At 53.1% G+C, this 279,046-nt stretch overlaps 11 protein-coding genes, 1 long non-coding RNA gene and 2 other non-coding genes across 37 annotated transcripts; 5 read left to right on the forward strand and 9 right to left on the reverse strand.

Annotated features, from left to right (window-relative positions):
• The first annotated feature begins 4,526 nt into the window (after positions 1-4,526).
• ABCA3 (ATP binding cassette subfamily A member 3) lies at positions 4,527-37,975 on the forward strand. The gene is made up of 31 exons (XM_074885599.1): positions 4,527-4,587; positions 9,689-9,784; positions 14,798-15,062; positions 15,620-15,747; positions 15,839-16,004; positions 17,398-17,657; positions 18,407-18,523; positions 19,115-19,235; positions 19,809-19,982; positions 20,638-20,819; positions 22,011-22,157; positions 22,523-22,652; positions 23,462-23,616; positions 24,481-24,636; positions 24,965-25,175; positions 25,473-25,623; positions 26,158-26,256; positions 26,455-26,647; positions 27,524-27,827; positions 28,167-28,440; positions 29,037-29,241; positions 29,727-29,946; positions 30,174-30,332; positions 30,884-31,056; positions 31,348-31,482; positions 31,613-31,807; positions 32,730-32,917; positions 33,017-33,187; positions 33,448-33,635; positions 33,743-33,816; positions 35,244-37,975. The coding sequence occupies exons 2-31, from the start codon at positions 9,731-9,733 to the stop codon at positions 35,373-35,375; spliced, it is 5,127 nt and encodes a 1,708-aa protein (XP_074741700.1). The 5' UTR covers positions 4,527-4,587; positions 9,689-9,730; the 3' UTR covers positions 35,376-37,975.
• Positions 37,976-38,724: 749 nt separating this feature from the next.
• MCRIP2 (MAPK regulated corepressor interacting protein 2) lies at positions 38,725-42,532 on the reverse strand. 3 transcript variants are annotated; one of them, XM_074885601.1, is made up of 5 exons: positions 42,382-42,532; positions 42,157-42,238; positions 40,220-40,347; positions 39,878-40,040; positions 38,725-39,210 (listed from the first exon to the last, which is right to left on the reverse strand). In XM_074885601.1, the coding sequence occupies exons 1-5, from the start codon at positions 42,431-42,433 to the stop codon at positions 39,195-39,197; spliced, it is 441 nt and encodes a 146-aa protein (XP_074741702.1). In that variant the 5' UTR covers positions 42,434-42,532; the 3' UTR covers positions 38,725-39,194. The 3 variants fall into 3 exon arrangements, with proteins under 3 accessions (XP_074741702.1, XP_074741703.1, XP_074741704.1); XM_074885602.1 differs by having other exon boundaries at positions 39,878-39,979; positions 42,382-42,530; XM_074885603.1 differs by lacking the exon at positions 39,878-40,040.
• Positions 42,533-43,939: 1,407 nt separating this feature from the next.
• On the forward strand, positions 43,940-44,010 carry TRNAG-CCC (transfer RNA glycine (anticodon CCC)). The gene has a single exon. It is a non-coding gene; the product is annotated as a tRNA-Gly (tRNA).
• An 86-nt stretch (positions 44,011-44,096) lies between these two features.
• METTL26 (methyltransferase like 26) lies at positions 44,097-47,573 on the forward strand. Its single transcript, XM_074885779.1, has 6 exons — positions 44,097-44,344; positions 46,132-46,294; positions 46,410-46,469; positions 46,923-46,990; positions 47,230-47,308; positions 47,388-47,573. Exons 1-6 carry the CDS (start codon positions 44,136-44,138, stop codon positions 47,433-47,435), a joined length of 627 nt encoding a protein of 208 aa, XP_074741880.1. The 5' UTR covers positions 44,097-44,135; the 3' UTR covers positions 47,436-47,573.
• Positions 47,574-48,301: 728 nt separating this feature from the next.
• Positions 48,302-51,077, reverse strand: WFIKKN1 (WAP, follistatin/kazal, immunoglobulin, kunitz and netrin domain containing 1). The gene is made up of 3 exons (XM_074886252.1): positions 51,016-51,077; positions 50,659-50,926; positions 48,302-49,792 (listed from the first exon to the last, which is right to left on the reverse strand). Exons 1-3 carry the CDS (start codon positions 51,075-51,077, stop codon positions 48,302-48,304), a joined length of 1,821 nt encoding a protein of 606 aa, XP_074742353.1.
• A 3,988-nt stretch (positions 51,078-55,065) lies between these two features.
• Positions 55,066-92,830, reverse strand: RAB40C (RAB40C, member RAS oncogene family). Its single transcript, XM_074885705.1, has 7 exons — positions 92,724-92,830; positions 92,207-92,517; positions 72,388-72,448; positions 70,099-70,159; positions 60,594-60,671; positions 59,947-60,169; positions 55,066-58,200 (listed from the first exon to the last, which is right to left on the reverse strand). Exons 2-7 carry the CDS (start codon positions 92,358-92,360, stop codon positions 57,920-57,922), a joined length of 858 nt encoding a protein of 285 aa, XP_074741806.1. The 5' UTR covers positions 92,361-92,517; positions 92,724-92,830; the 3' UTR covers positions 55,066-57,919.
• A 4,725-nt stretch (positions 92,831-97,555) lies between these two features.
• PIGQ (phosphatidylinositol glycan anchor biosynthesis class Q) lies at positions 97,556-136,012 on the reverse strand. 6 transcript variants are annotated; one of them, XR_012631157.1, is made up of 12 exons: positions 135,942-136,012; positions 129,434-130,134; positions 123,953-124,084; positions 122,671-122,791; positions 116,727-116,853; positions 115,563-115,716; positions 112,834-112,945; positions 110,879-110,959; positions 109,755-109,869; positions 108,711-108,850; positions 105,865-105,926; positions 101,516-101,593 (listed from the first exon to the last, which is right to left on the reverse strand). XR_012631157.1 is itself a non-coding variant. In XM_074886055.1 (11 exons), the coding sequence occupies exons 1-11, from the start codon at positions 135,945-135,947 to the stop codon at positions 101,441-101,443; spliced, it is 1,764 nt and encodes a 587-aa protein (XP_074742156.1). In that variant the 5' UTR covers positions 135,948-136,010; the 3' UTR covers positions 97,556-101,440. The 6 variants fall into 6 exon arrangements, 5 of the variants coding, with proteins under 5 accessions (XP_074742156.1, XP_074742157.1, XP_074742158.1 ...); XM_074886055.1 differs by lacking the exon at positions 108,711-108,850 and having other exon boundaries at positions 97,556-101,593; positions 135,942-136,010; XM_074886056.1 differs by lacking the exons at positions 108,711-108,850; positions 135,942-136,012 and adding an exon at positions 134,446-134,517 and having other exon boundaries at positions 97,556-101,593.
• Positions 136,013-136,095: 83 nt separating this feature from the next.
• NHLRC4 (NHL repeat containing 4) lies at positions 136,096-171,763 on the reverse strand. Of its 2 annotated transcripts, none has more exons than XM_074886324.1 (2): positions 171,754-171,763; positions 136,096-137,451 (listed from the first exon to the last, which is right to left on the reverse strand). In XM_074886324.1, exon 2 carries the CDS (start codon positions 137,433-137,435, stop codon positions 136,356-136,358), a length of 1,080 nt encoding a protein of 359 aa, XP_074742425.1. In that variant the 5' UTR covers positions 137,436-137,451; positions 171,754-171,763; the 3' UTR covers positions 136,096-136,355. The 2 variants fall into 2 exon arrangements, with proteins under 2 accessions (XP_074742425.1, XP_074742424.1); XM_074886323.1 differs by lacking the exon at positions 171,754-171,763 and adding an exon at positions 139,096-139,202.
• On the reverse strand, positions 146,610-165,147 carry PRR35 (proline rich 35). Its single transcript, XM_074886321.1, has 3 exons — positions 165,023-165,147; positions 151,476-153,187; positions 146,610-150,413 (listed from the first exon to the last, which is right to left on the reverse strand). The coding sequence occupies exons 2-3, from the start codon at positions 153,095-153,097 to the stop codon at positions 149,480-149,482; spliced, it is 2,556 nt and encodes an 851-aa protein (XP_074742422.1). The 5' UTR covers positions 153,098-153,187; positions 165,023-165,147; the 3' UTR covers positions 146,610-149,479.
• Positions 171,764-200,150: 28,387 nt separating the features above from the next.
• On the reverse strand, positions 200,151-261,730 carry CAPN15 (calpain 15). 16 transcript variants are annotated; one of them, XM_074886709.1, is made up of 17 exons: positions 261,653-261,730; positions 255,647-256,047; positions 255,368-255,553; positions 252,692-252,732; positions 250,890-251,035; positions 244,863-245,182; positions 214,398-215,895; positions 209,826-210,034; positions 209,395-209,578; positions 206,443-206,666; positions 205,287-205,412; positions 204,049-204,201; positions 203,694-203,855; positions 203,148-203,377; positions 202,784-202,944; positions 202,332-202,510; positions 200,151-202,150 (listed from the first exon to the last, which is right to left on the reverse strand). In XM_074886709.1, exons 6-17 carry the CDS (start codon positions 245,036-245,038, stop codon positions 201,973-201,975), a joined length of 3,480 nt encoding a protein of 1,159 aa, XP_074742810.1. In that variant the 5' UTR covers positions 245,039-245,182; positions 250,890-251,035; positions 252,692-252,732; positions 255,368-255,553; positions 255,647-256,047; positions 261,653-261,730; the 3' UTR covers positions 200,151-201,972. The 16 variants fall into 16 exon arrangements, with proteins under 16 accessions (XP_074742810.1, XP_074742815.1, XP_074742812.1 ...); XM_074886714.1 differs by lacking the exon at positions 250,890-251,035 and having other exon boundaries at positions 255,753-256,047; XM_074886711.1 differs by lacking the exon at positions 250,890-251,035 and having other exon boundaries at positions 255,652-256,047.
• A 4,237-nt stretch (positions 261,731-265,967) lies between these two features.
• Positions 265,968-267,121, reverse strand: LOC141950779 (uncharacterized). Its single transcript, XR_012631158.1, has 2 exons — positions 266,815-267,121; positions 265,968-266,681 (listed from the first exon to the last, which is right to left on the reverse strand). It is a non-coding gene; the product is annotated as an uncharacterized LOC141950779 (long non-coding RNA).
• A 792-nt stretch (positions 267,122-267,913) lies between these two features.
• On the reverse strand, positions 267,914-270,360 carry NDUFB6 (NADH:ubiquinone oxidoreductase subunit B6). The gene is made up of 4 exons (XM_074886063.1): positions 270,128-270,360; positions 269,950-270,042; positions 269,282-269,326; positions 267,914-268,068 (listed from the first exon to the last, which is right to left on the reverse strand). The coding sequence occupies exons 1-4, from the start codon at positions 270,305-270,307 to the stop codon at positions 268,000-268,002; spliced, it is 387 nt and encodes a 128-aa protein (XP_074742164.1). The 5' UTR covers positions 270,308-270,360; the 3' UTR covers positions 267,914-267,999.
• Positions 270,361-270,417: 57 nt separating this feature from the next.
• Positions 270,418-276,668, forward strand: EEF2KMT (eukaryotic elongation factor 2 lysine methyltransferase). Its single transcript, XM_074886062.1, has 8 exons — positions 270,418-270,678; positions 270,755-270,817; positions 272,180-272,260; positions 272,422-272,523; positions 272,711-272,844; positions 273,656-273,963; positions 275,346-275,495; positions 276,189-276,668. The coding sequence occupies exons 1-8, from the start codon at positions 270,601-270,603 to the stop codon at positions 276,287-276,289; spliced, it is 1,017 nt and encodes a 338-aa protein (XP_074742163.1). The 5' UTR covers positions 270,418-270,600; the 3' UTR covers positions 276,290-276,668.
• TRNAK-UUU (transfer RNA lysine (anticodon UUU)) lies at positions 270,437-270,509 on the forward strand. The gene has a single exon. It is a non-coding gene; the product is annotated as a tRNA-Lys (tRNA).
• Positions 276,669-279,046: the final 2,378 nt, after the last annotated feature.

A 279,046-nucleotide genomic window follows, 5' to 3' on the forward strand; every position in this document is an offset into this window, starting at 1 on the left:
TGTGCCGGGTCCAGGCCCTGTGTCTGAGCTGGCACGGTGGCCCTGGGGACTCACTGGCATGTCCCCCCTGCAGCACCTCTGCCAACCTGTCACAGAATCACAGAATCGTCTAGGTTGGAAAAGGCCTTGAAGATCATCCAGTCCAACCATTAACTTAACATTGACAGTTCCCAACACCACCAGATCCCTCAGCGCTGGGTCAACCCCCCTCCAGGGATGGGGACTCCCCCCCTGCCCTGGGCAGCCCATTCCAACGCCCAACAACCCCTTCTGCAAAGAAATCCTTCCTAAGAGCCAGTCTGACCCTGCCCTGGCGCAGCTTGAGGCCATTCCCTCTTGTCCTGGCACTGGTTCCTTGGTTCAAGAGACTCATCCCCCCTCTCTGCACCCTCCTTTCAGGGAGTTGTAGAGGGAGATGAGGTCTCCCCTCAGCCTCCTCTTCTCCAGACTAAACCCCCCCAGTTCCCTCAGCCGTTCCTCCTGCATTTTGGATGTTTGGATGGTGAAGGGGAGGCATTGCCTCAATGGGCAGATAAGGTGGTTTCCTGATGCCAGCCAGCATCTTTAAAACAGGTTTAACCCTGAAAACAGGTGTGGGGCAGGCAGGGCTGGGGTTTCTGAACCAGGCAGATGGTCTGAAACAGCGTGATGGGCAATCCTGCTGCTGGTGATGGGTGGCCCCAGCACCCTGGGAATAACTCCCAGGGAGATGGGGGTAACAACAGCCAGCAAGGGAAGGTGGTGGAGTACAGCTACAGTCATCTCGGGGACACCCAAGCCACCAGCACGTAGCAGGAGTGGAGGTGGCAGGCTTGGCCCACCAGCACAGGGGCTGATTCCTCCTTTCAGATGCTGATGAGAGAGTGATGGGAGATCTCAGAGAGGGCCATCCCCCAGGCAAGCACTCCTGAGCTGCCTGATACCCCACTGCCCTTTCCTGGCAGCGTCCTGTGGGTTTCTCCTGTCCCTGCTCAGTCCTCCACCACCTCTCCTGCATGCTCTCTGTCCCAGGTGTGAGCTAAGTCACCGAGATGCCACTGTGACTCGTTGCAACATCCCCCATCTTCTGTTCTAGGAGCCACGAGGAGCCTGTAAATACTTTCTTTGGCAAGACTTTTGTTTTGATCTAATCGCTCAGCTTCCTTCAAAGGCAGGCACAGAGAGGAACTGCATGAGGCAATAGGGAAGGTCACGGGGAGAACAGAGGCGGCTGTAATTGGGGAGGATCAAACCTGGGCTCAAGCAAGGGTGTGGACGGGTGGCTCAGCCTGGGGCTGACATGAGGCTCTGGCGTGTCACCGCAGGCACCGACTGTCCCAGATCCTCCCCAGGACCATAGTCACCTATGACTGTGCTGCTGGCTGCAGGCGTCGTCTGAGACGGGCCCAGGGCCCCCACGCTGCGGCGAGCGCTGGGGCGCAGAGCCAGGGTGAGGCCTCCATCACGCCATTCCCACTGCGGAGGCAGCAGGACGCTGTGCAACGTGGTGACAAGCAGTGGGACAAGGCCAGCGTAGCGATGACGAGCCCTCCGCCAGACCACGCTCGGTGGGAAGGCACGTGCCACCCCACGCCCAGCCAACCTGCATTATTCACATTTCAAAGCGCACGTGCGGCTCTGCTGCGGGGTGGCAAGTCACTGAGCTGGGCTGGCTCCTTCCTGCCTCTGAGCCCTGGAGTGCGAGTGGGAAAGCTTTGCTGTGGTCTGGCGGCTGCCTGGCTGTCCCTGGCAGACGGGCTTCAGCTCCGCTGGCGTCCGTCGAACGCGCCGAGGCCGGGCGGGGACACAGCTCCGGGCTGTGGCTCTGCAGGTGACGGCCGGGTCTGTGCCTCTCCCAGTGCAGCCCAGTGGGAGGTGGGACCCGAGCCCAGGCCAAACAGTGGGGACACTTCTTCTGTGGCCACCCCGTCCCGCGCAGCACCAGCACGCTCCAGGCAGAGCGCGGCCAGCAGGGAGAAACCCAGTGGGCGACTGTTACGGGGCCAGACCCATGGTTGTGACTCGCTCCGGGTGCCCCGGGGAAGCCAAACCTCAGCTTTTGCTGGTGACAGGAGCAAAGTCACCAAGGCAGTGATGGGTCCTGGCAGTGCAGTCATGGGGTGTCACTCTCTGTTTGTACGTGGCTATTTTTAAAGCTGATACAGCTGCTTCCCGCTCTCCTTTGCTGAGACAGCTTCACCCTTGCTCTGGTTCTGTTTCTTAGTTTATTTTCTCCTTTCCCAGGGGCCAGCCAGGGCACGGTGGGTGACTATGAAACCCCACGCTGACAAAGATGAAGAGATCATAGGAGAGAACCGTCTCCAAAGCGACCACACTCAAACCCATCACCTCAGCATTCATCTAAATGGAGACCCCCCAAAAATTGCTTCTCTTTCTCGTGTGGAGAAAAGCAACGGCTCGAGGCTGCCCCGTTCCCCTGCCTGCCAAGGCCAGGAGGGGGTGAGGGTCACCATGGCACCCCAAATACCCCCAGGCACTTCATAGCACCAGGCAGCCGCCCAAGGGGGACCCCACGCCCCTCGTTCACGCAGCAGAGCTGCGTCCTTGTCCCCGTCCCCTCTCCCCACCCTCCTCTTCCTCCTCCCTCTCCCGTAACATGCCCACAGCAAACTTCCCCCCCTTTGGTGTTCCCGGCATCAGCAGCCGGGCTTGCTCCTCCAGCCCATTCACCTGCCAACTTGGCAGCCGGCCGCGGGTGCGGGCAGGGCTGATGGGGGCCAGGCAGGGCTGCCAGCCTCCGGCCTCCATGAGCCCCCTCGTTGCCGGCACTTTCATCCTTATCTGGAAGGTGCCACTCGGCAGCCGAGTGGCCCCGGAGCACCGCGTTCCCACGCACGCTGCCCAGCCGGCCGGGGCCCGAGCTGGCGTGTGTTCCCAAACACGGGGGCAGGGCACGGTGGGGAGTGCTGCCGTCCGGGCCCGGGAGGGCTGGACAGACGGACACGGCGGCACAGACCGTGCATCGGGAACTAGGGAGGGTTCAGGCCGAGCGGCCCCTGCAGCACAGCCATGCACAGCCGCTCACCCCCACAGCCCCCGGCAGAGCGCGTGAGCCTGTGTCACGGACACGCGCAGCCCCTTGCACATGCACAGTCCCCTGCACACGCATGCATGGGCCCCTGGCACACCCGCAGCCCCTTACATGCACACTCTACAGGCAGCGGGGTTCCCGCAGGCCCTCCTGGGCACACACGTGCAGCTCTGCACTGGGACACGTGCTCACGTGCATGTGTGTGCACACATGAACGTGTGTGTGTGCACACACGCTCCCCCACCTGTGCACACACACACAGTGCCTAGTGCATGCACACACACTCTGCCGTGCCCTGCACTCGCGCACCGCCCCGCATGCACGTGCACGGTCACACCCGTGTGTACGTGCGATGCCCTGTGCACACAAACACACCCCCCAGTGCGCACACACACCCCCCCACACACACAGTGCTGTGCATCAGGGTGTATGTGTATGCGCAGAGTAACACACAGGCAGAGAGTGATGCACACACAGAGTGGTACATGCACACGTGTGCTCACACAGTGACACACATACAGAGTCACATGCGCACACACACAGTGGCACACACAGTGATACACATGCACACAGGGTGATGCGCACACACACAGAGTGATACACACAGTCACACACACACAGGGTGATACACACACATGGTGAACACACACATGTGTGAGTACAGACACAGACACACACACAGAGTGACACACAGTCACACACACATGCAGGGTGATGCACACACACAGTGAAACACACACACGTGTGAGTACAGACAGACACACCCGACACACAGAGTGACACACACACAGGGTGATGCACACACATGTGCGCACACAGACACACTGAGACACACACACAGACACACGGGGTGATGCGCACACACACTGAACACACACATGTGCGAGTACAGACACACTGACACACACAGAGCCACACACACACATACGCAGGGTGATGCACACACACACACAGACGGTCACACACACACGGTGAAACACACACACGCGAGTACAGACACAGACACACCGACACACACAGAGTGACACACACACAGGGTGATGCACACACACACACAGACGGTCACACACACACGGTGAAACACACACATGCGAGTACAGACACAGACACACTGACACACACAGAGTGACACACACACAGGGTGATGCACACACACAGAGGGTTACACACACATGGTGAAACACACACATGTACACACACAGACACACCGAGACACACACAGTGACACACACACACAGGGTGATGCACACACACACACAGAGGGTCACACGCACATGGTGAAACACACACATGTGCACACACACACACACACACACACAGGGTCACACTCACACACACATGTGTGCACACAGACGCACCAACACCGACACACACACACACACACAGAGGGGCACACTCACACTCACACTCACACTCACACTCGATGACGCACACCCCCCTCGCGCCCTGGCCCCGCCCGCCGGTGCGGCGCGTGCGCGGGGCGGGGCGGGTCCGGTCCCGGCGGTCGGGGCGGGCGGGGCCGCGGGCCGGAGCCGCAGCCGGAGCCGCCCGGGCCGGTGAGTGAGTGCGGGAGCGCGGGAGCGCCGGCGGGGGGACGCCGCGGCCGGGGGGGGGTCGGCCGGGGGGGTGCCGGCCCGGCGGGGCGGGGGCAGCGGCCTTTCCGCGGCCGGTCGGCGGGGCGGCCCCGCCCGGGGCTGCGGCAGCCTCCGAGGGCCCTTCGCCCGGCTCCGCCCGCCGGGGCAGCGCCGTGGAGCGGCTCCGCGATGCAGCCCGGTCCCGGTGGGCGCCACCCCGCCCGCCTGGTCTCCGGGGCGGAGTCGGCCCGGCGCGGGCAGCCCCCGGTGCTCAGACCTCGCCGTGCCCGGGTGCGGCCGGCGCGGATCCCCCCCCGCAAACATCCCGGGAGCGGCGGGGATGCTGGGCCGGAGGCGGGATGGGGGCGGCGGCGGCCATGTGCCCGGCTCCCTCGCCGGCAGCGCCGCGCCCCTGCCGGACTCGCCGGGGAGGCACGTACGGGCCCGCGTCGCTGCCGCCGCCCGGGAGAAGGGCTGCGCCTTCCGGGAGCCTGGCCGGCATCTTCAGCCGTGGCTGGCGCAGGGGGGTGCCCTGGGTCACCCCTCCCCGCTGCGCCCCGGGGCTGGGCCACCGGCTCCAGGGGGGTGTCGGTGGCCGAGCGAGCACCCGCTGGCACCCGGCTGCGCCCCAGCGCTTGTGGCCATGCAGGTGCCGCCGATAGCCACGGCTTCCTGAAAGGGCAAACACGCCGCAGCTCGGGTCTCCAGGGTTCAGGTGTGTGGCAGCACTGCTTCGCCGGCTATTTCTGTGTCTGCTCTTAGCCCACGGCAAGCGCAGCCCAAGCACAGTAGCCCCCGAGGGGAGGGAGCTCACCTGGGCGTTGTTTGCCGTGGGCTTGCAGCGTGCCCGGGTGGCAACTGAGCGGCAGGGGATGGTTTGTACGAGGGCTCACAAGAACACCCCCATCGAGCTCCAGACCTTGTTCCTTTACCGAATCCATGAGGCCACTGAATCTGCAGAGAATTTGGCTGTTTATGTGCAACTGCAAAGATATTTTTAAAGCAAAGGGTATGACCAGCTCTGATGCAGCTGCTTCTTCCCTCCTCCTGCTGCTGCCTGAGCGCAGGGGCTTGTTGTGGACGTGATTCAGTTGCCCAGGAGCCTGCCAGGCTCCCCGGGCCCACCAGCCCCCTCCTTGCCTCGCGCTGGGGCACCGGCCAGGCCCAAAACCGAGGTCTCAGTTCTGCCAACGGGTCCCAGCCCTGGTGCTCTTTGTGTTTACTTCTATATTTTGAGGCCTGAAGTTCCCATCTGGGGAAAAAACAGATCCGTAGGGGACTCGGTGGAGCGCTGGTTTTGCAGAGGGCTGCAAGGCTGCTGGGTCCTGTGCGCTTGGTGCCGGCACTGGGTCAGCAGCCCCTCGCACCCCGCCGGGCTTGCAGCCTCCTAGAAAGTTTTATTGCTCTGTTTGCAGAACCTCTCACGCTGCAGTAGGTGGGGTTTTTATGGTCTGGCTGTGTGGTGACTCTTGCATCTCTGTGAACAGTGAGAGGGAGAAGAAAAAACCAGCAGTGAGAGCTGCGTGCTGCTGAGCACCTGTGGCTGGGCTGGTGGCCACCAGCCCTGGTTGCTTTTTGGCAGACCCCGCTGTAGGAGACGGGACTTTCTGGACATGCAGGAGTCAGAAATCACATGCTCTTCCTAAAAACGTTGGCTAAAAAAACTCTTTCTCCCCGCCATGGGTACTCGTGCTTTTAATTTCCAGTATGGGTGCTGCGGGGAGCAGAGAGGCATTTCCTGCTCCAGCAGCAGCGTGAGAAGCACCTGGGTACCAACAGCCTTTGCTAGGTGTCTAATGCCACCACCCCGGGCACTGTGCAGTCCTCGGCACGGCCACGGGCATGGAGGTGCCCAACAGGATCTGCAGCTTATCTTCTAGGGATGACATGGTGCTTCTGCAAGTCAGTGGGGAGAAACGTTGATTTTATAAAAAAAAAAAAGGCAACGTCTGCCATTTCCAGGCCTCGTTTCTATGGGAACAGGACATCAGAAGAGCAGAAATGCGGCGAGTGCTCTAAAATAACTGCCAGCTCCCAGGAGCACGTGGCCTTTGCTCGGCTCGCCCAGCCCTTTCCGCTGAGACGGCGGCTGGGGATGTCCGGCTCCCGGCGACGAGGCAGTGTGGAAGTGGGTCAGGAGGTGGGATGCTGTGGCCTTGATCCCTGCCGATCCTCAGCCTGTCCTCATCTAAATCCACCAGCAGGAGAGCTCTGGTCCGGGCTGGCAGCTGGCACTGCTGCCACATTACCTGGCACGGCTCCGTCCTGCGCTCGGCGGGGTGGTGGGGGCTGGTGGTGCTGGCCCAGCAGCGAGGACCTGCCTGGCTTCCATCCATCTGGGCTGCGGGCAGGCAGGCAGGAGGGTCTCCTTCCTCGCTGACCTCCCTGGGGATGGCCAGGGTGAATCCGTGCTCACGTATTTAGGAGGCTCTTCCTCCCACCACAGCCAGCTGTGGAGAGCAGGGTATTTCCAGCAGGGCGAAGAGGAACTGCGTTGTTCTCCCAGTAGCTGGTGGTGGTCTGTCTCCCTCTTCCCACAGATCTTTGTACCTCTTGCTGGGGAAGTCATTCCTCCCATGCAGTGTGTAGTGCAGACAGGAGAGCATCTCCGGAGGGGAGACCCTGGCCTGTTGCCACACAAGTAGGCAAGTGCATCGCGGGGTGTCCTGAAAGGTACGAGCAGTGTCTCTGAGCTCATCTTGGACCGGCTGTGCACAGCCCTCCTTTCCTGCCAAAGGCTGTCCCAAGACAGACGGAGGGGGTGCTGGGGACCCTGCCTGAACTGCCTGTGGTCATGGGCATCTTGGGGCTGATCCAGGCAGCACCTTCCAAAAAAAGGTTTTCCCTTTTGGGTTGTAAAAAATCGTTTCTGTGGATGCCCAAAGCCTGGAAAACCATTTTTGCTCTCAAATCGGAGTAGCCCTGTTGTAGCTGAGCTGCTTCCTTCTCTCATCTTCCGGCGAGTGAAAGGTCCAGTACAGGTTTTCTTGGAACACTCGAAAGCTTGGAAAAAATTTATTGACAATAATGAAGTTTTTTAACTTTGTGTAGTGTTTGTGTTACCCAAGAGCTGCTTGACATTTTCTTAGGGACGTACCAGCCCCGATGGCAACTGTAAGACCCGGGGCGGGGGGTCAGGTTGTGTTTGAGGGTGCAGCAGGGCGAGCAGCCAGGAGGGACGCAGGAGCAGGAGGTGGGATCTCTGCAAGGGCAGCAGCCTTCTCCAGTCTGACCTGTCGCATTTGTCGTCTTTAAAACAAGCAAAAAGTTTTGATTCCTTTGATTTGCTCTGGATTCCCTTCAAGTGAGCGTGTGAGGAAGGTTTCTGCTCCTAGGGGGGCTCATTTGGAGATGTGTCAGATCCTGCCGTCTGCGGTATGTGGGTGCGTGGGGCTGGGGGACCTGCTGTGGGGTCCTGTGGCAGACTGGTGGCACTTCTGCCACGGCATGTGTGGACCAGAGGCCAGCTGGAGACATGCCACTTTGTGATGAGCTTGAAGGTGTTTAAGCTGAAATCTAGCAGCAGCCACCGTTGGAAAGTCACCTTTGGTGTTCCTTCTCCGCTTGCTGCCGAGGGAGGTGTCTGACGGGCTTTTCTGGGCTGCAGGGGTGGACCACCCCTGCTTTTTTTTCTGCCCAGAGAAGAGTCCTTGAGCACAGATGTCCCTTGCTGTTGCAGGAATCTGACTTGTGCACATGAAGTGGCAAAGAGAAGGGGTTTTTTCTGCTCTGAGAACAGACCCGGGATTTGGTTTGGGGATGGGAAGGTGCGTGCCAAGCCAGGAGGATGCTTCTGGAGGGCTCAAGGGAGGTAGTTGCGTAGGGCAGACTGTGTGGATGGATGCTTGTTGCTTTCTCTGCAGACAGATGTGGATTTTAGCTTGCTCTTGCTGAGCTCAGTTGCTCCCAGGTGTCAGTGCTCTGCTCACGATGTGCATTTACCAGTCACCCATCTGGGAGCAAAGGTTGGGCAGGCTGGGTTGCAAACCTCCCCTCCTCTCGCTGCGGCACCCTAAACTCCGGGCTGAGGTTGGTGGGTGCTGGCTGGATCCAAGGAGCCGATACCGTCCTGACTGGGGCTGGAAAATGTGCTGCTGAGCATCTCCCGGGGCATTGCTGGTCGGCAATGGGTCCGTCCTTGTCTCTGCGGCGGCTTTCGGTGCTGCCAGGCTTTGGAGTACAGGCTCTCGGAGATGAACCCGGCAGCTGCCCGCTCGTGGAGGTGCAGCGGGTCTGGTGGGCACTGCTGTGATGCAGGTCGGCCCCGCCGCTGTGGGAAGAGGGGGTTTGCTGTGCTCAGAGGCTGAGGGGCTGCTCGGCTGGGGGCTGCCCCGTGTCCGGCAGCGTGGGCAGGCGGCTCTGCTTGTGCCAGGGCTGCCCCTTCTCTGTGCCACGCTGCTGGGTGACTCGCTGCAAGCGTGCAATCACAGCCCGTCCTGGTGGGACAGCAGTGCTTCGTCAGGAAACACCACTGCAAATGGAGACAAAAACAACTCGGAGGGATGGCAGATGCTTCCCAGGATGGAGAGGACGTGGGTGTATGATCCTCAAGCACCAACTTTCCCTTCTGCTTCCCTGCCCTTATCCTCCCCTCTCCCAGGAGAGTTTCTGATGGGAGGGTGCTGTTAGTGTTGCAAAATGTTGCAGCTTGAAATCTTCACCAGTCCCAGAATAATGGGCTGCGAGGAGTTTGGTGGCCTTAGGCTGGTGTTTGCAGTTCTGTGACCCTGTGCTCCCACTGCTTAAGGAAAGCTGCTCCCTGCCTGCGCCTGCTGAAGGACCCCTGATGCTGGCAGGCTGGGTTTCTGAACAGCAACCTCCCTCTCTTGCAGCTTGGTTCATGCCAACAACCGGGAACAGATTGTGCCAGAAACAAGCTCTGCCTCTTACGGGTCAGTAATGACCCTTGGAGAGGGAGCACGACAGTTATTCTCCCCTGTTGGGGCCAAGCCAGCTGTTGCGACATCAGGCTGGAAACAGAGAGCTGCCCTTGTGTTGCTGGCCGGGTGGGATGTGGGGTGCTGCCCTCCTGCTGCCTGGGTCCACAAGCGCCTGGCGTTCACAGCTCTCTCCTCTCTTCCAGGGTCCTGCGGAGCGGCAGCAGCGGTCCCCTTCTGATGGGAGGATGGTTGTTCTCAGGCAGTTTGGGCTGCTGCTCTGGAAGAATTACATCCTGCAGGTAGGCTGGTGCCGTGCTCTCGGGGGGCTGCCTCTGTCACCACTAAGTGTGGGTACATCAGAGCCTGCCCAGGGGTCTTGATTCTCCAGCAAACCTTCAGCATGGGCCCAGAGCATCTCCTGGAGGAAAACTGGGCTTTTTTTGTGAATGTGGTGTCATCCTGCTTTTGTGCCGGGGAGTTGCAGGCAGGGCTGCGTGCTCAGTTGTCCCTGTCCCCTCGAGTGCACGCTGTGCCATTCCCCTCCTCCTGCAGTCCGGCCGTGAGTTCAGCTCCCCCTTCTCGCGGGGCCAGCTAACCCCCACACACGGTGGGTTTCTTGAGCTATCTTGTTACACAGCCACCTCTGGAGGTGCTGATTGCTTCACAGTGCCTCTAAACCCACTGGGGCCCAGGTTGCTTTTCCTCCATTACTTTCTACAGCCATCAGAAGCAGCTTCTGAGGGTCTTAAAAATATTAAACAACCATCGTCCTGGCATCTGCTCCCAGCCCAAGTCTCTGTGTGGCAGCTGGCTAATGTTGAGAGATTTCGGGGCCCCTCTGCCCTGCTGACTGGCAGCGTCTCGCCCGCTGCTGGACAAGGCTGCAGCGCCTTTAAGCAGCGTGCGGATGCTGCGGCTCCGCTGGGACCCGGAGCCAGCCCTGGCAGAGGGCGGCGGAAGAGGAGGGAGCAGAGATCGCTGCAGCCTGGCTTTACGCTTTCAATTACCCTTCTGTGGATCAGCACGACGTTGCTTTAAAAATAAACAAAAGGGAGAGGGAAGGGCTGGCCCGGCAGCCTGCGCCTGGTCTTCCGGCAGGGCAGGGAGCAGGCAGCAGGGCTAGGATGTAACCAAAGGGACCGGCAGCAGGTCTGATTTGCAGGCAGGAGCATGCTCTGTGGGTGTGCGAGCTGAGCTGGCCAGTGCTGTGAATCCCCCTTGTACACCCCAGGACAATCCCCCATCCCCTCTGCAGGGAAATGGCATCATTTTCTGGGTGTGCTCTGGGGCAGGGGCACCTCTTGTTGTGTTTTTCAAGGCCACGGGCTGACTCAGATCTGCTGTGCCAGAGTACAACCTGGAGTGTTTGCTCCTCTCAAGTCTCCACCAAAAAGCCTGCTCCTGATGACGATGCAGAGCGCCCAAGCCATCATCACCCCAGTGTGAATATGGATGCTGGGACACGTGGCTCGCTCAAAGCCAGGGCAGCCCTGGCCAGGAGGAGGTGGTGATTATGGATGAGTGTCCCCGTCACCTCAAATACGGCAGCTTAAATGACCTGTGCGGCAGCGAAAGCCTGCCCTGGTAAATGAGTGTCAGCCTGCGAGTGCGGGCAGCCAGGCAGCTGTTCCAGAGACAGCCCAGGAGACTGCGAGAGGGTTAATACGATAGTAAATCAGTGGGAGGCAGCTGGTCTGCTAGAGCTGCATTATAAGACCATCAGACATCTGCAGCATTCGCTTTTATGAGCGTGGCCTTTGCAAAGGCTCCTCTTTCCCCCCGGGCTGGCTGCAGCAGCGGCTTGTCCCTGGCTGTGGTCTGGCGGCTCCTCCCAGGGGAAGCCCAACGAGGGGTTTTGGCTTTGGCAGTGGGTGCTGAGCGCCGGGGCGATGCGGGGAGCAGCTACATGGCCCCTCCTGACAAACCAGCCAAGAGCCAGTTCACCCCAGCTGCTGCAGGGCCGGCTGTCCCCCTTCACAGGAGGGCTGGGCTGGGCTGTGCTCAGGGCTCCGTTCCTTCCCCACCAGAGACGGTGCCCACCTTAACCTGCCCTACTTGCTGCTGCTTTCCACCCTCATTTGAAAAATAAAACCTTTTTTCATTCTGCAGAGGGACGGGAGGTATAACTCTGCTGAGTACAGCTCAATGCTTGGTGTTTGCAGAGCTGAAGGAGTTTTTGTGGCAGCGGGGGCGCTGCCTCCAGCCCGCGGTCAGTGCAGGCAGGAGAGGAGCCCTGACAGCCGTGCCCTGCCCGCAGCGTGCTCGCCCCGTATGGCCGGTCACGAGTGGTGTCCCCCAGGGCTCGGTTGTGGGGCCACTCCTGTTTAACATCCTTATTGATGATCTAGACGAGGGGATCGAGTGCACCCTCAGTAAGTTTGCAGAGGACACCCAGTTGGGTGGGAGTGTTGATCGGCTCAAGGGTAGGGAGGCTCTGCAGAGAGACTGGGACAGGCTGGAGCGATGGGCTGAGGCCAACTGGGGGAGTTTCAATAAGGCCAAATGCCGGGTGCTGCACTTGGGCCACAACAACCCCCAGCAGCGCTACAGGCCTGGGGAGGAGTGGCTGGAGAGCTGCCAGGCAGAGAGGGACCTGGGGGGGTGATTGATAATGAGCCAGCAGTGTGCCCAGGTGGCCAAGAAGGCCAATGGCATCCTGGCTTGTATCAGCAGTAGTGTGGCCAGCAGGGACAGGGAAGGGATCTTACCCCTGGACTCGGCACTGGTGAGGCCGCCCCTCGATGAGTGGGTTCAGTTTTGGGCCCCTCACTCCAAAAAGGCCATTGAATGACTCGAGCGTGTCCAGAGAAGGGCAACGGAGCTGGTGCAGGGTCTGGAGCACAGGTCTGATGGGGAGCGGCTGAGGGACCTGGGGGGGTTTAGTGTGGAGAAGAGGAGGCTGAGGGGAGACCTCATGGCCCTCTACAACTCCCTGAAAGGAGGGTGCAGAGAGGGGGGATGAGTCTCTTGAGCCAAGGGACAAGCGCCAGGCCAAGAGGGAATGGCCTCAAGCTGTGCCAGGGCAGGGTCAGACTGGCTCTTAGGAAGGATTTCTTTGCAGAAGGGGTTGTTGGGCGTTGGAATGGGCTGCCCAGGGCAGGGGGGGAGTCCCCATCCCTGGAGGGGTTGAAGAGTCGGGTTGACCCAGCGCTGAGGGATGTGGTGGAGTTGGGAACGGTCAGTGTGAGGTTCATGGTTGGACTGGAGGAGCTTCAAGGGCTTTTCCAACCGAGATGATTCTGTGATTCTGGGCACCTGGCGTGTTCGTGCCGGCACCGCAGCCCCCCAGGCCGGGGCATGGCTGCGCAGGCAGCCGTGGGGCCAGGCAGGAGGTGGGTTAACAACGCTGAGTGTGCAGAGATGGCAGGGAGGGGCTGCGCTGCCGAGAAAAAGCAATTGCTGAGGCAGCAAAGTTGTGAGAATAAACCTCTTGGTGCTCCTCTTGCCTGGTGTTGCTCCTCTTTCCAGCCCGGCGGAGTGGGAGGGTGGAAAACCCCCCATGTCTTGTAAAGCCCGTCTTAGCCAGAGCCTGCAGAGGAGGTTAATGCTGCTGCTTCTGCTGTGGGTGCGTGCTCCAAGCGAGCAGCCCTGAATCCCTGCGCCCAGAGCCGCTCCCTGCTGCCGGGGACATCTCGTGAGCTGTCGCTGCCGTGAGGTTTGGCATGCTGTGCTGTGCTGCTCTTGTGCCTGGGCTGGGCTTGGGCGAAGGCAGCTCAGTTTGCAGGAGGAAATAAGGCAGCTGGGTCCAGATTTCGTCTCTCCTACCCAGACCTGCCTGGCTGCTGCCCCTGCAGCAGGCACAGGGCTGAGCTGTGCCCTCCTACCCGCGAGCTCCGGGCCCTGCTTCCCTCTCCCATCCCCACCCCAGCTGGGTGATGCAGCAGTGGGAGCAGCCTGGTGCTCACCACTCCCTTCCTTGGAGGCAAGTGCGACCTTTGCAGGGATTTTACAAAGCATAAATCCATCGGTCAGCAGCATGTCCCGGCACCTGCAGGAAAACAGCCCAGGGGGGTTGCACTGCAGGGACATGGGTGTGCATGGGGCTGGTCAGGACTGCCGCTCCCCCTGCCCCTGCGGTCAGAGGTGACCCCACTTCCCCTGGGACGAGCAGAGTTTTAACTGCTAATTAACCTGGCTTGGATGTTAATTAGCCTGGGTTGGTGGCGGGTGTTAGTAGCTAGTGGGAAGTTTGCAGCAGAGGTAGCCCTGGGGGAAACCACTGGAGGGTCGTGCTCTGACTTGGCTGCCTGAGTGCGTTCACTGGACTCGAGTTCATTGTCCGGTTGCTTGAACCTCAGTTAAAAAAATAAATAAGCCACAGCGTTTAGTGCAGGCAGGCCTTGGGGTGGAGGCTGAGCTCGTGGGTATGTTCTTGGTGCTGTGCAGGGACACCGATGCCTGTAGCCAGAGGCTCTGCGAGGTCCCACCCTGGGCTGGGATGCAGAGCCCATGTCCTGTCCTAAGCTTCAGCAGCAAAGACATTACTGGCTGCAATAGCTTTGCTGCACTCTGCTTTACTTCCCCACTGCTTACTTGTCACAGCCTTTCATTTAATTACAGTAGTTTCAGCTCCCAGCCCTTTAATGTTGGGCGAGGTGGTTCTGCTCTGACAGAAGTTGTTCTCTTTGTGCACCCGGCAGCGACTGGTCCCCATGGCACGGACCCTGCTTGCGGGAGGTACATCGCTGCGCTTGCCTGCAGGAGTGGTTTAGGCAAGCACGGAGGGAAAGTGCAAACGACCAGCTCAGCTCATTCAAACCCGGCAGCATGGTGGGGAAGGCTCTAAAGGAGGGTAGTTTGAGACAGAGCGGTGCTTAGGGTAGGGAACACCTTGGCTGGAAAGTCCTGAAGGATGTGGGAACCAGCACAGTGTTGTTCCTGGGCTCTGGAGAAACCCAGGTTGTAAAACCTTGTGAAACCAAGTAACAAGTGATAGGACAAGAGGGAATGACGTCAAATTGCGCCAGGGAAGGTTTAGACTGGATATTAGGAAGCATTTCTTTACAGAACAGGTGGTTAGGCGTTGGAATGGGCTGCCCAGGGAGGTGGTGGAGTCCCCATCCCTGGAGGGGTTGAAGAGTAAAGTTGACTTAGCGCTGAGGGATCTGGTGGAGTTGGGAACTGTCAGTGTTAGGTCAGTGGTTGGACTGGAGGATCTTCAAGGTCTTTTCCAACCTAGACAATTTTGTGATTCTGTGAAATGCAGGAATGCTTCTGCCATGTGGCATTACCATGCCCTGAACCTCGTTACTGTGTTTGATCTACCTTCAGTGTTTACATCTTATTTTTTTATACCTTTTTCTTTCCTGCAGAAACGGCAGATCTTGGTGACAGTCATTGAAATCTGCCTGCCACTGCTCTTCGCCGCCATCCTGATAGCCCTGCGGCACCGGGTGCACTCCATCAGCCACCCCAATGCCACCGTCTACCCCCCTGAGTCTGTGGATAACCTGCCGGGCTTCTTCTACCGCCGGCACCCCAGCAACCCCTGGGAGCTGGCTTACGTCCCCTCCAACAGCAGCGCCGTCAGGAGCATTGCCGAGGCGGTGGAAAGGGCTTTACCCATCAGCATCAGAGGTGAGCAGGGGCCAGGGGCTGCAGCTTCCGCTCCAGAAATTGGTACCAGTTTCTAGTCTGATACATCCTGATGCTCTGTTCCTGGGATGCATCTTTTTTTCAGAACTTCAAGGCAATGGTTTTATTTTTGTTTCACTAAAACTACAGGGTTTTGATTTTTGGTTGCATTTTGTTGCAGTTTCCATCTAGAAAAATATTGCCCTAAAATAGTTAAAGAAAGTGACTGTCACTTCCCCGAGAAAAAGTATTTTTGGAAATGTTATTGCACAGAAAATTTTAGCGCTTCATGTTCCAAACTGAAGATAACGCTAGGATTTTCTCTGAAAGGAGAGCTGTCTCCTGCTCTCGAGGAGGAGGAATCGTCTGCATGTGTGATGGGTACAGCACCGTCCCATATAAACCCCCCGTGTCTGACAGCTGCGGGTGTTTCCCAGCTCTGGCTGGAGCACATCCCTCCTGTCCTGGACCAAAATCATGTTTTTGGTGGTGGTTGAGCTGATGCCCACGAGGAGTTGCTGTGCTCTGTGGCTGCATCTCCGTTTTTCCTCCCTCTGCAGCTCAGGGCTTTGCCTCGGAGCGGGACTTTGAGGAGTATGTCAAGTCAGACAACCGCTCGGGCAGCGTGCTGGCCGCCGTCGTGTTCAAGCACCGCTTCCAGCAGAGCTCGGCCCCGCTGCCCCTCCAGGTGAGTGGAGCTGGGGGGCCTCCTGCCCTCTGTGTTCCCAGCTTGGCTTCTTCGTGTCCTGCCTGCGACACCCTCTGTGTGCTCCTTCCAGGTCAGCTATGAGCTGCGCTTCAAGTACAGCCCGAGGAACGCGCCGCGGAGCGAGCAGACGGGGCTGAACCCCAACCTGGACCGGGACTGGCACACCAGCTACCTCTTCCCGCTCTTCCAGCTGCCCGGGCCCCGGGAGGCCAAGTTTGCTGATGGGGGGACACCGGGTGAGAGCCACTTCTCCTCTGCCGTGGGCTATTTCACAACCAAAGAGATGGGTGTTGTTTTCTGTACAGCAGCTCAGCTTTGTTAGAGATTCACTGAGGCTCTGAGATTTTAAATAAATGGGTTAATTTTTAAAAAATTAATTAATTTAATTTCAATATTCTAATTATGTATTATATTTATTATTTATAATATTTACATTTTATCCTGTAACTTCTAGGGCACTGCTGGCCTCTGTGTGCCTCTGCTGAGCAGAGTTAGATAAGAATAAATTTTATTTATGTGAATTATTTTTTTTTTCTTTTTATATTTTTAATGGAAAATTTTTTTCAGAGCCCAAACTGCTCAATGTTTATCACGCTGCTTAAATACTTTAAAAGTAAATAGAGCAATTCTGTGGTTTGAGCATAGGTTTTTAAGGAAAGCCAAACCACTGCCCGCGCAGGAGGCAGCGGGGACGTTGCCAGAGCTGGCGCTGGCTTAGCACTTGCTTTTTTGGGAACTTCCTCTGCGGCTGCAAAGGGAATCTTTTCCTCAGTTGGCTTCCTCCTTCCATCGTTCAACAGCGATGTCAAGGAAAAGATTGAGAGGCTGAGAAAGCGGGCGAACAGGTTTTGCTCACACCGTGTAAATAAACCTGAGCCCGAGAGGACGGTGTCTGCTGTTCAAATGTTCTGCAGGACGGGGTGACCAGGAGCTCAGATCAATTCCCTCGCTATGCTCTTTCTTTAGTAAATTAGTTAATATAAAACATTGTTCACAATCTCTTATTCTTTTTTCCTTCTCTGTTTAGGTCATTTTAAGCAGCTAACTTTCAAAATGCTCATTTGGGGCTTTGTAAGCAGAATTTGAGTTTCCATTCAAGTAACACGTGGCAGAGATCCCACCTAAAAATAAACTAGTTGAAAATTAAAAATCTTTCACTGTTTTCTAATGCACAAAAATTTAAGCCAAGTGTGTGAGTAACAGGATATATTCTTCCTCACCAAAACCTGCATAGTATCCTGTATTGGTTTACAAAAAAAGGGACCACATACAAACCCGGTGACGCTGGTGGTGGTTAATGATGATGGAGAATCTCCTCCCTTACAAAAATAAAGCCGTGCCTGCAGAAAGGCGACTGCAGTTGAAATTGAGTTTCCCTACCAGCTGCTCTTAAATGATGATTATGAAAGATTTAAATTGCTGTGATTTAAGTCCTTCTTGAGCCCCTCTTTGTCTGCAGGAGTGTGTCAATAGTGGTGTTTATTTTGCTTTTCCTACAAGCTCTTTTTTTTGTTTCCTGTTCTTCTTCCCAAGCAATCCCTCCCACAAAGGCAGTTTCTCTCCTCCTGTCAATGCCTCTGTCAAAACCTGCACCCATCTCTATTCCCCCGTGTTGTTTTTGCTGTGCAGGCTATATCCGAGAAGGTTTCCTGGCAGTGCAGCATGCCGTGGACAGAGCCATCATGCAGTACCACACCAACACCAGCTCCACCAGCCTGCTGGAGAACATCACGGTGGTGGTGCAGCGCTTCCCCTACCCGGCGTACGTCAACGACCTCTTCCTCCTCGCCATCCAGAACCAGCTACCCTTGCTGCTCATGCTCAGCTTCACCTACACCTCGCTCAACATAGTCCGCGCTGTCGTGCACGAGAAGGAGAAGAAGCTAAAGGTAAGTGAGCGGTGGGACATCTGGGTGCTCCCCTCCCTCTGCAGCATTTCCCAGCTGGTGCTGCCTTTAAATGAGGAACAAAATCCCTGTTGGGTGTGGAGCCAGCGAGCAGGAGGTGGGGATGGCAGCAGATTAGCAAGCCCCAGGGAGGAATGTCGCTAATCCTGCCGCCGGGATGAGGCTGGGCTCTCCTTGCCATGCAGCCGAGGCTGCTGGACTGAAGAGCTGGTGTTTCTCTTGGGCTAGAAGGTGGCTTGCAGAGAGGGCAACACTTGTGGATTCAAGAGTTCAGTGTGTGGGAAGCAAGATTTTTGTCTTTTGAATGTAGAAACCCACATGTCTGAGTTGTGTTGTGGGGGCGGTTGGAGCTTGGCTGATGTGGTGGTTGCGACAGCGGGACTAAGTGTGCAGGGCTTGGCTTCCCTGGGGCATGAGGCTGTCCTGCCCGCTGGCCAGCTGCCAGGTGACCATGGTGGCCCTGCTGGACTCAGCTGCTGTGGTTTGGGGCTCAGCTCAGCTCTCTGGGGAGATGTTCTCCTGTGGCAGTGGCAGCCCCTGTCCAGGGAGGTGGGGGACACCATGCGATGCTGAAGACTGCTCAGGACTACTTTGGTGGGACCTGGGGCTGCCACCTCCCTCGCCAGTGCTGCAGGGCAAAGCCACCACCCTGACCAGGGCCTCCCCCTTGCCCCTGGCCGTGCCCGGGAAGTGTGGGTGCAGCCCTGGGTGATGGCCTGACCTCCCCGCAGGAGTACATGCACATGATGGGCCTCAGCAACTGGTTGCACTGGAGCGCCTGGTTCCTCATGTTCTTCCTCTTCCTCCTGGTGTCCGTGTTTTTCGTCACTGTGCTCTTCTGTGTCAAGGTGAGTGTCTTTCCCCAGGCCACCATTCTGCAGGCCAGGAGCTCTGTGTTGGTCAGGCACAGGGATAACAGGGCTCCTCTGCCGTGGGCTGGACTGTCCTGGTGTCTCAGGACTCCACGTGTGTAACGGGAGGCTGGAGTTGGCCTTTTCCAGAGCTGGGTGGACAGTGCTGCCCCCCACAGCCGTTTTTCACGGCAGGGGTGACCTCCCCAGGAGGGAGCTGGGGGTTGGGAACCCCATGGGCACCAGAGAGGCCCAGGCACTTCATGCAGAGCAGGACCACCCTGCTCCGACAGCCCTGTGTGCCCTTGGAGGGGCTCAAACTCTGCTCTCTGCCTGTACCCTCACCATGAGAAGCAGGAGGTGGCTGCCTGGATGCTGAGCAAGGTTTCCCCTGCCTCTTAGACCCCACATCACACGAGGGCAGCTTGTATTTCCTCCCTCTGGAGTGGTCTAGGAGGGCCTGGGCGTTCTCACCCATCTCTCAGTTTGTCTTTAACCCATGGAGAACATCAGGTCTCAGCTGCCCACGCATGCCCGCAGCCATGGCCGGCTTCAGCAGCCCTGGGTGTGACCAGATTTTCTCGGCAGGTGAGCGAACAGGGAGCGGTGCTCACCAACAGCGATCCCACGCTGGTGTTCACCTTCCTCGCCATCTTCTCCATCTCCTCTATCTCCTTCAACTTCATGGTGAGCACCTTCTTCTCAAGAGGTGAGTCCTTCCCCAGCTGCCTCCTTGCATGGCTGATCTGCGGGGCTGGAGAGGCATTATGGGCCTTGTGCTGTAAAATCTGTAGTTAATTTTGGTTGGGAGGCAGTTCTGGAGGTTATCAGTCCATCCTGCTCAAAGCAGGCCCAGCTCCAGAGTTACATGAGGTTGCACAGGGCGCTGTATTGGATAACTTGCTTTGTCATGTGGAGGGGGGGCCTTTTTTCCCTTTTTTGGCTGCATTTTCCCCCCGGTGTGTGGGAAGGGATGTGTGTACTGTCACTGCCCAAACCAGACAAGCTCATGCATCAGGGCCTCATCTGGCTGGCTCGGCCCCAGGACGGGATGGCCCCAGGAGGGGTTGTCAGGGTGCTTCTGCAGCGGCCCACCACAGGGTCGGGGTCCGGTGCTGCTCCTGCCTTGCCATGGGACATGGGCACATCCTCTTCCTGCCCCCCTGTAACCACGCTTTGTACAAAAGGCTTGACTCTCCTTGGATGGAAAGCTGGTGAGAAATATTCAATGGCATCACCGTATTATTGACATTTTGTCTTTTGCTTTTCTCTGTGCTGGCAGCAAATGTTGCAGCTGCCGCTGGCGGCTTCCTCTACTTTTTCTCCTACATCCCTTACTTCTTCATCTCGCCCCGCTACGACCTGATGTCCCACAGCCAGAAGCTGGCATCCTGCCTCATCTCCAACGTGGCCATGGCCATGGGGGCACAGCTTATAGGCATGTTCGAAGGAAAAGGTGAGCAAGTGCCTCCTGTTCCTCAGGAGAGGGGCCGGCCTTTTTTTGTGGTGGGTTGGGACTGGCTTGCCTGTGGTATGGAGGGAGGAAAAATGTCAGGGAGAAGCACTTCCCTTCTCCTAACGAGAGCAGAAGGGCTAATTGCTGGTTGCTCCCGGAGGTTGTATCAGCACTAGGGCTCTGCCCCTCCAAACCTGTGCTTCTGGCAGTCTGGGCTGTGCAAAATGCCATCATCACTTTACCAAACGAATTCTTGTTTAACAGATGGGAATCCACTGCCTTTCCTCCTGCCCAATCTGTATCTTTAATTTCTAAGTTAATAAGAATTTGCTGTTGATTCCAGCAGAGGCCATGCTTTTGTGAAGTGATGGCGGTAAAAAGGTGGCTGCAGTGACAGAGGGGCAATGGCTGGAGCAGAGATTGCTTCTTCCCCGAGCGGTTGTGGAGAATATGATGGAAGAAACATGACGGGGTGGGCAGCCTGGAGGTGTCAGTGTGCTTTCTGCTACCTGTCTGTGGAAGGGATTGTAGAGCCGTGCATGTGCTCCTCGTTCCCGAGCGGTGAATGAGGACGGGGGATGCTAACTGACAGTCTTGGAGAACGCTTTGTCCTTCTGGGGATGCAGAGGTAGGTAGTGCCCCGTGTGTGTTGCAGGGACTGGCATTCAGTGGAGGGACCTGATGAAGCCCGTCAGCGTAGACGACAACTTCACCTTAGCCCAAGTGCTGGGGATGCTGCTCCTGGACTCGGCGCTTTACGGCGTGGTGGCCTGGTACGTGGAGGCCGTCTTTCCAGGGGAGTACGGCGTGCCTCAGCCGTGGTACTTCTTCTTGACGGTGAGCACTGCTTACACACCCCTTCCAGCAGGCTTGACGGGCATCGCTCGGGGATGGTCCCCGCTTCAGTGGGCTAGACTAATGTACCATCTGGCCTCCAAAATCAAGGGGTCTGCAACATGTCCTCAGTAAAGGCTGATGCAGCTGTATTTTTTTACTGAATATGAAGGTCTTGGCTTTAGATCTTTGTCCCGACACTTCTTGGCATGCAGGCTGTTGTTAAACATCTCCACGCCTGAGCGAAGGCATCGGAGAGAAGCCCCAGGTGCGAGCAACCAGATCCAGTCATCTGAAACTCCCCCAGCGCTGCCATCTGGGTGGACCTGGGTGATCTGTGTCCTGCTGCCAGCCCCCACGTGCTGGTGTCAGGGGACGAGTGATGACTGTCACCCTGTCAGCTGAGCTGCCCTCGCTCTGCCAAGTCAAATGCTTGGCATCATTTTCAGCGGCTGTAGCTGCGGTGGTTACTGCAGCTCAGCTGGCTCATTAAGCCACAGCGACACAATCAATTTTGATCCTGTGGATGTATCCCTTGTTATTTGATCAGGAGGTTTTTCCTCCTCCCCTCTAAATTCCTTATCACAGCGTGGTTTCACTCCAGCATCCCACTCCCTCTTGCAGCTAGACCAGTGTAGTGGAGATACTGTCTGCCAAAAGCCACAGCAGGGTGCTGATTTTGCATCCAGGAGTTGTTGAATTGTTATTTCCACAGGCATTTACGGTCCTGAACACTTCTTTTCATTCCTAGAGAGCCAGGTCAGAAAAAGGCTGTAATTGCAGCAGCTGGACCCCAATCTTTTTGTCTTTAGTGTACGTCAGGGTTTTTGGAGGGGTTGAGCATCCATTGCGTGGGCTCTTCTGTGCACGGTGCTTCTGCCTGAGCAGTTTTGCTTCTCATCAAAGTACTGACCTTTTTCATGGAAATGAAGATGGGGAAAAGCTGCCTGTGTAATCACAGGTGATCCTGCTCGAAGGGAGAACCAGGGGAAAGGCAGCAGAGCAGGAGGAGCAGCTGTATCCTCTCACCTGCCTGCCAAAGACGTGCTAGTTGGCAATTCCCAGGCCAAAGGAGCATGGTCTTGGAGATCCCTGGAAGGCATCCCCATGGGAGGAGGAGGGTGGCCAAAGCTGGGGAGAAGAGATGGTATCTGCCTGTGCCTGAGTTTTTCTCTCTCTGCCTTCTTCCATCAGCCCTCGTACTGGTGCGGACGCCCCAGGACTGTCGTGGGAAAAGAGAAGGAGGAGGAGGAGGACCCTGAGAAAGCTCTGAAGAGCCAGTACATTGAGGAGGAACCAGCCGACCTCGTGTCAGGAATCAAAATAAAGCACCTTTCCAAGGTACCAACTGCACAGCACAAACACATCATAATGTTGTTTTTGTAAAACCTGCTGCCTGCAGGCAGCTTCCTTATAATTTTGCTGCCCTCTTGGCCTAGGGCTGTGTTGCTTGGCTGCTGTAAGGCAGGTGAGGCTCTTCCCCAGAGCCAGCTGCATTTTGTTGTGGGCTGAAGTGTTAGGTACTTACAGGTGTGGTGACATCTGTGTTTAACCTGTTGACATCTGAATTTAATGTGAATTAAACCTGTTGTCTAATGCCAGCACCATGTGAGCATTGTGGGCTTTGACTGCCGGGTGGAGCGGAGGGGGCGGATCTGAGCACTTGCCTCGAGTGCAGCATCAACTTGTTAATGTGATCTCCGCAGGTCTTCAAAGTGGGGAACAAGATGAAAGAGGCAGTCAAGGACTTAACGGTGAACATGTACGAAGGGCAGATCACAGTCCTTTTGGGACACAACGGTGCTGGGAAGACCACCACTCTGTCCATGCTCACAGGTAGGAGCTGCGTCCTGCTGTGGGGCTGGCCTGTGGCAGGGAAGGGCTGCGGGCTTGACTTGCAGAGGAGCTGAACCCCATCTCTGAGGTTGGGAAGGGGTTTTGTTCTTCCATGGAGCACCTTTGGTTCACTGAGCTGTTGGCCAGGAATGCCAGGATAGCGAGAGGCACGTCACTGCCTGGGGAGATGGAGGGAGGGTGAGGAGGGTCTGTGCTCAGCCCTCCACAAGAGGGATCAGCCAGTGGGGGAAACGACAGCCCGTCTTTGTGTTGGAGAGCCCTGAGAACAGAAAGGACCTGCTGTAGGATGAGTCTCTGTAGGCTTTGTCATGATAAGGCAGAGAGGGTATGGGCCAAGAACTGGTCTTCATCATTCTTAAGCTGCTGAGCTCTGGGCAGCCTGTTTTGACGTGGTGGACATGGTGACCTTTGATGGTCCTTTCCCGTTCTCTGCCACTCTGTGCTGTTCCTACCAGCCCAGGGTGCTCACGGGACCTTCCTTGGGCTTGCCTGGACCTCTGCCAGGATGAGATCCAGGCTTGCCTGGTCACTTCACTCCTTGCCTGCCTGCTCTGGCAGCACTGCCAGGTCTACCTCCTGCCTACGGGTGCCATGCAGCCCACCCTGTGGGCAGGAGGAGAAAGCCGCCATGCCCCAGCTTGAGCCAGAGACTGGCTTGCTCCAACTTTTGACAGAAAGCTGCGTGTGGGGGGGATGCTTGGCAGGACTCCCTGCCTTTCTGTCAGCTCTCTGCTGCCTGGGGTTATCCTCAGCCCTGAGCCGAGGCCACTGCATCTCGCTCCTCCCAGGTCTGCACTCTCCGACGAGCGGGCAGGCGTACATCAATGGCTACGAGATCTCCCAGGACATGGTCCTGATCCGCCGCAGCCTGGGCCTGTGTCCCCAGCATGACGTCCTCTTCGACAACATGACGGTGGAAGAGCACCTCCACTTCTATGCAGGGGTGAGCACGGCGCATGGGGGGAGCGCTGCTGGGATCCCCGGGAGCCAGCCCTGGGGGAGGCACCCTGCAGCCACCCTGTGGCTTCCTGAGACTGGGAAAGCTTGGTGAGATCCATCAAGCAGGTCCAGAGGAGGGTCACAAAAGTGATCAGAGGGTGGAACATGTCTCCTGCGAGAATGGGCTGAGAGAGTTGGGGTTGTTTAGCCTGGAGAAGAGAAGGCTGCAGGGAGACCTTGCTGCAGTGTTTCAGTACTTAAAGGGGGCTTATAAGAAAGGTGGGGACAGACTGTTTAGCAGGGTCTGTAGTGACAGAACAAGGTGTAATGGTTTTAAACTAAAAGAGGGCAAATTCAGACAAGATATACGGAAGATATTTTTTACAGTGAGGGTGGTGAGGTGCTGGACCAGGTTGCCCAGAGAGGTCGTAGATGCCCTATCCCTGGAAACATTCAAGGCCGGGTTGGACAGGGCTCTGAGCGACCTGATCTCGTTGAAGACGTCCCTGCTTATTGCAGGGGAGGGGTTGGACTAGATGACCTTTCAAGGTCCCTTCCAACCCAAGCCATCTATGATTCTGTGATAAGCAGAACAGCCCTTGCCTCCTCTTTCCACCTCATTTGCAGGCAGGAGCTCCCTGCTTGGCCGATGGGGGAGTGGAGGGTCGCGGGCAGCCTGGCTCTGCAGGAATCCCCACACCAGCTGTGGCAGCTCCTTCAGGGTTGGGCAGGGCTCCCTCTCATGCTTCCCCGCTTTCCTGCATGGGTGTGGGAGAGGGAGTGTGGTGGGGTTCAGCAGCCAGTGGCCGATGTGGTGGGAAGGGTCTTTGCCAGATTCACTTAGCCCTCCCTTCCCCCTGTCTGGCAGCTGAAGGGGTACCCACCCTCCAAGTGCCCCGAGGAGATCAACCACATCCTGAGGATCCTCAACCTGGAGGACAAGCGCCGCTCTCTGACCAAGGCGCTCTCCGGCGGCATGAAGCGCAAGCTCTCCATTGGCATCGCCCTCATTGGGGACTCCAAGGCAAGTGTCTTCAGCGGGGCTCACCTCGAGCCTTTCTCCCTGGGGCCAGCGTAGGTCATTCTGGTGGCTCTGAAGTTGTTCCTCACCTGTGGTGAGCCAGTGGGAGACACAGGGACAGTGAGGAGGGGGAGGAGCACCCCCACAAAATGGGACAACTCTGAGGACAACGCCCTGAGGCTGCAGTGCAGCTCTGCTGCCTGGTAGCTGCTCCCCCAAGCAAGATCATCGCATGCATGTTGCGAGGTCAAGGCTCTTTCTGGGTCCTGGGGTTGCCCCCTCCTATGCCTCTACCAACCCTTTTTGACCAACACCCACCTCCCGTGTGCAGGTGGTGATGCTGGATGAGCCAACATCAGGGATGGACCCAGCCTCTCGTAGGGCCACATGGGACCTCCTGCAGCAGCAGAGAAGCAACCGCACCATCCTGCTGACCACCCACTTCATGGATGAAGCTGATCTGCTGGGGGACCGCATAGCTATCATGGCCAAGGGCGAGCTGCAGTGCTGTGGCTCCTCGCTCTTTCTCAAGCGTAAATACGGTAAGACAGGAGCAGGCAGGCCATGCTTGATCTCTTCTACTTGCCAGGGAGGAGCAGAAGGGGGATATAGGGCAAGGAAAGGGACCCACTGCTCCTTGTCTGATGGCTGCTTGCTCCCCATCGTGCTGTTCTGCCTCTTCTGAGGCCCATCCCCACACTTGCTCCTGCGCTGTGTCCATAGCCCAGGCAAAGCCATCAATGCTCTGCAGTGCCTTAGCGTCCCTCTCTGCTCCAGCACCCTAGGGCCAGGCTGGGCTGCAATTTACCCTCCTCTCCCTCTCTTGTGGCTCTGCCCAGGGGCAGGATATCACATGGTGATGGTGAAGGAGCCCTACTGTAACCTGGGGGAGATCTCCCGCCTCATCTGTCAGTACGTGCCCAACGCCACCATGGAGAGCAATGCTGGGGCAGAGCTTTCCTTCATCCTGCCCAAGGAGAGCACGCACAGGTAACAGCATCATCCCCTGCTTGCCCTCCCCAGGTGGATTCCCTCACCTGCACACACCGGGGCACACACTGTTGTCACGGGCTTGCTGGAAAGGGAACCTGCTCTGCATCAGCGTTGATCTTAGAAAATGGGGTTTGGTTCCTCCTTTCGCTGCCGTCCTCCCCTGCATCTGCTGGTGCATCGCTCTCGTGCCCCTGTGCCCACGTGTCACTGCCTGTGCAGCAGCTGCATGGGACAGCACTGGTTGCTGGTAGCTGGTGATGGCTGCAGTGTGGAGGGCGGCACAAACGAGGCAGGCTAGTCTGGCTCCAAAACCAAATATTTGATTTCAGCTGAGGCTGCCTCTGGCAAGAAAGAGCAGAAGATGGAGCCCAAAAGCTGCTCCTGGGGAAAGCGGGGTGCCTCGTGCTGCAGGCAGCCCTAGAGCTGGCTGCAGGACTCAAAACAGCTGCAGGACTGATGCCCAGAGGGTCTTAACCTCTGAGTCCCCCCTCTGATGATGGTCAGCGTCTAACACCTCGCTTCCCCGTTCAGGTTTGAAGCCCTGTTCACAGAGCTGGAGCAGAAGCGGGAGGAGCTGGGCATCGCCAGCTACGGCGCCTCGGTCACCACCATGGAGGAAGTCTTCCTGAGGTAGGCAGGGGGGTGGCTGGCCCCGCTGGGGTGTCATCTGCTGATGACCAGTCCCTGTGTGCTTTGGTGACGGTGGTGTCCTGCACAGCGCTCTGGCCACGTGTTGGGTTTTGTTTCTTGGGTTTGGCTTCCCCAGCTCAGAACAGCTTGATCCTGTCTGGGTCTGTATTTCATCACCCACTCCCCATCCTGGCGCAGGGTTGGGAAGCTGGTGGACTCCAGCATGGATATCCAGGCCATCCAGCTGCCTGCTCTCCAGTACCAGCACGAGAGACGCTCCAACGACTGGGCCATGGATGACTCCAGCAGCCTGAGCGGGATGACAGATATGACGGACGACAGCGGGGCGCTCATTACGGAGGACTGCTCCAGCATCAAGCTCAACACCGGGGTGAGTGCTGGGGCTGTTGGTGCAGCAGGAGAAGGGAGAGAGCATATGAAGGGGGTTTTTGGAGCAGGGTTACCAGGTGGACCCTCCCCCATAGTTGCTCTCGTTGTGTGTGGTTTGGAAGATCAAATTGGAATCTGCATCTTTAGGGCAAATTATTTTTAGGGTTGCTGGGGTTGGTCACTGCCATCCTCTTCGTGTTAATCTTGGGGTCTACAGAGATGCTCTTGAAGGTGTCCCAGGTGATCTAAAGTGGTTTCCACCTGCCCTTGCTACATCACTTGGAATTTCCAGCAGGGAGATGAGAAAAACCATCTTCCTTCCCTTGCTAGGCTTGTGTTTCAGATCCCTGGCAGCCCTTCATGGCCTGTTGCCTATGAGCCTGTGATAAATTTCCCTGTGCTTCTCAAGGGCATGTCGCAAAGGCAGAAGAGGGGGAAGATGTTTATGGGTTGAAAAAGCAAAGAAGGTGCTTGCAGAGACAGGGCTGGGAGCTCCCAGGCCTCTCAGCCCCGTCGCTTTGGCAGGCAGTTGTGTTGCAGTAATCCTGTTTGGGAACCTCAAATATGGAGAGGTGGGGGAAGGTGAAGGTCATGGCTATAGCTGCTTTTAACACCTGAGATCCCAAAGTGACCGCGTCCTGTTGGGAAAGTCATGGAGTTTGATGGGCTGACCTGCTGTGCTGGAGTCAAGCAGCTGCCCTTCTAATCCCTTTACAGGCTTGGCTGGAGAGCGGGCTCTGCTGCGGGCTCACAGGCTACGTGCAGGCTGGGGAGGTGGTTTTGGGGTTGTTCCCCACGTAAGCTGCGTGGGGTGATGTGGCAGCAGGGCTGTCTGCAGCTGGCAGGGCTTGCACTGACCTGACTTCTCCCCTCCCAGTTCTACCTGTGCTGCCAGCAGTTCTACGCCATGTTCATGAAGCGAGCCATGTACAGCTGGCGCAACTGGAAGATGGTGGCAGCGCAGTTCCTCGTGCCTCTGATCTTCACTGCCTTTGCCCTCATCGTGGCCAAGACCTTCCCAGGACCCAGGGACTCCTCCCTGCTGAGGCTGACGCTGGAGCCCTATGGCCAGACCATCGTGCCTTTCTGCGTCTCGGCTGCCTCAGGCCTATCGCAGAGGCTGGCGGAGCAGTACGTGGAGCTGCTGGATGCCCAGCGTCAGTCACCGCTGGAGGTGCTGGGTGAGGGTTCACAGAGCACCCGTGGAGAGGGCGATGGCTGGCAGCGTGTGCAGGAGCCACGGGCTTCTCTTGCCAGGGCCCTGGGTGTGGGTGGCTCAGGTCCCAGCTACGGCGTGTCCGACGTGTCCCCTTGTATCCTCCCCTGCATGGGAGAGTCCCGCAGTTGGCAGGACCCCTCTTCACCTAAGCAGAGCTGTGTTCTCCATGATTCTGCATTTGTGGCCAACATCGGGGCTAGGGTGGGCCACCAAGGCTGGGACTGCTTGGGGTCTCCTCCAGTTGGCCCCAGTTAGCTTTTCTGTGATGGAGCCTGCTTATAACAGCCGTGGTGTTTGGCAGGTGGTCTGGAGGAGTACCTCATCTCAAGAGCCTCCAAGGAAGGAGGAGCCTTCAACGAGCACTACATTGCAGCTGCCTCCTTCGAAGGAGCCGGGAACCACACGGTGGTGACCGCGCTCTTCAACAACCAGGCCTATCACTCCCCCGCCACGGCCCTTATGCTGGCCGACAACGCCGTCTTCAGGGTACTGGCGGGCCCCAATGCCTCCATCACAGTCACCAACTACCCTCAGCCCCGCAACATCACCGAGAAGGCCAAAGACCAGCTCATGGAGTACGTCTGATGGCACAGGCCCTTGCTTTCCTGCTAGGGCTCATGACTTCCATGGGTGCAGATTGGCTTGGTTGTACTGGCATCAGTGGAGGAGCCAGGCTGGAGCTTCTCAGAACCAAATGTGGCTGTGATTGTACTCGGGAGGTCAGGAGAGCAAAGCTGTGTAAATGACTTACCTTCCTGAGCCTGGCAGCCACATCACCCCATGCACATTTCTCAGTGGTTGGGTATTCCCCTCTAGATGCTGTTTGGGGTCGGTTTTCCTCAGGTGCTCAGAGCAGAGGGGGCTGTATGGCCATACACTTCACAAAATCCTGCATCCAGGGTCTCTGAACCTCACCTGTACCAGAGGGGACATGCGTGGGACCTTGCAAAGGCAGGGTGGAGGTCTGTGGTGCGCTAGGTGGGCTGTGCATGGGAGATGCTCATCTTACTGAGGTACGCTTTTATTGGGAGGTGTTTCTTCTGCATGCTGGCTTGCTGGGTGAGCGTAGCCTCCACAAGAAGCACAGTGTGGGTTTGATGTCCCCACGTAGCTTTGGCATTGGTTTGTCGAGCTGTCCCTGTCCTAACCTGCCCCACTGCTCTCCCCGCAGAGGCCAGACCGGGTTCGCCATTGCCATCAACTTGCTGTACGGCATGGCCTCGCTCGCCAGCACCTTCGCTCTGCTGCTGGTCAGTGAGCGGGCCATCAAAGCCAAGCACGTCCAGTTTGTCAGCGGCGTCTACGTGGTCAACTTCTGGCTGTCCGCCCTCCTCTGGGACATCATCAACTTCCTCATCCCTTGTGCTCTGATGCTGGTGAGTCACCCCTGACACCGTGATACCTTTCTGTCCTCCCCTTGGGTAGGAGCTCTTGGTGCTGCTCCTGGGGGAGAGCTGGGATGTGTGTGGGTGCAGGATGAGGCTACTGGCATTGTCCCAATTAATAGAAGGGACCAGCAAGAAAGCTGTCCTGTGGTCCTGCTGGGAGGTGGGCCATAACCAACCAGCTGGGTCAGTTGACTGCAGCCTCTGGCACCTGAACACTTGGGTATGGGCACTAGAAAATCTAAAAGACATGGGAGCGTGGAGAGGGATTCTCCAGATCTGCCCTTCTGCATCCCAGTCTGCAGAAGGAGGGCTTCCCTCACGGGCAGGTGTGGGCTGCTGATAGGAACCATCTGTGAGGGGCCAACTGGGTCAGTGTGATGCTGCTATTACTTTGCTGCCTGGGCTGTTGAGACGAGGAGACAACACTTGTGGTCAAGACAAACGTGCATTCTCCTCACATTGCTGTGCCCCAGGTGATATTCCAAGCCTTTGACGTGCAAGCCTTCACCCAAGATAGCCACCTCGTTGATGTGATGCTGATCTTCCTCCTTTATGGCTGGGCCATCATCCCCCTCATGTACCTCCTCAGCTTCTTCTTCTCGGTGGCAGCCACGGCCTACACCCGTCTCACCATCTTCAATATCCTCTCAGGCACTGCCACCTTCCTCGCGGTCACCATCATGAGCATCCCAGGTGAGTCGCTGCCTGCCCAGCCCTGCACCCTGCTGGCACCAAGAAGATCCAGCCCCTGTGGGGACTCTTTCACCACAGGGCTGTCCCACACTAGCAAAAAAACCCTATGATGGTCCATTAAACGTGACAAAATTTGTTGGTTTTCTTTCTGAACATGAAAAGTATCAGGCACGTTCTCTAAAACCAGCTAAGTCCAATCTGTTGATCCTCTTGTGCTCCTCTTTCAGAGCTGGGCTTGGTGGACCTCTCCAAAACCCTGGATAAAGTCTTTCTGGTCTTACCCAATTACTGCTTGGGCCAATGCATCAGTGACTTCTACCAGAACTATGAGTTCATTCAGTTTTGTACCTCCTCCGTTGAAGCCATCTTCATCTGCAAGGCATTCAGTGAGTCTCTGTGGTGGTCCTCACCTGCTCACCCTGACCATCCCACTGTAGCCACACCCCAGATCTCTGTGGGGTGGGTGGTGGAGCTGGGCAGTATCATGGGGCCTTTAACTCAACCTAGGCAGTAGCTCCAGGTACCATTTTAAAGCAAAAACTGGGCAGTGTTTGACACATAGGTGATCCAATTGAGGAATCTTTTCCTTACCAATGATTTGGAGGAAAATCTGGGCCAGGGAAGGTTTCCTAGACAATCCCAGTCCCAAAGAGCGACTTGATTTCCTCTGCGTGCCTCCCCTGGGCGTTTTCTGCCAGATCCCCTCCAGACCTGAATCCTCTTGTGGGAAGTGTTGGAAAGAGCTGTGGGCAGGGAGCCCAGTGTGGGCTGGGATGGCGATGAGCGTTGGAAAGAGCTGTTGGGCACAGAGCCAGCGTGGGCTGGGATGAGACGAGCCCGGCAAAGCTTTGGGCTCACAGCTTTCTCTGGAGCTTATCTGCCCCTCCCCAGTGTGTGGATTAATCCAAGTCTTGATTTTTGTTCTATCCCTGCTCAGATATCAGTTATCAGATGAACTACTTTTCCTGGGAGACGCCAGGGATTGGACGATACCTGACTTCCTTGACCATCCAGGGTTTCTCCTTCCTCTTCCTCCTTTTCCTCATTGAGACAAACCTTCTCTGGAGACTGAGAACCTTGGTTTGTGGCATCTGCAGGCGGCGAAAATGGGTGAGCTGAAGCATGTGGGAGGGAAAAGTAAGGTGCCCTCCAAGCCAAGCCCAGGAGTCCCTCGAGCTAGAGACCCTCTTCACCTAAATCATCTTCCTAGGGAGCATCCCTGGAGCAGGTTGCTTGGAGGGGCCGATCCTGTTGAGTGTATGAGTTGGCAAAGGGAGTGAGGTGTCCCCAGAGGTGGCTGATCAAGGGGATGGATCCTGCCTGGGTTGGGGACACTGGAGGCACCAATTTGTCCCACAGCAGCCAGGTGGCGAAGAGTATTTTTTTCTCCCCCGTGTTTAGGTGGCACTGCTGAACAGGGTGTCGGTGCTGCCAGAGGACCGGGATGTGGCAGACGAGAGGAAGAAGGTTTTGGAGTCACCACCAGAACTGCTGTCATCGCTCAGCAGCCCTCTGGTCATCAAGGAGCTCACCAAGGTGAGAAGAGCATGGCCCTTCCTGAGCATCCTGCTGCCGGCTGAGCCGTGGTCCTCACGGGGCTGGTAAAGCCACGCTTGCCTTGCTGTGCCATCGGGCAGTGACACATGGCTTGTGTTGGGTCCACCAGGTCTACGACAGCCGGGAGTCCCTGCTGGCGGTGGACAGGATCTCCTTGGCAGTCAGCAAAGGGGAATGTTTTGGTCTTCTTGGCTTCAATGGAGCGGGAAAAACCACCACCTTCAAGATGCTGACTGGTGATGAAAGCATCACATCGGGGGATGCCTTTGTGGATGGCCACAGCATTCTGGCCAACATCAAAAAGGTACCGAGGGCTGTGGGGGCAGAGGGCAGCGTTACAAACAGTCCTGCATCTGGCTGGGCTGGGCCACCTTGCAAGTGCCTCTGAGGAGGACACAGTTGCAGTTGCCAGGGGTTGAGGTAATATCCTTGTCTGGCCCAGCTTTCTGTTATCTGGCCACATGGAAGCAGTCCCCTCTCCACTGGGATGATAGATGTGAAACAAATGGAAGCTAAAGCTTGCAAGGGTGGCAAACCCTTCATCAAGGGGTTTAGCTCCATAGTTGGAAATGTGAAAATGTTAGTGATCACAGTCAAATGATGATCTCTCTAAAACAAGTGGGTCAAACCTTTCCAGAGCCCTGCTAGAGGTCTGCTTGCTGGGAATTGCCCACTCCCTTTGGAAAAGCAAGAGATGAACAGGGGTCAGGCTTTCAGTTCAATCCCTGGATACCTCTACCACTGTCAACCCCAGACAATGTCAGGCAAGGAGCACATGGGGAGGGTCTTCCCTGAAAGCATGGCCCTGCTGGCTTCCTCCCCTGGCACTCTGCCTTCTGGTGGGCTCTTGTCCCCAGAGGAGACCGGGATATGGGAAAGGCACAGACCCTCCAGCACTTTCCTTCTTCTGAGAGCCTGGGCCACCTAAAATGGCCCCTCACAATGAGGAACCAGCTTGGGAGACGCAGCGTGAGACCACGCAGTTGCCATCCCGAGGCACACTGCCTGTGTCCGTCCCTGCCTGACCGACTGCTCCAGCGATCGGGGAATTTCCCTCTCGTTTCACCTGCAGTTTCGGAGCAGCACCTCAGTCCCCATCACTTTGAGCAAAAACCTCACAGAGGTGCAGCAAAGCCCTGTGGGTGCCAAGGCACCTTCTGGCTTGGACACCTCCTTGCAGAGACCTGCCTGTGAGCTAATCCCCGTTGGGTTCCTCTTGCCCCAAGGTCCAGCAGCGGATCGGCTACTGCCCGCAGTTTGATGCCCTCCTGGACCACATGACGGGCCGTGAGACCCTGAGCATGTATGCCCGGCTGCGGGGCATCCCCGAGCGCTACATCGGCAGCTGCGTGGAGAACATGCTGAGAGGGCTGCTCCTGGAGCCCCACGCTGACAAGCTTGTGAGGACCTACAGGTGAGAGGAAACGTGGAGACACCCCATGCACTCTGCCCCTTGTCTCATGGGGCTCTCGCTTTGCTGATGTCGGGTCTCTGTCCCCATCTCCTCCTGCAGCGGTGGTAACAAGCGGAAGCTGAGCGCTGGCATTGCCCTCATCGGTGGTCCCCCCGTGATCTTCCTGGATGAGCCCTCCACTGGCATGGACCCCGTGGCCCGGCGTTTGCTCTGGGATGCGGTGACACGGACACGGGAGTGTGGCAAATCCATCATCTTCACCTCCCACAGGTGACACTTGTCCGGGCAGGACTTGGCATGAGAGATCGAGGAATAGCCAGGAGGGTGGTGGGGTTCAAGGGGGTGGGACCCACCTCCAAAGCCTGGTGGTTGGGCACTGCCTGTGGCCACCAGTGACTGGCTTTACCCAAACCTCCCTCCTCTGAGAGCCTGGAGAGGAGGGAATCCACCTCCAGCCCCTTCCCAGAAGCTTCTGCCTGTTCTGCCTCGGTGCTCCTGCCCTGCTGAACAAGCCCTCTTCTGTTCTGCAGCATGGAGGAGTGCGAGGCCCTGTGCACGCGGCTGGCCATCATGGTGAACGGGCAGTTCAAGTGCCTGGGCAGCCCCCAGCACCTGAAAAGCAAGTTTGGCAGTGGCTACACCTTGCTGGCCAAAACACGGAGTGAGGAGGAGGGTGAGCTGCAGGCCTTCAAGGCCTTCGTGGAGAAGACTTTCCCAGGTACTGTGAGCTGCTGGGGCGGTTGCCCTCCAGGGGATGGCAGGATGCTGCTCCTCAGCTTCAGCGAGTTACCTAACTCTGAGCCTCTCCTTGCTTGTCTCTCCCAGGCAGTGTCCTGAAACACGAGCACCAGGGCATGGTACACTATCACTTGACCAGCAAGAACCTCAGCTGGGCACAGGTAAGGGGGTGCTGGAGCCTGTCCCACCCCTCTGCAGGAGGAGGCTGGAGGGACAGCCCTATTCCTGCCCCTACACAGGGGCTTTGCTTTCACACTCAGCTCATCCTTTTCTTCCAGAGCCACTCTCTGTCCAAAATCCAGGTGATTTATAAAAAAATAATCTAATTAAAAAGTGTTTTTTCTCCCTGGCCCTTTCCCACCTCCTGGCACAAAGAGATCAGCTACATGTATGGTCAGCGTGCAAGCACTGTGTGTGTGACACACCGTGTCTGCTGAGCTGGGACTGCTCCCTCCCACCCCCCAAACTGGCTGCCCGTGACTGCAACCCTCCAGAGAGGAAGTGGGGTCTCCCTGGCGAGCAAGAGCTCGTTTTACGTCTCAGAATATTTCATGAAGGCTCTGGAGAGTGCTGGAAGTTTGGTGTTTGGTAGTCGCATCCTTCCTACCCCACATCTCCCTGCTGGGGACATGGCACTGGGGGACATGGCATCGACCCAGCAGCACCTCTGCTCCCCGCTGCTGCGCCTCGGCCCGAGGAACCGCCTCACACCCCGGCTCCTGGTCCTGCCCCACCCCAGGCTACGGGCATTGGCTTCACCGAGGCACGGACCCTGTTGGATTCCAGCCCAGGGATACATATACAAAAACACAGAGCGAGAGAGTATATAGCTATCTCTGTATATAACTATGTATACTCTGTACAGATATATACTCTAGATAGACACTGGGTTTTTTATATATATGCACTATGTATATACTATATATATAACTGTATACTGTATACAGATAGTTATACACTATCTATATATAAATACATGTATAGTATACAGAAATACCTATGTATATACAGATAGTTTTTATATACAGTATATAAGTATATGTAGGGGTTTATTTCTGTATACTATATACTCTATATAGTGTATATAAACTATATCTGTATACTATCTATTCTATATGCTGTGTATAGTATACAGTATAGAGTGTATATAGTGTACAGATTATATAAAAACTAGTATATAACTATATAAAAACAATCTGTGTACTATATACAGATATGTATAGTATATATAGTATACTATATATACTATATTTATAATTTTTTTATATATATATATATAATGTATTGAGCAGATACCTTGGGCAGGGATCCCAGCCCGGGGATATATAAAAAAAAACCCCATACACCTATGTATATGTATGTATCATATATATTATATACATATACACAAAACCATGTATTTTTAAATAGGGTCAGGTACTCTGCTAAATGATCCATCTGCTGGCTTCCCACCGCCCTCCTGCCAGGGAAGATTTTGCTTCCCCCAGGTGTCCCTGGAGCAAAAAGCTTCCCCTGCTTTCTTGAGTCACAGCCTGGGGTTCTCCCACAGCCGAGGTGCTCTGCAGTAACAGCCGTGCGTCCCTTGCAGGTCTTCGGGGCCTTGGAGAAAGCCAAAGAGAAGTATCGCTTGGAAGACTATTCGGTGAGCCAGATCTCCCTGGAGCAAGTCTTCATGAGCTTCACTCGCTTCCAGCACTACACAGAGGACAGAGGGAAATGAGCAGAAGCCCCCACTGGTGCCCTTCATCATGGACTGGCCCTGCTGCCTATACATAGTATATATAGAGACAGTAATTTATATATTGGCGTGTCTTAAATAATGTATAAATGTAAGAAACTTTTCACCGGGGAGGGGGGAGAAGATGCCGCTGTACCTTCTGCCATCGGGAACGCCAGTGGTGCGTGTGCATTGCGTGCTGCCGCAGTGCCGGTCTGTGTGTGAGTGTGTGTGTGTGCATGTGACACTGCCACTCTCCAGCCTTCATTCCCATCTCTACAGCAAAAAAAAAAAAAAAGCCCCAAAAGAAGGGGGAAGCCTGGATGGGTGGAGAGGGGTGGTGGGGATTAGGCTGGCAGAGGAGGAGCGGGATGCTGTCTCCAGATGGCACAGCGCTCCCCCCCCTGCCCCTTTTCCCTGCCCAACGCTCGCACCCATCAGGACGCTGCTTCGTGGTCTTCGCCCGCATGTTGACGCGCATCGTTAGGTGGTTTGCTCGTGGTTTAACAGGAGGCTGTCACAGAGCTTAGATCCGAGCTGTTTGCTGGGTTAAGCGGGATGTGCTGCCCTTAGAAGCACTTAGCGAAGAGCCGAGAGGACAAGGCAAGCCTCCCGGCCGTCCCCTGCATGGCATGGAGGAGGCTCCATCTTCTTTAACCTCTTAGAAAACGCTGTCCCCTCCTGCCTGCTCGCCCGGGGCTGGAGGTGAGCCTGTCCCGAGGGGCTGGCACGGGGCCGAGCGGCGCTGGGTGCTGGCAGGATGTGTTAATGGAGAAGTGCCCAGAGCTCGGCCCCTCGGCACAGCACGTGCTGCGTACGGCTGCAGCGCCCGAGCGTGGGCTGAAGGCAGCGATGGCTGAGAGGTGTCACAGGGTGCCTGGGGACGCTGCTGGGCTCACTTAGTGCGTCCACGAAAAGGTTGAAGCAGCAGCGCTGCCCTCAGCGTGCTGGGCAGCCGCAGGACCAGTTTTGAAGGCTGGCGATGCTCTCGCTGCGCCCCTGTCCTGCTGTGCTCTTCCCCTTACACCCCACACAGCTCTGACCAGAGCACGCCTGTCCCATGTGTGTCCCCCCCCACCGTCACCGTCCCCTCTGCACCATGCCGGGCTGCTCCGGAGGGAGCCAAGGCACTGTCCTGCCCTTGCCCGGCCGTGGGGGATGCTGCTGGGCACTGTGCGTTAGGCACCGGCTCTGCCCAGCCTGGCCTGTGCCCAGTCAGAGGCAACAACTGGGATTTTTTTTTGCTGGCGTTTCCCAGTAGTTGGGTTGCTTTTTTTGTTTGTTTGTTTTAAATCCATGTTGATTCTTGTCTGTCCTTAACTAGTCCCTGTGTCACCTGGGGGCGGTCCCCTTTGGGCCGGCTGCTCCACGATCAATGCAGAGCTATTTGCACTATAGTAATACACACAATTGCACATAACTAAATGAATTAATATTTATGGCGAGGGGTGCTGATTCCCTTCTAGTGATTGCATTGTCAGGGGTTGGGTTATATTTTTGGGTTGGGTTTTTGTTTTGTTCCTGTGACTGACTCATTCTTTCCTGTTCCATTTTTTCCCTTTGCCTAATGTTGTTGTTCAAAACGATGGTGCATCATGTTACTAAGAATTTCCCTGGATCTTAATGACGTGTGTTTTTATTAGTAAGCAGCCAGCAGGTGAATGGCATCCCTGGAACACCTCAGAGCCCTTCAGAGCTGCTGACAAGGAGGCTTTGCTCCTTGGGAGCATCTCTGCTGGCAGCAGAGCCAGCTACTGCCAGGGGCACCGTGCAGTGGGACCCCAGCACCAGCGACTTTCCTGGGGGCAGCACCTGTGCAAGAAAAGGGGGGGGGGGTGTGTTACTTTCTGGTGGGAGGGGACCTGGAGCTACCAGGAAAGTGCTGGGGCTCTCAATAACTGGTTTTTTTTGGAAGGGGAGATAAAGCAGGATGCAGCAGAGCCTCTGGGGCTTTGCCTGGGATGGGGGAAGCAGTGGGAAAGTGAGGGCTTGCAGGAGGGGGAGATGTTAATTGCCACAGGCTGGCAGCACCCTGAGCACAGCAGCAACAGGCAGGACAGCCAAGCCCCCACCCAGCACATGTCCACTGGGGTACTGGTGACTCCCCTGCAAGGCTTGGTCCTGGGGCACGGAGGCAGCATAACGCCCACAGTGCCTGCAGATGCCATGGCAGAGCCAGTGGTAGGAGGAGTCGGTGGCAAGGATGGCATCTCCCAGCACCAGCCCACCCCCACCGGGGTCATCCTGGCCTAAAACAAAGTCTTAACAAAGCAGCATTTCTTGGTGTCACAGTGCTGTCCCCTCTTGCCGAGGCCGGAGCTGCTGGCTCTGCCTGGTGCTGCTCCGTGTTTCAGTGACAACCCCAGTGCCCAGCTGCCCCAGCACAGGGGCAGGAGGTGGGACAGGGATCACTCAACCAGCCAGGTCAGCCAGGTTTTGTGCTGGCAGGGTCACGGCTGCTGTTGGCAACACTCTGGCCTCCCAGGCAGCAGCAGCCATGTGTGGTGGGAGAAGCATCACAGGTCCCAGGTGTTGCTGCTCCCTTCTGGCTGCAGTGTGGTTGTTACTCATCATAGGAATAATAAAGATTATTTTTTTTTTTTTCCAGTGGATGTTTCCTGGCCTCCTTTGGAGTCAGAGAGCAGCTCCATCCCCCATGGGCTTGGGCTGCTCAGGCTGTGCTGGCCTCCTGCTCTCAGCCTTGCAGGGGAGGACATGGGGGGAGTGGGGTGTCCTCCAGAACCTGACCTGGAAGGGCCCAGTCTAGCCTGGAAAAGCCCATGGGCCAAGGGATTTTTGTGGGCCAACCGCCTGTGGGAGCAGAAGTTGGGGTCCCCATCCCTTCCACCACAGGCAGCCACAACCACCCTCTCTTAGTCCCCACTGCACCCCAACAGCCATGGGCAAGGGGGAGACCTTGAGGCTCAAAATAGCCATTAGAACAATGTCAGGGGCCTCCATGGCAGTGGGGGGACTGGCCCTGGCACCCTCCTTCCTGCAGCTTTACCCACCTACATACTGCAGCCTGTCTCTGCACCACAGCCAGGGAGCTCAGGCCCCTGCCCCTGTCACCTGCTGATGCCCAAATGTCCCCCTGCCCCCTCCCAACACACACCCAAGGCAGCACCAGGCCCTGGCTGAGCACAGGGAGATGATACAGCTCCAAGGAAGACAGGGAAACACTCCAAGCCCTTCACCTCCAGAGCAGCATGGCACCCAACAACTCAGCCACGAGCATCCCCCCTCCAGGGGGATGCCCTGCTCTGCACCAGCCCAGGGCACAACACTGCACCCCAGCTGCTTCACCACCTCCTGCAAACACATCCTCCCCCTCCTGCAAGCGTCTCTCCACTGGCAGTTTCAGCGCTTTATTGTCTGGCAGTCCTGCTACAGCACCCCGCTGTCCTCCCCGTGGCTACCGCTGCGGCAGGGGATCCGCTCCCTCATCCCCAGCACGGCACCGCAGTGTCCCTGGGAGCTGGAAGCTGCAGCGGTCCAAAAACTGGCACTTAAGGAATCCTGGCTGGGGCCGCAGGCTGCTCCTCCACGCTGGGCGCAGGGAAGGGGCATGTGGCCAGGCCTGGCTGTGGTCCGGTTCCGCTGGCCTCGCTGGGCTGGCAGCATGGGTCACTTGATTTCGGTCATCTTTTTAAAAATGTGGTTCTCTAAAATGCCACTGATTCTGGGTTCTGACCAGATCCTCTCAGCTTTGTTTCTCTTAAAAAAAAAAAAAAAAAAAAACCAAAAAACCAAACCCTTCTTCCCTTTTATGAGCAGTTCTCGATTTTGGCCAGAAATTGCTGTGCCCACCACTCCTCCAGGTCAATGGGAACAAAGTCTGAAAGAGAGGGGAGGGAGAGAGGAGAGCATAGCAGAGCAGCTGGAGAGCAAGCAGAGCTCCGGGTGTCCCCCCCACAAACCATACCATGTGCCACCAGGAAAATGAGACCTCAAACCTCCTCTCAACCCCCATGCCCTGATCTCAAAAGGCCAGGCCGGGTTTACAGGGACCTTCTCTTCTTGGGGAGGTCTCAGCTGCTGCAGGAGCCCCCAGGCTGCGTTCACAGCCCTTGCTGCAGCTGCTATCAGAGAAGCACATTGATCCTGTCCCCGCTGCACTCCGGCTGGGTCCTGCTTGGCCGCAGGAGAGGCAGGTGCCCATGGCAGGACCCAGAGGCTCCTCTCCAGCGCAGTGTTGAGCCCACCTTGGTGGCTGGATTTCCAGAAAAGTCATCAACAGGGCGTCCTGCTTGCTTGGGCTCTTCCGATGGGGCACAGCAGGACAGCCCTGCCACAGTGCCAGGGGCCAGCTGGCCCCCAGCACCCCCGAGCAGCCTCAGCACCAGCAGGACAGACCTAACCCAGCCCCCCTGGCACATCCAGCACCAGGATCCTCCTCCTCCTCCCATCGCAGCCCTGCTCAGGCACCCGGCTGAGCCCACACCAGCTCACTGCACCCCTGAGCCCAATGATACACCCGAGCGCTGCGACTGCTTCCCACTTACTTTTCAGTCCGGGGTTGGGGGTTTTCTCTACGTACTGCACAGGGCCGCAGGCGCTCTCCCCACTCCGGCTGCCGTCCAGCTGCTGCTCTACCTGCTGCCAGGCTGGGGCGGGGGGAACAGGCAGTGGATGGTTTTGGGATGGGGATTTCCCAGCCCGGGGGGGCTGCGGGAGAGGAGCAGGAGGTGGTGCAAAGGAGGGCAGGTACCCAGGCCGGGGACCCCATCCCTGCCACCGGGGTCCCCAGCACAACGTGGCTGCCTCAGGAGGGACCCCACGTGCTCCAGCCTCCCTGGGATGTGACAGCGAGCAGGTGCCTGCCCCCAGGGACCCTCTGCCCTCACCTTCATAGACGAAGCGGACGTTCTCCTCGTGGGCCAGCGTGTAGCATTCCTCAGGGGCCGAGACCTGCTGCGGCAGCACCTGCGGCCTCTTGCCGTTCACTCTGTTGAAGACGAGTTTCTGGGCTGGGCTGGCGAGGGAAGCAAGGCAGGGGTGAGGGGGCAGGCAGCTCTTCCCACCACGGTTTGGAGCAAGAACAGGGTCTGTCCAGCCACTCCCAGTTGCTCCACAGCCTGAACGCTCGCCCACAGCCCCAGCGATGCCAGGGGCACAGTTGCAGCCAGCCAGCCCTGCTCAGCCCTGTCCCAAGGGAAGGGACAAAAAGGGGACCCTGCCCCCAGGGAGAGGGGGTTCCTACGCAGGGAGGAAGGGGAGTTGCCTGGGGAAAAGCACGAGCTGCCTGTCTCCCACCCATCCTCCAGCCCTGGCACAAAGTGCAGTCCCTAAAATAAAAAATCTGTCACCAAAACTGAAATATCAGGAAAATTGAAGTGAAATTCAGTTAGGTACCAAGCAGGGGGATGCACCATGGTGCCATCCTCCTCAGACCAAGCACTCACAGTTGCTGGAGCAGCCCCAGCCCCCAGCACATCCCCAAGGTGCCCCAGGACTGGGATGAAACCCTCTGCCAACTGGAAGCAGCAGGTCAGAGTTGGGATCCCCGGCCTGGGAACAGCCAAACCAGGCAGATCAGAAGGAGAAGGTCTGGGATGAGACTTATGGGCATGTTCAATGCAAAACATCAGTATTTTGGCTTTTCTGCCTAGTTTCAGGGCAGGACACGTCTGCAACGGCCACGTTTCTCACAGGACAAAGTCTAAGGGGCCCTGGGAGCACAGATGGGTTATGGTTTGTGGGGCAGGTGAGACCGAGAACAGGCAGTCCCTGCCTGCGCCTCCCCTGCCGGCTCTACAGGCAGAGCCTGGGGCAGCGTAACGCACCCCAAACCCAAACCACGCATGGCTGGGGGCCCCGGGCAGGCTCCCCTGCCTGCTGCAGGCAGGGCAGCAGCCAGGAGCGTGCCCCACCAACCTGCCTGAAGGAGGGCAAGCATGGTAGCAGCAACACCAGTTAATTAGCAAAAGATCCCAGGAAGGAGGGGAGCTGGAGGGGAGGCTTTTCTCATCCGTTTCTTGAAGCTGGAGGGAAGGGACAGAGTTGTACGTGCCCCACAGCCCCGTCTGGGCGAGCGGAGCTGCCCGCTCTGCCAGGCTGGGCTTTGCCCCCAGCTCTCCAGCCCAGAAAGCGGCTCCTTAAGAGAAGGAGCCATCGCCCCTCCAGCTGCTCAACCCCCACAACAGCTCCAGTTATTTCTGCTAGAAGCTGAGGGTTTCACCCAAAAGCCACCCCCACCGCCCTTTAGGGACAATCTCCAAATTCCACCGGGGGCCACCGTGGGGCCGGGGCTGCAGCAGGACCTGCCAGCCCCCGGGACCAGGGGGTTCCACACCGGTCCCCAGCGCCGGTTCAGCCGCCGGGTTTGGGCAATCGGTGCCTCCCCCGGGACTTGGCGGGGGGTTGCACAACCCCGGTCCCCGGCGCTGCCCCGACAGACGGGCAGCAGCACCCCGGGCAGCGGGACGCGCCCCCCCCCCCCCACCCGTTCCTGCCTCCTCGGGGCAGGCAGCCCACTGCTGCCTGCACTTTGCCCGCTCCTCCAGGCACAAATCCCGACCCGCCCCGGAGGGGGGTGGGGGCGGGCACCAATTCCGCTTCCCTCGCCCCCCCCTCCCCGTGCCCGAGGGGCGGCCCGCAGCACGGCTCTCCGCGGGCAGCGGGCTGCAACCCCCGGCACGTCTCGGCATGCGGGCACCGAGCAACACCCCCCCCCCTTCTCCGCCACCGCCTCCCCGCCCGCGGCCCCTCCCCCGGCGGCGCGGCGCGGCCCGGCCGCCCCGGTAACCTTTCCCCAAGGTCACGGCCGCCCCGCGGGGCTCACCTGGCGGCGGGCCAGGCGCCGGGCTGCAGCCGGCCCCGCAGCTCGCCCAGTTTGCTGCTCTCCACCGCCTGCTGCGTCGGACCTGCGGGCGGCGGCGGGGCGTCAGAGCGGACCGGGAAGGAAGGGGGGGGGGGTGGAAGGGGGGAGCGGAGCGGGACGGTGCCCACACCCCCCCCCCCCTCCCCGCCAAACTCCCCGCGCGTCCCGTCCCCGGGGCCCCGGTACCTGTGCGGCGCTGCGTGGCCAGCTTGCTGGGGCCGCGCGTCAGCGTGTACATCCTGCGGCCCCCCCGGCCCCCCCCGGCCCGCACCGGCCCCGCCGCCCCCGCCCGAGTGCGGCGCGCGCCCCTCGCCGGGCCTTTAACGGGCCGGGCCGGGCCGGGCAGCGACACGCCCCCGCCCTTAAAGGGACCGCGCGGGACGGGGCGGGGGGGGGGCGGCGGGGCGCGGAGGCACCGGCAGGGCCGGGCGGGAGGTGTCTGAGCCAGAGGCGGGGCGGGTGGGAGACGTTGGGGGGTGTGGGGGACGCGTAGGGGACACACGTGGGATGGGAGGGGGGGGGTGGGACACAGGCGGGGCAGGCAGGGGACACACGCGGGATGTGTGCGGGGACATATGGGACGCACACGTGGGACATGTAGGGGGTGCGTGTGGGAGACACGGGACACGCACGGGACACATAAGGTGCATAGAAAGGACGTGGGGACACACAGGGGTCAAGTAGGAGAAAGGGCATGGGAGACACGTGGGACAAGATGGCACAGGCATGCAGGGGACACGGGGTCATGGGGAGCACACGTGCGCGGGGACACCCAGGAGACAGGGGACACATAGGAGTCACTCCTGGGACACATAGGGCCCAGGCAGGGGACCTGCTGAGGTGCCACCACCACGGGGACAGCAGTGTGACAGCCCTCGTCACACACCCCATGACTGCCCGCAAGCCACGGGCCACCCCGCAGCGCAGGAATCGGGGGGGCAGCCACATCCCAGCCACCTTGGTGACCTTTAGAGCAGGGAAGGGGTTCCGAGGCCTCCCCACATGACAGGAGGGGCAGCCCCGGGGGGTGACCCCCGAGCCAGTCTCTGGCCACCCCACAGCATCGCCCGTGGCTGGGTGGCACCCAGGGTTGTGGGGACAGGCCGTGTGACAAACCCACTGGGGACTTGGGGGATGCTCCAGCCTTGCTCCAGGGGCGGCAAAGCCACCCCCCAAGGGTGACCTTGGCCTTTCCACCCCGTCGGCTGCGTGGCCACGGTGGCACAGCCCTGCCAGGGTGGGAAGCCATGCAGGGCCCGATCCTTCAGGGTGCCAGACACCCGTGGGTGGCTCGCAGGGGGCACCCCACCGCCGCCAGCCCCCACGTCACCCCCCCCAAGCCTACAGGACGCCGCCCTCGTTACTGCGCTTAAATGCGACTGCGACCCAGGGGAGGGACCCCACTACCACCTCCCTGTCACCCAGGGGGGGTCGTGCCTCAGTTTCCCCACCAGAGACCCTCCCGGGGTTTATAGGGTGACGGTGGGCACACCGGTGTGGCCACCATCGGGGGGGGTCTCACTGGGAGCCCCGTGGGCTGGATTCACACCGCAAGGTAACCCACGCACCCCCGTTTCCTTGGGGTCTCCACGCGGAGCCTTAACCTGGTCGTGGGTGGCAGGAACAGGATGGGGAAGGCCCGTGGGTGGCGGGAGGGCGGCAGCACCCCCGTCCCCCCGCGCCCGGAGCCCCGCGGTCACGCGTGGGGACCTCGAGTGCCGGCGGGGCGGGAGCGCAGCCAGCGGCGCCGCTGGTGTAGTGGTATCATGCAAGATTCCCATTCTTGCGACCCGGGTTCGATTCCCGGGCGGCGCAGAATTTTTTTCTTTTTTTTTTCTTTTCTTTTCCAACACCCCCGTGGGAGGCTCCACCCGCCACGTGTCACCGTGGGGGCGCTGGGAGTTGTAGTCCCCGCACTGCGGCCGCCGCCCGCTCCAGCCATGCAAGCGCCGGCGGCGGCGGAGCGCAACAAGGGCCCGATCCTGGCGGTGCTGCGGGAGTACGCGGGGGCCGGCACCCACGCGAGACCCGGCGTCCTGAGGGTGCTGGAGGTGGGGGCGGGCGCGGGGCTGCACGCCGCACACTTCGCCCGGGCGCTGCCGCAGACCCGCTGGCAGCCCTCCGACATCGACCCCCGGGCGCTGCGCAGGTGAGCGGAGGCACGGGGTGGGGGGGTCCCTGGGGGGCCCAGCCTGCAGCCCCCTCCCCTCCCGGAGACCCACGGCCGGTTGTGCCCGAGCTCCCCAGCTCGGTGCTGTGTTTTATTCCAGGAAAGACCCAATATCGAACTCTCCAGCAGCCCAGCCTCCCTCTCTCGGTGCTTTATTTTTTCCAGGAAAAACCCAATATCCAGCTCTCAGATGACCCAGGCTCCCCAGCTTGATGCTTATTTTTTTCCAGAAAAGACCCAATATTGAACTCTCAGGCAGCCCAGGCTCCCCTGTTTGATGCTTTATTTTTTCCAGGAAAAACACAATATTCAACTCTTGCACAGCCCAGGCTCGCTAAGTCAATGCTTGCTATATTTTTTTCCAGAAAAGCCCCAATATCCGGCTCCCAAACAGCCCAGGCTCCCCAGCTCAGTGCTTTATTTTTCCCAGAAAAGCCCCAATATTCAACTCTGCGCCAGCCCACCCCACTACGGAGCGATTCCTGCCTGCAAAGCGCCCGACCACGCGTTGCTGAGCGGCGGCCGCTCTCCCGTTACCCACCCGTGGCCGTGACGCTCCGTGGTGATGCCGGGCCCCATGCCCAGCTCACCAGGACTCCGGCAGCGGCTCCCGCTCGCGCGGTGGGTGGCTCACACCCCGCTCCCGGCATCGCGCAGCCCCAGCGAGCCGCGTCGGCCTGTGTTTATTTGCTCTGCGTCCGTGTGCGTGGGTCTGGCCGTGGCCAAATGCCTGTTCCAGGCATTGCAGCGCCGGGCTCAGAGGGTTTGCTTTCCCTTCAGGAAACAAAAATAAACCCCAGTGCTGCAGCACAGTGAGGAATTCCCCCCTCACACAAAAAAAAAAAAAAAGCTGGTGGGGAGGTGCCGAAATTGGCACCTGTCCAGGGCGGGTTGCTGCCAGCGTCCTTCCCACCCATCACCTCGACGGCAGCGGCACCCAGCGCACGCCGCCCTGGTTAAAAATAATCCCCAGGCTGAGGCCAGGAGGCTGCGGTTCCCTGCAGGAACCGAGGCCTGGCTGGTGAATGTGTCAAAAAGGGTGTAAATCACACCAAAAATCACATGGTGCTGGTGCAGTGGCACCGGCGGTGTGCAGGCAGCCCGGGCGCAGGGGTGCAGGCAGCGCTGCGGGCAGCCCGGGCACGTGGGTGCGGGGCGGCATGCAGGCAGCTTGGGCACGTGGGTGCAGGCAGCGTTGCAGGCAGGGGGGGGTGTGGGTGCAGGCAGCGTGCGGGCAGCTTGGGCATGTGGGTGCAGGCAGCGCTGCAGACAGGGGGGGGGTGTAGGTTCAGGCAGCCTGGGTGTGTGGGTGCTGGCAGTGCTGCAGGCAGCATTCAGGCAGCGTGTGGGCAGCCTGAGCACGTGGGTGCAGGCAGCGCTCATGCAGGCAGCTGGGAGGGCAGCGTGCTCCGGCTGCCCTGCTGAGAAGTGACAGTGAATTAGGAATTTTTCAGGCACGGGGGTCTCTCCCAGTCCATGTGCTGCCCGTTGTCCGGCTGCTGCCAGCTCTCCCGCTGGCTGTTGCAAAGCAAAGAGCTTGGTGATACCAGACCCCTTGCACCATGTGGAGCCCCCCCCCCCACGTCTGTGTTATAAGCACAACCTTATTATTAGACATCAGAGACTCCACCTGGGAGATGCTGCTGGCAGGCAGCGCGGGCAGGTTTCAGGTCTGCCTGCAGCGGGTGCTGGTGGCGGGGGCTGCACGGGGCGGGGGGGGCGGGTGGTGCCCCGGCTGGGGTTGATGTGGGGTTTGGTGCCCGCAGCATCGCTGCCTACGCGGAGGCCATGCAGGTGCCCAACATGCTGCCCCCCATCCTGCTGGACGTCTCGCGGGGCTGGGAGACGTGGGGGGGCACCCAACCCGCCACCCTTGACCTCCTCGTCAGCATCAACATGATGCACATCGCGGAGCTGCGGTGCACCGAGGTGAGCGGGGCAGGGCTCCCTGTCCCCTGGGCTGGGGGTCCCAGCGCCAAATGGGGGGGATCCTTGGGGGTGTCCCCAGCCCCCTGACATGGTCCCCACTTCTCTCTTTCCCCAGGGACTGTTCAAGGGTGCTGGGGTGCTGCTGAAGCCTGGAGGCGTGCTCTTCACCTACGGGGTGGGTGCTGCTCGGCTGAGCACCCGTCTTGGTGCGGGAGCATCCTGCTGGGCGCGGGGTGTCCCTGGGGATGCTGGGGGGGGGGGAGCAGATGGGCGAGCAGCTCCAGGCATGGGGGTGGGGATGGGTTGGGAAAGGGGGTGGGGCTCGGGTTTGGGGGTCTCAGCGTTTTGGGGCACATACAGAGCCTGGGATGGGCAGCCTTGGCGGTTCGCTCGCGGGACAGAGGGATCCCGTCCTCCCTCGCCCCATCCAGAGCAGGGTCTGGGGGGGGGGGGCCCAGTGTGTGATGGACCCACGGTGGGTGGTGGGACCCCTGGTCCCTCTCGGGGGCCGTGTCCCTTCTCGCTTGGCTTCTGTGCGTGGCAGGGACAGCAGCCCGCGGGCTGGGGGGAGCTTGGGGGGGGACACACGATGGCTCGTGCCTGCAGCTCCAGCTCCGTGTCCTGGCAGCCCTACGCCGTGGATGGCCGGATCAGCCCCCAGAGCAACGTGGACTTCGACCGCAGCCTGAGGCAGAGGTAAGGAGGGGGCTGGGGGGCCCAGGGCTGCCGGTGGCCCGTCCTGCCCATGCTGCCTGTCCTGCCTGCAGCCTCAGGGAGCTCCCTCCCAGCGTGGTCCTTCAAGATAAGGCCTAAAGCAGCAGCAGAGGGGAGTCCCCCCCACCCCGACCTGGGGGCACTCCTGGGAGATGGGGATGCTTCAGGGAGCGCAGGGGTGTGATGTCCGTCTGTCTGACCCACGCCTCCCTCCCCGGCAGCAATCCCGCGTGGGGCCTTCGCGACACGGCGCTGCTGCGGCAGCTGGCCGAGGCCAACGGGCTGCGCCTGGAGAGGATGGTAGGTGCTGGAGTCTGCGGGGGGTGGATGGGTGCTGCTCCGCTGGGGACCCCCCTGACCCCCAGCTCTGTGCTTCCAGGTGGACATGCCGGCCAACAACAAGAGTCTCATCTTCCGCAAGCAGTGACCTGCCCCAACGGCACCTCCCAGCACCTCCCAGCACCCTCCCAGCATCTCCCAGCACGGTCACCCCCCCTCATTGCTGCCTTCTCAAGGGGCCACACTGTCCCCGTGCTGGGGACGGCAGCGCTGGGGTGGGGCCCCCGTGCCCCCGGCTGGGGCTGGGCTTGGCTGGTGGGCTGGGGAGGGTCTGTCTCTCCCGGCCTCTTTGGGGCTCCCTTTGCAACGGAGTGCCCCAGCCTGACCCACAGAAGCCACCACAGCTGTCATGGGGGGCATAGGCATGGGGTGGGGGGGCACAGCACCCCCGGGCATGGGGGACACCTCTTGCTTGGTGGCAGTGTCCCCAGAGGATGCTGTGCCGATGGCATGGGGGACCCATCCCCCTTTCCCCTCCAGGACTGTGCTGCTGCTCCCCCCAATAAATTCTGGGGCTTTTCCCCCCCTCCCTGCATGATGCTTTCAGCACTGGTGCTGGGTTGGGGGGGCATCCCCAACCCCCCCCCAGCACCAACAGCAGGGGGCAGATCCTGCACTGGGAGCACCTGGGGGTGCTACACTGGGCCCAGAGGCTTCGGTGTGGTGGGAAGGTTTTTATGGGTGGGGGGCTCCTGGCAGACCTCCCATCCCTCTGCAACCCACCCCAGTCCTTTATTGCTGCTGGCCAGGCTGGGGGGCTACATGGGTGGGGGGCATGCGGCAGATAAATTACAGGGGAGGTGGGAGCTGGGCTGGGGCTCAGCATGGGGTTGGGGGGGAACTACACAACGGTGGTATTCCCTAGATACAAGCACTGGTGCAGGGGCTCCCCCAGGCTGCCCCCACCTCCACGGTGGGTCTGCGGCCCCCGCATCGGCACGTCCCGGCTCTCCCCTAGTCCTGGAAGCGGTTCAGGAGGTCGCAGGTTTTCTTTTCCATCAGCTCGTAGATCTTCTTCACCCGCTTGTCGTTGGCCGCCCGGACGTAGCTGCTGGGGTCCAGCGTGGCCATGCCGTCGTGCACCTCGCCCATGATGATGAGCGGCCCGTCCTCCGCCGTCATGTTGGGGCAGGGGCAGCTCCAGTCCATGTCGGTCAAGGTCACCTCCAGGTACTTGATGTTGAAGAACTTGAGGCCCATCTTCTCATCCTTGAGGACATCCTCGAGGGCAAAGCGGGCGATGCCGGAGTCCTGGTCCTCCACGATCTCCATCAGCCGGCCCACGATGGCGAAGTCACTGCGGCAGAGGCTCAGCACCATCTTACTCTTCAGGCGGCAAGCCTTGCACTGCAGGCTCTTGGGGAAGGGGCAGACATCCTCGCAGGTCTCCTTGCTCTCAAAGTTGTTGGTGTTGCCCTCACAGCCGCCGTAGACGAAGGAGTGGCACTGCTTCAGGAGGTGGTTGTATGCCCAGCGGGGCTCCCAGTTCTGGCAGGGACCCTGCACCATGGGCAGCAGGCAGGTGGGGCGGGCGCTGCCCAAGCAGGCAGCCCGGCACTCCTCGTAGGTCTCAAAATGGTTCCTGTTGGCCCCGCAGCCCCCGTAGCGGAAGGTGAGGCAGGAGCCCTGCTTGGCGTCGAAGTGCCAGCGCACCTCCAGGGCCTCGCACCGTCGCCGGTCCGGCTCCTTCAGGCACTCAGCGCTGGGGAAGGGCTGGGGGCTGCCAGCCCGCGGGGTCCCCCCCGGCTCCCGCCTGACCACTGACAGCGGGAAGTCGGCGCGGAGCAGCCCAGCGGCATTCCTGGCCGTGCAGGTGTAGATGCCGGCATCCTCGTGGCGGGCGTTGTAGATGACCAGCTGGCCAATGTTGGTGACCACCACGTTGCCGTACATCTGGTCCGGCCGCATGATGAAGTTCTCCTCCTGCTCCGTCTGCTTCTCCCAGGTGATGTCCGGCCGCGGGCGCCCGCTGACGTCGCAGCGGAAGCTGACGGTGCCCCCGGCGCGTACCGACTGGTGGAAGGGGTTGCTGTAGAGGGCGGGGGGCACCGGTACCTCGGGGCCGGCTCCCGGCGTGGGGCGTGCCGTCGTCTCCTGCGGCACGGGGCTGGTGTCGGGCCAGGTGAAGATGTGCTTGCAGGGGACGGTGGTGAGGCGGGTGCCGCGCAGGCACGCCTCGGCGTCCATGTAGCACTTGTTGTAGTAGGTGAGGCCGTCAGAGGCGCAGGTGAAGTTGGGCTCCTTCTCGCAGCGGTCCTTGCACTTGCAGACGGGCTGCCCATCCCAGATGTCGCAGTCGGAGCCCTGCTGCGCGCACACGAAGCTCTCGCAGGAGGCCGCCGGCGCCAGTGCCAGTGCCGGCAGGCTGCCGTCGGCGAAGCGGGCGGCCACGCAGCTCCGCAGCCCGCACACGTTGGTGCAGCATTTCTCGAAGCCTTCGCAGTCCTGGCCGGGGGGGGGGGGGGGTGGGGGGGGCAGGGAGAGGAGATTGAGGTGGGGACAACATGGGGGTCACCACTGTGCTGTGGGTGTGGGTGCTGCTCCCACACCCTGTGGGGTTTTCAGGTGGGCGGGTGTCCCCTGAGCAGCCCCGTGCGCCCTCAGCATCACTGGGCTCCGGGTAGGAGCCAGTTCTCCCTGGCACAGCTGCATTGGCCCCAGCCAGCCCCCAGCCCCCCCAGGATGCTTAGGGGTGCACTGCAGTGATGATGGCCCCTTCCCCCCGCCCCAGCAGACAGCATCTGACCCCTCTCAGCTTTTTCTGGCTGAGGGGAGGCAGAACTCATTACACAGATGAATTGCAAAGGAGTCTCCCCTGCATCCAGGCAGCCCTAGCTGGGGTGGAGGTGCTGGTGCCCCTGCTCACTGCTGTGGAGCTCGGAGGCGGGGGTCTCTGGGACAGGCAGCCCGGTCCATGGGTGAGCTCCTGCCCTCGAGGAAAAGTTGCCCGGGGGGCTGGAGGAGGCTGACCGCTGCCTGATGGGGGTCCCTGCCCCAGCATACCCATTCCCCTCATCCCAGCCCCTTGGCTGGGTGGAAGCATCCTGGGGGTGCATGGAGGGGGTGTCCTGGCCATGGGACATGGCCCAAGGGGGGGACATGGGGGGCAACAAGCAGTTTCTCTGCCTGTTAGGGGGGCTGGGGAATGGCCCCGGGACAGGGGGGGGCTCAGCCGGGGAAGCTGCAGCTGGGCTGAGCTCCTTGGTGGGCAACCAAATGGCTGCACCACCAGGCACAGGACCCGCACCCCAAAGCATCTCCCTCGGGGACCTGGGGATGCCCCCCCACCCCTCCCCGGCTCCCCCACTCACCTGGTCGGCCTGGCACTCCCGCTCGCAGGTGCTCTGCGCGTCCACCCACAGGTTGGGGTTCAGCTGGTTGGGGCAGACCCCCAGGTGCCGCATCCTGCCCGGCTGCAGGCTCAGCCCGGCCGCCGCCACCAGCAAAGGCAGGAGGAGCACGACGCCCATGGGGACACGCTGCTGCCCACCCGCTTGCCGGCCCCGGCCTGGGCGGCCAAAATTCCCGCGAGGAGGCATCTGGCCACCCCGCGCCACCGGCCTGGCTTGCTGGCGAGGGGTCGGGATAAATCACATTCAGGATGGAGGGGACGAAGGAGAAAGCGGGCGGGCGGGGGGACAAAGAGGAGGAGGAGGAGAGCACCAAACCTCTGCCCTTCAGCACGCCCAGCACCCGCCGGACCACCGGCGATGCTGCCCGCTGCCTCCATCCATCGCCGCTGCTCGGCTCTCGGGGCGCTGGGGACACGGTGGCAGCAGCGTCCCTCGGCGAGAGGGGCTCAGTTCATCCCTGGCTCCCTGCCGGCACGACGAGCGGGCGAGTGGGGTGGAAGGGGAGGACGGGAAGGTTGTAATCTGAATCCCCTCCCTTCCCACTGATGTTTCTGGGTGTTTGGAATGGGAAAGGCGCTGACCTCAGCCTCTAACCCCGGCGAGCCCAGCGATCGGCTGGGCAAACACGGGGGGAGATCAAAGGCAGGCAGAATGCAGAAAGTCTCCAAAGAGGGAGAGTGAAAGGAGGAGGGAGGGGGGACACAAAAAAAACCGCCCGGCCCACGGAGCTGAATTCCTGCAGGATGAGAAAACAGCCAGAGCCTGTGGTCCACTCGGACAGGGCCACAGGCAGGGAGACACGCGGAGCCCACGCTGCGGGGCTGCTGGGGAGCAGGGCTGGCCTGGGAGACCCTCACCCCGCACCTCGCCTCTTGGCGCCCGCTGGCACCGCGGGCAGAGGCAGCCCCGCGCCCAGGAGCGGGGTGCTGGCACTGGCACGCGTCCCCCCTGCTCAGCCCCGCTCGCCAGCCACCGTCCTGTGTGTGCCGCCCGGCAAGGGGACCCCAGCTCTCCTGGCGGGGGGGTGCCCACCCAGCCCCCCTGGAGGGGCTCCCCCAGCCTGGCAGCCGCTCCCGGCCCTCCCTCCCGCTGATTTACGGCCGGGCTGTCTTTTTTCTGATCTGGAAGGCAGCGCCTGGCCGTGCCAGACCCCGGCGGGACTGCTCCGGCACGCTGTGCCTGGGCTTCAATCCCGCCGCTGCCTCCCCGAGCACGTCCCGCAGCCGGCCCTGAGCTGGCAGGAGCCGGCCCTGGCTCCTCGGCCAGATTTCCCTAATCCCTGGTGGAGACTGACCTGCAGCAGGAACATTTCATGGCATTGCGGGAGCATTAACTCTTCCGGCACTGGCGAGAGCCGTGACCCACCCGAGGGGGGGGGTCTGCAGCTCCTGGGAAGCAGCAAACCCACCCGAGGGGGTTGTGCCCTGGGGGGGCAGCTCAGCACCTCCAGCCTCCAGGGCTGCAAACCGGGGGGCGGGTGATGGAGGGGACAAAAAAGAGGGGAGAGCCTTTTCTTGACATTTCTGGGGGGAAAACCAACCCACCCGCACCCCAGAGGTATTTTTGCATGTAACAGTTTGGTGCTCCTGCAGTCTGTGGCTCCCGGGGGAAGCCCCGTTGCACCGGACCAGGCGTTTTTTTGGGACCAACACACGCCACGCTGGTGCGAGGGGGACGCAGCCGCCGTGCCCCGGCACGCTGACCTCCAGCCGGTGCCACTGACACAGCGCCGCGACCCGTAACTGCTGCCACTTCCCTGCCCGAGCGGCTGCCAGGGCCAGCAAACGGCTGTGCCGGCAAATGGCGGTGCTGCCGGCGGCTCGGCGCTGCCCGTGGCGCTGCCGGGGCTCCCCGTGGCCTGAAACCCCAAAGCACTGTCAGGCCTGACGTCAGCTTGCCACGGCCACGCGTGGAGGGCTGCAGCACGTCCCACGGCTGTGCCAGGGTCCCTGCCTTCATGGCCAAGCAGCCGCCCAAGGGTCCGGCCAGCCCCAGACACGGAGGGGAGGTTACGCTGCCCCGGGACGCTCACAGGGAGGCTGATGAGATGTTTTGCAAACAGGGAATTGCATCAGGATGGCCTGGCCCGGGAGCTGCAGGGGGCTGTATCCTGCCTGCCCCGGCAGCCGGGAGTCCCCGGGACCCACCCAGCCGACCCCAGACACCAGCTGCCTGCAGCAGCGTTACGATCCTCGACCCCCAAACCCACCTCGCTCTGGCTGGGAGCAGCGTGGCAGGCTGCCACGGCACCTCACTCCCCAGGGATGCAGCTGGGGGGCACGGAGCCACTGTGGGGTGTCCCAGGGTGCTTCCAAGGGAGCTGGTGCAGGAGGGAAGGGCTCCACGGGGTCCCAGCAACACGGTCTAAGAAGATGCTGGCGCTGGGGTTTGGGCCGGGTGCTGCCCTGGCAGCCCCTCTCCAGAGCCAGGGGAGCAGCCCATGTTTCACACTAGAGCCAAAGATGCCTCATCCTTGTGTCACCAAGGTCAAAAGCAGTGAGGTTGGGACAAGCACCTGCTGGGAACTTCTGCCTCGGTGGCACGAGGGTGGCCAGAGGGATGCTGGATGCCACGTGGTTGGAAATGCAGCTCCTGACTCGAGACCCTCACCTATGCCTGGGGACCCCCACCCAGCCTCTTCTAGTGCTTCTTCAGCAGAAGGTGAAAGAAAAAACAACTCTCCCCACCCTGGAGCAAGCCCACAATAGACTTTCACCATGCTAACTTCAGTCTCTCCCAAACTGTTCACCTCCATGTGTCCAAGCACCTGCCACACCCCAAAACAGGGATTTCTTGGGGTCACCCTCAAAGATCCCAGACACGGATGCGAGTTTTATGGCTCATCTTCTCCCTTCAAGACAAGGGAGCGCAGGAAGGGGCTCAGCACCCCGTCCTGGAGAGAAGGGCGCAGCACCATGTGCCCCCTCCACTAACACCCTGCACCCAGGGAGGGTTCCAACCCCACCAACGCACCCATGGGGTGACGCATCCTCATTTTCAAGCATCTGGGGTGCAGTCAGATGAAGGTCACCTTTTCTTCACAGCCTGCATGGTACAACCCCGCAGGGGACAGCGGGACCAACCCAAGACACCCTCGAACTGGGAAGGTGGGTTCGGAGAAACACGTTCACCTAGGAAAGACCTGAACCAGCCCAGAGCAACCTGCTCCCTCCTCTTTCTCCAAGGAACAGGGACCCCTAAAGCTCTTCTGGCCTTTCCCCCAACATTCAGGCTGCGCAGTGTTTTCTTGCCCTGCTCTCCCTGAGCAGAGACAGCTGCAGGGAAGGCAGCCCCTGCTGCTCCAGCGTAATGGGCTCCGGCTGTCCGCACCCCACCTGAAACCACACACAGCCTTTGTTTCGGCTCTGCTGCCGAGAGGGAACAGACACTTCCAGAACCCCCCTGAAAAGGAGGAAAAAAAAAAAAAAAAAAAGTCTCCATGACTCTTCCCTGACCAGGCTTTCACCTTAGCTCCAGGGTTTTCCAGGCTGCAGACACTATCTCATTTCCCCCCCTGCCCCCTCCTAGCCCCGGCAATTACGACTTAAGCTGTTAAAACAAGCGTGGCCAGTCTGGTACGAAGTGGAAAATCTGATCCTAGGGAAGCGAGGAGGCAGGGGAAAAGGGAGGTCAAGGGGAGGTGGGCTTGGAGCGAGAGAGAGAAAAGGATCAGGAAAGAAGTTCCCCTCCAACCCAGGAGCAAACCCCCCTTCTTTGGGGCTCCCAGCCCCAGCCAGTGCCTCTGAACACCAACCCCAGCGACAGCCCAATGTGACACGGGTGCTCTGAGCTCCCTGCGGCATCTTCTCCATTTCAAAGTCACATTTATCCCAGGCTGACTTTCAGCTTGTTGCAGTCTGGGTAGGATGGGTGAATGCTGCCGCAGCACTCGGTCCTCGCTCCCCAGGGCCGCCCAGACCCAAAGAGGCGATTTAAGGCTTTGACTGTACTTGCAAAACCCATCCCCGTGTACCAGGGACTGCACGCAAGCCCACGCAAGGCGCTGGGGAGCCTGGCTTCCTACAGCCACCTACGACGCTAGATGTGTTGCAGACCAGTCTGTGTTTTCTTAGAGCTTCCCTACCCAAAAATCAGCAATTCTGTGAGAATCAAGCCTTTAGTAAGAACAGATTTAGCTTCTGCATGTATAGAGAAGGGCAAAAATCCACCAGGGCTAGGAATCATGACTTTCAAGACTCTCCAGAAAACGCTGTATGAGTTATTTTGTGGATGATCTGGAAGTGGCAACACACACCTGCACCACAAGCAGCCCCAAAGGTCCCAGTTTTAGGCAAAAGTACCACCTTTTCCCTTCAACCTCTTTCCAGTCCACAGGAAAACTGATACAACTTCTCCACCTTTCAATTAGAAGTTCAAAACAAAAAAAGACTTTAATTTATACAAAACAAAACCATGTATAATCAGTTGAACAACATTGACTGTACAAAGGAATAAAAAAATAAAAGGATAGTCCAAAAAAACAACTCAGGAATGGTACAAGTGTTGGAGAGCAGCTACACACTAGTGTTGACATCAGATGCAAGAATCTTTTCCTTTTAAATTAAAAAAAAACCCGAAGTTTTTTGCTGAGCAATCACTCCAGATAAATCTTTCATCCTCACTACAGACAGGATCTGTTGAGACCTTATGGGGGGGGGGGGGGGGGGGGGGGGGGGAATCAATCAACCTCAGGGAAAAAGGCGCAAGGAGGTGTCACACGTGGCAAAGCCAAACCAAGCAGAGGTACATCAAGTTTTTCTAGACATGCAGCAGCTTTGTGATTTGAGGAAGGAAACCTTCGTCCCTCTCCAGCCCACACACCGGTGCCCGGGAGCAGGCTGGCGAGGGGCCCTGCGGTGCCCGGATGGTGTTTTCTGGGAGAAGAAGCCTTTTGCGGTGCCGATCACCTGTTGGCCGTATATCCCCGGGCTGCTGAGCCAGCGATTGTCTTCTGCTGCGTGTTAAGTGATGGGAAACAGGTGCCAGCCATCCCAGACAGGTTCTCGAAATCCCCCGGCCTTCGCGCCACCGCGCCGAGCTCGGCTGCAGCTTTGCTCTTGAGCCAAACCACCACTACAAAGGATTCTTCTCCCTGCTCCATCTGCCTGGGGTTTAATTCTCTCCTCGCTCATTTGAGCTGGGCAATAAAGCACGCTAGAGACGAGCCAAGAGACCTACCCCTGTATTGTAGTTTGTTCTACAGAGAGGGGAGGGGGAAGGCTCCTTCACCTCCCAGGTTGGCTCAGAAGCAAGGGGAAGGCGATGTCCCCCGTGGAGTGACGCGCCCCTGAGTGCTGCCTGAACAAAGCGGGTCCGTCGGCCGCGCAGGAGCTGCTGCGGCTTCATTCTGCCCATGCAATGCCACAAGCTGCTTGGGGGGGAGGAGAGCAGGGCCAGGCCTCGAGGAGTTGCTAACGCCAGGAGGAAGATGGCAGCACTATACCGTCTGGTCTCCTTGCTGAGGAGGTGACCCGACCAGCACAAGGAAGAGCGGTTCACCTTCTACCACGTTACTCACAATCTACACGTCCTGGCCACCTATGAGAATCTGTTGATATAGCTTAGTCCCACTGCCAAGCCCCGCTCACCTTTTGCAGTAAGGGCTAGGCGTTATTTCTAAGTTTCCAGGTGAATTTCCAGCACAGATCAGCCACAGGACGAAGCCAGAGCAGCACACGCCCTTGCTTGACACAGGACCTTCTCCCACAGCACGCCACGCATCTCAAGCTCTTGCCACTGAGCACACATTCCCTCTAAAATCCACGTGTGGTCCTACAGAGCAAAGCAGTTTGCTTTCCCAATGTCCTGGCACTGCCACAAAAGCCAAGCGCATTCGCCGTGATTGGACCTGGGGTCTGCTGTTTCCCCCCACAAATCTCTTTTCACCTTCCCAGTCCACAGCTCCTTCACACTCCAGTGGGAAAAGCTGCTTCTGTCCTTTCCCCACTTTCATCCAGGAGGAGCCGCAGCAACGCTAGCTCGGGCAGAACGTCTTTGGAAAAGCAAAGCAAGAAGCAGCCAGGATTCAGGAGCTGTCGCGCGGGGTGGTGTCGTGGATGGAGGGCTCTGGAAACAACGGCTGAGGTTTTGCAGCAATAAGGGACAAAATTCAGCATTTTTCCTCTGCTTTAGGCGCGATGCTTCTACCCTCTGCTCCTCAGTTCCCAACCAGCTGCGCATCAGAAGGTGCAAAGCAAGCAAGGCATCATCTGATCTCAGAGCTGCTTCTTCCTCCTGCCTGCCAAAAACAAACCCCGAGACCCTGGTCTCTCCACTCTGCCCCTTGATCCATTTACAGCCCACCCTGCCTTCGGCACAAGTTTTAGGGAATGATCGGAATAAAGCAGCTTGGGGTACGTTACACACTAATTGTTCTTTCCTTCTGCATACGTAGTATTTAAAAAAACCCAGCACGAGCCCAGGTGGTGATTGAAAGTCTCTTAAAGCATTTGTGTATTTTCATCAGAAAATCCTCCACTTCTCCCCATTTGCTGACACTGGGAAAGTTAATCCAGTGCTTGTATTTACATGGCTGCATAAAATTTTCCCTGACTGCTTCTTAAAAAAAACCTTAAAAAACAAGTGATATATATATATGTATAATATTTACATAAATAAATGAAGAAGGCAAGCAGACTGCTTCCTTCCCCTTTCTAATTGGCCAACTCTTGCCTTGGTTCTCTTTTTTTTTTTGGCAACAGCAGGTTAACAGCCCGGTGAAAACTGTCATTAGTCCCCTGTCCCCATTTCTTTTTTTTTTTTTTTCCTACATCCAACAATCACTATTGCACCAGCAATCTGTTCAGGAGTCCAAGAGTTAAAGTTGCAGCACAGACTCTCCTTGCCTACTCCCTTAAGCCTCTCAATCTTCCATTAAATCCATTTCTCCATTGAGACTGGATGAGCTTTTTTCCCCTTCCCCCCTCCCCAACCCAGCAGCTGCTGAATTTTCCACCCCAGGCCAAGAGGCAAAGCCCAAAGCATTCTTGGAGGGTCACTTGGCAGAGTCCTCTCCCCGCCAGTGCTGCGAGATCCAGCCGGCACCACGCTTCCCATGTGAAGCCAAAACGTGAGCACATTCCTAACGCTTGTGTGTGCCATCGGAAAAGCAACCGCGGCCCATCCGAAAGGATCCAGTCGAAAAGGGTTAAGTGTGCAAACAGCTGTACATCGGTGGGTGGGTGTGGATACGTTAGAAGCTCACGGCGCGTCCATCCTGCTAAGAGATCTTGCAGTTGTTGCGTGAGCAGTTCTGTGGGGGGCTCTGGGGCGGACGAATTGATTTGGATCTCTTCAAGCTGTTACCTTTGCTGCTGCTCCCACCCCCACTGCTGGCCAAGGAATACGACCGGCCGTGCATCATCACTGCATTCATCCCGTTGGCCATCGAGAAGGATTTCAGGTGACTCTTGATGGTGACAGGCAACGGCAGCTTGTCGATGAGGTGGACTGGGGTGCAGGAAACAATGGCTCGGCAGCACAGGTCCTGTAAGCTGAACACTGGTGGGAGAAAGGACCAGATGGTCAAGGGCCAAGGGACTTCAAGGGCTGCCATCTCCCCACAACTATTCCTTACGCTGTGCAGTTCCTGCTCCTTTGGGGAGATGATAATAATGACTGCACAGGAGCCTTGAATAAGGAGCAGATTAGTTAGGACAAAAGCCTGGGAAACCCAAGGTAAGCTCTGCCGTTGGAGGCTAGTGCTTCGCGAGACACCAGCTTTGGTGTCAACACAGGGATTAGACACCACCAGCCCTCCTCTCTGAACGGTGCCCAGGGCAGGCAGTGCCCTGCCCACATTTCTGCCAGACACTTGGCTTCTCGTGCCATCGTTTGGCAACCAGAAGGACGTGCCCAGGGGAGGAAGCAACAGGGTCAGCAAGGCCCAAAGCAGGACAGTCTCACTTGGGACCTGCTCAGGGAGCAGCAGCCATGGGGCCGGCTCTCTGCAGCGTGCCTGCTGCAAGAGATCCCACCAAGCCAGAAGACTCCTCTGCCCGTTCAGGCTTCCCAGCATCCTCTCAGCTCAGCGCATATCATGTGAGCCTGCTCTGAAAGTCTGTTTGGAGGGGATTTCCCAGCAAGCGGCCACACGAGGGCACGCTTTCACCTCCAGTCTGTCCTGAAAGCCACGCTGCTACTCCCAGGCAGGCAGGCAGCCCCTAACCCCCCTCCCCGGGCAGGCAGGCAGCCCCTAACCTCCCCACCTCGGGCAGGCAGGCAGTCCCTAACCTCCCCACCTCGGGCAGGCAGGCAGCCCCTAACCTCCCCACCTCGGGCAGGCAGGCAGCCCCTAACCTCCCCACCTCGGGCAGGCAGGCAGCCCCTAACCTCCCCACCTCGGGCAGGCAGGCAGTCCCTAACCTCCCCACCTCGGGCAGGCAGCAGTTACAAGTTCTGCCTCTGGAAGAGGTTCAGATGCCTTCAAGTGCAGCCAGCTCCTGCTTGCCATCCCTCTGTGAGCTGGAGACAGTGGCACGGCAGTCAGGTCTGGGGCAGGAGCCCAGGCAGACAATTTGGTGACGGGCTGGCAAACAGGGTTTTCCCTTCCTCGTGAGCAGGAGCTGAGGATCCATATGAAGGCAGGTCACCCAGGAGTGCAGCTCCCCTGCTGCTCAGACTGCCAGCGGGGCACACTGCTACCTCCAGCCAGGAACGTGGCACCTAAGACTATTTTGCTTCAAACACAACAGGCTGATACGTAACATGGAGTCTGCTCATGGTTTGCCACACTGCAGCACACGTGCCTGGATACATGGAATACAGCAGGGATGTGATTCAGTTCCTTTCAGCTCCTTGGGCTCACTCTGCTTCCATGCCCCTCCAAAACAGGAGGCACAGGTTCAGGCAAGGGTAAGGACAGAAGTGCTTAAGCGTGGATTCATCCCACACAGCCTTTTGATTGAAGTACTTTCAAGTTGTGAGCTTAATTGCCCTCAGCCTCATCCAGAATAAGCGGAGAGGTGTAGGATGCCCCGGAGCAATTCAGATCCTAGACACGCTGAACTGCCCTCTGGAGCTGCCATCCCTCACCGCTGCCTGCCGGGTGCCTGCACTAGCACAGGCAGCTTGTTGTGGCTCAGCTTCAGCTTGTCTGGCCTGAAGCATTTCTGCATGTCAGGTGCTTTCAGATCCCACAGTTACTAATAAACACACCTCCCACCTAGGCAGTCGGTCCTACCCCTCCATTTCAGCCCCAACAGCTCTCATGCCTTCCCCACACGGAGCATCTTCCTCACCACTCACCTCTGTTGGGTCTCCAGATCTTCTCCATGCCGTGCCGCATGAGGACGATACGGGACAACTCCGTGAAGGACTCTATGACGTTGAAGTTGCACAGGGGGCTGACCTCAAAAAACGTCATGCAGTTCTTCTCTGCGTAAGCCCGGGCCTGCTCTGTTGGCACCTGCCTCTTGAAGGCAAGGTGAAGCCTGTTTCCCACCAGGATCCGAGGGACACCTGGGGCATGCTTGAAAAAGGAAAGAAGTGGAGAAATCATGGCTTGTCCTTAGCAAGGGCAGCCTACACCCAACATTCTGCTTAGCTACAATAGCAGTGAAGGGCAAAGAAGTAGAAACTGCTCTGTGACCAAGAGGGACTGCCAAGCAGTACTACAACATGACAAAAACGACTAATTTATCCCCTCCCACAGTCCATTTTAGAGGGGACCTTCCTATCTTGCTAGACCATTCCCAAGCCCTTTCCTACCACTCCGGATTTATACAGAGGTGGAGGGCAGACACTTATCGCCCTGCTTTGCTGATTAGCAGACTGCCATCATTTCCTCTCCAAAGCGGAGCCGTTGTTGTCCCTGTATCAGAAGTGGCACCTCAGGTGATACCTCCCCAAATTTTTGCTAAAGATCACAGCATGTGTTCTTCCATTCAACTTACCTCATCTATTTCCTTTATCCATCGGTCTATCCCATCGAAGGACCAGCGATTAGTGATGTCGTACACCAAGAGAATTCCCTGGTGGAAGAAAATCAGGATCAATCAGGAAGTTTCACAGCAGGCAAAATGAAAGGGAGACACACCTGAGAGACTACCTCCATATGCAGAAACCAAAAGGGTAAGGGACAGAACATTACTCCAGCTGCACTCTTTGTGTGCTTGCTAGAGCAAGAATTGAGACAACAGGTCTGTACTAACTTAGTCCCAGACTATTAGGGCAGGTTTTACTCCTGTTTTGGCTTGAGCATCCCCCAGATAATTTCCAAAGCAGCGGTCTCTACAAAGGAGGAGGAACTGCCTTGATGACTGTATCTGAAGGAACAAAACACGCCTTCCTCCTGTCACAAATCTGATACAAACTCACCGAGGCAGAAACAGTCTTTTTCTTTTCCCCTTATGCAGAACAGCTGCATTCAGTGGTAGGATGGTAGCGGAACATGAAGTTAATAAAGCACACCCATCTTCAACACGTTTTCCCTCTCCAGAACCTGCCTCATTCTGTCATCCCTTTGCTGGCAAGGAAAAAGGTGAGTGATGCCAATAAGCAACACAGCATCTCTGCAGGACTGAGATCTCATGACCAGGATCCACGCCGGGCTTTGCCGAAGGCAGCTGGTGTTGCTGTCACTGCCCCACCGGCAGAGAATGAACTTAGTACAGTGATGCTGGCAACCCCCAGAGGGTCAGATCAAAGGTCTCGCTGTAGGACCTTCCCCCCGGCTTTCTTCTGGAAAGAGAGGTACCTACAGCATCCTCAGGCCCACAGCCATCTTCCCTGAACACCACCCACATCCACGACTCACTTCCCAGTCACCTCTCGAGGTGCAGCACAATGATGCTAGCAACCAGGACAGGCACAACTCAAGGCAGAGCTGTTTTGTTGTGCCTGCAGCCATGATGACACGAAGCAGTGCCTTGGAGAGCCTCCACCCTTGCAACAAGCCCGGCTAGCAGGACTTGGGGCCACGACCAGACTGCTGGCCACCACTCAGGTCCACAGCAACTCCTTCCAAGGGAGCTTTTCTTGAATCAAAGTATTTCTGAGGACAGACACAAGGAAAGTAGGCTATGTACAGCCCTGCAGGCACACAAGTCAACACATCAGGAGCTGCCTCTCAGTACCAGTTGGGTACATAAAGCATTTAGAGAATTGTCTTAAGCAGCAGCCTTTCTGCAACCCTCCCATTATTTTTCTGACTTCTTGTCACTCTCTTCTTTGCAATCAAGGACATTTCAAGTGACAACAGGCACTTCAAGGTTACTTCGCAGAATCGCAGTTGAAGATGCCCTGAAATGGGAACTAAGGAAGAACAGATGATCTCACACTGCGAGAGGAGGCACCCCAGCTGGGAACGCAGCAACGGATGAAAGGTAACCCAGCAGCAGTAGGACTGAGCTAAGGGCAAAACAAACCAGCCTGCGCTAGCCTCCAGGATAACAGATCATTTAGCAACAAGCTCAGCAGAACCAGTCTTCTCTGAATCAGGGGTATCCTCCAGGAACAGCCGTCCCTACGGCAAGTCCCCAGCGCAAGCAAAAGAGATCTTAAGTTGGCAAAGGGAAATCTCAGCTGGCAGCCTACTCCTCCCTAGGAGATACCTAGATACAGCACAGTGAAGGAGCGAGCTGACAAACTGCACAGCATCTGTCCTGGTACAAGTCAGAGACCATCAAGTCCTCTCACATACCAGTGGAGTCGCTCCTTTGTTCATTGAAATGGAAGATCCACTACACAGATGGCAAACACAAACTACGCAGCCCTCCTGGAACACAGTTTTACAATATTTGCTTCTGCCAAAGCCTGTGATGAACTGGGGGAAGCCTGTATAGAAGCCACGTACGTGATACACCTCAAGTTTATGAAAAAATAATCATCTGCATGAGATCTGGAGCACGCGGGAATGATAAACGCCAGGGCATCTGAGCCACAAAGGCACTTGAATCCTCATAATAAAGACACTGAGCTGGCACTTGAAGTGTTCCCCCAACTCGGAAAAGCAGCTTTTCTCTGAGTATGCTGGGTGTGCCTCAACATTGTTTGCCTTTCTCTCACAGCTCTGTCAGAACAAGTAGCTCTCACAAAGCCCGCCCAGTTTTATCATTTTTAAAAGTCTTGGTCAGAACAATTCTGATTCTTGAGCTTTATCCCCAACCTCATTGCACAGCTCTTCCACCCCAGGCAGACATTCTCCACGCAAAGATTTTCTGTCCTTGCTGGCCCACCAACATCTACGCATCTGCATTTGTACCATTTTCAGAAAGGCTCAAATGTACAAAAACAGAAGGGGAGAGGCTACAAAAGGCAAGTCATGCTCGGTGGGTTGGTTTTCATGTTTGACAGCCCAACATGAAGAGTAATCCCTTCAAAGTCTGGGTTTGAGGTTGTTCTGAGGGACCTGATGATGATTTTTCATAACTGCAGAAGTATTTGTGGGGTGGGGAAAGCAGATGCATCTTCATCTTTCTCCAAGGAAAGTCTGGAGCTCATGCCTAGTCCATCATTTTTTGCAGTGTCATTTCTAGAACAGTCAAAAAACTTCATATTCAAAAAGAATTGGAGGTTGGTTTTGTTTCGGATGAGAAGAGAATTGGTTTCTCCTAGGTTTAGACAGGAAAAAATAAGAAGTAATGATTTTCCATAGTTAAAAAATACCACAAAACCAAAGATACTGTTTTCAAGAACCTAATCAAGAAACATCTACTACCAGGATACATCACATTTTAAGTGCATTTTGAAAAAAAAAAAAGGAAAAAGACTCTGAGCTTATTTCATTTTTGTTATATTTGTTTTGACTTCTAACTTCCAAGGCCGCACATGTGAATGAATGAGAGTCAGGAAATAACAAAGCAAAAAGTTTGATGACCCCCTTCCAAGACAAACTGCCAGTAAGTTAAATAAAGTCTACTTACTTTATTTCTGGATTGACAAGTTCCTTTAGCCAAGAGAAACAGACCCAAGACCTAGTTTGTGAAGACTGCTTCTGCCAGAAATATGCTCTAGGAGGAGAGAGTTTTTAAGCTTGCTGGCAGCTGCAGCCTGGATCTTCTTTAAATAGGAATAAGGATAAAACATCAGCAAAAATGCAGCCCCAAGTTCTCAGGAGCAGGGTGGAAGGTCAAGACCACGATTTCTAAATGCAAGAAACAACACACTGTCTGCCAGCATACCCTCCGAGTCACAGCACAGCTCCATGACATTTAGAGTTAAGGAAAGGAAAGCTTCCCAAAGGTCAGAAGACACCAAGGCCAAGTTGTCTAATGCCTTGCTTCTGTCCTCATCCTCCCCAGCGTGGGTATTAAGATCAGCTTTACTGTAACTCAGTGGAAGATGGAGGAAGCAGTCTTAAAAACCTCTGGCCAGCTCACGGTGCTGCCAGATAACCTCATATTTCTTCCAAGTAGCGCTGGCATGCTCCAGACACCACATTTCTAGAGCACACATCCCAAATACACTTTGTCATTACCATTTTCTCCCCTAGAGAGAACAGTACGCAGGCATGCATGCAGACAGGGAGCTGGCTCCAGCTCTGCAGACAGTTCCAAATAAGAGCTGTCGTTTTTTTCAGTCTTTTTTTAAAAAGTCTCCTTTGGACTAATGTGCACAGAATTTTAATTTACTCAACTAGACAAATGAACAGTTTCCCATTCGCAGCCTAAATTGTTCTCTAAGTGCCTAGATGGCTGTCAACACCATAGTATCTCCAAACCTCTCAATTTTTAGGTTCACAAAGCACCTTTGTAAGCACTATGCACACCATGTTCCCACAGCATGGAGTGAAAAGCTGCATACCCAGGTTCTCAGATCAAGAGTATTCTGGACCCCCACCAACCCTCCAACAGCCTTTCTTCTTTTTCTCCTTAACCTGCCTACAGGCTTCTGCGTGAGGTGGAAGATGACTGGACTCATCCCCAGACCTGTCTTGGGTCTTTTCACAACTGATTTTCAAAGTTCATTTCCACTCTGTTTTTTGTTTCACACTACTGGGATTGGCATGATCCTAAGCATATCAGTGTCAGAAATTTCCACATGAGTACATCGTGTAGTAAACAAGGAACACAGACAGATAATCCATTATTGTATCTAGCAGCACATGTGGACACTTACTCTCCAAAACCCAAACTTGTTTTCAACAGGAGTTTACACAAAGATCTGTTCACATAACCAAGGGGGTGTGTGGGGGGGAAGTACCACCTCTGTCTGCTTGCTGCAGGTTTAGACCAGACTTATAAGCAATAAGCTTTTAAAGGTGAGAGAGAAGCAGCATGCTCACCCATCAGTGCAAAGCAGACTTCTCCGAGAAGGCTTCTCAGATGCTTTACGGAGCTGGATGTCCAGCTGCTCGCGCAAGCACGCAAGAACACTGCTGGGAGGAAGCAAGTGCTCACACAACTGCAAAAGACTCAGCTCACTGCAGGCAGGTGACAGTGTGGCCAGGAAAGCGTCACTCGCTGGTATTCTCCATCCATTCTGTTGTTCAAGAAGCCTGGAAGACCCCCCCAGACTAGATTTCTCTGGCTCACAGGACAAAGTAAACCATAAACAAAAGATCCAGTTGCTGATGACACTTTCCAGAACACTTTGTCTTTCCTGGCTGCTCTTTCAGAGCTACGTTTGGTCATGCCTTTCCAGCTGGCACCCTGGACCTTGGCTCATGGGCAACTCCATCCTGCTGCCAAACCATTTCCCAACAGCATAACACATCGTGGGGGTTTATTTATCACTGAGCTTTCGATAAACATTTTGGCAGGCAGGGGGAACTTCTCCAGCAGCTGGACAACCCCACCAAAATGATCTGGAGCAGGTAAGGTATTTACTGCAAAAAAGAAAGCCATAAGGTAAAGCAGAGTCTACATCTCAGTCTGCTGAGCTGCCAAAAAAGCCACCACCTCCCTGCATATTAAGAAGCCCTGAACAGGATAAACAGCAGCTACCCAAATCACCTGCCTAAGCAGAACTCAACAATATTCACTATTCTGTTAGGGCTGCAGCTTTACAGAAAGATGGGAGCATTTTTCAACGATTCCTGTAGATAGTCTGATACCTTCTGTATCACACTGTCTGGGAAGAGTTGGCAAGCCACATTTTCAGAAACAGTTTAAATCACTGGCACATGAGGACATCAGGAATGACACTAGCGCTGCTTCTTCCTTGCTAGATCAGAAAGCACCACCACAACTCTCTTTCTCCCCTCCGTGATGACTCTTGGAATAGCTTACATTTGCTCACAGCAGCCAGAAGAGCCATGCCTGCACACAACAGTTGAGATCAGCATGTCAGCTCTGCTGTCAGTTTGATTGAGACCTTAAAGCCAAGCAGAAAAAGCCAAAGAGCAGAAGTCCAAAAGCAAAATGGAAGCTTTCTGAAGCACCTTTAAGCATCACTAAATACCTTTCACCATGCCCTACACTGTGCCAATATAAAAATCCTTCTGCAACACAGCACGCTCCAGACTCCCCAAGTTTCTTCTGCAGGTTGCAACACTCCTGGGTTTCCATCCCTCCCTCCCCTGGCCCTGCAGTCACCATGACAGGGCCTGCACACTCTCCCTGCCCTATCTGCCTAGAGGCCAGTGCTCTGCTATCCCTGACACAACTGCTCCTCTTTTGCCCCAAAGCAAGACCCTGAAGCAGCATGGTCAGGACATGCTGGCCCAGCAGACCCTAAGAGGGAAGGGATGATGAAAGCAGCTGTGATAAGAAAGCAGAAACTCAAACCCCAGGGAAGCAAGAAGAGAAAAGGAAGGGGGTCCCAGGCACACCAGTACGCCACAAGCCTCCACCTTGAGCCAAACTGCTCATTATAACCCTAATGAGATCAGATCAGCTAGGCAGGGCAAAATGGCAAAACAGATTTGTGATCCTCACAGCAAATCCTGAGGCAAACACAGCTGGTCTGCCTTGGCTGAAAGAAGGGACTGGTCCTCATTTGAAGCCAGCTCATCAAGGACAGTGAAGCTATTTGACTTTAGATGTTTTCCAGGGGAAGAAGTTCCTGCTGAACATGAAAGCCACATGGCTATGTACCCAGGCAAGTGGTGTAGAGCCTAAACTGGGGAAGGCATCAAGGTACTCAAGGAGAGTCCTTTCACTGGGGAGGGACTAGCCTTAAGCCCAGACTGAGCAATGCATGAGGCTGTGCTGTGGGGGAAAGGAAAATTCCTGAGAAGGTCTGCTCCCTCTTTGGAGACTGTTTTTCTACTTTGCAACCTCTCCAGGGTTTACCTCAGAAGATTCAATTCTTATCACTACACTTGAGAAACAATAAGGTGTGTGTGGGGGGAAGTCAGGTGTGCTTCCCTCACTTGAAGGCACTTTTCATATCAAGTATTCTCTTAAGCGCTGGCTATTCAGATAGACCCACCCTGTTCTCAGTCACCCCTGTAAGGGCTGCCAGGTTGCTGAGGTCAGCCTCCTGCTCCCACAGCTAACCTGCCAAAGTCCTCTTTGGAAACTCACTCTTCAGGCTCCACTTGTGCTCCTTACAGGAAGCTCAGCTCAGTCTCAGTCCTCTATTCAGTGAAAGCCTTCTGCTAATCTTCAGTGTGAAGGTGCTCGTGGCCAGTTTAGACCAAGCCATTCTTGTACAAATACCACACTGCACTTTAAATAGAACTTTTCCCACCACCTCTCTTCTCTGTTGTATTTATTCTTCCTGAGCTTTTGGCTTGTTAGGTTAAAAAAGCTGCTTCTCTTTCCTCCAACTGGATTTGCATCAGGCTTCCTACAGCAGAAGTCTTGAAGTCTGATGATACCAAGAGAGGAAAGCAGACAGCTGAAGCAAAGAAGTCAGTACAGCACGCAGCATTAAATACATCTTGAAGAAATAAGAGAACTCATGAACATCTTTTCTCTTTATGCTAATGCTATGCAAGAAGAAGTTAGCTTCTGCATACTGAAAATAACTGGGGGTGTTGAAGTCCATTCTTGCAGTCATACAGGCATTTGTTATTCAACACATTCCTCTTGCTTTGGTTAACCCTTAGGAGTTTAAGTTAAGATACTTCCTCTTCCATTGAGAGTTGTGGTGAGTTATTTGAGAGAGATAATATCTGTATTCCTGCTAGTACAGGAATATTGCTGTATCACCACATGGGAGCCAATCACTTGATGCTGAAGCCAATCTAAGTTTTACTCCAAGCCACCTGGAGGTCTCCAGGTACAAGGACTCCAGGCATCAGTCTTCAAGAGGCACCCTCTTTTCACTGTGCTCATCTCATGAACACTTTCAGAAAGCAGTGGAGATATTTCACTTGGGAATTACCCCTCCTCCTACTGGGCAGGCTTGCTGTTTAGGGCTGTTTCGTTGTTTTTAAGGGTAAGGGTTGACTATTTTGGCAGATCAGGATTCAGGCATCACAACGGTACTTTGGAAAAGGCATTTGCTGCACAAGCAGAACGCAGGCCTTGAGGAAAAGGCGTAAGCTACACCTTGCTGCGCAAGCGCCATACCCCAGCATTCAGCAATAAAGCATTCACGTTAAAGGTCCCTCTCCCTGGCTGATGAGGTTTATTGTGAACGTCTCTCAGACAGAGTCCTTGGGAGGGCTAAGCAGATAAGACGGAAGAGGCAAGCCTTGCGGATGTTTAGGTGAGAGTTCCTAAAGCAATACTGATAAATACAGCAGAAGGGCAAGGTGTTGCCTCCAAAGCAAAGAGGGTCAAGAACTTTATTTTGAGGAACGAAGATAAAAGCAATCCGTTTCAAGCTTAAGGTCAGCCTTAATGACACCTTATGGCATCCAGTGTCAAATGTAGTGCCAGGGAGAACAGGGGGCAGGAACCCTTCTAGACAGATGTGTACCTGTCGCTCCACCCCGTTCAAGTATTCTCATCACTACTTATTTTACCTTTCCTGTCTGCCCCAGTTCGCTGTATGGTGGCAGCAGCTACAAGTTTGGCACGTGAGTGCAGGCTCTGCTGCGTGCAGGCCTGTGGAGACATAGCACTTGCTCTGAGGAGCTCACAGTCTACATGAAGGGGAGAAAGTCTTCTGTACAACAGTTTGGAAAAGCAGGTCATGCTGCAGACAGGGTTAAAAGCTCTGGAAAGCCTGTTGCTTTCTAATCCCAGTTTGGTCTGGGCACCTGACACAGCAAGGTCTCAGAAAAAGACTGACCAAAACTAAGTTATGTGGTCATCAGAAAACCACACTGACTGACTCTGTTCATTTATAACTGGTAAGGGAAGTGACATGGTCTCAAGCCCACAGGTTATATTAGGATTGGAGCTCTAGATTTTTCTGAAATGTAGGTAAGGGCAGAGGGAAACTTAAACTCACACATGGGACTGAGCATGCGAATGGGAGATCCTGTACTCTCCCACTGCAGAAGGCATGGTCAAACACTCCTTGCCTTGCACTTCTGCAAGCACCAGGAAATTGGCCTCTGCTTCAAAGGAGCTGCCTCAAAGCATCCACAACCCCAGAGATGTGCACAAACAAGAATAAATGAGACACCAGAGGAGATATCAACAGCACATCCCAGGCAAAGTGCTCTCATGTCTACAGCACAACCGAATTTGCAGGAAGTTTTAGAGAAAGAGAGCATCGTAGATTTTGCCAGTTAGCAAAGCAAAGGTCTACAGCTACAAGGAGCAAAAAGCCAAGAGCTTGAATAAAAGTGGCAAAGTTTCCCAAAGGCTGGGAAGCTGCCAGGATACTGGCACGGTCAGGAGGTTGATATATAGTTTCCGACTCTTAGTGTCTAAGTGAGGAGGAATTTTCTCCAAGGTTTTCCAATTTGGAAACAAAAGGGAAAAAAACAGTAGTTCATTTAACTTAGGGAGACTTTATCCTGGAGGGACCTTGTCATGACACTAAAAGGATGACTGTAAAGCTGTAAGAAAGCACTAACAGCAATTTTTCAGAGGACCACAAGATTTTCCTGCTGTTCAGAATCTAGATGCTATTCTGGAGCAGGGCCCAAACAAGAAACTCAAGATGTAACGCTCCATCTTATGTTTTAAGGAACATACTTTATGATCCAATTGAGCTGCTCTAGTTTCAAGTCTGCATCAAACATGCAGAAGTAGGAGCCACCCTATTTTTGGAACTGACTTGAAGGCAACACAGACTCGAAGAACTCCATTGGGAAAGCCAGTGTCATATTTAAACAAATTTGACAAACCTCAGAAAGTACGAGCTCCCACATTAACGCTTAGGCAGATCTAGAGCTAGAACTGCCTTGTCCTCTATAACCCCAGCTTCTCAGCCCTTCTCTAGAAGCTAATTCTGAATATAGTCTGCAGCAGGACTCTAGGAAAGTCTGTCCTTCACTCCATACCAACCAGCAAGACGACATGCAGCACCTCTTGGCATTTACACAAATCCCACCCTTTTGGTGCTTGATGTGTTCCTCTTCAGGGCTCTTTACTATGGCACGAAAGATTTTTACAGCCTAAAGGAAAAGCAAGTGTGTCCCATCAAAGCACTGAGAGCAGCACTTACCTGGGCTCCTCTAGAGTAGGATCTGAAAATGGTGCAAAATCTTCCTTGCCCTGATGTGTCCCTGCAACAAAGAAAAGTTAAAGCTATGAAATTTGAAGAATCGAATCCCATACTGCACATCGCTTACTGGAGCTAAAAAAAAAAAAAAAAAAAAAAAATAAAATTAAAAAAATGAGTGTTAATCTCGTCAGATCTTTAGAACATGCCTGGTACCCAAACTGCTCTGCACAGTGGTTTTTGGGAAGAATCGGTGGGTGCATCACCACCTTTGGTTACAGACACACTCCAGAGGTGCTTGCTGTCATCGTGCTCCCCATGGAGAAGGTACAAACAAAAACCACTCAGCTTCAGCACTACTTGTGATGTATGAGGATGTAAGTCATTTTACTCCCTTGGGCAAAGGATTTTCTCCCTAGTTCCCTACAGTCTATGGGAGTTCAAAGTCAGAGTGAGACTGTAGACCTCTCCTAGTCATGGAGAGTAGCTGACCTATTGTAAAATGAACATAGCCACTCAATATAGGAGAAATTGTCTTGCACTGTCTAGTTTCACTTATTTTTCCAAACATGTTTTAACCAAAAATGAAAGGAAGTATCTTTATACCCAGATCTCTGACACACCTAGTTGATCATACCCTACAGAGAGCTCAGGAAGAGGACTAGGGAAGAGCATCTCTAGCCCACTGCAACAATAAGGGGCTATTCAGTCATTATTTGTCCTGACTGCAACTCTTGATGTGGTATAAATAAGTTCGACTACATTGTGAGCACCTCTCAGTGCCTGCAGGAACATCTGGGACAGTAAGCCAGAGCCCAGCACACTGATTTTACCAGGATACACTGAAATGTGTCAGGGTAATTAGACATGTTATGATGTTTGTCATATCCATTCACTGGGCCAGGATAAAAGACACATTAACGACCACTGAGAAGCCTGATGAATCCCTCAGCCCCAGATTTGCACCAGCTATACAAAAAAGGCACTGACCTCACGTTCAGGACAGTCATTCTTTCAGATCTAAAGCTTTCAAGGATCATATTATTGGTTCTGGATAGCAATCCAACAGTCTGTGCTTACATCTCTTCCTCCCCCAACAATCAAATACGGGGTTGCATAAGAAAAGTAATGGTAAAAGATTACTCTAAGGTATCATAAACCAATGCTACCAGCTTTTCAGGTCCTGTGCTGGTTCTCCAGCTCAAGAATTACAGTATAAAAAGAAGAGAGTTTCAAGAGGTAAGCAGTAAGTAACTACACCCTTGGGACTGAAATGTTAAAACAGACATCTTACAAGAGAGACGAAAGAATATAAGTGGCACATATAAACGTACAAGCTAGAAGAGATAAATTAGCTGCTTCTGTTCTTTTGTAAGAAAAATGGGGACATTCAGCTTCAGAGAGCAGGGTTATAATTAAACCATGAAACTATACACTGCTAGAGTCAGTCACTGAGGCTGAGAACATGGCGTTCATTCCTATTTAACAATTCACAGAGATTACCAATATTCCCGTTACTTGAGACACAAGCACTGGTAAAGGGACTATTTAACTTCATGTTTTAGGGCCTGTGTCATTCCCTACTAGATCTGGGTGAAACCCAGAACAGGGGCAGGCTACCTATCCTTCCTCTTTCATCTACAGGATTGCTGTGTCAGCTTCTCAGCAGGTTAAACCTCAGACAAAGCTTGGCCAGAAGGACGCCAGATCTCCCTCTGGTGCTGACAGATAAGGCAGGAGTCACCCCTCCCATGCAGCGTCTCCCATCTCCATCCCAGTGTCAGGTCACTCCAGTAAGTCCTGCTCTCCAGGGGTTTACCATTCTCTGACACTGTGAGATCCATTCACTACTCTTGTTTTAATTTTCTACTCAAGTCATTGAGAAATATCTAGCTTCTGTAGGGCCTCACCCATTTTTTTTTCTCCTCCTTTCCTATTCTCTTGTCTGTATTTCTCATCCTAGGATTTCAGGAAAATCTAGTATTGCTTCCAAAATAGTTCTGTCTCCTCAGTGATTGAGAGCTGTATGGGAACATGGTCAGGTATGACAGAGAAAGACTGAAATGGGACTATTCCAGCAAAGAACAGCATGCTGTTTGTGCTACTCGATCAACAAACGGAAAGAGGTCTGGTTTGTTAGGGTAATTCGCTGGTAAGAACAGCTAGTGAGCCTCACTGCAGCTTGGGGATGCTCTGTGCTCTCTGCAGCTTGGTACAGCATCCCACTAGCAGCACCACAGCTCCTGCTCACCGGTCCTGCGCTCGCAGCCAAAGTGGCCCAGAAACACTCACCAGAGTTCCAGCTTGACCCTTCTGCCATCCAACAAGATAGTAGTGGTCTTGTAGTCAATTCCTGAAAGGAAACCAATAAAAGCTGAGCAAACACTGAGCAGATCTTCAGAGACAGACAAGAAATCTGCTCTGCCCACCCAGATCTATCATTCAATGTTTACAGAGGGTGATGGTTTCTCCCTCTTGCTCTATTACATGTTTGTGGAGGACTAGAGACTTGATAGAAATAGACCCCTGCTTCGAGGCAAAGACTACGCTTGTGGAGCTGTATCCCTCCTCCCTAAAAAAATATAGTTAACCCCTAATCTGCTTCTTACTTCTCTTACTTGGATAAAACCTGTTATGACTCAAGCTGTAGGAGATTCAGTGGTCTGTAGCGTTATCCCAAGTGACAGTGTTAAATTACAGACTTCGGGGGGGGGTGAGCCAGAGAGACGAACAATTTAGAAGCATCTCTGCTAAGTCAGCCTGTAGATCCACCATCTCTCAACAAACATCACTGCCTCAAAAAGTCAAAGGACATTTTGGGAGGCGGGTGATACTGAAAGCCTGTCCAGAGAATGCAGTTTCTTCTTCTGAGCAGCTCTCGTGTATCATACAGGGCCAGATAAGGCAAAAAGCACTACCCCCTTTATCAAGGGTTGAGAAGGCAGCACAGACAGTTGCTTTTCATAGAGCCATAGTACCAGAGCAGCAGAAGACCCTCTAAACCACACCTCCAAGCTGTGCTGAGAAGCGACTCATTCGCACAGGGGGTGCCCAACATCTTCAGATACACAAAGAGTTTGTTAAAAACTGAGAGCCTGTCTCACATCCAGAGCAGTTTAAAAAAGGGGCAACTCCACTTGCAAGCAACATGTCCAAACTGAGCCAAACACACCGCTCCCCACGGCCCCAGGCACAGGAGGGAAGAGGCAGGACCGCACCTCCCACCTCCTTCCCCAAAGCCTGGGCTTGGGAATGGCCAAGGGGCATCAGGTGCCCAGGAAAAGCAGCTTCTCTACAAGCTCCAGTTAATAAGCTTCAAGTGTACTGAAGTTGCTTAAACAAAGCACCGTGCACCATTACTGCCCACCCACTAAAGCATAAACTCATTTACAATCATCTTTAAAAAAGCAGAGTCACTTTGCTCCAATAAGATCAACTTTATTTTTAGCTCTTACCAATAGATATCGAACTTTGAATCCATATTAAAAACCCACCATTGTGCTAGGACCTGTATTTCCCTTCTCCTGCAAGGAGAATACTGCCCTGATAACCAAACAGACAAGTTTGTCAATAAGGCAAATGGATTTTTCTGAGTCATCAGCTGGAGCTCCCTGTTAGTGAAAAACAAATTAGATTTCAGCCTTCACAGGGTGCTATAAAAAGCGATAAAGATAATTATCTTAAATTCCAACTATTTCCAGTGCTTTATCACAGAAAATAGACAGTTTACATTTTATCTTCCTCCAGAGACAAGTGAATGATCTGTATTTATTTTCAGGCGGATATAAATCTCCTTCATCCCCAGGGATGGCGAGCAGTAGCGGGAGCAAGTCTGCTCTGCAACCAGGAGGGAGCATCCACACATTTCCCCCCCTAGTTCCTGAACGAGGATCATCCCCCAGCACAGGCTGACAGGCCATTAGGGAAGGGGCTAATTAAGCCCACTGCCCTGTTTCTGATGGAAAATCCCCAGAGACTCTGCTGCATTTGGAACTGCCCCATTTCTGGTTAGGCACAAGAGCTCTGTGCAAGCAGTAAGTCCTCAGCATCCTCCCTATCAGCAGCTCCATGGATGGAGCAGTTGCATGAAAGCACCAAGGAGGGGGAAATAGAGACAGTTTTCAGGGCACATGCTTCCAAAATTGCTACCGTTGAGGCGCAAGGAATTGCTTGACTATCAGCTTTTAAAAGTGAGAGAGGTTCAGCTTGACTGGAAAGAGAAGAAAACTCATTAATGGAAACACCAAACACACAAACCCAGAAATGCCTTTGTTAGGCTCCACGCTCACAGACTGCCCAGCCTACATCCCCAACATGGGGACCACGGGTTCCCTGTCCCAAATTTACATAACTCAGGTATCAGTTACCAGAGCAATGTTTTCAATACTCACTCCCTCTGTGCCCATCTGAAACTACACCACATACTTCAAACCAGAGCAATGCCGGTCTTTGGGTAGAACAATGTGGCCATGACCAAAGTGGGCAACCAGCAGAAGACAGCACTGGAAAACTTCCTGAGCTCCTGCTGCAACTGCTCCTTGCTCCAAAGCTGCTCAGGGAAAATAAAAAGGCAAAGTAGAAGTCCTTCATGTTCTTCACAGTGATGCCTGTGCTCAGAAGAGAAGGTACGAGAGATGAAGGGAGGAAGCAGGAGGGGCACGGTTGTACCTGCCCCTGCAGATATCCCTTCCCAGGGGACAGGCAGGGACAGCAGCCCATCCTTTGTGTGGGAAATTAATAGAGCTCACCATGATGGAGCAGTTCTGGCAGACTCTCAGGGCACGTGCTGCCCACCACACTTGACGTCAGATGCCAAATGCCAAAAGCACGGAGAAAGGAAAGTACCAAATCTCTCACTTTATGTTTCCAGACAGCTGCCAGTCAATCGGTTTTGCTGACTGGCCTCGGGGCAGTCTGTGTCTTTGTGAAGAACTTCTCTCCTTGGCATCAGAGCGCTGGAGGTGAAGGGTAAAGGATCCTGAGGATTGCACCCCTGCAGTACTGCTATGGAACTGGCCTGAGGAATTCACATACTCTTGAGTTAAAAGCAAAGCTGTTTTGACCTGTCATTCTAGGCCACAGTCAGCATTTAAGCAGTATCTGGTAACACAGGCTGGAGGGAAGTGATACACTTTTTAACTTGCATACACTCAAACTGGGACTAGGGGCAGTTTTTAAGCAAACTCTACCTACAAGCTCACTGATAAGGACAAAACCCATACAACTACAATATTTTTGAGAAAATTTCATCTTCCCTCTTCCATAAACATTCAGTGGATCAGGACAGCTCAAACCTTTAAAGCTTGCACGCAACGTAATTTTTTTTTTGGTCTGTTTTTTTTTAGCTGGTTAGCACTCTGAGCAGGACACAGCTCACAAGTGCAGCTCTCCCGTAGCTGTGCAGGACAGCCACGGATCACTGGTGCTAAAAATCTTGCATCGGTCACAGATGCCCTTAAAATCACAGGACTCACCACAGCAGCTAACACCGGTACTGGCCACCTCACAGCTGGTACCTTACTATTTTAGTCCCAGCTACAGCAGTTTCCTGAGCTGTAGCCCAATACTCCCCCTATTTACAGCTGACAAGGAAGCCAAGCGGCCCAGCTCGCTTTCCTAGGCCTAGCCTGAAGCTCAAGCTCAGCCTTGGCTTCCCCCTCATCCCAAGGACCCAGGGACAGAGGGCCACAGCCCCGCCAGCCGCAGAGGCTGCTGGCCCCAGCCCTGCCACGCCAGGGCTGCTCACCTGCCTTGTCAGTTCAGACACCAGTAAGTTAAGGGAAGTTTTTAAGATTTAATTTCTGTAGTTGACAGGGTTTCCCCCACCTGAGCATCACCTATGCTCGCAGCCAAGTACAGCTCATTTTGAGACTGACATTTATTCTCCGCCAGAACATGCTTTCATCCCCCGGAAGGGATGCGCTGCTACAAACCCCACGCGATGCTCCTGCGGCACAGGCAGCACCACCAAACCAGCCGACTCGCTGCCAGCAGCTGCCTCCACAACCCTGCCCGGCCCTCGGGGCACGCAGCACTGGGGGAAACGAAAACAGTCTTGTTTAAAGCTTATTTTATATCAACTGATCTCTTTCTTGACCAATATCTAGCATGATGCAACAAAATGAATGAGGCTCGGAAAACAAGTCTGGGCTGTTCTCTCTAATTTAGCATTCAGGCCGACTCCTCTGCTATTTTTCCAGTCCTGCTTTAGACTCCTACTTACACTGACGCCATCTCAACCCCACTTCTTGAGCAGCGAGCCGACCTGGCACAGGGCACTCTGCAAAGCGATCTGCTGTCACCAAGCCTGATGCCAGACACCCGATTCCTCTCCGCAGAGCCAGGTTTCACACTCCTGGGCAAGACTCCAGGGAATTCCAAACCTTTATTTCTTTTGCCAACTGGTATAAGGAAAACCTAAGAAAGCAAGCCATTTTCCCATGGGAATACACAGGATGTGTTATAGGAAACTCTGACCTCTTCCACATTACTCACACAGAGCACAGCACACTTTGCATCAATATGACCTGAAAAAACCCCCACCCAACCTTAGCTTAGTTAAAACTTTCACCCAAAAGATTACACCTGACACGAACAGGAAAAATAAAACCCCACCAAGAGAAATGACAATTTTCTTCCAACACTCGATACTACTTTGTATCAGGCTTTCAGTCCCCCTTGCTCTTGGGAATTCATGGCTGGAGAAAGGCATCCCTCAGCTCCGCCAAGCCCCTGAACTGCACCTGCACGAGCTGCAGCACACCGAAAACACAAAGGAGGACGCAGCAGATACATGGAACTGGAAGTTGCACTGGAAAAGTTAGAAAGACAAGGGAGGTGAGTATTTCATGCTACTCTTGGGCTCTCCCTTTAAATAGATTGATATCTCAGGAAAATTGCTTTAAATAGCTCAAGTGAGCAAGGCTCTATAAATATTTACTACAGTAAGCACAGCAGCTTCTTGGCTTTGTGTAGGTCTTTGTTTTAGAGAAAAGGAGAAAATTTTGCAGTTGCAGACTCCCCAGACGACTCTGCCCTAACCCCTGGGCAAGGGACCCGAAGGGTCGCCTCCCCTTAAGAAGGCAGATTTGAGCAAAACCTCACAGCAGTAAGAGCAGCACGTGTTTTTTTCCTCCTTTAGCTTTCCAAGGTGATCCCCACTTAGTGCTGGGGTGAGAGCGATGCCAGCTCTCAGTGTGATGTTAGAGCCAATACTGCATTTTAGGTTATTGGTCCAAATCAAATGTCCTCCTCCAGAGATGCTCTAATGATCCAACCCCCAACTAACAGCTTCACTGCACCTAGACAAGTATCAAAAAGGTACAGCTGGGACTCGCCCCGCAACAGAGGGATGAAGAGACTTGCCCCACATTAAAGCAAGCCATCAGCAGGTTTTCCTGTGACCTTCTTTGAAGGCTGGGCTGCAGGAGGCTGGCAGCAACACCTCCAGTTTGCATCTGCAGTGTCTTTAAGAACAATGTAATTTATTCACAAATCTGGGGCAGAAGACAATCCAGGTGATGCTCAAAAATCTCTTCCCAGTGGAAAATAAAATTAAAAAAAAAATCAATGCACTCAAGTGAAACATTGATATAGTTTTAAGACAAGCTCTCTTTCCTTCCAAGAGATACTCTACTTATCACTTAAAGTCATTTACAGTTTGCATGAAACAGATTGGCCAAAGATGCTTTTGCCACCTCATTTCTTAAATGAATTGTCTTCTGCTTGTGGGAGCTCGGAATCCACCACCTCACTTTCTGTTAGTCCACCCACAACAAAAACCAACGCATGTTATTTGAACTTTATTAAGAAAACAATCAGCTCCCCTAGCTTACAGACATGTGCTGTATAATGCTACCTCAGCTTTTTTCTTTCCTTTTTAAAAAAAATTAAACTGGGTTTCATTTATTTATAATTCAAAGGAAGTCAACCATTTGCAAAGTGATATATAAGGTCAACAGGCAAACCTTGAGGTGTACAATGATGATGTGCCAAGGCACGCTCAATGCATTATATAAATAAGAAAATAAGATAAATTGAGTAGACTTTGGTTATCTATCTGACTAATGCTGCTTTTTGGCAGATTGTTATTTCATCTATAGACATAATTAAGCCAGAGTGGCTTCTGCAACTCTTCTAGTAACCACGGCATTTGAGTCCTCAGAGGAGGACTGAGGAGCGAGCTGTGCCTGATCTGTCAGCACCCCTAGAGAAACTCTGCTCTACAGGGAAATTTTAACACTGGCTCACAAGCCACCAGAAACACTCCTCGTGCCACCGCAGCACCTCACCCAGCAAGCCTGGTGACAGACCTTCATTTCTGACTGTCATTACTACAGCCTAAGCCACCATGCCAAAAACTGAAAATGCTGGATTTTCCCTCAAAGCACCCCCAGACTCTTCTGTTTACCTATAGGTCATCAGCTCTAATGAGTTCAGAAAAAGTTCTAGAACTTCTTAAAAGGTCGTTTTAAAGGTTTTTACGTTTAATGCCACACTGACCAGTGACTGCTGGGAAGAGGGGAAAGCACAGGGCTAGAATAAAAAAAAAAAAAATGGAGAATACACATCAAATATTTAACTTGCTGAGATTTCACAGTAAAATTGAGTAACCAGCTACGAAGGGCTGGTTGTGATGCTTGGCATTCAAGAAGATCTCGGGAGAAAGTGATGTAGGTTCCTGTGAGAAGCTGGCAAATAAATAACTGAAACATTTAAAGGCATGCTGTGATTATAAAACAGGCAAACACTGTCAAGAGCATCAAGCAAACTCTGTTTCTCCTGGGGCAGCACTGCGAATACCTCCCAATCAGCGTGGTGGACTTTACAGACAAATTGCGGTGAATTTGTAACCCAAGTGTTGTGGGAATCCTTACTTAATACACAAGGAAGGATCAGAAGCCGTAATCACTCAGTGTGCAACTGGTCTTAAATGACTGTTTTCACTGCCACAGAAGTAGATAAACACCTAGAAACACTTTAGAGTGGGTCAATGGATTGTAAAGAATCTTTTCCTTCCCTTTTTCGAAAGGAAAACATTAAGAACAAATCTGCAGTGAAGCTTCTAGCAGCAAGAACTCAAAGAGCTGTGGCTAAGCAGAGATGGGTAAATTTAGTTTAAACCCTTTATGACCAGTTCAGACAATGCTGTGGATGCCAGCAAGAACACCACAGCCAACTGTGAATTTTCAGGAGAACATTAACTACGCACAAGAGCCCTATCCCCTCCCTGGCAGTCCCTTACTGGCCAGGCTCACGGCCAGCTGGGGTCCCCGGGACAGCCCCGGGAGGGGTCTGGGCAGGGTGCCCCCTCCTCCGAGACCTGCTTGCAGGGCTGGCAGAGCTTGGCTGGGTATCACTGGGGCTCCCCAGGCTGCCACAGTCCCTCGGTGCACTTTTGGGGATGTGCAGGCAAGCTTTTTATCATGTAAGCTAGCAGTCGTCTGTCTTGTGTGTGCGTAAAACGCGAGCTGCTGAAAGGTCCCTCCCTCTCCCTCCAAAGGGCTCATGCCAACCTTCCAGCTGGAATAAAAGAAGAAAAACTAACCAATTAATCTGTGCAAAACCCAGTACAGGACCGTGTCTCTGCCTGTACAACAGACTCCATAACTGGAGCCCTTCTGTGCTCCGATAAGTTCAGCCTAAAGCCATTAGTGCAGAAATTAATTTATGCCAAATGCCAGCAATAACCAAGCAGTGCCCAGAAGACGGCTGTTTATTCTACCAAGTGGCTGTGTGTCACAGATGTTACCTAGACCTTTCTAAGCCATGACTGACATGGCTGGGTTTTAAAATGGAAAGCCTTGCCCCTGTGTGTGCAGGCACCGCGCGAGGCTGCCCAGCTCCTTCGGAAAGCTGGAGCGACTGCGGCGTGCCACACGGGGAGAGCGGCCAGCAACGGCACCGGCTGGCAAACTGACCCTGGACAACATTTTCATAGGGGCAAGTTAATGATGAAAAGCAGTAATTGTTTCCTACGGGGCAGCAGCACTGTTGCACACCTGATAACAGAGAGCCCAAGGGGCTGGCGTGCCACATTTCCCCAAAAACAAAGGAGTGGGGATGCCCCCAGCCCTGCTGAGTGCAAAGAGGCAGAAGCAGCAACAACCAGCCAAGTCCTGTCCTCACCAACAAGCTGACGAGAACAAAGGAGGGAAGAGAAGTGCTGGGAGGTCACAAAATTGAGGCCAAAAGGTGGGTGCAGTAGCTCCAGGTCTGTGTTGGGACACAACAGCAGACCAGCTCCAGAGTAAGAGCATCATTCCCACTTCCCAGGCTTCAGCATGTAAAAACCCCACAGACCACCACGACCACGCCATAAGCAAACCGCATTCCCTTGGGAGGCTGACGGCAGCAATTTGGACAGCAAGGACACTGGCACAGCAGCTTGCAACACTGCCTGAACCAAGACCCTCCCCATCAGGTTATTTCAGGGTGAAATAACCCCCCACTCACAGGGTATTATTCACAAGTAGCAGTCCCAGCAGCCGCCCCCTCCAGCGGCTGGTTTTGGGGCTGTACTGGGAGCTCTACACAAGGCCAGGCTAAGAGGGACAGTGCTCCTCCCAAACAGCTTCATAGCCCGTTCCTGCAACACAGCCAGCACCCTACAAACTTACCAGCTTCTCCACAGACTCTTTGCTTGAATCAAAGTGGACACTGGTCTCCCAGGACTCATTTTCTGGCAGAATCATATTCCGCAAGAAGACAACAGTTATTAACCCCCCATCGCCACGTTCACACGCTCCCTCTCACTGCATCCCACATCCTGCACCTTTTCATTTAAGAACGGTTTATGGCGAGATGTCATTAAATGTCAACCTACAGCTACTGAGTCAGGCAGCCAAGTTGCTCCAAGAAGCAAAATACGAAGCCAGGATGTATTATGAGTGTAGTTCAAAATGCCTTGTTTTGGGTTTTTTTTTTTTTTGGTGCCTTCACCGGCTTATGAGTAAAGCAGCAGTCAGGGCTGAAGACTCATATCAGAATTGTTCACTTGTGGGCAAAAGCTGATACAAAAAGACTTGTTATTTCATTTCTAGTCAAATGAGGCAGATGGGTACAGAAATTACAGCCGGCCAGGAGTTGCCAGCTGTTGAATGCACATTCAAAGCAAACAGGTTTTGCACTGCAGCGTGCAAAAACTAAACATATTAGTCCAACACCCAAGTTCACTCCTAGGCAGAAGGCAGCTGCCTGGGCCAGCACCCAAGTAATGAGTGAACCAAAAGACACAGGTATTGAGATCCTCAGATTTGAGTAATTTAAAAAACAGGCAGTAGCATCTGTATGTAGAAGACATCACCAGTGCTTTATCTTCCACTGCAGCTCCTACTATTAACTTACAGGAGTAGTTATTTTCTCTGTCATTTGTAAGTCATGCTAAATTGTTCAGAAAAAATGTGGTATGAGCACATAAACACTAGCTGATGAAAAAACTGAATTCAAGCTATTCAAATAACAACTGATGAAGTCATCCGATCTTAAAAAGTGTGTACAACAGCACATTAACAGCAGCAATTTAGCTAGTCAGCTCAGAGTTGTAAGCCACAGAAAAAAATCCCTTCCAAACAACACATGAGCTCATCAGTTTGAGTCATGCATTCAATTACCTACTCTTTAGATAGACAAACAACAAATTATCTCCATCAATAACAGGGGTCAACAAAACATATGCTTTAAAACAAAGGTGGATTCATCCCAGGTCTGTGTCTTTTGGTGCTAGCCTTTACCTCAGCAGTATTACTTCTTTGTTTTAAGCAAGGTGATAAAAGTTCCTGAACAGCATCACTGCAAAACACCCCCAGCTCCTGCCTGCAGAGCTGGAGCTGAGGGTCACAAAGCACAGGCTTTTACTGCTGCACTCCTGTCCTGTGTTGTAGCTGCGCAGCCGTCTTGGGAACAGGATCAAGAGGCCTCAGTTCTAACCAGGCACACAGGAGACCGGTGCTGCTCCCGCGGGGTGCTGGCTGGGGAACAGGGGTAGATAGAAGCCATCTGCTCAAACCTTCGTCATCTCCTGCTCACACGGCAAATACAAAATCCGCTCTTGCTGCACAACTCAACGGGAGGTAACAAGGAGCTTCCGATTATTTAACTGTGCAGCAGATGAGTTTGAGCTGTTCTGAGCCGAGGAGTTCAGCCCCACACGCACGGCCAGGAGCCCAGGTCCCCGAACAAAGCTCAGCACGCCACGCCAGCTCCTGCCAACTCAAGGGAGCTGCTGCGCCGCTTGGCCGCTCTGCGCGATACAGCCGACAAGCTGCCAAGCACCTCGTACAGAGACACACGTACAAACAGAGAGAGAACAAACACCTTTCCATTATTTGAAGTTATCCAAATTTGTAGAGCATCTCCAGAAAAACATACTCCATCTTTCACTCACATCCACCTCATTTCAGACTGGAAACCTTTCACAAAAAGGCTGCTTGTGTCAGTTTGTTCCCAGGCACCTTCAGCTATAGCTAAGGACTGGTAGCTGGGGATCTTGATCAAATAACTGCTTGTTTGGTTTTGTAACCAGTCAAAAGCAAAAACGCTCATTTGGAGACCTCTAGGAAGCCCAGATTTGCAGAAGACTTCACTTCTCCACTGCCTGCTCCACAGCCCAGCAGCGTTTCAGCAGCTACGTGGTCCTCACACAGAGGAACTCTGTTCCGGGCTCATTTAAGGATGACAACTGCATCTGAAAACAGCATTTGGAGCCAGAAGCAAATCTGTTCCTAAAGCTCGAACAATTTCAGTGGACACCCAGGAAGCCACAGAAACAGTCAAAAGTCAGTCCAGAATTGGGGCTGTTAAGTGGATTTGTGCTTTAGGAGAAAATCAAGAATGATTTTATGCACAGAAGTGACAACAAACAAAAGAGTTTCTTCATGCTTTGCAGTTCAGATCTCCATAAAAACTATACAGCTGCACACAGAAACAAAGACAGCCTATGAGGAAAATCAGAGGGCACCATAACAATCTTCATTGTTGATGGATTACCATACAAACACCAAGATACACTTGGAGACAAAAAAACCCACAACCCACAGCACTCAAAAAACCCCAATTATTTGTCCAAAATACCTTCAATATCCTGGCCTTGCAGAGGTTAACCCGCCATATTTATGCTTCTGAACACTGTGCAGGGTAATACATGGGAGATGTTGTTGTACAGCATCAGACCTCCACGGCATCACCACCAGGCTGACGCGCTCGCCACGCGCATCAGATGCCGGGCTCACTCCTACGGCTGCACACCTGCTCGGGGATCCTGTGCGTGGATCCGGACGTACACGGCCGCAGTTTCCGATCGGCGGGACATCCATCCACAGCCCCTCCTGCCATCCACCCCCTGCTGCTCAACGCCGGTTGGCATCTCCAGGTTTTGTCATTTAAAGGGTCACGTTGCAACACGCAATGGAGGCAGACAGCAACGTCACAGCCATCTCCGGACTGATGCTGTACACCCAAACGCTCAGAAAGAAGGCTACAGCATTTCAGCGGGGCACAGACGGGTTAAGCACCACATGCCTGCTGAGTGTGTGTACTTACAGAGCTCCCACAGCAGCTACAGAGAGACCACTCACCGTGAATTTCACTGGCTCTTGAGTTTAGTCTTGCTGCACTGGTCACAAGCCCCATGCTGGAAAGGGACCACTGCACACTGGAAGCATCAGGACGGCTGCTAACACTGGTTTCACATTTTGGTGTGCTGCTTCCAGCAATAACAACTCTCCTGGGACCTGACCTACAATATGCGTGCACTTGAGAGTCCCTCCTTGCCCTTAAAGGATCGGCTGGCCCCGCTAGCAGAGCGGGCGCCCCTCTACACACCTGTATGAAGCGTGCCGCATCGCAGCAGCTCCACAGCAGCTCTCAACAGCCTGAAATCAGGTTTTCAAACCCTCCCCACCCAGCTCAAATTAGAGCCTCCCAAGTCCTCTCCTCCTCCTGAACTACAGCTGTTGCAGGACAAAGATCTCACCCCAGCTACCCTGGCAGAAACTCTGAAGCACAAGTTTTGCCGCTACCAGGTGAAAGCCAGCATTTTGCATGTTTAAAACAGGGAGGAAGTATTGAATTTTAACCTTGTAATTCAGATGACACCTACAAGAACACAAGTATTCTCAACCTAAGGAGGCATTTCTCAGCAAACACACATTTGCTAGCACGGTGAGCAGCACAGATAAGGCTCTCAGGTTAGGTAAGACCAACCCCACAGTTTCATCTCCTCATGCCGTAGCACAGATATGTGCAGTCTCCCGTACGGATTTTACCATCAAGTTACTTAAACAGCTTGACAACATAAGAAAAATAACAGCTCTTGGGACAAGAAATTATTTAAGATTAAGTAAACAACACAGGCAAAATAGTGGGTTTTTTTTTTTGGTTTGGTGGGTTTTTTTCATCTAGTTTGGTCTCCTGTCCACTCAGCCTCCAGAACCACAGGCAAAAGGGACTATAGCCTGCTGCTGTCAAAACTGGTACAGAAGAAAACAGAAGACAGGGTAATTTCTGTGTACATGACTGTGGGTGTGTGAAGAGAGCAGTCGTTTAGTGGTATGATAAAACCCCAAATGGGCCAGGGAACTCAGAAGCTGGGCTGGAAAACAAGTTAAAATGGCATCTCTAAAAATAAACTTTTTTTAAAAATCTGCATTTTCTTTAAAAGGAGATTATTCCAAAGATGCACAGCACCTTCTCTTAAACTGCCAGTTAAGTAGAGCCTTTCAGTGTCCCCTTCTGCCCGTCTCCTTCTTAGCCACTGATGGATAAACAGCAAATATTTTGTTTGAATCTCATGAGGATTTTCATCCAAATTCAATGCCTGATATTGAAACGGTTGCAGCACTGCACAGCACATACAGGACATTAATTACTTCAGGGGTTATATTTATAGAACAGGTGTCAGTAGTTTTAGAATGATATAATATTGTCTGGTTTCTCAATGGAGTGATAGAAATGAGACAGAGATAGAAAAGAGGAAGAAAATATAGAAAGCTATGGCTACGTAAAAATGTTCTCAGCAAATAGAAGCCCTACAGGAACAAACAATCTCTGAGCTGATGTTGCAACCTTAAGATAACTACAACTTTTACAGGAACAAAAAGACCTTTTCGATGGGGGACCTTAGCCCTGAGCCACAACCCTCCACAGCCCAGGAGAATTTTCTTTCAGGTGAGTCCCAGCCCACAGCATTTAGCAAAACGGAGCCGAAGATTTTCACACTGGAGCTTCCTTCCTCCTCCTCTGCTGCAATCAGATAGCAACTGGTATGACATAATGCTTCGGTATCACTGTTTGTTTTGTGCCAAGCCTGGGCTGCCAGAGGAAGGTGAGGGGTAAAGGGAAAGAAAAAGAGATTTTAAAAAGCAAGGTTATAAAACCTCAGCTCCAAAACCTAACTTCATAGCATAGCTATTTTCAAGTGCAAGGGAAAGATGCTCTGCTCTTCCGAGAGAGGGAGGCCGCCGGAAGAAAACATGCCAGGGAACAGCTGGAAACAAAAGCTGAAGGAGACAGGGCGGAGGAGGAGGAGACATTTTCTGTGGGTTTTCCTATGCGGCTTATATACCAAAACAACCAAGCAAAAAACTCCACACACCAAGAGAAGTGGACAATGCCATCGCAGGATCTCAATAGAGCAAACCCTACTCGCTTTTTAAAAATAACTGAGAAACTTTTAATCCCAGTTATTAGAAGAACATTCCACCCATTTCGGATTTATCTGCTGCTCGGTTCACATCACCTTTGTGTACTCAGGGCTCAGAAACACATTAACAGCCATGTAAAAGCAAAGCTTTTATACAGGGGATTAGAGGTGGCAGAACTGCCCAGTGCAACTGAGAACTTCACAGAGTAACTCCCCAGCTTTAGAAAAACAACAAAAACAACCCTCCTACGGTGCTATGCATCCTTAATCGTGACTTGAGAGAGAGCTAAAGATACCAAAACCTGCTAGGCACTCAGTTTGGGGTCTGTTTTTTTCCTTTGATGGGGTCTTCTGTTTGCTTTGTTTTGTTTTAAGTTTAAGATACAGCTAGTTAGTCCCACATCAATCAGAGATGGAAGTTCAACAGTTTACATTTGGAAACATCTTTCACACAAAGGATAAGTAGTAAAAGATGGAGAAGTAAGAGATGCTGGAGTTGTTTCTCCACCAAAGCGTGCTCTGATGAGATCGGTTTTGTGTCCCTGATGACACATCCCTGAAGGACACTGATGCAAGTGCTGGCAGATGTGGGGAATTGCTACAACCACCACTCTCCAAAGAGATTTCCAGCAGCATGACCGGTGTGGTCCAGCTGAAGCATTCCCTGCAGATCAATTCTGCAGTCACTACAGGGACGTGACGGCAAGGCTGCACTTAGAACAACATTTTGCCTCAATCTCCCTTACATCAGAGTTCTAAAACCTCAAAATAAAACATTATTCTAATTAATACAGTCGTGCCAGAAAACAAACAGCAGTTTCCACTGGCGTGCAGCATCTGAAACAGCAGGCCAGCCCAGCTGGATGGCTCGTGTCTCCCACCGACAGGGACAACGCTGCTCTGGCAGACAGCAGGAACGCGCCCAGCAGCACGTGGCCAGGCGAGGAGGAGGAGGCAGCAGCAAAGCAGCACCCAGATCAATGTTTCCCTCCCCGCTGATGCCAAAGAGAGCCCTGACACACTGCAGCAAAGCTGGGATGAGCACTCAGCCGCAAGCTCAAGCCCATGCTGAACATCTGTATCTCTTGTGTCTACACCCAGAAGGTGCCACCACATCAGTGCTGTCCCTGCCTGAGGCTTTACGGCACACAGCTACACCCAGAAACTGTCCCTTGTATGCTCAAGAGGGGAAGGCTGGATGCTGTCAGGTATTGAGAGGGGTCCTTCTACACAAGCTGCAGAAGTTTAAAGCAGAACTGCTCAGCCACATGCTTCATTAAGGCTTTGGAAAAGCAAACCAACAATGGCAAACACTGCAGCAGTGTGGCAGGACCTCCAGCCAAACACGGCAGCAAACACAGAGGCGGCCGCTTGCTTCTGATCCGCAATCTCCCTGGTCAGTCTTGGAAACTTGACAGGTGAGGAGCAGAAGCATCAAGAAGCATCCCCTTGCATGCACTCAGTGGCAGTGAGGAAGACAAGGTAAGGCGTCCCCTTTCCTCCATCCCTGCGTATGTTGTGGTACAGATGATCTCATGGTTGGCAAGTAACTAACTTGAAGACTGCTGCAAAGCAAAGCAGAGCAGTTTTATAGGTGACGTTTCTGGATGCATGCTGGTGCCTGAGGGGTCACAGGACATACCGAGAGGGTAATTGCTGTAAAGAGAGACTTGAAAGGGACAGCTTAGGGACCTCCAAATTTAGACAGCTGTACAAAAACAACCAGACGGAAAAGACATCCAAAGATGTGCGTCACTCAAATAACCCGGTAATTAAACAGCAGTCATGAAGTCCCCAGGCAAACAGCGCTGACAGGGAGGGTCCGGACCACCTTCAAGGGCTGAGCAGTGTCTTCAGCCGCTCTTCATAAATGTCACTTCTCCCTGCCCCCCCCCGGCCAGGGGAAAGGCATGAAGCCACACTGCCCCAGACCTTGCTCCTTGCACAGACACCGAGCCGCAGTGCGCTCACCACCCCTGCCCAAAAGCTGAATTCCTTGCACTTCTGCTACAGGGGAACTGCTCTTGGGAAAGATCCAGTTTTCATCTGAACCATAAAACCCCTCAGTAGCTATTGCAACTGAGCACTTAAGTTGTCTTTTTCCTAACGTTTCTTTGGGTCTTTGGAACGCAGTGGGTAACAGAGCACCTAAGGATGCTGCTCAAATAAAGGCGCTAAGCCCCAGCTAAGGGATGGGGTTGAAACAAGGCATCAGGGCTGGTCACAGCACCAACCCTGCAGCAGGGCAATGCTTTCATTTTAGCTTTCACACGCTCTTTGAAAGGAGATCAGAGCACAGACATAAAGCTTCATCCTCATCACTTTCTTAATACAAGCTGAGGACAGGGAAAAAAATAAAAATCCATCCCCCTTCCAATCAAAGCCATCTGCTCAGAAACACGCTCCACTCTTTCCCTAACACACGCTTCTCCTTTCCTATGGGAACAGCAGCAGGTGAGGGGGAAGGCTGCCGCAGAAAAAGCCCTCCATCACGTGAGGATGGAGCACATCACATTCATGTCTGCGTGGTGAGACCAGCCCCGGCCCTATTTCTGGTGCACACGGGGCACTGTCTCATATGGCAGCAATGGCACTCGTGCCTGCCGAGCGCTCCCGTGCCCAAGGAGTCCTCCCCTGACTCACCCGGTGTTGATGTAGCCCGAGCAGGGCTGGCTTCTCAAGCAAGCCAACAAACCAGCTCGGCAAGATCATTTCAGCACAAGCACCTGAATAACTAGATATCTGAGAGTGGATGTATGACATAGTAGTGACAAGGCCACAGGTCCTTCAGGTGAGGAATAGCCTTGTCTTCCTTTTGCAGGACACGTACACCGCCCCTACTTTTACACGCAGCTCCACCACATCTCATTGTTCAAAACCACCCTGCAACCAGAGATATTTCTGCCCTGCTTCAGTATTTGGGGAAGGATAAGGACAGACCCCAAGTGGGCAATTTAAGCACTGAAACGACAAGTGATCTGTATAGTTGACCTGGAGCTGCAGGTAAGGCATGCCATGCCATGCCATGCCATGCCATGCAGCACAGGGTCCAGAACAGCCCTCCCGCTGTACCTCAGGAGAACGAACGAGTGCTGAGAGGAGAGGGCATCTGGGGAAAAGACAGGATTTTCAGTTCCTGGGTGAGGTGCTCCAGGTGTTAAGAGTAGCAATGGGGCTCTGAGAATGGCACTCTGCCTCCACCACTGCAGATCTGGGGAGTGGGGTGGGTGAAAGTTGGGAAGGAGAACAATGCTGGAAGTCCAGAAGAAAGAACCATAATGTTCTCCCAAAAGCCCACATTTTTGCCAAAATATTAGTAATATGGCTTAATTTAGGGCCTTTTGCAGCTGGCCAGGAGAACACAAAATCTAAGTCCAACTCAGTTACTAACCCTCTTGGAGTGGGAGGCGACAGTATCCAGTCACAGGACATAAAGAAACTCCCTGCTCTGCACAGGGAGTGCTGGGCCTGATGCTCCCGCAGACCAACGTACTCGGTAACTTCAGCATGAACCTACTAAGAAACACACAGGTGACAACTGGACCTCAAATTCCTCCTCAAAATGCTGTTTTTAATGTCACCAGAAGTTCTGTATCCAGTGCTCTTGCAGCTTGGGTGCAGCAATGGTCAGGGGCACCATTCGCCTCTTACCGCAAAGGCCAAGGGCATCCAGGGAGTAACAACCACCTGCACTTATATGGACCAGATTAATTTCTAACAGCGATTTAAAGGACATTGCTAAGGTCTTGCTATACACAACAGGAACCACAGTGTCTAATTTAAGACGTGCTTGATTCAGTGTGAGGTGCCAAGCTATATGGCTGTGTTGAGAAGCAATGCTTCTGCTTGGGGATCCTGACCAAGGACAGACAGAAGCAACTATGATGCTTTAAGAAAGACACAGCTCCTACTGCGTTCAAGGCTCTCAGATACTGGACGCAAGCAAGCAGAGGCTGCCCGCTGCTTACAGCTCACAAAAGCAATGCTGATAGAAAAAGGGCTTTCTCATCTCTTGGCTGCCCACTGTTCCAACACCCAGGTGCCCAGAGAGAAGAGAGGAATCCCTCAAACCCTTTTCTAGAGGCCACGTGTACAGCAGAAGGGCAGCAGTAACACTACAGAGCTTCATTTACAGAGCGTCATTTTTAAAGGTACACCTTCCCAGAGCTGAAAGGACAATCCATTTCACACTGCATTTCAAAAACCCATGTCAAAACAGCTGTAATTGGCCAACCGTGTAAGAGCAGCAGACCTCAACAGGACAGAGAGCACAGGCATCACAGCTTTACCCCTCCCCACTGGAGGTTAGGGATCTGAGCTCGACATGAGATGTCCCAACCACAGGATCAACTAAAGCATACTGCATTTCACACCGATAACACCAAGTTCTGTTTTCTGGACAGATCAAACAAGTATTAGATGATACAATATTTGTTTCAAATTGGAACATGGGGTCTGGGAGAGGAGGAAGAGGATGCACTTACAAATAGAAGATTTACAAACAGAGCCTCTACATAACATTCCACTGTCACAGTTTTGGGACAGCATCAGGCATGTGGCAAAATGAAGGCCAGGCACTAGCTGTTCACAAAATTTAAGTGCCTTCACATCATGGGATGGTCTCCGTCAGGGCAGAGTGAAAGCATGCCAGTGGAGAAGCGTGCCCTGTCAGTATGCACACCCAGCTGCGCCAGAGACGGAGCGAGTTTGATTGCCAAGGCTGTCAGGAATATCAGCAGTATCAAATTCACTCAGATCTCAACGCTACTCCTCCTGATTATCCAAAAGGCGCATAGCTTCACAGAAGCAACAGAAGCAGAGGCTATCAGAGTGTGTATTACTGTGAAAAAACAGTATGTGACCTAATTCTCTAATTAGGAATGGGTCCAGTTGCCCACAGAAGACAGGGGAAGGTTCTGAAAATATTAGTTCACTGAGATTTCTTTTTCCAGAAGATAGATGGTGGTATTTTGTTCTTATAGTGAGTACAGAGACAACGCTTTTATAGCAATAGTCAAAGTCACCGTTCTTTGGGTTTTTTGTATATATCAAAGAACCTACCGCACACTCATTTTGCAATCGTACTTATTACTCCTGCATTGCCTGCTTCAAACAGCGGTCAAAACCATTTCTATCAAAAGACAACCCTGACTTTAACAGTTCACTTAAAACAACAACTCCGTTACACTCTTCATCCTTTTCTGCTTAGTAAACACTAACCCCAAGGAGCAGCTCTACAGCTCCCAGATGAGACAGGTTCTTCAGAGACACAAACTCTCTTCAGGGAAGCTTAAAAGCGCCAAGCATCTCCTCGAAGGCAAACCACACCAGCTCATCCAGACACCCAAGGAGATGAATGATACCACAGCCTTCTAGTTCCAGAATTTGCTGCTCTCATTTCACAAGCAGCCTGACTTCTGAGTCACCACCTCTCCGTAAATCTCTGCGGAGCAGGTGCGCACTTGCATCAGCTCCTATGAAGCTGGTAGTAGCTCTGAGGACTAAGCACGCAGTTAGGAGCCAAGCCACGCCGCTCCTTTATACTCTAAATTCAGCCATCTTCAGCACAGAGCATCGAGAAGCACCCGATGCCCTCAGACTCCTGCTTACAGGCAAAACTAAGCACCACCTGCTCCAGCCCTGGGGTCGGCTGCAGTGATGATGCAGGGCATGAATGGGATCGCTTCTGTCGAGCCCCTGGGGACATTATTTTTGCACGGAGGCTGGGGGGAAGGATGACAGATTGAAAACCACCCCAGGACTTGCACCCTGCCAGGTCATGTTACGCTTTAACTGCAGCGAGGGCACGCAGGAAATAGCACAGCGCCACTCCTTGGCTCTTAATTATGGTCTTGTGACACTGTAGTTAATGGTCTGTCATGGGCTCCATTAGAAACCTTGATGTTTGCAGGAGGCGGACCAAGCTGCGCTCACAGTAGCCAGCTACCAAGTGAGAGCAGCTCTGGCCTGGAAATAAGGCTCCTGCTCTGGCGTTACAGACCCTGCTACCTCTGGCTGCAGCCCGGTCCTGGCGTTAACCCCGGCTGCGGCCACGGGAAAGCAGCTCGGCTCCTGGAGCAGGAGCAGGGCACCGAGGCAGAGCTCTGCTTGGGAAGGGTCCAGCCGCGCTGCGGGATTTGCGCATCCAGGGGATTGATTACATCAGACACCGACCCCTCTGACGTCTCTCTGGATAAATTCTCCTGCAGATCTTTACGATTTTAAGCAACAGCCGTGGCCTTGCCGCTGCCAGTCACGCAACCCCTGATAAACCACACTATGCTTCCAGTTCATGGAAAAAAAACAAAGAAAAAAGCAAACCAACCCCTCCCTCCGCAGCGTCGGCCTCCCCACGGGCAGGGACCCCTCGCACGGGTCCCTGCTGCTGCCCAGTGCGGAGGGGCCAGTGCTGCGGCTCGGGCTCCCCCTGCGCGGCCGCGGGCCGGCCGCTGCCCCCCGGCCCCCCCTTACCGTTGCTGTAGGCGTAGGGGGACTCGGAGGCGCCGTCCTGCAGGCTCTCCAGGATCTCTCCCTTCCCCACGTCGCTGTCCCCCACCAGCAGGAACTTGAGGAGGTAATCGTAGCTCTTCACCGGGCTGCCCTGGGTTCCCATCCTCCCTCTCATCGGCGAGGAGGCCCGATCCGCATCCTCCGCCGCCCGCCGGCCTGAGGGGGGGCTCCGGCCCCGCTCCGGGGACACCACCGGGCCTCTCCCCCCGCCGCAGCTCACAGCCGGCCCACCGCCTCGCCTCGCATCTTCCGCCGAGGGACGCGCTGGGGACCTGCGGCGGGAGGAGGAGAAGGAGGAGGAGGAGGATGGGGGAGGCAGCCCGGCCCCGCCGGCTCCTCAGCGCCCCCCGCCGCTGACAAAGCCCCCGCGCCCGCCCGCACAATGCGCCGCCGCCCCGCCAGGCCCCGCCGCCCCAACCCGTCCCGCCGGGCCCCAGCGCCGGGCCGGGCCGCCCCGCACACCCACCCGCACACCCACCTCACCGCCGGGGCGCCCGGGGCCGGGCCGGGCCGCGCAGCCGCCACCACGGCCGCAGCCTCCGCCTGCCACCGCCGCGCAGCGCCCGCCCGGGCCGAGGGAGAGGCGGCGGCAGGGCCCGCCCCGCACCCGGGTACCGCCGCTCCCATAGGCTGAGCGACGCGCCCGTCAAAGCCGGCCCCGCCCCGGCGCTCCCGTCCGGGCCCTGGAGGGGCGGGGCTGAGGGGCGGGGCCGGCTGCGGGACGGGCGGGGCAAGATGGAGACTACAGGTCCCGGCGTGCCTTGCGGGGGGCGGCCGCCGCCGCGCGGGGCGCGCCGGCGCAGAGCATGATGGGACAGCGAGTCTGGAGGGGGGGCGCGACGGGGCCCGGCGTGGGGCAGGCCGGAGTATGGGGGGCATCCAGGTGTGTGTGGGGCATCCAGGTGTAGGGCGGGACATCCAGGTGTGGGCCGGGCATCCCGGTGTGTGGGGGGGCATCCCGGATTGGCGGGTATCCAGGTCAGTGGACATACAGGTGGGGGGGCATCCATTTATGGGGGTCATCCAGGTGTGGGGCAGGCATGCAGGGACGTGGGGGGAGGAGGGACTCAGGTACTGGGGGGCGTCCAGCTATGGGGGGCAGCCAGGTGTGGGTTAGGGGGGTGGGAGGCGCATGCACCCCCTTGCCGGCTCTGGGGAGGGCTGATGGGCAGCCAGCACCCTGCCAGGGCTGAGGCCGGAGGGGTGACACCCAGTGTGTCCCCAGGGGATGGTGACGGCCATGGGGCCACGAAGGGCTGCGGCACCAACACTCACCCCAGCGGCACCTCCCCGGGCCCGGGCAGCCTCCACCGGACACCCTCGGCATCGCCCTGGCAGTGGCCTCCGGGAGGTCCCGGCTCCACGAGGCGCCACTCCCGGGCCCGATCCCGCTGGAGCCCCATGGGAATGTGCCAGTGCCCGGCTGGGCGAGGGTCCCCTCCCTGCCGGCATCGCTGACAAATCCTGTGCCGAACAAAGCATCCTGCCTAATCTTTTTAGAGCCCGGCAGCCCACTAATTAGGTTCCCAACCTGGCTGCCTCCAGTTAGCCCCATTTAAAACGATATGTGTCCTCCCCATCCCAGCCAGCACTGGGGATGCTCATCAGCACGCAGGGATGCTGCGGCTCCTCCGGCTCCTTCCCAGCGGCTGCGAGTGCCCAAGAGCTCCGGAGAGGTCTGATGAGTGTGGCAGAATCTGCAGCGTTAAGGCAGATTAAGATTTGGGCTCAGCCCTGTGGATGTGCTGGAGGAGCGGGAGGTGGGTTGGGGTCAGCGTGTTTGGCCAGGAGCATTGGGCTGGGGGCTCCTGTCTCCGCTGCAGCGTTACGGGGTGCCAGGAGCCTCTTCCCACCTACATGTGTGCCCACACCTGCACACGGGCACCCTTCTCCCCCCTCCCCGCCCAAGGGGTTTAGCTCCAGGGGAGGGGTCCATGGACCCCACCTCACCCAGGCTGGTGTCACTCATGGATGGAGAGGGGGAGGGGGGGAGAGGGGATGGGTGGAGGGGGGGATGCTTTTCCCCTTGACCTCACTGCCAAACTGCCCTGGATGTGGCTCCCCTGGGGCAGAGGAGGTCCCACAGGAGGACTGGAGATGGTTGTGTCCCACCATGGGGTGGTGGGTCCCTCCCAGCATCACCGGGGCACTGCTACGGCACGAGCCTCTGCTCTGCAGAAAACAGCTTTTTGCCGTAAGTGAAAATCGGTGGCACCGCAGGTCCCAGGGCAGGGACGCACCCGGGATGTGCAGGGACCCCACAGATGCTGGCAAATGGTTCAGCTCCATCGTGATGGGCCAGCACAGGGTGAAAGCGGTGATGGGGGCACAGGATGGCATCCACCACCCAGCCCCACCACGCTCCAGCACTCCTGACCTTTGTTCCTCTTCCAGCTTTCAGACTGCAGCCCCCAGCCCCAGGCACAGTGGCCCCACCTCCCTCTGCCCAGCCTCCTCTCTGCTCCTGTCCCAGTTTTGAATCCCCTCCAGCCTGCCTCGTGCTGGGAGGACCCCAGCATCCATCGCATCCTTCCCTGCTACAAAGATACACCAGTGCAGTCCTGGTGCCCTGGGTCCCTCTGCTCCTCCTGCTTTGCCCCCCTGATCCCCTGCCCTTCTGTCTCCCCCATTTCTATGAGCCTGAGAGCCCAATCCTGTGTGAGACCCCCCAGCCTTTGTGCAACCGGTGCTGCAGCTCATCAGCGCGGGATCAGGGCTCTTGCCTTGCCCAGTGGCATGGAAGCCCGTGGCTCTTGGCTCGGCGGGGCTGATGGCAGCCCTCCCTTGGGCTAGTGAGTCAGCTCCTCTGCTCTGCTTTCCTCCAGCCTCCACTCCTCCTCTTCCTCCTGCTCTGCTCCCTGCCCTGCGCTCCTCAAGTTGCAGCAGCAGCAAGACTTCTTGCTTTTATAAAATATTAATTGCTGCCCAAACCTGTCTTTTACTGCATGGCTGATTCACCTTCCTCCCTTGGGGACTGCTCTGCCATCAAGCAAAGGGCCAGGACAGCTGCGGCCATGGGCGTGTGGTTATCCATCACTGACTCCTCTGCCAAAAATCCCCCAAAAGTGGGACTGGCAAAGGGGAATCTGTAAAATGGGCTGAAGTGGGGTGGACCAAAACCAGGTAAATGGCAGCTGGCAAAGCCCAAGCAGCTCCACCACGCTGGCCGGGCAGCCAAGGGGATTTTCCACCCTCGGAGGTGACGGACTGGCAATGCGCAGTGCTGGGGACCAGGCGGTGATGAACGCATCAGTCCTCAGCCAGCTGAGACACAAGCTCTCGGCACTGAGATGCCTCATCTGAGCACCCCACGGGGCAGCAGGACCCCCCTGGCCTGCTGCTCTGGGGACAAGGGACCTTGAGCTGCGTGCATCACCTCTGCCGCTCGGGCACGGTGCCCTCTGACCCTGCCCAGCCTGGGGAAAGGCAGATGGTAGAGCTCTTCCCTCCATGCTCATAGTGGGAGGGGAGATGGCAGAGCTCTGGGGTGAGGGGCTGCCCCCTGCCTGGTCCCAGCCTGGCTCCCTCTCCTCTCCTGAGGCCTGAGGGCTTGAGCTCAATTTGCTGCCTTGGAGCCAAGCGGTGTAAACTCTTTTGGGGGGGCTTGTTTTGATGAGGGGTTTGTATCTCCACAGGGAGAGGGTATCTTCACGCTCAGCGCTGCTCAGTTTGGCTTGTCTGCATGGCAGGGGCCAAACACAGCCCCCCTCTGTCTCCCCACCCCTGCCTCCCAAACAGCCGAGCTCATCCGGCCTCTGCAAAAGCAAAATGAAATAGCAGATAAAAGCAAAATGAAATAGCAGATGTCCTGCTGACTCTATCTGGAGCTGCTGCCGCCCCAGCCACTGTCGATGGCATTCCCTGGGGAGCAGGGGGGCTCAGAGGGTAAAGCCTGCGGAGGGTAAAGCCTGCAGAAAAACTCTTGCCCCAGGGCACAGCCCTGGATGGTGGAGCAGGGGAAGTGGACAGGGGAGATTTGTGTGTGCCCGCGTTCCCCGGGAGGGGAGAAAAGCCATTCCTGTCATTTCTGTCCACCAGTCCATTGTATCCAAAGTGGCAGGGAGTTGGCAGGAGGAGGATGATGGGCAGGAATCTCAATTTTGTTTCTCTTTTCTTAGCCTCTGGTTCTCAGTCCTGCCACTCCTCCAGGGCCAACCCCAGAGCCCTGGTTTATGACTCATTCAAGTGATTTCTCACCTCCTTGGTGGGATGGTGGAAACCAAACTAGAGCCCAGAGCAACGGGAATCATTGAGAGGAGTAGCATGGAGAAGGCAGTGGGGTTGTTTCAGGAGCTGATGGCAGGACACTGCAGGAAGCAGCAGCCTCAGCGTGAGGCAGATGTAGGGGGGTGATCCTGGCAGAGGCTTGCTGGGGCGTGGGGACATTGTCACGGCCGTGCATCCAGCTGGCTGTGCTTGACATTCAGCTGGCCTGGAGCAACACTGCTTCACCGCCGCGCTCCCGCAACACGGCACACGGCAGCTGCGAGGGAGCCCGGATGCCAGCCTGAGCGCCTGGGGAAGCTGGTCCTTCTCAATCTGCTGACTGCTGAGGAACAGCCCTCCAGGTCTCTGCCGGCGACAGGGCTCCAGCTGTGGTCACACATGGGCTCTGCATGGCCTCAGACAACCACCAGCAAGCAGTGGTGCTCTGGGCCTGCTCGAACAGTCCATGCTGCAGAAGGCAGGTGGACTGTGTGCCGCTAGCTGGGCAAGAGGCAGCTGGGTGCAAACTGCTGAGGAAGAGGAATAAAAAGGAGAAGGAAAAAGGAAGGGAAGGGAATGAGGATGAATTCAAGGGTGTAATGGCTCTGATGTGAGGAGCGGCCACAAGGCACCCATCATTCCCAGGCACAGCCTGTGCTCCTGCTCAGACTGCACAGTGTAAGTGCTGCAGAGGCTTGTCCCCTCCATCCTGCCCCTCACACTGAACAGCAACATCGCATGGGCAGGCTCACAGAAAGCAAAGGAGCCCCTCACTGAATCATAGGAAAAAACCAAGCTGGAGGAGCATCACCTCAACTGCCTCCCAGGCCTGAGGCAGGATCCGCCAGATCAGCGCTCCTCCTTGCAAGGGCTTCATGGTCTGGCCTTAGCAGAACACTCTCAGCTGGACAAGTGGTGAAACACCTTCTGTGTGTGGAGAGCAGAGGTCAAGCAACCGCCCGGCCAGGCCTCAGGACCAGGATGAGCCGCCTGCTCCGCCAAGCCGAGCCTTCAGCAGCCGCCCTGCCCAGTCCCCGTGGCGGTGGCAGACACTGCTGAGGCAGCCACACAGGTGCAAGATAAACAAGAGTTGGAAAAGCTCTATTTTCCTCCTGAGCTCTTTATTCTAGTGTAATCAAAATCCATTTAAGTTCTGATTAGAAGGTTTAATTAACCAAAAAATCCACACCTGTCAGCAGAACAAAGATCTCCATCCCTAAACTCTCAAACACAAGGTCCTGCAAGTGGTACATGCAGAGCCTCTCTGGTCTCAGCTGCGCGTGGACCTGCCACACCAGCCCCGCTCGCATCGCCATCGCTCTGTCAGCACTTCTCTCCGCACAAACCATACCGCGATGAGCATGGAGCAAGTCTGCTTTTACACTCCTGGGAGTGTAAGTCAACATATGGATTATACACACGTGCAACACTCTTTCTGTGGGCCCGATGGTATATTCACACATGCCAGCAGAAAAAGGCACAGTCCAGCATCAGGGAAAACTCCCAAAACCATAACCAGGGCCTTCAGTACAGTGTAATTACTGAGATTTTCTTCCAGCATCGTCACATGCTATTCTGGTTAGGAAAGGAAAGTATTTCTCAAAGGCAGAATTTCTATCTAGGATGGAGCTTTGTATGCAGTGAATCATGTTTTCCTTCACAAAAAACATGCCTATGTAAAGAGGCACATCGAGTGTTGTGCCAGCACTGGGAACCATAAGGTGGAAGAAATAATAATAAGGAAACGCAGTATTAAAAAAAGTCTGCAAGATTACAGTCTTTGAATGATGGTTGGCAAAGACTGCTTGTTGCCTGCTATAAGGGGTGTGTGGTAGGAATCAGAGAAGATTTGAAATCTTTAACTACTTCTCATCCAAGGACTGATATGGATAATATGGATCTGAGGATAAATTAGAGCCATAAACTTACCAGCAGTGTCTTCCCTGAGGAAATGCCAGTGCTAGGCCTGTCTGTGCTGCTGTGGAAGATGATGCTGATCCCAACTTCTAATTAGAGAGATGACATAAGGTCAAATGTTCCTGAACAGGATGTCTGCTAAGTTGTAATGTCTCTGCGCAGAATCGGAAAAGGGTGGGGGAAGACTATTTCACAGCAGTGACTGGAAAGGAAGAGGAGAGACATGGCAAATATCCAGCAGAAGAAACTCACAGGCTCAGATACCATCAGGGACAAGGAGAATGACGACTATGAGAAACAGCAAGAAACCTCAGGCACCACTTGTGTGTGACACAGGAGAACTGCACCCACAAGGGGCTGTCATTTCTCAGCTGGGCTACTCAAGGTCCTCTGTGTCAAAGAAGATTCAGGCTCTTGGGTCGGAGGAAGAGCTTTTTCTCAGTTTGACATTTCACCAGCCCTGGAGTCAGTATCAGCCTTTGGTAAACAGACATTCCAACACTGGAACATCTAATATCTTTGGCAGGTTCCCAATAGGAAGGACACATTTGCTGGTTTTCATGTCTCTGTCCTGTCTCTGGGGCTTTCAGGTCACTTGATCCCAAAGGACAGCCACAATTAGGACTGTTGTGAGCTGTCTGGTCTCATGGAAAGATTTTAAAAGCTAGGATATTAGGAACATTATTTTCACAAGATCAGAAATAATAAAGTTTCTCATAGCAGTGAGTAAACCAAACTATGCAGGCGTGGGAGGAAGCAGAGGGAATATCATTTAGTAGCTCCAGTGGAAACATGAGAGGGAGGTAAAGTGTAAATCTGCTCCGCTGAGTGCCAGGTAAGGATGGGTCTCCAAGACTCTGACTTAAGCTGAAGTGAGAAACATTACTCAGACCATTCATCCACTAAATGGATCACAACCTGGAGTTATTCACACCTGGAGAGAAATACCTGGGCATTGATATTGCAAGAGAAGAAGTTACTGTATTTGTACATGAGTTTTAAGCACTGATCGTTAAAGAAGAACAAAGGTCTCTCCAGTTTCTGCAGCCAGTGATGTCCCACCCAGAGCCTGCAGCGGCAGACGGTGGTGGAGGGCTTTTGCCACGCTGGCTTTCTTCAATGATGTGCCCTTCTTCCCTGGATCAAGGTAATAGGGCATCCTCTTTGGGTGGCAGTGCCCATGTAATACTGCCTCCCTTCATGACGTCCTTAAGAAAACTGTAAGACCTTGGCACTCCCTGTGTTTGCCTGCTAAGGAACGTCTGGACCAAGCACCTGCCTACAGAGCTTCATTTTCTCCTGATCAAGCTATGACTGAAGAGGCAGTGGCTGCACCATGAGAGGCTTTGAGCAGTTACAGACAAACCAAATATATCTGGCCAGGGATGTCTTAAAGCAGCAGGTCCATAAGCCCTTCTCTTCTGTGACAGCTTCAAGTACATGGATGAGACATGGGGCTGGAGTCGGAAACTCTTACCCTGCCAGTGGAAGGGCTGACTGAAGGCTACTAAAGCCCAGGGCACCTTGGCTCCACCTGCTCCCACTGCAATACACAGGCAGCCCTGTTGAGAAGACCTGAGCACTGCAGCCATAACACATCCTCCTCTTCTTCCTCCATCCTTGCTTCCTTGGACAGACAGAGGAAAAGGTCAGGATCCAGAGCTCTCACCTACCAGTTAACACAGTCACTTCGGGCACTCAGAGTGGCAGCAGGGTACAGCGATACTACATCGTTGTTTCAGCTGGGGCGAGAGGAGCTAGCAGACCTGGAGAAAGCGTACTTTTGGGTAATGATTGTATGTAAATATCTACATTTACAAAGTACCTGGTGGGACATCACACTCTTGTGCACAGAGGCACTCTCCCAAGAGAGGGAATAGAAGGCTCACATCAAAATGAGCACACCATCCGACTGGGACACTGAAAAGCCAAGCACTGCTGTACTGTGGAGGCAGTATCCAAAGCAGGAAAACTCTCCCAAGAGAAATGGGTCTATAGTTTCAGGGAAAGAAGTGGCTTTAAATGCCTCATATCCAAGATAACTTCGAAAGCTCCTTGACTATCAGAAAGTGCAAAAGATGAGGCACTACATGGTGAGGCTCTCACCTGGGCCCTGAGAAACAGGGGGGACACAGTGCACGCTTCCCTGAGCTGGCTGAGCTGTGTAACAAGCTGGGCTGCTGCAGTCCTCTGGCAGACACACCAGCCAGAGCTGGACTCAGCAAAGCTGCGTTTGCCTTACACTGCGACTAAGCGAAGAAGCCCTGAGCCTTGGCAGAGCCCCGAGCTCTCAGCTACCATGGCTCGCTGCCACGTAAACCTGAGCAGTCTGGGGTCTGAGGCTGTGTGCTCTGCTCTTCCGTTCTGGTGTCAGCTCAGGGCTCAGCTCTCCCCAAAACACTATTTGCTTTTGAAAAAATGTAGATGAGATCATATAGGCACAAACATACAGCAGTCTGTGTTTCTGGGCCTCCAGCCCCGCTGTTTCTATGCTTAGCCCCGCCTGGTGCTGCAGTGGGGGTGAATCCAAGCCAACCCAAAAGGAAAAGAATCAATATCCCATGAACCCAGATAACCCTGCTGTAGAGTTTTCAGTGTACGGCTCTACAAGCTGATCCTCCATGTTGGTTTTGATCAGTTGGCTTGAAGGCTGAAGCATAAAAGGTCCAAAATACCCTTTGGCAGAACGCACCTCAGCATTGTGGCTTTGAATGACCCGAAGGGCTATTTTAATATGGCCCTCTGAGCTTACATGGAAGGAACATCATCAAACCATTTAGGAGGTACTTCCTTGATCACACTAAATGTTGGTTTCATGAGGCACTGATGGGTTTAACCTTTTGCTTCAAAAATAATCATTAGCATATTACACAAACACAGTGTACGGGAAGAGGAAAGTTGAAAAATAATGTTTAAAAATACTTGCCTTTAAAAATGCAGCCCCTCCCATGTTACCAAAATCTAATTAATTAAAGGGATTTAGCAGCTGCTGGCTCCGAGATGCCTTTGGTCCAAAAGCATTAGGATTCAATATGTTTTTCTGACCAAGTTTCTCAAGCTCTTTTGCTGTCTTTAGTCCTGCTTCTCTCCTTTGTGTTTCCAAGGATATATTAGCTCTCCAAGGAACAGCTTCTTGCAGAGAGATGTCCAGGTATCCTTAGGGTAACAGCTGTAGGTTGGCAGCCTGTATGTCTGTACCACACTGCCGTAGGATAGAGGGTTGATCTATGAGGAGAAGAGAGAGGGATAGCAGCAATGAAAATGTTGCAGTAAGAAACACAGGCAGCCGAGGAGGGCAAGTCCAACTTTTGCATAGCACTGGTCTCTCTTAAAACATCAGTACTGGTACTCACAAAGCATAAGAATCCCTCTTTGGCTAACTAAAGCTGTTTAGTCTTCTACAACATCCTGAAACATTAACAAATCAAGCTTGGCAAGGAGTGTTATTAGAATCATTTCCAAGCAGAGAAGCAGATGCAAGCACCAGCAGGATTTGAGTGATGCTCATTACGCAAGGGTGTGGGGCTGTCGCCTTGTTGCGTTAGGAGGTTGCAGAGGCTGAAGAGATGGGGGCCTCCCACCACAGACAGCAATACTCCATTGGGGGTGCAACTCCTCTATAACGTGCCAGTTAGGCCACATCTTTTATGGGCCTACTGCTTTAATGTGCTAAGCCCTCAGCCCACAGCTGTGCTTTAAGCTAAACCTGGTATCACCTGATACCCACCCAGTGGAATCTCCTAGCAGAACAGGATGCATACCACACAGTGGCACGCAGGGCTGCTCATTACCATTTTAAATTAAGTCTCCTTGGCTGAGTTCATCTTTTTTAATTAGATTTCAATCACCATGTCAAGAATGACCGCGTCTGGAGTCTCTGCCTACAAAAGCTCATGGTCTCTGATTATGATCACAAAGTTGCTGTGCTGACCTTTTGGAAGATGGGGGAGGCAGACAGACGTGTTAGCTGGAAAAAGGGTGACAGAAGCACATTAGACCTTGGAAAAATCTCATTTCAGTGAAGCACTTCAGGGTAGAGAGATAGGTGAAGTCCAGAGGACTGACCCAGTCTGGCTGAGATCTGTTGCATGAAAAGGATGCATGGCAATAGTTTCCAAAAGACTAAACAGATTATATAGAAATGGTGGATCTCAGAAAACAGACCATGAGAGATGCCAAGGTGAGGAGACTTACAGAGCTAGAGGAAGCTTGGACAGTGGGGAGAAATGGAAGGACATCCTCCTCCAGCGAAAGGGTCCAGCTATGCTGGAACCAACCAAGCAGCTGCGTGAAAGGAGACTATAATTCACAGCAGAAAACCCAGCCACAAAAAGGAAAGACACAGCAAAAACCACGCAGACAGTCACTACTTCATCAAAAGCTGAATATTTCTTTTGTCCAGTGAGGAGCAACCAGTTTTCTGGGAGTCTGCCTGTACCTCTCTCTGGTGCTCATGGAGAGGGGGAGGATGAACTCACAGTGCCTACAAAGATGGAGCTCTGGGAAAGGGTGATTAAGCAAAGAGTTCATTAGAATTAATCCTGGAGACCTTTGTCAAATTAGTTTCAAAGTACAACATTGTTGAAGCAGAAGGAGAAAATGCCCATACACAGAAGCATCCCTATGAAATATAAGAAAAAGGCCAGGGCAGCAGCTCGCACAGGCGTGGTCCGGCTGTGGGACACCGACTCATTAGCAGATATTAAATGGGTCCCAAACAGATTCACAGCAATCTAGTTCTGAATGCAACCAAAGTGAATATTCGTACCCGAAACGGAAGAGCAGAGCTCATACCACCTGAGGTATGTCTAACCCAAACTCATGCAGCTCATATTTCAAACACATTCTACAGCCTAAAGGCCAAGGATCAACCACAGCATTTATGGGACATTCTGCATAACTATAACCAACCTCATCACGCTGCGGTCATAGGCAGCCAGCTAAAAAAAAAAAAACCAAAAAGACCAAAGAAACCTGCCCCCAAAACAAACAACAGTAAAATCTGAGTAACTATTTCTGCCTATTTCCTCAGCTGTAGGCAAACCAGTATGTTTTAAGTGAAAACATGCTGGGGGAGGATAGAAACTGCTGCTATACCAGGGAGATACACAGTGTATGTTCCTTTGACTATTAGCTACGTGGGCTGTAAGGTTTGGACACAACATTTCTCGTTGAAAATCATCCCTAGGCAGAGTGGTGATACCGAGCAGTAACACTTGCATGCTGAGAAATAACAAGAGATGGTTTTACGCCCAGTGCAATATATGCATCTGCCTCTCCTATTATAAATGGAAACAAACAAGCAAAACAAAAGCAACCGTTTATTAGGGAAGTGGCAATATGTGTTCCTTTTATGCAATTTCTGCAGTCCAAAGCTATAATCTGCTCTGATATAATATACATCCTTTGTTTCATAATGGAGATGTTCCATTTTCCCTTCCTCTTTTGCTTAACCCTTTTCAAAGCAATTGCTGTGAAAGATGACACTTCTAGCAGAAGGTATACAGATGAATCAAACTCATCATGTTTTCTCACTGGGCTATCAGTTCAGTTGAGCCACACTGCCAGAAATATTCCTTCTTGTGCACCAGAATAAATTATTTTAAACACTAATGAAACTACTGAACAATGTAAGACTTCCTGGAGAAAATTAAGCAGCATTTGGAATGACAATATCATCCCCCACCCTGCACTTCTCTGTGTCTGGACTTTGCATTCCAGTGACACTATCTTAAAAATAAAAAATAATCAGTCAGCTGAACCACAAGCTCAATGTGAATGCTCAAACCCAGCGTTATTGATTTCTAATCCATTACCAGTGCCCCAAAGGACAGCTATGAATGTATCAGTCACCTATAGCTTAAATTATTTTGGGCACAGTTACATGCATACAGCCTTACTTCCATCAAGCATGGCTCCAGAGGGCTACCATATGGGGAGGGGACAAAGCCACTGCGAAGTTTCTAGAAAGGAGCATCATCACGTACCATAAATAAGAATTTTAGCATGTCACTTAAAAATAGGCTTTTTAGATTGTCCTCTCAGAAGACCTATCAGAAAGTGGTATATTCTGCAGGATTTCTGACACAAGCCCATTTTTCATTTCCACCAGCACAGAGAGAGCAAAAAAGTGCCTTTACTGACTCTCTGCTCATTATTATTTGAACAGAAGGCCAAGAGAGACATCCACTAAAGCACTTCTACCTCTTGATATGATGACTTATGCTATATTCTAGATGGCAAAAGGATCCTTCTGCAGTGGTCCAAGGAAAATTCATCATATTCATATGACTCACTGCCTCTGCTCTCTAAGTCGTGACCTTTTTCCTCTGGAGAAGCTATCCACCTCATCTCACAAACAATGATGCCAAATTCTCTGCTCAGCAGCTCCTGTGCCTCATCTTTGGTGTCTGGTTTCCTTTTTATGGAGTACTTCTGATCACGGAGGATGACAGATTTTGGTTCTTACACACTACCCTGCTGAAAGACAGGAACTGGGAAGACAGCATGCATAGAAAATGCTAGTTTTGCCCTAGAAGACGTCTGTTGAAAAGGGATTCCCTTTTGAATCGCTGCTAGCTGGTGTGCTGGTTCCATGCTAATCTGACCTCGGCTGAAATAGTGCTGGACTGGTGATGGCAAAAGCAAAAAGAATTGGGAAGCTGCAGTTAATTCCTTCCCACACACTCCCTCAGCGTCCAAGTGTTTTTTATAAATTCTATATGCTACTTGCAGACTCTCCTCCTAGGATGCAAAGAGCAAGAAACGTGACCCTGTGATATGGCAGCAAAGTCAGGAAATGGAAACTTCACAATCACTCCTGAAAGTGTAATGAGAACTTCACTGCTACTATCACATCATTTCTCTTCAGAAAAATATTTCCTTTAGTATCTCTGACGACAGAGCATGGAAATGCGAGGTTACAAAAGCACAGGTAAGCTTTTCCTATACACCTTGCCAGAGCGACTCAGGAGATAACAGGAGGCCCTTCCCTCTCTTGTCTTGCCCACATGCTCATCCTGCTGGCATCGTGGAGCAGCTAAGGCTTTTCAGCACATCTGGAGGGGAAGACCTTTTACTGGTCTTTCATTCTGGATGGTTTAGCTGCCTTTCTTTTTCTTCTCTCAGTGTTCAGCAATTATTTAGGTGAAGCTACACAGAGCCAGGAAGCGAGGTGATAACGATGTGAAGTCTTAATTCCAGAATTAATAGAGCGCCGTGTTTATCGTACCTTTCACATTTCATTCCACACCATACAGGACATTGCATTTTCTTTAAACCGAAGACTCAAGCAGGGTATTAAAGAGAAAGCAGCAGCCAGTCATTGCAATGTGAAATATACTTCCCTTGTTTCAGCATTTCACAGTCAAAATTTTTGAAGTGGGGCCTTTCAGTAGGACCAGTTTCAGAACTGCTACAGGAGAGAGCAGGACCTTGGGGTCAGTCTGCGGGGAAGCCTGCAGCAGAAAATGTCACAGAGGGCACTAGGGGCTTACCTGCATAAGGAGTCGAAGAGGTTTTCCATCCTGCTGCTCAAGGACTCTGAACTTCACACCGGCTGAAAAGAAACAAACCAAGGAAACCAAATTAATGCTTAGAGAAAATACCATGCCATTTGCTGCTCAGCTCTGTTGGCTGAGCACTGATTTCCTAGAAACGGAGTCTTCAACCTTTCTTGATTTGTGAACCCTTACACATTTTCAACAGGAAGCACAGATTCTATAGCGGTTTTAAGCATAATGACAAACAATGTGTTTCTCTTAGCTCCATTAAAAGCAGCCTTCTGACTTCCAGCTTGAAAACACAGTCCTAAGACAAGCACAAAGCCTAGAAATGAGACAGTCAGACCTGATGATGACAAAGGGACTGGAAAAAAATCTTTCTCTGTTCCCAAACTTCCATCAGGATGGGAACTCCATGTTAACAGCAGGCAGAGAACTCACCTTTAATTTGTGCTCATGTGGATACAGCACATGTGCAAATCTCTCCCTCTTTCAGACTAAGGGAAGAAAGTGGCTGGCCTAGAGGCATTAAAAACATTTCAAAGCAATCACTGCCTATTAATCCCAGAATTCATATGTTTTTAACATGCTGCTAAGCCCATCAAACCTGCCACTTTTATATTTCTTTTTGGATTTGCTATATTCCCAATACTGTAGAGACAAATGGGAAAGATTTTGGATTCCGAAGGTGACGTAGTGCACATCAACATTTAATGCAATGTTTCAAACAAAGGTAACAACTAGGACTAGAGAGGCATTTTTCTTTGAAAGATCTTGAATCACTTCACAGAAATAAAACCAATCCGTGTTCTGCAAACCTGCACCAGCCAAATGTGCCCTTATTATTCCTTTCTACAGGTCAGAAGATGAGGCAAGAGTAATGAAGTGATCTGCCACAGATCAAAGAGTGACTCAGGAGTATAAATAGAAATAAAACTCTTTATCTGTGTAAGCCCCATCGCTATAGCATCTGTGTGACTCTTGCACATTTAAAAACCAAAACATTTTCTCTTTTCCCTCAAGCTTTGAATTAATTAAAATTATACAGTTTACTCCTGGGAAAGAATACTCTTGTCTAGCAGAGAGCTCTGGTTTAAACTCTCTCATCAAATCGTAAAGCCTTTTCTGTACAGGACAGGAAGGATTTAGCTGCATTTTGCTGGATTGTATTGAAACATGGGCTTGCCCAGTGCCTTCAAAAAGATGTCTGAGTACCCTGGGTCTCAGTAAGCAAATGCGCTGGATGACAAAAAGTGTTCAACGTGATTCATTGAGTTTTGGCTAAGAGGAAGTGTCTAAGCCATTCCAGGAACTACTTTGCAGGCAGGCAATTTGTCAGAGAGAGGCAGAAACAAGTGGGCACTGAAGTTGTAGGTATGAGGTCGAGCACTCTAAAGCCTTATCCTAGGAACAGCCCATTAGACCAGAAAATGCTGCTTCTGAAGGTCATGGCCACACACTTCCCTTCTACAGCTGCAAGCCAACAATCTCTTATTTAGGTTATTTAATTGTTCAAGAGTCTTAAACTTCTAAGAAAATACATGCACAAAAAGACTATAAATTTATTTTAGAATGACCTATAGATTACTACAATGCTCAGAGGAGTCTGAGCAATTCACTTCACAGAAAAAGCAGGAAGGCTTAGTCTACTGCAGATCATTCTAGCAGAGAACCCCTAAACTATTCTGTCATTGCCAGCCAACTCCCGAGCTCAGGGTTCTGCTTTTTCTATATACAGGCATCATAGATGGCACAAGAGAGGTCAGGACATGAACCTGTTTGCTTTGTTTCACATGACAGCACACTAAAGCAAGCTCCCTGCTTGTTTGTATTTCAGTAATCACGGAGACACCACCACGACAGGTCCTACAGAACCATGACAAAACTTGCCCCGAAGTTTGTGATGTGAATATTGGGAAAGGGGGAAAGAGAAATACAGAGAAAATGAACTGACCTGTTCATGATCAAACAGTATGTTGGTAACTTGTGTGTGGGCAGAGTTTGAGACCCCTGAACCTCACTGCTATGTCTTACTTCAGACTATAAATCGACATCACAGTGTACCCATCCCAACCAAGGTGGCATCCCTTGAGCTGACACTGGGCGGACAGAACTCTTACACAGAGGACATCAGCTTTGATATATGTGCAAAAGGCTTTTAAAGGTCCAAAGTATTTCATTTCAGATGTGCAGAAAGAAAATATGGATTTTGTTTCTGGTGTGTGGATGGATCCTTCACCTATCCCGGCCCAGGCTTCATCAATGTCATATTTTGTCAATTCAGAAACTGAGTCAAAGAACTTGGAGGCCAGATGCCACGACTGAACTGAGTTGAACTTAAACACTGCACTAACCCCTTGCTGACAGGAAAAGCTATCCATTCATGTTGGTAGAACCATCCTGATGGTGCCTGTAAAACCAGCTGCCATAACATATGCCAGAGGATGTCCTATCCAAGTTCTGTGTCTGAAAAGGGAGATAAAACCTAAGCAGTGAGGACATCAAGTGATGTGTACTCTCTAAAGTCCTTTGAATTTGATTCAACTGCTCCATCTGTTACGACTGCAATGACATGTTTTTGCGCTGGGGCAGGAACACAGGCTGCAGAAATTCTCAGAGATGCCTCTTCATCTAGCAGACAGCATGGCACTGCAGTGTTCTCTTTCTTAAAATGTTTAAGAGGAGCAAACAAACAGCCAACAAAGAAACTACGTCAGGTAACAAACTCAACTGAGAGGACAATCCTCTGCCTGGGTGGAGGTTTACTACCCTGCAGTAGGTAGCTGGCTGAACAAAACAGAGGAGTAATCTAAGACTGGTGGCCTTACATATGGCCTTACATCTCTCAGTGGTAACAAGATTTCCTTCTGCCCTATGACCTGCTGTTTACTGGGTCAGTTTTCTTCAGCAGCTTCTCCTGTTCTCCAAAGAGAGCCCTGAAGGGTTAAGAAGTTTCTGCCAGGAAATTCACAGGAACCTGCTGAAGGGACACATGGAAAAGCAACAGAGTTGGTAACATGGCTCAGCTACACCTTCCCAAAATCAAGCCTGGCACTGCTCCAACAGACAAAGCTGGTATGGGTTGCCTCAAGCTTCCATTGCATTTGATGACTAGCTTTGGTTTAGTGATGATCAAGCTCTTTCTTGTATTTTAAATTCCTTCTGCATGCTCTTTAAATGGATGAGAGATAATAATTTAGACATGCTTGATTTTAACTAGATTAACCACAGCTGTTGACAGTTAAACCCATTCCAAAATGACCCTTTACTCTGGTGCCAACCACGGCTGATGGTTACTAAAAGTGGAAAAACAATGAATAGTTTAAAACGGTGACAGATTAGTCTCAAGAAGAGAATGATTATCTGAAATCTGCCCAGAGCTCTGAAGTTAATCCAAACACCTCAGCTCAGGACTTCAGTTAGTCAAGTCAGCACAAAACTGAAGCAGTTCCATCGATTCACAGCCACTGTAGATCCAGCCCTCTGAAACAGCAGACCTCCAAGTATTTTTGTAATTTGGCTCATTTCAGAGCCCAAATCCCCAAGGTTAACAGCATGCTTAACTCTCAGAAGTTCTACATGGCCTGGTACTCTAGAACTGGAATCAAAAGATGAACTCATTTATACAGTGCTTGTTTGGATGTCACTTTTAGTTGCCACAGGCTTTGTAAACGTGCTCCTGATTCTGGGTCAGCATCAAATTTCTTTCCATTGACATCCTCATCCTGCTCCTTGCTGGAACTGATGGACACCTGCACGACCTGAGCCTTGGGTTCTCTCCTGCCCCCCTGCATCCTTCTATTCAGAAACTACCCATTGCATCAAAATTAAATGCATAATGCAAAATCCTTGAACTTCTGCCTGTACAGTGCTGAAGGACTTACCTGCAAGTCTGTAGGATCTGCAGAGCCGAAGGATGATTGAATAAAGAGGCAGAGAGTCAATCAGGTCAACCAGCAAATGTATCAGGCCTTGCACAATCACCACCAGCAAACGGAGCTACAAAGAAGTTTAACAAGAAGATCTCAGAGAAACAGGAGATGCAACACTTGCAAATTCATGAGCTGATCTGCAATCTGACATTGTTGTGTGCTAAGCTAAAGCCTCCCAAAGTGGGTTTGACGTCTAGAAGTGCTGGGCATCCAGACCCTCTGTGAGGCTCCTTGACAATCTCAGCTTAAGGGTGTAACTGAAATGAAGCTCCTATGGTTGTAGAGGCTGTCACCTGCAAGGACATGAGAGCTACTCTACTTTCAACAGTCATAGTCTAAAGAGGAGAATTCAGGCTTCCATTTCTGGCCAACTCCATCACTGTGTGTCAGTGCATGTAAACTTTTCTCTCTCCAACAGTGAACTGCAGTAGCTTATTTCTGCCTGACGAAACCCCATGTAGAGCATCTAAGCAAGAGCAAAGCAGTCAGAAATGAGCTTCCTGCTCAGTGCTTTTTGTCCCCCGATTAAAGCACCTCCTTTTGTCAGTGCATTTATTTTTGCTGCCAAGCTCATCTGAAAAGAGAGCGTTTCAACATCTTTTTTGAGCCACGTGATGGCCACTGTCTGTGGAAAATTTTGCTCCAGACAGGCCTCAGAGTGGACTAGTCATATTGGGGGAAGAAGAGAAAAATAAAGAAGTCCAACCTTCTGAGCAAAAACTGGCTGAAAGCATTTAACATGGCAAGCTAATTTCATGGGAAAAAAAAAGTTCTGGATCAAACTAGAGGGGCTGTCACCCCAGATGTGGGATGGAAAGATAAAAAAATGACTTCTGAGTGAAAGGGAGGGGAACAGCTTGTCCTGCTGAACAGGATTTGCTGGGAATTCCCTTTGGAGAAACAAAACCATGTATCTTGATTTCCACTTGCTTGGTCTACAGGGGCTGTGTAAGAACCCTTCCTGGGACACCCAGACAAATTTGTATTTTCTTTGTGGATGACAGTAAATGACTAGGAAACCTTTTTTTAATATCTCAGAAGACAGTATATGACTAGCTTCAAGGGTTAAACCTTACCAGGGTAAACACCAAATAATACAGAGCAGTTGTAGGCAGGAGGAACAGCAGGATTGTAAATAGCAAAGTGCCAATAAATAACTAGGGAAAAAAAGAAACACAAGCAATTACTAGCAAAGTAATGGCTAAATAAAATAAAAATAAAAGAATAGGAAACTGTGAGACAATGAAAGTTTGCAAGGCTCATTAATGTGGTTTTTTACTCCCTAAGCGAATAACGCTGTTACCTTGAATATTCTCAGTACTTCTCTCACTGAGACTTTTCAGAAGATTCCCTATTACAAGGCTATGTTTGGAAAGACAAGTAAGTTGGATCCTGACAGCATTTTTTCCTTTGTAGACAATACTCAAGATTTCCTATCTCAGGTCAGCTTCCTTAGGAAACAAGACTTACATGATCATGCCATTTTTCCACTGCCTATCCCCATAAGTTTTAGAGCCATTGGTCAGTTTTTACCAGAAAAATGTGAAAGGGTACAAAGAAGTAGAAATTTCATAGGGAATTTTTTAGAGAGAATTGAGACGTATTTTTGTTCTTCTTTGTTTTAGCAGAACACCTGGTGAAAAGCTGACAAAATCTGGTTGATAAACACTCCCAGCAGCAGCAGCTGGCTGGTCAGTCCAGCCACAGGACTTCTGCCTCTTGCTCAGCAGGAAACTGGGAGAGAGAAAGAAGCTGGAGTTACTGGGGTGGGGGGGAGCGATATGCAGAGGATGAAGGAGAAAAATCCATAGGAAAGCAGGTGTCATTAGCTCCACTGCCCACAGAAAAAGTTATTTTTATTCTGGGCCAGCCCAGCTGGTGTAAGCCTAACAAATTTCAACTGGAGAAATGCAGATTTAAGACGAATAGGGATCTGACTCTTCAATTTTCAGTCACCACTTTCAGAACAGAGAGGCCACAGGAACACAGGGCACTGCCATTTCTGCAAAAAGAGATCATGGCCGTGGTATATTATGAAAGAAAATAACCCAGACAGCCGTGTCAGAGGCGGAACAACACCCAGCTTTATGCACATAACCAGAAATAGATCATAACCCAAATCCATTCTCTTCACAGCAGTTGTTTCTCTCCTCCTCTGTCACTCCACTGCAGTTGCTTAACATCTCCGAAAGTCTTTTAAGGTCTGCTTTGAACGTCTCTTCCCACCCAGGCCAGTGACATAATTCCCACTGGCCTCCAGAACAGCAGGATGAAGCCTGAAGTGCCAAATCAACTCTCCTCAAAGTACACAGGGACCGAGCCCTGATGCAAACTGTCTTCCTGGCACAGAAGCTTTCAATCACCAAAGAAACAGAAAAATAGCTCCTCCACTGTGGTGTAAGAAGCTCAAGGTTATCTGTTGCAATGGAGAGACAGGTGCTGGCCCTGGAAGTTACCAAATATTATTGTATTATTTTAGTGATGTTTGCAACTGCTGGCGTGGAGTGGTTCAGGCTCTGATGAACTTTTGCATGGCATTTCAGAAATTAAAAAGAGCTTACAGCATTTGACAAAAAACTGCCTCTGCTGCTTGAGTGAGAATGTGTGGGCCAGGCTCCAGCGCAACGTGAATGAAACGGGGCCTTTTAATAGAAACGCTGGCATGTCTGTTACTGTGGCAACACTGCTGGGCACCACTTTTTAAATTGCCTCCCTCCCCCATACCCACTCCCATGCTCCCGGAGCTGTGAGCATCTGCAACACCCACTGCAGTTCACCAGGGTGCCTTGCAGGTGCTCAGCACTTGCCAGAATTAGGCCCCCTGAACATGCAGAGAAGTGAAGGCGTGCTGCGGAGCAGCAGAGTCCAAGAATTTGGTTGAAAAGCCACAGATGCAGGGAGCTGGAGCATGCACTTGTTCTGGGAACCACAAAGCCTCCCGTGGCTTCTGTCTCAGTGTTAGCCAAAGCAGGATAGGATGGCCCTGCCGTGGGCAGCAGCCTGCAGCGAGCCCCCGGTGCTGCAGCACTACCTGGTCCAAGTCATAGGAGCAGGAATCCACCCGCTGCCGCAGGACGTTCCACTTCTTCCCACGGAACAAGCGCCAGAGAGATGACAGGCCGTAAATCTTCAGGCAGTAGAGCCTGAGCAAAGAGAAGACGCTGTGCATCAGAGCTGCGAGTTCCCGAGCTTCAACACAAAACAGCTGTCATCATTACACCCCTGCGCCCACTCACTTACCGACGCCGCAGAACTCAGGGCGGCAAAAGAAATCAACCCGAGAATGACGCAGATAAAATACTAATTGCTCAGTCAACCGGATTTGGGCTCGCCCCTGGCACAGGCAAAGCAGGCTACTGCAGACAGCTCTGGACCACTGGAGGGTAACGGCCATGCCGTGTCCCAGGGCTGTGGCAAGGCTCTCGATTTCTGCCCCTCTTGATGAAGAGGTTGGCATATGGGAAGTGGCAAGTGCTGCTGGAGGGTGGCCCCTATGAGCAGCAGCAATCTCCAGGTCCATGCAACCACCTTCCCTGCAGCAAAAGAAGCAGCAAGCTCATTCCCCCAAGCTCACCTCAGTTTCTCCAGTTTAGAACTGCCCTGTTGCCCTTGCTTCACAACCCTTCCACAGCAGGAATGGCCGAAGTCTTACCCCTCACACTAGAGTCAATGCAATTCAATTTTGGCCCCACAGCACCGAGAGACAAAGGAGAGGACTGGAGCCCCTGCACCTTCTTTACTAAAGCACAGCTTCGAACATCCTTAAGAGTGGGAAGAGACCACCTAAGCGGCTGGTGGCCCCTATCACATCCTTTCCTTAGGTTTTCCTAACTTGGTGCTATGACACTTGGAGCGACTTCCCTCCCAGAAAAATGGCAATGGTGAGAGAAGCTTGGGGTGATAAGGGGTGGGAAAGAGACACCCCTACGGAATAATATTGAGGAAGAAAGAGCCCCTGTCATGGAGAAGAGGCACAAAGAGCCCTGGGCAGCAGTGTCCAACGTACAGGGATGTAAAGAAAGGGGACATAGCCAATCTGTGGGGCAGAACGGAGCCTGAGAAAGCCTGAGCTACAAAAGCCAGATTGGTTAACCCGCCTAGTTAAGGCGTGGAGGCTGCTCAGATTTCAAGGCAGCATTGTGAAAGCAGAGGCAAGGAGTCTTATCCAAGAGAAAAATCTGGTTTGAGGAACACCAACTGCTTCAAGGAATTGGCAGGGTGCCCCCAGACTGGCAGGCACAGCTTGGTGCACTAATCCCTAGGCAGGAGGGTGCCCAGGACAGCTCCTCCAGGTTGCTGGTACACACCTGCCCTGTGACTCTGACTAAGGCCACCCACTCCCCCGCACACCCCGACATGACACCAAGCGGGTGTTCCTGCTGTAGCACCTGCCCCACCTTCCCTGGCTGTCTGCACATACATGCCTGCTCTTGTTTCACTCTGTGGTTTGTTTCAGAAGGGGATCTCAGGCTTCACCAGCACCTGAAACCAGCAAATTCTTCCGCCAGCTGCAGGAACGCAAGGTGCTGTGGTGGCTGCGTTGATGTGGGTGACTGCTATCGCTTCCTGACTCTCCACGGGGGGCACCTGGCACAGCAGGGGCAGCTCGGTGCCAGCAGCAAGATAACATACTCTATACTTCTATACACTTCTAACGAACATCCGAGGCGGGTAGACTGGCTCCCTGCAGCTCGCAAGGGAAAAGCAATCAGCTGAGAAAATGCTTTTCCTATTTCCACTCTCTGCACAATTAGGAGGAGCAAGGCCACTCCTCACAGACCAAAACAGAAATTCCAGTAATTAGAGGTGCTGGGAAGAGACTCCCCATTACTGACATTACTGATTTCGGGTGTAAGCCCTATGCTCACAACAGACCTGATTCATAAATCATATCTCAGCATTTCTAACCATTCCCTAAACTATCCATAACTAAAGTTCTACTGTTTCTTCTGTTTGCAATGTAAAGCCCTCTGTTCACAGCCTGGTGAGGAACGATGACCATTCTGTAGTTTATAAGTCAAAAGTTCCTTTATTTATTACTTTCTCTCTCACCTGTTTGGCAAGAGCAGCTATCCTCCAGTGGCCTGTGTGACTCCTTGCTGCAGCACATGTTAATGGGAGGCAGAAGAGAGCACGTTGGTGGGCACCATCTGCACAGTAACTCCGACGTGCCCCAGACGTGCCCCAAAGCCCCCTGCACTCCCACACGCTCCCTCAGGGCCTCTGCCCAGCTCTCAGCTCATGGGGCCCTCCAGTAGGTCCAGACAATGACACCAGGATGGTGTCACAGCCATGCTGTAACCCCAAACCTGCCATCTGTGCTCTGTGATGCAGACAAGAACCACGGAAGCAGGGCAGAGGCAGGGACTCTGGGGCTTCTCCAGAAGGACAAGGGTTCCCCTTTCTTCCTCCTCTCCTTCAGTTCCCCTCAAATTTACTGGGCAGGGTGCAACTGAAAAGAGTACTATAAGGTTGAATCAAAGGGACGGGGTGAACTGCTTTCTTGTCCTCTGCCTGTCATGTAGTTTTATTTTTCCACTATCACAACAAATAAATATTTAAAACGCAGGAGAACTGAAAGATAGGTTGCTTCTACTACTGTGGTCATCATTTCTACATGCATAAAAGAATGCAATAAATTAATTGCTGGCTAAACTGCGAATTAAAGAGAACTACACCAGAATTGAATGCTCCACAAATTAAAGACATGGCCCTTCTCTCCAAACATACCCAAGACACAGCCAAGAGAGATCAACTCACCTGGCTCCATAGACATAGAAGCAGTAGATGTGGAAGGTCAGAAGCGCAATGATGTCGGAGAGGATGCAGAGAGCCACGGTCAGGCCCAGACAAGCTGACAGACCAACGTACCAGAGGATCATCTCAATGAATGGGGACATCAGGTGGATGTAGCCTAGTGGACATTGCAGGGTGTCAGTATTTGACTGAAACATCTTCCTGCTGACACTCTCAAAAGACTGATTCCCCCTGCCCTAGCACATTGCTCCAGAAATCATAGCCACAAAAAACCAGAAGCAAAACTGGGAAACTCCTTTAGATGCCATCTTCTGTTTAGGAGGGACAACAAAAACTCTCTTTCCCCCAGGGTGTCTGTCCAGGTGTGCCAGCTCTGTGAGGAAGGGGAGGACATGCTTAGCTGGAACAGAGCAGTCACCTTGCTCCACACGCAATTTGCTTCTCTAGATTTGCGTCCAGGTTCCTAATTACATTTTTAACTGCACACATCAACCTTTTCTACAACCATTCCCATTTTCTTGCTACTCCCACAAAAGCTACCATGTGGCTTTTGTAAAACAAACCAGTGTGGAGGCATACAGTCTTTTTCATCACTGAAGTGGAGCAAAGTCACAGTAACAAGACCATACTTGATTGGTGAGCAAAGTAAATCAGTCTAGTAACCAAGGAGTCCATGTCCATCATGACTGTACTCCTTTATCAAGACACTTATCAAGGATAGCAGGGGTCTGCTATTTCAAGTAGGGACTTGAAATAATGAAGTTGCATTAAGCTGAACTCAGTGGTAGGACAGGGTTGCCATTTGCATCCCGAGAGCACACTCCTCATCCCTACCTTATCAGCTGCCTCTTACACGGCAAAGACTACGAAAGCCTCATAGACCTAAAGCCTTTCCTTGGACACTCACCACTAATGGCACCAAGTAAGCAAGCTGTGTTGTGATTTGCACTTCGTGCAAAGCATCAATACAAGCACTTTATTTAATATGCATGACTTCCTTCTGTGGGAATCCACCTTTGGCTTGAGTTCCCACAGCAGGAAGACTCACAGACAAGTTTTTACTTGCAGTAATGCATCTTGATTCATTGTTCACCTCTAGGCAAACATTAAACACTCAGAAGGGAAGAGATGAAAAGGGAGGCTGGAAAGTTAAACAATTGCACTTACTAATCCAAAGATGGATGTGGTAAAGGAAGAAGCGGCCCAAAACCTGATCCAAAGCTCGGTTCATTTTCAGTCCAGCTGGTGCTCCCATTAGCCACTGGAGCAGGTCCTGGAGCTCTTCAGCTACGTGCTACAAACACATGGAAGTAAGGCACCTGAGATAAAAGACTGCTACCGCCCTGAGCCGGTCCAGTGCACCGTACATGCCGCCCCCTCCCCAGTATTCTTACCACACCCTTCAAACCAACGGAAAAAAAAATCCAAACAACCACTTTACAGGCAGCTAGTTAAATCAGGAATGCACCTTTATGGACTCTTTACTGAATCCAAACATAACAGCAGAGAGGAAGCTGAACTGCTTAAACGGTCTCAGTGCCAGGAACATGAATCTAGTGTTTGTTTATGGCCACCTCTGGTAGACTTGCACAGTATGAGTTCTTGCTGTAATGAAAGTTCTTGAAATAGATGGCAAATGCTGGTGCCCAAATTGACTTCTTTGGACAGTCAACTGAAACGTCACAACTGAGCAAGTAAGCTATCTACAGGAAAGGTTGTCAGGATTTTAAAAGGGGGAAGATGGCAGCTCACTCACGGGCAACAAAAGTGAATTTTTACAGATAACCTGTATGTGTTTACAGCAGGGTACAAAACACAATTATACAAATGTATTTCATACATAAAAAAATTTTCTTGAGACTCTGTGGTGTACTAGGCAAGATTATCCATGCCATATAGCACTGATCTTGCCCACCACTATTGTGTCTCTGTGCAAGGCTTCATGGAGAGATACCCATGGCATCCCAGTAAAAAAGAAGTCCTCTGAATCATTGAGAAAAAAGCCTAATGGAGCTCATCCCCAAATCACTGAGGGCTTTGACTCACAATTTCTGGTGATTTAATCCCAGGCTGATATTATTTATTGATTTTTCTCTTTCTACTCCACTACTCTGCCGGAGGTTCCCCTTGCAGTTGACAGGGCAGAAGATGAGGTGGCTCTGCTCCTCGGTAGTTTGCACCTGACCTACTCACCTAAGCTGAAACCAGCGGTAAAGTCCATTTACCAGGCTGTGAACTGAGGTAGCTGAGAGTGGTAACCTCCAGCAAACAGGTGGGGAACATACCTGGAAGAAGTGACCTCTCACACTGTCCTGCATGAACAGAGATTGGGAGTAAAAGCTTTCTACCTCTGAAAATCCCACTTACAGTCAAGTCCATGCAAGTGAATTGCACTGCAAATGGTGCATGTGTAGAAGAATCAAGACTGCTACCTAAAGCTGATGATGCACTGCAGCCCACTTTCCCCATCATTCATATGGATAATTTCCCTAAGGGGAAATTACTTCCAAGGAATGATTCCATGTTATTTACTAACCAACAGGATCCTTGCAAAATGAGATTGTAAACATTTACTTTTGGCAAAATGAAGGGCTCCATCTTCAACTTATCCAAAAGGATTGCCTTTTTATTTCATTCATTTTCCCTCTGTCTCACTGCAAGTCAGAACTGATTTGAACCCATGGATCTTACCTCTGTGGCTGTGTTAGCTACTTTATAAATAGACTGTTTTTAATATTTAAAGTGTTGGATTGGTAACTTAGAAAAAGCATTTGGGGATTTTAATGAAATATTTAAATGCTTGAAAGCAGTCCTTCAGCAAGGCTGTTTTTCAGCACTGAATACTTCTGGAGGCTGCCAGTCCCAGAGCTGCTACTAAATTCTGACAGGGGCATGCAGCTCTGGGAAGGTGCCCTAGCTTGCCATTATTTAGCTGGGCATAGCATTTCAAAACATAGTCCTAAGGCATAAGCTTTCAGGTTGTTTTCCAGCCAGATATTTTAGGACTGATCAATAGCAAGTAGAATCAGAGAAGGTGACTGGGAGTCCAATTCTCCTGTTGCAGTCATGAATAGTGAATGCGTGCAGGATTAATAAGACAGAGTGAATTGGAAGTGTTTCATAAAGGGGTGTAGGGACATTACCAACTAGAGACTAAAGCTAACATGGTTTAGATGAGATCACTGTGGAAATACTTCCTTTACTGTCATGCTCCTCTTCCTAGTCTCCATACGCAGAGGGTCTAATGGTGATGTGACAGGGATGGAGAAGGACACACAGAGCACTGTGAGTGGGCACCGTGGGCACTGGGAAGCACACGGCAAACTTCCTGAGCAGAGCATCTAGTGCAAGTCAGGGCAAGCAGAGCCAAAGCACTCCCTACCAGAGGGATTTGCCCTGCATCTGTTGGAGGCGTTTGGGGCTCTAAGTTGTACTATTTTACCAATTATGTATATTGAATATTATCAAAGAATATTTTCCAGGAAGTGTCCTCTCTGCTTGCTTTGTTTATGGATTAGCAGAACATGACTGAATAGGAACTTACATCCAATTATCTCTAAGCCCCAGTAACATTTTTGGAGGCACTATCTACGATAAATATTTAACGGTTTCAAAGAGATTACAGCTTAAGAAAAAGAGACATCAACAAGGATGAAAGAGGTGAAGGAGAAAAAAAAAAAGAAGATGGTTTATAAGCAGTTCTTTTTAAAACAGACAAATGTAGCCCTTTGAATAAGGCTGAGGGGAGACCTCATCACTCTCTACAGCTCCCTGAAAGGACATTGTAGAGAGGTTGGTGCTGGTCTCTTCTCACAGGTGATCAGTGACAGAACAAGAGGGAACGGCTTTAAACTGCAACAGGGGAGGTTCAGACTGGACATCAGGAAAAAATGTTTCAGCGAAAGAGTGGTCAGAGAGTGGAATAGGCTGCCCAGGGAGGGGGTGGAGTCACCATCCCTGGATGTGTTTAAGGGTCGTTTGGATGAGCTGTTGGGGGATGTGGTGTAGGGGAGAACTTTGTCGAGTAGGGCTGAGGGTTGGACTCGATGATCCCAAGGGTCTTTTCCAACCTGAATGATTCTGTGATTCTGTGATTCTGTGAATTGGGTATTTTTGAAAGAAGGTTGTTGTGGAAGGCAAAAACAAGGACAACCATTGGGAAGCCTGGTGGGAGCATGAGGACGGAGGAGGGTAGGAGTTGTGAGGGCACCTACAGGGAGAAGATTATTCACATTTTCCATTCTTGGAATTGAAAGCTTGCTCCAAAAATCAGCCCTTCGTATTGCATACAGCTACTTGCCAGTTACTCCCTAGGTGTCTCTGAATCACATCTGCCTCATTTACTGACAAAAGCAACTTGTTATTACAGTCAGCACAGGGCAGCTCATCAAGCTGTGAAAGTGGGAGCTGCAGTCAATGATGTCTTGTGCATCATCAACAATGCTAGCTAAGTGCTGATTTGAGAACCATTATATCAGGGGATGACGAATGATGGCTAGGGAACACGGCTCGATCCTCACGTCAGCAGGCTGAGCTTATGACCCTGGCAGTTGCTGAGAGCCAAAATAACCTACCTGCATCTGCCTCCTTCCAGAGAGATATTTGCTAGGAAGAAGAATGAGCACTGTATCCAGTCCCCACACAGCTACAATTTTGTCAATATTAAAATGAACCAAACCAATAAGGTTATAGGCTATATAAAGTTGGTTTGTCAATATTAAAATCAATCAAATCAATAAGGTTAAAATAAGGTTATGTATATAACCTTATTATATATATTATAATAAATTCTATAATGTTCTATTTACTAACAGATACAGAGATGTAAGGTCAATGCCATCATCAGATCTGGGGCACATATCAAAAGCAGAATAGCAAGGAGCACTAGGGAAGGAAAACTAACTCATTCTGCACATGGGAAAGTTTGTGTTACTGAACTTGGCAACACGTAAGCACTTGAGAAAGCCCAAGTGATGGGAATAATGTGTACCAGATGGACACTCAGCAGTGAAGAGGAAACCTACTGCTGAATGGCTTAAGGGGAGATTTTGCTGTCATACTGGAAAAGAAGTGGTGCTGGCTTGCACACCACATGCTGAAGTCATTGGTATATTTTGGGATTGCTCAGATCTGCATTTTTTAGGGCCTGCACATAATGCATATAAATCAATGCCCACTGAAGGCAGTAAAAGGACTCCAAATGATTTTATGCCCACAATCTAATATGCTTGAAAGAAGAAAGTAAGTCTGGAAAGTAAGAAGAGTTGTAAGTGGCCTGAACTGACAAGGTTGGAGAATCAGAGAAGAAAGGCACTGACTACCAGGCTACCCACACAAGGAGGAGTTAGCACTTCCAGGGAGTAAGTAAACAGCTCTTGGTGACTGCAAGGTAATGAAGTCCTCACATGTAGGAGACATGGTGAAAATAACTGACACTATGATGTGTAAGTTGAGTGACAGATGAGCTAAATTACTGAAAAGAAAGAGGAATGAACGAACAACTCCCACGAGCAAGCCTACCCAGGACAGGTGCTGGGATTAGATACACCTTGAGCACGGAGAGCGTCCATCTGCCAAAGACACTGGGCAGATGGAACCCCTCCTGGAGCCACCTGTGCAAACAGGAACACAGCCAAAAGCCACTTCCTTGCAGACTTGTTAAGGAGTCAGCTTTATGAGAGCTGGACATCTACAGTAATCCCATAGGGAAATCTCTAGAGAACTTAAAACTTCTCCAGCTTAAATATCTGTAAGGAATAAGACTTAGAAAAATATTTCTAGCGTATAGCTCAAATAGAAGAGCAAGTGCATTGCAAGAATTGGGGTCCTTTCTCCCCCACCACTGCTGCTGAATAGTGTCTGCAGCAATCCTTAAAACATGCAATCCTTAAAAGTTTGACTATGAAAGATAACAAAAATAGCAATAATCATGACCCACAGCTATGCTGGACACTCCATACACACTTTCTGAAAGCACAGCATGTACAAGAATGATCTATGGCTTGTAACAATTAAAAGGTTAGACATAGACCAAGCAGATTATCATCAAGGAAAATGTGAGCTCTTCCCAAGAAAGACAGCATAAGTAGGAAAAATAAATTGGTGCTGTAATTCTCTAATCAGAATAAAATTCCTCCCAACCAAGAATCTGGAGAAAGAGCAAAGGGAGGACATTCTCCAGCAGCTAGAAGGAAATCAATGGGAAGATCCACCTTCTCTCCCAGAAATGAAAGGAAAGTGGGCAGAGAAAGGATTAGACTGTGCAGCTGCATGACAGCGCTCAACACTGGCTGCACATGTATTCCCAAAACAAGAAGCTCTTAAAATGGAGCTAACTTCAGACTGCTGGTCTGGTCTCCAGCCTCTGAGGTACATTATATGTTCCTTACTGCCACTAAACAGATATACTGGAGTACTACACCTAAAATGAGCCACTGGAAAAGCAGTTCAGTATGAGTCACACTTGTTCTTCATGAATTTATGCTGATGCAGAGGGATCTTAGTGGGCAAGAGGAGTTATGTTTGAGAAAATCACAGGACACAGCAAGTTTTCCTAGGTTACCATCTGTACACCAGAGCTCTTAGACAGGATTTTTCAGGTGTTTGCATCCTGACTAGCTAACGCCTTTGGATTCCCCCATGAAATTCCTCTTCACAAGCACAGCTGCACTGCTTATCAAGTTTGACTTTTCAGCAGTTTATCAGATTCAACTCAGGTTACAGACTTTTTTTTTTTCCCCAAATGCCCCATATAGCAACAACCTGAGGACACTTCTTGTCAACTCCAGAATAAAAGCATTCTGGCTCAATAACCACTCAACCTGCAGCTGCAGAGCTCTGTCCAAGCCACAATTGTTACTTTAGGAGCTGGAGCAGCCCTCCAGTAAACATCTAATCACTACTCATTGCACATACAAAGCAGAGCTGTGCTCCCTTTGAGCAGCTCCAGCAGGTTTGATTTGAAGATTTCACTGTTCTTGAGGAGACCTAAGACAGGCCTGTCTCTGAAAATCTTCTGTGTAAGGCATTGCCTCCTTACAGCTACCCCAGGCGTCAAGAGCTGGTCAGTACCCACAGCAGGTGAAAGAGAAACTGCTTTGGCCAGACTTACATCAGCCACGGGGATAAGAGTGTCAGCAAGGTGACCAATTCGGTTCTTTCTGTACAGCCAGGACATCAGCAGTATCCCCAGAGCCACATCAACCAGCAGAGAGACAAAGATGTTGGCTTTCCTGCATGCGGGATAAAGAGAAATAGTGTTAGAGAAAAAGGAAGGACAGTGTTTTAATGTTTCAATGACAATTGTCGGCTTCGCTTTACATAGCATCTTTCATGTCCCAGGGACACCAGGATAATTTCCTGAAGAGGCATGGTGTAGAGATCTTTTGACTTTCACTGGTCTGCTGCTACTTCTGTGGCCAAACATGGAGCCACTCAGAGCCTGCAAAACCTTTTTTAGTAAAGGGAGTGAAGAGAGGGATTGAAGCTACAAAGAGGAATGTTAAACAATTGTGTATATACACACTCAGGGAGGGATTTACCAATACTAAGGGCACCAGCGCTTGGGAGTATCCATGTTGAGATCAGATGGCTTCCCAAGAGGTATACTTTAGTTGAACTTTAGTCAATGTAATAAATAGCGTTTCTGGGTACACAGACATACCCAGAAGGGCTGCTGAACTGTCCCTTCGCTGCTAGACTTTCTGAACAAAATTCCATGACGTGAGTTATTTGGGAAATCAGATGAAAAAATCACAGTTACTTTTGGCCTTCAAATCTGCTAATCTATTTTAAGTGTTCCCTGGGAGTGTATTACTGCAGGATCAGAGAACCACGCAGAACAAAACACGCTGTGTAATGGCCACAGGGCATTCAATATCCATCTCAGATCTCTGTCTCTCCCTGTTCCACTCACTGTGCTGCACGTTTGCTTTTTCTGTGACGCTGATCTTGTTACTGCTGTTGGAGTCTCTGGTCAGCAGTTAATGCAAGAAAGATTCCCCAAAAGAGTGGGTGAAAGAGGGGATCATTTAAACCTTTCTGCTTGTATGGAAAGTGTCAGTGAATACTGACTGCAGTTTTTGGTTAACAGCAGCATATGTGAAAGCAATCAGCTTGTGGGAGTAGTGATAGCAAAGCACTACACACATGGGCACAGCGCAAGCTTTCTGTGGGCAATATCCTGGTCGCCTTTCTCAGGCATATATCTGGCAAAAGGCATATAAACAGTGCAGGGTAAAGATCTGCAAAGTACCAGGGAGTAGAGCAAGCAAGGCGACATGACATGGTACAATGAGGACCCCGCAGCGCTGTGCGGACACGGGATCCATGGTTTGGGTTCCCCAGAGGAGACGGGGCTAGAGCAAAGGCATGCATGACTGTGTACTCCATACCTCATTAGCTGAGTCTGGTTTTGAGCCTTCTTATCGCTGCTGATGACCTGGAGGTGCTGCAGGCGATGTCCCAGCTGCTCACAAGTTGAGAGTTTGCTCCATAAGAAAGACAAAGGCCAAAACTTCAGCACCCTGTGGAAACACCATGGGAATGTCCCCTTTTGCTTTTGCCATATAGCAGGCTGTCCAGCATACAAACTCCATGCAAGACATGCAGTGCAAGGTTAAGGTTGTGCAACCAAAGATGGTGTCAACGTATTAGCATTAAAGAATATTAGATGTTAACTACTCTGTTAACAGAATTAAGGCAGCCTTTCCAGACCAAGACATCGAAAGCAGACAACCCAACCTCTCATTTCCATTCTGTAAAACCACATGCCTTGCTCCCCCAAGGAAGCCAGAAGGCAATCCTGATTCCACCCTGTGCTTTGGGATACATCACCGGGATTGCACACTGCTCTGAGTCTCCAGGAGTCAAGGCAGTTGTGTGTACAGCGCAACAACACAACATGGTGCAACTGCTTCACAAATCCCAATATTACTAATCACAAGTCTCTATCTAGTGTGAGCTTGGTATAACAAACAGCTGTGTTCTCCCTGCAGTTTCTGTCCTTTACCCTGTTTCTTTTTCTTCCACTTGATGCTTTTCTTCTTTTTTTCTTTATGACTTCCAAATTCCTTTCTCAGGCTCTTCATTTCTATCTTCTCTCCACTGCCTTGCCAAGGGTGACCAGCATTATGTAGATAACATGACATTTATCATTTAATTAGATTCCGAAGTTAACATCCGCATTAGGCTTGTAGGGGAGGAAATACTCACACAGTTCTTTTTTTATGACTCAGAAGAAAAGTACTAAATGATGCTCGATTATTTTTGGGAGTTATTTTATTACCACACAACCTATAAAGAAAGGAATGATGGCAATTAGTGTAGTCTAAAATGACACCACGGGATGCAGGCTGGTCAAAGGATGCACAGTAGCTGTACACCAACACAAAGCACCATGTTTGTTGTGGGGAATAAATGCTGATGTAGATAAAATTTGGATCACTTCTTTCCCGTACACAATGGTTGTTTCACTACTTTCACAGTGTTACACTGCTTCTTATTAAGGGTCCAGGAATCTATGTTTACTTTTAGTCACTTCCTTCACCTACTCTCTCTTACTGCTTTGGCATGTTCCTTCAGTTTACATTCATTCCAAATGCTAAAATTATTCCTGGTATCCTGCTTTGCTTTTGAAATCGTACAGCTGTTTGGATCATTAGTGAGCGTGGCCTGGAGATATCCCTGCAACGCGTGCATGCTTCCCCCACATTTCATCTGGAGGACTTCAGCCTGTCAGCCAGCAGCAGAGTGTCTTCAGGACTGGCCAGGATCAAACACAGGATGGGCAGATACAAATCACAAGGGCATGGCTCGTTCAAAATCCTGCTCAGTTCACTGTGGTTGCTATCTCCTTCCTCCCCCCCATCCTCCTGAGCCCCTTCAACCATCCTTTGTGCAAGGCTTGTCAACTTAAAAACCAGAGTGCTGAAGTCCCCCCTTCCCCCTCCCCACTCAAATTTCAGACACATTGGTTTTGAAATACATGCAGTGTACTGTGAATCATTCTTCTTAATTTGAGGCCTCCGAGTTACTCAGCTCTTCGTTACAGCCTCCCACCTTAGAGACACATGAAAGCACTGTTCTTCAGCTGACTTGTCAGGAGGTGATATCTAAAGTGGCGGAGGAAAGAGCACCATGCAGGGGAGGGAGACATGGGGGGGCAACTGGACTGGCCGCTGATCTCAAAGACCTGTGTTCACAGATTCACCGAGGCACAACTGCAGACGAGTTTTCTCTTCCAATCATATCCCAGCCCAGTGGTTACGAATTCTGGTGTGGCAACCTTTAGCTAGAGCAGAGAATTGCACTTGAAATGCAAAGAAAGGGGAAGGAGAAACGCTCTACCTGTGTGGTTATGTACAGATGGCTGAAGGTGAAAAATTACTGATCAAACCAACAGCTGCCAGACCATCTCAGTTCAAGTAGAAAGCAACGGCTCTGGGGCCCTGTGTGAAACACTCATGGGGCTGACAGTCTCCTCATCCTCTCCCAGCAACGTGTGTCTCTTACCATTCACTGCCGCACCATAACTCCCCAAACCTGAGGCTGCTAGCGTGTGGGTCACCCACACACCAGGCACCCCTGGTCAAAGGAAAGGACAGGCTGCTGCTCTCTTCTGCCTGAGGAATGTCTTGCACAAGCGAGAATGATTTCCAAAGCAGCCTCATAGCCAGGAGCACCTCCCAACATGTGCACCCACTGTAGGCTGCAATGGGTAAGTGCATCTCCTTGATTAACAGGATGGGCCCAAAAGACACATCAGAGGTCTGTGCTTGTCTGTACTATGACTGACTCTCTTTTCTTTTATCATCAGGACGACAACCTCTATTCCACTTACATAGTTTCTCTGGAAACAAAATACATACACATACTTACTTAAATAAAAATACAAACATACTGCAAAAAGCTCAATATAATAGTTGCAAGATGTGCTACGGTAACTCTCATCTCTAGGAGTACCGAGGAAGAAAGCCAAAAATATTTCTTGCGTGGTCTTCTACCTCTATGCAGTTGGACTATGCATTGCTATAAATGCTCCCACTTGTTTACCACACAGTATATAGAATGATTTTCAGAAGTGCAGTGGAAAACCAATCAAATAAAACAAAACAAAACAAAAAAACAGTGATGTTGGGTCATTGCATTATTTAAGCAGCAGGAGATCTTTGGGGTGCTTCCAAATATAAGGAATTTTAGCAATAATTTAATGTAGCCTGCATGAGTAAATCTTGATTTTCCAATTCAGTTTTTTTCCCAAGAGTGAGAGCGGATTTTTCAGACATCAGATGAAAAGCAATCTTTCCAAATCTGCATCACATGCAAATATTACAGTTCCATTAACCAGAACCCCTGGCTGTCTTTCTGCTCCTTGCTAGAAAGGGCAGGAATAATGTCTCCCTTCTGGATGAGGAATCAGAGGTCACGGTGTTTGTAAACAGACTTTTTTTTTTAAAAAGGAGCATACAGGGTTTATTGCCTCCATACTAAATCATCCTGCTGATGGGGTTTCCAGCAGAAACGGGCAAATCTAGAAGACTTTAGGCCCTTTATGAGCAGGGACTAAGCATACTGGTAGGATATTTCTGTTAAAATTAGCAGCAGTGAAACAGTTGACTGTGATGACATTTAAAATGTCAACTTCAGATTCCAAACAGTCTATTGAAATAACTGAAGTAGGATGCACAACCAGTCACCACAGCACACTAGAGAGTTTCAGCGGTAATGGAAATCCTGCACACAAGTCCCTCTGAAGAGAGAATTGCAATGGCCACCCCTTAGCACAAGGTGGTGCTGAAGAAATGTCTTAATTTGAGATGTACAGGACTTGGGAGCGCTCGGTAAGCTTGCATGGATGTCAGTGCCCACTTTCTGAGATTTCTAACGCTGCTTGCCTTGCTTCCCCAGTGCAAATACGCAAAATTGGCATACCCAAAAAAGTCCCAAGCCTCCGCAGCCCGACAGGACATCACGGATCTCTTTAGCTCTTCAAAGCTGACTATCCCTTAACGTCACAAAAACCGGGGCAAGAAAGAAGTCCTCTGACCAGAAGGAGCAAAAACCTAGTAGCTATTATTTTATGGGATGTCCTGTCCCAGCACAGGGAGGAAAGGACTGGAAGGACACCTGCATGTGACATCTTGAACCCTCCCTGCCTTGTGTATGTTGGCACAAAGGAGGCTGTACCACATATCACCTGCTAAATTGAATCAAATGACATTAAATGACTTAGACAGTCAAGCGGGAGGTTTGTTATAAAGCCAGGTACTAATCTGTGGTGTCCACGACTGATGTTTTAAAACATCTGTAAGACAGGTAAATATAATGTTGATACTGTGGGTGAATAAAACAAAACAGAAAGAAACCTATGTCTACCTTCCAAGGTTAAGAACAAGTTCAAGCTAGGTTTATGCACAGCAAGCCTGCATTCTGCCTGCTGGTATGTACAGCTGGCTGCTAGCCTGGCCACTGCTCTGGCTCAAAACGTCCATACTGGGCTTAGGAAAAGCTGAAATCAGAATAGCTCCTGATAAGCTGGGTAGCATCTATCTGTGCCCAACCTGCCAGACAGAGCTTGAGCTCCCAAGTTATGCTTAGACTGTGGCCTTCTGGAGACCTGTGAGGCTTGGGCTTAACCTGACTTTAAGCCTGATCTGAGTCCTAGCACCAATCAAAGTGGGCAAGTCTGACCTTGAGACCAAGTGCCTACGCAGGAAAGGATCATCCCGTTTGTCGGTAGTCGCACACAGTCCAAGGACAGCCAGAAAAAGGACCTTCAGAGCTGACTCCCAATCTTCTACCCAAACACAAAGTTCTTAGTTACCGTTAACAACCATTAATGCATAGTCAGTGTCTACAGAGCAGTCCCAGGAACCAGTGGTCCCCGATTATATCAGGTTTGGGTTTCACCCTAAATCTCTTCCAATTGAGTAGTCCAAACCCAGACAGTTTTCCTTTTGTGTACCAAAATGCATAACTCAACTGTTCAGAACATCTTTGCATATGAAGAGTTTCACTGTCATTCTTTTATGACAGTTATCATACAACCGGAAACCCGTTAAAAGACTCCATTCCCCACACCTTTAGGCTGTACTTGAGCGGATTTATCCATGAATACAGTAGTAGCTGTTATCCAAATTTCATCAACTGAAGCGTGCCCTTGCAGCTTGGAACCTGAACTCCACTCCCCTCTCTGGCACAACCTCTCTAGGCAGGCTGACCAGATGTGTTATTAAGCGTTATACGCAGAAGCTTCTCCCCTTCAAATCTGCTCAGAATTCCTCTTTAGTGCAAGCACTCACCACACATTACATCCTGTTCAGTTTCACGGTTGTGACAACAGGATTGCACCAAGGATTCATGTAGACTAGCATTCCTTGTAACCTGCCATGAAGTGCCAATGTTGCAGCACCACCGTCTGTTAGAGAGATGATGGATTTAGACACACTATTTGCTGATGTTTCACACCGTGGAGGGATTCATAGTGAACGTAGTAGGGAGTCCCAGCTATCAAGCCGGTAAGGAGATCCTCATGTCATTCTGTCAGCCATGGAATAGCTGGAAACCTGCTGTTTCAGCTGTGATGAAACTGAAGTAGGGCTGAGCTACCCCTGATGCAAATGGGGAGATCAGTGCCTCCCCCAAAAAGCTCCCAGCTCCTTGAAGAGTTCTACCGTATTTGAGGGAGCCTTTAGCCTTGTGTTTTCAATGAAGGTCCCCAAACTTTAACAGCAGCTCTGCAGCAGCCTGTTTCCAACAGAATGATTTTGTATCAACTGTATTTCTCACTGGGGTTGAGCAGGAACCCTGCAAATGCCTAAACATGAATTACATTTCCACGCAAAACATAAGCAGGCTGATGTCGCACCACTTACCTGCTCCTGCAGATCCCAGAGATAAGTGAAAGCAGGAATGTCAGCAGCATGCACGCAGGCACAGAGGCCTGCTTCATCAGCTCCACGATGATACTAGCTTCAACACCATCCGACTGCCAGTGGGTCAACTTGATGGGCCCATCGTCGTATCTGTCTGTCATGAACAGTATCTTACTCTTCGCCACTGTGTCAAAGATGGCAGCGAGCTTTGAAGCATCATCTGCCTGGTGGTCAGTGGAGACAGCTGTGTCCAAAGGGGGATGTAAATGGGAAAGCATGACTTTGCGCTGGTCATAGTACACCAAGATGATTTCTTCCTCCTTAGGGTTGTTAGAGTGCTTCTGAAGGGTAGAACAGCTCCAGAAGTTGCTGTCTCCCTCTTTGCTTATCTGAATCCATGGCTCATGGGAGAATATTGTCCCAAGGTCTTCCAAGAACTCACTCAGACTCTCTTCTTTCTCCTGTTTGCTGTTGCTCCATGAGCCGAGCACAGAGACACTGACTTTAGTCACCCGTTGGACTTCACTGAGATACTGCTTCACCTGGGCAGGAATAAAAGGGAAATGGACCACGGCAAGTATAACAGCAGAGTTCTGTTCGGAGATCCAGCGGCCGATCAAAATGCCACTTTCTGCTGAAGAGCAGCATGATGGAAAGAAGACTTTAAGTACCATGGCAGCAATCCTGGAAGGATGGTACACCTGCAATAAACACAGAAATAAAACTTGAGAATGCAAGAAAAATTTGAGCTGATCAAAGTCAGTGGTGAGGAGGCCCAGTCAAATTTTAAAACACTAAGTCCAACCACTTTGCACTGAAACTAGATAATGACAGTAGTGACAGCCAACAGGGATTTCAAATCAGAGAAGTATTTCAAGGTTCCTGATAATCTGCAGTCTTTGAAGTAAGGGGTGTCGAGCCTGGAGTTTCTCAGCAAAGCCCTTTTTCCAGTCTTGGAGCAGTGCTTCATGATGGTACAGAGAGGCACAGCCTGTCAGACTGGCCCAGATCAGGAATCCATCCCGCCTCGAATCTGAGATTTGACACTGGATGAGCACTGCTGGAGCACTTCCTAGAGAAGGGACTACATTGTAGCACACAGAGATGCCTCTGGGGAATATTTCCTCCTATTACTGACAATCAAATATTGGTTTATGCCATAAAGCCAGATAATTTCAGAGCCTCCTTCATCATCTAGGAACCCACAGCTGTGTTCTGCAACAAACTCACTGAACAACCTTGGTCAGACCACTCATCTCCTCTTGTCTCACTCCCTCATCTGGAAACAGAGATGATAATTTTGTCAGAAGGGACTATAGTGATTAACTGATTGAAGTTTACATAGTGCTTTTAATTCGTTAGATACAAGATCCTAAAAAAGGAGAAGCATCTCTGCTTTATCAGTGTTCTTTATCCACCATATTTTTCTTCATGTCATTAAGAAAACAACTCAATGGCTTTGTAAGAATTTTACAAAAAGGAGCTTTGAGGCAGTTGACAATGTCTCTTTAAATAAGGTAGAGTTTTCTAACAGAAATATAATTGCAGTAAGGAGGGCGCTGGCGCAGAACAGTCAGCATCCGGCGCCCGTTGTCCTTTCTCGTCCTTCAGTGCTTTGTTAGAGATGTGAAAACTCCGCAGGCCCCCGAGGCTGGCTCCTCTGCGAGGGACCCAGTCAGTCGGAAAGAGGAACACAGAGGGTATTTATAACAAGTAGAGAGGACGCGCAACGTGGAGGTCCCTGGTGCTTTTGGTTTTCTCTCTTTTTAATACAGGACAATTCATCTAGTAAATCTCAGCATCTGGCAATTTGATACAGCATGGAGGAGGCAATAGGGAAGCAGCAAAGGCAAGTGATTAATCTACTCCCAGCCCCCCAGCCCTGCTAAGTGCAGCAGTAGGCAATGTCTGCTCATGGATGAGTTGTCAGCTCCTTGAGGCAACAAGGTGAAGTTTCCTTGGTGCACAGCTCGCTCCTCCGATAGAAAAAGCACCGCAGTTGTTGCATTTGCAAGGAGTAATGTTGTTTTTTTTTTTTCCTGGGACTGAATTTTCCCTTTTACTGCAAAACTGCAAAGCACACCCCAAAACTTCCCCTCAAACAGGCGTAAGGGTGCTCATGAGGGTTTTTGTTCGCAGCATGCTGCTGGCAGCACAGTGTTCACAGGTGCTGAGGGCACCGAGCACCATCCCTCGCTGCCCCCCAGACCGAGATTTGGAGGCCACAGAGGGACTTCCATCTCTGCCTCTTCGACCAGAGGGATAACCTCGGAGACATGGAGTCTGTGAGGAAGGAGGATGTCAGAAGAACCTTAACTATGTGTTTTTGCAAAGGATTGCAAGCTTCCAGAAAGGGAATGGAAGCAGCAAGATGCATCAAAGAAGGGCAGAAAAATGGCAGATGTGACGCCCTGAGACTGTAAGGGTGCAGGACACCAGGCGTGGGAAAGACCAAAACCACTTGCATACAACTGAAAAACATCACCTTTCACCAGACAAAGTTTAATGACTATTAGACCCAAATGGACTGAAAAACAAGACATCCAAGCTTATTTTTCACTTCTATTGAAACAGGTATGAGTCAGGTTATTTTTTGGTGTTATTTTTCCTGGAAGACCACAAAGACATCGAAGGACACCCATCCTACCTAAAAGAGTTGTTCCTGACACACACAGGAAACTTTGGTGAAAATCAGCTAACAGACACAATTAATCAGTCCTTAAAAAAGTTTGAAATAAAACCTGTCCCTACATTTTGCCTTTCTTTCTTTTAGAAAGACTGCAGTTTGTCCAAGGATACCGGCCAAAATAGTGCTCCCTTCACCACCTCTCCTACTTCCCTAACGCAGGTTGTTAAAGAAATGTTACCAGGTGAGATGAGATTTGCATCACGATTTAGCTTTAGGTTTGAAAAAGAATTTTTGTTCTTTTTCCCTAAGACCCACAAAACATATTCCCAGGAAAAAGGAAATAAATTATATAAATACAGGGGCTCTGAAAGGCAAAATAACAGATTGAACATGTCGGAAATGTACATACACGCATATGCTCAGAAATTATTTAAAATAATATAAATTTAGCTAGAGTGGTAACATTCTAGCTATATCACAAGTACCAAAACTTTACAAATTAAGTTTATCAATAACTCAATACTGTAAAAACTGAAATCAAGCTCGGTATTTTAAAGAACCCAGAGAAAAATGAAGAAAATAAGTACTTGAATGGAGTTTTTCAGTATTTTTAATTACCAAAGCCAGTAATATAGGACAGATAATAACTTTTTAAAGTTAATTTTTTCTTCTTCTTTTTCTTCAAGAGATGTCACAGTTTTTTTCAGAGTATTGCTGTAAGAGATTTCAGTGTCCCTGCATGGCTGTCCTTCTTAAAGGTCTCTCCATCCACTCGCCATTTCAGAGGAGAATTATCAACCAACTTTTAATTCAAACATTTAGTTTTCACTGAGGTTTTTTTTTTTTTTTAAAGATAGCCACAGTTATGTGGGAAAACTTCTCGTGGAGGAGAAACACTTCTCATCCTTATCTTCTCTAGTTTGTGAGTTCTTCTTACACCTTCCCCAACCTTTTATATTAACTTAGTTTTATGCAGCTATACCTCAGGTTAAGTAATAGCCAAGCACATCATCTGCCCTTTGGTGGCTGCAGATATGGCAGAGAAGACTCTGATACAATTTTTCAGGCTGCACAAAACATCTCGGCAGTTGAAAACCAGCTGATCGACTATTCATATGTTAATGTGGCATATGTTAGTAACCAGGGAGCAGGTCTGGGAGCTCAGGCGGCAGAGCCGGTATTCCCAAATCCATGACTGATTGTGCGTCCCACTTCATTTATTTCAATAGACTGTTTGAAATCTACTGTTTGAAAGTTGACATTTTAAATGTCATCACAGTCAACTGTTTCACTGCTGCTAATTTTAACAGATATATCCTACCAGTATGCTTAGTCTCTGCTCATAAAGGGCCTAAAGTCTTCTAGACCTGCCTATTTCTGTTGGAAACCCCCAGTTCTTCCCTGAGATGCCACAGAGCAACAACACAACAACCTTGGTCGCAGCAAAAGCAACAATGGACACCACCTAAAATACATTAATACAACCAACAAATGCAGAAAAGACCCCAATTAATTTCAGAATTTTAGACAGAAAAGCAAAGGTGAACAGCGGGATGTGGCCCCGGTCTCACCACGCGGGTTGTCACATCGCCACCAGCCATGCCAAGGGGTGCCGACCCCTTGGCAAAGCCACACCTGAGCATCCCCAGGTCTTTCCACGGGGTTTAGGGCCACCAGGAGGTACAGAAAGCCCGGCCACGCCGGCCACTGCTGTCGCAGGGCAGCAGGAGCAGGGCTGACTCCCTGCGAAGCCCACTGACTTCTTGCTCACCCAGAATTTCGCGGGATTTCAAGGTGATCTTAGCGCACGGGCTGAGGGACAACGGCAATGCCCTGCCTCCTTCCCGACACCTCTCTAAGTCCAAGTCCAAGCCTAAGGCAGGTTTAACCACCAGCCCCTGGCCCTCGGGCTGCCCCTACAACTCCTACGGGACCCGGCGCCGCCGCCCCCAGCCCAGGCTACCCCCGGGCTGAAGCGGCCGGTAAGGGCTGACACCCCCCGCCAGGCCTCGGCGGGGAGGGGGCCCCGGTGCCGGGCCGCTGAGGGCAGGCGGGACCCCCGGGCCGGGCAGGCCTGCGCGCCCCGCTCCCCCGCGCCGCCCCGGCCCTGCCGCCGCCGCCTACCGCCCGCTCCGCCGCGCCGGCCGCTTCCGGGCGCCGGTTGCTCGGAGACGCCGCTGGCGCCGGGCTGTGCACCGCGGCGGGCCCGGCCGGCGCCGGGAACCGGCCTCCCGCGTTCCGCCCGCGCTGCGGGGCAGCCCGGGGCAGATGCCCCTCTCCCGCCCGCCCCGCTCCCCTTTCCCCCTGCTCTTTAAGGCCGCTTCGCCCAGCCGCCCGGGGGCGGGAACCGGGGCCGCGGCGACGGGGGTCTGCCCCGGCTTACCCGGCAGCGCTGCTCGCCAGAGACTCGCCCCAACGGCTTCCCGCGGGGCCGGGGCGAGGCGGCGGGGCCCCGGCTGAGCCGGCCGATAAGGAGCGCCAGCTCGCCCAGCCCCCAGACGTGCCATCACCCGGGCCTGGGGCGAGGCCAGGGACTCACCTTTCCCCACGGGACCCCGTTGTCCCCCATCCCCAAAGTCCAGGGACTCGCCTTTCCCCACAGGACCCAGTTGTCCCCCATCCCCAAAGTCCAGGGACTCGCCTTTCCTCATGGGACCCCGTTGTCCCCCATCCCCAAAGTCCAGGGACTCACCTTTCCTCACGGGACCCATTGTCCCCATCCCCAAAGACCGGGGACTCACCTTTCCTCACAGGACCCCGTTGTCCCCCATCCCCAAAGTCCAGGGACTCGCCTTTCCCCATGGGACCCCGTTGTCCCTATCCCCGCTGTCTCAGCAGGCCCCCAGTCTGGCAGAGCCCCCTGGGTGCAGATGCCGGTGCCTGGAACTTTCCTTCCTGTGACCCGACAGCGGGTCGGGGCCATGAGGGTGCCAGCGAGCTCGCTGGGCAACTTGAGGGGTCCCACACGGAAAGGGAGAGCACGTGCGGAGGTGGGGGGTGCAGGCCACGCAGGGGTGAGCTAGAGAAAAGGTTTAGGATTGTTTTGGTTGTGTGCCACAGAATTGGAAATAAGGTGGGGGAAGGTTGGTTTTCACAAGCGCCAGGACAAGAGGGAATGGCCTCAAGCTGCGCCAGGGCAGGGTCAGACTGGCTCTTAGGAAGGATTTCTTTGCAGAAGGGGTTGTTGGGCGTTGGAATGGGCTGCCCAGGGCAGGGGGGGAGTCCCCATCCCTGGAGGGGTTGAAGAGTCGGGTTGACCCAGCGCTGAGGGATCTGGTGGAGTTGGGAACGGTCAGTGTGAGGTTCATGGTTGGACTGGAGGAGCTTCAAGGGCTTTTCCAACCAAGATGATTCTGTGATTCTGTTTTCTGGGAGCTCAGGTGAAGGGTGGGGATGGGACAGGCTTATCCCTGTTCCTAAGACCACACAGGCTCCCTCCCCCAGGCTTGCTCCCAGGGCTGCCTCGCTCTGCAGGGAGAAGGGCTCTGGGAGGGCACCACAGGGTGTCCATCGACTTTAGCGCTTGTCCCAGGGCCAGGAAGGAGAAAGGGTCCTCTCTGGAGTTCGTTTGGGGTGAGAGGTGGTGACTGCACTTGGTCGGCAGAGGCCGAGGAGTTGTGCAGCTACGTGCCCGCGCCGAGGGCTGGAGCAGGGAGAGGAAAACGCCCTCTGCCACCACACCCCACCCGCTTCCCCCTGGCCTCTGCTGATAAAGGCAGCGGCTGTGGCCCCCTGAGCCCTCTCCACGGGGAGAACAGGACGGCCGGGCCGGCTCAGCCCCAGGACGTGGGTTGGTGTGAGCAATTCTACGTGCAATCTACTCCGTGCAGTAGCTGTTGCTTCCCTGCAGAGGTCAGAATGCCGCAGAGAATGAGTTACCTGCATTTTACCTGCTGCAAACCCAGCCTGCCAGACAGGCCACGGCTGCCAGCTCCCGCCTGGCCTTTGGCATCAGGAAGGTGGAACCATGGCCACATAAAAACGGTGTGTGGGGAAGAGAAATATTTATATTATCTCTGCAAAAACACGCAAGGATTCAAGGGCCTGGTGATAAGTTTGACAAGGCACCATCGTGTGGCCAGTTCTGAGTAACCTGGTCCTCCTTTAGCGACTCTCATGGATCCAAGAGCTGGTCTAGTCCTTGCTTCTGCCATCTGGAAAAGCTGGAGGGCAATAAGGCAGTCAAGTACGGGGACAGTGCCCAGCTATGGGAGCAGTGGAGCCCACAGCCCACCATCAGACCCAAAGCTCAGTGGAGTTGCAGTGGAACCAACCCCACTCCCTGCCTGGGTGTTAGGCTGGGTCACCACACAGTGCGCCAGGGTTGGCGTGGCTGTAAGGGGGCCTCACGCAGTACTTAAAGACTTTGACACAGTTCTCCCCTGTGTCTGCCACAAAGAGGTGCCCAAAGGAGGAGCAAGCCATGCCGGTGGGCCTCCGCAGCCCTGCGGACACCAGGCAGATGGGAGCCCCATGCTCTGGGAACAAGTGGACTGTACGGCGCTGCTCGTCTGCCACCAGGATGCTGCCATCCGCGTCAACGCAGACCCCAGCTGGGTTGCCAAACTGGTGTCCGTATTTGCTGCTGAGGGAGCAGAGGAGCTTACGGCTGCTCATGAAGACCTTGACGTCTCCGCACTCCTCACTTACCACGAAGCCTCCGTTGGGTGCTGGACTGACGTAGCGAGGTCCCTGCAGGTTGGAGACTGAGTGGATATTGAGCATCTTGAAGGCATGGTCCAGAGCAAAGCTGTGGACTTGGCCTTGTGCATAGTCTGCTACCAAGATCTTGCCCATGGAGTCTACTCCAATACCCCTGGGGGAGCCAACCTTTCTGATCTTTATCCATTCCCCCTTGGAGAGGCTGGTGTGAGGGTTGAAGATCCAGATGGCTCCGTTCATCATGTCAGCTACAGCCACCATTCCTGTCCGAGTCACAGTCACATCTTCTGGCAAGAAAGTGCTGCCTTCCAACCCTGTTTTCTGGCAGGGCAGGGACCGCAGAATTTGGCCTGTGGTGCTGAGGCCGTGGACCCAGGGAGCACTCTCAGCTGTCACATAGATAGAGCCATCCAGGGAGCAATGGATTCCACTTACTCCCCCATAGCGGCTGCCGGTGGGGTTGGGAATCTGCTGGACCAGGTCGTCCTGGCAATAGTGGAGGAGGTTCTTAATGTTGTCCAGATCTCTGCACAGGCTTTTGGCCTTATCTGCCAGCTGGTGGACTTGGTGCTGTGTCACCATGCCCATGCCACGCTGGCTGCTCAGCAGTGGGCTGGCTGTCTGGAGCGTGGCAATGGACTTCAGCTGGAGGGTATAGATGGTTTTCAGAAGCTTCTCCTTTTGCTGGCTGGCCTCCAGGGTGTAGTCCATGACAAATCTCTTGTCCCTGTTTGGGGAAAGCAGTAGGACCATTACTGTCCCTGCCTGCTGTCATCTCTGGGGACATGCCCTGAGCTCAGGTGCTTGCTGTCTACCTAGGGTTAAGGTGTTGATGCTAGTCTGGATTCACTCCAATGCAACAGAGACCAGATCATAGCTTTGCCAGCTAATTACGTGCTCAGGATATAAAGACAAACGAGGACCATGGCACAAAAATGAGTCGGTAAGCTGGATCTGCAGCAGGAGGAAGCAGCCAAAAAGGTCCATCAGCTTCAACGACAGCTTGGCTGGTGTCAGATCTGGCCTGAGGATTCATGTGTAAAGGAGAGCTCCATGTGTGAGCACACTGAATGGGATTTCCACCTCTCCAGTTTCTGAGATTAGTGGCTTCTCTCAGGCCTTTAAACACTTACTAACCTTATTTTCTGTAAGCATCATCTCTCCAAACCATGCTCAGTCCATGCCAACACTTGAGACCCTGAGGATGACTATTCCTTCACTCACACATGGGTCAGATGTCACACTTGGCCAGTGTGTGTCTTTGCTAAGGGCAGCCCCCTCCCCATCCAAATAAGTTATTCCTGAAACAGCCAACAACTTGTCAGGAAGAAGAGAGGTACTGCTCTGAAGTACACATTCAACCTACACGTTTTTTTTCAGACGCAAGAGCTGCCATGAAAACCACAGTTTCTCTTTTGCCCACTCTCCCTCTGTTTTAAAACCATAAGGAATGAGTCCCCCAAAAGGCAGAGATGACAGCCTGGCTCTGCTGTCTGCTCTCCAGGGCCTGGCTGGAGCACAGCTCACAGCACACAGCCAGGAGCTGGTAAGAGAAATGTTAAGAGAAATGTGGCCTCATTAAAGTTCCTGGAGAGGCAGAAGTTAACTTTGCTTTAAATGGGATTATAATTAATATCATAATGGACACACTTGGCTGTTCTGAGTTGTTTGCAAGGCACCACTCCACCTTTATCGCTCCATGTCCCATGATTGCCTGGTATCATGTGCTCCATGCTGCCTGCAAAAGTAACGCTTCCCCAAACCACAGCTGGAGATAAGCTGTGCTGGGCTAAGGCATACCGGGTGCAAATTGTCCTTCCTGCGTGCAAATACCACAGTTGTCTAAAAATCAACCCCTGAATACCTGCAGAGCTATCAAATGCAAATACGTGACAGTGGGGATGAGCGTGAATACGGAGGGAATCCATTTTCTGCTGGGTTTGGGGTGTGGGAACAGCTTTGCCACTTTCTTCCCCAAAGTGGTTGTGCTTTGTGTCTCCAGCAGCAGAGACCTGCTCCGAGGCAGCAACCCCCTCCGCTGCCCCCCTGTGAATGCTTGTCAGGGCCCTCCTTCAGAGCTGGACAGAGTTCAAAATCCAAGAAACCAGATTTTACAGATGGGGAAACTGAGTCAGCACCAGAGAGCCGACGTGCCAGCCGCCTCACACCCAGCACTAGCAGTGTCCACCTCGCCTGCCGGGCACTGGACACCCAAAGCTGCCACCAGACCCTTGATGGTGTGTCCTGAGCCAAGCCCGAGCTTCTCATTCATGGGTCTAATCCCAGAAAGAGGGTCCTGACACTGTCCCCAGCACAGCTCAGGCCAACGACCACGTGTGTGACCACGAGCCCAGCTCAACAGATCCTGTACCTCTGTCCTGACGTCCTGGGGGCTGCCTGTCCTTCCCTGGCAGTGCTGCCCTCCCACCGGCTCCGTCCTGCTGCCTCACCGGGCTCAGTGCAGTGGGGCCAAGGGATATTGTGTTGTTAGTGACGGGCGATTGCCCTTGAGTCTGGGTAAACACAAAAGCTCCTTGTGCTGCTGACAACCAGAAGCAGCGAGACAAGGGCTGATAGGCACGGTTTTTATTCCCTGCTGGTCTCATGCCCAGAGAGAAGGTGCCTTTCCTCCAGGATCAGTCTCACCTACCTGCTCCTGCCAGAGGGAGGAGAAGACCCAAGGTGCCCAGCTGCAGCAACGATTTGGGGCTTTTTATGTAGAGGCAAAGGGGCCAGTTTGCTGCACCTCATCCTTAGCATGGGACGCAGCTGCTGGGGTGGGACAGGGCCATTCTCACACCTTGAATCAGGACTCCTGCCTTGTCTCACTGCTTCTTCACTGCCTCCCTGTGTGCTCCCAGCCCAGGCATTGTGTGGTTGCCTGCCTCAGTCTCCCCACTTATAAAAGACTGGTGATTTTTGCCATGTCAGTCTTTGAGGTCCAGCAATGGAGAAGCTCTAGGAAGAGGCAGGTCAGCTGGGACTTCTGGGCACAGCCCCCCCTCTCCATCTCCATGCTGGGCAAGGCCATGTTTGGAGTTGACGATGGTGTCAGCTCAAACAAAGAGGGTCGGGAGTAAAAGCACAGTCATCTGGGGACAGCCTGGAAGGGGCTGGTCAGAGCCTGCCCTCCCTCCCTGGCAGTGCTTGCTGACAGTGCTCAGTCCACCCTTGCCTGCAGTGAGCTCAAAGCATCCGCCTTAAGCCTGGCCAAGGTGTGAAGAATTTTGTGTCACTTCATTACTCAGATGGGCCAAAGGTAGATGAAGTAGATGAAGACTCCCCCCACCTTTTGGGATGCTTGGAGGGCTGTGTGTGCCTGACCCTTCGAACAAAGGAAGCAGATTGGGGTCTGGCTGGCTGCAGGAGCTGAAGGATGGGGATCTGCATCCAAAGCCCCAGGGCTGGCTGCTTCTCTTTTGGTGTGTTTAGGGCCCTTCTGGTCCTGTATCAGTGTACCCCTGAAGCTCACAGCGTCTGGGAGACTGCTTCAGACCTATTACCAGCCAAAATTGCAAAAATAACCTGACATGACAAGCACTGGGGCCGCTCCATCCAAGCCCCAGCAGGACGGTAGGCAGCTTCAAAAACCATCTCCCAGGGCAACAGGGTCTGACCTTTTGTTTCGCTGTTGTGTGCTCCATCACCAGGATAAACAAACACAGCCTGGCCCTGGGGCTCCCGTTCACCTTTCCAGGACCGTGGCTCTGTCACAAACTGTTTGAAAGCCACCCCCGGACCCCAGGAGACACCTGTGTCATGGCAGAGCCCTGGCACAGCCCCTGCCCACGCCAACACCAGGAGCTGCAGGGTTCAGGGATGAGGGCATGGTCAGGCTGCCGACGCTGGAGATGGACCGAGGGGAAAAGAGTTTGGGTCCACTTCAGGCTTTCCTGGAGCACATTACTTGCAGGCATTAGTGGTGAACTTCTCTCCTTGTGGCTTTTCCTCCCCTGCTCAGGGACAGTAGTCCACAAGGAATGTGCAAGCCCTGGGTCTCTGCCAGTCCCTGTGCCCAGGGAGACAGACACTGCACCCACCTAGCACTGTGCATGGGTGCTGGCAGCCAGCAGGAGATCCCATGGGATGAGCTGATGTCATTGCTACCTAGTCACAGACTTGTGGAAAAAACCCCAAACCCATCCTTCAGGAGTATTTCCCCATCTAGAGCACACCTCCACGGCTGGGGAGAGGGTCAGGGGGACATGGATGGCCACCGTGTCAGTGGAGTGTTAATTATTGTGGTGTGACAAAATCCTGCTGTAGCTCAGGTCCACGCTGGATGCCAGAGCGCTCCAGCCCTGAGGGTCCCAGCAGTCCCCAGCCTGCTCCAGACCACCATCAGCACAGGGAGGTTTTGGCCGAGTGCTGTTTGCTGGGAGCAGAAACGGGCACGGGCAGTTGTGGGGATGAAGCGGAGCGGCGGGTGGGCGTCCACTGGCTGGGGCTGGACATGGGCTTGTCGTTGCTTTGCACAGATGTGAGGCGGCTCCATCTGTCCAAACAACCCAGGGGATGATTGGCACTAATTCTCAAAAAGATGCAGTGCACTGTGTGTGCATGCATGTGTGTGTGTGCAACAGAAAGTGGTGTCCCAGGACTGCACGAGAGCTTTTGGTGGGAAGCCGGAGCATCCGCTGCACAACCACACGCAGAAACCATGACCTCCAGCCCGAGCAGAGCCCCTGTCCCAGCTGCAATCCCCAAATGTCCCTCAAGTGCCTGCACTGCCCAGCTGGGGACACATGGGGGCTTGTGGGGACACTGGGGGACAGTGCTCTTGGAGCCTGATCCCACACACAATCTGGGACAGGGGCTGGGGCTTCCTAAACCCAGTTACATGGAGGTGAGAGCAGGAATTCAGCTCCTCTTAGGTGTCACAAAAATCCCTCCAGAAAGCAAAGTTGTAACTACTCTGGCCCCTAAAACTGCCCTGGCATGGTCCCCTGGCTGGCACGATCCCCCCAGAATCCCCGCTGCCAGTTAGCTAACCCATGGAGAAGATTCTCCATGGTCTGATAAGGGCTGAACTGGAGCCTCAGCTTCTCCCTTGCTGTGTTCCTCCTCCGCAGCTTCCCGCTTTCACAAGGCTCACAAGAGGATTAGGAAGTTAATCCTCTTTGAGACATCAATCTCCCTGTTGAGCCTGACCAAAAGGGCCAAAAGCTGTGAAGCACAGCGGGGCACTGGCACAAAGGCCCTTCCCTGCCAGGAGCCGCCCCGTGGGTGAGCCCCAGCTGGCCCTGATGGCAGCTTCCCCATTGCCACCCCCTTCCCCAGCCTGTCCCTGCGGCCATGGGAGCTGGGCAGTGGTCCCACTGGGGCTGGCTTCTTCCATCCTGCCCTGGCCTGGCTCCTGCAGCCTCTCCACACTGGCTTCAGGGGGGGTGGTGGGAGGAAAGTGAAACATCCTCATGTCCTAGCAGGGGACAGCATCCCGAGGCTGTACGGCAAGTGGGAGATGAACAGGAGCTTTCTGCAAACACAGCCCCGTACTCAGCCTCGTGGGGAGGGCTCTGCAGTTCCAGGGGCACTGGTGAACCCCGGGGCCACGGGTACTACTGGAGCAAAGCTATGTGCCAGAAACATCCTCCTATGGACAGTACCGGGCCATTTGGTCTTCCAGGAAGGTTTGTTCCAGCTCTTGGCGAGGAAGCGTGCAGGCTGGCGTGTCGGTGTGCTGCAGGCTGGTGGGCACTGGGTACAGACAGGCATGGAAGAAACACGACTTTCTGCTCTCCCATCCCACCCAAAACACAAACTGTCTACATCCTTGGGTACCCCACACCTAAAACTAGGGAGGAAATAACAGTGGCTATGAGGGTTTGACCCCCTCCTGCCCCAAATCTGGGAAAATGATGTGGGTGTTTTGCCTTTGCAGCGGCCACTGACTGGGATGGGGGATCCAGGGCTGCCCAGGCACCGGACCTGGCAGTGCAGGCTCCTGGATCTTCAGGCACCTTCTGTCTTGCAGGAACATTTCCTCCTTCCCTCTCAACCCTTTGACTCTCAGCATCTTCCCCCACACCCCAAAGGTGGAGCAGCAGGGAGCACCCAACCCTGATGCCCCAGCACTACATGGCATCTCCCGCATTGTCTCAGTCCCAGCAAGCATGGGCCCCCTTGCACGCCCCCTCCAGGCAGGGGAGCAGGGCAGGCAAGGCAGGAGCTGATCCAACATCCTCAGACGGGATCCCACCCTGCCTTAGCCTGATGCCCGAGGGAAACCCTCTCCCTTCTGGGTTTGGCTGCCTTCAGGGAGCGCCAGCCTTGCTGAGAGCCAGAGCACTGTCCTTGCCTGCCCCAGCTCTTTTAAGTACTTAAACCCTCAGCGCTTCCCTCCGTGGGCCTCTGATCCAACTCCAAAGGCAGAATGGTTCTGCCCTCAACAAATACCCAGGGAAACGATCCGATCCATTCAGAGGCATCCAGAGTCAGGGAAAGGAAACCTCCAACTTCAATAGCAGATGGGCAGGGGGAGAAGACAGCAGGAAAATTTTGTAGCTTTTTGTACTCTTTTTCCTCACTTAAAGCTGAGGAGAGGGGATAGCTGCTCCTCCGCACTCTCCTACGCTGGCTGCACACCGTGGGGGGATGGAGAATACAACCTCTACTGCACTCCCCCGGGGCTGCCCTGCAGGTCAGTGTTCGTGGCTGCTGGGGGTTGAAGTGTTTGTGGCAGACTCAGAACACTGCAGCAGTGTCCCAGCAGAGCCAGGGGACAGTCACCAGGGCACGGCGAGATGGCTGGAGGCAGTGACACCACCACGGTGGTCGTGGTGGCGAGAGCGGTGAGGAGCAGTAGTGCTGCTACCACAAACAGCTGGGACCAGAGGATCCAAGATGAGCCACAGGCAACGCGTGGGGTGATGCCTTCTGGCTGCCTGAGCTCTGCTCCTCTTCCTCCCACAGAGAGGATGACAGGAGGATGAGGAGGACTTGTGATTCCTCCACAAGAGCTGCAGTTCTAGTGAGAGCAGGCGGTGTCGCAGGCTGGCCTGCATTGCCCTTGCAGATCAGCCCCCGGTCAGGTCTCAGCACATTGCTGCTTCCCCAGAGTGCCACCAGCCCTGGGGATGACATTTCTGCCTCGAGGAGAGTTTGCATCCTCCCACCTTGATCCTAGTATGCAGACACTTCCAAGCAAAGGGAGGGACAAGGCTGAGAAGAGGACTGAGGAAGAGGCAAAGAGAACGGTGCTCTTTCTGGCACTGCTAGTACTTTCTAGGACACTTTGCTTGGAGCTTCTGAAAACACCACCGCTCCTTAACACCATGGGGAAACTCCCTCTGTTGTGCAGTCTTTTGGCAGAAAGAAAACCTTGCATGCATGCCTTTCCCTGGGTGGGAAGTGCAAGGTGGGCTGGGACAGGGTCCCCAGGATGATGGGGACCCTCTAGGGGCAACTCCTGATTTGTCTTCCCAGCTCCAGATTCCTCCCAGCCTGGAATCTCCATCTGCCCTCGGCTCACGGTGAAAGAGGGCATGCTGCACTCAGCCCTGCCACCACTGCAAAGCTGGTTCACTCCCTCCCTCCTGCTCAAGACACAGCAATTCTGCTCCAGGTTGTCTTTGCAGCTTCACATGTCTGCTCAGAAATCTCCTGGCCGACCTTGGCCCTTCTTTAGTCCACGTTTGGTAACTTTCCACTGCTCCGAGCTCTGGCCTGCCCACGTTGGGGTAAGAGAAAACTGGTTGTGCTGGGCAGGAACCACTTCTTGTCCCCAGCTGGTTCCATCTGGTAGCCCACTGTTACGAGTGAGTGCCCAGCTCCCCGGCCCTGCTGCAGGTGGGTCGCACGATGCACCAACATGGCCAGCTGGGCAAGATGCAGCAGGCGGGGCATCTCAGCACTTGCCTTCCCCCAGTTATTTCAGCCACGGCCTCTGGATTCGCATGGTCCCATATCACTTGGATATCCCCCATGCAGCTGCCGATTGGTGTGTGCAAGGAGTTAACTCTCCCTGGCATCAAATATGTCCCAGTTTCTTGGTGCCACAGCAAGGACCCTGCCAGTGTGTGGCAGCACTCTCTTCCCCTGAACACAGGGTTGGGTCTACCCCATGTTTTACTTGTGGGCAAACCCCCAAGGGTTTTTGCAGCTCTGTCACCTTGGGGTGCACCGGGAGGAGGCAATGCCCACCACAGCCCCTGCTGTCCTCTGTGCAGCCCGGGGACTGTGCCTCTGCAGTGACCATCCTGTTCCAGCACAGGATCCATCCCCAAAATTTGCCCTTGTCCCTTTTCCACCAAGCCAGGGAAATCAGAGGACACGGTGGTTTTGTGGGGTGTGGAATGTTCCCACCTCACGCTTGGGGCTGCCCTGCTCACGAGAAGCAGCTTGACGTGACATCCTGCCACCCTTCCCCACAAACTGTGGTCCCATCCCTGTGTCCCAGGGTGCCTGGGTTGCCCCTGCACTGCCTCCCTTTGCTGTTAACCCCAACAGAGGACTGAGGCTGAGCTCACAGCTGCACCACTGCAGCTGCAAAATTGTTTGTGAATGCAGCAAACCCACCCTCAGTGTCCTCTGCTGTTCCCTGGGGCCACATCCTTGTGCTGATGGGATGGGGAGAGCAACGACCTCCTCTTTTACAAGAAACCTTGAAAACATTTTCCTTCCACTGCCTTGCCCAAGATAAGCCTTCCCTGAGGGTTTGTTTATTAGGAAACTTCCCCCCCTCCCAATCCCTGAGCTCTCCTTTGCTCTTGAACCTGGAGGAGAAGGAGCAGCTGTACCCACCTGGGGTTAGAAACCCATAAAAGTTGTGCAGCTTCATTGACCAGGAGCTGCTGAGCTCCGAGCTGTGCTGGGGACCTGCTGTGACCCCGCACCCCCCCAGCCCCAGGAGAAGGGGGGCTGCTGCCCTCGGCAGGGCAGGGGAGGAATTTGGCTGGGTCCTCCAGCTGTCGATTGGGACTGGTCTTGGCCCAAGTCGGGGGGGACATATGCAAGTAGGGGGACTTTGGTCAACCATGACCAAGAAAGATGGCTATCGAGTGGGCCTGCTGTAAAGGACAGGTAATGGCTCACTATCAGATGCCTTTAGGGTGACCAAATAGCCGTGTAATGGGCCCTGTGCTGGAGTGGGCTGAGGGCCCTGGGGGTGCAGATTGAAGACTGGATAAGCCACCCCGGTAGTTCAACTCCCATCCATTATTTAAATGCAAAGGTAATTGCTTTCATCTTTTCAACTGGAATGGTGCCACTAACTCAGCCATCTCCCGAAAGTCCTATCCTGGTGGCCCAAAAGCAGGAGTCCCTGAGCCAGGGACTGCCCTTGGAGACCCATGGCAGGGCAGAGAGGGGAGCCATCCCCTCTGTGGGGGTGCCACCAGTACCGCTGGGGACAAGGTGCAAAGGCTGAGTGGCAGGGTGGCACTGGGGACGTGGGACTTGACCCCGCACCCTCCTCTCTGCTCTTCCCTGCACCAGGACCCAGGCTGTGGTGCTGCAGCCCCATGGCCCAGCCGTGGCAGCTTGTCAAGGAAGCTGGACTGCGTCTATCTGAAGGAAAAGGCTGTGTGTGTGTTCAGGGACTTCTGCAGAAGGAATTAGGACACTCATGGCTCCTGTGAGGGCATTTCTCCTCCTGATGACTGCCTTCAGACATAATGGACTGCCCCTCTCCCCAGCATGGGACAAGCCAGTGGGGTCCCAGTGCTGATCCAGCAGAAGAAAACAGCCAAAGCCCACCCCCTAAATACTGACCATGTGCAGCCAGCATCGACATCCGGCCACATCCTGCTGATGGCTTACCCTGAGCCTCCGAAACCCAGGGAGCGCGTGGCTCCATGATGGAGAGCTGTGGCGTGGGGCTGCTACAGGATCTGGTCAGAGCAGACAGGGCTCCCGGGAGAGAAGAACAAAGCAGACAGCAGCGACTCCTGTTCGGAGGTTTTCCCTTTAATGGTTTGGTTTTTGTTTTGTACATTCGTAAAACTGTGAACAATAAATACTGTGTGATTGGCCTCCACCTCCCACTTGCCCCCCGGCTTTCTGTGGAGTGATGTGGTGAGGGCTTCTGGCACCGGTTCTGCTCACAGATCTGCCTGGCTCGGAGTGTGGGCACTATCCCAGCTCAGGGTGGCAGAATGGAGTCAGGGACCGGGGAGGGAGAGGTGACTTGTGTACAGGCAATATCTCAGCTAAAAAGGGGTGAAAGGCAGCACTGCCTGATGATCTGGGCACAGATCTCCTGCTGAAGACCAGAGCTGCTGGTCACAGAGCTCAACTGCCCCTCTGGTGTCTTGGACCTCCAAGGTGTCCAAGTCCAGATGGGGATCTGCTAAGAAAAACAGCGTGATGCTTGGGGCTGGGAGGAGATGGGACTCCTGGGTGGGCGGAGGGACCTACACGTCTTGTTCCTCAGAGGAGGTAAAGGCCGGATGGGCAGGGAAGGATGTCACAGGAGAATGGGGCTCCAGCTTCTTGGGTGTGCCTATGGGTGCCCTGCTGTGTGCTGGATGAGGGTCCTGGGATAAAAGATGCGCAGAGAATCCGGTGTAGGGGAGAGTAGGGAGCCCTGAGATGTGGGAATGGGGAGGTGCTGACATGGGGGACAGCGGCTGCCAGGGCTGTGTGAGCAAGGGAGCTGGGAAGGGGTGGGTGATGGAGGGGCATGGGGTGGCAGAAGAGGCTGGAGGCTGTTGGGAGTGGGTAATGTGAGCAAGGTGCTTGGTATGGAGGGGCCTGCTGTGCTGACGCTGTTATGGCATCCAAAGATGACAGCACTATTCAAACCCACCTCCCCTGGGCTCTGGGATTGAGGATCCTGCACCCTAACTGGGGTCTGTTCTGGTGGGGTTTCATGATTTCTGCTTGGGCCTTGTGGGGCCAGGGACATGCTGGGAAGCAGCAGGACATGGTCCATCGGGAAGATCTGGAGTTGGCTCAAAAGGGCCACAGTGCTGAGCTCAGCATGTCTCCTTTTGAATGCCCCCCTGCTCCACACTTTTATCCAGAGAGAAGAGATCAGTAACTCCACAGGCTTATGTGCCCTAAGCAAAGTCCTTGAGTGAGAATTAAACCCCTTTGATGAAGTGGAAACTTTGTCCAGAGAGCAATCAGGTAAGAAGAGTCAACTCTTCCTGTTGTCTGGGTCCATCAAAGTACTTGGGAGCCCCAGGTTCCATGTGCGGGCTTGCCTTCTTCAGCCACCCACAGTAGGATTGTCCACTTTGTGCCCAGAGAAGAGCCAGCATCTGAAGCTCCCTTGCTGTGCTGTGTATGTCCCTTATTTGTGGCTTTGCTTGCTGTCCTCTTTGTCCTGCCCTCCTGGCCCCCATCCCAGCTCTTCTCATTGCAAAGAACAAGCCACAAAGAAAAAGCCACAGAACAAGCCACAAAGAACAAGTTGATGAAGACCCTGGGTGCTAACAGGAGACCCCACCATCTCCTGAACAGGGAGTGGGGATGGGAGAGGAAAGGGTGTCTGGTTTTTCCAAGCTGAGGAGAGCACATTATATCTGCCACAGTGGGAGGGAGTCCAAGAAATCTTGGCCCAAGCGCGGGGACATCCTGAGCCAGCGCAGATGCTGCTCAGCAGGGTGACAGGGGACAGGGAGGTGTGACTGCCCTGCAGTGGGTACCAGCCTGCCCAACAGAGGCAAGAGCCCCCAGCAAGCACGGGGAGAAGGTGGCCTTTTGGGAAGGCCGGTTCTCATCCCACAAGCAGCAGGCACCTGCCTGGGTGGTTGGCTTTCCAGTGCGCTGGCTGAGGGGTGGACACTCAGCATTGTTCTAGCTCGGGGCAAGCCAAGTGTGTCCCTTCACAGTTGTTTTTAGGGTCTTTGCCACTTGAGCAGTGGGGTTTGTGGCAACATCATCTCACCCATTTTGCTGTCCCATGTGTCATCATTTGGGGGATTAGGACTAGTGGACAGGAGCTTGTGGGAGCTGTACTCTACAGGATTGGGGCCTTTGCCAGGAACGTGCATCATGCCTGCATGGGGAGAGGACATTGGGGCAGAGGAAGGGAAGTTCCTTTTTGTGTAAAGGCAGAAGAAGGAGCCAGACACTGGAGGACTGGTAGGTAGGAACAAATCCCCACAGCCCAGCAGTACCCACACATGGCAAATGCTCTGGGCAGGAGAGCTCAGGACCCAGATGTGGAGCTGTGGCAAGGTGGTTCCCGTGTCATCTTGTCATTGTGGCTGGGAGGATGTTCTTGTCTCCACAGTGCGGAAAGTACTTGATCTCTGGATCAGTCCAGCTGGGCATATGATTCCCTTCTGTGACCCGCAAGACACCATGGGGCAAAGCCACCATGTCTTTGCTCTGTACAAGGTGACAGCCACAGTCTGTTTGAGCACAACCATGGCCTTGCAGATGCCCCGTCTGTGGTTCCTCCCCTGTCCACAGATCATGGGAGCTGGGTTGCAAAAGTCCCTGAGTGTCTCTGATGAGAGGGCTGGATGAGTCTTCTGTTGAAAGCTTGGTGCTTTTAGCAGTTTTCTTTTTTTGCCTGCTAGTGAATTCCCTTTTGAAGGGAGCTCCAGGACCAGGGAGCTGAGGCTGTGGAGCATGCAGAGCCCAGGAGCACCGTCCTTGACACTGGAGTAGTATAGGGACTGTTTTTTTACACCTTGTGGAATCAGCCAGGGGAGTTATCTGGGAGCCCCTGCAACAATGCCCCAGCCAGGCAGTGGTTAAACTTTCATCCATGGGGAAGAGGGGGAGTGGAGAGGTGGGACGCAAGGAAGGTGAAGCATGAGGTGGTCAGTGAGATCCAGGAGCTATCAAGCAAGGTGAACTTAGGGGTCAGCATGCAGAGGGCTGTGGACACACACTGCGTCTGGCTCGCTGGGAAGGCTGCAGGACAGGGAGCGCTGCATGGCCCGGCAGCCCAGAGGCCCATCCTCAGTGGTGACCGGGAGCTGAGGGCCCTGGGTGGTGCTGGATCTGCCATCGGAGCACAGCAGGACACTGGAGTCTGCCTCGCACTTGGTGGTACGGCTGTAGTAGGGCTCCATCACGTGCCGGAGCTCCAGGGGCATGGTGAGTGGCAGGACCTCAGCCTTGATTACAGCACCCAGGTGGGCCTCAGAGGAGGATGCCCGGAGGCTCTCAGATCGGCTCATCTTGATCAGCAGGTCGATGGTCTTGTTCTCAGCCTCCAGGAGGCAGTTTGGGAGCCCCTCCCCATCTCCAGCCTCCCCAGTGGCCGTACATTTGTTGAGGGCCCCTTGGTCTTTGCTGTGGAGCTTCTCACTTCCCAGGCTCATGTTGCAGGACTCCTTCTTGGCCTGCTGGATCTTCTCTGTACCTTCAGAGGATCTCTTCACCGAGAGGTCCAGAGGCCCCTCGTGGGGTTTGGTGGCTTTTTCCAGTGCCTGGTGGATGTGGTAGAGCTCCCTTCGGATTTTGACCAGCTGGTCCCTCAGCTCTTTCTGCCCAGGGGTGTCCTCCTTTGCCAGATCAGACAGTTTCTTTTCCACCTCTTGGTACTCCTCTAAGGTTTTGGACAGGTCCCCGATAAGCACAGTTGTGGCCTCAGAGTCTGTCATGGTGGCAGAAGTCTCTTGGGGTCTGCTCTGCTTGCAGAGGCCATGGTCCAGGCCAGCACCCACAGAGGGAAGAACTTCAGTGTCATTGCCCCTCTCCGGTTCCTCAGGCCGGCCTGCGAGGACCTCTGTGTGCCACTGGTCCAGGGCTTTGGGGATGTGGCCAGGGTTGGCCCTTGAACCACTGCAGAGAAGAAGTGGATACAATCAGTAGGGAAAGAGATAGGAAAATCCTTGGGCATATCTCCAGGGCCAGCATTGCCAGATTCATCCAGAGTTCCTCCACTGCCTGCTGCCAGCACGAGGCCCTTCCAGGAAGAGCTTTGGTCTGAGCATGCAGAGCCCTGGATGGACCTGCTCTTGGCATTGTTCTCCCAGGAGGTGGATGGACCCTGACACAGGCTATTTTGTGACACCCACCAACAGAGAGACCAGTCTGGGGAGATGGTGCTGATAAGTGATGCCACCTCAGCTAGCCAAACCTGGATTCTCCTTCTTCTTGGAGCACTGAAGAACGTTGATGGAAATGACCATTCCACAGTCCTGAAGGCCCAGTTGGAGGGGATCTCTCCAGCCAGCCTGAGAGCAGGGAAGAGGCAGGTGGAGATAGAAAACCATGGAGAGCTTCTCCAGAGAAAGCTCCTCCAGGTGCCAAAAGCAGTGGGTTTTACAGTGACATTTTTCTTGGAGCCACAGCTGGACTTGCACAACCAGGGGAGGAACTGAAATTTTGTTAAAAGGAACTGTGCACATTTCTAGCCCCAGGTAAAAGGAAATGTTTGGAAATGTGACCCTCCCTCTGGACTTTGAAGCCAGAAGGCAAATCAAAGGAATGCAAATGTGTATGTTTAAAAATAGACAATGATTGTTCCAGCAACCCTGGAATATCTGGGGACCCAAGAGGAGATTTCCTGGTGCATGGGGAGCATAGGTCCACACTGCACAGACACCACATCACTTCTGGCTCTGTATAAAACAGGGGAAAGCAAGGGACAGCAAATGATGACATAGCCCAGGTGCTGGGACGCACCTGAATGCTGTTCTGGTCCTTTGCTCCTGGAGAGCAGAAAGCCCTGCTCTGAGTGGGCATTGGTGTGGACCACCAGTCTGGAGTGTGCTCAGCCCTTGGAAACTCATCTCATGATTTAGAGGCAAGTGGGGGGATCAGTAATATGATGGGATAGGAAGATGATGTTTAGGGCCAACCAGCGGTGAGGAAGAGGCAGAGACATCACAGGCACCTTACCTGCTCTGGTAGCTGAGTTTTCCAGGCATCAGCCTTTCAGGTCCTATCAAATCCAGCCCATTGGCAGTGAACTTCCTCTTCAGGGAGTTGCCTGGAGGACTGCTGGTCTCCAGACAGGTCACCACTGGTAACTCTGTCTTCCGGATGCTGCTGGGGGCAAAAGCACCATCTTTCATCCCCACCATGGTTTGGTAGATGTCAGTGGCTGGCTTTTTGCGTAGGTTGCTGAGGCCCAAAGGTGTGTTGCTTTCCTTCTCTTGGGACAGCCATTTCTCCTCTTCTTCTTGCCCCAGCGTGGCAGGGTGGCTGAGCTCGGAGGCTGGTTCCTCTCTGACACCTTTGGACCAAGGAAAACCTGTCTTCAGAACCGGTACCTTCAGGAGCCCTGGTTTGGTTGGCTCACTGGGAGGTTTGGCTTGGGGTGGTGTGGGCATGACAGAACCCACCAGCTGCTGGGCTTCTGGCTTGCTGGAGGACATCTTGCTTTCAGTGGAGCCGAAGGTGTGGTCAAAGAGCAAGGGGTAGTAGAAGCGGGGAAGGAAGGCTGACCGTTCAGGGCTCTGCAGAGGCTGGAAGTGGGAGGCATGTGGGTGCATCAGCTGGGCTGTGGAGGCCAGGAAGGGCAGCTGAGCCAAGTGTGGGTGTGTTGTAGCACTGTTGGCCATAGTGGGGCTCAGGTAGGAGAAGAGGCTGGGGTTTAATGGGTAGTTAATACCCAGCAGTGAGAGGTTGAGGCCCTGAGGTTCGTGGTAGTCACTGTAGGCTGGAGGAGGGTAGCATGGGATGATGTTGCTGTCAGTACAAGGTGGGGAGACCTCAGGTGTGTTTCTTCTTTGCCCATTTGCCACCAGCTTCCACTGCTCCATGAGGATCCCGCTGCTGGCCAGGCATTTCTTTGGCACTTTGCAATGCTTTGGCTTAGCATCTAGGTCTGGGGAGGCCATTTCCCTGCTTTTCATGACGTGGTTCTTGAGAGAGAAGACATCTGTGATGATGAAGTCAGGCTCTACCTCCTTGCAAGGCTTATCCCTCTTGTTCTTGAAACCAAAGACCAAAGTGTTCACTTCTGGTTCAACTGGGTCACCTTGGCAACCTGTCTCTTCATTTTTCTCTTTCTTCTCCCCCGCATCCATCTCCCTCAATAGGCCAGCAACATCCTCCTCCTCCTCTTGGAACAGGCCACCTTCTTCACTAGCCCCTTCAGCAGGCAGGATCTCCACCCCTGACATTGGCTTGTCCTCATGGCCATCCCTGCCAGAGGCCTGCTTGGTCCTAACTGACCCTCCCAACATGGCCGAGGAGTCACAGGTCTCCTGCTCATCCCGCCGCCCGCGCAGGCGGGAGGTGTCCGTTGTGTGCAGGAGCCGCAGCTCCGGGTGGAGCAGATTGCCCTTCTTGTAGGGCCAGTCAGACTCGATGAGGAGGGAGAGGGAGTTCTTGCACAGGCTGTACTTCATGTGGTTGTAGAGGTGGGACTTCTCCATGCAGGTGAAGGGGCACTGGAAACATTTGTAGTTGTATGGCTTGCCCCATGGCCGCGGGATGTAGTGAGGCTTTTTTGGCTTCCTCTCCTTGTGCTTGTAGACCGAGGTCAGCTTGCAGCCCAGGTCGTCCTTAGACATGGTAGCGGGTACCTGGAGATGACTCCTTGTGGGAATGGAGGGACACGATGTGTGAATCTTCCCACACCTCTCCAGGAACCACTGTGTGCCCTGGAAGAAGGACAGCATGAACTGGTGAGCTGTGTCTGCAGCTCCCCTGGGGACATGGCTCTGCTCCATGGGCACCTCCTGGCCGCAGGGAGAGAAGCTGCTGGGGCCTTGGTCTGCAGTCTTATGTTTGGGATTTAAACCCAGGCCAGAGATGGAATTTTTGCCCAAATCTTATTGTGTGCCTGTACTTGCTGGCCCTATTATTAACCCTCTTCTGTCAAACCACCCCAGACAAAAAAGGAAAACAAACACTATTAAAGGTGTTGAAACTAAACCACCTCAAGCTGACATTGAAGTGCCCAGGCAACCTGCATGCCCATCCAGAGCCTCCCTGGGGCAGCCTCTGCCCAGCCCAGGGATGATTTCCCTGCTGAGAGCAAGGAACGAAAGAGAAACCTGCCCACAGCCCCGAACTCTGTGCTGGGCACGGACCTGTGAGGCTTTGCTGTCTCCTGGGGTGCCGCAGTGCTGGAGCCGACTGAGATACTCCAAAGCTCATGCACCAAAGCTGATGCAGAGCTGGGCTAAATGCAGATACCTGCAACCCTGCTACACATGAACGTGCAGTCATGGTGCAAAGAGGACAGTGGGATGGACAGACAATGGGGAGAGGCTGAGGACTGACTGCCTTTAACCTGGAGTGGCTGCTGGAAGGGCAGTTCTGCCTCCCTTACTGTGTGGGGTTGACCCTGTCCTGTGTCCCCATCCTGTGCCAGGACAGGGGTAATCTGGCCTGGAAAACCAATCCAGGCTAAAACACACCTCCCCACTTCCAGGTGTCTTCCCCAAGATTGAAATGTCTGGGAAACGTCCCCCGCAGCCCCCCGACGCAGGGCTGGCCCTTGTGTGCTTCCCACTGCAGCCTCCCTGGGGATGGTGGAGTCACGCCTGTCCTGCAGCCTGTCACCCCGCCTGCCCTGGGAGCAGGCAGGGGGACACAGCACCCCGACTCCTCATCTCCCAGAGGGGCTGGATCTGCAGAGGCTCCACACTCACAAAATTGGGCTTCTCCACAGATGGCCAAGCAGCAATCTCTTGCAGTTGCAGGGCACCCAACGCCAATGCACACGCGGGCGTCACCCCTCCAGACGCTGCTTTGCCCTGGAGGGACTTGCTGGCTCCTTCCCCATTAGAATAAAAAACCTGCATTTCTCCTGGGGAGGGTAGTGAATTTGAGGGCTCAGTCTGTGTGGGTGGGGCTCATTTCTCAAGGGCCAAATCCTTCCCCTGCCCTGCAGCAGGTCCTGGGGCAGAGCTCTACCCCAGGAGACCGCACAGCCAGGCTGGTGTGGGGATGCACAGCCCGGGAAGGAGAAGGGGGCAGCAGCATCTCCAGATTGCCCCGATGTAGCAGCTGGAGCCATTTGGGGAAACAATCTGCTCCCTGGCTTTTGGGGAGAAACAGACAAGTTCTGCAGGATAGGAAGGGAAAGAGCACATCTCTGTGCACTGGGGCCACTGCGACTTTGGGCAGCCAGGACCAGGAGCTGCCCGGGGGCAGGTCCAGGCAGTGGCTCAAGGCCCTGCGACGGGCATTGCTCCTCACCAGACCGGAGCGTGCTCATAGCCTGCATCCTTCTGCACATGGCTTGGGGGTCTTCCCCATGGAGCTGAGGAGGAGCATTGCAGCTCCCGGGGAGGATGGGCACAGCAGGGCCGAAAAGCTGGGATCAGAGTGGGATGGGCAGGGAAGGGGCTTGTGTGGCAGCAGCACCATGCCGGGAGGTGGGTCGCCATGTGGCCCCGCGATGCTCTCCACCTCCTGGGGCTGGGTTCACGCCTGCTGCAGACAGCTGCCCTCGGTGAGCCCACCTCCTTGGGGCTGGCTGCTCGCCCCACAGCCCCCTGCTTCCTCCCTTGAGCGTCCCACTCTGGGTACACATTGCTGCTCTGGCCACAGCCTGGAACACTGCATGCCCTGCAGGAGCGGTGGCCCCAGGGACAGTCCCACCAGCCCCATGCCTGTGGCTGTGCTGGGCTGAAGGATGCTCCATGCTCTGCTACCCAGGCTCCTCACCCCCAGCACTGAGGAACATCACCTTCCCTTGGGAGCATGGTTAGAAGATTTGCATGAGGGGAGAGGGAATTACCTGTGCAGGACCCTTTCCACTTTCTTCCTGAGGTTTGTCGTCAAACAGCAGAGAGTATCTCCTGCCTGCAATGGGGACAGGGAACAAGCTGTACTGTGGCTTCACCAGGGCAGCGCAGGAGCCTGCGGGGCAGGCTGAGCTGCAGGCAGGGTTTGGGGACAGCCCTCTGCATGCCCACATGTCAGTTGAGCTGGTAGCTGACCCTGCTACTAAGATCTGGTCTCGCAGAAAATAGGCAAAAACGTCCCCTTGTAATGAACCTGTGTCCCCTGGGATTTTGAGGGGCGCTCCAAGGGAGCAGACCTGGCCTGCAGCATCCAAGGCTGATTTCTCCCATCGCAGTGGGATGTGCAGACAGAGCTCCGGGCCTCCCGCCTGCAGGTTCACCTCAGTGAGCGACAGCCTGCCCGCCTGCCCGGAGGGACATGCTTGTCCTTGAGCCCTTAGACACTTTCTGCGTGCGTCACGCCTGTGAGCCGTGAGAGCTCTGCACACCCGCTGTGATGCTCGGGGGAGCAGAAGGGATGCAGCAGCAGCTATGCAGGATGGGGTCCCTCTGAGCATCACGCCCTGGCTCCAGCCACTAAGCCTGGGGTGCCCCAAGTACCCTGGATGTGGTTGTGCCCTGGTCCCCTGCCCCATCTCCCCGTACACCTGCTCTGCTAGAGGGCAAGAAAGAAAGAGTGGCTGAGCGGGGAGCTGGGCACCTCGGCCCCGCTGCGATGCATGCCGCCTGTTTGCAGGTCAGTTGAACAAACATTTGCTGTTTATATGCCAGAGGCAGATTAAATCTTTGCTGGGAGACTGGAACTGGTTGTTCCATTCCTGCACACCTGATCCTCCTCCTCCAATGCTGCTGCGAAAGCCGTTCATTCACCTCCTGTGCCCGGTGACGCGGGGGATGGCAGGGAGCCGTCCCACACGGGACAGGCACCTTCCATCTCCCTAATGCTGCAGAGAAGAACAGCAAGGGAGGAGAAGAGGAAAGAGCAAAGAAAAAGAAGGGGAGAGGGTGGGAAAGTGCCCCGTGTGTGAGCCAGGCAGGCTCCAGCGGAGCGGAGGCATCCCCAGAGCCGGATCAGACCCTGCGGAGCTGGGAGACAGGCATTGTGGCTCCTGGTTGCTGAGCAGTTCCCGCACCAGCAGATCTTTGTGGTCTGCTGAGTCTCTCTCTGCCACAACACATTATTTCCAGTGGGCTGTCAGCTGCGGCGGTGGGGGCCGTGCCTGGGGGCAGCGCGCGGCGGGGACCGTGCACCTGTGCCTGGGAATTGCAGCATCCCTGCTCTCCTCCCCGGGACCGCTGAGGGGAGGGGGGCCACGGTCAGATGGAGGGAGTGGAGCGGCAAGGGGAGAAGAAAGAGAGGGAGAGACAAAGGGAAGGAAGAAGGGAGAGATGCCCAGGAATGAGATTTGCAGTCCCCAGTGCTCCAGTATGGAAAAAATCCCAGCCCCAGCCTGAGCTCCAGACACAGGGATGCAGGGAAGTACATGCAGCCATCGCGGCAGCTGAACTGGATCACATCAAAAGTCCGTCTGGCTCATGTCCCTAATAACAGTCAAAAGCGGGTGCCCAGGATGTAGGGCAAGCATCTACAGTACTGCTCCAGTTTTCCTAAACCCTCAGTCATCACAGCGCATCCCTACAGCAGACCTGCAGCAGACAGCAGTGTCCTCCCCATCCTCCCCACCGTGAATCTGCACAGGTTTCTCTTATGCTGTGGAAATGTTCAGCCCCCAAAAGCATCCTGTAGCGAGGAGTTCCCAGCACACCACACAGAGCTTCATCCTTCAGCTTGCTGGTCCCCACAAGTTTCGTTTGATGCCTCCTAACTCTTTGGCTGGAGGAAGCAGCAACCATGGTCCCTGTCCACCCTCCCGCCATGTGGTTCACCATCACACCCCAGCTTCACCGTGTCCTTTCCAGACTGAAGCTGGACATAGGGTCAAACCCTTCTAGACCTTTTCCTCTTCCCTGAGCCTCCTCCCGGACTGCAGCAGACATTTGCAGGAAGGGGCTTGGTCTGGCAGGTTTCCTGTACCAATAAAAACCAGCACTGCAGCCATCTCCACCTATAGGTAGGCATACCCACACCCATCACTCAGGATGGGGAGAGACAAAAAGACTCTTCTGAAGTGCAGCAGTCTGGTTCAAAGACAGGTCTTCTGCAGCATGTGTGTCCATCGCAGCTCTGCCACTGTGAACTTGTCCTGATCGGCTTTTGCAGAGCCCCAAGGGTTTTTCTGGCTGGAACAAAGACCCCATCTCACAAACTTATGTCCTTCCTTCTTTGCCACTGTCCTCTGAGTCCTCCAGTGCTGTGTGTAGGCTGCCAGGGAGCCACAACGCTCCCATGGAAATTGGCTGCCCTCAACCTTTCCCAGATGGCCGTAGGACGTGGCATGGAGGAAGGGGCTCAAGAAAGGTGATGAAGTTCTTCTCCACTCAGTGATGCTGGGATGAACCTTCTGCCTCACACCTCGTCCTGCAGCTGCAGGCTCCTGTGGTCTTTCATGAGCTGGCCTACCCTGCATAGGTGGGAATTCATTTGCGGTCCCCTGCATGCCCAGCACCAGCTGCAGGGACAACTCTTCCCTGCACCTACATCCACCCAGCTGCTTCCTTCTGGGCTGCCAGGTCGCTCATGCTCCCGGGGCTCAGCATCACGCCACTCTGTGTGGTCTCAACATGGCTATTTGTTGGCAGCAATTGCCACCCCAGGGCTGATGACTGTGCTAGACAAGTGCTACAGTGGGGATCAGGGGGAGGGTGGCTTTTCTATGGGATCTCACACTAACTCCACAAGCCATCGCTTTCCCGCCATTACCCAGACTCTCCCATTCCGGTTCTTCCCATGGGGTATTATCCCTTTTTCACCAGCGCCAAGGCTGGAGCAGGCAGACAGGCATCGCAGGGAGGGGAGCGGGTGGCAGCGGGGAGCCGCCGATCAATGCAAAACACTTTCCCTACGCTACATGCGTTTGCCGCAAGGGCTGCTTGGCTATTAGTGGATATTGGGTCCCTTTTTATTTTCATAGCCTGGGGTTGTGTGATTTGAGCTTTTAAGCTTTATCGGAAGCTTGGATGAGAGCAGTTGGCCATGGCAAAGCAGCAGGAACTTGGCAAGAGGAGGGAAGCTTGACTGGTGGGGCCTGGGAGCTCTGCACCTCCCAAACCTCACCCCATACGGTGGCTGTGTGCTGAACTGCTCTGGTAAAGTGACTGTGTGAGGCCATCCTGCTACCTCTGCCTTTGGGGGTCCCTACATCAGCGGCTTTGAAACTATTCCCACCTTGAGATGTGCCTTCCTCTGGCTTGCTCTCAGTTGTTGCACCAAAATCTCTTCTCTTCCCAGAAGGGCCTGGGGTTTCCCATCTGCCCCAAATTGCCAATCTTTTCATGTCTGCCCACCCACCACGTCTTTGCGTGCAAGGCCCAGAGGCTGTGACCCGTGTCCCATAGCTCAGTGTGGCTCTGCTGCCAGGAGGGTTCTTCATGGCCACTTGCATGTCTCTGTGTGTGGAGTCACCAAACCATGTGCTTCACACCCTGGGGACAAGCCAAAGACAGAGTCATGGTCTAAAAATGTGATAGCATTTGGATTCCCAACCTTTAGTTTTCTAGCCTTTGGAGGAATCTGGAGTTTCTGGTTGGAAAAGCTCACGTTCCCTTCACAGGCAGCTTTTGATGAGGGCCACCTGCAGACCCAAAGCCAGTCTGTAACCCTTCCCAAACACCAGCCCAGACATGAGGTGGCTCCATCTTTGTAAGCACTGCTACCTTTCGAACTGTGGGGTCTCTGGGACCACCTGCCCACCCTTGGAGTGTACATCAGGCCACATGATGAACTCACTCCCTGCTGTGTGCCAGAGCCACGGTACCTTCACGCATGCAAGTCTTCCCTAATTTTGGGTCAAAATCTTCTCCCTTCTGTGCGCTTTTCCAAGATGTGTTTCTATGTCTCTGACCTCTCTTGGGCTTCTCTGCTTCTAGACTCCATCCCCAAAAAGCAGCTGTCTCTCCCTGAATCTCAGTTAGCCTGAAGACTCCCTGGGGCAACCCCAGCATCCTATGAAAAGTACGCGTGGTGGCAAGTGTTCAGCCAAGTGACAATGGGTCGGAGTCATTGTCTTCTGCCTGTGACACACACTGCACAACTCACAGGGTCCTTGAGAGATGAGATCAGGCCATCACAGCCTCCAGGCTACTCTCCAGAGATGTGAGGGTCCTCCACCGCAAAACGCTTTCCTACCACAGCCTTTCCTGCCGCAAGCCCTTCAGGGTAAGAGATGTACACCTCCTCGTGAGGAGATGTAAGACTGTCTCACCACATTACATCAACCACCCGCACAAGCTTGTGCTTGGGCTCCACTACAAGCATTTTCTATGTCTTCCTCCACCTCCACTTCTACCTGCTAATGGAGCCCCAGAAGATCACAGGCTCCCAGCCGTGCAGTCAGTGGCTCAATGGCAAACAGACCTCCAAATCTATGAAGACAACATCAGTCTCCAAATGAAAATGTGCAGCTGGGTAGAGGGGAAAGTGGCTGTATGCAAACCAGGGGGGTCAGCAACATGGCTGGCACTCAAAGGTATGCAGAGGCAATGGTGTCCAAGGCTGGCATGGTGAGCAGGGGAAGAAGATGAACATCTGGAGAGAAATGGGGGGTGCCTGAGAAGTGCATGCATCTGGAATAAGAAGGCATGGTCCAGCTCTCCTACATGCTAATGTCTGTGTCATACCTGTGATGTGCAGGGCTCCTGGAGGTTCAAATGGTGCCACAGTGTTACCTTCCTAGTGTTCCCAGGGGCTGGAAGGGTGTTTGATGTAGTCACCTTTGAGCTGGACATGATATGCTGCATATGAAACATTTCCATAACTTCTTCCAGTTTCTATGACCTCTGAAGTTTCTTTCCCTTACAGGTTTCTCCTTCTCTTGCTGGCCTGACAGCCCAGGACGGTGTTCCACTGCCTGTGACCACTGCCCTGGGAGGTGCCCTCTCAGCCTTCCACTGGGCAGACCTTTGGGGGTGGTGGCACATCTCCAGAAGCCCCTTCCTCCTGGTCACCTGGGCCCATCCCCTTCTGTGTGCTGGGGCACACAGACAGCAGTCTGAGCAGGGCAATGTGGGGCTCAGCTCTGCTGATTCCCAAAATCCATCTCTTCCTCCCACCACAGACCAAGCCATGTGAGGGCCCTCAGTGTGGACATGGACATTAGATCATCTCTTCTGCCTCATCGCGAGCACAGGATGGATATGGACACAGTGCACCCTGCCACCTCCCCTGCAAAGAAATGAGCTCTGTCACACAACGAGGTGCATTTTGTCATCCCTTGTCCCAAGGCTCCATGATCTTCCCAAACCTCTTCAGTCAAGTTCCTCTGCACCAATACTTAGAAACATTCTCCTCCTTTTCCCTTTCCATTTATTCTTGGACAGTTCACACTCCTTAAATGTGCTGGGGATGGGAATGATAAGAAAGGAAGGAGATCTCTGCTTTGGTTTTGCTGGCCTAGCAGAGCCCAGCTCTCATCGTGTCTCCTAAGACACACCAAAGGTGGCCAAATGTTTCCATCTTGATATAACCTTTCTCACATCCTGAGCTCTCTTCCACAACATACCTGCTGTGGTTGTACTAGCTTCTTAGGTGTCCTGCTCCACCGAATCAGTCTCCATCTTTCAACCAGAAAATTAACCTTATTCCAGCTCAAATCCACCTAGTTTCCTCTGAGGATGGAGACAGAGAGCCTTCATTTCTACTCTGGCTGCCCACCTCCTCCCTTGCAGTCCAACACTATGTGTCCATTGCTGTATCCTCACTTGCCTCGTTGCCTTTGCTACAGAAAAGGATCTGCACACATAGACATCACAACCACTTGCCTCAGCCTTTCCCATCCATGTCTTCATGTCCCCATTCAATGCTTTCTGCTTTCTTCAGGGTCTCCTCCATCCTCTCTTCTCTTGGTCCAGCTCCTGGCAGACAAAGTTCTGGCTTTGCTCATGTGATGGACGTGGCTCCTTTCCTGCAAAGCTGCTTTTCAGCCAGTTGACCCTGAACACGTCCTGCTTCACAGAGTTACTCCATCCCAGATGCAGGACGTCATACTTCTCTTTGCTGAGCTCCAGCAGGTCATTGCCAGACCATTTCTCCAGCCAGGTGCTGTAGAACCCCTTGCTCAGCACAACCCCTTGAGCCTGTCAGTCCAGCAAGTTTTTGACCCACGTTGTCCTTATGTTTCCAATTTGGCCATGAGGATACTGCAGGAGACCATGTCAGGAGCCCTGCTAAGGTCACATAAACAACATCCCTTTCTCTCCCCTTATCTAGGCAGCTAGTTGTCTCCTTGCAGAAGGCAGTCATGCGGTTCTGGCATGATTTTCGCCTGGTAAATTCACCCTGGCTCCTTCTCGTCATTCACGAGACTGGAAAGGACTTTGAAGAGGACTTGCTTCAGAGCCTTCCCAGAGCCCAGGATGAGGCTGGCCCATGCTGGGTGCTCCCTGATGGGTCTGAGCCACTTGTGCCACAAGGCACCTTGAGTCAGGGGCCATTGCATCCTTGCAGGGACCTCTGCACATCTCAGCAGAGTGTGGGATGGAGCAAGCAGTGCCCAGGGGATTGCTTGGCTGTCCCACAGCTGACCTTCTTGGGACTTTCTGAAATGGGTCAGCATCCCTGGGGGCTTCCCAAGCAGAGTCCTGCTGGTGGTGGCCTCATTTGGGATCACCCCATGCAGCCAAAGAGCCTTCCTCAGTGCATCCTTGGGACATGGACCCACTAGCAGACACACTCATTCACTCCCTCCCTCGTGCTGGACCCTCCTGCCAGCTGAGGAGAGCAGGGGTGGGCAGGGGAGGGCAGGAGAGGGGACCACAGGAGTAGGGGACAGACCTTGGCACAGACAGAGTACACCCCTCCTTCTTCTTGTCTGGGATCCTGGCTGTCCCAGGGCAATCTCCAAAAGATCGCCCCTCCCCTAGGTTAGAGGGCAGGTCTCTTTTTAGCCAAAACATGGCCAATATGGGACAATGATTTCAATCACCCCTAGAAAAGGGGGGCTGTTGCGATGCTGTGCCCAAACCCAAGAGAATGTCGCGCTCAGCCTGCCAACTCCTGGCACTGGCAACTGGCAATTTTAGGATGCAGCCAGCAAGGGAAATGTTTAAATCCTGAGAAGGTCTAACCAGCCACCAAGGAGCTGCCACCTGCAAAGGACTGAGTATATTTAAGGTAAAAGCTGATAAACTAAACTGGTGGGGGTGTTGCTGCCCCAGTCTGGCAGCGGTGTGTGCAGTACAGACTGAGGCGCCGGTGCAGTTTAGTGATCACATCCATTAAACCCAGCCTATTGTAAAACTCATTTCAAAACAGCCCCAATTAAGAACCTCCCCTGCTTCTGCCTCCCTACCCTTAGGTGAGCACAAGCAACTCCAGCAGCTAAATAAAAAGCTAAAGTGGAAATGGTTTACCGCTGGTTGGGAGAGCTTGGGAACAGAGGGGAAACTGCAGAGAGGAAGAGATGTTTGGGATCAACTCCAGTGAAGGTGCAGGAGCTGAACCAGCCAGAAGCCCTCTCGCAGGGATGGGAAAACCCTGGCTCTGGGCCAGCAGGCAGGGAGACCTGCAAAGTCTGCAGGAGACAAGCTCTGATTTTTCCTGGGGGTTAACACGCTCCCAGCAGAGAGGAGGGAAGCAGGAGGGACGTGGCCCTGGGAGGAGGCTGACCAGCGGGCACCCTGAGCACGCCAGGCAGAGCTCCTCTTTGCAGCCACTTTTCAGGCAGATTCCGCCCCCCCCAAACACACACTTAGTCTCTTAGTCCCATTTGTGACGCTGTGGGCTCACCTGCAGGCAGCAGACGCCTCTCTGCCTTCTGCCTGTTTCTTGATAAGGGTGTTTGGTTGGATTTTTTTAACGCAGATCAAGGTGGCCCCCAGGGGGATGCTGCCTGGTGGTCTTGCTCCCTGTGTTTCCAGCTCCTTCCCCCAAAAAAGAAGGGCAGAGCAGCTCAGACCTTGGCCCCGCACCACGGGCAGCATTTGGGCTGCAGCACAGGGATGTCGCTGAAGGCAGGGGCTGAAATGCTGAGCGGGCAGGTAACACTTGGCCATGAAATCACCCAGCAAGGTCTGTACTGGCCAAGGAATGACCAGGAGGAGTAATAACGGCCTGAGGCAAAGCCACCGGGACTTTACGCAGGGATGTTATTAGCTGGTGCATAAAGCGGGGAAGGCAGCTCATTAACCTGTGCTGTGCCGCGGGACCACGGCAAGTGGCTGTGCAGCCGCATTTCTGCAAGTCCCGGGCTGCCCGGCACTGCGTGTCGGCAGCACCGGAGGGTTCTGGGCCAATGATGTCAGAAGCAGCCGCTGCGAAAGTCCTGAAGATGCCTGTGTGGGAAGGGTGTGACTTTCTGCCTCCCCCCCTTCAAACCTAAACTGCCTCTGGATGGGGCAGGACTCTGAAATGCCTGGGGGCTCCAGAAAAGGGTGAGAAGACCCACGGGAATTGAGGGTGACACATCCACAACCTCCCGTCATGGATTTTCACAGAGGGGAACCCAAACCCTCCCTGTGGAGGTGGTCGAGCAGGACGGGGTGAGAGCGGGGTGACCCCATGCAGCCAGAACCCGACAGATACCCAAAATCTCTCCCCATCCTAGTCCCAGGATTTGCCACCACTATGATACTGATCTGGGACTTACTGACCTGATTTCCTTGTCCTTTTTTTAAAAAAAAGCTCTGATTGCTGTGAACTGTTCCTCGTTATGTGACCTCTTGATTTAATTGCCAAAATTACTGTAAACACACATTCTCTGGTGTGAAGAGGTATATTCCTAGTCAACACCATTAAACATTTCAGTAATTAACCTCCTCCAACAATTCAGCAGCTCAGTTTAGTTTTCGCTTCGATTAAGAAGGATTTAGAGGAAAAAAAAATCCAGATAATATGGATAATATTGTCTTACTGCTGAATTTCACCCTTCCCCTCTGCATTTCTTTTTCATAATTGCAAATACTTATCACGTCTCCAAGCCTGCAGAAAAGAATTGCTCTTCTTGATTATTATACAAACACAAATACGTTAAAATTAATCTGCACTCTGTGCCTGCCCAGGCTGGTTTCCAATACATTGCTTCATTTTTTCAGAAGGAAGAAAAGTCAGACCTCTGCAACCCACCACACGGTCACGGGGAAACCGTCCAAAATCCACCAGAAACTTTCTATTGTCAGAGACTCGCGTGAGCAAATTCCCAGCGAAGGCAATCGGACATGTCATTAGGAGAGCAACCCAAGCAGAAAGGCCCCATATGACCTCCCCGGTGTCGAGCGCCTTTAATAAGAAGGAGTTACGAGGCTTGCAAAGAGACTGGCGAGTTGAATCAAAGAGCATCACTTGGAAATGATCGCGTCCCTGCATCCAGTGGTTTCTCTGCCATTCCCACAGTTTGCATGTGCCCCGTCCGGGTGCTGGCTCCTGCCCCCTGGCTGAGCCCCTGGCTGAGGCACAGCACCCGGCTTCCCCAGGCACCACAGGACAGCTGGGGGTTTTTTTTGGGGAGAGTGGAAAACTGATGGGAGAAGGCAGCTTTTAACAGGGGGAATGTTTCCCTCTCGAGGTCATTGCGGGGTTTTTCTTCCCATGCCCAGACCCGCAGTGAGACCCTCAGCCGCCCCAGTGCCTTCCGCCCCCTACCCACTCCACCCAGACCCGAAACAGATTGAAATGTCAGGACTTACAGCTCGGCCCCCTTTCCTGTCCCAGCTGGGTCCCTGCTCAGGGCTGGGAGGCTGCGGGGAGGCTGGGGAAGCAGGGCGAGGGCTGTCCCCCCCAGCTGGGACCCAGCATTCCCAAACCCCACCGAGACGGGGGGCAGGTGACTTCCAAAGCTGCTCCTGAGCATTTACAGGCTTGTTTGCAGGGAACATCAAACTCGGGAACAGAAGCACCAACGCAGGAGTCATTCCCCCCCCCCCCCGCCGTCCCTCCCCACCCTCTTGCTTGGTCTCATTTGTACCGATTTGCCCCGCAGGCTTCTCGCTGATTTGCCATGTCCCTGGCAGGGCTTCGACCGGGGAGGGGGAGCGGGAGCCAGACGGGGAGCGGATGGGGGGGAGCCAGCCATGAGGAGGGTGGTGGGGAGAGGGATAGGCCAACAGGAGCCTGGCTTGCCAAAAGCAGTTCAGACCTAGAAAAAGCTTTAATGTGCACAGACGGAGCAGGCTGGGAGCAAAACCAGCTGGGCTGGAGGAGAACGTGCTCGGCGAGAGGCTGGTTTGGGGCTGGGTGCGTGTGCGGCTCGGGGCTGGCTCCTTGCTCCAGCCTTCTGCCCCCGGGGGGCAGGCAGAGGTGGGAGGGGAAGATTAGGCTTGAAAATTCCCCTCCTAACGTCAACTTTCCCTATCGACGAGTGATGGGCAGGATGCCAGCCTGGTTTTCTCCGGCATTAATCATTTACCTGCTCCAGCCGCCACCCTTGCCCTGACAGCTCCTGCACCACATCTCCAGTGCAAGACGCCCCACTTTGCATGACATGATGGGTCCCCTCGAGCTGGGACAGCCCCACCATCTTCCCCACCCTGTGCCCATCCTACAGCTCATGCCATCATCCTCACCCCATGCCCACCCTGGAGCTCGTGCCCTGGGATCTCTGTGTGGGGCTGAGCACCATCACTCGTGGAGAGAGACAGAAGCCACCCATGGGGGTGATCCAGACCTTGGGTAGCCCTCTTCTCCCCTTGCAGGTCCCTTTCTCCTACAATAGTGAGCCCCAGGCCACCCAGTTTTGGTGGCTGGTACCTACCTAAGCATTGGCCCTGTCTGGGAGGACCAGGGGCAGCTGTAGCCTGAGAAACCCCTTGCAAGATGCTGGATCTGGCCCAGACATCCGCGTCGGGCTGCATTGTTTAATGCAATTCCTTAAAATCGGACCCTCCTAAAACTGCCACGTGGGGGGCTCTGGCTTTGCTCTTGTCCCCGAGCCGTGGCCCTTCCCAGGCGCGTTGCAGGCAGCCGGCCCCAATCTGCTATGGCACAGGGCCACCTGTGCTGGCTGCCCATGCCATCTGCGAGGGGGGAGGTCGGGGGGAGCCGGCTGCTGTCCCCCCCCGCCCGGGTCAGCGAGCAGGGAGACAGCCGGGGGGGGGCACGGCTGACTCACTCCATCCCAGGATGCTGGCACTGCCACCCGCACCTGGCAGGAGGAAGAGGAGGGGATGGCGGCAGCCCCCACTCAGGTTTCTCTTGGGGTCTGCTGCCGTGGGGCTGGGGGGGTTTCTGAGCCCTTTGGTGGGGTGCCCGGTTAGGGACCGGCTGCACCCTGATCCCCCTGAAAGGCTGCAGCACCACAGTCCCTGCTGCCTTTGGGTGTCCCCTTGTGCAGGGGAGCAGAGGTGGACCCCAGCCGAGGTGTGTCTTTGGGGGTCTCTCAGATCCAGAACCCCCGTGCTCAGCCATGGGCACAGCACCGGCGCTGGCACAGGGGTGTCCCAAGGGGAGCAGCCCCAAGTAGCCCCGAGAGCCTGTTAGCAGGTGGGGGAGCTGGAGATGGCTCTGATCTGCCCTCCTGCTCATGCCATCGCCTCCTCCCTCCCTGCTCAGCTCTGGGAGCATCCCGAGAGCTCCTGGCTGTGGCCGGAGCCCACCGTGTGTCTGGGGCTGTACAACCGCTGGAGCCGGGCACCAGCAGGTTCATTCCAGGAATCCCCACGGGCGCTGCGGCAATCGCTGTCCTGCTCACGGGGGACGTTGTCCTTTGATGAGACGATAACGGAGCCTGCCCTGCGCCTTTCTACAGGTAGCCGGAAAGTTTTATTTGTCACCAGCTGCTGGAAAGGTCACAGTGTCCTCCTCCCCCTTCTATTTCTGGCCTGTGCCCTTTCGCCACCAGAGTGGGGAAGCGCTCCCATCCGCTGGACCCCGGACATGCCGTCTCGGTGCGGCCGCATCCCTGACACCTTGGCCCCGGAGGCGTCTGGGAGGGCTGCGGGGAGGATGCTTTCCGACTGCCCGCGCACTGCCCACGCCGGCTGGGCTTTTTATGGACCAGAAAAACTGCTGCGGGGAGATGAGAGCTGTGTGCGGGCTGGGTGCCGTCAGCTTCAGCCCCGGCACAGGGAAATAATGGGAATTTTGGGATGCAGGCAGCATGCCTGATATTCCTGGAGTGTCCTTGCTGCAAAACCTGTGGGAGAGGGGTCTGGCCCCGGGTGTCACGGGCACAGATGTGCTCCCAAGGTAATGGGGCTGAAGCAGTCATGCTATGCCTGATGTGGGGTGATAGGGGTGCAGTGGGGACCGTGGGTCTGGAGAGACCCTGGGAAGCACCAAGCCCTCACCCAGGGGATCAGTCCTTCAGCACACACATGGGTGGGCAGGCAGGCAGCTGCCAGGGGCTCTCAGCATCCCTGCACAGGCTGGGGTGGTGCCCGTGATGGGAGGGAGAGTCACAGGAACACTGGCAAGGCATGGGCTGTGGGATGCTCCTGGGTCTCACTGGTGCCACCCAAAAATGGGGAGCAAAAAGAGAACACTCCTCACAGACAACAGGAAACAGAAAAAGAGGATTTGCCCTGAAAATTGCCCTTTGCCCAAACCCTGCAGTTTTCTTCCTAATTCTGGGAAATACCCAAAGCTTCATCTGAGCTCTTCTGTCCTGGGGGGCCAGGCAGGACCAGCCCAGGGATCCACTGGTCTTCCTGGCCACAGTTGCCTGGGATCACCCCAGACCCAGCTCTGCGTATGCAGATCAACTTGCAGCTGTGCGAGCAGCCCCATTTGTACCCCAGGGAGGGCAACTGCAGAACCCCATTGCTACCCACTTCATCCCAGCACATCTTGGCAGGGTTGTGAACTCAAGAAGAGCTGCAGAGGAGCCCAGGTCCCATTTCCAGTCTCCCCAGCTTGCCCAGACAATGTTGTCCCATTAGACCTGACCTCGCTGTACAGAGCCCACCCTTTTCCAGCTCTGGGCCAGCCTGAAGAGGCTTAAGAAAAACCCCGGGGAGCTTTTTCATGCCTCTTTGTTCACGGAGCAAAGATATTCCCAGCCCTGAATCTATAGATTGGCCCTTAAACTAAAACAACCTCTGGGGACTAGAGAAACAAAAGTAGATTTTGGTTGTGGTTTGTTGTGTTTTGTATTTTTTTCTTTTTCTTTTCCTGCATAGACAGCCTTTGCCCAGGAGGGGTTAGCATGAAAAATGCATGTGGGGATTGGGGGAATGGGGGAGTGTTAGGAAGAAGCTATCGATCAAGTATCTCTGAAAGCCACACAGCTGTGCCAGCCCCGCTGCCTCTGCCAGCCCTTCCTGGCGCTCTCAGTGCCGGGCTCGGTGCCTGCCCTGGGTTGGGGCTGGGGTGGCTGATGTCATGCCCAAGAAACCACCCCGCATCCCGGAGATGAGCCCATGCTGGAGAGCAATCAAATGCCTCTGCAATTCCTGCCCTGCCTGCGGCTCCCTCCAGCCAGGCTTGCAGCTCGCTCACTGTGATATGGCACGTCGGGAATGGGGATGTTCCCTTTTCTCCCCAGATCCTAAGGATGCGTCTCCCAGGCTCTGCGGGACCATTATAAGGATCTATGGAACAGCAATGGCTCTGCCCTCTGTGCCCGTCAACCCACTCGCCAGCCCCACGCCTCTGTACTGCTCTGCTCCAGCAGATCGGAAATAATAATAATTGCAAATATTAATGAGCCCAAGCCTGATGCAAAAACAAACGACAGCCCAAGCGCCAAGGTGAGTGACCAAGCCTACCTCCTGGCATGAAAAGAGCAAGCCAAGGGCATCTCTGTGTCCAGCAAGTGCTGGTGCTGGCAGGAGAGCAGGGACACAGGTCCTGCTCCCAGCTCTGGAGCTGCACTTGGGCTGCCCTCGCAGCTGCCTGGGGGCTGTAGGTGCCACTGAGAAACCCGAGGTACAAACCCTGGAGTAGGGCAAGGCACTGCAGGGGTAAAACCTTCTCCAGATGGTGCTCACCAAGAGCAGGAACACCAAGGAATGGCGCTGGAGTGGGTGCTTTGTGTTGGCGATGTCCCCACCACCAAAGCCAACACTGCTAGCTAAAACTGGAGTCTGGGAGAAGGGGCAGGGCTGACTTTAGGCGTCAGCTTAGCGGAAAGTGCCCTGAAATTTGTTCCACAGTTGAAATTTGGGAAGAGTGGGAGAGAAGAAAAGTAGTGAGGAGAAAAACAGCTGGAGATGGGAATGATCTGATCCCATGAGGGGAAAAGAAACCCTGACATCTTTGCTTCTCCCTCTGGCTGGGCACTAGTGTACCACGCTGGGCACCTCCTGCTTCACCAGCAGGCACCAGGACAGGGGCGCCCGGTGGTACCTGCTTAACCACTCCTTCACCTGATTTTTCTCCCCCTCTGTGACATGTGCAGCTCCCGGCACGGGGGGTACAGCTCGGTGCCTGGCTCGCAGCCAGGATTTTGCAGTGGGGAAGCTGAGCACAACTGACTCAGCAGGGGAGAGGAGGGGGCTTAAAAAAGCTGTGGGAGTTTGCACTGCCATCAGTTCAGTACGGCAAATCTGAGACCATTTGCCACCAGAAAGGGTTTTCAAAGGTCCATCAGCCATCCCCTTCCCAGAGCTGAGGTGTCACAGCCACCAGCAGCCACTGGCCAGTGTCATCTCCTCTCCCAGGGATGTGGTCTAAGCCATGGACCAGGGACTCCCTGAGCCCCTGCCAGTTCTTCCTGTGCTGCCTGATCCTGGCGACACTGAGCTATTGAGAGCAATCAGATTTTTCCCCCTCACCCAGGAAAAGCTCATGGCAGCAGAGAGAGTTTGGTCCAAATCATTGACCGTATGGCAGGATGCCTGGCACAGACCCCTGGCTCCCTGGCCATCACTGCCAGCCCCCCCACGCACCTCTCTGGCCCCGTGTGTCAGGGGGGGTATCAGACCTTGGGTCCGTAACTCAACTTGGTCACATGAAATTGCCTTCAGTAACGGCAGCTCCAGCCGTGCCCAGAGCCCCAGTGCCCACAAGCAGGGTGCAGGGTGCTGTGTGGGCATCACCCCGTCTCGGTCTGGTGTGGTGGGGACACAGACATCCCTCTGTCACCCGCACCACCCCGCAGAGCTGGCTCTGCTCGCAGAGGTGCCTCTGACTTAACATTGCAGGTTCTCTGAGTCCTCTCACCTAATTACAATCTTAATTACAATCTGTGGCTACATTCTGATGCCCCTGTAAAAAGCTGCTCCCCTGGGCTGACCCCTTTGTATGTGCACAGAGGGACAGCAGTGAATGTTACGGGCGCACAGGGCTGATGGGCAGGAGCGGGGGAAGATAAAGTGCACAGACAGGGAAACTGAGGCACGGAACAGGGGAACATCCTCAGCCTGGCTTCTCCCTTGAACACACAGAGCACTTTTATCATCTGTGCACTCACTGGGGGTGTATAAGCAGAAATGCCCCAAAACATTTATTTTAATGATTTTGTCCCTCTTTAACCCGTTTACTTATGGTTGTCCATTTTGCCTGGGTCCGCAGGGGCTTGCTCAAGTCTGGGAGTTCACGGAGATTCCCAGCCCCAAGCACAGCCGGGGCTCCTCAGTCCCCACATCACCATCAGACACAGTTGACACCCCAAAGAAAACCAGAAAAAAACCCCAAATGCCATAAACTCTGCTTGGCCACAGCAAGCACGTAGCTGTTGCTAGGATTATTTTCCATTCAGCAGGACACAAACTATCTCAGGCACGAAGTCAATTCCCCCACCATGAGGACGGGTATATGGTATAGGGAAAGCCGCAGCAGGTGGGCTGTATAGACCCCTCCATACATACACACACGCACACACAGACACACGCACACACAGACACTCGCCCGGCGCTTTGTTTTACATTTTGCCACTGTGTTGCCTCCAGCCCATGTCTCCCAGTCAGCCCCGGCTGGGAACAGTTTGCTTTGCAAAGGAAATTCCAGCACAGGAAGGTGAAGGCAGCCAGGCAGGCACTGGAGGCAGCAGGCTGAGCAAAAGTGCTTTTTAAAGTTGTTTGGTAATTCTTTTTACTCCTTTGTAAAAGGCAAGGGGACCCCCAATGTGGCCGGGTGGGATGGGATGGTGCCCGGGTGGGAGATGTCTCCGAGCAGCCAGGCAGCAGCTGTGGGCTGCCCACAACCCAGGCAGACGTCGACAGCAAGAAATAGGAGCAAAGGAACCCGCGGCCGGTTCGGGATGCTCTCCAGCTCACGGCGTCAGTGTTTGCAGGGAGAGAGGCTGAGGCTGGGCTCTGCCAGACCCAATCTCCCCCACACGGACCACCGTCCTGAACTCCAACTTGCACAGGCACCGTCAGCACCAAAAAGGGTTAAAAAAACCTCGCTAATAACACTAATAACTGCCCCATCCTGCCTGCCTGTACAACAGCCAGGTGCTGGCAGGAGCCGAGTGGGTCCCTCGCACCTTCCCCCTCCCTGGGACAGCCTCCTGGGGACAGAGACGGCGAGGACTTACCTGCACGCAGGGCTCCCCTTCCCTCGCCGCAGCTCCTCTCTGCCTGATGTTCACTCTGTGAAAGTGGGAAGCGTTTTAGATCATGCAGTAGGTTATATATTGTCTGCAAGTCTGGCCCTAGGGCGTCCATCAGTTGGTCTTGCTTTGCTCCTGCCCCTATATGGAAGATGCATCACATGCTCCGCAGCTCCCAGCTATCAGCCTGGCGAAAGGGGAAAAGAAGAAGGAGAGGAGAAAGGGGGAAGAAAAAAATTAAAAGGATCTTCATCATCATGAAAGAGGCAGAGAGAATTTCTCAGTGGAAAACCCACCAGCCAGAAATCCCTGCCTGACCCGAACTTTCCTCGCTCTGCTTTTGTTATCCCTGGCTCCCAGTGGCCCCCTTTCATCTGCTGTTCAAGGCCAGTGAGATGTGAAGGCGCCTTTGCCTTGATCCCGCGCCTGCCTCGCCGCCGAGCAGGTGAGGGGCTACGGCTTCGCTTCCACCTGCAGTTAGAGCTCTGAGTGCAAAATATTTATCCCTCCCCAGTAATGCCCCCGGTGCTGCCAGGCTGGGCAGGGATGGGGCGCCTCCAGGGCTTTCCAACCATCCTTCCCTGAACACACCAGGTCCTGGGGCATCATGGCCACCACACTGGTGCAAAGCTGCTGAGATGGCATCTCCTGGAGGGGGGAGCTGGCCAGGAAGAGCTATGTGCAGTGCTTGGGACCAGGGCAGCCCCCTTCACCCCTCCAAGGGAAAGGGGTGTAGGTGGGGAGCTGCTGGCACATCGTCAGGCGTGCGCGGATGTCCCAGCCACTGCCACAGTGGGGACAGTAAGGACAGGCAGGAGGCTGCTGCACCTACTGTCCTGCTACATGTCCCCGATGGTTTGAGGACATTTCTCTGGCAGGAGCAGAGAAGTTTCCCCCCTTTTCTCCGTCTCCAGCCTCCCCAGCAGCTGGGGTGCACAACAAGTTGTGTGGTCAGGGGCTGCATATCGTGGGCAGAAATTCCCGTTTTACCACCTTCTCCACCAAATTTTACCCAGTGGCTTCTCAGCTCTTGGTACAGCTGCCACCACCCCACCAACTCCCCACAGCAAAGCGCCAGTCCTGCTTCTCTGCTCACCTTCTGTGCCTCTTGGCCTCTGAGAAGGGCACATCAGTCTCCATTTTGGGTAGGGCATTCCCAGCTGGAGCTCCTCCGGGAAAGCACGCCCCGAGTGATGTCTTTGGGTCAACACAGGAATCGTCTCCCCAGCACTGTGGCTTGGTGGTCCCAGCAGCCACGCGGGTGACTTGGTCTCCCTGCCAAGCAAGCCTGTCCTTGGAAAGGGGACACCATGGCAATGATGTCCCTCCCAAACCCAGAGTCTTCCTTGGAGCATGCTGTCTTCTGGTTGACTTGGTCACGTACAGCACAGATGAATCGTTTGTCTATAATTAAAGTTTCCTGTTTTTCTTATAAATATGGTGTTTCCTTTTTCAAATGTTTTCCTTTTTATTTGTATTTTGTTAGGGTTCAAAACCTAAGAATTTTTCATTAAAATCTTGTTTTGTTCCCTTCCCAAAACATCCCGTCTTGGATTGGCTGGGCTGACAATGTGCTCACAAGGTCCGAGATCCTGCCCGCAAACCTGTATCTTTTTCTGACCTACATTTCCATCTCTTCAAAAATATTTGGAAAAAAACCCAGCATTGTGCTACACGACTTAATTGAAACAATTCTGGAACCTCGGGTACATCACAGCTGAACATGGGAGAGGGACCCTCCATCTGACACAAACATGGGGATTTTTACTTTGAGGTGGCATCTAATAGGACCATCTAATTACGTGGCATCTGGCACTGAGCCTCATGAGGTCATAAGCAAAGATTTTTTTATAACCATCTTAGGAGCTGAAGGGCCAAGGGTCAGGCTGGTAATGTGTCTGCACAGAAGGGTCTGTCTGGGCAGAAGGCATCTAGCAGGGGTTGCATCTACTGCCTTTGGTTCATTAGAGCTGGACTTGAGCTCTCCTACCTTGGGGTTCATGCATCATCCTGCTAAAGCTCTTCCTTAGGCAATGCAGCTTCACCAGTTCCCATCTTTCTGAGGATCTCAGGGGGAAAGTCCTGGAGAGGCCAATGCCTGGTCTGACCATGCTTTGTCCAGATGGACCATGATTTACCCAGAGATCCACGTTCTCACAACATCATTGCTTCTCATGTCCCTGCATGTTCTGGAGCCTTGCAGTGCTACTGTAGAGGGGCCCACAGCAATGCCAAAATGTCTGGTCTTCCCAACCTCGTTTAAAATAGCTGTGTCAGAGTAAAGGCTGTGACCCTGGACCACCAGTCTCCAGGGACTCGTTGCCATGTGGCAGGCTGAGGGTACCAGATGAGACCAGAACCTCCTGAGACTTTGTAAGAGCATATAGTTCTTTCTCTGAATCAGAGGAGCACAGTCCCCTCTCAGGATCCTTCTCACAACCACTGCTGCTAGCGTATGACCTGGGAGGTCCCATCTTCTAGGGTCAGACAGCCCTATTTAGAGATGGCTTGATGGAAAGGTACAGGTGATTTATTCCAGAGGCAGAGGAGGTCTTTGCCTTTCTGGGGTGCTCTTATCAAGAGGGAAATGGCACTGCTCTTTTCTTCTTAGTTTCAACTGCACTTGGGTCCATTTCAGCCTCTTGAGGTTTTCAGTGACTCTTTCAGCAATCTTGAACTTGCACTCCTGATGATGGAGTTTCTTGTTGGATCCATGCTTTTCCTAGTATTTTGCCACACACAGAGATGCTTTGACAGCTTTTACACTGGGCAAGTGCTCCATCTTCCTTCCCAGGATCACCATCCTATCTGAATAGAAACCTTCATCTCATGCTGATGGCATGAGAGGCTTGGCATGACCTCCCACTAAGCTGGAGGTGTCCTTGCCCAGATAACAGAGCTTCATTCAACCCTAAAGCTCAAAGGCAGCACACTTGCACACAAACCCTCTGTGCCTGTAATCTGCTGACCACTTTGACCACCACACAGCCTTCATGACTAGCTTGATGGGAGACACCATTCTTGTTGCTGAAGGACCCAGGAAAGCGGAGTCCTGGTGCAAACTCACACTTTCTCTGTGTCTTGCTGAGCAGTCTCCTCCTCACCAGACTGGCCTGCTCCGAGGGCCTGGGAACAGGAGTCAAGGGATCAAAGCAGCCAGGGAAACTAATGTCCTTGTAGTTCTGTAAATCTTCCTGCATTCATGAATGGCTCATAAAGGCTTCGAAAGGGATGGGTGAGCAGACCTAGCCAGGCGCTGCTGGGATGGGAACTCCACCAGGAGCTACTAAATACACAGAAATCATGCCTGGTTCATAAAGTCCCTCAGCTATGACTGGTCAAAAGCTTGGAGAGTATCCAAGAGAAGTCTCCTATAAGTTTGCTCTGCTTTTGCCCTCTCCCCTGGGTTTCTACTCTTGAGCACCACCCAGAGACCTTACTAGAAGGACTTCTGGCACGGTCTTATGCAGCTACAGGGTTCTTGTGTAATGTGGGATAGAGCTCAGACACTGAACAAGATGGGGAAGTCTCAGGTCAGTTCCAGAGGGGCCCAGATGACTTTCTCTAGATCTAGTTCAAACTCTCTGTTTCCCTTTTGGGAAGAACTATTCCTTTGACCACAACCTTCCGCAGGTCAGATGGACAATTAACAGCTGTGTATATCTGGTTTTTGGAAGGAAGTTTTTTCTCTGAGGACCGAAGGCAGGACCAGTTCCCATTCCCATGGAGTTTAGCATCTGGAAGATTTTGTTCTTCTGCCCAGAGCTAAAGACTGTTTCCTCTGTTTTGTTTTTTCTGTCCAGTTGAAAGTCCCACCGGAATAGTTTTGTTGAAGGTCTCAGACTTGAATGCTTAGTTGTCTGCATGTCAGTGCATAGGACAGGTGTGGGTGGTTGGGACCTGAAACTACGAGGCTTATCCTGGCTAAGGGCAGAGCCTTTGTTCTCAAAGGAGACAGCCTTGACTAAGTCAGCCTTACCTTTGCAGCTGGCCTCAAGCTGGGGAGAGGAACCTCCATAGGAAATATCAGAGTCCCATCAGGGCAGCCTGCCCACTGCAGTGTGCAATGCTGGGGTGGAGAGGTGGGGGAAGCCCCCTGCCAAGAGGGGAAATTTCCATTTGCTGTGTGGGTCATAGGTGATGGAGGCCATCGTAGGTGATGGAAACCATTGCTGGTGATGGAAGCCACCATAAGTGATGGAGAAGACAGAGAGGCCTGAAGGGACTGTTGCTGCGAAGTCTATCAGCTTTTGCTGTGACAGAGGAACTCAAGAGGCTGGAGGCAGATGCTCTGACAGAATGAAACTGGAGCCCATATCCCTCCTTCCTGCAATTAAAAAGGCGGAAAAGGGGAAAAGAGCAGCTTCGCTGGTGACCTTTCCTTCTTGCAAATCTCAACCTGCCTCACTTCATACACCAGCATCAGGAGCAAACAGCCGGGCTGGGACCTGGCAGACCAGTAGTGGCACAGCACTACCCAAGGAGGTTGGCGGGGTGTGTGTGCGTGTGTGTGTGCACACCAGAGTGCTTGCTTTCTTCCAGCCTGCAGGCTGCTTCGGGGAGGGGGAGTGGGAAGGGTTTGCTTGCCAGCTTCTCCCGAGGTCCACTGAGAGGTGTCTGTAGGGCTCATCTCGAAGAATGTCAGAGTGCATGTGCTCCGCGAGATGGCCTTTCAGAAGGCATCAGTCCCGCTGTCACGCAGTGGACCACAAATCGGGAGTGACAGCTGTCTCCGTGTGCACCATCCATCTGTGGCAAATGTGTCAGCTAGCTGAACACTCCCGAGGAAACTGCTACAGAGCTGGGAGAGGAGGAGGAGAGAGAAAGGGGGAGTGAGAGAGGGGGAAAAAAGCAGCAGCAACAGGGGCGAAGACCAGCAACACGTTAATTCAGCAAGGCCGAGGGTCCTAAACAGGACCTTGTGTAGTGGGCACCTCCACTGCTCTGTGGAGATGCCCACTAAATAACAGCCCTTTGCTCTCCCAATCCAAGAACCAAAAAGCTCTCCATACATGTTAATGATGCCATAAAGCTATTCCAAAAGGTGGTATTATCAGTAATGGTACCACAGTGGAGGGAGGGGGACAAATGGACTTATCCAAGACCATAGCAGAAGGTGCAGTAGACCTGGGAAGAGGATGCAGTGGTCCCAATGCCACCCCAGCTGCTTTCTGCTGCTCAGGGCCAAGGAATGGGAGTAGCTGTTCCCTGTTCTGCTCCTATGGATAACATCTTCCCCTTTTCTCCTCTTTCCTCTTGTCCTTTCCGCCACACTAAATTCTTAATCCTGGGTGAATTTGGTGCTGATGGAAAATCGTAGCCATGGGAACCGCTATTGTTTTACCATTCTTCTGAAGCAGGTACCATATGGTTAAAGACAGAAGTCACCACTTACCTTGATTTTCTCCACTTATCCCATTCAGTTGTGCTTGAAGAGGTGATTTCTTGGGCTGGAAGAAAGTTGGTACTTACAGACCACTCACTCACTCTTTAGCTAATGCTAAGAATGTCAGTTCACCTCACTTGGCATGCATTTTTGATGCTTTTCCAATAATACCTATTGAGATCCTCTATCACAAATTTATCATGGGCACAAAACAACCTTGGGATTGTTGTACCAACTTTGGGGAGCTACCTACTAAATTATGCATGAACTGGAGTCTTCCTAATGGAAAGCTCCTCCAAGTATTACCCATGTAACCCCAGAAACCAAGGAACTGGAAACCCCAGGCCACCAGCTGTAGCTACTCTGGCAGAGACACATGTCTCAGCACCAGCTTGCCCTTGAGAATCAGCAACAACCTGACTCTTTCTGCAGTTGAAAGCTCAGTCTTCATTTTTGGACAAAACCTATGTGTAGGCATCTTCAGGACTGTCTGGAAGGGGGCAGAAGACTTACCTCTTTCCAGTGGAGGTAGGAGAACACAATTAGGAGAAGGGTGCCGTCAAGCTATGGGTCTTTCTCTGTAGATATCTCTATATTATGGTCTCACCTATGCACTCCAAATTTCAGTTGACAATGGTAACTGGGTTGTTTCTGGTCATGGACGGGAGCACAGGAACGATTTAATTTCCAGTGTTAATTTTTCCAGCCTGACACGCCTGCTGCAGAGAAGAAACTTTGTCAACACCAGGCCATGGGTTGTGTAATGATAAAAATATGAGTTTCCCACCCCAGGTCCCAAACTTGGGCTAGATATCTCCTCAAACCTGGGGGTATTTCTTGGCTCTGACTGCTGTCACAATGACTGTAAAACACTTTGTCCATTGAATAGAATAGAATAGAATAGAATAGAATAGAATAGAATAGAATAGAATAGAATAGAATAGAATAGAATAGAATAGAATAGAATGGAATGGAATGGAATGGAATGGAATGGAATAGAATAGAATAGTTCAGTTGGAAGGGAATGACAACAACCATCTAGTCCAACTGCAGTCCTTTCAAACGTTCAACATCAGGAGCTGGGTACTACAGCAAGCCAAAGCTCCTTTATCCTCTGAATTCACTGGAATTTCAAGGAAACATTTCCAACAAAGGAGGCATGAAATCCCTGGCACCAGTTAGGGCAAGCTGGACATCTCTCTCACCACTACAGCGCCGATGAGGAAGCCCCCAAAGCGTAGGCAGTGACGTTTGCATGTTGGCAGCCCCATGCAGTGGGCTTGGGATGCTCACAGGAGTGGAGGAGTGCAGCCGATGGAGCAGCGAGGAGGGCGCTGGGCTGCCCGGGGAGAGGAACCCACCGGCTGGGGAAAGGGAGCGCCGTGACAAGGATCGGTGATCTCAACAGTTTATGCAAGGTCATGCGAGATGCTAAAAACTCAGTGCAATTTGAGCTGATTACAGCTAGTTACAGTCCAATTTAAATGCCAGAATAAGCAATGTAACACTCCTCCTGCTGGATTTGAACAATAACCCCTCTAGTAGTGCTTATTTATAACATTGCTTAACACCAAACCAAGCAGTAAATGTAGCTATAACCACTTAGGAGACAAGAACCTGCCAACCAACAAAACTAGTGAAAGGTGTTTCCATAGGGAAAACACAGCAAAGACACTCAGGTAATTTCCAGCTGGCTTCCAACACCCAGGGTGGTCAGAGGGAGAGTTGCACATGAAGATAAATCAGTAAGTTCAGGGACTGAGCTACCAAGAGCTACATTTTTCTGGCAGAGGTGAGTCTCTACTTAAGAACAGAGGGGACAAAAGCATTGAAAAAGCAAAACAGTTTATAGAAGGGTTAATTCTGTATTTCTTAGTCAACTAAGGACAGTTGGAAATCAGGGCAGATCAGTTAAAGAAAACTGTGGAATAAAAATTATCCAAGGAAACGTGGGAAGGTGAGAGCAGAAGCAAATATAGTCCCAGCTTAAGCTGTCATGGGTAATAGAGCATCATGAATCAGGCTCTAAATGAGTGACTTCTTCCATATCATTAAAATTGCAGCTTCTCTGATTGCCTTGCTGACATTCAGATGGTGGAGTGCTTCCTCCCCATCCTGTATTCATTCTGAACATGTACAAATGATCGCGTTAGGGACAAAACACAGGAGAGTCAGGCTGCATCAGATCAGTGGGATGCTCCTCACTCTTCAGTTGGCTCCCAAAGATGTTTCAAAGAATAGATATGCAGATCTTTGAGGGACTTCCAAAACAGCAGCGAGTGGCATCTTAATTTGGGTATGGAAACCTGAAGAACAGAGTGGAAGAATGAGGACAGTGTAGTAGCGTTCAAGAGGAAAGCGTGCCATTAATTCAATAAAGTAAGAACTGCTCTAATCAAAGATGTCTGAGACACTAAATTAAGAAAAGGTGGCATAGCTAATGATCTGACTAATAAAAATTTGAAAGCTGAAATCTTCATTCTGTTTGTGTGAAGCTGCTCTATCTTGTATCTGTATCAGACACATAACCAGAGTTATTTCATAATAAAATCTGGGCAGCCCGGACCACCGGAGAATATGTACTTGCCCAGAAAGCACATTAACAGCATGGGTGCAGACATGCTCAGCGACTCAGAGAGAGGAACTGTTGGTTTTGCTTTTCTGTTCAGGGGTTGGGTCTCTTCAAACCCCTCCAGGAGTACAGGAGCTGTGAGAGGCTTTGCACAAGACCCCGTCTGCATCTTCCCAGTTCAGCTCACCTGGTTGCATCATCATTTGTACCACATATTCCAAAAGATGAGGCTGGACAGAGAGATCTGAAACATTTTTACCCATCTGATCTTCTGTTTCATCTCTGTTAAATGTTTTCACAGATGTCCTGGTTGCCACAGGTCTTTGGTTGGCAGGGTTTCACGGGGGCATGTGACTTGCATATCAATAATGCTCCTCTTGGCAGGTCTTTTAACTGCTTGCTCTTCCTTTCTCCTCAAAACTCTCCCACGTCTGAGCTTTGGTCTGTGTTTGGTGGCCTGGCCATTTTCTTGGCAGCTGGGAGAGATGGAGCCGCCATTCTGCAGGACTCTTGCTGCAGACGGAGCTGATCCTGCTGTCTGCCTGTTGGGATGTTCCCACCACTTGCACAGAAGCACAACCTTCACAGGGATCTTGCCACACTTGCTCTTTGGGAAGGTGCTTTTCAATAGCCCAGTAAATACCCAGTCTCCTTTCAAAGCTGAGTGCGTGGCAGGGCACTTTCTCCTTCACCCTGCCTTCCCTCTCTGAGTGTATCTCACACAGTTTGATTTCCTAATGAGGGACCAAGCTGGGGTCTCACCTCCCTTTCTTGCAAAGAAATGTCCTTACTGGGGGACATCCCTGGCTGGATCCTAGAGTCACACAGCAGGGACCTATTCCATGTGCTTATTTCCAGCCCCTTCTTCCAGGGCTCTCCTTGTCAGTCCCAAAGCCACAAGAGGAACAAAACAAGGGTTTGCACTTCTGCATCCCCTTCCAGAGCCGCTTCCCTCCAGCCTAGCTGGGAAACTCTGCAACATGTCCTGTCAGCTGCAGGCTCACGTGTGTGTCCCTTGCTCCTGTCTTCTGCCCCACACCCAGTTTTCTGGGGACTTGCCAAATACAGGATCCCCAGCCAAAACCCAACAACCCAACCAAAAGCACAGCAGATGGGTCCCTGGCCACCAGCAAGGCAGAAACAAAGCTCCGAGCCCTGGGCACCCACCACAGACCCCATCCTCCCCAGCTTACCTGCTGCCATGGACAGCCTCGGTCACTGGGATGGACCCGTGCGATGCCTCGCAGTGACAGCGACAAAGCTGACCCTGCACGCAGGCGGGTCCTGCCCGGAGGCGAGGGTGTCCGCTCGATGCACAGGTTACTCTGCGCTGCCTTATGGAGTCAGGCTGCCTTCAAGAGCCATTAACACCAACGCAGGGAGAAGTAGCAACAAAAGGCTCTGAAGCTGTCCCTTTCGTGCCTGGGAAAGTCCTCCCTGGGCTGGGGGTGCCCAAGCCTGGAGAGGCAAGGCTCTGGGCAAGAGTGAGACTCTCATGGCTGAAAAATAAGAACAAAAAGAAAAAAAAAGTCAGAAGCAGAAAAATAGCAAGACCCCCTACAACCTGCCTGGGACAGTTTTACTACCCCGGTAAGAAGAAGAAACCAGGCTTAGAGCCCAACAAAGGTGGTTACAAAGGACAGAAAAAGCTGTGACGTGAGGAGCTGCAGCCAGGCAGCTGCTCTCCTGCATTCCCATCCCACTCTCTTCCCACCTCACTTTCACTCCCCAGACTCGGTCCCCCAGCCCTGTTCATCCACCTCCCCTACCTCTCAGCGGGACCTTACCATCCCTATCCCCTGTCATATCCTCTGCCTGTGCGACCTGAGGCAGCATCTCCTGGGACACTGGTGCTAGTTGGATGGCCATGCACACATTGGTTGGCCTGGTGGTGGCTCTAGAAGATACTGGTGACTTCATGCAGCAGCATTTCTTTGGAAACATGGGGCAGCACTTCGGGTCTTTCTCTTGGGTTAAGCCAAGAAGCTTCACAAAACCTCTTACCACTTTTAAGGTGTTGACTATTTTGTCCAATTTGGTTGAAACAGGACCAAGCAACTGGGAAGCTGAAGGCTGAAACAGCCAGAGTGACTATGTAAACCTTAATCCTTCATGGCATCAAGGTAAAACAATGGGACTACAATTAAACTGGAAGAGGGGCCAGTGGATAAGCAAGAGCTGGGAGCAGGGAACAGGCATGAACTGGCAGGAGCTTCCAGGTTGCTCATCGGACATCAGCACCTGGCAAAGTCAAGGATTGCTGGAGCCATACAACGAGGAATTAGAGAAAAATCCATGTTAGTTGACACAACCTGCAGAGAAGTGTCTTCCTTCAACACATCTGGCACATTTTTGGAGAGGCTGGAGTTTGGCCAATGATGAGAATAGCTCTGTGGTGAGCTGCTTTGGAAGTGCCTGGTCTGGTATGATGCAATGTATTGATTTAGAAAAGAGGGAAAAATAAGAATAACATGCGGCACATTGAACAAGCCAAACCCTGGCTTGGGAACATCTCCTGTGCAGAGAGTTAGCTCTGGCAAGTTGTGTCTGGGTTGTCATCTTCTCCTGCTCCACCACTCACCTCCTCTTTAAACTGAACACGGAAATCAACTGAAAAACAGCAGAGTTGGAGGCAAATGTGAAGATGTGAGAGCAGCAGCAAGGGAAGAGGGCAGGTCCCGCTCTCCTGGTGCTGCAAGGTGCCCAAGATGGACAGCAGGGAAGGAGGCCCCTTGGGAGGGGAAGGGTGAGGAAGGTCTGGGTGAGGGTCTGGAGGAGCCCGCACATGCTCACCTGGGCTGCTCTCAGCGCTCAGTGGGGCCGATGGAGGCACCAACAGTGTCTGCAGGGTGCTGGGAAGGGTGCAGGGAGAGAAGGGGAGAGCTGTCATCCTTCACTGTGACCCACCATGGGGGAAAACATGCTGCACCGCATGTTGCTCACCTTGAGTGTTGAAGGCAGAGCCCTGGTAACTTCAAAGCAGCAAACATGTACGAGATAATGGCAAGAGCCACAGACCAGAGAGGAATGGGAGAGTGAGCATCCCTTCCAAGCAGCCAGGGAAGGAAAAAAAACAATCAAAAAAAGCACGTTGGCTAGAAGGTGCTTTACAAAGTATTTATGAGGTGTGGTCTTTAAAAATGGATAAGCTGTGCAGTGAGACTGCAGTTCTACTGCAAGCACCAGGGACGGGAAGCTTTGCTGCCCAAGGAAGGCCAAGGCGAGCGAGCCTGTGCTTGGCAAAGCAGCGTACACATCATGTCCTCACTCTGTGCAGCCCCCGGCGGGCTGTGGGACCTGCGCTGCCCCCATCGCACTGGATTACTCCCACTCAAGATCCGAATTGAAAGGGAAACTGTCTTACAGCTCCTTTCTCCAGGAGCTGGAGTAGCTCCTGACACCAGGCTCATGTCCCACCCATCTTCAGAGTCTACTGCGTCAGGGTGAACCCACTGCCAGGTCTGCAAAGCTTCCTGCTCCCTGCAGGGGAGGGCCAGAGTGCAAAAAAAGTAAGCTTGGACGCAAAGAGCACTGGACACCCTCCGTCTTCAGCAGCAAGATGCTGCAGGCCAGAACTGGCCGTAGGCTGGATGAGCCAAGAATAGCAAAGAAAAGGTACAGTGTGCTTAGATGCAGCTTTGGAGGTAGAGGAGGGAGGCAGAGTTTTGCAGGGCACAGAGGAGGGTTGGCAGGCAGGCTGGGACCAGTGTGTTGGGCCAACACAGAGGCTGGGTGAAGGCTGCCATGCCATGCAGAGACCTGCCTGCTCCTGTCACCCCTTCTGCAGCACCTTCACACTTCAGGTCTCACAGCTGGATCCATCACTGTGCTGGCTGTCCTCTCCGGGCACGTCCCCATCCCGCCGGGCTTTGCAGTTCCCGGTGCCATGTCGGTGGTACGAGTGCCGCGGCCCATCGGCGTGGGCAGCGTGACACGATGTGATGTGGAACAGCTGCTCGGTGCAACGCAACCTCCCGCAGGGGGTGTAGGGGGGGTGGCATCCTACCCACACAGGCTGGGTCCCCCCGCTCACAGCCAGCCGGCGGGGCGTGAGAAAAAGAGCAGCACTGTCAGGGTCCATCAGCTGTCCCGGCGCTGACGGCCACGGGCGAAGCAGCAGCACGGGGAGCTGGGATGGCAGGAGCATGTTCCGCAGTGGCAGGGCTGGAGGGGGACGGTCGTGGCTCCTTACCATGTGTGGGGACAGTACGGGGTCCCTGAGGGCAGGGGACATGCCCTGGGTTTGTGTTTCCTGCAGCGTGCCACACTGGTGGCTCTTCTCACATTTGGATGAATGAAGCTCACAAGAGTGGCCTTGTGGGGGAGGAGGAGGAGGGTGAGGCAAAGCCAGCAGGGTCTGCCTGGGCGCCCCACACCCATGAGGGTGTTGCCTGACTGGATGCTCCCATCCTGTTGCCAACCACAGGACCTCGTAGCCTGGGTCTCTCCTAGAAAGCTGGACTCCTTGGAAGTCTTTGGGTCAAAATCTGCATAGTGTCCCATTGCAGTGAGGCACAAGCACACCATTGCTCTTTCTTTCTCATCCGAACAACCTGCTTTGTATGGGGCAAGTTGCTCCAGAAGAGAAGATGCTTCCAGCTGTAAGAAAACATACATGCTGGTCAGCAAATTAGCTAAAAGCATGGCTCAGCCTCCTAGAAATTCAAGCAAAGAAAAGGAATAAAAACCCACACATCAGTGGGTGAGATCCTGCCCTCTTGCCCTCAGCTCCACGACAATGTTATGACAGTGCGGAGGAGTTTGTTTCAATAGCCACTGTAGCCAATGTCTGGAGAAAGCAACAGATGGGAACATTTTTCTGCAGCTGCAAGCTGGTTTTCTGCAACTGGAGCTGAGCTGGGCCACCCCAAGCATCCCTGCAGCATGGTGGTTCCCCTGGCAAAAGCCACAGGAAAAATACCTGGAGGAGCCAACACAGTGAAAGTGCAACCAAGGAGCTGGGAGTAAGTGACGGGAAGTTACAGCATCCTGTAGCTCTGCTGCAGGAACACTGTCACTCCCACTCGCCTGGGCAAAAGTCCTGTCCTGGGGCACTGCCTTTTGTTCATATGCCAGTTGAAACAACCCCCAGAAAATGGGCTTTGCTGCTGGGACTTGTGTGGTGAGGAGCAAGAGGTGCTGCTCAGGGAGGCACTGAGCCAAGGGAAAGAAAGTCCATCTGTCCCACCCCATCTCTTCTACATAAAAGCATCTGCTTACCCCTTCCAATTGCCTCTCCCAGGGGTCTGCTGTCAGTGTCACATGGGGATGGTTCCCAGGCAGGTCTGGTCAAAGATCCCAGGTCACACTCATGTCAGACAACACCCCAGGCAGCCTCCAAATCTTGTCTGAGGATCCTGGAGTCTTCATTGTGTCTTCACTCAGGCAAATGTTCAACCCTTGCTGGCATCAGAGGAAATTTAGACTCCAAACAATGCCCCATGAATGTCACCTCTGTAAGAACAAACTAAATGGCATGCTGGCTCCTGCTGCTTGCCTTCCTCAGAAAATAGTCCTAGAAATCCAGGGAAGCACAAGGTCCTGCTCCATGCAGGGAGAGCAGTCTGAGGACTTGCTCTCTGAGCCTCCTACCAGGGAAGCTCAGCACCTTGGGGACACCAGGTCAGAAGAGAAATATCCTCATTTACCTGGGTGAATCACTGTTGCTGTGGTTGCTGGATGGGTTGTGGGTTCTGGTTGTGACTGTCCAAGCCTGGATAAAAATTGTTTGTAGAGCCTACAGCCAAGCCCACGAGCAGCCTGTACAATCTCACTTGGGACCACAATTTCCATGGAAAGGTTGGATGTTGAGGCTTCTCCATATCTTTGTCTCCTCACTCCATCTTTATCATGAATCTTTTCACCAGCTTAAAGGGTGAAACCCTGTTGAGCTGGCCCGTGACAGCCCATCTTGTAGACATAGGTTTGATGATCCAGAGACCTGAGTGACACAGAGACCCAAGCCCTTTTCCTGCAGGCCACTGAAGTGCCTTCAGGAGAGCAAGAACCTTCACTCATTAGGAAGGCTGGATTGAAACTAATTGCCCCAAAAGAGAAAAGCTCCACATCCCATCTGCAGACCCCCAGGCCTTTAGGATTTCCATGGGCAGCATGAAATTAGTAAATTGCTATTTGTGTGATTTCCTAGACCCTTGCCCATAGGACATTTTTATTCTGTCATATAATGTAAACTCCAGGCTTTGGATGCTCAGAGAATCATAAGTAACTGGAAGAAGAAAGGGAAAATGTAACATGGTCCCTAGGAGAGCTACAGGCTCCCCAGAACATCTCCAGGGACACGGCACTCACACGCAGAGCTGAGACAACCACCTTGCTGCAACACTGACCCTTCTTTATCCGTTCCTCCTGAGCACATCTGTTTCCCCCCCCACTTGCTTATCGCTAAGAAAAAAATGTCATGATTAACAGCCAAAATTCACTTTTATTATGATAACATATAGATGGATTTCATGGCAAAACAGGTCTCTGCAGATTCCAATCCCCTAGTGTCCGTTGGTCTGCTCTGGCCACTTGGATCAGCCTGGCACCATGTCCCTCCCCAGGCCAGGATCACACTCAGCAGTTGGTACCGGTCCCTTTTCCAATGAGTGAGCAGCGTGATCAGCTGGCCGGGGTCAGCCCCCCGTTACGCTCGGTGCTGTGCAATGCTCCCCGAGGGACCGATCCAGCCCCAGAGTGCTTGTGAGCTAACAGTTGGTTGGGTAAGGGCATGCCAAGGGGTCTGATAACCTGGGTTTGGTGCTGGTGGTGCCTTTGCCAAGCACAGTACAATGGGGCGGCACGGGCCAGCAGTGAGGTCTCTGCTGGAAGAGTGACGACATGATGGGAGAATGCCCATATGTACTGGTGAAAGTCCTGCTTGCCCCTCTCCTATCCTTGCTTATCTATCTATCTTCTTTATTTCAAGGTCACCCCACTTGGGTACAATCTGGGTATTTCTAGTACCTTGCTCTGGCCAGCACCGAATTTAATGTTCTTTCTATGGGTACCAATAACAATTCACACCAGTGAAACTGGGATGGGCAACCATCACTGGAAACAGTCTTGAAAGCAGCCCCAAGTGCAGAGATGCTCCTCACACTGGTCACAGATGGGGGAAAATGCTGGCTACACACAGATCTCTGCACCTCCTTCCATCTTCAGACATGAGGCTATCTGGACCCCCAAAGAGCTCACCGTTCCAGCCAGTTCCCACCAGCGTTAGCAACAGGCCACCATCTCATCCACATCACATCCACCCTCTGCACAAACAAGACCTGAGATGTGGAGCTCAAGCGATCGGTGGAGTGCTGACATAGAATCATGTGTCCCTGCAGGACCACCTTCTCTTGACCATGAGATACTGCCGGGAAAACCTTTTCAGAAAGCCTGAATGCCCTCACCTCTCCAGACACCTCTCCTTGACTTTGTTTCAGAGCAGTTCAAAACCAAAGCTACAAACTCCCCAGCAGCTCCTCTCTCAGCAGAGCATGGCCAAAGGGACAAGCAGACCATGACAGCCATTAACCATGATGTGTTATTGCACTACTGGTATTTGCTCAGATGGTACAGTCGTGGCAGGAGACACAAGAAACATCTCTTCTTCTCTCTGATACGGTGTTGTCAGAGAAAATGGAATGACAGACTGGACGCACAGAGATGGAATAATTAAAGTCTCCAGGATGTGGTTCATGAACTCTCTGGTGTATTCACTGGGGAAATCAGTATAAACTCAGCCCGCAGCAACAGGGTATGCTCCATCTTTTCAGGTGTCCTATCTCTCCTCTAGAGGCTGAAGAGGTGGCAGCAGGCCAGGACCATGGTTTTGGGGACAAGGCTGTGGATAGGTGCTGCTGGGAAGGGCAGTCAAGGTGGCTGGCTCTCCAGTGGGTGCTGGTAGGGGTGGCCAATCTGCTGGCTGCTGTGCTGGGGCTGGTGTTAGAGGAAGTGTATTAGTGAAAGCCAGTCTGGGTGGGGACACTGAGGGCCTGGGGGAGGTGAGAGTGATTGTCCCAGACCTTGGTGAGGAGCAGTTCTGATGTTAGTGCATGTGCTTCAATGTCCCTGGGCATTAGTTGCCTTCTTCCTGCCCGATGGACAGGGGACTCCCAGCAGCATGGCCTCTGTGCTGATGCTCAAGGACATTCAGGAGATACTCAAGGGAAGGGAGGAAGGTGATGTCCTCTTATGAGCTATTCTCCCAGGTCCAGCTTTGCATATATGTGCATATTAAACACGTACCTTCTGCTCTAGCTTCTAGTTCCTGAAGGCAAATAGAAAGGGGTTGCTAGATTAGCATCCCAGGCAGCTGGTGAGTGGGACAGTTCTTTAGCCAAGCCAGAGAGATGCTGCTATATTTTCCCAGCGAGCATGAAAACAGCCTGACAAGAGACTCATCTATTGACCTTCATGCAGCAGACTCCATCCCCAGTGCCCTCCCACTGCCACCCCCACCCTCCACCCCATTTAGCCTGAAGGTGCCCAGAAAAAGGTAAGGAGCAGGGAGGAAGCTCTCTGGTTCATTGATCCCATCTCTCCAAGGCACAGTAGGTGCCTTGGCACCATTAGAGTGGCTGGTTGTTATTGTCGTTGCTGATTTCTGTACTCTTCTGCCTCTTTCTCCCTGACTGGTTTGGTGGCCCTGTCATTACCAGGTTTCCCCAGCTGCCTGTCAGGGTCCTACTGGCCTCAGTGTTGCCTCAGGCTCTCGGATAACAAACAAGGCACGGAAGAGTTCTTGGGCTTCCACGGCCTTAATTAGCTGGTGTCATTTTAGGGACGTGTGTCCTGCTGGCTGCAAGGAGACAAAGACAGCTCAGGAGGCATCCAATTAGAGAGGGCTTTAGAGACAAGCAGTCAGCTCCTGAACATGCGGGGGCCCCTGCCCTAAAACCTCATGTCCTAACTGGAGACTGATGGTGAGTGCTTCTTCCCCTGGTAAACACGATCCTCCCTTCAGCGTGACCTGTCACCGCTCGTGCTCCGCTGGCATTCACGGCTGATTTTACACCAGCACAACTGATGGCAGAACCGCGAAACCTGCAAATGAGTCCTGGTGTACTCAAAGCTTGGATAGATGTTGATATAAAATCAGTCTGTGTTTTCTCTGGCCCGTTTACACCAGTCCTGAATCTCCAAAGGAACTGCTCTAACTGCTGCCTGGTGTCTCTGGACACGGTACAACTCTCCTGTCCCTGCTTCACTGGCAGGATTAGCCTGTGTGATGACAGGCTTATGTGCCAACCTCTCAGCTGGTTTCTTCACAATCACAATCATCTGTTGCTGAGATGCAGCCCAAGGAGATATTTTCTTTCTAAGGACCCATCACACATGAACATCCTCTGCAGGCTGTGCACTGTGGGGTGTCCACCACAAGCACCTCCTCACCACTGCAACATGCCCACGCCCAACAGGACCACCAACTGGAAAGCACCTTAAGGTCCCACTGAGTGTCAGAGACTGGCTGATTTCACAGAATCACAGAATCATCTAGGTTGGAAAAGACCTTGAGGATCATCCAGTCCAACCATCAACCCAACATTGACAGTTCCCAACTACGCCAGATCCCTCAGCGCTATGTCGACTCTATTTCACATGGGGAGCTCCATTGGCATTGCAAATGAGATGCCAGTGGTGGAGCAAAGGAGGGAGGTACAAACCATGAGGATTACAGGGTGCACTCTGAGATGTGTTTGTTCTTCAGCAGCTGTATGCAGCTGTTTGCAAAGCCCTTGTGGGGAACTCTGCGTCCCAGTCAACCATGAACATCTCCAGCCAAACATGAACATGCTCAGACTGCCAGGGCCTTCCTGGTTACAAGGTGAGTTCACCCCTTCTCCCTACCCACGTCCTGGCTATGACAGGTCACTTCTGGAACCTGGCTACCCCTCAAGTCTGAGGAGGTCCCTTGGAGGCACCCATCCTCCACCACTGCCCTGAGCCCTTCCCTCACTGCTGCACCAGGTAGCAGCATCCACCACCACCCCTGCAGCCTCCACCTCTCTCCTTCCCAGCCTCCTCAGCAGGAGGCAGCTGGGTCAATAGCCTCCCCCGGGGCTGAAAACTGGCAAATAAAACCTCCTGGAAATGGGGTCACCATCCCAGCCCCAGTCCTGGACGCGGCACTGGGGAGACCAGGCTCCACTGTGGCCAGCCTCTGTGGCGGAGGCAGCCCAGCTCTGGCCTCTGGCTGGCCTCTCAAAGAGTTAACACCAAGCACCAGCCATTAATATTCTCACTGATAACCCCAAATACCAGCCCTGCACGGCTGTCGCTTTCATTAGCACTGAGAAAATGAGCCCTTCAAAATAGGACAAGCAGCTGGGGGGGGGCGTGGGGAGGAGGGCTCTGGGGCCAAACATGCGATTTTCCGTGCGATTGACGGATATTAAACCACCTTCCAGTGACGTCAGGGGTCACTTGGGTGATGGCGAAGGATTCCCCAGCCCCCCTTGGTCCCGAGTCCCCCAGCCCTCCCTGAGTGGGTGCCCCCCACCTCTGTGCTGCCGAAAGCCCCGCTGCCACCCGTGCCCGGCACCGGGGTGCTGCGCTGGCCGTCGCCCCGAGCGGCCGCGTTCGGGGAGGTGTGCGGGGCGGCTGTCACATCACATCAGCATCCCAGCCCCGGCGCGGTGACTCGATTAAGGTCCTTCGCCGCAGAACCGGTTAAAGAGTCAGCGATTCACTCAACCGGCTGGGCAGAGCCAGGGGTGGTGTGGGCACCGCGGGGCACGGAGACCTCCCAGGGATGGGGTAGAGGAGGAAAGATGGGGTTTGGGGTTTTTCCTTTTGAAATGCAGAAGGGAAAGCGAGATCCCTGCTCAGTGTTCAGGAAAGTTCATCTTCCAAATAACCCCTCGAGGTGGTGCCAAGCCTGCGGCACCCCAGATCTCCTAAACTCTGCTTTACCATGTGTATGCCTTGTAAAGCCAAGCCCTCGGGGCAGGGCTGGGGAAGGACGGCTCAGCCAGGGGTCAGATCCTTTCCTCTCTCCATCACAGCCTCTGACGGGATCCTGGGGAAGTTGTCAGAGTCTGGATTATTTTTTTCAGCTGTTGCATCTTTCAGTGTTTCAGCTGTAGTTGTGCCCTCTGCACCCCACCTCCCTGCACCTGCGGGATGTTCCTGAGGCTGGAAAAAGAGATCTGATGTGATGGGGAAACTGAGGCAGGGGCCAGATGCTTGAGCACATGTGCTATCCAAAGTCATGACGAATGGGTTTTAGGATTGTTGTGAAGCTGTTGGCTTTGTTTGCACCAGAGGAGCCACAGAGGGAGCTGCTGTGCCAATGGGGAGCACGGCCCATGGCTGGACACATGCTGCTGTGACAGTCTGGAAGGACTACACCAATTTGTAGCACTATGTCCCCATCCCACTCCCATGGGCCATGGTGAGAAGCAAATAGCACAAGATGCAGAGTGTGCACCAAGGCCCTTCTCCTACCTTGCACCTAGGAGGCTTGGCTGGTGAAGACTGCAGAAAGAGGGGCTGTTCTGGTGACAAACCATCCTCCTCACCACCGGCAGCCATCTATACTGGGATCGTGGTTCACCTCTGGTACAAAGAGGCACTGAGGCAACGTGGCCATTGGGTTCATTCTTCCCTTCCTAAATGAAGGGACCGAAGAACCTTGTGTTTGTGCCAGGCATAATCTGGGAAATGAGGATCCACTTGGACCCATGTGCTGGGAGGGAAACTCATGGGTTGGCCAAAACAAACCTGTCCCTGCCCCAGCATGACATCACTGAAGGTATTGAGAACCAGTCATGCTTCAAGCTTCCTGGTCTACACAGTCCTGGAGGACACCAGCATGGGGGCTTGTTATAGGGACATCACTGATGAGGCATTGGGAGGCCTGAAGAGTCACTGCTGTGTTTTGGAGGGGACTGTAGGATTGGATGGAGCAGAGCTCCATCCTATTTTGTATGGACCTTGTGGTCCTGGGGCTGTCCAGGCACAGAGCTACCCTCCTACCAGCCCCCAGCCTGCTCCTGCCTTGGAGAACAGTGCCCTGGCTTGTGCCTTGTGCACACTGGGGTGACTGCATGTTCTTCAGGGTGTGCTGCATCCTGGAGATGGTCTGGTCCAAGCTCCTGCTCAAAGCCTACCCCCTCCCTGATCTTTAGGGTACTCTGCAGAGCTTGTCTCCTAATCTGCCCAAGCAGCAGTTGGCCCTGGAGAGTGTCCTGGCAGCCAGGCATGGGAGCTAGCATGGGACCTCCCTGGCAGCATCCTGCTAAGGGGGACAGGGATGCTCACACCCAGCTACAAGGCAGCTGGGGAATCACTGGCGGAGAAGTGGCACCACACCAAAGAGCAAGGTGACATGTGGTCCCCAGGAGACACTGCTGGGGGAAGAGGGGTCTGCAGCTTGCTCCCCAACACCACTGCCTTCAGGCTGGTGCCCCTGGTGCCGGGAAGGACCAAACCTGAGGACCAGGAACCCAAATCCCTCTCTCCAGCACGCGTGGAGCAGGGGCAGGCTCTGCTCACGGACCTGCTGCTGTGCTCAGCCCTCGCTGCGGAGCAGCCGGCAGCCTGTGTGACAAGCCAGACCAGCATGGTGGATGGCAGTAATTATCGTGCCGCCCACAGCTGAAGGGGAGCATATGGTAAGGAAAAGGAAACTAACTTGTATTTTTCCGCACCCCCGGGCTCAGCCTTTCTGGGGCTGTCACAGTCGATTTGTGCTGCCTGAGCTGTTTCGCCCCAGCCGCCTCTGCATCCGGCAGCTCCCTCCCAGGCAGCGGCGAGGCTGGTGCTCGGCACTTGCTGCTCCCGCAGCCCCTCATGCCGGGGAAGCCGGCCAGCAGCTCCGTGGGGTGCAACCAGCCACAGTCTTGCTCCCTGTCCCTCGTGGGGCACAGCCAGCACGGTGCTGGGGCGGTGGGTGAGAGCTGGACCATGTGTGGAGTGGGTGCCTGGAGTGGTGAGATGGATGTGTTTGCAGCCACATGGCTAAAAGGGCACCTTGGTGTGCAAAGGAACTGAGCACCCCTGGCCAGAGCCTGACACCCACCCTGGCAGAGGGCTGGGTTTGGGAAGATTTCTCCCGCAGCCCTGGGGTATCCATCGGCCCCGTACTGTCTCTTGCAGGTAGGTTGCTCCCCACCAGCCACCTCAAGTCCTGTGCAGAGCCCCCCCTGAGCCGCTGCACTGTGCCACGGGCAGCAGTTCCTCAGGGTCTCCCCACTGCTGTGATGTGGCACCTTGGGTGGCCCCAAGGAGGCCTGGACCTGGCCGAGAGGGAAAGCTGCTGAGTTAATCCCGAGATCTCTCCCATTCATCTGTCCAAATACTCTTGCCAAAAGCAAGCTAGAGAATGGTAGATGTAGCAGGCAGCGTTCCTTGCTTTAAGCATGGTGGGTTTCATGCCAGCTCACTACCAGTGGGGACTTTTCAGGTATGGGGAGAAGTGCAATACCTCTATGAAGCTGCCAAGAGGCGCTGGGGTGGCTGCCGGGCCATCTGGCGTGGGCAGGTTCACAGTGAAGTTGCCACATTGGGAAAAGGAGGGCACCGATGCTGCAGCATCATCTCTCCAAGGGTCATGAGCCAGTACGTGTGGTGGTGTGGGGCTGTGCGAGCAGCCGTGCCAGCGTAACCAGAGACTGCCTGTGTCTGCCAACTGGGCATGGATTTATCCCTGGAAAGCAAACTTCCATTTTTCATTTAGAAAGGGGCATTGGGAGTTTCCAGTTCCTTTCCAGACTCGATGCTGCTGGCAAGGGGCTCCTGGAAGAGGCTGAACTGAGCCACTCTTTCTGTGCAGTGTGATATAAAACTGGTTTTCTCTCACTCTTACAGGGCAACATCTCAGGAGTCCAGTTTGGGAACAGAATGTCTGAAAGTGGAGTTGAATCTCGAGGGAGGTAAGGACACTCAATCTGGCTGGTTTAAGACCTTTGCAGGATTCAACAGCTCAAAACTCTTCAGGGGGCTGCCTTGATGTGAAATACCAGATCTGGTCACCCAGGCACCCTGTCTGACCCAAAAAGGGAGGATTTTGCAGGGGTCTGGTACACACAGATGGCTGCTGGCCACAGGATACAACACCAGCATCTGGGAGGGGGGAGGTTTATGTCTTTAGGAGTAAATTCGATGAGCAGGGAGAGCTCAACCCCCAACAAAGCCCTCAGCAAACATCAGTAGAAAGAGGGGAAATGAGGAAAACATGGGACTGCATGAGCATGCTCTGGAGCTGCCCTTCCCACACCTTCCTGGGTTCATTTCCAGCCCCTGGCAGCCACACAGCCAGGAGACCATGGCCGGAGAGAGCGGCCACCAAGCTCCTGCCCCTCCTCCAGCAGGACCGTGGTGCCCATGTTTGTGCAGCTCCATCCTGGGCCAACTCACTGCAGTCCCTGTCGGTCCCTGGACATCAGAGGAGGGTGGCAGGAGCAGAGGCTGGTGGTTTTCAGCACTCATCCCTCCACAGCCCAAAGAGCTGCTGACCTCCCGGGCCCAGCGCAAGGTCCATCTGTCGCATGAGCCTCTAGCCTGGGGACAGATTGCCCGGCATGGTCCTGAGCATTGCTCAACACTGGGGCCATGTCTCCCAGGCATGGCCAGCTCCGGACACTCCCCTCCGCTGCCGTGATGCCCCCCAGGCAGTGGTGCCCACCCCCCCAACTGATTAACATCCCAATTATGCAGATAGAGAAATAAAGGGGGGCTGTGCAGCACCTTGGCTCATCGATAACCCAGGGTGGAGGGATGATGTGCACAGATAACATGAGCATCAGTTTCTCTCTAATGGCCGGAGGAGGATGGGGGCTGTTGGTGGGGGAGGGTGTCATCCTACAAATGCAGAGCTGGAGTCCCAGGAGTGACCTGGCTTGAGGGAGGTGAAGGATGCAGGCGTTTTGTGGGCAGCTCTCTCCATGCCCATGTCCCCTCCTCATGCTGGTTCCCTCCTGCCCTGCACCTCGGGTTCATGCAGGACCCCAAAAGTGTAACCCTCACCCCCAGGCTCCCTTCCCATTTCCTTACTGAGCACGGGAGCCTTTTTGGGAGAAAAAAATGATTGGGGGAAAAAACCCCAAACCCAAGCTCAACTCCTCCAGCCAGGGATGACTAGACGGGAGCGGTGGGGTGGGCTAGGAAGGAGAAGACCCCCGGGAAGCTGCGGCTTGGCGCCTCCTCCCCCTGCGGGTCCCTGACCTCCCGTTTGCCTGTCAAGAGCGAGCTCCGCCACCGAAACACCCCCTGTCAAATTAGTGAGTCAGAAGACGTAAGAGAGACCACCGCTGCTAATTTGTACATTAACTGGTTCTGACAGAAATATTTCACAAGTGAAAAAACAGAAAATGTGCCTCAAGACAATGTGCAACTTCCGTACCAGCAAACTTCTGCTTAACTGTGCGGTGCCCGAGGAGGGGGGACCCCCCGCCCCGACGTGCCCCGGCGGGAGCACGAGGATGGTTTTAGCCCCAGGAGCTGCTCCTGGAGCGGCTGGATTGGGCTCTGAGCCGGGGGACTGCGGGCAGGCGGCCATGGCCTCACTGAAATGGGCAGGGGGGGGCAGCAGGAGCCAGCACCACTCCCTGTCAGCGGGAAAGGGGCTATTGGGGTGGAAGGGGCTTGGTGACAGCCCCCTCCTCACCCTGGGGATGGACCCTTCACAGCACCCCTCCATCACCCACCCTGCTTTCAGCAGCTCCCCAGGTCGAGGTCTGCTCCTTCTTGCCCCCTGCCCCAGTGTATGACCTGCCAGGGCTGTCCCCATCGTGACCACGTGGGACGAGCCGTGGGCCACGGGCTCCAGCCACCCTGTTGGGAAAAGCCACTGGTGCAGGCGGCTCCCAGCCGTGCCCAACCCAGCCCCACTGTGCCCAAGGGAGAGCACCCAGTGCTGAGCCCTCCTCAGCACCCATGGGAACACCCCTGAGCCACCCCATCCTGCTGCCCACCACTGCCACTTGTCACAACAAGCAGATGGCGGTCATGGTGGTGGCCAAAGTTGGTGGCCAAAGCTGGTGGCCAAGCCCTTCTGCCGAGCCCCCGGGCAGCAGGACCCCATCCGAGATGCACCGAGAGCGAGCGGCTGCCTGCTGAGGATGCGCGTGGCCCCTCACCGTGGCCTCGCAGCCTGCCCTGCCCTGTCCTGCCCTGCGTGGGCGCTGGCCAGGGCTGGCACTGGTGCGTGTTGGGGCGCGGGTGGGAGCAGGCGCGGGGCTGAGCCGGGTCCTCGGGCCAGCAGCATTGAGCACATGATCTGTTGTGGCAGCTTCCCTGCAGCCTGGAGCCAGCCCCGAGCGAGCGCTGATGATGGCTTTAATTGCTTTCAGATTCGATAGCCCAGCCCGTGACAGCCCGGGCGGCGTGGCCGCCACAGCCCCGGCTGTGCCAGCCAGCCCCGGCCCCCGGCACAGCCCCTCGCCCAGCCGCCTTCGGATGGAGAGGCCGGGCAGGAGGAGGAGAGGACCCGCCCTGGCTTGGGACTTTCCTTTTCATCCCAGCAAAGTCTTCTCCATGGCCTGCCCGTGCTCATGGGCCAGATGGGGCAAGTGCCTGTGTCACCCCCTGAGCCTTATCCCGGGGCAAACCCAGCCCGGGAACAGCACAGCCCCCCCAGGACGCAGCTGTGAAGCCACCCGGCCATGTGTCACCGTGACCCCCAGGTGAGGACTCCACAGCAGCTCCCCACCCAGGGTGCAGCTCTGCTGTACCCCGATTCAGGGTCGGGGGAGCTGTTGGAGGGCTCTGCTCACCTCTCAGAGTGGGGAGCGGCGTGGGGGGCAGGCCCCCCTGGTGGCTGTGTGTCCCCCCCCCTGCTGCCTGCATGGCCCTGTCAGGGGGGTGGGGGCTGTCCCCAGGGCAGTGGGGGGTGCCAAGGGCTGACCCAGACCTCAGGGGGTTCTCCTACAGCTGAAGGTCCAACTGCCCCCAAGCACCATGTCCTCACCCTGCCGGGTGGTGGCTGTGTGGGGAGCTGGGGGTCTCCGGGGGGGTGAGGGGCTGCTCAGCACCCACAGCGACACCCATGGGCTGGCCTTGACCCAGTGGTTCCTGTGCTTACATCCTCCTCCTCCTCCTCCTGCCTGCTGCCGGGCTCCGAGCTGCCTCCCCCGGCTCCAGCCCAGCCCAAGTCAGTGCAGGCAGCTGCCGGCAATCTCTCTAATGGCTCCCTGCCTGCCAGGCAGCGGGGCGTGCTCGAGGGGAGCGGGACAAGCACCCCAGCGCCCAGAGCTCGCCCGTGCAAACACAGCACAGCAGCAGGGCTGGGAGTCCCAGCCTGAGCCACCGTCCTGGCACACGGTGCCACGTGTCCTCGCTGAGGGGGAGCAGCCAGGAGCCCCGGCCCCAGCAGCACCCGCTCCCTCCGGGGGTGCCAGGGTGGGCACGGGGTTTCCTTGCAGGAAGACCTCCAAAACCCCTTCCTGGCGTCTGCAAGTCGGGCAGCAGCAGGCAGCAACATGCAAAGGTGAAGGCTCCTCCATCGCCTGCCAGCTGCTGGCAGAGCATCGGACTCAGCCGAGGATGAAGAGGGGGCCGGGGGGGTTTGGGGGGTGCAGCCTCCTGCTGAGCTGAGCCAGGGCAGCTGCTCACATCCCCGATCCATTATTGCGGGCAGTGCCGGCGGGCTGTCCGGGGCAAGGGCTGCATTATTGACGAAGGGGAAGGCAGACCCCAGCGCAGGCAGCGGCGGTGCAGGCAGGGCCCCCTCCTGCAGCACTCAGCCCCGGGCAAAGCACTTTGCCTGCGCCGCAGAGCCACAGAGCAGGCAGGCCTGGCCTGGGGCAGCCGGCCCGGCAGCCACCGCAGAGCGCTTCGGCAGCGGCCTGGGCCTGCGGCTGCCAAACATCCTCCTCGCCCGGGATGATGCTGGGCTTGGGGCACCCACGAGCACACCCTGGGGAGGGTGGCACGGGCGGGCAGCGATGCCTTTGCAAACCCCGCTCTGGCACCGCCACTGCAGCTCTGCCCCCCTCCAGCCCAGCGCAGCGCTGGTGCTGCTCTTTTTTTAAGCCTCCCTCTGTCTCTAGGCGGAGATTTGTGGCGTAAAATGCACAATATGTTCTATCTGCCCTGTGGGAGCCATAAAATATTCACCAGCAGCTCCCATTATAGTCAGAGTGAATCACGGAGAGCGCTCAAGCCCTCACTCCCTGCCATGCCCCCTCCCCATGCAGCCCCGGCGCAACCGCCGGGCCCCAGCGGTGCCGGTGCCGGGTCCTGAGGAGCAGCCAGCACCCACCTGGATCCCTCAGCAAGGACCCACGTTTCCATCTCCAGCCCTGGGAGACACCCCTGGGCTCGGCGGGTTGAGGGGTGGTGTCCACGCTGATGGGATGGCAAATGCCTTCACCTGCCTGAGCATCCTCTTGGCCGCGCAGGGAGGAGCAGCATCAACCCTGCGTGTTGGAGGGACCGGCACGATGGGCAGCAGGAGCAGCAGACAGCGTGGTGGGTTCACATGCCCACAGCATCCTGCCCCACTCGCCCCGTCCCACCAAGCACGACCTGGCATCCCCGGGCTGACTTGGGCCATCACTTGGCTTTTTGTAGCCACAGCACCTTGACTGGGGTCTTACAGCCGTGCCAGGGCCCGGTGTGACAGCCCCTGCCTGCTTGCTGCCTCCGCTGTCACACACGTGCTCCAGGCTCTCCGCTGCTCCTATGGGTGGGTACAACAGCACTCTTCCTCCATCTCCCCCTCTGTCCTGCTGTCCCTCCTTCTGTCCATCCTTCCCTTCTGACCCACTGCTCTTGGTGTCCGTCCCCACCTCTCCCTTCAGACCTCAGGTTTAGGACGTTACAGAGTCAAGGGATGACAAATTTACTGATGAAGCAACATGCTGCTCCAAAGCTGATGTGTCAAATACAATTTTATCTTTTGACACACAATTATACGTAATTATAAAGCAGTTAATGCTGTCTCGACCCTTGTGAACCACACACAATTACAGTTTGGTTTCACCTCCATTCCTCCCATGGCCACACCACTGCTCTCAGCCCGGCCCGTGACCCTGGGGGTCCCCTGAGGGCTCCCTGCAGTGTCCCGGTGGCTCGGGGCCACAGGCAGCATCACTGCTGTCCCCTGTCATCCACGCACCAGCTCCTGGGAGATACTGTCCCCTCCACACACCAGCCCACCCAGTGTCCGAGTGTCCCCAGCTGCACCGAGCTGCCGGCATGGCAGGATTTGCCCCCAGCACTGGCACAGGGCTCACGGGGATGTGGCTCCGGGGTGCTGTGGCCTGTGGGGAAGGCAGGACGCACTTGCCCACGCAGGCTGGCCACGCGGCCACCACCAGGTCACTGGGCTGAGATGCCTGAGTGTGTCCTTGGCAGCAGCACAGAGCCGGGTCGGGGGGACCCCGTTCACACGCGGGGCAGCCCCGTGGTGGCGACGGGCAGCAGTTTTAGTCACCCAACCCAGCTGGCATCCCTGGGAGGGACGGGGCGGGCAGGAGCTGGGCCCACGCAGGCAGCCTGCCCGCAGGGGCGAGGGCAAGGGGCTGCGCGGCCGCGAGGGTTAAACCCTGCCTCTGCCGCCACGGCTCCTCTCCCTGAACAGACTGAGGGGAGAGGAGGGGAGCCCGGCAGTGCCCTCCCCGCCAAAATTAACTCTCCATCTGTTTCTCCCCGGCTGAGGCTGATGGCTTGTGACAGGGCCTCCTGAATGCAAAGATGTTTCGCCCGGAAAAATCTATTACAAGTTGCTGTAAGAAAGACCGAAATCCTCTCCTTCTGTCTCTCCCTACTGGTCTCAAGGTGCCCACCCCGGGCGAGAGCGGGCTGGCGCGCAGCCGGCCGCCTCCGCTCAGCCGGAAAGCTCTCCCCAGCGCCAGCCTGCCTCGCCCCCGGCCCAAACGGGGAGGCGGGAGGGAGGGTGGGTGCTGCCCTGGGTGGTGGTGAGGATGGAGAAGCTGCTCCTCCATCCCCAGCTTGGGCACGGTGGCGGTGATGCAGCGGGCATGGCCCTGGCACCCCCACACCCCTTGGCCATCCCACGTGCAGGTGGGGGAAACTGAGGCAGGAGCTGCCCTGCCCACCGGCTGATGCTCGACCCCCGCCAAGCTCCGGAGGCTCCCGGGGAGCCGGTGGGCAGCGGGCGGGCAGCGGCTGCCCTCTCCCGGCTGTGGTGCAGCCCTGCTCGGCCCCGGGAGAGGGCAGCTGCCGCTCAGTTTACAGGAGTTTCTGGATTTCGCTTTATTTTTGCTCCTTTCTGCTCCCCTGCGTGACCCTATCCAGCCCCCACACCCCAAAGCACAGCTAAAGAAACCTGAAACTCAAATTCACCCTTTTTTTGTGCTCAGCTCTACTTTCAGGGCACCGACAGATGGATGGCCACCGCTCCACTGAAATGGCTTCAAGACTCTTTGCTTGGACCCCAAAATCTCACAGCCAAGTGCCAGCCGGCACCCCCTCCCTGCCACCCCTCCCCACACACAGCTGAGCACAGCAAAAGCAGGCAGCTTCAGTAAAAAACAAAACTTTATTTGGTCCATCAGAACCTGAGTTTGAAAACCACCCATGGATAATTCGTATCATACAGGGATTACTGATCTGATTTACAATTGATAAAATATCCTATGTTTCTTGAGAGCTGGACAGTATTTACAGGGTTAAAAATATTCACAGCTCAGAAAGACAGAGAGAGAAAAAAAAAGTGAAGGACAAATCATCCCGAGGAGGAAGGAGCAGGGAAGAGAGAAAACAGATCAACAAACAAAAATACAGACAGAGCTTGGCTCAGCAGCCCCGGCCAGGGGGGCTGGGAAGGTGCCAGGGCAGCTCCCCCCCCAACGCCAACCCCTGGCTCCCTGGGGGGACACAGAGGGACACGCTGGGCAAACCCCACACCCCGCACCCCCCCCCCCCCCAGCCCGGCTGCCGGTACAGGGTTTGGGGTGCAGGCTGCCCCCCAGCACCGTCCCTGCCAGAACAGGGCCCAGCATCTCCCCCCGCGCCCCCCACCCCGTCCCGAGCTGCAGGTCCACACAGTTTGGGAAGCAGAGGGTAAGGCCAGGGGACCCCCAAAACACACACACAAACGTACACAGACGCGCCCGCCACGCCAAGCCGGAGAGCCACGAGGCCCTGAAGCCGTGGCGGGGTCACCCCTGCCCCGGAGCGCCCGCCTGGGCAGCGGCACCCCCAGGCTCCTGCAAGCCTTCGCCTTGTGCTCACGACCTTCCACAGGACTTGGCCTCTGAAGGATGGGGCTTCCCCCCACAAAATCACCCCCCCCCCTCCTCCCGGCACGTGACAACGTGGTAAAGCCACACGAACTGCTCCCCAAACCCTGGGTCTGTACCTGCCGCCTTTCACCCCTCGCCTCCGCAGGGCACGGGGAGGGGGCAGACCCCCCCGGGGGGCTGAGCCCAGCGCGGGACACATGGCTTCTCTCCAGGCACTGCTTTCAGCGGCCGCCTTTGCATAGTAACACTTGTGTGACGAGTGGAGGGGGGTCCCCGCTGCCGCAGCCCCCCCAGGCGTCACGCCGTGGCCCCGCTCCCCACCCCAGAGCAGCAGCGGAGGGGGGCACCTCTGCCTTTCACCCCAAGGTGCAGCGGAAACCCCTCAGCAGCAGCTTTTTAGAACAACCCAGCGCCCTCTTCTCCTGTCCCAGCGTGGCGTGGGGGGCAGCCCCAGCACCCGGGACAGGTGAGGTTGGGGGGGGGGAGTCCAGGCACCACAGCAGATCCCCACCACAGCAGGGTGACCCCGGCCCCCCCCCGGCCTGGCTACAGTGCCTCAGTGCCACGCTGGTCCCGGCAGCGGACGATGGGGGTAACAAAGACAGGGGGAAGGGCCCAGGGACAGACGGAGGGTCACACAGACGGACAGACGTCAGAGGTATATTCTTTTTTTTTTTTTTTCGCAGCGCCAGGGCCCTGGCGCCGCAGGAGGGGGCAGAGTCCTGAGCGTGGTGCCTGGGAAGGGCCTTGACAGCAACCTCCAGCCCCCCCCCGCCGCTGTGTGCCCGGGGCAGGCTGAGGGCACCGGGCCCCAGCGCGGGTACGGGGCAGGTGGGATCCTGAGATGGCCCCGTGCCCCCAGCCACTCCTCATAAAGTGCGTGGGGGGGGGCCGGCGGTGCCAGGGCAGGGGGGAGCAGCGGGCAGAGCTGGTCCTGGCCCTGAGAGTTCGCCCCGGCCCTGCGGCGCTGAGCAAAGTGCTGGGTGTGATGCTCCGGCTCTGCCCCACGGCTCAGCGCTGACAGCTCGGGGGCGACCCCAGGCCAGAGGTTCGGTGAAAATAACGGGGGAGTGGAGTGGGGAGGGGGAGGCGCTTTGTCATAGGGGCCGGGGGCCGTGGAGCCCGGCGACCTCGGGCGTAAGCAGCGGGTTGTGGGTGCCCTTCGTCGACATCCAGTCATTGAGGAAGGCCTGGGTGGCTTTGCGGTGCGCCAGGCGGTGGGTGATGGAGAAGCCGGCGTTACCCTCCAGCTGGGAGAGGATCACCAACACCTGCCTGCGGAGAGAGGGACGGGCTCAGGGCCAGGCAGCTGCCTCCACCCCGGCAATCCTGCCTACCCCAGCGCCCGCCCTCTGCCTGCGCCTCCCTGCCAGCCCCAGGCTCTGCCTCACTCCAGGCCTCCTGCCTGCCCTCGCTGGGCAGCCCCCCCGCCGACCCACCCCTGCCTACCCCGGACCTGTGCAGGGGGGGGACGCTGTCCTGCGTTTTGAGGCTGCCACGCGTGGAGACGACGTTGAAGCTGTCGGTGCAGTCGCACTGGACGTGCAGGTAGGACTTGGGGTGCCGGTTCTCCACCACCACAATGAGCCCTGCCCAGCCGTGCGTCAAGTAGTAGCAGGTCATCCCCTCGCGGCCCTGGGGCAAACAGCAGGGTCAGCAGGGTGAAGCCTCCAGGCATCCCCGTCTCCAAATGTCAGCCCCTGCACCAGCATCTTCCACCTCCAGCCAAGGGCTGCCCATCCCCTGGGGTACCCCACGCTGCCACAGTGGGCATCCATGGGGCAGGAGGGGACTAGGTGGAAGCCCTGCCCGACTCCTGCCAGACTGAGGACGCAGCAGAGGCGGGGTCCCGGCCCCCGCCAGCAGCCACGGGGAGCCCAGCCCCTGCCCTGTGCCCTCTGCACCCACCTCATGGCGCTCGCCCTTGTTCTCCGTCAGCAGGATGATGGCGTCCGCCAGCGTGGTGGGCTGCGCCTCCACCTGCTCCACCATCACCAGGCGGGAGCTGTAGATGGCCAGGATATAGCTGGAATAATCGGTGGCTGGTCGGCTGCTGGTGGGACTGGACGCTGCAGAGACGCACAGAGGAAGGGGGAGGCTCGATGAGACTGTCACCAAGCCCACAATCCCCGGGGAGCAGGGTGCTGCCAGGCTGCTGCACATGCAGGCAACCTCCACCCCCAGCAAGGTCCCCAAGGTGAAGATCAAGGGCTTTGCCACCTCTGCATCCCCTGGGGAGCACGGCTGCAGGGAGGGCAGCCCAGCCCCTTACCCTGGGCGGCAGCAGGGCCTGCCAGGGCAGCACTCCAGTGGTTGAAGGCACAGCACACGACAGCGTACTCGCCCGGCTCCAGCATGACATCGCAGTTGACGAACTTCTTGACGGCCCGTTTGCTGTGAGCCATCAGCCGGCCCAGGCTCAGCTTGTTCCCGCTGGTGAAAGTGGCCCGGAAAACCATGATGCACAGATCCAGCAAGTGACTGTCCACCGTGTCCGACCGCCTGCGCCGGGAGTGGGAAAAGGGTCACACGTCACCCGAGCGCTGCCCGCAGAGCATGTGGAGGCCACGGGGAGGATGGCAGATCCAGAGGGAGAGTCCTCCCGCTGCCCCAAGTATCCAGCCCCAGGAACCAGCGCGCGTTCAGGGCTCGGGTTTCAGCTAAAACATGAGCAGACCCTGAGGATCGGAGAAATGGTGATGGGGGCCCACCCCTGAGCTCTGCGACCCCGTGGGACAGCATGGGGTGAGAGGGCACTGCGTTGGGGATTTCTCCTGGGTCAGGTCACTGCCTGCAGCCCGTGTGCTGCCCGGCTCACCTGCTGCCCTCCTGGAAGAGGGCGAACTCCAGGGCGGCACGTTCCAACACCGTCAGCGATGTCACCGTCACCGGCCCGTTGGCCTTGTTGGGGAACATGCCCTGCACACGCACCTCGTGCCAGTCCGAATGGAGCTTGCAGATATCCACGGAGTCAAAATACCTGTGGGGAAGCTGGGCTCAGCCCCAGGTGGGTCCTCTGCAGCTACACTGCTCTGCCCCCCCGGTCCAGCGTGCTGCAGCTCACCCACACCCTCTGGGGACGCCCGGTCCTGCCTGCCCCATCGCCACCCCCTGCCCCATTTTCTGTCCCCTGCTTGGCCGCCCACCCCGCAGCCTCCTGGGCACTACCGTACTTAATGAAATCGCTGTACTCCATCCAGAAAACGCCCTCGCTGCTGCCATGGGGCATCAGGTCGTGACGCAAGGGAGCTGGCCAGTGCGGCCACTCGTCGGACCAGCTGCCGTTCCAGGAGAAGCGGCCCCAGGGGTTTCGGAGCCGCAGTAACCTGAGGGAAGGGGAAAAACAGTGTCAGAGGCCCAGGAGGAAGGAGAACACAAGGAAGATCACCTCTGAGATGCTCTCCCAGCTCTGCAGATCCAGCCAGCCCTCCACAGAGGGCACCACACCACTTCTGCCCCTGCCTTTCAAAGCCCTCACAGCATCCTAGACCTGATTTGCCACCCCCACCGTGGCCACACACACCCTCATCCTGCAGCTCTGGGCCTGCTGCAGCTCCCTCTACCCTCCCCTGCCCAAAGAGCCTCCAGCCAGGCACTGTGGAGAAGGGGCTCAGCAGGAAAGAGGCTGCCGTGTGCGACGTGGCTCAAAATGGGGCTTCATACAGCACCCAGGCTGTCAGAGGCAGCACACATTTCTATCCTCCCATCCTCCAAACGTGGGATGGATGCCCTGACTGCCTCATTGAGTTCACAGAATCACAGAATCATCTCGGCTGGAAAAGACCTCGAAGATGCTCCAGTCCAACCATTCACCTCACACTGACCGTTCCCAACTCCACCAGATCCCTCAGCGCTGGGTCAACCCGACTCTTCAACCCCTCCAGGGATGGGGACTCCCCCCCTGCCCTGGGCAGCCCATTCCAACGCCCAACAACCCCTTCTGCAAAGAAATCCTTCCTAAGAGCCAGTCTGACCCTGCCCTGGTGCAGCTTGAGGCCATTCCCTCTTGTCCTGGCGCTGGTTCCTTGGTTCAAGAGACTCATCCCCCCTCTCTGCACCCTCCTTTCAGGGAGTTGTAGAGGGTGATGAGGTCTCCCCTCAGCCTCCTCTTGAAAAGAGCTCAACTCAATCCTCTGCATCTTGTGAGACCAGGTGAACCGTTCTGCACCACAGGGCGTCCTGAAGCAGCGCGGCCCTGGGTGTGGGGCCAGTGCCAGGCAAAGACACCTATATGACAACAGCATTTATGTGACACCCTGGGATGGACAAACAGCCCTTGCTGGCCACAAGGATGGGACACAGAGGAGTCCTCGGGGTCTTTCCAACATGTAATTATCTGTCGCCAGTGTTTCTGCTCAGGCTGTTGGCAGGAATGTCTGCTGTACCATGCCAGGTTCCACCCCAAACTCACCTGAAGCCTTGGACATCCCGCACGTCCAGGATGGAGTAGGCGTGCCGTGGACGGAGACCCATACTCTCGTAGGCCATATCATCCACTTTCATGTTGCCTCCGCCACAGGACGCGCCCATGAGGAACCTGCACAGGGGACAGCAAACCCCTCAGTGTCCTGCCAAGCCTGCTATGGGGGGGGAAGCTCATCCCTACCGCTCGAGGCATGGGACAGACTCCCCCCCAGGAGGCTCCCGGATAGTCCTGCTCTGCAACAACACTGTAAACCTCCCCAGAGCAGTGCCCCAGCCCCCCTGGCCAGAGCTCTACCTGGGCAGCCGTGAGGTCCCTCCGCCCGCTCACGTCTTGAGCCCAGGCTCCATGACGAGCTTGTCTGAGCAAAGCCCTCACCTGCAGGGCTGAAAGCTCTGTCCATGCACAATGGAGATTTGCCCAAACTTCACCCGTTTTCTGCCAGGCCCTGGGGGCCTGCCCGTCTCTGATGGCTGGCAGGGCTCATCCGCACAGAAAGGCAAGCGGTACGTCTGCCTCCACTTGGCAGGCAGCTGGCCCATCCCACAGGGGTGAGGAGAGGCTGCAGGAGGTCTGCACCAGCCAGGCTTGGGGGGACACCACATGCTGGGACTTATCAGCCTCCCATGTGGCCCTGTACTGCAGGCTGGCAGGAGCAACCCTGCCTTCAGCCAACCTAACTGCCCTCCTGCCAGAGCGATGAGCAAGAGGTCTTTGCTTTTGCTTTGTCTCCTACAAACTGCAGGTAGTCATGCCCAGGTATGGCCAGCAAAGGTGCCACGTACGGGTGGGAGACACGTGCAGGGTCAAGCACTCAACAATACAAAAATAAAAACCCTCAAAGCAAAGCAAGCGGGCTTAATGCCAGTCACTTCAAAAGTCCTGCAAGACAGGAGTAAACATGCACAGGGAAGTTCACCAGGATTTTAATTCCATAAGAAAATTAAACAAAGGAGAAATAATTTCTCAGAGCTTAGAGGGGGAACTCCACCCATGCTCCAGACGAGTGCCAAGGGTGGTGGGCTCCACCCTAGGTAATGCACTAGCCCCTCTCCTCTGAGCCTCTACAAACAAGAGCTGCCCCCCTCACCCCCCTTTCCGAGTGTCCGTGCTCCTGCCACGGCGCCCTCCTGCCTCGTCTTACCCAGCCTCCTTAGAACTCAGCATTTTGGCCCAGATGAGGTCAGTGTCAATGGGCTCCTCGCGAGGGTTAGTGGAGCTGACCTGCAGCATCAGGCTCTCGCAGGGGGCACCCGTTAGTGTAGCCAGGCCTTCAATAGCACGCCCTGCCTGGAGGGCAAAGTACGAACCATGAAGCTTGGCCAGCGCCTTCTCAATGAGGGCGACCCACAACTGCTTCCTCTGGGCCTGTGGAAAGAAGGAGAAAAACATCACGAGCTGTCCTGAGCAGGAGATGGAAAAGCAAAGGCATCACGTGCAGACAAGGCAAAGCCCCTCTCACCCACCCCTGCCCCCCCTTCTGCTGTGGGGGGAGACGGAGAGGCAGGAACAGCAAGGGCAAGCCACCAGGAGCTTGTTCACGTGAGGCCAAGGTAGCGACCTGCTCAGTGTTTTGCTTGCACAGTTTAATTCCCCTTGGGAAAACAGCCTGGAGTGAACATCCAAGAGGCCTGGATACCGACAGAGCTGCACCCTGGGTTGCCCGGGCAGTCAGGCTGGCAGGGGTGGGTGTCCACCTTGCAAGCCAAGAGTCCCTTCCTTCTGCTTCAACCTGGATTAAAAACGGTTTAATAACGTAACAGAATGTTGAGCACATCTGGAACAGCTGCCTTTCACTCGCACACTGTTGGAAACCAAAACCAACACACCTTTGGTGGAGGAGGCTGCCTAGAGCACACACAGCCATGGGACCGATTAGATTTCACCCATGGAACAGGGCCAAAGTTTAAAGAACAAGCTCCAAAAACTCCCAGGCAGACAGCAAAGTCCCCTACTCCAGCACAGTGGCAAGATGTAACTGCAAGTTGCAAGTTTTTCAGGGGGGAAAACTCTCCCCGGAGCCACCTTGCTCTGGTGCCATGCTATCGCTCTTGGCATCACTAGGCTGATTACTGGCTCAGAAAGAAACGCAGGAGCTGCATTAATGCACCCAGAGGTTTGCAAAGCCTCCATCGGCCACAGCAACGCGGGCTCAGGGCGCAGCCTTTACCCCTATGTTCTAGTCACCGTGGCAGGTCCTCAGCGTGCCGCGGGGTGCAGTCACCAGCCGTGCTGTACCTCTCCCGAGGCTGGGGGGAGATGCCTCTGCTCCAGCCCCTGCCTGCAGCGAGGACATGAAGAGGAAGGTGTATGAGGACAGAAGGCCTCTGCGTCCCCAGCAAATTGAGTTCAGGACCCGGTGCTTGGAGGGCAGTGGGGGAAAAGCACTGGTACACTGTGACTGTGTGTGACTCACAGGTGGCAGCCAAGAGCTGGGAGAGGAAAGCAGGGCACTGAAGATTTCTTTCCAATGGGTACAGAAAACTTACAAGTGCTTTTCACTGATTTTTGAGTCCCTCACTCAACAAAATCCATGTTGTTTATTTCTGCCTTAGCTGCAGCCAGGGAGCTCAGATAGGAGCCTGATATCCCTTTATTTTGAGAAATCTCTGTTTTTCCTTTTTTTAGCTCCCACATCCAGCTCACACAGCTAAACACTTGGCAGAAAAATCTCATCACGATTCAAATGCCCCTGGAAACAAAAGCAAGGCAAGCCCAGCCCATGTGAAAACCTTCAATCTTAAAAAAAAACAAAAAGCAGACTTGATGGACAGAAAAGAAAAAAACCAAGACAAGTATGCTGAAAATAAAGAAATGCCTCTGGATCCTCTCTGTCTACCAAGAGGCAAAATGTAGACACAGACTCCTTCTTCTTCCCCTCTCCAAAGTTTCTCCTTAACAGGAGCAGCCTCCAGCAGCACTGACAATCATGTAGCCTGACTCAGTGTCCCTGTGTCCCTGCAGGGATCACCACCCACCTTGCTGAGAAAGCAGCCAGGCAGCCCAGGCTCGGCAGCGCCGTACCTGTGTGGCACAGCATGCAGCCCCTGCCCCTCTGCCCACGGCCAGGGTGCGCAGGGCTCAGGAGCCAGCGCTGCCAGCCGAGCCAGGACTGCTGCCCCAGCAGGCCCATTAGCTCCGACACAATTAGCAGTTTCCCCAGGACTCCACGCTGTGAAAGGCACAGGCCACTGAGCCCACTCAAGCTGTACTGACATTAAGGTTTCCCAAATACTTATCTTCAGGCCCTGTTTCCCCAGTCAGAGTCCTGTCCTGACATCTACACATGATGCGGTTTGGGGCTGTGTGTGTTTTAAAACAGGATTGGGATTTGCAGAACAAAGTCCAACCCAACAGTCCTGGGTCCCTGTCTCCCCCTGACAGTGAAAATTCCTTTTGTTTGGCAGATTTTGCCGCCTGAGTTTCAATAAAGACGTTCCCAGTCTCCTTCATGGACATGATCCCAGCAAGTGCCCCTGGGCCTGGCAGGCAGGGCAGGGCATAACGCGCAGTGACGTCCCGAAGAGGCCGAGGGACCTTCGTTAATCCTAGCAGATGCCACCCGAGTGTGCTCAGAGCAACCAGGCACTGGCTCAAAACAGGCTGATTTGTCGTGCCGTCCCCTCCCTCTCCACAGTCCCTCCCTGGCAAAGCCAAGCTGCCAGACCTCCCCGCAGAGGAAAGAAACAGCTTTCCCTCAGCTTCTCGCAGTGCAAAACACACAGGTTAAAATATTTTCCTTTTGCTGTGAAGAATAAGGATGGCTTCCCCTGCAAGTGAAGTAGCTGTGGTGCAGGGAGAAGTGAGGGAAAAGCAACTGCAAATGAAACTTCTCCATCACAGCCTCAAAAATGCCAAAAGGGGCCTAAATAGATTTATATTACGGCCTCAAAGAGTTCAGCTGTCTCGAGGGCGAAGCAAAAAGCAGGGTCTTGAGCTGCAAACGCCCCACGCAGCGCAGAGTAGGGGCTTCACGCGAACCACAGCAGTACCTCTTCCCGCTGCCTCCCTGGGAGAGCCAGAGACGAGCCTCCCCCTGCCCCTGGTGCAGTGCCCCCCCCTTCCCGGCACCCCTCTCCCCCTCAGGGCCGCTGACCTGTGAGAAGAGGAGGTATCCGCACTCGTCGCAGGGCAGCATGTCATCCACCAGCACCGTGGTCCACGTGCCGTCCTTGCACAGCCGCACCTGGTAGGCACCCTCGGGGCACAGCGTCCTGGTGATCATCACCCTCTCCACCAGCTCCGGCCGCTCGGCCAGCACGGCCAGGGCGCTCAGGAACCTGCCGGCGGGACGGGACGCGGGATGGTCTCAGCGGGGCACGGGCAGGCAGCAGGCAGCTGCCCAGCCGTGCAGCGCAGGCGACTGCAGTCGCAGCTGCTTGGTAAGGGGTGAGGCAGAGGATGGGGTACATGCCTGGGGGTATAAATGGGTTTGAGTAGGGCTGAGGGGTCTGATCTGGAGCTGGATGAAAGGAGGGGAAAGGAGGAAGGGGCAGGAGGGTGTCAGCCCGGCTCACTCCCCCTTACCAGCAGTTTCCCAGCAGTCCCTGCAGGATATCTGAGGGCCTGGGTGTCCGAAACACCGACCACTTCACCGACCGGTCCTTGAAGATGCTACAGTTGATTTCGTGGGGTCGCAGCCACTGTTTTACCCTCTGCTGCACACTGTCGCCTTCCGGGAATCCCACAGACTTAGGCCCAGGGTGGAAACTGTCATCTACAAAATTGACTTTGTTCTGCGAGAGCGAAAGGCAAGGAGAGCATCAGTGTGCAGCTGTGCAGCACGCAGCTCCTCGGAGCCTCCCGGGACTAGGCTGGCCTGAAAAGCCTCCCACCACACCCCCAGGAGTGAGAGCAGAGCCCCCAGCCCTCCTGCCTGGCCCAGGCAGCCCCTTCCAATGCCGTGCGGGGGAGCAGGTCTGGGACTGGGTGTCTGCTGACAACGGCACAGATGCATTTTGTGCATCAGGTCCAGCGTTCAGCCCTGCCATGAGCCGACTCACCTCTCCGGGCACCAAGCTCCGGACTGCGACTCAAATCTGCCTTTTTCTATTTCACAGGAACCTCCCCGGGCAGGGAGCGTCTCACACTTTGTGCTGGTGCTAAAAGCTGGACCATGGGGGACCTTGGCTGCCTCTTATAAGTGGCAAAGCACTCAAGCAGCAAGCTGTGAGGAGCCACCTGGCAAGCAAATGCTCCTCAATGCAAGCCCTGTGCTAAGGGCTGAGCTGTCCCTGCTCTGGTGGGGGGGACACATTGGGCTTGGCAGTCCTGTGCCACCCCCGAGGCACAGCCACGGAGGATGTTAGGGGCACCTTTCGGTTGGATTCAGCCTGACCACAAACTGGCAAGCAATTCCAGAGTGAGGGTATCCCATGTCTGAGCCCACCTGCAATAGCTGCTCGCATTAAATAAAATAGGATGGACTGAAGGGCAGATAATCCCGTAGGTATTGGCCACAGAGGCAGGATGGGAAGGAACAAAGAACTTCACCAAGGGGAGGAGGGCGGCTTTTTCAGACAGTTTAAACACAGGATGAAATAAGAACCAGGATTTCTTTGTTATTCTTAATTAAATGAAATTAAAGTCTTTCAGCAAAAGCCGGCTCTGATTTAAATTAGCTTTTATGCACACCAAACTAGTAGTTGTCCTTCCTCTTTTGTTGCAATCCTACTTGAATGCTTTCTACTTGGTGTCTCAATTAGCACCTCCAGCTTCTCTTTTGCAGAAGGGTGTTTTTCAGCTAATAGATGTCCCTGGTTCAAATACCAATGGGGGTGAAAATAGACATGTCCCAGGGCTTGCTGGCTTTCAAAAGGGGAGCATCTGCTCTGTGCAGCTGATGAGCAGCTGCCTCTGACATATCAGCCAGCAAGCTCACTTTGCCACATCCCGGCCTTGCACGCTCGCCTCTCGGGGTGCAGCCAGGGCTCCCCAGGAACCCACCGTGCAGGGCAGTGTGGACACAGAGCAAGGCAGCAGTCCGTGAGCCAGAGCCTATGGGCATCGCAAGCTTTCTGTCCCCTGAAGAGTCGCCGTGGTGCTTTTCCGAGCAGCAGAGCTGGAAGAAGCTTTCAGCCTCCTCAGTATCATAACCAGGGTCTCACCAGGGTCAGGACAGCACCCAGCAGCACTGCAGGAGCCTGCACGCGAGCCCGCAGACCTCACCAGCACTGACAGTGGAGGTAACACGAGAGCTGTAGCAGTGCAATTCCCCAGCAACATCGGGACAAGCCTGCCTAACAAGCTAACTCCCTTTATACCGTGTGTCTCCCTTCACATATTTCTAAATACTTTAGAAAAGTTGTCACTACTAATATCCCTGGATATGGAGGGAAAGAGAGGCACAAGAGCTGCAGGGGCAGCATCAGAGCAGGTAACTCCTCTCGTGCCTGGGCAGCGATGAGCCTGCTCACAGATTGTGCCAGATGAGGAGCCTTGCTTACTTCTCCTGCAAGGGAATAAATCAGGGCATCGGACCTCCTTCACTCCTCCTGCTCTGCCAACAACCCTCTTCACGCCGTTCTGGACCAGAGACGTGACCTTCTCTGCTGCCACCTCCCCGGGACCGCACTGGCCGAGGAAGGCTGCTGCCTTCCCCCACATGGCCTTGCTGCCAGTATCAAACTGTCGGATGGGTGGAGAAGAAGGAAAACAGAGATGAGGCCTCCCCCAGCACACGGAAAGTCTCTGCAGGCAGACGTGCCAGAGCATGGCACAGACAGCAAGAGTCCTGGGTTTTGCTTTCTAGCTCTGCAGAACGTGCTGATGCATGTTGTTATTCAGAAAGGGGGAAGGATGGTTAATTAGAGAAGAGTAGTGAGACAGCGGGATAAGCAAGAGAGGAGACAGCACAAGACAGGGAAGCAGACGCCCAGTGCAGAGACAGCTAGTGAAAGACATCAGCTCTGCTCTCCTCCCCCAAGGAAGAGAAAGGGTAAAGCTGGAACTTCTTGAAAAAGCAGGGACCACAGACCGAGAAGTGGTGGAAAAGGCACCCCTGGAATAGCGGAGGACGGAGCGCCCACGACAGGAGCTCGAGCAGAAATCCCTGCAGGGAGCAGTGCAGCAAGGCGGGCTGCTCCACGTGACTTGGGGCACGGGGACAACAGGCGGAGAAGAACTTGGCCAGCCTGACACTCTCCTCCAGGGGAAGGCTGAACAGCCTGTGAAACACCGTGGACAGAAGGAAGCTTGGAGGCTGCCTTACATGCCAGCCCGAACAGGAGCGTTGGTGGGAGGCTGTGGGCACGCTGGGAGCAGAGCGAGCATGAGTATGGGAGCAGCACAGTCCCACCACTGCTGCCAGTCCTTTCCTCGGACCTGCAGAGCCCCATAAACAGTGTCAGAACATAGCAGTGGTTTAGTTTTAGGATTTTCAGGAGATGGCCCGCGCTGATCTAATAGCCTGTTAGTGCTGGCTTAGTGAGCTGAGTGGGCTCAGCCAAGACTCCGACCGAGAGCTGTGCTGGATGAGGCAAGGCAGACTTCCCTCTTGGCAGCAGCAAGCTGCTAATTCAACTTGGCCATCTCTCATAATTCATCCTTCAGGCCTGATTCCACGGGATGTAATAGATGTTCCCTGCCTATAAAAGAGGCTATTCACTTGCTTAAAAGAGGGAGATAAGCAGAATCAGGGTCTCTCTGCTATAAAAACACCCACATCTGTTAGGATGGACGTTTAGCAATTAAAAAAACCCCACAACCCCAAAACAGGATCGCTCTCATCAGCTTCCCTCCTGAGCCAAACTTCTCTGTGGGCCCCAGTCTGTGCAAGGGAGGCACAGGCATGGAGGCACTCCTCAGCCCAGGCAGAAAAAGCCTTGTCTGTACGTCAAAATGGGACTGCAACTCCCTTCCCATCTGGTCCAGAAGAGCTGGAGGCTTCCCCCAGAAGGAGGGCAGAGAAAGAGCAGTGTTCACAGGAGCACCGTATGCCACTCAGGGGAAAAAATGGGGCCACCACAGTGCTGTTTGAGACTGAAACCCAACAGATCGAGCCAGACAATTCACAGTTGGAGGGGAAGGTGCTAGCTTGTACTCCTGAGACCCTCACCTGAAGCCAGGGTACAGCTAAACCTCGGCTGTCCCTCCCAAAACAGGGACGAGCCATTTGCAGCTGCAGCTGTGCATTCTCAAACACCAAAACGAAGAATACCAAGGCCCAGCTCACGGTTCTTGAACACTTGCAGTTGCTGGCAGTGGCAGCAGTTCCTCCACCTGCAGCCCTGCTGGTGCTCTGACCCTCTGCCTGCTGCATCCCCAAATTTCCTGCACCCACATGTCCCAGTTGCTGCCCAGACAGTGGTGCTACCACTAAACCTGGACACACTCTTTCCCAGCCTTCCCCACCCTTGGACAGGGAAGGAGCTGTATTGACCACCAAAGAATGCCCCCTTCAACTCAGAATCACAGAATCATCAAGGTTGGAAAAGGCCTTGAAGATTATCTAGTCCAACCACGAACCTCACACTGACAGTTCCCAACTACACCAGATCCCTCAGCGCTGGGTCAACCCGACCCTTAAACCCCTCCAGGGATGGGGACTCCCCCCCTGCCCTGGGCAGCCCATTCCAACGCCCAACAACCCTTCTGCAAAGAAATACTTCCTAAGAGCCAGTCTAACCCTGCCCTGGCGCAGCTTGAGGCCATTCCCTCTTGTCCTATCACTTGTTACTTGATTAAAGAGACTCATCCCCGGTTCTCTGCACCCTCCTTTCAGGGAGTTGTAGAGGGCGATGAGGTCTCCCCTCAGCCTCCTCTCCTCCAGACTAAGATGTTCAGAACTCAGATGTTCTCTCTCACTGATTTAAAATATCACTAGGTTTCAGAGTTAACGCTCAGACTTCCTCACCCTTGGATTGAAAGTGAACTGGATGGGTCACCTTCACCCTACAAATTATCTCAAACCAATTTAAAATATTACATTTCGGTGTTAACAACCAGCATCCAGCTGTTGCAGGTGAAGACCTTCTCTGGACCCAAGACACAGAAGGCAGCTTGCCTGTGACAAGCGATGCCCCAGACCCACGGGGGAGGCACGAAGAGGGTCCCCACCAAGTGAAACCAGGAGCGAGACTAAGTTCAGCAAGCACTCACCTCCCGGCAGAAGGTCACGATGTTTTCCCACAGGGCTTTGGCCTCTCCCTCGTCTGTCTGCCGCCTCTTCTCCACGTGCATGCTCTCCCGTCTCTTCAGGGGCTTGAGGCCCTTGCGCTGGGCCACGTACTGCTGGGGCGTATGGCAGGCCACGCAGTGCTTGGCCTTGAGCTCATTGAGCAAGGTGCAAGCGGGACAAGCCCACTGGCCCGGCCTCTCCTGGCCGGCGGGCAGCTGGGACGGGAAGAGACGGGCAACCTTGCGGGCAGACGGGGCCCTGCCACTGCAGGAGGAGCAGCCGCCCTTGTCACAAGCCCCGCAGTCGGAGCAGCGGGGGGATGGCTCGCCCTGCGTCCCGTGCTCCTGGAAGCCGTGCAGCTTGGAGGAGCCGCAGGCTTTGCACTTCTGGGCCAGAGTGGGGTTCTTGAGGGTGCACTTGGAACAGGACCAGGTGGTGAAGTCAGGGCTGGAGGGGCTGCATGGGGTGAATCGCACCGAGTCCCCCACCAGATTGATGGTGTCACTGCTTTTCTGGGTGCTGCAAGCCTCGCACTTGCTGGCCCCGGCAGAGTTAAGCAGGGAGCAGGAGCTGCACTTCCAGTGGGACGGACTGACCTCCATCTCCTCCTCCAGCACGCTCAGCCGCTTGTTGGACAGCAGCTCCTGGAAGCGGGCAGCCGGGGCAGCCCTGGCCTGACCCTGCGGAGAACCCTTTTGCCCTGCTGCACTCTGAGCCACAGGTGGGGAGGCTTCAGGGCCTGGCATCTGCAGCTGGGGGGGCACCTCCCGGCGGCTTCGGGGCACAGGGTTGTTCTGGAGCCCCGGGGAGAAGGGACTGAAGGCTGGTATCTTCTGGGCCTCTTGTTCCATAGCCACTGGGCCCTGGGTGGCCACGGCGTCACCATCAGAGATCTCTGCAGAGACTAAAGGCTGCGGGGTAGAGGGGGCCATGTGAAATCCGGCTGGGGTGATGACTTCAGGGACGACCAGCGCCTCTGGTGGGATCTTGGGCAGGGAGAGCTTGCGTGGGCCACCACAGGCCGAGCAGGAATTGGCCACCGGCGTGTTGTGCAGCGTACAGCGCTGGCAAGCCCAGCCACTCTCCAGCTCCGCTTCATCAGGGCTCTTCCCCTCCGAGTCCTCGCTGCTGCTTTCTGACTTGGCAGCCTCCTCCTTGGATGTGCCCTTGGGCTCCACAAGCACGGTGGGCTTGGGCAAGATACCATTGATGACGGGCAAGGGGGAGCCGCTAGGGCCTGGCTCCGGGGTGAAGCCGCATACCTCACAGGTTTCCTTGCCCAGAAAGTTCCTGAAGGTGCAGCGGGCACAAGCCCATTTCTGTTCCTCCACGCTGAGCCGCAGGATGTGGTTGAGGTCGGGTTTCTGGCGGGGGGCTTCGCATATGGAGCACTGCCGCTGGCCGACGGGGTTCAGAAAGGTGCAGCGGGTGCAGGACCACTCGCGGACAGCAGCCATGGAGCCGGGAGAGTGGGAGTGGCTGGAATAAAGAAGATGACAGAGTGAGGTCAAGGCCACCCGGTACACGGGGGTACCACGCGTTTCCTGGGCTGGCACGGTCAGGACCTTTCTTCCAGGAAGAGAGCAACCAGAAGTCCAGTCATTGCTTTCTGGGCACTTGTTCCGCTGGCACTGACAACCACTTTCTCCAAGTGCACAGCAATGAGCTGGCTTCCACCCAAAACACTTCAGGAAGGGCACAAGAAACAGCACCACAATCCCACCAACCCCGGTCTCGTGTGCCCTGGCGAGCAAGCACGCTGCCTCTGCACCCAACCTCAACAATTTTATACGTCTGCAGCTTGTTTTTAACTCTCTGGAGGAGGTGACACCCTGTTCTGCCTTCTTGCTGTTCCCAGGGTCAAGTCTTTCCTTCTTCAGTGTCACTCCAGCCCACCCCTGTTTCACTTTCTGTTCCTCTCTCTCTCTCCCCTGCTTTTGGCTCACCACCATGGGCACAAGACTTATCCACAGTGGGATAACTGTGTTATCCCACACCAGACACCACCAAGCAAAGAAAAGCATGTTGTAGTGTATGGTGGTGCTTTTATCTGGCTTTGGGGCCAGAAGCCTGGCCCAGCCAGCCTGTGAGCAGTAGCTCTGTGCTGGAGCCAAAGCAGGTTGTGGTGCACCGGTGCAGGGACAGCTCACCAGCAGGTTCTGAGCTCAGCAAAGCGGGACACCGTGTCCCAGCTCCAGCTCCTGCCCTGCTTACCTGAGAAGCGGAGAGGGCACAGAGCCCTGCCCTCAGCACCAGCCCTCCGTTTCAACCTCCAGAATTGCCCAAGAATGCCTGAAACCCTGATGGGGGAACAGGTCCAATGTACGCCAGAGCTACCTCATTCCAGGGCAGAAAGTCGTAATAATGTTTTCTAGGCAGGTTCAATTTTCAGAAAGCAAAGTGCAGCACCAGCACCAGCTCCACAGGCCACAGCAACCTCCGAGCTTGCAAGGGAGCCGCTCTCCCTCACTGCAGCCCTTCTGGCGCTTTCAGGAAGGCAATGCCATGCTTGCACACAGGCTGACAAACACAGAAGGAATCCCAGCCCTGCACGGTGCCCTCTGTCCCCTGATCGGGGTCATTTCCTGGAGCTTTTAGTAAAGGCGGGGCTGAAACAGAGCTTTCTGCTTCCTCCTCCTTCACACAAGGACAAAACAGTTCTCCTTCAGGTAAATGTGCAGCATGAGCCCAGAGCCCTCCCTCCATGGACTCCTGCTTCCAGATAACGCAGCCAAGTCTAAAGTCCCAACCTTGAACTCAAGCTCCAGGCCAGCTGCACCGCTCTCCAGCTGAGCTGGTCACCTTCCAACCACTTCTACCCTGCCCTGCTTGCCTGAGATCCCGAGCAGGGCCAACTCTGCAGGAGAAGCCTCTGAGTCGACCCCGTGCCCTCAGCTCTTCCTGGGAGCAATAAATTCAGGCCATGCCAGATCAAGGAACGAGCAGCCTAAATCATGGGAGCTGCACCTCCAGCAGGCTCACCACTGGCTCCCCCTCTATGTCCCTTCAACAACCAAGTTCAACTACAACACCAGCTGGAACAAAGAAGGGAAAGACGATGTTTAGTGCCATAGAGGGCAGGCGCAGAAAGCTATGAGACGCTGGTGCAGTCCGCGGAGGGAACTGGGTCCTGGCTGGCCTCCAGCATCCCAGGCAGCAGCACCTGCACAACCAGCCTCCCAAGGCAGCTGAGCAGACTGCATTGCAGCAGCGGGGTCTTGAAGGGACAGAGGATGTAGCAAGAACCACCCCAGGGAGGAGGAGAGTGACCCTCCGTTTGACTGGGTACATGACAAACTCTCCTGGTAATGCTCCAGCATTTCCAGACCATGCTCCAGAGCCGTTGGAAGAGCAGCTCCCCCTCACAAAGAGATCAGACACAACCTTCAACTCCCTTCTTAAATCAAACTTTTCTCTAAATAAAGCCTGAACTCAAGAAATCCATTTTATTGCAAGAGAGAGCTTGAAAATTCATTTGGTTCATATACCATGCCTTCATAGTTTGAACTTTACAAGGTATTTATTTACTGGAGTTATTTAAGGAATCTTTCCCAGCTAAGAGAAATATAAACACTGATTTTTCTGCCTGAAGTCCTACAGCTGTGAGCCACTGTACAGTCCTCTCCCGTGGCAGCACCATGCCCACAGCCGTCTGAAAGGGAGATCACTCCTCAGACACAGAAAGGGAAGGAGCTGTGTGCCCGGCTCCAGCAGAGGCAGAGAAGCAAATGGGGCCATGAAGGGCACCGTGATCCTGTCACATCCATTCGTCTTACTGGATGAAGTTCATCAAACCACAGGCATCAGCAAAAGGCAAGCAAAGGCTGTCAGCAACCTGTGCCATCCACATTCATCCTCCTGCAGCGTCCCATGCTGCTACCATGCTGGAGAGCACTGGCTTCAAAAAATCCACCTCTAAATGCAGATGCCACCCTGCTTACTGCAGATCAGGGCCTTCCAACCACAGTCTTCCTGCTGCAGACATCGCTCTCACACCCATGGTCCTACCCAGCAGGCAAAGGCTTCTAGCCATGGAACCACAGGACCATGGAAAGAAATCACCTTGTCCCTTCCCATACCAATAGAGAGAAGGGAGAAACCGGGATAACCTAAAAGACAGAAGTACCACACGAGGGGGGCATCAGTGACAATCTGCAGGCTCGGGGAAAGCAGCACCCTTTCAGTTGGCTGGGAAGGAGATCCAAGCTCCAGGCAGCAAGAAGGGAGGCGGAAGCCAGGACGCTGCAGTGCTCTCCTCCAAGCTCCAATACAGGACGTGACACTTCCTGGCTGCACTGACCCGTCCCGGTCCCCTCCTCTCCCCCATGCTTCAGGAGTCAGCTCCCAACACTGTCCGTTCCAGGGACACCATCCTGCCTGATGCTGGGATTTCCACCTACTTGACTTTCTGCACTGACAGCTCTCAGGAAAACCAAAGAGCCTCCCAGAAAGGCCATCAGCTCTTCCCTCAAAGGTCTGTGTCAGCCCTTGCAGTGGCAGGGCCACCGGTGTGGCAAGCTCTGGCAGGAGACTTCCCTGCCTGCTTCTCCACCATGTTGTGGTGCCTGGCAGCTCCACAGCCTTCCCTGCAAGCTAGTGGGAGATGCACAGAAATGGGAGAGGATATGGGACACACATCTTCGGCTGTCCCCCACAAGTCACCGGTTCCCCAGCCTTGACGACTGGCAGCACACCAGACTACAGCCTGCTCCCACCAGACTCCTACCTAGGACTGATGGACAATTCAAGTCCCTGGCCTGGAGCACCAGACAATTTAAGGGTCCAAAGATCACAGAGGGCACAATGCTGGAACCCATCCTTACATGGTACAGCCCATACCAGCACATAGTGGATCATCACAGCAGCCTCTGCCCCACAGCAACACCTACCCCTCAAAAATGAACTGGCTGAAGGAGAGACCCAACCGCAGCCTGTCCAAGCTCTGTACTTCTCCCCACAAAGCCTGGCTGTCTCCTTTCCCAGCAGGCAACAAGCCTGCAGTTGTCTCCACCATCTATTCACCAGACCCATCTGCTGCGTAACACACATGGTCTCCAGCCCCAGAAAATGCAACTGAGATAAACATCACCTGCCACCTTCCCAGACGCCTGTGCAGGAGAGGAGCTCCTCTCAAAAACAGCTACTCCACAGTGACCTGGCAAAGTCATCTACCCACAGCAGGGCTTTTCCTGGGAAGGGGACACTTTACAGGGAGCACGATGACACAAGCTGTCAGCAGCCCGGCGGGCAGGCAGCAGGGATCTGCCAGAGGCTCTTGTTGGGTGCACACAGCAAGAAAAGGGCAACAGCCGTACAAGCCCACACCTCCAGCAGCATGGACAGGGCTGGCCCCACATGGCCACGCTTCCACTGCAGTAACCAACCAAGACAGGGTGCACATCAGCAGGCAGGAGACACCACCATGTTGGCAGGACTGCACTTACCTTGGCAGTCACAAGAGTGTAATTGCAATACTTAAAAATGAATATAGAAAGTACTCAACCAAGCAGGCAGCTTTCAGCATGCTGATCAGGTCCCAGGGAATCTCACTGCTTGCTCTGCCTTGAGGATTTAGGAGTGCCAGACAGCCCGCTGCTGAGGTGACAGCCTCTAGAGAGGGGATGTTGGCTGGGATACCCCAGCAGCCTTCACAGGCAGGATCTGGCAGCAGATATGCCCAAAAGATGTGTGGCTGTCTCCCTCTGGACACTGTTTCTGAGAGCACAGAGGTGGCAGGGGAAGGCTGTCATCAGGAAGGAAGGGAGAATTACTGCAGGGACATCATAGCCCTTTGCTTCCAATGTACAGAAACTTTCCTCTAACTGAAGCGGAGCAGAATTGTTAGGACAAGACAGGGAAGGGATTAAGAAGGCACCAACTCATCACCTTCCAAACCCACCTTGGGATAGTGATGTCTCCCTCCTAGGGCTCTGCTAAGCCATCGCTTAGTTTAGGAGGCTCTGCTGAGCTTGCATGTCCTGCTGCTACAGAGCCCTGGCTCCTACACAGCCACCAAACAAGCCGGGGTCTCCACCACCTTTGGGTGTCATCTGGGACCAAAGGCTTTTCTGGAGCCTCACCAGAGCAGGGCAAGATGGGAAGGAACAGGGCAGGGTGCGAGGCCAGGATGTGCCCAAAAACCTGCAGTTTGCGTCTTTCCTATCGGCAGGGAGCTGGTGGTGGGCCAAGCCTGGGTGATGTGCAGCTGAGCTCCAGGGCAGGAGATGGCAACCAGCCCTGGCCAGAAGCACCTCAGACTGCCAGAGCAAATGGCTCGAGGTGACCTGGGCACTGGAGCGAGAGATCCCAGGGCTCTACTGCAGAGCCCACACCGGCGACAGGATTATAGGAGCTTGTGTCAATCACACACAGCAACAGAACCAGGCTGTTTCTCTAAATAAAACTCCTCCAGACCAGCTAAAGCCTTAAAACTTACTGCTTTGGTTCTCTCCCACAATAAATAAACAAATAAATAAAAATCAATTGTTCTAGTCAGTAACGTACAAAGCCTGAGTTCTCTGAAACAGAACACGTTGTAGCAAAATCCTCTTGTTCAACAAAGACAAGAAAAAGCACCAGAACTTTGTGGAAGAAAAAGAAAAATCACAAAAAACCCAAACAAAATCCTGCCTCAATTGTCTCTGAGCTGCATATCACTTCCCCTCCTCCCCATCCAGCTGTTTTCTATTTAACTCCTTCTTTCAACAGCACAGTGTGCTCTGACCTAAGAGAGAACTGCTGAGCCACCTCCCGCGCTGACCTACCACATCTCCAGAGCCAGCCGGAGCAGGAGACGTCCACGCCTGGGCCAGAGGGGGTGCGGGAGGTCAGGAACCAGCCTTGGTTCTGGCAGTTGAACTGTTAGAAGGGCACGTGGGTTGGGATCATGGCCCACACGTCATGAAGCCCAGGCAAGGAGATGCTGTTGCCTGAGCTGACTCACTGTTGCAGAGCCAGGCAAGGGCTGGTAGGCTGGACCAGGGGAAGGCTGCAGCAGATATACTGGCAGAGCAACACAGAAAGACTATGAACCGGGACTTTCCACTTTTTACAAATTTCTATAGGAGCATCAGTGGAGAAAAACAGTCTCTGATTCACACTTCTAAACCCCCAAGGCTATAGAAGTAAGCTCACGAGCTCTCTGCTAGCATCATACAAACAAGGCAGGTTGCATAAGTATTTCCAAATCCTGCCTTTCCCACTCCTCCAAAGTGAGACAAGAAAATGAAACTGGCTTCAATACCAGTGACCTTTACCCAATCTCAGAGAGGCACAGGCAAAAATGAAGCACCAGAAGGGACCTGTGCCTTTGCCCTCTTCTCCCACTTTGCACCAGCACATATCTGCTGAGCAAGGGCAGAGACAGCAAAGAAAACCTCCCCTACACTCACCCACGGTCTCTTGGAGGATCATATCAAAGCAGCCACGTCAGGCAGTGCCAGGCAGGCCCACTGCAATGGCACAAATGTGCCCACAAAACAGGAACCGCTGCTGGACCTCTCTACCTGTGAGCGAAAGCAGCACCCACTTGCACAAGAACAAGCATGGAGGATCCCAGGATAACTCAGGTCAGAAAGGACCTCAGAGAGTCTCCAGTCCCAAACTTCTTCTTCACACTGCATCTCTTAAGAGATCACAGCAGGTTGTTCAGGTTTATACAGTCTGGTCTTGAAAACCTCCAAACATGGAGACTACACAGTCTCTCTGGGTAACAAACTCTACTAACTGACTGTCCTTGGGGCAAAAATGCTTCTCCTTACACCCAGTCTGAGCCTCTCCTGTTTCATCCCATGCCTGTTGTTTCCTGTCCTCCTACCACACACGGCTGTGAACAGCCTGGCTCTGTCTTCTGGATGATGTCCCTGTAGGTACTGGTAGACCTCCTCAGAAGCCTTCTCGCCTCCAGCCTGAACGAGCTCAGCTCCCTCATCCTCTCCTTGCAGGACACACACTCCAGCACCCCGACCACCTTAGTGCCCCTCCACTGAACCAGGAGCAGTCTCACAACTACACCTTTCTGGCTTGCACTCTTGCTCCCCTTGCTCAGCACCGGGGAAGTGTTTGGTACTGTATGGGTCTGAACAACCCCGCAGAACAGGGCTGGTGGTGTGAATCCCCCCCAGGAGAGCTGAGAAAGTGCTAAGGGAGACCTGGTTGAAAAGCTGCTACAAAACACAGCTTCACCCTAGCAGGAATCTGCCAACTTCAAAAGCACCTTCTGGTGACTATAAAGGGACTAATTTTTAGAGAAACTCTTGCTAGAATAGCTTGGCTTTATCACCATGTCTGACACCTCACGTTGTTCCAGGCACCACCACTACAAGCAGCTGTCCAGCCCAGGACAGAGGTTGGCCTCTGAGCAGACCTGGCCTGTAGCATCCAGAACCTGCAGCTCCCTGTATGAAGCAGCACTGGGATCATCACACCAAGGTCAGAGGAAGAAGGAAAAACCAACTCCAAAAAGGACACTACCTTCTTCATGAAACCTCTGTCTCATACCAGGTGGCTCCTCCAGCTGGGACTGGAGCTGGGGCCTTGGTCTGAGCTCCTGGCTGCACCATTCTCTCTGTTCCATCAGTCTGGTGGAGGGGAAACCCAACAGCTACAACTACACAAATGCCTCCTTTTGTTGAGGCGGTTGATGACTAAGACTTCTTGATCCTGAAATATTAATTTTGAAGTGCTCCAGAGCTTTATTATATATTTGTATCTGCTCTCACTCTTTAGAGTCAATCCAGGACAAAATGTCAACTAGTTCCCAGAAACACAGCTTAAATAGGGAAAGGCAAAACAACTGAGGGATCAGCCCGATCCACTTCCATGCCAAACTCTCCTCTGGCTAGGACACCCCTTCTTTCTGGAGGTTACCCCTTCCCTGCCCAGTATCAGTGCTCCTGACCATTCACTGGGGCAGGACAATTACATTTATGCAGAAAATAGCATTTCCCACTGGTAATAACTTGCAATGAATTGAAGCAGGACAATGGTGACAGATGAAAATCACTCATCAAAGCAGAAGGGGGGGAAAAAAATTCTAATTCTGCAGCAGGAGACTGTGCAAGGGTGAGTACTTGATGGTGAACGGGTCCATTAAGGACCCATCAACACCACATAACCCTCCCCAGAAGGTGCCAAGAGGCTCTGAGTTTTTCAAGCTGATGACGCACTCCAGCTCCTGGGAATTTCTTGGTCCCATTGCACCAAATCTCAAGAGGGTTTTTGCACAGTTTCTATTTAGCTTCTAGTTTTCCCACGCTGGACACAGCTCCGCCAGCTCAGATGTGCTCCACCAGCCAGGGAGAAAAGAGGCTGTGCGTTTCAATGAGAAGTTCCCAGGGGAAAACTGAACTCTGCTAATGAGAAGTCTGAGAAAAAAAAACACTGGCTCCAGATGTATGGAGTTCATTCAGCAGTATATTTTTGTGGCAGCCAACAAAACCACAGAACACGCTCTCAAACTGCAGCTTTCCCTGCCATTTACTGTGGCGTCACCTTCCCCAAAACAGGGCTTGCCTGTCTTAAGACAGACAGATGTTAATGCTGGGTGAGAGGGGACATTTTGCTGTAGGACAGAGAAGAAAGGACTTCCAAGGCAACGCTCTGCAAGTACAACTGCTTGTGAAGGATGCAAACGGAACATTTGCCGGCCATGAAGAGGCCTCAAGAACCTGTCAAGAGTGCAGTGGGAAGTGGGAGGAGGGCAGAGGCACAGCTGGGACAGGAGCACTCTGAAAGCTCCTGTAACATGCACCAAAGTCTGGCTTGATGAAGGAAGGAAGTTGAGGAGACCATCATCACTTGGAGGGTCCTCTTCACAGCTGAAATCCCTTGCTGGGTTTGGCCCAGAAAAATGAAAGAAGGAGCAGAGTCTTTGAAGGGATCAGCCCATCTGAATACGCGGTCACTAGCACTGCAGGCCCAGCACCACGAATGCAAAGTGACACATGTCTGCAAGGAGCAGGCCTCACATTAGCTTTCCTCCAAGGCTAAGGATATACAGGCAGCGTTATCCTAAACTGATGGACTGGAGACAAGAGATTTTTATCGTTCTTCATGCAAAATCATCAAAGCAGAATCAGAATCTGGAAGGCTTGCCTTGTGAGAAAAACAGGACGTGCACCATTAGCCTTTAATATACCTTAATTGTCTCGGTGTTGTAAGATACTAGTTTTCAGAACAAAACCAGTTTGGCTGGCAGGGTGCTGTGCAGTATAGGCATGCTGAGACAAGACCATTCTCAAAGGCTCTTCTGCTAATGAATAGGTTACCCAAATCTCTGCCAGGGCAACAAGAAGAATCCCTGGGGATACAAAAGGAAGAGGCAGACCGAGTATTTCAAGGAGGCCAGTAAAGTCCAAGTTCTAGCTTTGCTCTAATGTCATGAGGTTTTGCAAGCTCTGGATTCACAAGCTTTTGATAAGGGTCCAGGTGTCTCACCCTAAAGAAGCACCTCCTGCACCTACCCAAGGTTATCAGAATGCAGGGCCCAGACGAGATGGCCAATGGCAATGTGACCTCTTCAAAACTCAGGATGGAGGCATGGGGAATGTGCTACACTGGCACCCAGTTGCACGGGATCATCAAAGGACCTGCTTTGCTGCAGCAAGGCTTGTAGAAGAACACTCCAGGAAGGTCCCTCTGGAGCCCCAGTCCTGGAGACAGCCACCAGCACAGCCTCAGCTCCTCTCAAGCTACGCTGTTTCTCATTAAGGTCAATTCCAGCCTGTTGTTATAATTAATAACCTCATCTTGCCTCCCTGCATGCAAGCATGGGAAATTTCTGCAGTTGCAATCACAGTTCACTTCAAAGAAACCAATTTAGCACAGCGCTACTGCTGCCATCATTCCTGTACTCAATTACTTTATTTACCTTTTCTGTACCTAATTTCCCTGGTCTTTTGGGTATCTGGGGAAATTAAGAGCAAACAATATCAAGCTCCAGTTGCACCCAAGTATTATATTAGGTGAGGAAAATGTGTCATTAACTCAGGCCAGCACCATACTATGTATATGCTTAAATAGGTTCGATAATGTCATAATACATTGATGTGGCTCAAGGTGGTGATGAACTGAATGGTGTCAATCCATTTCTTGCCTTACTTTGACTACACGGCATGGACTTTGTCTGAAATCCACCTAGAGTGGATATCTGAACCCACTTAAGAGCAAATACACAATGGAGGTACACCAGTTTTATGGGGTTTTGTCACAGTTGCATGAAATTGGTGTAATTTGGCTGTAGAAAGCCCAAAAGATCTCTGCAGATACCCTGGTTCTGCTAAAACATTTGGGGGCACCTCAGCATGCCTGCAGCTCCCACAAAAGCGGCTCTTTCAGGGGAAAAAGGACCGCAGTCCTCCAGCAAACACAACATAAGAATTAAAAAATTTTTTTTTTATTTTGTTAAAAAAAAATAGACCAGAAAGGCCTGAACCCTAGAAGACTGATGGACCCCAATTATGTTGGATACTAGCAGCTTCAGCTACAAAAAGCACTTAGCAAGAGAGCACTTAGAAAACAGTAGTTTTGTTTTTTAGAAAGCCTGGTAAAAAATGGTTCAGCTACCTTGTATATTTTTTGTAATTTCACTCTATCTTTGGTCTGAGAACTGTCCCAGAAAGTTTCACACATAAAATTGTCCAGCAAAATTCATGAGCATCTAAAATGAAGGAAGATTCAGTCTCCATTGAAATCAATCCCACAGACCAACATGATACATCTTACAGATCTGCTACTGAATAAAACAATTACCTGTTTGCAAGACAGCTTATATAGAAAGGCTCAAAAAACCCCAGACTTTCACACCCAGCCATCAAACCAAGGCCTCCAGACTGAAAAACTGAGATGTGATCCACAACCCAAACAGGGTAAAGGTCTTGCCAACATTATGTGGAAACACACGGATTATGCGAGCTGCTGTAACTCAGCTTTTGGCCCTTCAGACTCATCTTTTAAGCAATGCCTGGGGAAAGTTTTTCTGGAAGCAGCAAAAGGGAATTTGGGAATTATATTTTCTGGAAAGGTTTTCATGAGAACGACCTGCTGCCAACCCAAGTCCCACAGTGATCTCCAGCCAGCATCTATCAGGTGGCAATGCCCATGAACACCAAACCAACCTCCTAGACCTTCGACTTTCCACACCGAGATGACAGAACAAAAACTCAGTATCAGCCACTAAGGAAGAGGGCTGATCCCACACCCCAGCAGTCAGGGACAAGACTGAAACACCAGCACCAGGGATGCTCCTCGCTGTGCGAGGTGCTCGCTGCATATGTACACCGGTGGGTGCCCCGGAGCCCCGCTCACTCGCTCATGCTGAGAACAGGTTTAGTACAAATGTGCATTGTGGTTTCACTTCAAAGGCCCCAGCAGGAGGGAGTTTGCATTTATTCACATGTGGAGAAGCCTGAATGCTTCTGCGGAAAAGAACGAAGAATTTCAAACTCTGAAAAGATCTCCTTGGTTAGGAAGGAAGACTTTGAAGGAAGTGCAGGGGCTCCAAAAACTTATTTAATCATTCCCTGACTGGCCCTTCCTGGAAAGCTTCTCAAGAGCCTATGAAGGGTCAATCATGGTGGACACCTTCCCTGGTTGGTAATACAGATGAACTGAAAAAAGGTGAATCAGGGTGAGGGGAGAGCGGTTCAGCTGCCAGGCAGCAAGGCAGGCTACGGTCAAAGGCCAAACAGGTTCAGATCTGGCAGAAGAGGAGTGACTCCTGCTGACCTGGCTGCAGCGTTCAGCCTCGACTCTCAGACCAAAAAACTCTAGCCCTTTGAAGATGGAAGGAGAAGAGATTATTACAGAGCAAACACAGCCCTGGCAACCTCAGCACATCAAGGACTAATGGAATGCCATCAGTCCGATCATGCACCCATCAGGGACCAGTGAGACACCGAATGCTCTGGGATGAGCTGTAGCACAAGCCCTCCATGGAGCAGCATCCTTTAAACCTCAAGGTGTGCCAGGAGAAGGGTGGGAGATACCAGGAGCACCTACTGGCCTTCTGCGTCCGCAAGGAACCTGAGGACAAACACACCTAGAGCAGTACAAAGACAAATCACACCCTAGAGGCAGCCTCTCCTCTTGCAGTCACGAGGGCTCCCTGCCGATCTGGACAAACTGGTGAGCAGTTTAACATGGAACAAGAGAGCAGAACACATCATATAGGTGCTACTCCCATCAGGAGCACAGACCTCCAAGCCTTCGCTGAAGTTAGGCTAGCACAAGATGTATAGAAATCAGGGGATATCAACAACAACAGGGAGAGGATTTATGACCGACATGCCAGATCTAGGAGGACTAGAAGATACTGGCCAGGAACAGCTGGGAAGATGATGTTCTTTACTACTACTATTATGCCAATTCATTTCAAATCATGGCAGGTTTTAATTTAAAAAGCCAACAGAAATTGTATCCTTTAAAAAGGGCAGAAAAGTTGGTAACAGCAATGAACTAGGAGAAGATCCCAGGGAAAACCAGCACAGGGTTAATACCTCTCTCAGAGCATTAACAGTAGCCAATAAATGGCACCCAGGGAGGCCACAGAACATCCCCTTCAACATGTCTTTTGCCCAGAGAGGAAGAAGGGCAAGGCTTTGCTGTCTTCACAGAATCACAGAATCATCTAGGTTGGAAAAGACCTTGAAGATCACCTAATGCAACCATTAACCTAACACTGACAGTTCTCAACTACACCATATCCTTAAGCGCTATGTCAGATGCATTGCTGAGACCTAAACAAGGCTAACATACCAAGGAGAGACGTCCTTTTTGGCTCCATCAAGGACGTGTGCCACTCCCTCTGATCCAATGGTGGAGGGGTCGTTCTCTGTTACTGTCTCTTAACCATCTCCACTGAGGAACTGCTGGGCGCCAGGCCTGGCCATCAACCCTTCTCACCAAGGCCAGGGGGGGTATCTGCTATCCACGCCTGTGCGTTGGCCACAGGAATTCCTGCCTGCCCATGTGGTGTCTGCCCAGAGACAACAGGATGGGAACAGCTTCGTATCAATGATTATCTATAATGCTTGGGTCAGGAAAAGCGGGAGGGATGGCCAGAAGAGCTCAGAGTGGAAGGATTTCAGATGAAATGTGGGAGAGAATGGACTAGAGGACATCTCTTAAGACATCTCACGTCTGAAGAGCATGGCATGGGACAGAATTGAGGAGCTGCAGGTGAAGCTCTGTGAGCAACTTCTCACCCCCACCTCACTTCCACAGCCAGCGTCACCAGCTCAGCTCCAAAACACCATCCTGTACTTTCAGAAAGTAAATTAAATCCTTTTTTCCCAGGATGAAAAGGAAATTCAAAGCTATATGCTGCCTTTGAGGCCTGAAAGGAAAAATACTGTCGTTGGAGGGTGCCACGCAAGCGTGGAGAGGGCCGTCTGCCCCCTCGCACGGCCCTGCAGGGGTTGTAGAGTGGTGGGAGCAATCGCAGTGCAGGCACAACCATGGGGAAGGAGGTGGGAGGACCCTGCTGAGCCCCTCTCTCCTTTTGTCTCACCAGTTCCCAGCCCTGCCCACAAACAGCTGCATGGCACAGGCCGCTATTTGCGTGAGCAACAACCGTCTTTTCCCCTAAATTCTCCTGAAAAAACAAATCAAGGCATAGCTCCAAGGTGCAATTAAGAAAAAAACAACAGTAATTAAGATCTTGGTACCATTTGAGATGGAGGGAGAGAGAAAGACTGTAAGGTCTGAGACTAAGGAGAGCGAGGCTGCAGCCTGGCAGAAGGAAGAAGCAGAGCCCCCAGCTTCCTCTTCCTCTCCTGGGCCGTCACCCCAGCTCCTGGCAGACCTGCTGCGGGGCACTCCTCCTGTGAACGAGGAAACTTCTCAGGGCCCAAGCCCATGCTGCCAAGCTCTGCTGCGGCACCGTCCCACGCCAGACCACGCAGCTCCCCGCCACGCTCAGGGCACCACGAGCAGGACCTCACGCCTCCCGGCGAGATGAAGGCAGCCGGGCGCTGTGGTCCATTGCCAACGGCTGTCAGGCTCTCTTCAGGATGATTAACAGGCCTTAATGAAAAGCTAAGCCAGTCCTGTGCCTCAGGAAAGCAGTTCATGCTTAATAACCCAGCCAACAAGCTTCGCACTGATCTGCAGAAAGAAAGAAGGATTGCCAAGGGACAGAGGAAGAGAGAGGAACTCTGGCAACTCCCGATGTCCCTGGAGTTCAGCCTATGGTTGGATCAGGGCACGGTAATCAAGCCACCACAGCTACGCTACAAATGTCATCTGCCAGCAAGGGGCAAGGCGAGGATGGAGGTTCCTCCCAGAGCCAATGCCACCAACTAGCAAGCCCTGCTATGTTTCGACCTGCTCCACTGGTGACAAGAGATCAGAAAACAGAGGGCAAACCTGAATGGTTTCTTCTACTTCAAGAACAACATTTGAAAACCCCTCCAAAGAACACCGATCCCAGAGGAGGACCTCAATGCACAGAGCAGAAGCTCAGGGCAATGACCCAGATGAACAGGGTATTGGAGTTTGCACACACATGCACACACTCTTTCCACCTAGTCCTTGGCCTCACACACAACTTCCAAGTGCACTCACATTCACTGCCAGGTGCTGGAAAAAAAACACACAAGGCTTGGTGCAGCCTGCTGCGCTGGAGCCATGTCCCTCCACGCTTTACTGACCTGGGGTGAAGCAGGGCCGAGGGTTGGCTTGGTCAGCTTGCCTGCCTGGGCCCGCATGGAGTGCAGAGGCTTTGAACCACAGTAAACCCCACCAACCTCACAGATGGCTCCAGCCTTTCCTGCTCCTGGATCATCCGCACCTTCTCCAGCTCTGTTCCCCTTCCCAGGTTATGTCAGGTCAAGCAGATGAATGCAAGACTGCACAAAATTTGTTGCTGCATCAGCTGCGGTTTTGGGAGCCTGTTGCCATGCTGCAGCCAGCAGGTTCTGTTCTCCTTGCAGGCTCAGGGGGAGGAAGAACAAGGCATGAGAAGCCACCTCAGGTGCTGTTCAGACTCTGGGCAAATGAACCAGCATCTCCTCCACGCAATAGGAAGAAGCAGCAATTTATTCTGACAAACAGTGAAAGCCTGCAGCGGGGTTGGCCCTTTCTGTCAAAGCTGGTGTACACACAGAGGCTTATGTGCTGGAGCGAAGAGGGGAGGGTACCGGCAGTCAAGTGATATACGCATCACTCACAGAGGAAGACGATCAGCAACTCAGAAGAACCAGGCTGCAAAAGATACCTGCCTACCCACGTGGGAGCCCGGTGGCAGGCAAGCACCGTGTGTGCTAGCCAGCCATCACTGCTTGTCCTCCACACCCAGAGCTGCCAGCGAGCAGCAGGGGCTCAACACGGCACTCAGACACACACCGCGGCACCTCTCAGCACACCCCTCTTTAGAGGGTTCATGTCTCAACCCTTCAGCCTCGAAAGGGGTTGAACATTTGGGCACTAGTGCCTCTGGGATGAGGCACAGTGTTAAGGAGCATCCAGCAACGTGGCCCAGGTGGGATGTTCATATCTGCATCTTGAGCTTATAAGTGAAGTTCAAGTTGGCTGTGGAGTGTTCACAGGCCAGGAGGCCAGAAAATACAAGCTCTTAACTTTTAAGGGACCTGTAACAAGATGAATCTGGGATGTCAGGTGTCTGAATTAGCCAAGAGAGAACAGGCAGCAACACAGAAGCCCCCTCTTGAAGGAACATGATTCCAGTGTCCATTTGGTCTCCAGGGAATGGACAGATATGGCTGTGTCCTCCTTAGCCTGCAACACCCATCTGGCTGTCAGATTCCCTCTTTCCACAAAGCAGCTGGAGAGGTTCTGGATAGAACTGAGAATGACTTTCCCACTGCAGCCTAAGAAACACTGTCAGCACCTGAAAAAACTGAGATTTCAGACCTGTAAACACTTCTATGCATGTATCTGTGCAGCCCTCTGCCTGCAGCAGACAGTGGTGGTGTGGAGAGCCTTGGATTCTCCTTCCACGGGGCCTGTTACCAAGACAGCAACCAAGGCACTGACAGACAACAGGTCCTGCCCAAACACTAAGTCCATGAGTCCGTGATGAGTCCAGAAACCAAATATTAATTTCTCAAGTCTTGGCAATGCTCCTTCACCGTCCTCTGAATTATTCCTATTCGCTAGCACAACGATTTCCAAACCTTTGGGTCAATCCAGACCTGCCCTTTGCAAGCAGTAATAACCAAGTGTGGGAGCACACACTTGCCTGTATCCCAGAATAGAAAGCAGCTGGAGTTGCATCTGAGCACTGCCAACAGGAAGATGAGAGTTTCAGACACTCCTCTTTTTCTGCTGACACTGTCTTTACAGGCTCTCCTCACTGCTCTCCACTACATATACAGTTCCTTTAACTGCTGATTTTCCACAGGTGGTGAAGTTCCAGATGCTCCTGGGAGGCTTTTCCAACTTTATTTATTCTATTTAAATAACAAGGGCATATGGTTTATTACAGCTTAAAGGGTTTGTGTGTGTATGTGGGGGGAATCTTAAGAGAACAAAACATCTGAGCCCGGGATTCAGAGAGCTACCAGGACCTCTGAGCACACAGATACTAGACACCAGTGCCCGGCCACAGAGGAGCAGAGAACCACCTCTGTCAGCAAACATCAGACCAAGGGCTGTGAATGAGTTTCTAGCTCCTCACCTACATCACACTAGATCCTTCAGTGCTAGCAAGGAGATTTATACCAGCCCAGGAGAGCATCAGGACTCCTGTTCCCTTTCTAGAACAGCTGCCATCCCCCGAACAGGATGCAGGTCCAATCTCCAGGACAAGGCCAGAGCCAGAGATCAGGTTAAACAGGATCTCACCGGGAGCTGAAGCAGCTACACACAGCCCTTGGAAACAAAGTATTCATGCTGAATCAAGCTGTGCCTGCTCCCTCTACAACCAGGGGAGCCCTGGCTAAGGACAGACTCAGCATGACAAATGCTTCTTTGAGGGAGGATCTAAGCATGGAGGCACAGAAAGATAAGGAGCCCTTCAGTGCTACGAATCTGAGAAAGTGGGAAGGAAAGAAAGCACCGATGGGGCTGATTTCTACAGTTAGGTTTTACAATACTTACCTACTCTCAGAAGGGAGGGGAGGAGGCAAGGAAGGGAGCAAGAAACTGAACTCATTAAACTGCTCTTTCATCTGAGGAGCTGGGACATCTTCAGCAAGGAGGGTGGACTCCCGGGACCAAAGGACACTTGATTCCCCCCATTTAGCTACCCACACCTGAGGTATGTTTGAACAATCACTTCAAAAGCAACCCCTGCAGAGGAAAGAAAGCTGGATGAAGAGGAAACGCTATTTGTTGTTTTCATTTCTCTGTCTTTGAGCTAATTAAGGAATTTCTTTTTAAGTGAGGGTCTGTGGTCTACCTCAAAAGAGCCTGCACTCCTGTCCTGGTTTCGGCTGGGATAGAGTTAATTTTCTTCCTAGTAGCCAGTACAGCATTGTGTTTTGCATTTAGGATGAGAATAATGTTGATAACACACTGATGTTCTAGTTGTTGCTCAGTGTACTTACACCAAGCCAAGGACTTTTCAGCTGCTCAGGCTGCCCTGCCAGCAAGCAGGCTGGGGGGGCACAAGAAGCTGGAAGGGATCACAGCCAGGACAGCTGACCCCAACTGGCCAAGGGATATTCCATACCATAGGGCATCAAGGATCAGTACATCAGTACAAGGATCAGTATATCAGTACATAAACTGGGGGGAAACCTGGCTGGGGAGCACTGCTCAGGAGCAGGCTGGGCATCGGTCGGTTGGTAGTGAGCAATTGTTTTCCATTTGCATCACTTGTTTTTCTTGGGTTTTATCTTTTTTTGTTATTTTCCTTTTCAATAAAATTTATTATTATTTTATTTTATTTCAAATATTAAGCTGTTCTTATCTCAACCCATGAGTTTTCTTACTTTTACCCTTCTGATTTTCTCCCCTATCCCACAATGGGGGGAGTGAGCAAGCGGCTGTGTGGTGCTTAGTTACCAACTGGGGTTAAACCACAACAGCTCCCTGTAGAACAGAGCAGGGAAGGGCAAGGCGGGCAACCAGAGTCAGAGCCCTGCAAGTCCCTAGACACTGCAGGGACTGCTGGCTCTGTGCTTCTCTGCAAAAATCCCAGCTACTCCAAACCCTCAGAATCTCACTGTTTTCCCACACACATCTGCAGCAGATGCCTTTCCCCTTTGCACCTTGGTTTTCTCATCGGTACATCACACAAAAAGCAAGTCTTGTTGACATCAGGCAGACCTATCCTTGCATCTTTCAACACTTGCCTTGTGTTTTAAGAAACCAACACGGAAAATGCTTTTGAAGCTTCACAGACAGCCAAGATGAGGCTAAGACAAAGGCATGGTCTGTACCTTTATTCTGGTCTCATAATACCTGGCCTCAGCGCAGGGTGGTCAAGTTAAAGCATGGTGGGGAGGGGGCTGCACAGGTGGAGCACACATCCAAGAAGACAGCACAGGCAGCTGGGAAACAGGTTTGCCAGGACAAACGGCTCCTGGTGTGGGACTGTGCAGATAGATCCCTTGCATGAACTAAATGGCAAAGGTTTTGCCCTTCGCACACCTCACAGGGCTATTTCCTGCCGTTCTTCCCAGCACAGTCTGTAGAGGATACAGGCATTCTGCATCAGAAAACAAAAGCATCTGCGTGTGCAGGGTAGTTTGGTCCATAGGCCTGGATGAAGACCACCTTCTACAACTTTAGATGTCACACACCTGAACAAGGGCATTTGCACCTTATACTAGCACCCCTCCTATCCCCTGTTTGAGGTTATTTCACACCACTTTCCAATGTCAGCACTGGAGGCTGGGGTGGGAGGAGAATTTTCCTGTTTCCCAGGACTAGAGAGATGTGGGACTAAGCCTAAACATGCTGTGGGCCCGTAACTGGAAAAAGCCAGGAAAATCTGATGGGACTGTAAACCAGGCACACTCAGGACTCACCCATAGCCCCTTACTCCCAGTGCAACCTCCCTCTCACGTGGAGAGGCTGGAAGAGGAGATTTACTGGTGGCTGCCAACCTGAATTGCTGCTCAGCTAAGATTTATGCTGCAATTTGTAGTGCTGTTAAAATAAAATTGAAAGAGTGGTGGGGGAAGAGAAAGAGAGAACAAAAGAAAGGGGAGGGAGGAGAAATGGATCAGCAGCAACACCACGGCTCCAAAGCGGCCTGCTCCCATCTCTCACAGCTCCATTGAATAAATCACCCTGCATTTCCAGCTGCTGTGCTTCAGCCTTCAGTTCTTGCAATGCTAATAACTGGGCTCAACTTCACAGGGGAGCACACACAGGGTACAGTTAACAGAAACCTGTCCATCTCCACAGCGCTGAAGCATCAGGCTCAATAAATACAGCAGGCAGAGAATGACACAAAAGGTCCAGGGCATCTGCAGGCTGGTGGCTGCTCACAGAACTTCCACACTGCAGCCACCAAGGCTCCAGAGGACAGGAGAAGGGACACTCCCACCCTAAATGTCACCCCCCCTGCCTTCTACCTTCTCATTCCAGCACTGGTTAAACACTATTCCTACCTGCCAAGGTCAGAGGTGAGTGAAATTACCCCCTGTACCTCCAGGAGCTTGCCAGCTCTGCACACTAGATCTGCAGGAAAAAGGCTGAAGTCATGGATCAATATCCTGGCATGTGCAAAGAGCCACAGGACACCCCCACCGAGACCCCCTCCTGACCCCTTCCCCCTTGGGAAGCCAAGGAAAAGGTCAGAGTGCCTTGCAGCTCTCAAGGGATCCTGGCTCTGTGCTCCAGGACTGGACACTGACACATGACCTTCAAACAATGAAAAGCAAAACCTCTTTAGTGAACTTTAACAGAACAGCTTCCTCTTGACATCAGGGAAACTCACCCCACCCTGAGCCAACTGCTCTGTCCCATACTGCTGAAACCATGGAGGAAATTCAGAATTACATCCGAGGAGACTTTGGCCTTTCACCACCTCAGCATCCCTGCTCTTTACAGAAAGAGACAGGCCAGTTTCGAGGATTCACACCTCATTACAGAAACCACCACAGGGCAATTTAATGAGAGACCAAAATATCAATCCAACCATAGCATACCAGCATCAGTGAGCCCTCAAGCCCTGCTACTGAAGTACCTTCTCATGGTGCTCCAGCCAGCAACTGAGTCCCAGTTCTTTCTTGCAAGGGAGGTGGGAGAAGATGGAATCCTAAGCACAGGCTGAGTCCCAACCAGCAATGGATCTGTTTGTGCCTGTGCAGTTGACCTATAAAGGTCACTTACTTCTGTTTCTCATGTGCCCGAACTTTAGAGGGAACAATTATCAACAGTTTCCAAGAAGTCCAGTGGGACAAAATATGTGGATCTTACTGTGGCTTGGCCATGAATGCTTCCCTCTTGCACAGTCTACTTATCGTTTTCATATCCTTGCACTGATGGCTTCTAGACCAGTTCTGGGCCAATCTTCTGTACCAGCGTGCACATAAAAAACACCTCTGGATGTGCAGAGCAGACCCAGAGCTGTGCCCTCTGTGGCACAGCACCCAGAGCAGACAGCGAGATGGGCTCCTTCAGCATGTTGTGATCCCCACCAGCCTAAAACCCTCCCCTGCACCTTCCTGCCCCACTGGCACCAAGTGAAATGTGGCAGTCACCAGTGCCTCGAGGCCACCCAGGGCAGTCATCGTGTCACAGGAAATCACCCACCAGGATACCATTGGCAAACCAAGTAGGACACAATCCAGGAGGACACAAGAGCACTGCACCACATCAGAAGCCCAGCATGCTCCCACCACCCCATCAAACAAAGGTTCAACGCATGAACCCATATTCATGTTCAGTTTGGCATCACTGTGCACTTTGAAAACGGTGACTGGTTTCTCTGGCTTCTTGGAGCCAGCAAGGAGGACTGGGTCGGTTATGTGGAGCTGAAAGGGCCAGCAGCAGAGCAGAACAACACTGTGCTGGGGCAGGCTGAGCCACATGACCACCCAGCACCCCAGCATGCTCCTCCTGTTCATGCCCCATGCTCTAGAGCTACTGTCACCTTAACTGAGTCAGCAACACATCTGGCTGGGCAGTCAGTCAGGCAGTAATGACCAGGGAAGGCCCTACAAGTTATACTGTACCCTGGAGGCCTTTGGACTCGGTAATTCAGGCCGTAGTACTGTTTACTGCCTCGTAAAGATGACACATACTTAAGTTAGTGCTTTGACAGCTGGAACATAGAGGATGCTCCTGGCTTGAGCACGTGCAATTAACTCTCCAAGTGCCACAGAGAAGCATTGTGCCATCACAGGAATCCAGCAGAGGCCATGCTGGGGCACCTCTAACAGCTCAGCACTCCTTCCCTGTAGCAGGACACAGCACTTCCCACCAGGGAGGGAAGCTCCCACGCTTGTTTAAAGCTCCTGACCCTCTTCAAGTCACATACACTCTCACAAACAGCTCTCAGGTAACCTCAGCACACATGCTCCTCAAGGACAACCTGAAGGACATCACTGCCAACCTGAGGACACAGGACAGAGAGGAGAGAAAGAGCACGTGTCCTGCCTGCAGAGACTTAAAACGCTGTACAAGACAGATGGGTCTTGTCAGCTGCTGCGCCCTCCCCACCACATCACCACCAACAGCAGTCCCTCCAACGGCCACACACTCACACACGCAGAGCGACCAGGGGCTGCAGTGCCCACACCAGCACGCCCAGAAGACACAAAGCATCTAAACATTTGCTGTAGGAAAACATAACCCAAGGAAAACAGGCCATTGTGCCAAGCTTTGCTAGGAGATTCTCTAGGGGGTGCATAAAGCAATGATGTGCCCAACGCCCGTCACTGCATGTGCCATGGAGGCTGCTGTGCCACGGGCTGCAACCCTGTGCAAAAAATTCTTTTCCACATTTCAGAAGCACCAAGGGCTCCTCCCTGCAGACAGCCACAACAGCTGTGGGGTAAGGCAGGAGGAGAAACCTCAGCTCCTCAGCACAGAAGGTTAAAAAGGACCCACTTGCTGGTGGCCCAGGTCCCAGTGTCGCATGGGGCACATGCTAGCCAAGACCAGGGCTGTGAATAAAAGGTGTCGTCTCCTTGCTGCCCCAAGGAATCAGGGGGAAAATACATATACATACACACACACATCTATCCATCTATAGTTTGACTTTTCCAGTGTATGCAGGTTAAAATTAGGTTTTCAGGAAGACAGAAGATCCTGCTTGTGTCCACCTTCTCCCCACTCCACAGTTGGGGAATGCTACTGACCAGGGGGTATGAAGACCCCGTCCTTTCCCTGTCAAAAGGTGACAAGAGCCAGCCTCCCAGCATCTCCTTTTGCTCTAGTCAATCTGCCACGCTCCAAATGCAGGAGCCCAGCTCTGTGTAACTACAAGCCCCAGCATGCAATACCACTCCGAGCTCTGGGAGCAGCAAGGCTTGAACCAGTGCGTCTGGAGACAAAAACTGAGCTCTGTACCGCTCTGGGCAAGGGCAGGCGAGGCCCCTCCAGCTCCCGTCAAGCTGCCGACTTGGCAGCCTTTAAGCACCTGCAGCCCAAACTCTCATCCTCACCCCATGCACTGCCCCAACGCTCCTGCCGATTGTCCCATGGCCATCCAGAAGGGCTGCAGGCTGCGTTCACACTTCACTTCAAGGTTCCTTCTGGTTTGAATGCCCTGCTGCAGCCTCATAAATGCCATCTGTAACACAGGAGCAGCTTCCTTCTCTTCAGATCAGTTCTTCACACCTCCTTACAGTGACCTTCAGCACCTACCCCTCGCTGGGATTCAGTGATGCTTGTGGGCACGGATGCTGTGAGATGCACCGGCTGGCACGGGCTGCCGGCTGCAATACTGGTGCCTTGCCAGCGCCAGGCAGAGTGGGAAGGCTGGCAGGCGCGGCAGGGCGAGAAGCACGGGATGGTATGCAACTCCAGCAAAAGCCCAGGGCAATTTGTTGAGGAGAGTGGCTGATAAGGCACAGCTACCTGGGTGGGCTGTGGATCCCTGGGCAAGAACAGACCAATGCAGCCCCAGCTTCCCAAATGCAAACAACATCCAGTCACAGCTTATCTCTCCTCTCTGTGCCCCTTGAACAACTGCCCTTCTGTTCCCAGCAGCCCCGCATGGGGGGGGCTGTTTCATCCAAGGGAACAAAGCCCTGCAGAGGGTTCGTTCAGTACACGCTCCCCTCCGTCTCCTCCACACACGAGCACCAGCCTGCAGCCGAGATAGGACCAACACAGGCTTTTAGTGCCATGGCCAGCTTGAGGCAGGCGCTTGCAGGGAGGGGTGAAGAGAGACTGCAGCTCTGCATGTCTTCCCCTCTCCCTTTCTGAATCACATTAATCAGAGACCTGAGCCCAGAGCCACTAGTGTCAAACTGGTCAGAGAAATCCAACATGTGCCTTTTGCAGCAACCAGTACCTGGTAATTTTGGAGGAAAGCAACGAGCTCCAGAATAAATCCAGGAAACAGCTGGCCATGTGGCAGCTTGGAGGGGAAGAAAGCTCCCTGCCCACACTACGGGCAGAAAGCAGGAGGCTGTTCTTGCCCTCACTCCCCCTCTCACAAGCCCACAGCAGCAAGAGCATGAGGTTAAACCCAGCCCATCTCCCTCCAGGACAGATGCTGCATAGTGTTAGCTGGATGGGCTTATAGTTTCCACCTTAGCTCTTTCACATGACACTGGGAGAAGAAGAAATAACTCCCCCACTTTCCTACATTTTCTCCTTCCTTGCAGCAGCTCAGCCAGCCTCCTGAGCTTCCTGCTGTCATCACGTCCATCCATCAGCTCCTTCTGGAGGACTGAGACCACTTTACAGCTCCAGGCTACATGCGTGACACCTCTCGGGGTGGGGTAAGTGATTTGCCATGAAACACTAGACCAAGCTCCTGCCTCTGCAACCAAAAAAAGTCAAGGGAGCAATGCAGAAGGGTTGCTCTGGAAAAAAAACTCTGCTCTGGCTCCTCTTACTATTTCCTACTCTTAAAAAAATAAAAAACCTCAAATTTTTCACCACTTAGCAATCCCTTTCCCACCCACCCCCAACACACCTGCATCTGGAAAGATGCCTGCTCCAAACAGTACCAAGGGGCTCTACCAGCCCTCCAACCACACGTTGCTGCTACACAGAGTACAAGGGGCCAGCTTCTTTCACAGCAAAACTGCATCTCCAGGATCTCTTCCCAAAAGAGATGACCACGTATCTATGCACAGCCAAAGAGGGGTGCTAACCTCCTTCATGCAGTGCAGCATCCTGAGAGCACCAAAGCAAAATTCCCCAACACCTGGCACTCGGAGAAGGACCTGAACCTACTCAGCCACCGCAGTCAGGTGCTGCTTTCCCTTAAGGTTGGCACTATCAAAGGAACAGGTCTACCGTGCTCTCCATGCTGTGACAGCAACACTCTAGGAAAGGGGTTCAGGCATTTCTGTTCAGATCTTAGCCAACCCTGCTGTGTAAGACAAGGACACACACTCCAAATTACTCTCTGCCCTGGCTTTTGCTCTCTCTCTGGAGAGGATAAGCAAGCAGGATAGCTCTCTTACCTGCACTTGTGGGAAAAGGAGATGGGGAAGGTTGAGGGGCAGACGGGGAACAAAGGGAGAGTTTGTTTGGGTACCTACTGAGAACTTCAGTCTCCGCTACTCTGTCATCCTCCAAGTTCTTCACGGCTCCAGAACTATAAATAGCCTCAATTTAAACAACTAAGAGGCTTTGTGAGTGAGCAGACTGCTGGAGCAGCCAGCATGGAAAGCGGATGGGCAGGGCTGGAAGCCTCAGGCGGATGAAACAGCACACCATGCTGCTAACTCCCTGGCACTGCACGCTTTCTTGAGCAAGACACTATTCCAGCTGCTGCACGCTTTGGTGAGAACTGGCAAGCAAACAGTTACAAGCCCAATGTTCCCATCAAGCAGGTATCCACGACAACCTGCAGCACTTTACCAAATCCCAGCTCAACTTTGATGCCACAACAACTTCCAGAGGGAGCACAACCCGCACAGGGATGCATCTGCCTCACCGTAGCACCTGGGGAACACAAGCTCCGCTCCGGTGTGATGAACAGGCATGTCCTGAATATCAGAGCTGATGCTAGTATCCTTGTGGTTTGGAAGAATGGTCTCTTTCTCCCTCCTCATGCCTCCTCTGTGGATATAGAGTCAGAGCAGATTTTGGTTATCCCCAGCTTTTCCACAGCCACATGTCTCTGTTCTTTGCATGGAGGCCTGGGAGGGGACTTGGACCAGCTGGACCCCACAGGTCCCTTCCAAACTCAACCAGTCTGTGATGCATGCAAGGTGCAAAATCAACTCTCTGAGCACACCCAAATCCAAGCTGGCTGCTGATAAAAACCAGGGGACTGCGCCTGTCCCAACCCACAGCCCCAGGCCCAGCTCTGTTGGGGTAACTGTACTCCAAGGAGCACGGACACTGGCCCACGGAGGCTGTCAGACCTCCTGAGGCTGACGCCCAACCTGAGGTCCAGTGACAGAAAACAGAAGCAGAGAAACCCTGCTGAGTCACCTGATGCTTTACCAGTAGCTTTTCTTCCCGGACATCTCACTTCTCTTCTGGGCCTTGGTTTCCCCAACAAGAAACACATCCTCCAGACACCAGTTCTGCTCATGTTGCAGTCAGAGGTGAAGTGCCACAGCACAGGAGGTGGGAGGAGCTGCGCACAACCACGTTCCCCCTCCACAGGGCTCCCTGCCACTCATCGGTGTGCCAGTGTCCCATTATTAACATCTCCATGAGCCTCAAGACAGCTCAAAGCCCCCAAGAGAGGACTGGGTGATGTTACCCAGCAGTTCTGACTTGCTGCTTTCCAGGCATTTAAGCCACGGGGTTCACAAACACCAAGGTCATGGATGCCTCACTCTGGGTTTCTCTCCAGAAGTAAGAGGCCCTTCTGGGGAGCAGGGGGAGTGGTACAGCAAGCGCCCTCCCACCAGCTGCCAACAAAAAAAAAGCAGGTTTCTTCGCTTTCCGCTAAAAGCAGAGGGATTTCTATATTTTTAGCATTTAAAAAAAAAAAAAAAAAAAGAGTCTGTTCCTCCCTCGGCAGTCATTGAGGCCCAGAGGTGTTTCATTCTGAAGAGGCTTTTATAGAAAAATACAAAGCCTTTGCAAAACGCCGTGGGAAATCCCAGAAAATGCATATTCTCTGGAAAAGGAAGGAGCTCAGAGAGCTTCAGCCAAACCGAGTGGTGGGCAGAGACACTTAAGATTCAGCTGCACAGATCTTGCAACACTTTCCCCAAAAAACCTCTCCTGAGCAGAGCAAACTCGAGCAGTTCTCAGTTCTCAACAGGACTCTGTTGCTCTTTACAAATCCTGGGGAGTGGTGACTTGGTGAACAGAAACACCACCCGGGAGACAGTTCAGTGCCCTAATTCCCTCCTAACACCTTTCAGATGTGGAAGGAGGCACTCTGGAGAGGTGCCACAGTCACTCCCAGCTGCAGCAGAAGCCACTGTGAGCCCCAAACCGTTCAACTGCAGCAGCCACAGCAATGGAGCTGTGTCCCACTGGCAGCACCCAGACTTGTGGCACTGCACCTTGCTGCTCTCAGCTTCACAAAGGGTTTGGTACATCAGGAAGCTCAGCCACGATGGGTCTGCAGGCTCAGCTGAACACTCACATCCAGCCCGGGCCAAACACCTTTAAGTGTACGAGCAAGGAGGAGCCCAAGGGGACATGTAACAGCCAGAATTCGTCTGGCTACACACAGTTACCAGGGATGTATTTAAAAACATCATCTTTGCCCTAAGCAGAGATTTCAGCAATAAGATCCCTCTAACTAACATGCATATAACCTCTACTCTTTAAGTAGCTACGTCCTCCTGCAGCGCTGGGGAAGGCAAAGACATGCTCCTGTTGAAAAGGTGCGACGCTGACACATAGAAAGAGACTGTGCAGCCTGGTCCAAAAGAGACCAGGGACTCAAATCTGGATGTCACAAGTCTACTGCTTCTATAATTAAGGCCCTTTTTCTTATTCCTCCTGCCCACCTGTCTTCAGCAGAGAGGGAACTCCAGACCACCAGCCTCACCCAGGCAGCAGGAGACAATGCAGCCTCCTCCCAGCTTCTAAATTCTTGAAAGCCAAACAGCACGGATTTCTTCCCTTATTCCCACCCCACTGTCAGGGAAGCCTCCCTCAATTCTCTCACCAAGTGCAGGCTAAAGTCACTCGTGAATTACTTGCATCCCTGTTTTCCTGCCAAGGAAGGTCTGCGTTCACGCCTGAGACAGACCAGAGGAGGTTTGGCTCTGCCCTGCTCTAGAGCAGCCAAAGCATTATCAGCCCTGCAGACAGGGACAGAAAATCAGCAGGAAAAGCAAAGTCTATCCATGAACTCCTGTCCAGCCTCAAACTGACTCCCCCATACTCCACTTCCTTCCTGCACTACAGGACTCCAGGGACGAGGACATTCAGAGGCAGCGCTACCTACCCTGACTTGTTCTGTTGACTTACTTAATTTTTTAAAGAAATATATTTATCTGTTCCTCTCTGGAAACCAATCATCCGCTGCTTCTTCACCCTGTTGTTTCACCCGTCTCGCCATGGGAACTGCAGGTACTTTGATGCCTGACAGCCTGGCTGATCTCAGCAGGTCTTTTGAACCCACTTCCATAATCACTGCCTAAAGCGAGTTCTTCCCACGCAATTCACTGCTCAGTGAATCACGGCCAGTGATTTTCCTGTCTCCAGGAATCATGCAGCACTTAGCCAGGATGAGTTCTCTTCTCCCTTTAGCAGGGGAAATACATAATTATCAGAAAAAACACTCTTGTCCTAACAGGACAAAGGCTTTATCTGCACTGAGACCGGCAGTTCCTGTTCTTGCCCCAGCATCCGCTCCACCACGAAGGCTGGTTGTTCAGGAAAATTATTTCCACGTGTCAAGATTTCATTTAGTTTCTCAAGCTCCTCCAAGCTACAGACTTTGAATCATGAGCCGTCTCTGCTGGCATATACAAGGCTGCAGAGACACAACCTTTTCAGTGTGCAGTGCCAGCTTTGCACTGGAAGCTCCTAAATCTCAGTGCTGGCTGTGCATGGGTATATCGGGGTATTCATCTGTGAGCTGTCGACACCTTCCCCAACTCTTCAAGGCAACAGAGGAAAAACCAGCAGTCTGGAAGGAATAATCCTGCAGGAAGGACCCAGCTCTGTTCACAGGATCCCTCTAAACTAGAGGGGACAAACTTACACAGCACAGATCACCAACCAGAACTGTGGGTGAGCCACAAAGGTTGGTACACACAGCAATGGATGTGGGGAACTGCATAAAATAGCCTTTTTAAAGGCCTCTTGGGCATTGCTAGGAACTCAAGTCCATGACTGAGAGCAAAGACAACAGCTAATTGGTTTCACATTGTTACCAGCTCAACAGGGAAACCCAAGACAGGGCTACAAAGGAGCAAAGCGTGACGTTGCTTCCCTCAGAGTCTCCCGGAGTTGTGCACCGTGAAGCACTTTCCGGGACTCGCAGCAGCAGAAAGGCAAGAAAACAAGGACTGCATGACAGATACTACATGACCATCACAGCAAACGCCTCCAGTGGAAAGCCACAACAGCTCAGGGACACTCAGAAGCAAGCAGCTATTCCTAAAAGACTAGCGGCTCCAAACAGACTCAAGCAAGTACAAACACCCAACCAGGCTGGAATCTACACAAAGCAGGCGTTAGGCAAAGGCTTAAATATTACTAGCACAAAACACGGCAGCCTCTGTAGCCAAGCCCCCAGGCAGAGGATTTTTAGATGCTTTTGACATACCTCTCAACCTGTCAGAGACTGAATGCAGGACACCAGCCCTCCGACATGAAGAAAAATTCCTCACTGCAAGTGGCTGATGGGGAAGGGGCAGAAGCAATGACTGAGAGACACATTTGAGGTGCTGATTTCATCGAGGAGGGACAGAAATTGAGGGTTGGAAACACCGAGCTCTTTTTCAGAGCAATTCTGTTTTGGTGAGTTTTATTCTCCCCGGATCTGGTATTCAAAAGCATTTCACTGCTTTTGCATGAAAACAGCTTCTCCTGCTCTTTTGAGTTCAGAAACTCTTGCTACTTATCGCCACCCAACCTGGAGTCACAATCCTCCATCTGTGGTACCTACAGTGTAGTTGGGAGGTCAGAAAGAAGAGGAGCCACAAGAACATGGCAAACTTGTTAAAGGAACTGAGATCCCGTTCCCAGGCAGCCACCTTCACAATTTAGGTGAGTGAGGAAGAGCTGGGATGGGTCCTGCAGTCTATCCTGCAGGAGACATCAGCAGCCCTGTAAAAAGGACATGGCTTGGCATCACTCAAATGGGTGAAAATTTGGCTCTAGCTTTCATGAGGAATTGAACTGAGCCTCTGAACGGAAGGACCTGACACCCAACAGGATGCAAAGCAACTTATCTCCCAAATGCACCGCCCCGGATTCAAGCTGAGAGGTAAGCAGGTAAGCAGGCTCCTTCCCCTCCTCCTTACCTTCGCACCCGGTGGTGTAAATGCTGGTGCTGCCGTGTTATAAGGGCACTTTCCCAAACAGGGCCACTGTGACTACTCCTATACCAGCTCACGGCTGGGTGCCCCGGGTAGGGTGCGCTACTGAAGCCATGGTCCGACTCCGTCTCTGCGGCCAGCGATGAGGCAGAGCTCCCCATGGTTCCCCCCTACCCAGGCCACGCTGAGATTTATCCTAGGTTAGGTCCAAGCCAGTGGCACGGGCAGTTCGGGTGGAATAGGCGAGGCGCTGCGGCATGGGCTGCTGTAAAGATCCCAACACACTGGAGAAAGGAAGGTCGGTTCTGATCAATAGTTGAGAGAGAAAAAAAAAAAAAAAAAAAAAGAGAGAAAGGGGAAAAAAGGAAAGAAAAAGAGAGAAAGATAAGGTATGATTTCAGCAACAACCCTCCAGTTTTAGAAGCCTATTAATGCATGCTCTGACCAGGATCCCCATCCCAGTGCTCACTGGGATGGGAAGGGCCATTTCACTGTATCCAGCTTTTGCTGCCTCAAGAAAAGCCCTCCATAGTTAAGCACCAGGAGTTCCCAGGCAGGGGGAAGCAGCCTGACTGGAGAGGAAAGCACACCAAAGCCCAGAGAAAGCCCTTGCCAGCACAGTAAAGCAGCAGAAAAGGGGACAAGCAAGCCTCACTTAGAGCCCAAATCAGCAGCCCCTGGGAATCACACACACAAAAAGGTTATTCTGGAAGCTCTGGGCTCCGACTGGCACACCAAGGTTTTAGTTACCTCAGCTACGAGGAGTACAACTTGATGACTTGTATGCGGTGAGGAGATTTTATTTTTCTTTTATGTAAACTAAAATATCCCTCTTTTCCTGTTCCCCACTAACATCACAGTAAGGCTGAAAACGGACTGCACAAGTATGTTTTCTGTGACTACTTCACACAGTGCAATGAAATACTTCCAGCTCAAGCCAATTTTTAGCTGATACTGAGCATGCTCCTACCCACAGAAGCAGGTTTGGGACTTTGACTGTTCTTCCTTTTCTCCTTCTCTCTTTCCTACTTTTTAGAATTCATTCTTTGAGCATCCTCAGTTAAACTACAGAAACACTTCATGTCCTCTAGTATTCAAAGAAGTTTAACCACACACATGTCTCTCCTTAAAGGAAAAAGGCACAGCAATCTGAATGAGTGTCAGGAGGAACGGATCAAGGGAACATTTAACAGAGCAAAAAAGAAGAAACAAGGAAGAAGAAAAATTTACCCACCAGGATTTATAGAGATGAATGAACCATAGAAAGACCTTTGCGAAGAAATTACTTTGTGCTGTACAAAGGCTGAAATGAAGACTCCTAAAATACAGTTTTTCAATCCCAGGATTGATCTAGGGGATCAAGAAAGGCCTTGGTAGATAACAGACTCTCGAATGCAGCAACTCAAGAAGCAGGTACAGTTTTGCTACGAGCTTAATACCAGAACGTGCCTGCATTAGGCCACTAGCTGGAGAATGTTAACTGCTTTGTCATGGTCTCGTCTCTGTAACCTGCAAAGCCTGGACTAACAAAATAAAACTGAAAAAAAAAAAGCCCAAGAACACAATTTTCCCTATCTCGATTTCCTCATTTTAATTGGTCTGCCTAACTGCTGTGCATCAGCCAACACATCTCCATGCTTTGCTTCCCGCTACCTGCCCAACAGCAAGATTTCACTGATTTTTGCAGATCCAGCCAAAGTGGATCCTTGGCGCTTCCCCTCTCATTTCCTGCTATTCAAGCAGTTAATTTGTAACAGATCTGAATTTCTGGCTAAATGAAAGCCATGTGATGTGAGGGGACGAATATTTCCAAGTCTCTTCAGCCCAAGTCTAACTGGAGACATCGGTTGTCCCACACCTGCGGCGCCTCTGGCTTTTCTGCCGCATCCCTCGGCGGCTCTCCCGTCCCGGGCGCTGTACGTGCTCCAGCAGCCACGCTGCACGGCAGCAGCAAAGCCACGGGGGATGCAACTAAGAGACCTGCGAGGAGAACAAACCGTCTCTCACCTCAAGACTTGGGTTATACCACGAGAAAGTAAATAAATAAAGGCAAGATGGGTAGAAACACAGTCCCGTACAGTTCACTGCAAGCTGAAACAGAAGGCAGGATGCTCAGTCAGTTAATAGCCTTTCTCCCCCGCCTCCAGCAGAGCTAAACTGACAAATAAAGCAACTCCACAGGCTGGTTTAAGACCACTTCCTCAGCTGACTCTCAAGCTGGAAAAGCAGAGCAACCCTTTGCTTCCTCCTCCTACACACAGAAACGCCAGTTTAGCTCACCACGACGGGCGAGAGACATGCCTGCTGCCCGCATTACTGCTGGTTCCCAACGTGTTGCTTGTGTCTCGGCCCGTCCTCCTCTGCCAGGTCTGCCCCAGGGAGTCTGAGCAGGCAGCTCAACGCAAACACTCTGCGGGGAGAGGCGAGGCTGGGAGTCCTGCTTTAAAGCGGTGCAGTAAAGCCCCACGGTGGGTGGAGCTGGGGAGAGGAAGGGATCTATAAATAGGTGGAGGATAACCTAGCTAAGTCGTAGTTATCTCCAAGACTGCCTGGTCTAAGTGGGCTGCTTGGCCGCGAGCGCTGCGTGAAATCGGATTTCTCCAGGCAAAGCAGTAAATCCTTTTCTTCAGGGTCACCCCTCACGCTAGGTGAGAGCAGCCAATGAACAATATTTAGGGGGGAACGTTGGCCCAAGGAAAGAGAGGGTGAACCTGTTCAAAAACAAGAGGAACAGCAGCATTACAGCTCAATGCAGAGCATGTACGTGCTCGCCATGCCGAGCCAGAAAACGCCTTTGGCCAACACCAAGCAAGAAGTAAAGGTGAGAATGAAAACTACATTCTAGCATGGGAAGGGGTCAATTAAAGAAGCCTACAAAGAAGAAAGCCTCTCTGGAAGCACTCAGCCTTATTTTGAGGAACTTCTCCCACTGGGCAGGGCGATGCCCCAGAAGATGCCCTTCAGGCACATTGCCCGTGCTGAACAGGGGAGGCTTCAGCTGCGGAACAGGGGAGCAAAATGCCAAGAGCTCCTCTGCCTTGGCAGGAGGGAGCAGGAATTTCCTCCTAATTAATAAAGCACTGCTTCCACCTATCTAATCAGGAGAGGAAGCAACAATGTGAACAGATTGAAGTGTCTTGAGAAGGGTGGATCTCACTCATGGAAATTAACAGTTAAGCACCTTAGCAAGATGCTGAGTTTGGATTTTGTTTTTTTGCCCCTTGCAGCTGCAATAATTACTGGGTTTCAACTGACTCTGTTTAACTGCTCCCAAAATAAAACCAGATTTGAGCTATCCACCCCCAAGCCACTCGCACCCACTTACCCTGCTCTGTTGTATGTGATGCAGACCCTTCCTCAAACTGCCCCACCAGCACCCTGAGCAGCAGGCACTTCCAGGGAGCTCAGGATGGCAAAGCTTTCCCATGGAGGTTCCTCCTGCTGCCGAGACAGCAGAGCAATCACCCGGATGCTTCCAGATAAATCCTATTCCTCACCACCAGTCAGCAGTGCTGACCCTTTGGGCCCCAGCTCTTCTGTCACCCAAAGTGAAGTAGGCAGGAAGGGTGGGGAGCTGGGTCTGCCCAACCCCCTTTCCTTCCCTCCGGCTTCAAAGCAGGTTTTGGCTCTGAAGAGAGCAAAAAACGAAAAAAGGGAACTAGCTCATGTGTTTTAACGTATCTAGGAAGTTGCAGGATCAACTTTTCCAAGGATCCTCCTCGGATCAGCCCCAAGCTCTTCCCTTTGGCACGCAGCAGGAAGAAGAGACAGAGGACCCTGGAGCTGCTCCAGCCCACTGAGGAAACCAGTAAGACAGACTCACCCCAGTTGGTCCCATGTGAAGAAGCCTCTTCCTCGTGAAGGGATACCCCATACATTCCTTCTCTTATTAATTTATTCATCCATTCAGCAAAAGCCAGCTTAGCTCCTGCCTGAGTTTTCCAACCTCTCTTGCTTCTCAGCCTCCAAGACTCAGGGACAAGACTTTGTCACTGCATTAATTCCTCCACTCCCCCAACCTATAAATAAAGTCACCTCTGAGCTACTCCCTCGCCCCAGAGAAGATCCAGGGATGAAAACACAGCCACCCCGCACACCAGACAGCTCGTCTGAGGTGCTGGGGCAGCAGCTGGCCCAGGAGAAGGCACACCATCCCTCAAAGCTGTGCCCAGAGGAAGCCACACAGCAGGAGACTTTCTTCTAGGATTGAAGCTGCAAGTACCAGCCCTCCTCCTCCTTCTGGTGTGCAAACTCCCCTGCCAGGTGGCTGGCTAAGATGAGCTGGGATCTGGTACCACCCTCAACAGCAAAGGAAGAGCTCTATACTCTCACTCATGTGCAACCTGCTGCTTGCAGGGAGAAAAAAAAGGTTCCTGAAGAGCTTTGAATGTCCAGTCCCCACACAGAGCCCTGGCAGTAGCAGCCTCCTCTCAGGGGACTGCAGGATGTGACTCGCACATCCCAAACACAAAATAGTTCAGGGGCAGATGAGTGCAGCTGGAGGAGTGTGGCTGACTTGGGGCATCAAGCTGGAGGAGACCACTTCATACATCATGGAGACATGGTCAGCTCTTGGCCCTCTAACAGTGGCCACCACACACAGCAGGTGATCTCCCCACCTACCACGAAGGGAGGCACATGCTCACGGGGTCCAGGGTAAGCAGGAACAGTGTGAAGGGGTGGGTAAGGTACACAGCACAAGACACGTCCGTGTAAGAAAGTTATAAAGTCGCAGAGGAGGTCAGGCATGGGATAACTACAGAAGGATGTAGAGAAGAGGCCTGATGGTGTGTCATGCCAACCAACCAAGGAAAAGAAGCTCAAGCATTTGTGTGCACAGCAAGGGATACACAGGCAGGCTCCTAGCTCCACAAGGCAGGGTGGCGGAACCCGAGGATGTGCAAAGCCAGGTACCAGCACCAAGCAGAGCGTGACTTATATTTACCAGGCTGAAATGACCCTGATAAAAGACATAACCCCAGGGGAGGAAGGGTGAAGCATCCCTCTTCTTCACAAGGCCAGCGGGAAAAGAGCAGGCAAGCAACAAGACATCCACCTCAGACAGAGGCAGCACAGATTGAAGTCCAAGATGCTAATCACCAACCCAAAGAGAACTCTACGGCTCAAGTGCAGCAAGAGCTCCTGTCATCACCTGTGGGACCGCTGTTGCAAAGCAGCCAAGCAAACTGGAATGCTCCATGCTGAGCAGGTGTCTTGCACAAAGTTGTTGTCTTGGTGACAAGAAACAAAGTTTTGCTGCTCTTTATTTCTGCCCTCACCTGCCAAGCCAGCACTACAAGGCAGCCTAAGTGCTGCAGTCTTGGCAAGAAATTAAGGTGTGAACAAATTCCAGTTCCGTGCAAAGCTTCTGGCAGGGAGGGGTGGGAAGGTACCTCCAGGGACAGACTGAGGCATAGGTATAACAGGAAGGACGGGCCAGTGGTTGGCACACTCAGCTGGAACGTAGGAGGCTTTTTCAGCCCTCGTGCTCTACCACGGAGCTTCCCGTGTGACTCGGGGCATAGTCCTGTGACTCAGAAAGCACTGCCTTACCTCCCAGGGCCAAGAAGTCTTCAGGTTCGCAAGGCACTAGGATGACAGGCAGTGCACAAGCACCGCAAATGGGAGGACAGGATAAATGGAGAGAAGGGTAAAACAAACCCACCCAAATGTTTGTATGGGGCTGCAGGGCTGAGAGAGAGGTGAGTCAGACGTTCTGACCTTAGAGGAAATCTAGGGGACTGGACACTGCAAATCAGCTATTTTCCACATCACAGTGAGAAGCAAGATTGGTACGCTACTTGCTGAGAAATCATTAGATGAAATCAGCTGCCTGGAAACAGATTGCCAGATGGGCTGTTAATGAGGTAACAAGATAATTTAACCTGGAGTTCTAGACCAGCACAGAACAGGACCTTACGCCTCATGCTACGCTTTAGCAAAGTCCAGAACAGCAGCACATCTTTCTGGCCACAGACATTAACATGCAAAGGCAAGCTTGAGGATCTTTACCTTCTTTCAGCTGCCTTGAAACTGGTTCTGGCTCAACTTTAACACAGAAGAAACTCATACACAGCAGCTGAGTGGGGCTGAGCTGCATTTAATGCCCAGCACTGACTCTTCATAAGTATGCAGGCAGAGGAAGAGGTGTCCAAAGCCTGAAGTGAAAGATTGATAGGAAAAGTAGATTTATTGTAGAGCCAGCTTAGCCACAAAGCAACTAGCATCAAAGTCTGAAAAAAGTTTCCTCTTCTCCCTTGCACAGGACGCTATAAACCAGTGATAGATTATCCAGTGAGCTACTGGAAATTTATCACGGTCACTTTGAGAGAGGGGATTATACAGATTTGAAAGGACAATCAACATCTTAATTACAAACTACAGGGAGAAAAAGAGGGAGAAGCAGTCAACAGGAACGTTTCTTCAAGATAAGGGTTAACTTCAAAACCTGTCTCCATTGACAACTGAAGAGCAGGAAGGTCCTTTTCTGAATAAGCATGAAAATGACAACAAAGGCACTGCCCTGAATGTACACGTATTTAAAAAAAAAAAAACCAAAACAAAACAACCCACAACCAAATCTCTAAAACCCTAGTGCTCTATTAAGTCAATTAACATTGCTTCAATGAAGTGCAACAAGCCGCTTGTATCCTCCAGTTTACTAGCCAATTGTGGCTGACTTTTGAGTGCAGTGTTAACAAAAGCGTGTGTGGGCTGGCATGGTTCAACTCATTAGCAACATCGCGGTAATGCCACAGAAAGAAAGACAAGGGGAAGAAACAAAACAAGACAAGCCACAGCATCCAATCTGGGGAAGCTTTACCAGCAGATCTAATTTCTAGATCTTTTCCTCCCTGTGTTTATAATCCTTGTAGCAGAGTCCCGTCATCCTACTCAGCCCACAGACTGCCCCAGCTACAAAACATGCCAGGCTGAAAAATCACCTCGACAGACTGCCTGCTGAGACCAGTTGCATTATAAAAACAGGAAGCTTTTACTTGCCTGCTACCAATATGCTATAGATTTAATGGGAAGTAGAATGAGCGGGGATGCTTTGCAGGAAGAACACACACACGGGACCCTTGCCAGGAAAATGCATCTTGAGTAACACATGTGCTCTTAGTTTCCTCTTTTTTCCAGAAAGGTTTAACTACACTCTGGGTTACCCAGCAGCAATAAAACATTTTTTTCCCCTTTCTCACTTACAGCAGAGTGTTGATTAGTAAACAGCAGATCTTCCTGTCTGAGGCTGTGCCAGCCTGTGCAGAACAGAACTGTTGTTATTGCACATTCACAGCTAGAGATAAACATGAATAAGAGCCACGAATAAGAGCCAGGCACTGGCTCTTCAATACATTGCTTTATCAGGTTCACCTTGATTCAACTGTTTCTGACAACATCTCTCCCTCCTGAAGGGGCAAGATGGCACAAGTAGCAAGGACAAACATTAAAAAAGAAGTGACAGTAGCGCAAAAAGTGCTCTTCTGTACTTGCTAACATTCACAAACTGTGCAGCTCAGAACTCCACCTGCACTCAAAACACTCAAAAGCACAACACGAAAATAAATGGGCCCAGCAAAACCAAGCTCCCAAAAAGAAGCAATGGAAGAACAAAGTAGCTTTCAACACATTTCTCAAGACAAATCTGCATCAAGAGCCATGACTGGTGCGGGACATAAAGGTCACAGCGAACCAGGGAAGGGAAAAAATTTGCAAGTCATCTCTCATCTGCAAGACGACACTCTGCGATGGCACAAGTACAATAAACCAGCCCAGGAAAACTGGATACTGGAAGTCAGAGGAGGGTTTCTAACCTTTCAAAGAGCAGATCTCTGGACCAGCTGCTCCAGAAGCACTGGGAAAAAAAAGCACAGAGTTAGTTCCAACAATTAGTTTCTGGACAAGTTCATGACCTGCACAAGATGACTGCCATCAGCAGTAGGGAACTGGACTTGATGACCCATGAAGTTCCTCCCAATCACTCAACAAGCTGAATTCGTAGAGGGCCATAGGTGCCCAGGCATAGCACACACACGAGGTCATACCCAAAAGGACATCAGGGATTGTATCTTCAGATCATGCTAAGCTGACAGATAAGCAGATGAAGAGCTGGCCACTGCAGAAGGGAGGGTAAGAGAGTTGGAGCAAGAAGTGGAGTCTCACAGCCAGTGAAAACCCAGGCACAGACTTGGAAAGCAAAGTCTCAGAGACAGGAGATGGAGGAGATGTCCCCTGAGAACACTGTCCCCAGAAACTCCAGCCACAGCTTTAATTCTAACACAGATCAGACAGACAGTAAATATGTGATTCATCCAAGCCACATCCAGCTGCATCCCTTGCTAGAGACAGCTCCCAGCCTTCACCACACTGCCCTGTCCAGAGTCACAAGGGCTCTTTTCACAGGGGCAGCAGTACCTGGGTGCCTCCTTCTGCCATTTGTATGCAATTTGGACTTTCCCAGCTTCAATCGAATACCATGTCCCAATTTCCAACCAACTGGCCTAGATTTAAACCACCATGTCTCTGGCTGTGCCTCAGGCAAGCGCAGAGGTAAGATATGCCTAACAGACAACAGTGGCATTTGGCATTTCCATCAGAAACAACCGGGAGATAAAAGCATGAGAATCACCGAGAACGACACGAGAGGCTGCTGCCTTCTCTGCGAGCACAGGGAACCGGGAGAGCACAGGGGAGGTGGGACAGGGAAAGTGAAACCCAGAGGGGGCAAGAAGATATCTCCTCTTCTAGCACAGCTCAGTGTGGTAACCTAATGGAGAAGGATCACATTACTGCTCACCCCTCTCCACCTCCAGATTATACCTGTACTCTGTCCTGGGCCATCCTGAAAAACACATGAATCCTTCCACACGCCAATGTCGTAGCCATGCCATTATTTCTGTTAGAAGATGATATTGTAATTGAAACTATATGACTGGAACAACACTTGGTACAACTGAAGTGACAGAGATACGACAGGGCCTGACACCACTATGACACTACCCTTTCCTCACCAGAGTAGCTACACTGGCTTACTGTCTCCATCACAAGCGGCTCCTCTTCAGCCACACCAGTACAGCTGAAACTGGAGGATGTGTTCAATTACACAATGCCTTAAGCAATATTTGCCCATGAGAGCAGTTATTTGAACAAATATAATGATCACATGAGGAAAATGCTGTGCTCTGCAAGGGCTGAAACATAATGCAGATGCTTTGAGTAAGAAGCTGCCTTTGCTAGCAAAGCCAGCCCTAACGGGCCATCCAACATCCCTCCCCGCACAGTGACAGAGCTGGCCTCTTAACCAAGACCAGCTGGCTGCACCCTGAACCCACAGTAACCCACACAGGCAGCTGGAGAGGAGATCAGGTTACAGGAGACACTCTCAAATGCTTTGCAAGACATATCCAGCTGCCTCAGTCTCATGCGGCGCTACGGACCCCCAACCTTCCCTCCATCAGGCTCTGCTTGCACCCTGCACGGCAAGGTCAGGCAACGGGAACGAGGGCTCCGCGCACCTGCAGTAGCATTCACAAGACACTCCAAGGTTGCACCAAAATTGATCCAAGAGCAGGAACGTTACTTCATCCCTCCCACAGTTGAGAGCTAGCCATGGCGCAGATCTCAGCCGACACCGGCCTGGTGACAGTCACCACTCAAAGACCGGAGTGCTCATGGCCTGGCTTCAGTTGACCCTGAACTGTGAGAGATTCCTGCAGACCTTCTGCTGAGGCTGGACACCAATGTCACACAGAGACTTCAGCCAGCCCAGAAGCATCCAGGCAAACCAGATCAGCCAACACATGGCACGCTAGTGTCCATTCGATTAATTCAAAGCCTTGGCCTGGATAAGGCCACGTCAGCCTGGCTCGTTTGAACACAAGGACAACACCACCAGATGCTCTCCTGTAGTGGACACTGCAGCGTATCCTGAAGGTACAACCTCAGACTGGCTTCCCACCAGCTCCTCCCGTCTCTGCAGCACAGACTCTGAATTGCCAGGCTGAAAGCAGCCCAGCCACAGAAGGTACAACACAGTCACCTCTCTGTCCCAGCCCTGGGCTGGGAACTACCACGGCACTGTGGTTATTACAGGCAAAGCAATGCAGAGTTTCTTAGAATAATTTATTTCCCTGCCCTTGCACTGCCTCAAACACAGCCTGGGACAGTCATGCAGTTTCCACAGCTTAAGGCTGCAAGGTCCTGGAAGACCCCACATTTTCTCTTCCACTCTCACAGCTTCTTCTTCACCATGAGAAAACCAGAGGACGCCCGTATCCCCACCCGTAAGAGCACGTGGCCTTCACACAGACAGCGAGGAGAGGAGAACACTCAAAAGAAGAAATCAAAACAAGGAAGAAAGACAAGAACGAGAGGCATGGGAGACAAGAAGCGGGGTACCTGTGCTTACAAACCAGAGGAGAAAAAGTCTTTTTCCTTTCAGCCCTTCCCAGCCCAGCACAGAGCCAACTGCAGTCAGAAAAGCCTCTCACCCAACACGGTTTCTGTTCTGCAGGTCCAACGCCCAGTTGGTGTGAAGTCAGCCTGGTGTCCCTGGAATCGAACGGCTGCTGCTGGCACCAGCTGAGCAGCCCAGTTGGAGGAGCATGCTAAATGTCTCTGCTCAGAGCCACCAGTAGCACACCAAGTCTGCTAGACGGAGCGGCCGCTGCACCAAGCTGGTGAACAGAGAGGAAAGAAAGGCACGTAAGAAAAAACGGCTGCTGAGACTCTGGGCTGATCAGCATCGCACCACAGCACATGCAACCAACCTCACATTTTAGGTCACTCAATCAGCATTCACTTGAGCTACAGCTCTCGGAAGGATTTGTGCATCCCACGGCATCCGGCTGACAACGGGATGGAGCTCAGTCCCACCTGGAGACAGGAACCGGTCTGCTTGTGGGTCAACTCAGATTCTTCACTTGTTGTTTCAGGACCTTTGGCGGTGATTTTATAGTTCCATTCCCACCACTGGCCTTACTCTCTCTGACGGCGGCTGCTGCTTAGCATTCTGGTGAGAGCTGTCGTCGTACCAGGTAACGCAACACCTCACCAGCACCGCAGGATCTTAACGATAAGGATTCTGGACAGCTCTCGACAATTAGCAACAGGGCAGGATCTCCCAAGGGGTCTGGATGTGAACGCAGGGATGTCTGGAGAGGCACACTGCCTGAATGTTCAAATACAGAAACAGATGTTAATTACTCCACATGGCCAGGACATCGTTAGCAGTTAACATCCACTGAAAATTCAAAAGTAAAAATTCCTCTGATTATGTCAAATGTGCCCATCCCACCCCAGAATGCATGACGTTTGAATACCTGCCTTGGCAAACGTCCCTCCCCCAAGACATTTCCCCTTCCCCCTTCACATTCTCTGCTCTCAAAACAACCTGTTTTAATGAAATTCATACTCGTGAAAGTGCCGTCTCCTTTGGGACAGGCTTTTACCAGATGGAGGCAACAAGAACCCTTGTCCATAACTGGCTCACCAGCACGCTCTCACTTTCTTTATTTTAGATTGGAGAGGGAGGAAAAAGGCAAATAAGGATTCAACCCAAACAATGTGATCGCTGAGCCTCTTTGGGAGCATGTCAGAAGCACGCAAGAGCAACAGACCCAGTTCTGCCCCCACCACCCTGCCCACTCTCCCCACAGCCACGCCACCAGGTGCAGCGTGATGCCCCTGGGGTAGGTTATGGTGAATTCACAAAGAGCTTTTCTCTTCCCGCACTCTGCACCACTGAGATTTCCAGGCAGTGGGAAAAAGACAACCTGTGGTGAACACCTGGACACGTGCTGCTAAATAGAATCAAACCAGCAAATGGAGAATGTTATGGAGCAGGCAAGAGACACCACTCGCAGACCAGTAAAAAGTAAATAAGGGACTGATTAACGTTCAGAAGGACCGCCCTGACCCTTTTAGCCCAACGGGCTGTACAGCACTGGCTACGTCGGGAACTCCAGGCCCACGGCATCTTCAAGGCACTCAGAGTCGAGCTGCTCCCGCTCACTGGAAAGGCTTAAGATTTACAAGAGTTAAAGAGAGAGTGAGACAAACACCAGAGGACAGAGTACCCCCCAAATGCCTACATCAGTCTATGTGACACCATGTCATTTTTCTTGCAGCAGACGTGTTCGCATACACATGGGCTAGGAAGAGAAACCGCTTAACACCCAGCAGCTTAAAATAAAGCCTTTTGGCAGCGATGCAATTTCAAGGACTGCTTGAGCTCTGCCTGCTGGCCTGACCTGAGTCTTGCAGGTGGGTGACCAAAATGGACAAGCTGGAGAGCAAGACTTTGACCACCTCAGTGCTGCAGCCCCTCTGGAGAGCGGGGCTGCCATGGTGGGGAGGACACAGCCCAGCACGCAAAGAGCCTTGTGCCGCATTCCCACGTCCACACACCAGCACAAACACGGGGGAGTTAACTTGCTACCCGGCGAAGCTGTCTGAAAGTTAACTTCTCTGCAAACCTTTTTGTTACAGCAGCAGAAGGATCTTCTGCTCTCAGAGGAACAAAAAACAACGCAAACTGGGAAGCTGCCTGTGATATCCTCAGTCCTCAGTAAACCGAAATCATCTGGGCTGGCGCAGGGAACAAGACACAGAAGGGGAAAACTTCGGTGCCACTGGAAGTGCCGCGTTAGATGCAGCTGGGCAACATCACTGGAGGAGGACGCCAGCTTTTTGTAAGGTCTTGGTCTCTATTTTACCAACGCAAATGTGTATTGATAACCCTGCAGCTTTGGCAAGGGCTGCTGATCCCAGGACTGGGGCGAGAGGCCAGCTTGGCCTCCCTGACACAGTGCAACCGCCACCCTCCTCTAATGCTGACAGCGTTCAGGCCCACAGCATTTAGTGAGCGCCCTGGCTTTCTACAAAAGGGGCTGCACTGCAGGAACAGAAAAGCTATTTCTTTTTTTACGAACACACATTAGAGTTTACACCACTGGCAAAGTGCAGAGGCATGCATTTGTAGAGGAACAGAGATATGGTTCCAATACTGTTTTTAATGTGCAAGCCTAAAGACTCGGCTTCAGTTTTTAGAAATCAAACTTGATCATCTCAAGCTGGCAAAAATAGCCCCATGTTCCCTCAAGTTATTTTCTTTTCAACTAGGCAGGGTACAGCACAATAGGAAATATCAGCAGTAATGTACTCAACCTCCAGAAACCCAAAGGGCCAATTCTAGCAACCCACGACAGCATTCTAATCCTCCCTGATCTATTTGCTGGAGTTAGACTGAAAATCATGCTGCCCCCAAGCCATTCAGCAAACTCCATGTCCCACTAATTACATCAATATAAATGTATTATCTTGGCTGTCAAAAATCGGCTGAACAGGACGACGCTCTGCAATGTAAATGCAGGAAAACAATTGCTCTTTCTGCTGGTGACACATTTCTTTGGATCTTATTTCCTTTCCAGGGCTCCCCCTTCTCCCTTCTGCCCAGGCACTAGGGCAGCAGAATATTTTTCCAGCGCAAGAGGAAATGGCACACACAAAAACCCTCCTCATCTTTTAAGCAACCAAACACAAGTAAATTTTGGGAACATCACTGGCATTTCCTATCAGCCAACCTGAGCGTTGCCAACACACAGGGAAGGGAGCTGTGAAGGCAAGAGTTAAATTTGCTTCTCGTGCACAGGCAACAGCCCTTCTGCCTCCTTTGACTTCCTCAGCTGCCATTGCTAAATGCAGGGCAAGCGACAACACCCCAAATAGCAATGACAGCCCGACAGAAATTTGGTAGTAGCCTGCTCCTCCCTGCCCGGCTCGGTGACGCTGGCCTGGAAAGGGCTGCAGACTCAGGCAGGGTCCAACAGCAACCAGCGAGGTTGAGGCAAACGCAGGCAGAACCAGGAGGCTTCTGGGGAGCAGGCAGACAGCACGTCTCACTCTGAAGAGTGGGATTATGACAGAAAACGAGGGGGAAGCCACTGACTCACCTGTCCCACCTGCATAAGCAGCGTTCCCACGGCTACACTGTATATGACCTTTCTCAGAACCCCAAGTTCCAGCAAATTGGCTGTTCCCATGTTTCCCCCAAGCACTGTGCACTAGGAGAGAGCCATCTCGGCAGGACACCGAGCTCTGACAGACGATTTCCAAATCAGCTTCCTCTCTGCCTGCCCCCAGGCCTGACCACAGGCACCCACAGCCCTTCACTCCAGCCTCTCCCTGTTTCATAAGGACCCTCACTTGGAGAAATGCCAGAGGATCAGTTCCTTCTCAGACCCTTCTGCTCGCAGAAAGGGTCAGAACGAACCCAGAATAGAGCAAAAGCCTGGCTTCAGACAAAGCAGGATGACGGAAGGAAAAAAGCATTTCTCCCACTTGCATCTCACCTGAGAGCAGATGGTGTCCCCGCCAGCGGAGATCAGCACAGCCGCGTCCGCACACGCCGGCCCGGGGACTGGCCGGGTCTCTCTCTAGGTCTCACATGCAACTGCTGCAAACTTGGCAAGCTCCCACAAAACCTCCACGATGGCAGAAAGCAGCGTATTTTCCACAAGATAAAACCAATCGTGCTCAGCTGGCTGAGGTAACACCAGGACTCAGGTCATTTCCCTCTGCAAAGCCAGCGGTATTCAGAGAAAAGATAAAGGGTGGCCCGTGGAAGCCCAGGAGAGCGGCGGGGTAATCGGTGCATCTTAGGGCAACCAGGCCCCTCCACAGGGTCACCCAGCCCTTCCGCTACTGTGAGACAGCTCCGAGCCTGGGCAGGACGCCCGACCTTTTTTATGTGCAACTTTAGCAGTTTTGGTTTGTTTTCCAATATTTATTCCGATTCAAAAGACATTATACCTGGCCCACGCCTGAGCTTCCCTTATGCACCAAGTCATCAGGCTGAAGGAGGCTGCTTTCTTTCCTGCCAAAGCAATATGGCTTAGCAAACACAGCAAGTCACATCAAACCTTCAAAGGCCTCTCCAGCCCTCCAACCCCACCCGGGGAAAGGAGCAATGTTGGGTCTTGCCTTCTGCCTTCAACTGTTAAAAGTCTTGGACACAAACAGAAGCTGATGCAACTTTAAACTAGTTAATATCCCCACGTACATAAAACCATGGTAATTTGAATCATGCCTCTCTGACACGTTATGCTACCGCAGCTCGTTCCTCAGGCAGTGCTCAGTCCTGCTCTGGTTCACTCATGGGCACAAGCCAGTCTGTCTGGCAACGAGTCTCAAGAAATGGCCACGCAAAAGCCACTGGCAGACTCACAGCATCGCAGGAGGCCGGTCTGCCACTGGGCTGCACTCCCACCACAGGTCTACTCCAGGTTAGGAAAGGTGGCAGCTCACAGAGTACAACCCTGAAGCACAAGTCCCCATGGGTCCCAGGTGACAATGTGCAAAGTATGGCAAGATCTCTGTGTTCACATCAGCAAGGGCCACAGTCTGGGATCTGCAGCCTATCTCCAGCAGCTGTGCTCTGCACTGCTCACCTCCACCTCAGCTTCCTCTAAACGCATCTCCTGGTCTCCATTACCTCCTGACTGACCCACGGCAGCGCACCACCGTCTGTGCACGAACACCCCAGGCCACGTACAGTAAGCACTTCTCAGATAACCTTCCGTCCGACCATGAAAAACCACCCATCCGCATCCTGGGCCTGAAGGCCCACGGAGCACTGAGCACCAGCTGAGATTTCGATCTGAAAAAACGCTCGGAGGAAATATGACATTTCAAATACAACGTGCACTTTATTTGATCTCCGCCAACAGTTCACCAGATGACCACCCCAAAACATTTGTTTCTTGATGCTTGGGAGGGAAGGGATGTACCCCAGAAGCAGGCACAGGGAGAGGAGAGCTGCTCAGAAAATGGAGAGGCCAGCCAGTGTACAAAGCCTTTTCCATCCACTGTAACAGACTTCTGCATCCAGCATCTGGAGGCTGACAAGCTTACAACTGCAGCTGAGCTGACGTGCAGTAAAATCCAGGGGTCTTGATGAGGCACTGGGGCCCGAACAGCCTTAGGACGCTTCAAAGACCCAAGCTTAAGTGCCAGCCAACCAATTCCAAAGGGCAAACTCGCAAATGCTTTAGAAACTCTGCACAAAACCCTGCTTAGCCCCCAGCAGATGGGTTTCCAACCTGGAGGTTAGAGTGCAGACCTGAAGGACAGGCGTCCCTGCTTCTCTCGGGGGCTCTGCCGTGGTCCAGCCCCGGCCAGCACTCAGCAGTACCGTGCCCGTTAACTGCCATACGCGAGGTTTACCTGCCCGAGAGGAGAACCGGGAGGTTCGATCTGCCTGTACCATGAGCAGAGCGCGCTGCAAGGGCTCGGCGCAGGCAGGTAAGGCATTGCAGAGCAGGGATTCACCGAGCCGCCTCCTCCTCCCCACGGACTCTCAAGTTCGTTAAAACCCCCTTCGGGGCGTGTGGCCGGGCTGAGGTACGAGGAGGGCAGCCGCAGCCCTCAGGTCACCTCACAAACCCCACGTAAGGCACCCAAACAGCCGCAGACCCCCGAGGCAGGATTCCCGACTCCCCGGCTTGCCCCACCAGCAGGACCCCCCCACCCCGGCCTCCAGGCCCGGCTCCCGCCGCCCCCCCCCCGGGCAGCCGGGCTCGGGCCCACCGGCAACAGGTGGTGCGGGGCGGCCCGGGGGAGGTCGGGGCCCAGCCGGAGGCTCCGGCCGGGAGAGCGCCAACCCGGCACCGCTGGTGGGAGCCGCGGCCCGAGGGGCTGCGGCGGGAGGCCCCGGCGGCCCGTTCCCGCCTCCCCCGCGCTCCCGGAGGCCCCCGCCACCCCCCGCCGCTGCTTACCTGGGGATGGAGGCGGCCGCGCTGCTGCTCGCGTCCCACCCCGGCCCCGCACTTTCCCCCGGGCAGAGCAACTTCCACCCCCTCCCTCCCGCCCGCCCGCCGCGGCGCCCGGCCGCTCCGCCGGCGCCTTCCTCCCGCTCCGCCGCCGGCCCGGCCTGCCCCGGAGTCCCTGAGCCCGCCCTTACGCCGCCGCCGTGGCGTAGCGCCCCATCCCGGCCTCCGGGCGCTACGGCACGGAAACAGCGCAGAGGCCGTCGTGAATAGCACGGGGGGACTACAAGCCCCGAGGGGCGCCGCGCGGAGGAAGCGGAAGGCGGTGGCCGAGCGGGGCGCGCCGGGAGCGGTGGTTCGGGGCCGGGACGCGCCCGGCGGGGTCCCGCGGCGGGGCGAGGGGCCGGCGGGAGCGGGGAGGGAGGAGGCGAGGCGCGGCCGGGAGCGGGAGCCCTGCGCTGAGGGCGAGGACTACAACTCCCAGCGTGCTTTGCGGCCGCTGCGCGGACAGCGCCCCCCCCGGCCGGGAGGGCGGGACCCCGCGGGCTCCGGCGAGGGGCGTCGAGGCCGAGCCAGGCCTGGGCCGAGGCCTGCGGGCCCCTGCGCGGGTCCTGGGCCTCCTGTCGCTCGGGGCCTTGAGCAGGGAAGGCAGGGTGAGCGGCCCTGAGCTCTCAGAGAACAGCTTTTCTTCTGAGGCTACTTGAGCCCCTGAGTGTGTCCCGACGCCGCGGGGCGAGGTCCCCGTCTGCTCCCCCAGGGAAGACACCGGCATTAGGAGATGGAGGATCAGGACTCGGGCGTTCCCGCTGTGGAGATCAGAAGCCTGGGGCTGAGCAAAGCCAGGCTTCCCAGCTTTCCCACTGCACGGCCAGCCCAGCCGCCTTGGAAGGAGCCGCTGCACCCTGGCTAATTACAGCCCTTAATGACCTGGCAGCACATGAAGCAAACCTGAAACTGGCACGGAGTTGCCTCAGCCCTCCAGGCGACGTGCAGCTGTGCTTCTGCTTCGGATTGCATAGAGCCATGCCAGCTGGTGGAGAGCATGGGTGCGCAGCAGTGGGAGCCTTGGTGGCCCTCCCAAAAGCTTTCCCCCATGAACCGCAGCCCTCGGGTGCTTGAGGTGCTGCTGTGGTGCCCGGTAGGTACAGGTGGGGCCTGCTCGTCCATCCAGCTTCAAATCTACATCCCCCCGCTTTGAGTTCATGGACGTCCCAACCCAGCCCCCTGCAAGACTCACCTGTTGAAGAAGCACCTTCAAACCCTTCCGCCCCACTGAGATGAGAAGTGGGAGCGGTTCATCCAGCACCTGCTGAGCTCGGGGTGCAGGGGTGCTCCCCTCGTGGAGTCACAAATGAAAAAGGAAGCGGGATCCCAGATATGAATCAGCCAAGCCGATGTGGCACACACACGTGTGAAAGTCATTCCAGCAAAAGCAGCGTTGTTCATGCCACCATGCTTGGAGGGTTAATGGTTGCTAAATGAAAAAGGACAGCTGCTTAGTAGGGGAAATGTTATCTTTAGGCTGTTGGGCTCTCCCCAAAGGGGACCTAAGGCTCTCTGTGTGGGCAGTTGAGGGGAGTTGTGATAGCAACACGTTTGGGAGACCTACCAGTCTTCTATGAAGATGATGCAGGGACCAAAAGCCAAGTGGATAGCTTTCGCTTCTGTTCATCTCTCTGTAAGATGTAACTGCTAGCCATATCAATGCATTTATCTGTAGACAGATCTCTTCTAGCGGCTGCTGAAGCAGCTCTCTGTTTGAGAGGACCAGGGGAAGAGCAGTCCCCCACTGCCCTCAGGCCCAGGCAGGTGTCCTGGACTGGGGAAATCGCAGGGCTCGGTGCCTCACTGGGGCCCCGCCTGCACCCGAGCAAAGCGCAGGGCAGATATCCCAGCACACGGCCCTACGCAGGCGTACGGGGTCGGCACCCCAAAATGCCCATTGTAGGGCAAAAGCTGTCAGGGTCCCCTGGGGAAAGGGTGAAGTTGGGCTTAGAAAGCAGCCACTGGCTACGCCATGGTGGCTATTTCGAGTAAGACCTGTCACCGTCTGAAGTACTGAGCGTTAGCTGGAGCAGGAGCTTGGGCGCTCAGCCCACAGTGACACATTTGGACACCATTCATTGGCATCTGGTGCCACATGAGGTACCCTCAGGTGTCCGAGATGTCCACACAAGTTTGCCACACGTCACACGAGACCTATTGGGTGTCTTCATCCTATCATCAACCTTACTGAGTAGCAGTTGGAGAGACGGGAGAACCCTCAAAGCACCTTAAATGTCTCTGCACACTTATGTGTGGGCAATTGAGTTAAGCCCTTTTTGTTATGCATCTGATCATTAATTGTGATATGAGAAGTATGACTGCATAGTGCTGAGTGAAGAAAGGAGTCACTGCGTACTCGATGTGGATTTCAACATCCTGTCTACACAGCACAAAAAACACAGCTGCTGACATCCAGCTCTTCTGGCATGACGGGGGAGCTTTTGGCTGAAATTGTTAGCAGCTTGGCCCTCTGTGTTTGGAGAATAAATGTATATAAATGCCCAGCTACAAAGCGATTTCAAGTAGAGGATGAATGCTAGCGTGTTCTGTTAGGAAATCACATGAACTGGGATTCACATCACTTAATTTTAGATGTATAAACTGAAGCATGTAAATTGTATTAGCCATCCCATCTTCATCTGTGAGCAATGAACAGAGGGTTCCAGTTATTCCAGATAAGTTCCTATTTCTGTCATTGATTTATAAAGAGAATCAAACGTTTGGCCGACGCAGCAGAGGCATCAATATTTCAGTGAACTACATTCCTGGAAACGAATGCCTTCGCAGCACTGAAAGCCTCGCTGAAGGCAAGGTAAATGTCATCCACTGCTCTGCCCTGATCAAACCTCGCCATCTTATCACAGAAAACAATCGCATTTTTCAGACAATAACTCCACGCTGACTGTTCCCCACCTTCTTCTCCACCTGCCATGCCTTCTAAAAGGACTCATTCCATGTTTTTTCCTGGGGACTGAAGGGAAGCTGGTTGACCTGGCGCTGCCCAGGTCATCCTGAGCTGTCAGGGGAGGCAGCGGGTCTGCCTCTAGTCTAACTGAAGAAGAATTTAACCTTGACGAGATTCCAGCGTATCCATGAGAGGCCAGAAAGTCCCGAGAAGTGCCATGGAAACAAGATTAGAGAACTAAGATAAGAAGAACTGTCCTGATGATTCAGGCGAGAAACTATCACCCAATCGTGAACTGTTAGTTACTGAAGTAAACCGATCCTGTATGAACACCTACTTTGAAGGAGGTTATAAAAAGGCTTGTTAGAACAATAAAGGTGCTTTTGCAGCCATTTTGGTCATTTCACACAATCTGATGTTTGTCGTGTCCGTCTCTATTGCAACACTGAGCCTTTTTTGACACTGGTGCAAAACTTGCTTCCCTCCAGTCACGACAGCTTTCCCTCAGTCACCGTGACTTTTCAAAGCTGATAGAGAGCAGCTCTGCAAGAGCATCAGCCAGTTCTCCCCAGGCTGCAGCCTGTCTGGCCCCACGGACTTGCACAGTCAAGATCCAACAAGCAAACGCCGCATGAATCCTCGAGGTTGCACCGTAGACAGTGTAGACAGAGGCGCCGATGAGGTGGCTCCATCTCCTCAGGCAAAGGAGCTTGCCTGTGGGGTGGGAGAAACTGGGAGCTGACCAGGAGCAGACAGAGCTAGCCCAGCACGACGGATGGCACGCCCAGGGCTGACGAGGACTGCGGGATGCCCACGGAGGCTGCTTGGCCGAGTTCTCGCAGCCAGCGCTGGAGCCAGCAGCTCCTGCTCGAGGCACATCAGGTGGGAGGGAGGAAGGGCCAGTGTGTTCAACCACCCGAGGATCTTCCAGTCCTGGTTTCCCAAGACACCAAGCTTTTCACGAGTGCTTCCCTCCATCCTTACCTCCTGCTCTGCCTCCAGTTTACCCTAGCTTGGGACTGGTAAGTGGTAAGTCCTCAACCCCCTCAGCCCGAGGAACAAGGAGGTCCTGATGGCTCTCCGAAGGGCTGGACAGAAAGCCACAGCCCAGAGCATAGGGTCCATCACCTATTTGGGAGGAGGTCTTCCTCCATGTGTCCTTGAGCTTTGTAATGGAAGGCTTTTTGCAACAAGACAGCTAACTTTTCACTAACCATGTATTATAGATATGTGCATCTATCACTGATCATTGTGATATTTTTTTAGCTAGTAGGGATCTCAAAGTTATGTAGAAGATGTAGTCCTGTGTGTACATATGTGTATGGTGTATATGGGCATGTAACACAAAAGGATGTTTAAGGGAACAATACTGTATAAACCCAGAAGAGTTTTGATTTCATTGTCAAGAGAACACATCACCCACATTTAGCACAAGAGGGAAATAAGACTCAAAGAATTTGAGAGGTATAACTGCGGCCCAGAGTCCCCAAGGGAAGAGCCATGTATTTGCAGAGGCCCATTCACGGCAGAGGTCCAGCACGCTGCCAGCAGGACGGTGTCTTCCAACGGGGGGGTGGGTCCTCCTGCTCGCTGAGTGCCACATGCTGTCCTTCAGTGAGGCAGGCGAGGCAGTGGTGATGAATGCTCCTGCTGTAATTGTACCAGGACATGTTCTGTGTCCTGTATTGTCTTTTTTGGTGGGGTGGTGACACTCAAACCCCTCCCTGTTTGAGGGAGAGGTATCCATTCCCTCTGCTCAGGGAGGGTTACCTGTTCCAAAACACCCAGGCGATCCTGGGGCTCTACAAGCTGACCCGCATCGGTCCTTGAGACTTGAGACCGAGTCTGTGGCCTAGAACAGCCACCTGGGCCCCACATGGTAGGGACACGGGGGATCAGGGGTGGCTCTAGGGGTGCTGGAGCTGCGGGGATGTCCATGGGACTTGGGGGGCACTATGAATTCATGTAGTCCTGGGGGGCTCTCACTAGAGGAGGTGTCAGGGCTTCCTTGGGGGAATCGGGGAGCCCTGGGGTTATCAGGCATCCTCATGGGTGTGGGGTGTCCTCAGGAGATGTCACAGTCCCCAGCTGCTCACAAGCATTGCAGAAGTGTGCAGGGGGACCTTGGGAGATGTGGGGCACCCCAAGCAGCCTCTCATTAGTGGGGTGGGGGTGTCAGGGGACGCCAGGCAGAGGTGGGGCATCCCCAGCAGTCACTCACCAGCGGGACGGTGGGCTCAGTGTTATCCTTGGGGCTCAGGGTGTGGAGGTGGGAGCCAGGGGAAGCCTCCTCATCTGTGGCGGTGTTGGGCTTGGCCAGGCTGAGCAGCAGCAAGTTGGTGCAGGCAAAGGTTTGCTTCAGACTGCAGCAGTTTGGGGGAAGAGCGCTCCTGGGGGGACTGACACACCATGGGGCAGAGGTAGTGACAGGGACCCCCACGGCCATGGGAAGGAAGTACAGGTCTCAGCCCCCCTGCAGCCCCCACAACCCCTCTATTAACCCCATTGCTCCCCTATTGCCACTGATAACCCTCAATAGCCCCCATCAACTCCCCAGTCTCCCCCTTGACTCTCTACCTTCCCCAGTGCCCCCCAACAGTACCCACTGACTCTGCAGCTCCCCCAGGGACCCTCGAGCTTCTCCAGTGCCGACCCGCAGGATCCGACTGCCCCCTCACAGCCCACAACTGCTCCTCCACTTGCTGTCCCACCCCAAGCTGTTTTTTACCTGAGAAAGGAGACAGCTGCAGGCCTGGCGAGGGCCTGGGGGGGCGCAGGCTGAGCATGGGTACCTGACATGGGGTCCATGGCCTCCCTGATCTCCTTCAGCTGCAGGAGAGTTTTCTCCCCTGCGTTGGCGATGGCCCTGTTGGTGTGAGTCCCTTCTGGAGGGGTTATGAGGGGTCTGGCTGCCCCCAGGCCCAGCAGCTCCTGCCTGCCACTCTGACCTCACAAACACTGGCTGTACTGGTCACACATGGTTCCATGAGGTCATGAGGGGCTTCCATCCCAGCACCTCCCCTTATGTACCTCAGGTTACCCTTTGGATTGCTGGTTTAACCAGTTCTACCCCCAAAGTAGCCACCAAAATACTTTGAATCATAGAATCAAGTTGGAAGGGATCCATAAGGATCATCGACTCCAACTCCCTGCTCATTAGGAGGTTAGTCTTCCCCAGTATGAAGCATCCAGGTACATGAGGCCAGTGAGGGAAGGAAGAGTCCAACTCAGAAAGGGCTCAAGACAGAGGAGGAAGTGCTAAAGGGTCAACAATAAAGACTGGACTAAGGAGAGAGTAAGTGACAGAAAAGCTGAGGCGATGCAGAATAAAGACTCTTTTATAGAGCAGATAAACCAGTTGCAGTTCCCGCCTTGTTTGCTGAAGGAAGAAATCAGCTTTTAGCCATCAGTGGTGCTCATCGGGTTCATCTTTCAGGGGTGGCATAATTTCTCCCGTCTCTAAAATTCTGTCGCCCTGATGGAATGAGAGAGGATGGTGAGCATTTCCTCCTACACCCAGTCTCTCCCTTCACACAGCACAGTCTTTCAATTAAGATGTAACTGTCCCCACTTCCAGACAAAAAAAAAAAATCATACAACTTACTCAGAACACTTTCATTCACTGAACATTTCCCAGGATGCTGAAATAACATCACAGCCAAATGATCTGAAATCTGTACTTGCTTTACCCCTTCTTTTCAGCTAAAGAACAGCAGCCAAAGATTTTGAGACTATCTTTTTTAAAAAACGTATATTGGACCTACAGCACTGCATAACTACCTTTAATACAGCACAGCTGTGAGTCTCCAAACCCACAGTCTGTAGCTCAGGAAGAGCTACGTAATCCCTCAAAAATCAATCTGATGCCCAGCTGCTGTTTGTTACAGCTCCAGGCACTGTCTTGGCCTACTGAGCTGACCTGAGTAATTAGGCTGATGTCAGAGGCCCACAGCTTGCCTTCAGTATGTTGCTATGTGGTTGTTAGGGATGGAACTTTTAATAATTTTATTTTGGATAAAGCACAATTAGGCAGGTGTTACGCAAAAAAACGTGCAACTGTCAGAAACAGAGCAGAGCTAAACTTCTACATAAATATTTGCCTACCAACTTGCTACACCAATCAACAAGGAACGGCTTGGAGCAGCCTGAAAACAGTAAAGACCAAACAATCTGACACTCTCCACTTCATAAAACTCATCCCAAGCTGAGGTGACGCAACTCTATCCCTTTGGGGATGCCTGAGCATGGGGGACCTTCAGGGACACCTGGGACCAAGCTTGTGCGGCCAGAACCAACGTGCTTGGCGCTGTCAGCAGGAGCAGCAGAACCACTCTTTGAGAGAGGCTTTAAACACCCAACGCCCTTCACAAAGATACTGTTACTGCACCATAATTAACACTTAAGTTCCCATAAGGGAACATTTGTGTTTTCCGCCCAGGACAGGCAGTGCTGTCAGCCAGGTGCTCAAAAGTGCCGCTACAGAGGGAGGTACCACTGGAACTGGGACTGTCTGCTCTGAGAACAAGATGAAAACTGCTCAGAAAACTGTGCTGCTCCAGGACAGCCTGCCCACAGTATCAAGCTCATCCTTCTTGAAATTGGCTACTGCACAAACCTGCCTTTCTCCCCAAATCATCCCTTTTCTGTTTTACAAAGCTGGAAGATAAAACAAGTATTAATAGACTTACTGGGAATATCCGTGGATTTGACGAAACGACACCATGTGGCATTTTCTGAAAGTGGGGGGGAAGAAAGGGAAGGGGCAAAGAAAAATGAGTGTTACCCAAAGGAAGTACAAAGGATTTCCAAAATGGGGCAAATGACCCTTCTAAAACACAGGCTCTACTGGGTACAAGGCTCATTAGGCCAGGTTCTTTCCACTAGTTAAAGAAATACCTGAGGCTAATAAAATTACCCCTCCCAAGCAAGACAAGACTGTAGAAATGGAAGGTCTGTCCCATCATCAGTGCACTGGCCATTCCCCTTTCCCACACCAGCAGCGGCAGTCTGGCTATCCCCAGGGTCACCATTCCTCCAGGAAAGTGACAATTAAGACACAGCTTTCCATCTCACAGGAGGCAGCACAGTCAAAGCTGGTCACTACCATAGAAAAATCACAAGAAAATGCATCTGTGTCACCCAAGAAGGGAAAAACAAACAGCAAAAAGGCCATGAGAAATCACTGCAACCTGCAGCAGACGCTTAACCAGCATGTTCACGCCATCCCTTATGCGGCTGCTTGTTGCATCAGCCCCCAGCTCTCTACAAGGGGGCTCCTTCCAGGGCTTAGCCCCGATTTCCCTCACTTTCCACTTAACCCCCTTCCCCACGTTTCCTGCAGAGGGGCCGCACACACCATGACGTGGTATTTCATGTAGTAGACGATGATCCAGAAGGGGACCACGACCCGCGTCAGGATGAAGCCGCTGGTCTGGCAGGCCTTGAACACCTGCGGGGCACAGGGACACGCGTCAGGCCCGGGGCCGCCCGGCCGGGGGGGCGGCGCTAGGCCGCTGTCGCCGTCCCCCGCTCACCTGGTGCCGCCAGAACCCGCCGGGCTGCAGGAAGCGCTCCCAGAAAGCGGCCACCGGCCCCAGCCGCCGCGGCGGCAGGACGGGCTCCCGCTCGCTCAGCTCCTGGTCCCGCAGCCAGCGGCGCCGCAGGGCGCGGAGCTGCTGCAACCGCAGCTTCTCGTCCTCGGTGTAGCCGCTCATGGCGCCGCCGGCCGCAGTGTCCTCCACCGCGGCGCGCAGCGGTGACGTCTCACGACGCGGTGACGTCATCAGCGGGCGCGGGCCGAGCCCGCCGGGTGCGTGAGGGGGCCCGGGGGGCGCCCCCTGCGGGCCTGGATAGCTCAGCCGGGAGAGCATCAGACTTTTAATCTGAGGGTCCAGGGTTCGAGCCCCTGTTCAGGCGGGAGGTTCCTCTTTCTTGCCGGCCGCTCCTCCGCGGCCCCGCCCCGGGGCGGCGATCAGGGGAGGCCGGGGACGCGCGGCCTGCTGGGGCCATGGCCGAGCCGGGGCTGGCGAGCCGCTTCCAGTGTCGCTTCCTGGCGGCCCGGCAGCTCCGCTCCTTCCCTTGGCCGGTACAGTATGGCGGGGAGCGGGCGGCCGCCCTCGGCTCCCAGGAAGCCTCAGCTTTATTTATTTCTTCTGCTTTAGGAACTGGAACAAAACCTGCAGACTTCACCGGACTCCTCCCTACTCGTGGATATTCTGCACAAGGTAACGTGGGTTTGATGTACATTTTCTAGTAGCCATGGTTAATCATGCTAGGAGCTATTAGTTACCATATGGGAACAATTGCCAGGTCAAGCAAAAAGAACAAGCTTCGACCTCCAAATCTCAGAAAATAGGTAGAACGTCCTGGACCATAGAGACAACGTCTGGAATTGTTCTGAGGATGAATTATTTGACAACTTGGCGAAGCGACTGTTTGCTTACTTGGCAATGAAACTAACTTCTGAGTGTCCCTAAGTTGCCCAGGGAGGTGGTGGAGTCCCCATCCCTGAAGGGGTTGAAGAGTCGGGTTGACCCAGCGCTGAGGAATCTGGTGGAGTTGGGAACGGTCAGGGTGAGGTCAATGGTTGGACTCGAGGAGCTTCAAGGGCTTTTCCAACCGAGATGATTCTGTGAAAGTGAACTGCCTTTGTTGTAATACTAAAAAACACACCCCCAGGTCAAAAAGACCCCTGCCCCTGCATGCCTAGTATTAGAAACATCAGGTAAGCCGTATTATAATTGTATGATAAACACTAACCAATCAGTATCTAATAGGCGTGTTATGGAAAAGGACTAACTTCTGATTTTTGTGTATAAAAGGAGCATGAAAACCTGCTGTTGGGGTGCTTGATTTGTGGAAAAGTCCACCAAGCACCCAGGCCTGAATAAATAAAATATCTCTCCGGAGCGTGTTAAGATTGGGTTATTGCACACTGGGCACTTTCAGGTGCCAGGGTGACTCGGTGTCACAACAGTGCCCCAGGCAGCGGGCCCAGACTGCTGCGATGCCACCCTGTGGGGCCAGAGCAATTGCTGTTTTTTCCTCATAATTACAAAGATAAGTGACCTGCTGTCACAGTTTTTCATTGGGCCCAGCAGAACAGCAAATTTCCTTCTCCTTCTGTTATTTAGCATCAAAATTAAGACCTATGTGCCTAAGCACAGGTGTCTTTAATGCCACAAGCCAGTCAGCCCAGCTGGCCCTGTGTCTCGGTGCTCTGAGGGTCAAGAAGGTGATTCCAGTCACTGTGGTGATGCATCAGCCCTTATGGTGCTTAAACTTTGCATGTGGATGGGAAACTGCAAATAAGGCGGCAAACCAAAGAGAAAAGCAAAAGAAGGAGGAGAGCAAATTGGACTCTGTTTCCACTCCGTTTTGTCAGATCTGTAAACTGACCGACTGATCAGAAATCACCAGATTTCATTTTCTGGCTCAGCATCACTTCTTTTAGCTACAGACTGAATTGCATTGCATTTCATGACACACAGAGCCAATTAATGGCTCCCGGGCCTTTCTCTGGCCCCTTACTGCCTGTCATAAAAGCTTCACTTGGTAACTGGTTTCAATTGCTGTTCTTGTTTTAGACCATTCTCCACCCTTTGTGTGTAAAATATCCCCCTTCCACCAAGTACAGAAGATGCTTTCTAACTGAACTCATCAAAAAGGTAGTGCTTACTTTTCATGTTGCTTGCAATTCTTTTTTTTTTCTTGAATGCCAGTGCAAAATATTATGGCCACTGATGTATTAAAATGGGACTTCATGTGTGTACGTTTTCTTTTTCATGATGATTTGATCCCTGAAACTGCCCTGTTCTCTTTCACACAGCATGAATCCACAGCAGCTGAGCCCCTGGATGAATTGTATGATACCCTGGCAGATATTTTAAATGAAGAAGAATCTACTCATTGTTACAAAAACTACTTACTGGTAAGAACTAATGCTGCGTTGTTATAAATCACTTTTATTTATCTGAACTAAGCAATAATTGGCTTTAAAAACAACCCCCTAGAAACCCAGAGTGCTTCCTACCTTTTTCCAGGCACTAATCTTGATTGTAAACTGTAAAACCTGTTGTCTCTGCTGATCCATCTTTGCTTTCTTGTGTCTCCTGCAGCCCACGGGAGAATGCGTTACCCTTTCCGAGAACGTGGCGATTGTCTCTGGAGGAACCACAGGGCTCGTCACGTGGGACGCTGCTCTTCATCTTGCTGAATGGGCAGCGGAGACCTCTGTGGTTTTTAGTAACAGGTAACGACAGCAGCACAGATGGAGAGATATTTTCATTCATATTGTGAGCTACACAACTGTAATTTAATAATATTTACCCCCCAAATAACTGAAATGAATACACCTTTTTGTTACTGGATAACTGCTGCTCCCACTGTTCTGCAACAATCAAACTTTAATCCAGGACGGGACCTTTTAAGACAGGTTTTAAGACCAAAACCATTTACACCACGCAGTCAGACACGCTCCGTTCAGTAAGCTGTTAAATTTCAGCTACCCCACTGTCTAGCCAGTAACTTCAGCTAGTGCACTTCATGGTGGGATTCCTCTCACCTAACTTTAGATGACAGATGTGCAGGTGTGCACATCTGATCTCATTGTCTCAACTTTGTTTATAAGCAGTTGAGAGGAACAAGCACTTTTGAGGAAAGACTCAGCTAAATTAATTTATCAACCTCCCAAGGAAAGGAATTGTGCTGCTGAAGTATCTTTCCACTGACTATGAAAAGAATTGGACAACCAGTTCATATGGAGACAACTGTGCTGCAGGGGTCTAGAAACAGGTGGGAATTTATCTCATCCCTGCAGTGGAAATGCATTGTACCATATGCAAAAGCACTATTTAAAGTAATTAATTTTTATGCTTACAATTGCATCTTCAGTGTTTACCAACTCTCCCAGTTGAGACAAAGATTAGGTCATAGATGGTTTACTCAAAAATTATTGAAATAATCTGTAACTGATTTTACCTTTAGATATACTCAGAATGTTTTGATTTCCTAACTCAATTTAGAGTCCTAATAAGTACTTCTTTTACTCCATCATCCTTCAGGACAGTCTTGGAATTAGGAAGTGGGATCGGCTTCACTGGAATTGCCATCTGTAAAACCTGCAATCCCAAAACATACATATTTAGTGACTACCACCCCTGTGTTCTCAAACAGCTGACAGAAAACATCCGTTTGAATGGCTTTGTCTTGGAGCCTGAAGCCACCCAGCGTACCCCAACCGAGACCCAAGGCCAGGAGGCAGAAGCAGCAAATTACCAAAAACCAAAACTAATTGTTGCAGAACTTGACTGGGGCTCAGTTACAGAAAAACAACTGTTGGATCTTCAGCCTGAGGTCATCATTGCAGCAGGTACTTCACACACTGTGCTATCATGCAGGAATAAGCAGGTTAGAGAGATAAACGTGAAAGTAGTTGTGTGCAGGACTCGATCACAACCCTACTGCAGTTACTGTGTCTGGAAGTGTGTGACAGATCTTCTCCCAGTTCATTTCACCGTTTTGTCTTTTTCAGATATTCGGCAGCTGCCCACATAATGCCAAAAAGCAAATTATTTTTCAGCGTTTTTAAAAAAATCTATAAACAGAAGATGATATATCTGTTGCTCTTAAGAGCCACATCGATAATAACAGGCTATCTTGGCATTCTCTTGAGGGATAACATATTTTAAAAAAAAAAAAAAAAAAAGCCCAAACCACAAACCTTTTCCAGAACGTGCCTATCTATAAATCTGGAGGATTTGTATAATAAATCTGATGTATAAATCTATGTATAAAAAAAATCTAATAATGCAAATCTAGCAATAGTAAAATGTCTTAGCTGTAGCTACAGGATTTTACTCCCTGATTTGGGGCTTTGCAAAGCAAAAATTACTTAAGAATTTAGGTTAAAAAATGACAAAATATACTGCCTTTGTCATCAGAGTAGCACATGATGCATTAAATATGTGAATTCTGTAAGTCACCCTATGTATGTTACCTAATGCCAACCATACTGTTCAGAGAGTGCACAAACCAGCCCTAGCTGGACTCAAGACGACAAGGCAACTCAAAACTGAAGGTGATTTATCTGTATCTCTCTGCTATTTGCTGTTACTAGTTACTGCAGGACATTCCCTTATCATGGTGCATCAAGAGTAACTGGGCTGTCTGTCACTGGTACCTATATATGCCTCAACATTCCCGTGTAGTAAACAACCACCTCTTGAGTTATCAGTCCTGAACACAAGACTGGTGCATTTCAGAATCACAGTGCTAATTAGTAAGGCTGACATTTTGTACCCCTTGATCAGTCTTACCCGTCGTCACTATTTCTGCTCTCAAGGACATTATTCAAGACGAAAACTGCTGCAGCTCAAATCAAATCTTTTGGAATCAGCCTCTAAAATAAGAGATTTTGAACAATGCAGTTTCATTCTGCTAAGGACAGTCACCAGAGAGTACCAACGCTCGATGTTTTTGCTGTCTCCCCTAAGATGGGCTTAGATACAGTATCTGACAATCCACTTACGAAAAGGAGCACTGATTTTTAGTGATTTTGGACTGCTTTTAGAGATGAGGGCAACTTGACACAGCACATAAAATAGAAGCATTTTTCTAAGATCTTTTCCTGGGAGTTTTTAACCTCTGAATACAAAAATCATATTCTCCTGCAAGGTGAATTTTTTTTTGTAGCTTTCATTCTGCTTTTTGCTCACTTCTCAATAAATATTGAATGTTTTCCTTTTTCTGCAGATGTGGTATATGATCCAGAGATAATTTTAGCCCTTGTTGGTATGCTTCAAAAACTCTCTAGTTTCAGAGCAGATAGCAAAGTTCCTGAGGTCTACATTGCTTTCACCATTCGTAATCCAGACACATATCACCTGTTCCAGGCTGAACTTGGTAGGTGCCTTTTTCATGAAGAGTATCAATAATTTTGGCCTCTTTCCCCATTATTTAATCTGTAGTAGGGAAGAACAGGAGCATTTTCTGGTGATGGGTATTGTCCAATAGTGAGATTCTTATCCTAGAGCTGGATTTAAGAGCAGTCTGCCTAAGAGCAGTAACTTTTCCACATGGATTTGATCAGGAGATTGGAATTTAGCTTTTTGCTACATCCTGTCTATCACAACTCATGTCTGTTAGTGCCAGCTTGAGATGCAAGTGTGGTGGCAACAGGAAACTCAAAAAGGGTTAAGCTTAAAGAAGGAGAACCATCTGTGCTGCACCATCACAGTGATAACATTCAAGATGCAGCTTAAAACCTTTTATCTTAACTGTTGAGGGTTAAAAAACCCTAGAGATTAAGTTAATTGGGGAGGGATTTTGGATTTTTTTTCATATACTCTTCAAAAGCCTGCGTTTTGCAGTCTCCTGGCTGTGTGGCTACTCTACAGCAATTGGTTAATTCACAGAATTATGCTGAGTGCACAGCAGCAGCAGCACTGTTAATTTTTAAACATACATATTCATAAGCATTTGCCTGTAGCTTGCTTTAACAGTGTGCTAAAGATCTGTTTTTACAAAACTTGACATGCAACTCTTACTCTTCACTTTATTAAGCAGAAATATTATTCCCGGTGTTTCTCTTTACAGATAAAGTTGGGATCGGATGGCAGATTATTCCAGCCCACAGCAACAGTGTTTTTCTCTATGACATGCAGCCAAATGTAACTATTCTTCAGCTATTTATATAGACTTGGCAGATATAACATAACTAGAATTTTCAGACCAACGGGAGGTATCTTGTCCATGCAACATTATCTGTTATATTGTAAAAACGTACATGAGGGACTGAGGATACAACTCTGACAACAGTCCGTGCATCAAGTGAGTTGTTTCTTCCTGTAATTGTCAGCATGTATGCAAGCAAGCTGCTGCCCCTGAAAAGCAATAGGAAAAAAAAAAAAAGCGCTCTAAATCATACTGCACTTCAGTTCTGTGGAAAACAACAGAATTGAACTGTTTTTTTTCCAACTGTGTTTTGATTTGTAAATAGTGGCACATCTGCAGGATGCACTGACAAGGGAGCAAAATAATGTTTCATAGTAATAAATATTTTTTAATATTAAAACCAGCTGTAATTGTCTACTTTTTATACTTGTCTGTATATACTTGCAGTATGGGTCCTCTTAATAATACCCCTGTCACCAGAACGGGGTAAAAGAACCTATTGACACCAATGTGATGTAGATGAGCAGACACTCCTTTATCTATGGCCGGGGGCGTAGGGGAGTTGTCCCACCAGCAGCACACACCTAACTCGTGTAGCATGCTGATTATATAGGATACAGTCATACATATTAATCAAGTTCTCATACATACACATTAACTCCCATAACTCATTTTCATATTCCCACCTCTTTCTGGTCACACGCACTTGAGTCCTGAAATGAGTCGGGGGCTGCTTTTGCCACCACCACGGACTACTCACCTAAAAGAACGACCCTCCAACACCCTTGACTCAAGGACTTTGGCTCACATTGCAATTTTAACATGCCTCGAGGCCCTTTCACAATGTAACTTTTAGAACACCTGGTCTACAGGGCAATAAATCATCCTGACTGAACAGTCTAACAATGGTACCGCATCACGAGTCTTATTCTTTGTACAGAAATCTGGTTAATGGTTATCACTAGTCTACGTGGCCTCAGCCTGGGACTTTACAAAGAATTTTGTAGCAGCACATCTGGTTGTATAGTTACTCTAAATCATTCCTTATTTAAATCCAAATCATCAAAAATCATTAAAATCAGCTCAAATCAATATCAGTTAACACCCCCAGTGAACATAGCAGATTGTGTCACAAGCTTACAGGATGCTGCAAGAGGAGGTAATAGACGCTGCTGTAACTCCGGTGCATCTTTACTCCCCCGTAAGGTCTGTCACAACTAGCTCTTGGGAAGCCAGCCTCTCAGACTGGCCAGAAAATGAAAAAAGAATCATACTCTGTAGCAATGCTCTACATATACTGTGAGGAAGAATGGAGCTCACCTTCTCTGAAACTTTTTGTAATCCATTAATCATTTTCCTGTTGGACAGAAAATCAAATATACTGTTCTTTCTCCTCGACTTCCTTTCCTGTTCCTTGTTTTAAAAGCTACTTAAAAGAAAATGAACATAGACTTTAGCTGCCTCCTTCTGTAGTAATGGAGAGAAAATGGATGATAGGTAATTTGAAACTTGAATAATCACCTTACTCTCCAAGCCAAAGGAGGCCATGACTGCTAGTATGAAGTTGGATGTGCAGAAGTAACTCCTCCTCGAGAAGGAAGAATTCAAAGGTACTATTTGTAAATACATGCTAGCAGCCCAAACACTCCTTTATCTCCCCTTACAGAAAATTCAAGTCACTCAAATGTTCTGTACAGATGGCTCATTTTGGATCTAAAAAATTTTTATAGGACGATGAAACCTCTCTCAAGCTTTCAGCATACTGTTCAGAGAAGTGCCTAATTTACCTCTGTGTGCACATCAAGGGCTAAAGGGGAATGGCCAAACCACCAGACAGGATTTTGCTTGACAACAGTAGGAAAAAAATAAAATAAAATCACCACATAAATCTTGATGGATCATTCTTCAAACTAGTGAAATTGCCAGACTCCTGCAGTAAGCAATCTTATTTTCACCTTCCTACCAGTGGAACTAAATCATTGTCAACAATCTTTTTTCCCAAGAGTTTACTGTAACCACGGTGCAGAAGGGGAAAGGCAATATCAGCAAATGGCTGTCGAGCCTGACAAAAGCAGATTTTAAATGACTACTCTAAGTGGGTTCAAAAATGCTGGTACAGAACCCATTGCAATCATCTGCCACCACTGAGCGAGGAACCCCAAAGAGCAGTAACCACATGATAAAACCAAGCACATTTATTCCTTAAATGACTGACATCTATTTTGTAATCAAAAAGGTGATGAAAAAAAGCATCTTGTAAGCATTAGGTCTGTATATGAATATTGATATTAACAATCAAAAGCTGACGGGTATACCTGAGTGAGCACTCAGAAAGCGGGGTGCCCTTTTATCAAGTTACAGACTTCAATAATATGTTTTGGTTTGACTTTTTCTATTCATCTGTTCAAAAAGGCACAAATTTTATGTTCTTTCTCAAGGTAAATGGGCACGTTCACTTCAGTGTACAAGGACAACACTCACTGAAAGGTCTATTTTCCTCTAAGTGTTCAATAAAGCTGTCACATACCAGTGGCTGTGCTTTCACATTCTTGCACACATTGTAAAAAGGAAAACAACTTTGAAATGAAATTGTTCTGTCTCAAAATTATGCAAGAGGATATTCAGCACTTGTCTAGGGAAGACTAGCCAAGATATTAACTGGTAGAAAAAACAAAAATCCCGCTGTATTCTCAGTTCAAATAAAACAATTCCAATAGAAGGCATCTCCCATTTGTAAGAAAACATACCCAAATCACCTACTAAAGTGCTCACTGTACTAT

Source organism: Strix uralensis, chromosome 16, assembly GCF_047716275.1.
Source record: "Strix uralensis isolate ZFMK-TIS-50842 chromosome 16, bStrUra1, whole genome shotgun sequence".
In the NCBI taxonomy this organism is placed as follows: domain Eukaryota; kingdom Metazoa; phylum Chordata; class Aves; order Strigiformes; family Strigidae; genus Strix; species Strix uralensis.

Bases quoted from the DNA above. Each gene is read 5' to 3' on its own strand.
- ABCA3 (XM_074885599.1), top strand. From the start codon at position 9,731: ATGGTTGTTCTCAGGCAGTTTGGGCTGCTGCTCTGGAAGAATTACATC. The intron at 18,524-19,114 runs GTGAGTGTCTTT...TTTTCTCGGCAG, and splicing joins CTGTGCTCTTCTGTGTCAAG to GTGAGCGAACAGGGAGCGGT. The intron at 31,483-31,612 runs GTGAGAAGAGCA...TGGGTCCACCAG, and splicing joins TCATCAAGGAGCTCACCAAG to GTCTACGACAGCCGGGAGTC.
- MCRIP2 (XM_074885601.1), bottom strand. From the start codon at position 42,433: ATGTACACGCTGACGCGCGGCCCCAGCAAGCTGGCCACGCAGCGCCGC. The intron at 40,348-42,156 runs GTGAGCCCCGCG...TTCCCTCGCCAG, and splicing joins GGCGCCTGGCCCGCCGCCAG to CCCAGCCCAGAAACTCGTCT. The intron at 40,041-40,219 runs GTGAGGGCAGAG...CCTCTCCCGCAG, and splicing joins CGTCCGCTTCGTCTATGAAG to CCCCCCCGGGCTGGGAAATC.
- METTL26 (XM_074885779.1), top strand. From the start codon at position 44,136: ATGCAAGCGCCGGCGGCGGCGGAGCGCAACAAGGGCCCGATCCTGGCG. The intron at 46,295-46,409 runs GTGAGCGGGGCA...CTCTTTCCCCAG, and splicing joins CGGAGCTGCGGTGCACCGAG to GGACTGTTCAAGGGTGCTGG. The intron at 47,309-47,387 runs GTAGGTGCTGGA...CTGTGCTTCCAG, and splicing joins GGCTGCGCCTGGAGAGGATG to GTGGACATGCCGGCCAACAA.
- WFIKKN1 (XM_074886252.1), bottom strand. From the start codon at position 51,077: ATGGAGGCAGCGGGCAGCATCGCCGGTGGTCCGGCGGGTGCTGGGCGT. The intron at 50,927-51,015 runs GTTTGGTGCTCT...ATTTATCCCGAC, and splicing joins GGGCGTGCTGAAGGGCAGAG to CCCTCGCCAGCAAGCCAGGC. The intron at 49,793-50,658 runs GTGAGTGGGGGA...CCCCCCGGCCAG, and splicing joins GGGAGTGCCAGGCCGACCAG to GACTGCGAAGGCTTCGAGAA.
- RAB40C (XM_074885705.1), bottom strand. From the start codon at position 92,360: ATGAGAGGGAGGATGGGAACCCAGGGCAGCCCGGTGAAGAGCTACGAT. The intron at 70,160-72,387 runs GTGAGTGTTTCT...TCTTTGTTGCAG, and splicing joins AGGGTCAAGCTGGAACTCTG to GGACACATCAGGGCAAGGAA. The intron at 58,201-59,946 runs GTGAGTGGTGAG...TTCTCCCACCAG, and splicing joins GATCTGGAGACCCAACAGAG to TGTTCAGCTTACAGGACCTG.
- PIGQ (XM_074886055.1), bottom strand. The intron at 122,792-123,952 runs GTATGGAGTACA...TCCCGCATGCAG, and splicing joins AACCAGACTCAGCTAATGAG to GAAAGCCAACATCTTTGTCT. The intron at 110,960-112,833 runs GTAGTGCTGCAG...TTTTTTCCCTAG, and splicing joins GCTCCTATGACTTGGACCAG to TTATTTATTGGCACTTTGCT.
- NHLRC4 (XM_074886324.1), bottom strand. From the start codon at position 137,435: ATGGACTACACCCTGGAGGCCAGCCAGCAAAAGGAGAAGCTTCTGAAA.
- PRR35 (XM_074886321.1), bottom strand. From the start codon at position 153,097: ATGTCTAAGGACGACCTGGGCTGCAAGCTGACCTCGGTCTACAAGCAC. The intron at 150,414-151,475 runs GTAAGGTGCCTG...TCTTCTCTGCAG, and splicing joins AAACTCAGCTACCAGAGCAG to TGGTTCAAGGGCCAACCCTG.
- CAPN15 (XM_074886714.1), bottom strand. From the start codon at position 245,038: ATGGGGAGCTCTGCCTCATCGCTGGCCGCAGAGACGGAGTCGGACCAT. The intron at 206,667-209,394 runs GTCAGCGGCCCT...TTCTTTCCACAG, and splicing joins GATACCTCCTCTTCTCACAG to GCCCAGAGGAAGCAGTTGTG. The intron at 204,202-205,286 runs GTGAGTTTGGGG...CCCTTCCCTCAG, and splicing joins CGGGATGTCCAAGGCTTCAG to GTTACTGCGGCTCCGAAACC.
- NDUFB6 (XM_074886063.1), bottom strand. From the start codon at position 270,307: ATGAGCGGCTACACCGAGGACGAGAAGCTGCGGTTGCAGCAGCTCCGC. The intron at 269,327-269,949 runs GTGTGTGCGGCC...CCCCACTTTCAG, and splicing joins ACATGAAATACCACGTCATG to AAAATGCCACATGGTGTCGT. The intron at 268,069-269,281 runs GTAAGTCTATTA...TCATTCCATCAG, and splicing joins CAAATCCACGGATATTCCCA to GGCGACAGAATTTTAGAGAC.
- EEF2KMT (XM_074886062.1), top strand. From the start codon at position 270,601: ATGGCCGAGCCGGGGCTGGCGAGCCGCTTCCAGTGTCGCTTCCTGGCG. The intron at 272,524-272,710 runs GTAAGAACTAAT...TGTCTCCTGCAG, and splicing joins GTTACAAAAACTACTTACTG to CCCACGGGAGAATGCGTTAC. The intron at 272,845-273,655 runs GTAACGACAGCA...ATCATCCTTCAG, and splicing joins TCTGTGGTTTTTAGTAACAG to GACAGTCTTGGAATTAGGAA.